The 288358-nt window shown below is 43.0% G+C and overlaps 2 protein-coding genes across 3 annotated transcripts; one reads left to right on the top strand and one right to left on the bottom strand.

Annotated features, from left to right (window-relative positions):
• Nucleotides 1-2845: 2845 nt before the first annotated feature.
• Nucleotides 2846-135318, top strand: ctnna1 (catenin (cadherin-associated protein), alpha 1). 2 transcript variants are annotated; one of them, XM_013133582.4, is made up of 21 exons: nt 2846-3149; nt 4896-5013; nt 5850-6045; nt 14970-15136; nt 22503-22622; nt 23986-24111; nt 24774-24917; nt 37984-38187; nt 75975-76055; nt 77113-77265; nt 84030-84122; nt 87273-87429; nt 92066-92266; nt 93464-93615; nt 98976-99086; nt 106182-106363; nt 116133-116238; nt 130391-130525; nt 132964-132993; nt 133646-133858; nt 134294-135318. In XM_013133582.4, the coding sequence occupies exons 2-21, from the start codon at nt 4909-4911 to the stop codon at nt 134369-134371; spliced, it is 2754 nt and encodes a 917-aa protein (XP_012989036.3). In that variant the 5' UTR covers nt 2846-3149; nt 4896-4908; the 3' UTR covers nt 134372-135318. The 2 variants fall into 2 exon arrangements, with proteins under 2 accessions (XP_012989036.3, XP_028975387.1); XM_029119554.2 differs by lacking the exon at nt 132964-132993.
• lrrtm2 (leucine rich repeat transmembrane neuronal 2) lies at nt 63274-70763 on the bottom strand. Its single transcript, XM_013133583.3, has 2 exons — nt 69923-70763; nt 63274-69048 (listed from the first exon to the last, which is right to left on the bottom strand). Exons 1-2 carry the CDS (start codon nt 69924-69926, stop codon nt 67379-67381), a joined length of 1674 nt encoding a protein of 557 aa, XP_012989037.1. The 5' UTR covers nt 69927-70763; the 3' UTR covers nt 63274-67378.
• Nucleotides 135319-288358: the final 153040 nt, after the last annotated feature.

Raw genomic sequence — 288358 nt, forward strand, 5'->3', positions numbered from 1 at the left:
GGCATTCGCCAAGCTAACTGAGGTTGTCAGGTTAGGGAATTTCTATTGACCCATGTGACTTTATTGTGGAAAGAGCAGCGTGGCAAAAATCACAATGGCTTGCCACGGGATCTTTAACTCTGTCAAATCAGTGGTTAGTGTTAAGATGAGACAGGGCTGAAGACAATCGGATGTGACGAAAATAAGTACCACACTGCTCTACTAACTTGATAATCACGTGGGTCAACGCATGTGTTAGGTTGTAAATGGCTTTTTCAGGATAACTGATCGGCCATAATGGCCTCATGATTTATTGCTATTATATTTTATCTCTGCGTGGGTCTTCAGTGTCTGCTTGAATGACAAAAGAAGTGATAATTATAACAACCTTGCTTTGGTTTGCCGCAAATTCGCATTTGATTAGATGGCTCACCTGCCAGCCTACAGATTTAATCACACATCAAACAAGATTAAAATAAACTCTGAATTTCAAACATAGTGTGTGGGTTGGTGCCAGACCAGGTGGGCACTCAGTTATCAAGAAGCTGTATTTATGCAATAACAGAGATAGTTCACCCAAACAGATAAGGTATAACACTGACAGCAATCCATGTTTAATGAATATTGATCAAATAATATATTGCAGAAGGGCTGCGACTCCAACTTTCTCAAGGTCTTTAGTTTGGTGGACCAACTGATTCAGAGTATTACAAAGATTCTCTATATATAAGAAACATGTTTAGGGTATGTGTTTATTTTCAATAGAAATGTCTGTTCTACTTACAGAAAACAAGCAATTATGACAAATGGTGATTTTTTTTACTAAGTTCAAATAAAGCTCTATCATTGTCTGCAAAATGATATGATGATAACAGTATTATAACTAACAGACAATCAGATTAGTAAATAAATAGTGCTACTGTAAGACAAAACATCATATATTATCCCAAGGTATCATGCAGGGCATTGAAATTGGCCAGCGCTGTCTGTGTTTGGCGGGATTGGTAATCAAATGTCTTTTGAGGATATTCGGTTTAGACTTCATCGTTGATCGAGCAGTATGATTAGAATCATGATTAGAATCATACTGCTCGATCATACTGCTCGATGAATCAAAATGGCATCAAAATGGCATCAAAATGGCATCAGATGTGCTTCGGAAGACACATAACTCAACATTGACTGTCTTGAGTCAGCTGAGAGTTGTTGTGAGGAAGTAGAGCCATAATCACTAATTGGATATCATGGAAGAAAAACTTTGTAAAAGTAAATTTAGAAAAATTCAACTGTAGCATAGCCTGCCGATGTATTTTAACTAGTGACTTGTTTGAGTTTTAGCGACGAGAGGAATATGGGACAGTATTTGTGTTTTACAGTATGCCTAGAGCAGTGGCTCCCAACCTTTTTCAGTTACTGTACCACCAAAAAGATTGTGCACTACTTGGAGTACCCCTGAAGTACCCCCTCATGTTAATTTCACTAGTGTAGCATATGGTGTCAATTCAAGTGTTTTCAAGTACCCCCTGTGGAGAAGTCATGTACCCCCGGGGGTCCTAGTACCCCTGGTTGGGAACCACTGGCCTAGAGTATGGTTATACTACAGTATGTTATACTATGATATCATGACATTCAGTTATTTTACGTATAAAAGTGTGATCATTATGTGAGCTTGTGGAATTAAAAAAAATTAATGAAACAAACGATAAGCCAAATAATAAAATTTTAATAATCAAAACAACAAAAGACAAGGAAAATCCCAGTCAGTATTGACGACTAAAGAAAATGCCCCAAACCACTCAGGCCTTTCCTCCAAACCCCCACCTTCAGTCCCTTGACCCCCATCCGTCCAGCCGTTCTGCTTCCTTGCCTGCCACCCTCCCCAACCCCTACCAACCTACCAACCGCCCAATAGTAACTCAATTTCTTGTCTTTCTAAAATCCACCCAACTCACGGGAATAAATAATACTGGCTTTATTATTATAATTTTTTTAAGTGTAGAAAATATGTTCGAAGTTCTCCAAGTTTATTGATGTGAGGGTAAACTTAATGTAGATTAGTAATGAGCCAAATTGTTGGCCAGGACATTTCCTTATGGTACAATAACGCATTAATTTTATAATTAATTCAATCAATAATGTATTCTTCCCTCAGACTAAGACCACAAGGAATTCCCGCAGTTGTTTTCCCAGATACTCCAGTAATCAGTAAGTCAGGACCACCTGTTGGATACAACAAATACCTGAAAGAACTCTGACTGTATGCTCACTCCCCAGAGCTACTTTCCAAAAATGTCTCAATGTGGTGGAAATAATTTGTGACTCATGTTCATGATTTAATTCAATGTGTTGTTATTCATGTTTTAATAGGCTACTTCATTGAATTTGTTACATTCATTGCTATAGCCTACTGGTACTTCATTGAACGTGCATTAGATGTTTTATTTCAGTGGTTCCTTAAACTATTTACACCGCATACCACCTCAGAAATATTTTATTGAATATATATCCACTAAAGGGAGCACCACGTACCACTAATGGTACACGTACCATAGTTTAAGAACCAGTGTTTAATTTATAAGCACGTGTCATAGGCCACTGGTTAAGCTAAATACGCTATAAAATATAAATACAACTGGTTCAATTTTAATCGTTGTTGAAAACCTTCCCCCGGGAAATTAGATACAAAGTTATTCGACCTAAAATGATTAGCAAGAAAATAATGAAAATGCTGATTCAATAAAAAATTATGGTTTTATTAGAAAGTCCTTATTAGGTAATTTCAGCACCACGCCCTGAACACCTGATAACGCAATTCCTCGTCATGAACCAGAGCCTGTCCCAACGGCCTTTGCATGACTTCAGGAAATAGCTAACTTATTATTACCCCTCCCCATTTGTTGAGGAACCCAACTGGGATAGCGCTCCAAACATTCTTGACAGAAACTTTCATAAAAGTAGCGGATTTTCATTGTATTCCAACGTGCATCGATACGCGTATGCTTTGGGTTTTAATAGTGGTCAAACATCTCGTCAGGTTCGTTTCTTACCACTCTCAAGGGAGTGGCTTTAGTTAGGGAAGAGAAAAACTTCCAAGCGCAGAAAGAATTCCCGACTCCATTCCACCATTTTGAGACGTTTTTTTGAGCTGTTTTAAAGAGGATTGTATTTCGGTAAGTTTCTTCCTGAATGAAGTTTGACCGTATTAGCGTTTGTTAGTTTTAAATGAAAGAAGAGTTGTCTTGTTTTGCTGTGCTATATAGACAATTTGTCATTATTTTTTTTTATATTGTTTTCCTAAGCTGAAAGTCAATTGTACGGGGTCAGTGTCTGTAGTTAGCTAGGTATTGTGCTAACTCGCTACCTAATGCTTATGCTAGCTAAATACTTTAACTACACTGTTAAGTTTTGGCTTGCAAATAGTCTTTAATTACGTTGGTAACATACATTATAATGAATGTACCTATGTTTGTTTGTAGTTTAAGTGTCGTAATTAACTGTATTGTACTTTTTGAAGTTTTCTGGGATGTCCGATGTGACGTACTGTAGCTAGTATCAAACTGGTCAGGTAACTAGCTAGCTAACATTAGCCGTAACTGGCTTAATCGCCGCCAAAACAAACGTATGTCATGTCGCCAGAGGAGCTCTCAGCGTTAAAACCTGTGATTATTTTGTTCTTTCCTACCTACCTAGCTAAGGGAAGACCGCTTAGTTAACTTGTTACGCGTGCTAACGATCGTACCAGTTCAAACTTAAAACGCATCCAACGTGAAGGATTTGGCCACCGCCCTCTCCGCCTCCACTTCCAGATTTAAACAAAGTTGACAATAATCGTTTTTTGAATTATGGTCGTCTTTTGAAAATCGTAAAATAACGTTTAATTTTAAACCCATTATTGCTACACTCCCCACTGAACCACTAATGTACATTCGGCATTATTAGGGCAATCTTCAGCTTATAATGAAATTAGTTTATAAATACTCTATAACCATGAAATATATCAACCTCTAATGTCTCCCTAATTGATACTCAGTAGTGTGGGACCACGTGTTTAGGGTGCAAGTTATTTGCTAGTTTTGGTCTACATTTTCTCTTTGTTATGCTAATGCACCCACTCCATCTAATTTAATTGACCCCCCCCCCACACACACACACTTTAGCTCCTCAAGTAGTTTCAGTTTGCATCCCAAATGGCACCATGTTTTCTATACAGTGCACTGCTTAAAATAGTTTGTAGTGCGCTTGGTAAAATATATAGGAAACAGTGTTATTTCGCACATGGGCTATCATAAATATGGAGATGCTTCCTCTTGAGAGACTGTTCTTCCCCCATCCTGGTTAGACGGAGGGCCATTAAGTGGAGCGAAGTAACATTGTGGCCCGTTTTCGATTTTCCTTTTCATGCAGTAACAGCAGTTGTATTGATTAGCCATCATCACGCACTGCGGGCAGGGATAATCAGGATGCCCCCAGAGCTGACTGGACCCTATATAGAGCTGCCTAGACTGAGTGACTGTGTCACAAAATGGCACCCTCTTTCTTATATAGTGCACTACTTTTTTAACAGGTGCCTCAATAGGGAATAGGGTTGCATTTTGGGATGTATACATTGTGTTGTGATTTGTGTTCAGACATGGTAACAGCAGGAGTTCCCAAATCAGTTTGGCATAGTTTAACAAACTTCACTGGGTTTCACTGTTTTTTTTTTTGCAAGAATCTGTGTTTTCAGTGTTAGGTGTTTTCTTAATGTGTCTGCATGTAGACAACCTTTGTGTTGGCTCAACTCTATATAGGCTAGAATGCACACAGTCCAAATAGGTCAATTGAAATGTCCTCCAGGGTGATACTGTACCCTATTGTTGTCATTGTGGGTGGCTTCCAGCAGCATCCATTTTGTCTTCATCTCCTTTCCTCCACAGTAAACAAGTGAACATGACCGCCATAAATACGGCCAACATCAACTTCAAATGGGACCCAAAGAGCCTGGAGATCCGCACTCTGGCTGTGGAGAGGCTGCTGGAGCCCTTGGTCACACAGGTAAAATTACCTAGGTTTTGTTTTTTGAAATCTCCTTGGATGGGCTATAGACAACATTTGATAAAATGATTCATTCTGTTTTATTCAAGCGGCATTGCTGCATAAAGAACTGAAATAATTTGTTAAACTAGTCTTATGGATTTCTTTGTTGAAATATGAATTGAATATTGATTTTGATTATTGTATACATTAAAATCCAGACCCTGTTGCCTTGTACTGCTTTTCTAGTTTGCTGTATGAATAATATCTTTATCTAGGCTGGTTTGCAATTGCCTTATGTCTAAAAGTGACATTTTACAGTGCTCTTTCATTGGCTACATACAGTACTTGATTCTGAGGCTGCTTTTGTCAGAGTGTTTGTGGAGGAATCAAAATGAGGGGTGTTTGCATAATTTCTAACCAATCAAAATTCAAAACCTAATTATGCATTTACAAAACGTGGCTTTAACCAGATTTGGTCAGACTCTGGCCTAATTCATTGGTTTCTGGGACCAAACAGATGTTTAAACCGGACGTTTCACTCAGCCAATTGAGACATTATTAAAAATGGAAGAGAGATGCTAGCTAGCTAATGGTAAAGTTAGTTAATTAAGAATACATATGTTTCAGCTGTCCTTTTCATTTTAAGTTTGTTATTCTTTTTATTCCATCTTGCATTTGTTAGATATAAAGTCTCTTATTATCCTGCCACACAGAGGCCAGTACACCAATAATTTGTCAGTTTGATAACGCTATTACAGCAACCTCCACAAGTCGCCTGACATGAAGAAAGAAACATCCTTATCGTTTTAATGGGAATCTGATAACCACTAAAGTTTCTTGTTCTCCCCCAAAAGGTAACCACCCTTGTGAACTCCAGCAACAAGGGGCCCTCTGGGAAGAAGAAGGGTCGCTCCAAGAAGGCCCATGTATTGGCTGCATCTGTGGAGACCGCTACCCTGAACTTCCTGGATAAAGGAGAGAAGATTGCCAAGGAGAGTCAGTTCCTCAAGGATGAGCTTACTGCAGCCGTAGAGGACGTCCGCAAACAAGGTACTGTTGGTCTACGATCGGTTGCAACTAAACTCTGCTGTATAGTCTTACACGCTGGTAGTTATGTATGTAGGTTTGTATAGCCTAAATGCTACTACAGGGGCAAACTTTGTCTAGTTAGGAGAGCGGATGTGTCTAGTTTGTTCCCTACAAATGCCTGTACTAATTTATTCTGTTGCTTCAAGGGTTTGGGTCAGCCACTGCTTCCCTCTTGGTCTGCTGTATCTTCCATTGTACTGTGCCCTGCGGTCAGTTAGGCTTTTGCGCTGGTGCGTGTAGTGGCCAGCCTCAACCTGCATCGCTACCACCCCGCTGTTTTTACTGTTATTCAATGTCGTTGCTCCAAGAAGCTACAGAGTGCCTTTCTTGTAACCCCCACGTCCCCCGCCAGCGGGCAGGAGGGAGAGAGGCGAGTAAGGGGTTAATTGAGAGGTGTAACCCTGTCGAGACGCTCTGCTCTTTTTCTCAATGGCTTGTTTTGCCATGAATGTTTAAATGGCTGTTGGTTTTGATACATAGTGAGTGAGGCGTTGTGCTTTTTCGCGACTAATGTTTTTCCTGTGGGTGCCTTTATTTTTCTGGTGATGGCCGCTGCTTGTGGTTAGGTTGCACCCATCTTTTTTTTTGCAGTGTTATGCTATTTTCAGCAAAGGCATTATCGTACAGTTATTTGAAAAATACACCCCCTGAAAAGTTGACTTGTTTAAAAAATATATTTTGTATCCTTTCATAATGTTTTAAATTCAAACCCCATTCATTTATTGAAAACATATATATTTTAACAGATCTCAAAAACAACGAAGCATATGTGCAATTACAATTTCAAATTTCTATATGTGACAAAAAAAATTCTTGGTCTGGTTTGGTTTCAACTATGAAGGTGGGTAGTAACACATGATGATGAATAGACCTATCTGAGGTCCTTAGAAGGATTATTGATGCCCATGAGTCTTGGAGGGGTTACAAAACATTTACAAGAAAATGCAAGTAGCCATTCCACTGTCCAAAGGATCATCTACAAATAAAGAAAATCAACATCGAGCAGGTTACCCCACCAAGTTCAGGCCAAGAGTTGACCGAAAAATCTGTCTCTAAGAACCTCAGGGCAACATCAACGAACTTACAGGCCTCTCTTGCTGCACAAATGTTGCCTTCCTGGGAGGTCCGTAAGGAAGAAGGCTCTGCGCTCCAAAAAAGAATATGGAGACAATACTGTGAAGAAAGACATCAAACATGACATTTGAAGTACTGTAAAGAAGGGTGGGCTGCAATTCCTCCCAGTTGATGTGAGACTGACAGTTACAAGAAACTCTAGGTTTCAATATTCCCACCTGTTGGTTACTGACCAGGTGCTCAGCACTACACCGTCTGCTTTGTGCTACAGTCTGTGTGTCAATGCCCTGGGCTTATGTGAAATGTTGGCTGCTGAGCACACTGTTTTAATGCAGGTATGTCAAACAATGAGGGACTTGTAAATAAAGAGTTGCAGTCTGGAGCCTTGAGAAAGAATCTTACTCTTATCAATCGCTGCTCCTCCTGTTTCCTCCCTGTCTTGTCCCCTTCATGTACCTGTCCCAGTAGGGAGGAGCCCGGAGCTAGCTAGCACTGCTGTTTCTCCAGACATCTTGGTGGGCATAATGGATTTGCATGGCACAGAATTCAGGATGAATAGTTAGTGTTCGAGACAGTTGGGTTGCTAATCCTAGGTATGTAGTGAGCTCACTCCAGGGCTAAACAGGGATTGTCACGACTGTTAGTGAAGTGCTTAGTGCCTCTTCCCTGCTCTGCTGTCGGGGGTGTCTATTTTCTAGATTGCCCTGAATGACTGTTGCCAAGGAAATGACACGGGCGAGCATAGTAGGACAACATGAAGCGACGGAGGGAGGGCGCGGTGAGGAATGAGCATTGCAGAACTCCTCCGTGAAGTGATGGATCGATGGAGGAAGGTGTGTGGGGGGGGGTGGGAGGTGCAAGGATAGGACTCCTTCATGAAGAGATGAAAGGAGGTGCGGGACGGGCAGAATAGCGAAAGTTGTGTGTGGCGAGGGAGAATGGAAGGTAGCAAGGCTATATGTCGTTGATCTCATATGTATTTAAATGCCTGTATTTTCACCTGCCCCTTGGGACCAAACTGACACAGATTCTGTTTCAAATGGAATTTCATGCCTCCCATGGCAATCCTGTCAGAAAGCCGCCATCAAATCATCCTCAAATAAAATCACCATTTTGTCTTCTGACAGCAGCTCTTCAAACATGCTCTCTCCTATAATCCAGACTCCCCCTGTTCTTCCGCCCCCACTGCTCAGGACGATAGGAGCATTTCCAGTAGTTTTTTTGCCATGGAAACTCAGACGAACAGCCTAAATGTTTTATTGGCCCGCCTAATGAGAAAAACGCAGGTTAACGAACAGCACTCCATCAGACATTAGGCCATACTTTTTTATAGAATTACATTAGTCTTAGCAGCAGAAAGCTAGCCAATGGCCTCTCAAACGTCCTCTCCAGGGATGGTAGCACAATGCAGTGGCGTTATCTAGTAGTGATGTGTGTTCCTTTTTACAAGGTGTGTCGTGTGACCCCTTTGTGCTAAATCTCAGACTTTGTCCCGGCTCCCAGCTACATTTACATGCAATCTGTAAATGTTACTTCAGTGCCGCAGTTTCACCTGTTACGGTGTGGATGCATGGCCAGTCCCAATGTTGTTTGGATCTGGATGTATACACTACTAGCATAAGGACACATTTATCAAAGAGGAGTCTGTTCTGCTACTTTTGATGGTGTGTGTCCAGGCTCGCTGCAGCAGCCACAGGCATCTGGCACGCTGATAACATTAACTTGAGTTATCTGGCAACATTTAATTAGTATTGGGTGGAAATGATGGTCACTAAGGTGGCGCCACGGCATGGATGTCCCATGGAATCCTTTTTATTCCTATTGGCCCCACCCTCTATTCTCTGTACTTGTGTAGCCCCCCCCCAATACCTGGCTAACACCACTCTCGTGGTGTTTGCCAAATGGAATGAACAAGCGAGCCCGTCATTCTTTCTGCCTATTGTGGAATGGAGTCGTGTCTCCGGGCTATCTGGCAGTGGTGGTAGTTCTCACTAGTGGACGCCATGGCAGGCAGTGGTCTCTCCTCTTGCGCACCCTGTCCGTCTTGGTTAACTCTGCCGTGGTCAGTTACTCTCTCTCTCTCTCTGTATCGTCTTTCCCTGTCCTTTGGGCTGTCTGATGCGATGACTGCCTCGCTGTTGCGGTTGCTGGTACTTATCAGTTGCTGAAGTGAGGAGTATCTCTGTCGAGTTGTTGAACCGGATGGCTCCCCTCTCCCTCACCCCTCTCCCTGTCTCTGTTGGCGGTGTGGATCAGTGGGTGGATGGTGGGCGAGACTACCCAGTGTGTGATGTGTCAGTGCTCAGTACTCAGGCCGGCGGTGTTGTCAGTGCCTGGGAATTTGAGCCTGCCTCTGCTTTTCAGGCGGCGTCCCAAATGTCTCCCAGTTCCCTTTATAGTGCGCCTCTACTCGCCGTGCGCCGCGGTAAGGAAACAGTATGCCGTTTGGGCCAGCGCGGCCTGTCATTGGACAGGAATTCGGCAGCTCTGCTGGGCTGGTGCCGGTGGCCGAGCTGGCCTGTCAGTTATGGCTTTGCCACTCTGCTCCACTGAGCGTGGTCAGACTCATAATGCTGACGTTGACCGGGCCTAAGCTCTCGCTCTCTCTCTGTTTCTCTCTTATCAAAGGGTGCGATTGGCGTGGGACACGTTTGTTTGCTTGCTGAAGCAAATTGAAAATGCATATATTTCGCTGTTAAGTTTTAAAAAGCATTTTGTATGTTTTGAAGGCTACATAGGGTTGCAGCAGTGACTGCGCGACAAGGGAGAATTAGTAGATAGATGTGGGTTACGTTTGTGCTCTACTGCTTTCTTTTTCATGGCAACGGGTTGCAAATCGTCCTGCTGTGGTTGCACGTTGTGGTATTTTGCCTAACAGATGGGAGTTTATCAATGTCTGATTTGTTTTCAAATTCTTTATTGGCCTGTGTGGTCTGTGGGAAATGTGCTTCTCTAATGAGGCAAACAGATCAGAGTTGCCACTCCTTTTCCAACTCCGTCTGTTTCCTCTCCAAGCCAGGCCTGCCTATAGTTGCCTCCATCTATGGCAAACCATGCCCACTGAGCCTGTACCTAGTCAAGGTTTGGGTTAGTCGTGGTGGTCAGGTATTATGCATTTCAATTTGCTTTGTGCTTTTTGCGTCGATCCTTTCCAGTGTGCCATGTTCGCTGTAGTTTTGTCATGGTTTAGCTGGCCTGAAGCTTGGCGGGGTGTTTGTGGACAGAGCCCCCGGCCTCTTTCTCCCTTGCAAATACATTTTCAGTTTTTCCTCAGCTGAGGCTTACCAGCTGTTGGAATCAGGATAAAAATAAATACTAATATAATGGTTTTGGGGGAGGAAGGGGCTGGGCTTTGCCAAGCATGTTAAAGGCTTGCATATCAGTTAGGCTTTTACACGCGTGTTAAGTACTTCATTCCGGTTGTGATTTTCTTGATTTAAAACATTTGTTGGGGGGTTGTTAATAACATCTCATCTCCCCAATCACACCCTCTCCCTGCCTGTCAGTCCCTTCACCCAGCCTTATGATTGACTGATTCTTCACAACATCACAGCTGGAGGGATTATGGCAAGCTCCCTCCTGTTCCCCACTCCTTTCTGTGGCCCTTATTTTATTGCCTTTTCTCTCTTGTGCTTTCACTGTCCAGTCTGCCTCCCCCCTCTTGTTGCTTGTGTGACGGAAGATGAGAATGATGAGAGTTTATTAAAAGGAACTTTGATGGCTATCTCCTCTCCTCAAAATAGCCTTATTGATCAGATCCACTACAGGGTGACCACAGGATCAAAGGTGGACTCTGGCAATGGACCTGCATCCCGAATGATAGTGTTCTGTCTTTAGTGCCCTATGTTTGACCATGGTTGATGTAGGGACTAGGGAGTCATTTTGGAAACACACAGACTCCTGAAGTGGGACCCAGGGTTGCAGAAAATCACATTTGCCGTAGAAATCTTTTAATGGCAGAATATACTCTAGGCTGTGGTTTGTGCAATAGTTTGGCCTCTGCTTGAGAGGGGAAACAAAAATGTCTGAAATTGTTGTAACCATTCACTGACCTTTTTCCTTTTTTTCTCTCACTTTTTTTTTTTTTAACTGCTGTTATTCCATTATTTCCACTTCACCAAAATTATGTTGTGTTTGCTATAGGGAAAATTATGCTTTATAGAAGCCAAGTGCAGCCCAGGTGACTGACATGGGCTAGTTTCATTCCCTAGAATATATGTCCACTGGCAGGACTAGAGCAGAGACCAGAGTCTAGGCCAGTCGTAATTTACCCTGGTCCTGGAGGTCAGGTACTTCAGGCTTTTGTGTTCCTGGAGGGTGGGTTCTGGGAAAGGTCAGATAGTTAGTCCGCTAAAACACAGTGCGGAAGAGGAGCAGGAACTATCCCAGGAACTGCCATGGTACGGCCGAGTTTAGTCTCAAACAGGCACCACACTGAGCTACTTTGTTAATTGGTTGGACCAGGTCGGTTACCTCTGATCTAGGCGAAGTCCTTTTACTTGAAAGGACCTTTGAAATAAGATAAAATTTATTTAATGAGGATTGTCTGTTCCGCTTTAGCCTCCTCAGTCTTTTTAGTTTACATGTCATTTGACAGACTGGTCTTCCATCTTTTAAAGGAGCTTAAGGACATTTGAGGACTTATTCTGGATTGGTTAATCCTGACCTCTGTGATCACAACAATTATGCAGATGTTTAAACTTAAACTTTTGTGATCTTCAGAGAACTCATTGCTTTAACACACAGTCATAAGTCCAGTGTGTTATTTAATCACCAACTTTCAACAGGCGCTAGACAGTTTAATCCTTCAAGCAGTCCTCACAAAGCCAGAGAGCCTGGCTATCCTGCAATGTTGTGGTCGATGGGAACATACCAATACAAATCCACTGGCTCTTTTGAAGGAGGACCATATCTACCCGCCACTGGTGTGATCGAGGAATCTGCGATACAAGACCCACTGTAATTCCTACAAAACGTGACTCCATTATGTTTTTACATCAGCAACTCAATCAACCATTAATGTCAATGATGGACTTCCTAGCTTGAGATTTTAGAAATAGGCCTGTGTCTCATAGTTGTCGAAACCACTTAATTCTAAAGTCATTATCTAGGCAGTGTTTCTCAAACCTGTCCTCAGGGACCAGCAGGTGTCATATTTCTGTTGTAGCCTGGGACTAGCTCATCTGATTCACCTAGTCAAGGGAGTGATAATTAGTTCACAAATTGTCAGATGTGCTAGCTCTGTAAGACTTCAAAAACATAGAATGCCTGTCTGTGCCAGAGGAGAGGTTTGTGAACTGCTGATTTTCCCTTGTCAGCCATCCTAGGCGGCATTGTAGAGTACTGTCCCGTTTTCAGCTTTAGTTTGGTAAAACAATCCCTAAGACTTTGTGGCTGGTGTAAATCTGAGGTGAGCTCACTCCGTACCGATGGCCACTGGCATCTGGGAAGTGATTCTGTTTCATAGTGACTGTCTAGAAAATACTATCTAGGTGCTGGTAGATGTGAGCTCGCATGATATGATACTATGCTAGCCTAAGCCTGCATTATAAGTGTATGACTGCACTGCTGTCAGTTGACAGTTATTCCCTGTGAACGGAGTTATGATCCAGCAACGCGCACAGGCACGCGCCCGCACAACTTTTTATTATACCACATGACTTAACACTGCGACTATTGCATTGCAATGATTTCACAAACCATTCTTCGACCCATTTGGTTTAGCTTGACCATTAAGTTTTAGATTTCATTTTATCTCTTCTCTAACAAGCTGTGTGTGTGATGGTGTGGAAAGCAGTGTTTTCTGCCACGTAGGGCCTAGGCTAGGCTAATCCATTTTGTAAAACAAAGTAGATGTGGCTTAAAGACCTCCTGTTGCCTATGTAGTGCCCTACTTTTGACCCGGGCCTATAGATCTCTGGTCAGACTAAGTGCGCTTAGGAGGGATTGTGGTGGCATTTAGGATGCATTTAAAGTGCATATGCCCGGCATGCTGTTAAGCAAACTGTTGGGGTGTCTGCCTGTCTAGACCGCGTAATGGTCTGAAGCTAGGAACCTAATTTGTGTGCCCAGTCGACTGTTCTCTAGTACGCTGAGTAAATGTGGGACATCACGGCTGTGGCGGACCCTTCAGTTAGCTTGCCTTTGTTATGGATTTAGACGCCTTTTAAGTGTTTCTTTTTTGTCGTCGTCGGTGTTTGTGTTGGATCACTGCTGGCAGTCTGGTCCCTTTGGAGTGTGAGTCCACTGGGTGGGAGTGCGCGCCTGGGTCTGTGCGCGCGTGCTGGGCCCCTAGTTAGGCAGGCTAACGTGTCACGCTGCCCTTTCATCCGTTGTCTTTCTCCCTCAGTTCATCTCTCGTCCCCTCTCCTCCTCCTCTTTCATGTCAAATTAAGACTTTGTAATGCAATTAACTCTTAGCCTGCAACCCTGCCGGTCTGTGCCGGGCCTGCTCTGCGGCCTTGGCTGCCGGCGACCTCGTTGGTGCCCTTCATGGTGCCGTCACGAGGGGATGGCGGAGGAGTGTGTTCTGGGGTTGACAGATTGACTGTAGCACAGCTCCCCTCGTGTGTCGCTGCCTGCAGCGCCCGGGAGCAGAGGGTCATGGGAAACGTTGAGTGGATGAGACTGACGGATGTCTGAATGGAGAGACGAGATGTCACTTAGCCAGCAGGGGTAGGCCAAATCCCAACAGAAGCTAACAATGTACTTTCAAAGTTAGCCTAAACTGCCGGCTAGGCTTGCTCTCCCAGACAACGTGGCGTGCACCTATTACATGAGACATGCAGCATCTGAGCAGGGGAACACATTAGATGGCACATGCTGGCGCGCACGCACACGGTCTGATGTGCGGCGGTCACACGTGCCAAACCCCTGCCTTCACTTCAGCTCCCTCATCAGTTCAGGCTCGGCTGTGAGTACCGCACCTGCTACCTGATCATCTCTCCAACTGCACACTCCTTCAACTCGTTGGATGCCGTTCACCAAATAACGAAACACTATCGGTCAGAAACACTCCAGTCTTTAATTGGACTTCCCAGTGTTTCACAATTTCTATGGGATACAACCTGTCATTTTAGTATTTATATTTACAGTTAAAAGCAGCTTTTCAGTGTTGTATGCTGTGTTTATACCCCAGTAGAAATGAGTGTTCACCCTTCTCCAGAACTGTTTTCATCCTCCATCTTATGGTTTGGTCACAGCCACGTTATTGAGTTGACAGAATTTGGAATTTTCCATGTGTCGTTGGTGTATTTGTATAAGATCATGAGATTACCGAGCAGATGCTTTTAGAGTTACCTAAAGCGGATTACAGTTAAAGCTTAGATTTTTTTTGATGCAAAATGGCCAGTCTGTGAAACTGTTGCTCAATCGGAGTCTGTGATTGGTAGCGTCTCCCTTAGCCTCATCCCTCAGCCTCATCCCTCATTGTAACAAGTAGGCAAAACTGGTTTGTTTTCTTGTCATACTGCAGATTGCCTCTTTACCACATATTTATTCAGTATCTGTGCCTCGTTTGGGAATTATTGCTAAACTTTGTGTTACTCCAACAAACTTCGAGTCGATGGAATATGTCGCTCACAAACTCTCTGCCCTGGGATGTTTTCAGAATTAGGTATGCTAATGAATGCACCACATTTGTATTGGGGTTTTCTCATTCTGTGTAAGTTTGCCTTCAATCCTCTCCTCTGCTGGGAGGTTTGCAGTGTCCCCACAACCCAGACATCTCTCCATCCCAAATGCCTCCCTATTGGTCTCGTGGAGACCTACTTTGGCCTGGGAAAATAACTGTTAAACTGTGACCTCCCCAGGGGAATCCATGAAGCAGGCGTCAGGGGAATTTGCGGAGGACCCCTGTTCATCTGTGAAGAGGGGCAACATGGTCCGTGCTGCCAGGGCCCTCCTGTCAGCCGTCACTCACCTGCTGGTCCTGGCCGACATGTCCGACGTCTACAAGCTGCTGCTGCAACTGAAGCTGGTGAGACACGCGTCATGTAGAACTGATTATTAACCCATGCCCCGGTCTTCCTCTCCTGTTTTGGAGTCACATTTCGGTAGTTGGTTGTGTAACTAACAGCATGTCGAGGCGACTCACCTCTCTGCCCACGCACTGCGCGCTCACACGCACAGCCGAGTGACACCCCTCCCTCTCTCTCTGTACGTGCTGTAGTGAGAACTGTTTAGCTGGTGTCTTTCATGTTGGGCAATTCTTTATTCTTTTGGTGATTAGGTCATATCCACTTCGGATGGGTGCTTTGTTTAGCTCTTTCCTTTCATACAGTCTTTACTAAATGTCTTTGTTCATCTATAACCGCCTCCCTACTGCATATTACGTGTTTTATTATTAAAAAATGTTGACCTTAGACACGACTCCTTTGGACAGCAGTGGCCTTGCGGTACAGTGTTTATCAAAGTGGCTGTGTTCTAAAGTGAACACCTCATTCCCTGTTTGGTACACTACTTTTAACCAATGTCCATGTGAGCAAGGTGCCGTTTGGGACATAGGCTTGTTTCCGCTTAAGATCGTTATCTCTCTCTGTCAGTGATGTAATCACCCTGGCACAGACAGACAGTGAGGTCATTGTGTGAAACCGTGTTACCGGTGAAGTAAAGTCACTTTTACGGTAAGGTTTAAAATGGCCGACATCTGTCATTCTTCATGTTCGGACAGGCGTTGTTAGAATGAATGCATCTAGGGCCTGAATACAAATAACGCCCTTTGGTTGCAGATCTAGTGTCCGTTTGCCTTTCATTGATTACGATCTATATCTCTCTCTCTCTATATATCTTAACTCTTGGGGATGTACAAACTCCTACAGTGTATGGGCCCAGCCCCGCCCATTGTTTTAGCTGATTTATTTGAGATGTTTCCGTACGAGCTCTTGACATTGACGACTTCTGCATTCCTCCATCTTATCATAGGTCTGTTTATAGCCCTCCTCTTCACTAGTGACCTCCAGGTGCCCTTATTCTCTCCTAACCCTTGATTTCGTGTCTGTCTGAGTGGGAACGATGTGAAAACATCCGGAGAGTCAAAGCTAATGTTGCCCTTGGTGGCTGGTTCTTGATCAAAAGAAGTGCACTATAAAAGGGTGCTGTTTGTGGTAATATCTGAGTGAGCCAGAGGTTCAGATAAATCACGATAGATTGGCGTCTTTAACTTTCAAAAGGGGTGGGGGACTTCAGGCCCATGTAATGATCTCCACACTCTCTTTTCAAATACATCTCTGGTCCAACAATCTCCTTTCAACGTGTATGGTCCCGGAGCATAATCCGGCATCTGACCAATTACGCAATAGTTTAGTTCTGGGTTAGCCGAGATTAGTCTAGCTGTAACTAAAGCTCTGAGCACTCAACTCACGGGCTGTAGACTCAGGCCCTGATGTTCTCTGGACGTTAGCCAGTTACCGTTGCCTTGGGCGTCGTATTGGTGTTCAGCACCGCCGCTCGTTTCATCACGCTTTCCAGATACACTGAGAGGGTTTGTCCTAAATGGCGCCCTACTCTGATACGTAGTTCACTGATTTTGAACTGGACCCCCCAGGTAGAGTGGTGACATTTGGGAGCTGTCTACAGTGCCTATTTAGGAATGCTTTGGGCTGATTGGATGATCTTTGGAGCATATTGTCAGGGTTCATGAATCGTAAGATGCCAAATTCGTACTCCAGGCATTGTACACTATGTAGGATTTTATTAGGATCCTTATTGTCTACTGACAGAAAGCAGCAGCTAGTTTTTCTTGGGACCACAGAAAGAAAATTGACTGGTACAGTATAAAGACAGAACAACATACAACTGCTTTGGCACCCTGAGGAGGGCCTGTGAGCTGCAATGTGTCAATGTGTTTTTTTTATATAATTTTTTTATCACATCCATGCCACTTTTTCTGTAGATTTTCTGTAGTGTCACTAGAGAGCGTCTCGCATATTTTGAAGTTTTTATGCCTTCATGCAGCTGCAACTTCATTTTTGCCGTTACACACAACTACATGTAAACTTGGGACTGGGTCTGTTGTGCATAAACTGTTTTTAAACCTGCCTTTTTTATCTGGTAGTGTAATATTTTGTTCATATGCATAATCTATTCAGTAGAATTGCTCTCATACCTCAGTTAGCTATGACATTTCATGTTTGAAAGTAGAGTGGTTTTGATGGCAGGGCACATCAATACATGCCTTTGTTTCCTGCTGGATTTTGTTGGCAGCGGGGGCACTGATTCTCCATTTTTCTTCGTTGTATTTAAATAAAAATTGTTGCTAGATTGGAGGGGTGGGGGGATTAACAGGACTTTAAACTGTCCTTTGGATTCAGCAGATTGAAAATATATTACCAACCACTATGATTTAACAGCTACCATGTTTTCCTGCAATTTCACCATAAAATGAATAAATGAGGATGCTGTCAAATATTTCTAAATAATGAATGCATTCTGAGTAACAAGTTGTGGTATTTGTTTCTAAAACACACCAAAATAATTTCTGAGTCTAAGCTAGATATTCCAGATGGCTGCTTTACCATGGTAAACATTTGTCCCAACAGCACGTTCTTTTTGCACCTTCTGCATCTCCTGCTAGCCTCTGTCTGACGCAATACTAAGCTGACGTCTAGTGGTTGCAGATAACATTTTTACCAAAACCACCAAGCATGTGAGTTAAATGTAAATACCCAAAATAGCCGCTCCAGTGTAGTGGTATGGGACACACTGGTACACTCTTCAGGGCAATGCCTTGGCTGAACAGTACCACTTTTACCACCATCTTATAATAATATACTGCAACATTGCAGTCCATTGCTCTGCCGAGTCAGTTGTCTGAACCGACCTTGATGTCCTTGAACTCTGCCTATTGAACAGTTTGTTCAGAGCACAGCACTAAGTTTTGTCTGTGCACATTTCCTCGCCCAATGGCGCTGGCATTGATACCATGAGCTTTGACTACATTAACCATGATATGGTTGCAATATCATAGCGCTCCACGTTCTCCTGCTATTATGAACACGGAACCTCACGTTCTCCAGCCAGTATTCACTTTGCATTTTGTTCAGTTGCAGTCCTCCCTTAGATGATAATTTAATCGCATCAATGTATTCTGGCCCATTTCGACATTAGATGTTTTCTGCCTCCCAAGCGTTGTTGCGTGGTCAGTACAGTTATGGCTAAATAATGGTAAAAAGAGATTTCTTTGTCTTTTAAGTTAATTCCTTTTAAAATGTCGATTTGTAAGAGGAGGTAATGCATCGAAGTTATTCATTTTATTTCCCCAGCGGAGATGGTACTCCAAGCATTATAAAGTCTCTGTGGATTCCTGGGCCTAAAGGCAGCTCCTGTATGCATCCTTAGGTTTAGCCTGAGAACCACACAGTCCTTTAGGAGATGGTTACTGTTGGCTGGTCAGTGTAGGCAACAATACAACAGTTTAGGACTGTTTCGAAACCTCTTCTTGTTACTGTACCAGCTGTAGGGTTTTGCTCTTACCTCTGAACTACCCTGTTCATTTAACCTGTGTTTAGTCTTCAATCAATCAATCAAAATGTATTTATAAAGCACTTTTTACAACAGCAGTTGTCACAAAGTGCTTTACAGAGACACCCGGCCTTAAACCCCAAGGAGCAAACAACAGCAGTGTTGAATTTCAGTGGCTAGGAAAAACTCCCTAAGAAGGTCGAATTTTAGGAAGAAACCTAGAGAGGACCCAGGCTCAGTCTTCACGAGTAACCCCTGTTGGCTAGGCCAAGTACACCCTAGTGTCATAGTATCACTGGTTAGTGACGAATGCTCCAGGAGATGAACTGGTTTTACATGTCATCTCCATTTTTATCTATCCTCTCTCATCTGAGCCCTGTGACAAGGGTCTATTCGGTTTCCTCTGGGACCGACTAGTGCTGAATTCCAAATGGTGCCCGGGTTTTGTCATAGCGTACTACTTTAGACCAGTGCTCATATGAATTATGAAATGACAAGGTTGTCTTTTGAGGGCAAAGAGAGGCTCTTTAGTATTTGGACAGGACACATCTCTTCCTTACCCCCTTTTTCTGTAGTAGGCCACACGTTACACACTGAATAGTAAGCTAGCTATCAAATCGTGTTAAATGTGACCCAGACCCGCTGCAGTAAGGCAAGCACTTCATGAGCTGTGATCTGTAGCCTGAAGACAGCGCGGACTGCTACCCAGGGAGTACGCGCAGAAACAAGTGCTGTGTTTTGGTTACACAGCCTGGCCTGTTCAGAGAGATGTTGTGTGTTGTTCCTGTCGTACAGGACTAAAACAAACAGTCTTTAAAACGGTAGCGCACTATATAGGGAAAAGAGTCTCATACCGGTACTGAGTTTGATAGAACTCATGAAAACATTGGTGGATGTTTCTGTCTTTTGGGGGCGAAAGCAGTTAAATGTATTGAAAAAGTTGCACATGAATGACAGTCCAGAGGCTGTCTTTAATTGGGCCTATACTTTTTTATTTATTTTCTCTTATTTTACCAGCAAAGAACAGTTTATTTACGGCAGTGGCCCGGAAGCAATTAGACAAGGTTCGCACAAGGTCATAGAAGTGCTTGAATTTGGGTCTCAAATGTCAGTATTGGAATACTGGATAATACCCCCCCTTTGACGAAGTGCTTGAAAAGTCATTGAAATGTAAATGTCTAATTTGAGTTTAATTTTCCCTTAGTTCTTGGTCTCAAAATTATTCAAATCAAAAGAATTGCTGAAGCTTCTTTTTGGAAATAAATCTAAGCGGGCTTTTCCTGTCACTTGTCTTTGAATGAAGTGCTCTCCCTTACTGCAGCGATATCTGTCCAAAATGCAGATACAGGTAGGCAATGTTTATCCAGCTTGACAGGAAAATAATCTTTACAGGTACTGACTTTTGCTAGATGTGAGTCATGTTCATCTTAACAGCTGTGAATGAGCTGTGTTAAAGGTTAACTCAGAACATTTGTTGTGACTGTTCCTAGTTTAGACTGAAGCCGAAACACATGGGAGTTGAGGGTTAAGTTGAGTGTCATTATTCTTCACTTCATTCTGAACTTGAATGTCAGGTGTGTACTATTATACTGCACTCATTGGTTTTTCACTTACCAATAAACTTGCCTACAATTCTTTCAAACATAGCATATATTAGCCCGTTATCTTGACAGATTTATGTTTGACGTTTACTTATGGTGTAAAAGACAACAATAAGCTATATATCTGAGCGATATATCTGCATGCAATATTTGAATATGATGCATGGTGCATGACTAGTAGTTAGTTACCTGTTAGCCAGTGCATTGACCCCATTTAAACAATCAAGATTCAAGTACCTTAATCCTTTTAAAACTAAGCATTTATTCATCATGAGACAATGGTTCACACACTCCTGTTTTGTTTTAATTGCACTCTTCCTACCTTGTAAAAAAGCCTCATATATTATGACAGTGGAGAACTAAGCATGCCACTGCTTTGACAGTTATTGATCTATGCGTCCTATCCTTCCGCGTAGAACAAAGCATGTAACTGCTTAGACAGTTATTGATCCGAAAGTGATTTTGCATGCTGTACAACCCTTGGCAAAATCAGTCAAACTGTGGGCGGTGTCCGACTTAGTTTGCTGGCCAAAGACACGGGCACTGTACAAGATCAGGTATTTGCGTCTGTGTGGTGCAAGCTCTTTGGCGCAAGCTCTTTGCCTACCACTGCTTGTGTCTCAGTTGTTACACCCCTGCGGGAGTGCAGCTCGTGCAGAGCCCAGTCAAAGTTGTTCTGTCTTGGTCCCCCACCGGTGAAAACCGGCTTCCTCTTGGATGCAAGAACAGCGCTCCCTGTCCAGTTGCTGCGGACTACTAGATCCCTCACCTGTTTTGGGGAAAATGCCAGGCTGGGATGGGGGGGGGTGATAATTGAATATGATAAATTATTAATGAAACTGCTTCATCTGTAGTTATCAAAAGGAAGATGCTTCCTCACTCATAACTGAAATGAAGTACATGCCAATGTAGAAAGGATTTGCATAAGCCTATATGGTCACGTCCACTATGCTGCATCTGGCTGGCTTCAAGTTACAACTAATTGTGGTACGGTTGCGTACAGCTGTGACTGACAGGTGACTTTGCACAATTCTTGCCCGAATGTTTCCAATGATTGTCAGTTCTGCAAGCGTATTACATTTTCTTGTAAATTATTGATGGATATCAAAATTCAAACCCTGTCAGTCTTCTATACCAGATTCGTGACGGGATGGAAACTGGACCATTTTCCGACACTAAATTCCTCTTGCAAATCCCTTCTGGTGTGTCTGGCATATACATTTATGCAATCATTCTGCAGGCATATACATAGGAGAGAAAGGATGTTAACTTGGCTTTGCAGTCGTATGATGTGCAAATGACTCAGGTTTTAGTCTTTGGACATGTTTTGGTGTTCTGTTAATCCACATGCAATGCGTTGGTGAGTGAAGGGAGGCGTGTAGCGACATGCGCTAATTTGACTGCTGGCAGCAGACAAGTCCCTAATGGCATCCTTTTCCATGTGTATTTCACTACATTTGACCTGAGCCTTACTGCTAAACCTTTTGGAAAATAGTGCAGAGGTCTACCGGAATATATATTTCTGACTGAACTGTTCTGGAATGTTCTCTGTTCATTCTCCACTGTGAACTCTAAAACAAAACGCGCTCGGCCTATTAAACTATGCCTAAGCTGTCCTAGATCCCTCTTGAATGAATCAGGTGTTTGTTTGGCATTTCATTTTCATGCTAAATGGAACGGTGACCCCAAAACTGCAGTTTCTACCGAATCATGGGTTAAGTGAACGGTTACACCCTTAGAGAAAAGGGTGCCATGTGAAATGCAGCCTGCGAGTGATGTGAATGCATGTGGGCAGATAAGATTTTCTCTAACAGTTATGTGGCCCTGTGTTGAAGCTGGTTGGGATTGATGTGTGTGTGTGTGCCTTGCACTCAAATTTTGATTTTGGTATTTTCCAGACTACATTTCCATTGTTACCTTAAACCTACTCTTACATGCTCAAATTAGAGATTTCCCGGCCTCCTCCAGATTTTTCTTGTATGTACAGATGTAAGCTGCTCATTTGTCTACTGTGTCTACACTTATGTAATCTTCATTTGTTGGGATGGTGGGGATTGTATCTAATGTTTTATTAGAAGTGATGATAAGATGTAGCTTTGATGGGTGCCTTTTGGTAATCTAATTATTTTTGTAATCTAATTATTTTCATAATCACCCCCACCAGACCCCTCCCAACACATGGGTATGGCTAATATACTCATACGTTACAGCAAGGTAAACAGGAAGGATGTTTTAATGACCGTTTTAGTTTTATTGATAAGTGTTTCCATGTGACCCGTCCAGGTGGAGGAGAACCTGGGGAAGTTGCGAGGCGCTTTAACAGAGCAGGACCTGGGCATCCAGTACAAGGCCCTCAAACCAGAGGTGGACAAACTCAACATGATGGCTGCCAAGAGACAACAGGTATGATGGAGGGAGTGTATTTGGGCTGTGGAGAGGAAATGAGGTCTTGGTATGAACGGGAAGGAGACAGAGGCGTGTTGACGCAGACAGAGAGAAATGTGTATTGAGAGGGCAAGTGTCTACTTGAGTAGATGTTATCAGGTGGCTTACTTGGCTTCTTTGCTGCCTTAAATCTGACTGAATTTCCCTCAGCCTATGCAGAGCATTGAGTAAGCTATAGCCTCTTGCCTATGCCATGAGATTAGATGCATCTAAGCATGAATATTCTTTTTATTAGTCTGAGCAGGGAAGAGAGGCAGGGAGCATAGTGAGGGAGGAAGAGATCTGTGTTTTCAGGCTGGATGGAGGCAGCAAGGGGTGACAAAATCCATTCCCTGAAGATGGGACTGGAATCTCATGTGAAGCTATACCGCTGTAGTCAACAGTGAAGTGCGTTTCATGATTAATTTTCCATGTGACATAACTGAGTAATGGGATGAGAAGCATCACTAGGCTGTTCAGATAGGGTGCGTACACAGAATATAGAATAACATTTGCTGTATGACGCTAATCATTATTAGACTTCACGTCACAATGCTTAGCTCCGCCTTGGTGCGATGTGTTTAGACTTCCATTTTTCTCATCTTGTTGTTAGGTCTTACATTTGGTCTAGTGCCAAACCAAAACAGATTGTGAATAAATATGTCCCTTTCAGTTTTAGTTGGGCTAATATAAACGGAAATATTTCACTCACGATTCCCTGCCTCGTCCTGCGGAGTGACAAGGTGTGACTTTACCACGCGTGTGGGGCGGAGGTCGAGTTGAATTCCGTTCCCGAGCCGCCCTCTCCTTCAGACCAGTCGACGGCTCCATTAAATGACACCTTATTACCTGCAGTAGGACCCACGGTGCCCAACTTTCCCCCTGCGTCCGTAGGAGCTGTAGTCCCGTATATAGATTATAGGGTGGCATTTCCGAGGCAGCAGATGGCTGCTGTGCCGTCTCTACCCGGCGCTAGCGTTGAAAGTCATAACGCCGTGAGCCAGTCGAGCCGAGCTATGCATTTATGTGCAGCAGGGCCTATTGTAATGTCCTGATTATGACCGCGCCGTACCGCCACTGGGGAATGAATGACTGGCTGAGACAGACAGGAGAATCTGGGTCGCTCAGACAAGCAGCACTCTGTCACACTTAAGTGTTTTCACAAGGGCATAACGCCACAATCCTGAATGTGAAGTATCTTAACCCCCCCCCCCCCCCCCCCCCCCCCCGTGGGTTTCTTCTGTTTTAGTCAATTGTGTCAAATTACTCTGCATGGCTGAATTGAATCGGTAATGTTTCTGAATGGTGTAATAATAATAATTAAAACACACTGTCCTGGTAGGAGCTGAAGGACGTGCATCATAAGGACCAGATGGCGGCAGCTCGTGGTGTCCTGCAGAGGAACATCCCTATGCTCTATACGGCATCACGCGCCTGCCTGCAGCACCCCGACGTCGCTGCCTACAAGGTCTGTCACAATGCTGCCCTTTCCCTAAATGCTGCCCTTTCCCTAAATGCTGCCCTTTCCCTAAATGCTGCCCTTTCCCTAAATGCTGCCCTTTCCCTAAATGCTGCCCTTTCCCTAAATGCTGCCCTTTCCCTAAATGCTGCCCTTTCCCTAAATGCTGCCCTTTCCCTAAATGCTGCCCTTTCCCTAAATGCTGCCCTTTCCCTAAATGCTGCCCTTTCCCTAAATGCTGCCCTTTCCCTAAATGCTGCCCTTTCCCTAAATGCTGCCCTTTCCCTAAATGCTGCCCTTTCCCTAAATGCTGCCCTTTCCCCTGTAGTTGGTCTACTTCCACAGAAGCCATAAGGGTGTTAATATTTTTTCACTTATTTATTAGATGTTGTGTTTTTACCATTGAGGCCTGGTTTGTTTTGGCTGTCATCTTTAGTTGCACCCAAATAACATTTTATTTACTTACCTAGTTTGGCTGGCATTAGTACTGCCTCTGGCACACTAGTCTAATTCTGGCGTGCAACCCAATCGCCCTAATGCCCTTTGACCCAAATCCTTTCTTTCACCGCTGTCAGTCCCTCTTGTTAATAGTTCGGCGACATACGGAACTGTGTATGTTATGTATATGTTTCTAAACCTGCAATATCTGACGATTGTCTTCTCCTTCCCAGGCGAATCGTGACCTGATCTACAAGCAGCTGCAGCAAGCAGTCTCCGGCATCTCCAACGCCGCCCAGGCCACAGCTTCGGACGACGCTGCCCTGAACCACCCACCCGGAGGAGGGGAGCTGGCCTACGCGCTCAACAACTTTGACGTGAGTTGACGTTGAATGGCAGGATTCAGGTTGAATGGAGCGGTTGGTGGGCCTCTATTTGGGAGCATTGTAATGTAATTTTTTGCTCGTTCACAATTTAACTTGGCCGAACGGTGGTGCTGCTGCTTGAGAGCAATGTTTAGGAATGGAATTCCTTCTACGCCACAAATTGTCGTACTGTGTACAAGTGGGTGGTGAGCATTTTTGGTTGATGCACACATTGACAAATCATCATAAGAAGATCACGTGTGAGTCTAATATTTTGTAATAGTTATAATGGTCTTCCGGACATTTATGGACTGGGGTTAAAGGTGTGACGGTGGAGGGAAGGTATGGCGCTGAAGCTATTGTTTCTGGACAAGCTCAAAACCTCTGTGAAATGGCAGGGATGTTTTTAACAAGGGTTTATCAGTCCCTCAACAATTCTGACTCAAAGCAGCATCAATCCACCTCTGGGTAGATCAAACGTTTGTTTACCTGGCTCCGAAATGACTTAGGTTGTGCCCTTTTTACTCCTATAGAGCAATTAAAAATCATGTAATGGGATGTCGTGTTAGACGTTTTTTAACCAGTTGGTTCTGACAATTAATTCTGATTCATCTGAAAGCCATTTTCTGCTGATAAGCAGTTTATAATAGCAATAAGCCATTCTGCAATGTGTGATACCTAGTAACAGCCCTTTTTGCTTAATTAACCTCCGATATAGCAAACTAAATGCTGTGCAAGAATCATGTGGAAATAAACATTGCTTTCCAGTGGAGATAAAGGATATGAATTACTTGGCTGGGCTGTGGCACATTGGATTGATCAATTAAAAGAACTGCTACCGGTCATTACCCGTGGAATGCAGGGATAATTGTAAACAACTCAATGCTATCAACCAATTACCATCCAGGTTTTATACAGCCCGTTGTAGCAACTCACTTTAATTGATTTGGAAGTGGGGGCGGGGGGGGGGGGGGGGTTAAAACTCCAGTTCTTATTTGATCTCCCCATCTGTTAGTTACTTTTTCAGTTCTTCTTGGTTTTGCACTGATCTGATGAACCTGGACTATGTCAAAAAACAAATGCAATTTTAGTGCAAAGCAGGAACGTTCAGCTACCCCCACAAATCAATACCATTACATTATGATGATCTATGTTGTTTACCAACTCTGTCTGCTTCCCAAATGGACCCTTCATCCATAAACTGCACTGCTTCAGGCCACAGGCCATATGGGGCCATATCAGAGTTTTGACTGCTATCACTTCAAACTGGCCCTTTCCCCACAGCAAAATTATTGAGGCCATGACAAGGAAAACGTTGTGAGCAAATATCCTGAAACAATTTATGCACTTTAATCACCTTCTGTACTGTAAATAGATTAGGTACAACACTACTGCAGGTTATATATATATCCGTTTTTAAAGTGTATATGCTGTCTGCGTGAGTGCAGCCACGGTTTTCCCGGGCTTACACCGCTACATATAGGTGACTGTGGCAATTTGGGACAACCCGAACAGTCTCTGCGATTACGTTACTGTATCCTTTTTGGCTTTCCAAGCACATTGTTTCAAAATGGAGATAAGGTACACTTATCATACACCCCCCCCACACACACACACACGCGTGCGCGCGCACACTCTCTCTATCTCATTCAATATTGACATTTTATAAAGCCTGTGCTGTGATTTTTTTTTCTGTCATGATGCTATCAGCCATGCCTTATTACTGCCCCTGCTATTGCTGCAGCTGCCGCTGTGTTCTGAAGAACTTAAACCATCAACCATGACCAAAACCCCCACCCACCTAGCCGGGTCCAATCAGGATTCTGAATCCCAAATGATGCCCTGTTCTGTCAGTGAACAGGGCATCACTACATCACTCAAGCACCTGACGACCACCGTTTCCAGAGTCTTGGGTGTTTTTTTTACATTGAGTCTGTCTGTATGGTTGAATGTAGATATTGCCGGGCTCTGTTGTTATTGTCAATATAATAATAAACAGTGCATTGTCAAAAAGTTGCTTTTAATAATACTGCAGTACTGTGGACTATTAGATTGGTTGTTTTGTATTTTCCAATTTAAAGAAAAACATTGCAGACCAACCACAGTAATCCCCATGGGCCTCCCGGCAGTGGGCAGATCACACTTAATTAATGCCACTGCTCAGTAAGTTGGTGTACTACTTTTTGTCAATTGCCCTCTTAGGGTGCTGGCTACTATTTATCGGTTGGCTGTAGGGTGTGGTTGGGCAGGCAGCTGGGGGGAATCAGGGAAGCGGGTCCGGCCTGCTGAGGTGGTGTTACTACCTGTCTGAGCATCAGGCAGAACTTTAATGGGATTTGAGCGTGAACCAGCTAGCCAAGCAGAGGACAGCACAGAGCACACTGTTCTGGGATAGGGGTGTAACAGACAAACATTCTGACCGTTTTTGTTTCTGGGTCTTGTGCCTCACCTCCTGGACTTTCGCTCCCTTCCAATCTGTGCCTGCCCCCCCACATCCTTTCTAACTCCCCTTTTGTAAATATTCCTCTAAATCTCTAAAGCTGTTGACATGTTATCCTGCGTGTGTTTGATTGAACCCAGTAGACAAAGCCCTGTAATCCAGGATAGAATCGGATTAGTGCTGCCGCTGCTTTTTCTGCTGACCCCAAAACAAACCTGTAAGATTTGATCTCCCAGAGGGTTTTCGATGGCCGATAAATCTCAGATTGTTCATTTGATTATGTCTGAAGAGGACAGACTTTTTCTTCAAACCCGACAGCAGCTTTAATGTTCTCCTAAAATACATTCAGGAAGTTTGATTTTCATTGTACATGTTAACATTCATAGTCTGAGCTTTAGTGCTCTCAAAAAGAAAGAAGCTTAGATGGCGTCCCCACTGTCACCTTATTTCATACATAGTTCACTGATTCTGAACAGGGCCATTTGAAACCTTCATGACCCCATACAGCAAGCCATGCCTGCCCCTTTCGGTCTGGCACTAGGCATTGTAGGGCCAAGCTGGTGATTTCCAGTAATACTGTTATTGACTTCAGGAGGAGCGCAGCCTACCAATCAGCCTGTCAGTATTGACTCTTGTTGTTTGGCCGGACTGCTTCGCGCCAAACCGTTTTAAGGATGGCCTCTTCTGAGCGCTATGTAGTCCAGTAGTTAGGCCTACTTCTCTTAAATGAAATGTCTAGAAGTTTCTTTTTATTTTGTGCACTATCCTCAAACATCCATTTACCAACCCCCACCCCCAACTGTCACATGGTAAATATCTGGCGTTTCCCTTTATATACCGCACTACTTTTGAGTATGGCCCTTTGGGAATGGGGTACCATTTGGACTAGGATGTTAAATGTTAATCGGATAGCAGCCAGAAAAAACATTTGACCGGTCAAGCTTACCGGTCCATAGGTTAATTTGAGTGGAATAAATTGTTGCGCGTTTTCGTTAGTGCTAATGTATCTCATTTATCACTTGCTTGCAGCATACAGAGCCTGGTTTCAGAGGAATATCAATCAATTACCGTAGGATGGAGCATAAGCTCAGCTCCTTAGACAGCTGGAATGCTTTTATAAACCCAGTCACTGGGCAACAATAGTATAAAGTGGCATAGAAAATAGTTTCTTGTTTTCACACGGTCAGATCTTGAACAAAAACATATTAAGGGGAACCAGAGTGCTTGAATAACTGGTTTTTATGCTGATTTTAAGTTATGAAATGCCTGTCTTGTGTACGGGTGATTGCATGCTTATTTTCAATAGCTGGTTATAGTCCCTTATGCTTGAATTAAGGACACAATGTGACCAATGTTGTTTTCCTTAGTAAAGCACTTTGTCCTGAGAAGGTTCAACCCAGTTATCGTTTTCATACTTATTACAATATAAGGTTAATCTTCATTTCAACACTTCAAAGCTGGTCTTGATGATAAAGCAAATTTAATGGTGCTGAAATATACCTCACATTTTTAAAGTGAAGTACCACCCTAGCTTGTTCAAAGATCATTGTTCCCGTAGTTTAGAATCTTTTTGCAGGAGTTGTCTGGCAAACATCAGTGATGTCTTTATTTTATTTTTGAAAGCAGAGGCTTCTTCCTTCCTGACTGCCCATGTATGCCTAGTTTGTGCAGTCTCTGACCGTTGACTCATACACTACGTTTACTGTGGCTGGAGAGGCCTGTCGATCCATTTTTGTTGCCCTGAGGCTTATGAGTGTCCTTCTTGAATTCGGTGGGACGACCTGTCCGGTGTAGAGTGCCTGTGGTTTGGGATTTTCTCCCTTCTATATATGATCAGTGGAGTTATGTACTTCGCATAGTTTGGGAATGGCTTGATCTGGGGATGATTGTACCTGACACCCACATGGTTAAGACCAAACCTTTTTTTTTGTTGGTCTTTTCATATAATAAAGTTCAGTATGTACTTCCTGCATAATTACATTTATCTAAATTAATTTGGTTGGAATTTGGATCACATTCATGTGTCCAAATATGTAAAAATAAAAATAAAAAAAATAAACAGCTTTCCAGTGGATGTACTCAAACATCCACTGTTGATGGATTTTCCTGTCAGGTCTTTAGAATCAGTACTTTTGCACTGCATGGGTCCTGTTATATCTGCTGAAAACCTAGCTGCAATGTGCAGTGTGATGTTTTCAGGATGCATATGCTGCCTCAGAAACTGGGAAAATTGCAGTTGCCTCCATTGTGAGACCAATGACTTCTGCCCTGTATCAGAGAGTTGTCAATGAGAATGTCAGGTCATCTGTCTGTGCGATTACGTTGATGCACACCTGCGTCCAATGATCCGAAACTCCCCCGCAAGTCTTCATCAGATTGGCTGTGGAACAAAAAATCCCAGCCAGTTGTTCCTGCTTAATCCTGGATGATATACTGTGTCTGGACCTATACTCAATAACCCGAATGTTTCTGACTTAATGCTGGAACTGTCTGCTAAAGTGTGAGTGACTGATCAGTTAAGGGAAGCTTTTGTTCCAGTGATTGCACCTGAAGGTGGCACAACCTGTTATTGAGTGTAAGGATGACGTTGGATAACGTCATTTATTTTGTGAACTACATTGTTTTCATTCACTCAGGTTCCCATTATTGAGAACATTGAGCAAGATTATCAGCTTAACAATGCAGCACTCAAAGATTTTGAGTAGTTACTGGATTGTTGGGGGAACTTAACACAGAGATGATGTGGGGGGGGGGGGGGGGGGGAAGGTGCTCAATTTGAGTGCATTAAGGTTTGTGTCTGTGTGAAACATGTCTTGTATTTCAGCTCCTGAAACACTGGAACATTGACCATTACATTGGCTAAACGGTTCCCTACACGGTTCTCTACCGTGTGTTGACAAATGTTATAAGATGTTGTCGGCCAATCGCTTAATTGCAGGAGTTTGCATGTAACTGGGCCTATTGTGTTTCTCTTGTGTACTGTTGTTTTACCTGGAGTTGCTATTTATTATATTTGGTTGAACATCAGTTACCGACATTAGCTGGTTAACTGGCAGACACATTTAATCTTGACAGTCTTCCTAATTAGCCCTGTTGCCTTTAGACCGGCATTCATAACGTCCATTACTGATTGTGGGCTTAATTGGCAAAAAGAATGTAAATAGTCTGCCTGTCTCCAGAACAGGCTTTATGTGGCCAGCCACATTGCTAGTTTAATCTGAAGTCAACGTATAATGGCTTCAAGGTCAACCGTAACCCTTACTCTAATCAATGATTAATTTAATGGTCTTCATTCTAACCCCCTTCAAAAAGGGCCCTTGGTTTCGGGATATCCTGTTGTACTTATCTTTTCTCATGGCGTCAACTCCCAGTCCGCTCTGGAACGTTGAATGCTTCTTCCCGAGACATGATGTGACAGACCAGAGCGTTCGCTTTTATTTATTTTTTTAAACCAGGATGTTGCTAGAATAATGTTTTATCGACTAAGTCCCAGCTAAGTTGACAAGTGTTTGATCTGCCTTAGGGAGTCTTTAAAACCTGACTATTCCAGGAAATCCCTGCTGACCATGTCTTCCCACTCCATTGTGATGCTGGCTAATATACTGAGAGGATGTGTCTTAAACCTGGACCCCTGATCGTTGTAATGGTCATAGACAGCAGATGGATTCGTGTTCTCTGCATTTTAAGGCCACCGCTAACATATGTTATACATGGATTTTATGGCAATCTAATTTTTGTTTAGTTTTAGCTTAGCTAAACCTAGTTTTTAGGATGAGTTTAACGGTTAGTCTGACAGTGTTTTCGATATACAATCATTGCCTACCATTTTGAAAAATAAAACATTGGCTTAGTTTAATATTTTCTTTTTTTAAATAATTTTTTTCTCTCATCATGCTCTTGGATTTAAATTATTTTAAACCTTGTAGATTATTGCGGTTCTCCTAAAGGCCTCAGGCTTTCCTGGTTTCCCTTGTCCGTCACTTTGATTGGGGCTCACCTAACCATGCTTGTGTCCATAATGACGTTCTCATCCCTAGGTTATGTAGTGAATAGGGTGCCATTTGGGGAACCAAATAATAACCCCTTTACCTCCTTTAGGCTAAAGAGAAAGTCAATCTTCAGAAGACTTTGAAAATGTCAGTGCTTTAGAAAGTAAAGCCCAGAAAGGGTTTTCTGCCTGCTGATGCCATGCTTGAAAACTGACTGTCGTAGGCTTTCAAGCTGGACCGCTTATTTCCACAATACTCCGTACCGCTGTCTGTGAACATTCGCGCAGGGACTAGAAGTCTCTAACGGGAGTCTTTCTTGAAAAGTTTGCATGTCAGTATCTTGTCATTACCATAGTGACAACAACCCCTGAAAAAAACTGGGGTGAGGAGTCCTTACTCCTGCTGATTAAGGGACTAACTAAAACCTGAGACCCCAGGTTAGTGCATCTTAAACCTAAACCTAGCCCTAACCCGTGCCCTAGCCCTTATTCTTACCCCGTCTGTAACTGTAGAGGACACTCACTAATCTAGCGTGTTTAGATAAAACATCAAACTGTGGTGTTACCCGGTTAGTTTTGCATAGGTTATTTTGTATGTATTCTACCAGACTAAATAATGGAAAGTTGTTTGTGATGACAATGAAAGGGTCTTGAGTGTTGTTGTGTGTAAAAGCAGACCCTGTAAAAGAAAAATCCTTAAAATGTGGGGAAACTGAAGTTTTAAGTTAATTACAGCTTTACCTATTTTGTGTCCAATGGTGTGGCCAGATTGTCCGTTCTCCCACTGTGCTTTTACCATTGTAAGTCAATCTTTAGGTGTCCTATGGCAAATTCTCCCTGTTCCAGAGACTTGCATGTAGAACGTTTTTATAAGTGGGGTGATTTTCCACTCTTTAGTTGAGCTTTTGGTTGATAGCATGGCTTGTGGGAGGTCTTACAGCAAAGATAAACGCGTCCATGTGTTCCAGAGACTCCTGATTTGAATGAAGTTGTAGCTCTTTATGTGACACGTCAACTGCCACTGACCCCTCTGAATGGATTCGGCTCTATCTTTGTGTGGGAGCGGTTAATGTATATTATGCATTTTTCACTCAGTTCAATATTTACAGACGTCTTTGTGACATCTGTGTCGTTACGGTACCCCACCTCCGCAAAATACTGCAAATTACGCATTGTGGTAATGCATTTATGGCTTGTATCGTCTGGTTCGCAAGATTCTGCTGAACATAGTAAAAGAAAAATGGTGCCTCTAGCAACAACATAATGGTATCAGGCGACGCATAATGACATGACCAATTTCATAGACTCGTATGGATTAAACAAGATCTTTGTCCCTTCTCTATCAGGGTTATGGTTGGTGTATCAAGCCCATTCTCCTGCCCTGTCTTGGGGGTAGTCTAGTGAAGGACCTTGTCGGGTTTTGAGCTACATGTGGGCTTTCTTTTCCATAGCTACTCTCCTGCCCTTTGGAAAAGCAATTTGTCTGCGCCTGCGTGTTTTCTGGGGGCGGCCTGCTAGCAGACTATGCAGTTTATTTCTGACGGGCAACTCTATAGTATTCCTCCCTAATACCAAGACCACTTAACCCATATGGTTGTCAGTCTGAAAACCCTCTCCATATACTACCCTCTCCACATAGGCTGTCCTCACTTTACCTTGTGCCCTCTCCAGATATGTAAACAGTTCACAACTTCCTTCTAGATCATCAGGGGAGACAAGTTTAGGCAGCATTTATTCAGCTGCTGTTAATAGCCTGCTGTGGTCATATCGATATGTTCATAATACCAATGACCAGAAAAATGAATTAATTCACTGACTATTGCAGTTTCTCAGAAAATACATTTTTCTTACCGCCTCATGATTCAGTAGGTCGTAGCAAAGCGTGAACAATTAAGATGTATTGGAGCGTTGCGGCAGTTCCTCTGACACTTTCTGTTGGCAACTCTAGGGGTAGCTCTTGGAGCATCCTTCCGTGATATCACAGTAACTGAGTAATATTGTTACCTTAAATTTAAGACTTCACATGCTGTATCATGGATTATAGTATTTTATTCACTCCACAATGTTATAAAACAATATGCTTCTGAATGCTTTAATATCACTGTGAAAATGACTCAGGAACTGGCTTTTGTTCAAGGAAAGGGGAGCTATTTATTCAACAGGTGCTCTGGTCCTTTACCTGAGTATTTCCTGCTTGCGAGTGTGGGAGGAGGCGGGCGGAGTGTGGGAGGAGGCGGGCGGTGAGTAAAGACACCGGCGTAAAACGGTGGAGGGTCTGGTAGTCAGTCAGAACGGAACCTGGTGGCTCAGGGGAGGAGGCACTGCAGCCCGGTGTATTGATGAATGTGGAGGCGTTACTCTCTACAGCACAAACAGATGGTGTGAGTATAAAGAGACATGAAAGATTAGGAGAGCACATGTGAAATGGAGGAGAGGAGGAGGAGGAGGGAGGAAAAGACTGGAAGGAAGAGTGGTAGAGAAGCAGCTGGTTCATAGCATCATCACAGCAGAAGGATCACCTCAGATGTTGTCTATTGGTAGACTCTCCTGCCCCTGCACAAAGTTAGCTTTTTTTCCCTTTAGCTCACAGCCTGGCATGCTAGATTCATTCTTTCCTGACCAGTTCTAATCTCAAGCACGGAGGCAACTTTCAGCGGAGTGAGTCATAGATGGAACACACAGGGAGACTTTGAGCCTGTTGCCATGACGACGTTACACGCAACCGGACGAGGTCAGACAAGATTGAGGGGGTGAGGAGTGAGTCTGCGAGAGGTTGGGGGGGTATGCTAACTAATAAACCTGGGATTCTGACTGTGTGAACGGTTGAATGATATCTGGTGGTGTGGCGGCAGAAAGGCTTTTGTCAGTTGAAGATTGCTTTCAGTCTTTGCTCTCTCCATTTCTCTTCTCCCTCGGTGCCCGGAGCACTTCGCTCCGTTGCACCTAACCTCTTACTGCTCCCCTGTTTTCTATGCATATGAATTAAACACCACCGCCTTATAGTCATTCTGCCCCCATAACATCACACCCAATCAAGCTGCCCTCAGTGACCCTGGCCCCATAACATCACACCCAATCAAGCTGCCCTCAGTGACCCTGGCCCCATAACGTCACGCGTAAACGTTTTGACGATTGCGTTTAAAATGAAGGGTTTTTAGAGCGCCGTCTCTCTGTGTTTGTCTTAGTGAGTTGAAGGGTCTATTGGGCTGCAAAGTAAAAGCTAATGCCTCCACAACAATACAGCGTTATATATTCATAGGCTTGACTGGCAATGAATTGACTCCGCCGTCCACTGGCTCCTTCTCACTCGTCTTTATGAAACCACTTTTATGTTCCCTCTGAAAGCCTCTGTATCAATCTCTCTCAGCACTGGAGAATTACATTATACACCAGAGAAGTAAAAAAGAAAACCATGACATGAACATGGGATTTGGCCTAAGTATCAGTGTTTCCCCTGGAAGAATGTGTAACACTGAGCGGAATAAGTTCTAGATGTTGGGGTTCAGGTAACGGCTAGCTCCCTGTTCGAAACGACAAAATCGGCAGAAGTCGCTCATCTATTGCCATTTATACACTTGGTAAAACAAGATGTTATTCAAATTGGGCTGTCAAATGATTAAAATTATTGCCATTAATTGCATAATCTTCTATAGTTATTCATGATGATTCACAATTTTGGAATGTTTTGAGTTTGGCTGTATTGTTGAAAATTGTTGGTTAATGACATACTATGTTTAATATTAAACTGTAGATGATGCTTGACTTGAAATTTGTGTTTTCCAAGTTGCTCGATTAGACCAGGTTGTCATGGGCCACAGCCCTTAAATGTCTCCCTCAAATTACCACAACTGGCAGCATCTATTTGTAGCCCATTTAATCTAAATGGGAGGTTGCTGGTGGGGCTTCAACGGTAGGTTTTCTGATGGATGGTTGGCCCTTGTCTTTATTAAATGTTTTCCAAATTCAACCAAATGCATGAGTTAGGGTATTTGAATAATAGGCAAAGGCATAACAGGTAGGCAAGGTGGCTAGAGGTTTTATCAGCCAACATTAATCAGAAGAGATTGGTAATGTATGCCCAGCATGGAAGTTATTTGTTAGCTCTGCTATTAGGGTGTGTTTTGGTGGAAAAGTGATTCGGCGATGACATTACTGCTTAGCTTAGGCTAGCAAAAACAAATGCACTCTGGGCCTGTCTCTGCAATAAATGCAGCAGGGACAGCACTAGCAATGAATGAGTGGAGCAGCACTTTTGGACAGAACCACCCAACACAACAGATCTAGTACCAAATAGTTTACCCTTTCCTGAAATACAACATAACTTGTCAGTAGGGCTGAAACATCCAACACTAACTTTACAATTGTTCTACATTGTCTTGTTACCCGCATCGGCTAGCTTGCTAACAACCTGGTGACCTTGCCATTAAAACCAACTGTTTGGGGTCACGGAAGGAGTACCTATGTGACAGGTTCACCAGCAGAAAAGATTATCTATCAGGGGATCAATTAACATAGCAAATAAATGAGTGAATGACAGCTCTCTTGCATTTCAACACAAACATGTCTAATGTGGTTTGCGTCCTAGGGAATATGGAAATGTACAGGTATTCGTGGTCTGGGTCTGAGGCTATGAACATAGACGTTTTACACAAACTCTTCCCCTGCAGGTTTATCAGGAGGCCTGCCAGAGTCTGTCAAATCACTCCCTCTTTTCTGTCTGGTTCTCTCTACCCCTCTCCCTCCCTGCCCCTGTCTCTTTGCCTGCTGAAAATGGTAGATGTAGAGGTAGATGTTTGTTTTGGGTGCTGTATGCCTTTTAGCCTTTTCTGTCATTCTGTCTCGCTCTGTCACTCTCTTCTCGTCCACCCCACGTTGAAACAAATTGTGTATGGGGCCTCTGGTCTTTGAATATGTGTTTTGCTTATTTTAATGTTTTTCCACTCCTACCTGGCACTGATTTTGTCTAACAGTAATTTAGAAAATGGGCTGGTCAGAGGTCCGGACTGACTGACTGATGACATTTTGTGACCCGTTGACTTGGCTGTGTGGATAAAACATTTAATTGGTCACACTGGTGCCTTCTGCACCACCCACCTGGTCTGAATCAGAACCATTATGGACTCTGGAACGATTACTGTTATCCTCACGTTCCTGCAATAAGTTTCAGCTCTTCTGTGTTTCACCTACTGTAATGATCAAGCCTCCTCCCAGCACACACAAAATGCCAGCTGCCTGAATCCTGCGGCTACTTGTGTCCTGCACCGCCCTGCCCTTGTCTTGGTAACTGAGAACACAAAGTTCCATGCATGCATTACGTCCTATCTGCAAGCTTTAAACAAATGCAGTAAACAAAAACAAAAAAATCCAAAACTGAATATACACTGGGATCCATGCTGCTTCTTAATGTGAGTGCTCTTTTCTATGTTCCTAAGTCTTTTGTAATTTTACCAATGTTATCATTCCTGGATGGCCTGTAGGCTTTCTTTCCAGTCGCTCTTCATCCAGCTACTTATTGGAATCATGAGCACTAGGGTACGGTAGCTTTTCAGGAACCGCGTTGGGCGGCCCTGACCTAGCACCTACATAAATACTGACTAGCGGCCCTGACCTAGCACCTACATAAATACTGACTAGCGGCCCTGACCTAGCACCTACATAAATACTGACGGGCGGCCCTGACCTAGCACCTACATAAATACTGACGGGCGGCCCTGACCTAGCACCTACATAAATACTGACGGGCGGCCCTGACCTAGCACCTACATAAATACTGACGGGCGGCCCTGACCTAGCACCTACATAAATACTGACGGGCGGCCCTGACCTAGCACCTACATAAATACTGACGGGCGGCCCTGACCTAGCACCTACATAAATACTGACGGGCGGCCCTGACCTAGCACCTACATAAATACTGACGGGCGGCCCTGACCTAGCACCTACATAAATACTGACTAGCGGCCCTGACCTAGCACCTACATAAATACTGACTAGCGGCCCTGACCTAGCACCTACATAAATACTGACTAGCGGCCCTGACCTAGCACCTACATAAATACTGACTAGCGGCCCTGACCTAGCACCTACATAAATACTGACTAGCGGCACTGACCTAGCACCTACATAAATACTGACTAGCGGCACTGAGCTAGCAGGCACCAAATGTTAATTACCGGTTTCAGGTTTCTGCTTTGTCACTGTTGCCATGGATTAGCATGTTTTGAGGAATGAAAAAACATTCTGAAATCAGAGCACTCTTAATGAGAGCTTCTTAATGTCATGGTTTAAATGGAAAAAGGCTCCCCCTGGAAACACTGACCAACACTTTTGTTCCTACCTGGTCATCTGTCTAGCCTGGTTCTTCAACCCAAACAAACCATGCAATATAGTAAAGCGTCATGAAGAGGTTTTTAATTATTAAATCTTTTTTGTTTTATTATGATGCAGATTGGTCTTTTAAAGTCCGTTTCTATTAGTTTTTTCCAAGTGCTTTCATACTTGGTCTCGTTCTACCAACTAAGAATGCCACCATAGGGACATATTTCTCTCCAGCCCTTATTTGGATTTACTCATTTAAAATTTGTTTGGTTCTCCTGTTAAGGACCAATGGTAATATGTTTGAATGTCCTCCCCCTGTTTTCTCTCTACAGAAGCAGATCATTGTGGACCCCCTGGCTTTCAGCGAGGAGCGTTTCCGCCCGTCTCTGGAGGAGCGCCTGGAGAGCATCATCAGCGGTGCCGCCCTCATGGCCGACTCGTCCTGTACCCGTGACGACCGGCGTGAGCGCATCGTGGCCGAGTGCAACTCCGTCCGCCAGGCCTTGCAGGACCTTCTGTCTGAGTACATGGGCAATGTAAGTGCTGTCTTCTCTCTAATCAATCCACTGGGCAATGTAAGCGCAGTCATCTCTCTATCAATCCACTCATGTCCCTCTACTTCAGAGGTGGCACCCTAACTCCATTACGAACTTATTTAGGAAGGAACTACCCCCATCTGGCTGTCTCCGTCTTCATTCAAAGGGAAATACCCCAAATATCACACACTAGGCCCTCTGTGGATTGAGTCTGACACTCCTCGGTCTCCTGCTCTCTCTGCCCTGCTGGTGATAAGTGGTCTCGTCTATCACGTCCTCGTGCGTTTGTTCTGTCCCCCCTCCGCCACATTTCTCTCTGGTGACCACTCCATGCCTCGGTCTTCGTGGACACGGCGAGCCACTGTGCTTTAGCCCATGTCTGATCGCCCACCTTCATGGATAGTGCAATTTGTTACGCTCTTCTTGTTGCTCTGGCTTGGTCTCTGAATTAAATTGTCCCTTCCTCCATGACACATGCGTGTGTGTGGGGTCAGATGTGTGCGCGCACATGCGCATGCACCGAATCCAGGACACAAACTCAACCTGGCGTGTGCGCATGCACAGATTAATGTGCGCATGCACGCAACCACCCCTGGCCAAGCCCTTCGCTCTACGATTTCCCATGCATCTCTTTCATCTCTTTCCTTTACCAAACGTGTAGAAGCATTTATCAGCCCATTAAGGAACAAGAAATGTTTAGTCTCTCAATAATTACCCTCCTGAAAGCAATTAATCATTAAAAAGGTCCCATTATTCTCCCAAAACAATAAATCCACAATGTTAGTGGTAGCTGTGTGATCAATCTTGATTATTTACTTAGTGACTTAGTGAAAAACGTTGTCTTGTAAGAAAGCAACGTGGTTTAGTGGATGCATGCTAGCTGGCGTGGGTCCATGCTCCCACTTGGCTAGTTATGGCCTGCCAGTGGAGATAAGGCTGACTGACCTTCTCTAAGGGTTCTGGAGGGATGGGTTCTAGGATACTGCTGGATGTTCTGTCTACACAATTACAAGGTTTCCACGTTTCTCCATCTCCAGAGTCTCTGATACAGGTATAATTTTTTTCTAGTTTCGTTGTCATGGTGCTCCTCACACACCAAATGATCAGTATGTCCTGTTGCTGTCTGGGGGGGGGTTCTCTCAACGGTATGTTTTCATAATGAGGAGTTTGAATGTTGGCTAGCAGTTGTGACCGATGGTTCCTCACTGGCCTGTCTCTCCCTTCTCTGCTCAATTTCCCATGTCTCTTCATCTCCTCCCTGTAGTTTAACAGGGGAACATTTAAAAAAAAATATATATTAAAAATGTTTTTACCCAGAGTGCTCCTGATTGCCTGAGAGGTTTTATTGCTGCGGTAATGCCTTATTTCTTAGAATCTACCGTCTTCAACACATTCTGTTTCCCTGCCCTTCTCTGGGTGATGGACGGAACGGGTGGTGATGATTATGGCAGCAGAATGGAATTACTACTGGAGCCAGTGGGCTGCTCCTGGGCCTTCTGTTCCCCAGAGCTGGCTCCTGTCACTGGGTCACATTCAACTGTCACACATGGACACATATGATGGATAATTAAGACGAACAGGAGGAAGGTGAAGAGGATGGTAGAAGGAAGAAATAATAAAGAAGATCTCCATGGTCTGGGTGTAATGTACGTTCCATGGCCTGAATGACGGAATCCGTGTGAACCCCAGTATTATATTTGAAATGGCGCCCCTGGAGGATCTTTTGTGGATTTACTTGGACCCGTCCTGGTGCCGCTCCCCTATTGCCCATCTTTCTCCAGGACAGTCCGGTAGGAAGGGGGCTTGGATAGGGGTACGCGACCTGATGAGGGATGCCACCAAAAAGGGTTCTTCATATCACCCCCTCCCTCCCTCCGGCTCCTCTTCACCCTCTCTAATATTGGAATCGCTGCATCCTACCCGACGCCCCCCCCCCCCCCCAAGTCTGCTCCAGTGCACTTTGAGCAGCACTGCTGGGCTGAACTGAATGTGGCCATGCATTCCTGTAATTGTGTGAAAAATGTAAATAGTATTGGACAGCGCCAGTATGCCGTCCTGTGTTACTTTGCCGCATTTATTCATTTTCTTGCACCCCAGTGACCGAATGAAAGGACGATGCCAGAAACCTGAAGTGTGTTGGCCCCAGTCCTCGTCTCCGTGCTCCTCGTCAGATCCGACTGTAATGCCGCCGCGTTACCTCAGGGCCGTCTCACTCAGCCAATCCAATGCCACCACTCTGGTTCCTTTCAAAAGTACTTTTCTCCTTCACTGACCGACCCACACCCCAACCCCCCCCGCCCCCTTCACATCTCTGTGGAACACCCGACGTCTTTAGGACGCTGAGCCCGTCTCCGTAGCGATACAGAGTGGATCTGACGGGATTGGCTGCTCAGCCGATCTGATAGAGGGAGGAAGCAGACGGACGACGATGAGGAGGGACGTGATATGTGTGTGTCCGCTGCTCGTGCTGGGCGCCATGGCAACATGCCCTACCTCGTCTCCGATGTGGTTGAAGAGCCACTGTGACATGCGCCCTGGTGGGACCTGTTCTCTCAGACCTCATCGCTTTAACACAGACCTCATCCCCAAATGAACCCTTTTCCCTATGCAGTATTTCATGTATTTTTTTAGTTTTTTTAGCGTAGTCATATTGTCCTCGGTTGAACGTAGGAGACCACCTAGGGCGCCTTTTGAGATGAAACTGACTCCATCCCTCTGCCTTGTATTTTCATTGCTACCCCCTAATCAGGGTCTTTTTTTTTTTTTAGACATGGGATGCCGTTAATAATGAGGCATAAGTGAAAACCGGAAGGCTCTGGGCCTTGTAGAGTAAGTGTTAAATACCCCTGGTATAGGCTGTTCCCACTTGATGTATACGCTGACACGAGGCTGTGTGGATTAAATCAAAATACTATTAAGCAATTCTGTTAGGCAATACAGTCAATCGTCTATTGAATTTAGTTATTGCGACAGCGTGTAATGGCGACTGGTGTAGTAGTCTACTCAGAGTTTTAAGCTGGGTATCTCTAAGCACTTTGTGACAACTGCTGATTTAAAGAGTGCTTCATAGAATGTTTGTTATTTGTATGTAAATTTTACCTGACATGAGGTCATAGTCTGACCAAATCTATTCAACAAAGTGATTTAAAAAAAAAAAAAAAAAAACAGAATAGCTTGTACTGGAAAATGTTTCACCACATGGCGGAATTGTCACTTACCCTTTACATTTAAGTTATAGAAATGAAATTGCTGAGCCATTAATCAGATATGGTATTGACCGATTTTTTTTAAAAGTTTTCAGTTGGTAGCATTGTTACAATCTCTGCCGCCAATACACAAATCTAAAAGTCTGTTTTGTGCCCATTTCCCATTAATAAAGTCCATGTTAAGGGTCTGTTACTAGTGGTAAATTTGGCTTTTTGCTAATTTTTAATTGTGCTGATTGAAGGTGATTAACTACTCATGTTGAAGTATTTCCTGGACCAAATTAGAACCGGTCAGTGTCGCCACTTGATAGGACTTAATTCATCCCCATGTGAGACTGGCTGTATAGCCTTTAATACACCTTCCCTCCTCCTGGCCCATTCCTGTGTCCTATTCCTCATCTAGTGCACTATTTCCCCCCACAGCACCATATAGTAGTATTGCACTATAAAGTGACTAGGCTGCAATTTGGGACACATCACTGTTTACTGTTGTAGGGCTGGTTGGTTAGACCTTGTCAAACCACCATGGGCCCCATCTCATCTTCCGATGGGGAAGTTTATTGTGTTGGTGTTCTGAAGGGTTGCTGTCCATGTTCAATGAAACCCCCCTGGGAGTGGAGTTGGGGAACCAGGCGGAATGAGAGGGAAAAACCACAGCTTCCCTCTCCATCCCTCTGTCCCTGTGTTCAATAATTCATTGCTGAATCATAGCCAGAGGATCGTATCGACCCCCGTAAGTGCTTTTTTGTTTAAAAAGACATCTGAGCACTGACAAAACACGTCACTTCCGCGTTGCCTGTTAAAAGCATGTCTGTGTGTGTACGTTTTCCTGACAAATCGGTTTATAGTCAGACCGACCTCACATCCTCCACTGCCACGACCTTGGAGAGGTTTAATCCTGCACACATGGGAAATGTCCGCCTGGCTTTTGTTAAATGCTCATCTCCATAGTATCATTGTCATAATATCCTTCTGTCTTGGATAGTTAAGAAATACTTGGCATACTGTCATAATAGGCTTTATGTCCTTACACTGATGTATGCTGCATATCTTCCCCAGGCTCTATGTCATGGTTCCTGTCAAGGTTCTTTTCAGCCATCCCATGCTTTAGGTGAATGACTGCACATTGGCTGATTTTGGTTCCTTTCAGTGTTAAATATGTTGTTCATTCCTGACTAATATCTGCGGTGCCAAATCGTGTGTAGTGATTCTGAAAAGGGCACTATTGTTTCTTCTAGAGAAAATAATATATCTCGGAGGAGATTATCTATTTACAGTTGGACATTTTTTGTTTGTTGAAAAAGCACTTACTATGAGTCCTGAACTGAGCAACAGAAGCTTGTTCTTGGTCTTCCAGGAATATTATCATAATCATTTATCTGTAAACCTTGTAAAATCAGAGCTACTGAGGACATGTGAGGTACGTCACTTTAAAGTTGAACTTCTTACAACCCTGTCAGTGATTTCAAACAGTCCTATTAAGCATTAATGACCATTGAGAAAGTGTTTATTTGAACGTGCTTTGGACGCACACCCAGAGAACCAGGACATATAGTATAGTCCAGAGCAGATTGTTCGGAGTCCACCGACCGGGTGTGCACCCCATGTGCTTTCTCCTGCACAGCCCAGGTTCCCACCCCTACAGACCTCCCACCAGATTCAGTCTGTCAACAAATGATCAGGTTCTCATTGAGCGCAGTTATATGCACACAGTGACGCAATTAATAATCTAATGGTTTGATTAAAACCTTTACACGCTTTGCAAGAAGACTGATTGCTCTAATCTTGTTTAACACAACTTAAATATGTGGACTTTGCTGTTTCTGACTTGCTGTCTGCAGAGGGGGACTGCCTATGTTGGTGCTGGACACTTGTGCTGATCAAATACACAGACTACTTAAGGTGTTTGCATGGCCTTATATTCACAAAAGTGCTCAAATCCAGCCGTTCTACGCTGCATGACTTTACACAGATTAAGATAAGCAGAGTGAGGTGTTTACATGACTAATGCAGCCATAATCAGTTTAATATTGATGCATTAGAGGGCATGTCAACCCACCCCGTGACTTTAATCTGCCGTGTGCTGCTGGATCTCCTGGAGGAACCCCCCTTGTCCCCCGTTTGCCCGGAGTCATATTTGACCTGGGCCCTGTCACCCAGTCAGCCCACCTTGTCAAAGTAGTGTCCTCTGTAGGGTGCATGGTTCCGTTTGGGATGCGGTCCATTCATCCCAGCCAGCGGTGGTGCACCCTGTCATCTGCTACACCAACAGACGAAACCGCCGCCGCGTTTGTTCCTGGTCGTCGCCGCGGTTGCATATGGCAGCGAGACGGTTTCACGCCACATGAAATGAACGTTGCATCTGGAAACCCTGTCACACTCGCGCGCCGACCTGCTGTGCCCTCGGTGAGGGATCTGCCCGGGCAGGGCTGACGCTGAGACATTACGCGACAGGCGTTTGAGATGCCTTTTAACTCAGTCGTACGTTATCGCGTAGCATTTGGGGGTACAGATTGAAACCGGTCTGCCTGCACCCGGTGACCCCCGGTTGTGTGGTTAGGAGCCTGTGTAGTCCCTCATCGGTTTTCCTGCCGCTTCGCTGTCTGTTACACCTTTAGTCTCTTGTGCTCCCTGCTTCTTTCTCACCGCCGGTTTCTCCCTCCCTCAGTCCTAGGGCACAGACACGCGTTTGTTTTATCTGCTCCGCTGTTGTCACCGTCCCTCAGTAGGAGCACGTTACCAAGTTAGGGAGGCAAACTAACACCCACTACTGCCCGTTCTTTCTCTGTTATAACAAACCTCCCCTGGGTCCTATTGTCCCCAGCCCTGATTCCGTCTCCTCTGTCAGCTCGGCATGTGGTGCTCATGAAGGCACCCAAGGAATGAAGTGCTAGATTGTCATCATAATCGGGGCTTGTTAGTGTCCACGTTGCCCAGGCGCTAAACTCAGCAGAGTCTGTGTGAGCTTGGACCTGCTGTATGTCAGCTTTTCAGTGCTTCTGGGACTGTTAAAGGTTTTACGTTTGTCTTTTGACATCTGTAGACCTTGATAATATGACGACTGTGGCTGGTCAAAACATTTACTGCCTATTTCACAACTGTTTTCTTGTCACTGGAACCGCTTCTGTTGTGATTGACTCGCTGATGGTGTGTGGCAGATGTTTGCCAACATTGATCCAGGTGTTAATGAGTGCTACTCAGGTTTTGAAAGTGTCGTGTTGAATATATGACCTCAGCAAACACAAAACCAACCTGATACAGCAACTGTTATATTGTGATTAAAATAAAAACTATGTAATAGTTTAGAGTACATTTGTCTACTATTACTGCTATAAGCAATTCATTAAAATAATCCTTTTCAAATGTATCTGGTGCTTGTCCAAAAAGAATATAAAAGTGAAAGATTGAATTGAGAACTAAGTGCCCAATTTACTGTTTGTATGGCTTCTAACTAGTTCAAATGTGTTTTATTATTTGTGGTTATAATGAAGGACCTGAAGTAAAACAAATCCCTTCCTCTGACCAATCAGCATTCTGGAGCGGTGAGTAGTCCGGAGTATTATGTCTGCGTAATTAGAATGCGGACTTATGAAAACCAATGCAGCCCATTTTCAATTCATACTTTGTAATGACTATATAATAATCTGTAGGCACGCTGAATAATCTGCCTGTATGAGGTGCATGTAGTTGTCGGTTGGGAGGTCCTTTGGCCATAGCGCTAACACTACAAATGGATACGTCGCAATAGCTGACAATCAATTTACGTTACGGCGTTTGTATTTGTCTCACGGCTACGTTAGCTTGCCTTTCAGAGGGGTTAACCAGGGGTAATGCGAAACAAAAGTGAACGGTAGTTCAATTGATCTAGTTGTAATCTCATCTAGATGCATAATTAAAACAAATCACAGCACACAATGTATCAGGGGAAAGATTTAGCGTCCCTGAGGCATTGCTTATATTTACGACCTCCGCTGTAAACCAAAGAGCTGTCAGACTGCCTGCCTTTCAGACCTCCTCTTTGATCTCTCCCCTTGGAAGTCTTGCCTTTTTGACTTGCCGGGCTGGCAGGTAGATGAAGTACTGTTTTCTTGCCTTAGTAATTATGCAGGCAAAGAAATGTTCTGCTGGACATATCGGTGAGCATGAAATCCTCATCCTGTCAGTCTTCTCCCGCCCATTCTTCTTCATACCTCCCTCCCCACACACGCCACGGCGAATGTGTGCTAACCAGAGGTGCTTCAGTGCCTTCGTTAGCCATATTGCTTCGGCTTGTTTTACACTGATCCGGGTGCACCCTTTGCTTCAGTAGTGTCCACACAAGTGTGTTTTACACTGAACCGGGTTCACCTTTCGTCTCGCTCGTGACATCAGTATTTCAAGGTCAGGGGTGACATGGCAGAGTGTTTTGCTCTGCTTTACCGCGGTGTTCTGGGTGCTGGCGTGGATGTACTCTGATGTGATTTTCACATCTCTGACACGTGACCTGAATTGCACCATGTTCTGGTGGTTCTCCCAGTGGTTCTCTAACTTCTCCTGATGGAGTCCAGAGGTTTCTCAATGTTGTAGCTCTGAACTCGCTCGCCTATTCCAGGGCTTAGGTAGTGGTGTTAATACTTGTTAGTTTTTATTCTCTCCTTCCAAGAAGGGCCTCAGACCAGTGTGTGCCATGAATTAGGGGGTCGGAAGGTAAACCAGAAGATTTTGGGCTGTCCGTGATTGTAGTTGTATTCCTCTGCCCTGCATTGCTCTGCTTTTGAGTCTGTATGGGTAGATTGGTAAAGCTGTGGTGTATGATTGGGAATAGGCTTTCATTTGGGATAGTGCTATGTCAGGTGTGGTTCTGGGACTCTGCTCGGCCGAGGGTGTGGTTCTGGGACTCGGCACCTGGTACATAACTAGCTATTCTGTCTGGAATTGTTGCCTAGTTACCGTTTCACATTAGTCCGCTGCAGCAACATTGTGGTGCCCGTCTCTCTTTATTGAGAGCCTGAGATATATGTGGTGGGGAATGCAAGCCATTCTGTGTTATGCATAGCAGAGGTTTATGTGCCATCTCCCTCCTGCCTGGTCTCCCTGAACGGGACAGTAATGTTGTAGAGGAGGTAGCGAGGGGCGTTTGAAGAGGTTCTCTTGGTTCTGTGGCCCAAATGACATCCTTTTTCCTACTTAGGGCACTCATTTTGGCCTGAGACTGATGGGCCTTAATATTTCACCGGGAGTATTTTTTCTTTTGTTAATTGGTGACTGGCACTTTCTATTAAAGTCCATTGAAACCTGTGACGTATGACAGAATGTTTAAAAATACACTGCTGATACTTTCTGCTTTCTTTTGCCTCTTCACTTGAAGGTTATTTTCAGTTTCATTTTTTATTCACTAAGCGTAATGAACTCTCCTGGCAGGCAGGCGGCACCTGAACATATCTCAAGAGCTAATCTGTTCCTGGAAAATATTAGGGCTATCTGCTTGACTCGCATTCCTCATCTTATCTTGTATTACAAAAGGTTCATTTGCTGTCTGCAGTAGCTGTGCTTACCTTCTGTAAACAGGTGACGAGAGCGTCCCTCGTTCTGACCCGTGCCTCGGGTTATGCGCTACAGGGCTGTGGTCGCGGTGATCTGTAACCGGCCGGGTGGATTCCATTCGGGACTCATTGGTCGTTAGCGCACCGTTCGCATGTACACACTTCAGCCTCCCTCTCCACCCGGGGCCTTTTGGCAGATTGGCCCCCACTGTAATGTACCCTTCAGCGCTTTTACATAGCTTGAATGGAGACACACACACACACACACACACACACACACACACTGTCTATTTCTAGCTTGCTGGCCAAGTAGCCTTGTGATGAGGCTGGAGGTTCCCGGCTCATGGCTGCCCTGTATGACAGCCCTACAATAATACTGCTCTGCCTTGTAAGAGCTCCCAGCCCCTCCTTCCCCAAATGTGCCTGTGTTCAGATGAGGGAGCGATGCCATCTCGCTGTACGGTCCGAAGCCTGTCAAATTACTGTGTGACACGTGCCCACTCCAGATGATGCGCCTAGCCTACTTTGTGCTGGAAGTTCCGGCAGCGTATTCATGTAGCGATTGGTTGGGTTGCTGATGTGTGGTTGGCCACTGTGTGAACCCGCCCGACCCCCTGTTCCCCCGCTGTCATAACTGACAACAGCTGAGTGGAGCAGAAGGGTCCGTTCAGACTGACTAGTGGAATTGGAGCGGTGCCATGTTTCATGACCACAGGCCACTGCTGTCGGTGGGTGTCTGCTCTCAACATGTTGATGTTACCGTAGCGCGCACGCACACACCATGCTATTATTAGAGCGCATTACCACTACTATGGTGGATCAATGAGTCTGCTACCTTTCTAATTATCTCTGAAGCCTCTCCTGCTGGTTGAGGCGTGAGTTGAAGGCTGTTTCTGAAGAACGAGGACTCCTTTAAGGCTGCCCCTCGGAAGCTGTTGTTGCTCCCAGTCAGCGAGGAGACTGGTATTTAAACCCCACGTGTTTGATCACCTGATACCCCCTTGGTTTTAACCCCAGGTCCTGGTCGTTTGTCTCTTCCTTCAGATGTTGTTCCTCTACGGACTATCTGCACGTTTAACTCTTAAGCTGAATTTCCACTGAGTATTTACCCTGGGGTTTTCACAAAAAAATTCACTTTCTCATTTACTCTGCCCAGCACCTACAACTCCGAGACATGCGCTCCGTTGGCGCTAAGCCCAGGCCTTGGGCCTTTCAATTGTCATTTCCATACCAAAGGCTGATGGAACTTTAATACCTTCTCACCAAGCCACTGCGGAGTTGTTGGTTCTGGGATGGACACACAGTCACGGGGAGCTCAGATGTCCGTAAAACACTCCTGACGGAAACACAATGATGCTTGAGCTCACATTAACATAAATCTCTGCTTGTGAGGGTAGGGCGGGTGTTGGGTCTAGAGCTCCCATACACTCGTGGGCTTGCATACTTGTCTGTTGTCCCCGTGGGTGTGTGTCAAAAGCAGTACCCTAAAAGAGGGGTCAGCAGTACCCTAAAAGAGGGGTCAGCAGCCATTTGGGACACATCGGTTTATTTAACGATGGCAGAGTTTCATATCGATCGTGTACAATTAATGTGGTTTTATATTCTTTTGTAGCTTTTGTCACTTATCAGAGTGTGACGGATCCCTGTCGCTCAGGCCAAGTGTCAAAGCGTTGGGTCTCGGAGTGCGAGTTGAGTAGATTTCGGCGTTGTTTTTGGTTTGGCTCATTGAGTCTCCAATTGATACCTGATGCTGCCTATCTGGTCGGGTGGTTTGTTCTGCTTAACAAGCAGCATCTGCCGAAGCCACTGGAGAGCTTTTTTGTGTTGTGCTTATTTCATAAGAAAAATAACCGCGTGTTCCTTGTGGCTGTGTCAAAATATGCTACCACAGTGGGAATATATGAAGATTCAATTACTTGGGGTTGGGGCTGGAGGGGTGGGGTTGAAAGCCAGTCATGTACCTCAGGCCAATGGTTGGGAATCATCCAAAAAGCTTTCAGCTTGTATGTGCGAAGTTACCCCACCACCCCCAGAAGATAAGACTCATCGGCCTGAGATCTAGCAACTCGCCTATTTTAAATGAGCGGTAGGGTTTTGGTGCGACACTATCAGTCATTGTTGTCATTGAGATGTGCAACATTGTTATTGCAACGCCAATTTATTTTGACAGATTTCCTCGTCTCTGAGCAATGTCACCACACACCTAGCCTATTGATCGATTCAATATATAGTTTTTATTGATTTCAGAATTTCCATAATTTTGATCAGTTGTGCGATATAAAATGTTCCAAGTCTCCAGTCATGTAATACAAAAATGAATTACTGCAACGTAAATTAATTGCTGAACTATACGCTCTTAATATTTGTCATATTAACTTTAGTTATGCTACTCAATGCAGTGTGTTGAAGCGTGTTCCCTTCACCCCCCTTTGGTTTCCGATACCTCAGAGCCCCCAAGGTCACTTGGTCACAAGTCGGGGCACTGTTAGTCATAGGCTGCCATTATTAGAGAGTACACAATGTCCACTGTGTTTTTGTCATTGCTTAGTCAATAACCCACATCTCTGTGAGCTCAAACAAAGTGCCTGTTGCCTGCTGTGAGTGCCTTCACCACCCCCTCACATTTCTCCATTCCCTTCGTTTCTCGCTGTTCTTTTTGATTTTTGTTTTTTTTACCTGACTCTCTTTCAACCGGTTCATTGATAAAACTCAGTACCCCGCCGAGCCATTTTATCCCTGTCAATTAGCAGAAACCATTGGGTTTAAATGCCAGTCAATGAGGCATATTTAAAACTAAGCAAAAGTGTGTTTTTCAATTCGCAGAAATGAGTTGTAAATAGCCTTCCGTCAGACAATGCTATTGTAATGTGTTTAGGCGTGGCCGCAGTGATGAGTGTGTTCAAGTTGAGAGGTGTGATGACGGGCGCAAACGTGTTAAATGGGGAACCATTTAGGATGCGTGCTGTGCTGTCAATTGATCTGTGTTAAATGAATGAGTACTGAGACACCAAAGCATTTATTCCTGAGTCCGAGTGCACGCACGTGTCTGTTTGGTGTCCATGCATCTGACCTTGCCTACAAGATACTGCTCCGTCCTCCCAAGTAGGAGTTAAATCACACAACATTTGTCTCAAATGTCACCCTATTCCCTGTATTGCCCTGTTTGACCTTGGCCCTGTGTGAGGGGAGAAGGACCATTTGGGCCCCCACATAGGCAAAAAACACATCAGCTCTTCCTTTATGGACTCTGTTGAGCAAATAAAGCTAAATGAAAGCACTTCCGTACGCAAATGTGTTCTAGCTTCTACGCCGGTCATGTATGGGTTCTCCCAGTCCTCTCAAGGACGTGGCTCCTGATTGGAATGGGAATGGCTTGTGGAACCGGAGCGTGCTTGAATGTTTCCCACATACTGAACATGGAGCAGGTAGTACTCCAAATCAAGATTGTGTGACCCCCGAGACGAGCCCGGATGGTAATTGAACTCTTCAGTGTTCTGAAATGGACTGTGTTCCCTATGCCGTGCACTGCTTTTGAACCAGCGCTCTGGTCAGAGGTTGTGCACTAAATTGGGAACGTTGCAATTTAGGCTGATCTAGGGGACTGGGTGTGTTGTAATTTAATTTTCTTTGGTAGACACTGCTAACGAGAGCCCCCCTCCCCCCAAACCACTCACAAAGGCCCTCTCTGAAACAACAGAAATCTGTTATTAGATCAGAAACAATTGTTTTCCTTTCAGCTTCTTCCTGCAGATGTTCAGTGTCTGTTACAGCTTTGATCCTTGAGGTATCATCCTCGGGAATCTTTCTAGTTAAAGATGGCTCGTAGAGGATAATACAGTTTTGCTGTAAAGACACTGTCTGGTGTTCAGGGCTGCTATCCCCGGAACGATCTGCGGAGACACCATGAGCAGTGTTAAACAGACTATTTTCTTTTATTGCTCTGTGGAGGGAAGCTCTTTAAGAACGCCCAGTCTAGGAAAGGATGCCCCAGGGAATTTGCGTACTCCTCTCCTCTCTAATTGCATTGTAATAGTCTCCAAAACAGATAAACGAGATCTGGCCAAGATGAATTGCCTTTCTTAAAGCCACCTTTTATAGTGCACTTTTTCAACCAGGTTCCTATGTTCTCTGCTGAAATCTGGTTCCCTCTGGGGTGAATGGTGTACTAAATGGGACTACACACCTGCCCTCTAAACCGAGTAATGCACCACCAGATTTTAGAACCTTGTTTAGTCACTTTACCACATTTAATCTGTGGTAAAGTGCCCCATTTGGTTCTTGTACCGAGATACCCGGGCAGTAGGATGTTAGGCTAATGTATGGAGAACGCTTGCAGCATTGCTGCACTGTGAATGTTTTTAGTTGGTTTGAATAAATCGTTTCACTGGTGGAACTAATAGTGTATACAAAAATATAAAATGAGGAATTACTTATATTGTATTAATGGATATATTACTAGACTGGCGGTCACCAGGAAGAGTGGCTGTGGCCATGGCGCCAGCTAATGGGATTGCAAATGGGCGAAGTGGTTTTGCTAGACATTTTTGACGGGACATTTTAATTAACATTTCAGCCTTAAGCTTTAACAAACTCATGGCTGTTTTCTGCAGGTGCAGTTAAGATGAGTGGCATTGTGGCTTCAGTCATGGGTCTCCTTTCTATGGGTTGTCTTAGCTCTGTTTCATGTATTGGGCTTAACGTATTGGAAAAGACAACCGCTATGTGTCTGTTACACTATTGTCTTTTCAGTGCACTCATTTTGACCGGTACCCATAGTTGTCCGTGGCCTTGTTCCTCAATCACCCTATTCCCTTTAAAGTGCACGCTTTGACTCGCTCCCCTAGTAGACCTTGGGCTGGAGAAAAGTGACGTTACATTGTTTCACACCAATCACCACCAATTACAATCCTGTGAAATGGTGTAATAAGACTGATAAAATCTCAACGTTAGTGGAATGAAAGCTGGCTGAAATGTTCTGGGGCTGGTTTTGAAGACCCCTTAAGCCTGGTTCATTACTTACAAAAAAACCAATGTCAATAGTATTTTTTAAATACAAAATAAAGAATAAACCTAGGCTAGGCTTAATCTGTCTGCGAAACCGGTTAAAATTTGTTTTGTAAATGAAGGCATATGATGTGAAACTGGCCTCATACGTTGTCTCTATAAAATCCCTTTGAGATGAATTATGTCCCGCGGAGTTCCAGGTTAACCATTTTGACCAAGTGTCTTCATAACGATTGCACCTAACTTTACATCAATCGGATCGGGGATGACGTTTGGGCTGCCTCTGTTGTCCCTCTCTCTGCAGATGGGCATAGAGGCCAGATTGTGAAACAAAAGCTTGGTTCAAATCGCCACATTAGCAGGCTTTTTTTGTGAAAAGCCTTTGAACAGTTAGTAAACGGGGATCAATAGCCTGCTGGAGCTACAAATGCGACTGTGGCCACATTGATCCGCCTTTGATCGTGGCTTGAGTAATTACAATTAAAAGCTGATAGCAGTGATTGGCAATGGGACAGCCTCGGGTGCACCTACTACAATGGGACAATGTTTGGTCCACAACCCTCGCTCAGGACATACTGCATTTGCAGGCATTGAAATGGTGTACAAGGTCAGGAACAGTTCTGACTAAACGATGTTAATTCTTGCTGTCATGGTAAATGGTATTGCCTCACATTTACCGACCAGTGCAGCTTTTTTTGTGTGCCTAAAATTGGTTCCTTCAGTGAAGTTAATCCTTGACTTTGGGGGTGGTTGTTTAAGGACGCTAAGCTCATCAGAGACCTTCCCACTTCATAAATATGTTCTCTACGTTTACAGTTCCATTAAGACGGACCGCGGGTCAGACAGGGTCGTGGCGGATGTAGTGGGAACCGATTATTCTGTATTCTCTCAGCAAAGCTGAGCGCCCTCATCAGCTGCAGCCCAAGTGACACCCTATTACATGCAGAGAGAAGTCTGTGTGTCTGTGTGTCTGTGTGTCTGTGTGTCTGTGTGTCTGTGTGTCTGTGTGTCTGTGTGCGCTTTTATGAGCTGAAACTAAAATGGTCTTTTGTTGCCATCTACTCCAGATGTTTAAGCAGATGAGCTTGCGTTTTGTCTGCGTAACTGGCGATTGATTGATAATCGGCTGAAATTGGCTCTGTATGCTCTGCTAATACCCTAAATAAAATACTTGAGAACCAACCACAATACACGCCCAACAATTTCTACCACCAAAGTATGTAAATTATAAACCACTAGGCCTTATTAGTAACAGGTTAACTGAACATCCTTGGTTCCAGCCACTAACCTAGGCTAGCCGTGTGTGTTATTTCAGATGTGCCACTGCTTACAATGTGGATGGACACGGGGGTGGTCGTAAACCTGTGTGTAATGTCTCGTGCTTTCCCTTTTCCTCTTGTTCTGCTGTGTTCTTGGAAATAAGTTATTTCCCTCCTGTGTTTTATTAGACATTTAATAGTGTTGACTTCATAGGATTGCAAATTGCGTATTAAAATGTAATGGTCTGTTCATTGTTTGTTCCTTTTGCCTGTGTCATCCAATGCCCTGAATTGTTGCTGTGGCGGATTAAGTGTTCATTCTTTGTTTGCTGTTTGTCCAAGAGGGTGCCAGCTGTCAGCTTTTGGGCACGACCACACACTTTTACTATACACCACTTAACAATGTCTTTCCATTTGACTCTTGATCCATGTAAACCCACACAAGGTGGTTCCATGCCTCCACTGTGAACATCCGCTAGCTCCAGCTTCCACCATCCCCTTTCCTGCCACCTGCCTCCACCTGTGTTCATCCCGTAGATCTGCTGTCACGCCAGGTTCAACGTTTCAAACTGTTCTCCTTGGTTGGTCCAGAGGTGTAAGCCGTCGCCTCCAGGGCTCACTACTGCTGCCTCTTGAGTCCGAATCTGACCTGCTGGTCTTCGTGCAAAAAACTCAATCCTTTGTCTTTCCCTTATGTCTCTAGCTATAAAAAAATGCCCGGAAAAAGAGAATGCACACCGAAAGATTAGTGCAACAGTTTCAATTTACTGTGATAGAGTTTATATAAAGAAAATCAGGCAATTGAAATAGGCCCCAAGCTATGGATTTCCCATGAGTGAAATAAGCTTTTTGTGTTCGAGGAGCATTTCTGGGTTTTTATTTCGTCTCATGAAACATGGGACCCGCGCTTAAAATGTTGCATTTATTTTTGCTAATGATAGGTGGAGGTTATGCAAACGCTAGATGAAGTAGAATTTCTCATTGTAATAGGAATGTTCTTAGATGGACGGATGGATAGAGTGGAATTAGTGTTTCAGCATTTACTGTACGTTGTGGGGATTTTCTCTGGTCAACAGAAGGTGTATCAGCTTCTGTTGTCAGCTGTTAGTGCCACAGGCCCTCTCCTATTGGCATCACTAAGACATGTGATGGTTTCTCCTCAAATGAACAGTGGCAGACGGTGGGCAAGCTACATCGATCATTTACTGCTTACTAAAATTCTGCACTGTTCATGTGATAAACAGGCAATGGGGATCATTATTCCATCTGCATCCATCTTTCAGTTATTTTTTTTATGTCCAAAAGTATTGATTCTACGGGCCTTGTAAGCTGGTTGACTAGAGGAGAGGATAGGAGAGGTAGCGGACTTCCATAAGGTCCTATCAAGTTTGGGATAACCCCTTTAAATGCAGGCAGACTTGAATTGGTTTTAACCCCTAAATTAATCTGATGCCGTGCAACAACACTGGACTTTTCTTTTAAATTGCCTGATATTGTCATTTTAGAATGCAACCGACTGTTGAATAAACATGACTGCCGTGGAGGTTGAGGAGATTTTGATCTGCTTCAATGAAGGAGTTTTCCTTTTCATAATGGCATAATGGAGTATTGCAGAAACACCCTGCTATCAGTTGGTTCTCGTGTATAATTTCTTAGACATGTTGTTGATCTTTGCCATCTGAGGCCCAGCTTGATCAAATAATTTCATAACGTTTTTTTTCCTTCCTCTGACAATGAAGTTATCATTTGCCATTCAAGACACACTCTTATTCGAATTAGCATAGTGGTCGTGCCTAGAATCATTATAGACACGTTTTGTTGTTATTTTGAGTGATTTCCTGAAGTTAGCCAGAGCTTACCAGCCATTGGGGCAGTCTGATGACCATCGGTGAAGTATTTTACAGATGAAGTGTTAGAGTGGACAGTTTGGAGAAATGTCACTATATAAGGTAATTTTCTGCCTGGCCTTGCAGTGTTATGGTTGTCATGGCACTATTCTGTTGTATCCGGCTAAATGCAATTGAATGTCTCTACCCCGAAGTTACATTGGTCACTTTATTGAGTGAGTGTCTTGAAGAATTCTGATTGTTCCTCAGTCCCATTTTAGCCAAAGGTTATGTGGAGGTGACCTCAGTCCCATTTTAGCCAAAGGTTATGTGGAGGTGACCTATCTGCGGGTACAGAATGTGATCCGAAGTCCGAAGGAGGCTTGGAATTTCGTTATTTTAGAGGCCAGGCCATTTGGCCTTCGTTGTCACAAAAATGTTTATACCACTAAGGCCACATGCCAGGGCACAAAGGCCATTGAGTGAAATGGGAGGATTTGGATCTTACAAAAACAAATTTAATTGCTGATAAGAAAAAAAACTAACGTATCATACTTTGAATAACTTATTATTACTGCTAGGGTCTTTCCTCATAAAGTTCAATTATCATGTTTTATTCCTTGAAGTTACATCTACTCTGTCCTCAAATATTTTATAGATTCTGGAATTTTTCATTCCATGCATTCACATTAGGACGACAGTGGCAACGTTATTGATAATTCAGTAATGTTAAGTCTAGCTAGCCTGAAGGCTAACATTACCTCAGTTACACAAGTTAACTGTGGTGTATTATAATTTTTTTTACATCACAATAGCCTGCGCTAATGAGTATGACCTAAATAAACAAATGTAGTGACTTATTTGTGCATGGAGTAAGTCATTTTCTTTGTTTCATCTTACCACAAAGGCTGCCAATGTCTACTGATGACAAACCTAAACTAACTTCTGAGCTCTCAAAGTGTTCAGGTGTATTTTCCCACTCAGAGTTAGGAAATTTCCACTTCCCATCTGCTCATGAATGCACCTTCCGAAATGGAGAGAGATTAGATGTCTGTCGATAAGTAGCTAGCGTGCTTACCTGCATGTCCCACGTCAACACGTCCGTTCTTGCGTTTATTCTCTGTTGCGTGCTACAAAAAAAACCTGCTTACCCTGAGATTTTGACACTAGCCGGGGCATAATGTTCATGGTGGCTGTAGGGCATACAAAGATTTTCGCCGCTTCACTGCCAGAACGAAGGGCTACGACGGCCATGGCCATTGTGAAATTCCTACGCTAGTCACTTCTAGGATCTGTATTTTGTAGTGAGATTATCTGCTGGGTTTACACCTTGTTTGACAGTCATAAAGCATGATGATGAATATCGCTATTATGAATTATTATCAGAATAATGAATCATAATCATAATTTCAATTTCTAGCGAAAGTTGTGATCCCATATTTAATCCAAACCGGTCAGCCCTGCTGTGTACCACCGCCAGTCTGTAGCTGTTCTTTAGTCCCGTCTCCAGCCTACTTCCTTACTGGCCTCCTACCAGGCCGACAAGCCTACTGCCGGATCTGTATACCCCCACAGTCTTGGCCAGAAACAGACACATATTGCCCCTTGTTTATTAACTGGACAGCAGCCACTGATGGTGTGGAGTTGACACCCTGCACCGTATTGCTGTATAAAAGATGGATGCTCCCCCTGCCAGACTTGGCACTGTCTGCTCTCTCTCTCCCCCATCCCTCCACTCCTTCCTTTCACACTTCGAGGGAGACCGGTAAACGGATGATGGACAAAGACTGGTTTCTCTGCCAGCCCTCCTCCCCCCACTCCGTTGTTGGGAGACACTCAGCCTTCAGGGGAATTCACAGGTGTCCTTAAGTCCTTAATAGGAGCTGTGCTGTTTTTCAAAGACGGCCAGCGTGAGTTCTCTCTTCCGTATCCCTTTTCCTGTTTTCCTCTGTCTTACAAACACCTGACTGACAGTCTGCGCTGACGCAGGTAGGGTTTCTGCATCAAATTAAAACCATAAAGGTCACTTTCCTGCGTTCCCATGAATATGGCGTGGTTTCCTGCTGTTCGGTGACATATTGGAAAAGACTCCTTTTGATAATCTGCTAGCGTTATATTCACAGCCTCATAGATCTACATTGCATTGAGGTATATAAGTTTAGCAGAAATGCCCTGCTGTCAGGTGAATTGGCCCCTGCAGAAACACACTAGGCTTCAGAGTCCCTACTTGCCGTCCATTTCTGTGTTAATGGCCTTGTTTTTATGTCACTGACGACAGGCTTTAATGTCTCTACGCTCGCCGTGCAAGGTTGTACACTTAAATCCGATGCTTGCTTATTGAGTTTCTCTTTACTGCAAAGCATGTTCGGACAGGTTCAACAGGAGTCAAAATAATTAAACCTCTACTAGTATTGGAAACCAAGTGGCTTTCCTGTGCTCCCTGGTCTGCATGGTCATTTGGGTGAAACCCCAATTGCGCCCTTTTCCCTGCATTGTGCTGTATTTTTGACCACCAGTGCTAAAGTCCATTTACACAAAGAATAGGAAGCTGTTTTGGGGTGCAAACCCATTTCTTCCCTCGCCTCTCTGGTGTCTAATTGATTGCCCCGGTCCCATTCACAAGGTGCTATTGTGCTGCCTTGCTTTCAGGTTTTCTCACCCGCAATGACTGGGTGAGGAATGCCAGGAGTTTGTTAGTCTGGAAATGCATAAGGGAGATATTGACTGACCATAGCCCGGGTCAATGTCTTTCCTAGTGAGCATATTCTATATTTATTAAACCCCGCAGAATTTGGTCTTTGGAGTCCTTGAACCCATCTAGGTTGTACTGGGACACCTGGACCAAGTCCCGCCATACACATCCTCTGGGTCAACAATTAGTACATTCTGGTAGAATAGGGTTCCATTTGAGCCACTGACCTGTCAGCCTGTGCCTTCTGTGTCTCCATGCCTGGCTGCAGTATTCCATTTTTTAATATATATAGATACAGATATAGATAGTTAGATATATTTAGCCCAGGCTGGCTACCCATTGGTTTGTTGGAAGAGGGGAAAAACTGCTATTCAAATGGACATGTTCTTTACAGGTGGGTAGCCGTCTATGCCACAGGATTTATGGCATGCCGCTGCTCGCCTAGGCCTTATTACTCTAGACGGCTTCAAATAAATTTCCTTCAGATAAATCACTCTGCTCCCTTGGAAACATGCCTATCTGGAGGTTAGAGGTTTTAATTGCGTTTTCCTCAAACTGGAGCGGTGTGTGTGGTGCCTATCTCAAGTGTGTGGGGGTATTCCTCAGCTTCTTTCCTGAGTAAACGATTGGTCCGGTATGGTAACTCCACCCTGGTTGCTATGGTTGGTTCACGTCCAGTGTCTGATGTAATTGGAGACGTCTCCTGAGCCGTGTACAGTCCCCCAAAGCCAATGCAGCTCTCGACAGTGCTCTCCCTTCTCACCGTAGCTGAGAATATTTGTCAAGATGTTGAAAATCATTCCGCAACCCAGCATTGATTGATATTAGATGTGTGAGTGGATTTAATAGCTTTTACAGATTCACACAGCAGAAAGGTAATTATTAGACCGGGGAGAATAATCATATAAATATTTATAATCGACGGGTGGTATTGAAAGTCTTTCTGTTCCTGCTGCTAATGGATTGAATTAGCAGAGAGCCTATTCTTGAGGGATCTTTATCTTATATTGATCTTTCCCTGGTCAGATGAAATGTGTCAAGGGGAGGATATCAGACGTGCATAAATAAAGCAGGAACGTTTTAAAGGTAGTTCTGGCCTGAAGCTGTGAGTGAATTATTAAATGAAGATAATGAACAGTGTGGTCAGAAACACCTTAACACAGGCCGGGATTTTTAACAAGACAGTATTCAGGAACTGCAACCTTGTTAACGGAGGGATCACTTTAGCCGGAAATCAGGCTGAGAGGGCCAGCGGAACGATTCGAAGCCTAGACTAGAAGGGTTCTGTGTTCTGTTGTGCCTGCTATGGATACGCCTCTGCGACGCACCCTTTGCAATGTGTTCTAAGTTACTGTTGTTTTTAGTGAGGCTCATTGAGTTTAACACTAACTATTCACACTTGTCTTCCTGTTTCTTGGCTCGTATTTCCAAAATGTTTATAAGTACAGTTTTAGGGACTGTATGCTGTTGTCCTCTGGAATATTCCTTCAGCAAAAAATAATTAGTAAAACACTCACTTTCGATAACAGCCTATCCTGGGTGCGGGTACCTTCAGTTCAATAATACATTATCATAGAAAGCAGATTTATCTATAGTTCCCTTAACCTCTTTTTTTCTCTCTTCCATTACGGCGCTAGCTGCCCCAGACATCACATTCTTCCCCTCCTCTTTCCTCTCGTCCATTATGAGCTAGCTACGCAAAGCTTTGATCAGCACGAATGAGGAATGACTACGCTGGGCCGGGCTGAAAGATTCAGCGCCCAATACTGCAACCTCTAATACCAGACACCAGGCAGCATTGAGGCAGCTGAATCCCCCACACCCCCTGCCAACTCCCTCAGCTTCTGCCCGTCTTCCCGCCGTAGGCCTCCGCTATCAAAGATTGAAAACAGAATAACAATGGAAGAAAATGAACGTTGGCCAGTCGGTAGGAGTGTCCTGGCTGTTGGCACTGGGGACCAGATTGCTGAGCCCTCTCTCCACTAATCTGGAGTTCTTTTTCTTCTCCATTTTTTCTTCTCCTTTTCTTCTTGTTCTTCTCCTTGTTCTTCTGCAGTTGCTTTGCCTCTCCAGTGGCTAACCTCCGACCCATCCTGTTAATTGGAAAGATGCTTGCTGACAACCCACAAATGGGATTTTTTATTTATTTTTTAAAGATAAAGGGGGAGAATCTTATCGTCACTTCTCACACTCACTGTACAGTAACCTACTCGAAAGCCGTTGTGAAATAACCCGTCTTCATCCAGAGTCTATCTCCGGAGTTTTCATCTTGTCCAAATGGGACAAACCCTGACACACGGGGCCACCACCAAATTAAAAGCTGACCTTCTGAGTTAATAGCTTGGGTTGTTGAGTCTGAAGGGAGCGAGAGACGCTGAATAGCTTCAGGAAGTCCAGCAGTGTGGAGTGATGTGACTTCCCTCCCTGTGCTGTTAGCTCCCTCAGTCACCAGTTATCGCAGAGATGGGTTTGCGTCGCGTTTAGGCTGAATGGCACTGCTTCAGCCTTAAACTATTGTGCTGTTACCTGTGTGCTTGTCTCTTTTCGACGTTGCATTCCCCAGTCTCTTTCTCCCCAGTGGTGGGGCCTTTAGGCACTGCATTTGTTATCGCATAGTTTACCACCAACCGGGAGAACCCAGAACACACCAGTATTTTCCCTCGCTCTGGTCTCTGCTCTGGTTTACAGAAGCATCTTGTGCCAGCTACTGAAACACCCATGCTCCAGTTTAGCTGTCGCATTCATGTTTTTGTGCAGAGACAAATCCCTGATGCCTATTCGGGGCACGAGTCAGTGATGACTCAGTGTTCCACAGACTGCGTCTTTAAGGCGTCCCGATATTTTTCTTTTAACATGTTTGATTTCGGTTGCCACAAGCTGTACTGGGCTGGTGTGAAATGTGCGGCATCGTGTTTTTGGGGGGCCACAATCGGGGTGGAGGCCAGGGAGATGATGGCTGTATTGCACCACCCAGAATTTTTGCAGGTTTGGCTGCCAACAGGAACCATGACATGTTTTTCTATTAGCCTAGTTCCCCAGCAATGTCATTACCATGAAAATGTTCAGCCGAGCCTTGTACGTTTTTATGTATAGCACGTGTGCATTTCCTGGTAAGAAGTTTGACGGCGCCTTTGAACGACAGGTCATTATAGCAACGTTAACAGTATTATGCGTTCTCTGCTTCCACAAGACTGTTGTTTGGTATAAATCTTTCTGAATAACCGAGGAAATAATATTTTGGGGTGATCTTTGGCGATGCAAGCTTCATCTTTGGCCAGCAACTGAGGTGTCAGTAGACAGGCATGCTTTTAGCTGTACTCATGACTCACCGGTGAGTAGTGGCATGTTCCCTCCGGCATCCTTACTTCTATCCCAGACATCCTCCATCTTGACAAAACTATTCCAATTGGACTCTTAATATCTCACTCGGCACAGCCAGAAGAGGACTGGTCACCCCTCTGAGCCTGGGTCCTCTCTAGGTTTCTTCCTAAAATTCGACCTTCTTAGGGAGTTTTTCCTAGCCACTGAAATTCAACACTACTGTTGTTCGCTCCTTGGGGTTTAAGGCCGGGTGTCTCTGTAAAGCACTTGGTGACAACTGCTGTTGTAAAAAGGGCTTTATAAATAAATTTGATTTGATTGATTGCCAAACAGCCCTCAATAAAAAAAAAACACATTACAACACATTTGCTAATAGTGCTTCTGTCCTTGTCTTGTGAGGGTCGGCGTAGCTCCTTAACCGTTCAGAGGGTTCAGCCGTGCCTATAACCTATAGGCTGGCTTGGCACGCCTGACTTCAACTGGGTTTCTGGTTTGATCTTGGTCGCAAATGGCTTCACAACATTGTCTTGTAATTGTCGTGTTTTTATATAGGTGGTGAAAAGTGCTGTATAGGGTGTATGGTGCTATAAGGAGGCCATGTCAGTCTTGGTTCCTCGATAACGGTGTTTTGCTGTGTAATGCTCCCTCACTTCCCCCTCCCCTTCAACAGAGACCGCTACATAATAGTCAGTGCACTTAGTAGTTCCAGACCTCTGCGTCCACACGGAACCAGATAGCTGTGCACACACTCAAAGACCCATTTTTAAAGTAACAAAGCACAGAGCGAGAGAGTTTCAACCAAAAAAAAGAAGCAGTATGAAGTAAAAGCCTCTAGCAAAATACTGAGGTAATTCCATCTTTCCTCCCTTTTTTGTCCCCGGTTTTGTTAAACTTGTGACTCAGTGGTTTAGATAATCACTTTCAACCAATGTCAATCATTGTGTTTTTCTCATCATGGTTGGAGCCTGCTCTGCTGGAGAAGCCCTTGGGGCTGGAAACGGCTCTCTCAAATGTCTTGGCCATTTGATGGCGCTTATTCGGGCAGCATGTAATCTTTGGCTTGTCTCCTAAATTGCACCCTCTATCCTTTAGAGTTCTCTACTTTTGAGTACAGACCTATAGACTGTAGGTCACTAGCAATATAGGCAACATAATGCCATGTCATTGACATTGTTTAAATTTTTTTTTTAAGAGACAGTGATGCGCCCAGTTTGTTGAACTGATATTTAACTCTTATTTAATGAAAATGCATGTATCCCATTTGTGCTTCTTCTGGGTCAGCCTTCTGCTGTGGAATGTACAGCAATATTAACCAATTTGTTGATTATGGTTGAAGTTGTCCATAGAACAGCGATTATGCCCGGATTATGAACAATTTAGGACAGTTTTTGGCTGCCAGGCTTGGGCGGAACATAATATCATTAGATTGTTCTGCTGTAGTAGATTGACACGTCAACTCTTTGCTCCTGTTGTAGTTTAGCTGCTCTCTCTGATGAATTAAGAGAGAACAGAGAGAACATGGCACAGTAAGCATCACTGATTTAAAACCACTTCTCAACTCAAGGCTCCAGTTCTACTGTTAGTTACTGAGCAATTAGCTGGTCCCAAAATACAAATCAAATAGCACTGTATTTAGGGCAAATCTCTCACTCAACACTAAACCTAATCCCGATTTGAGTGTTGAATAATTCGGTGACTGAGCAAATATAATTTTTGCGAAGCAACGACAAACATCTCACACTGGAAGCAGCTCTTGGTAGTTAGCAGGTAAACAACATTGTTGCCATGGTTATACACCTTCCAGGACAGGTCTGTCAGTGCTCTCGTGACAACAGTCAATGCAAAACAATTCCTAAGGGTCCTTTTTGTCATCACACCCAATCCTGGAAAATATTTCAGGGATGTGCATGTCAGTTTGTCCTGACTCCAAGTGGACCAGTGATGGACTATCAAGGTGAAGTTGTGTTAATTGGTCCAGGCTGTGTTTTAAGGCCAATGTTTCACCCCAACACCGCACAAAGTATGCGGCCCGATGTCTCACCACAGTACCCTAATCCAGAACAGAACCTGGTGGTGCACAGGACCAAATGGAGCAATGAATTACGTTATTGGGCCACTAAACAAAAGGTTGCTTAGTTCCCCGAGAACAGAAGGTGAAATAAAGTCTGGCCTTGAGCAAGGTAGTTGCGGCTAATTGAACTTATATTTTGTTTGAAACAGGACGAATATAACGATCCCCTAGTTATTGTTTTCTTCTTATTATTATTTGTTGTTCATGCTTTTAATTACGTACTTGATGGTGTTTATCCACACAGGAAAATTGTGGTGTGAAGTGTTATATTGGGCTGTGTGTTTGTGGGGACCACTGGAGAGGTGCTTGCTGCCTGAGCAGGAGCTAATGGATCCCCATAACCATTAAGACGGTGGGAAAATCAGACCCAACAAATTAATTGTAACCATTTTTATTTAAAAATATATGTTTTAAGGGAAAAAAAGATTTTTTTTTTTCAGTTTTGCCACATCTTACCCACTATACAGATATGAAATTGTACATATTACAATACAAAAGGAAAAAAGAAGATAAAAGCATTCATTTTGCACAAAGAGGTTACCGGGGAGGGGTAGGTGGCGGTGGCGTGAGATGGATCTGTAGGTGGAGTGAGAGCAGGGCTTTAGAGTGACAAGAAGATAAAAACCCAAATAACACTGACTTGACAGAAAGCCGGAGTGCATATTTCTACAAATTGTGGTGTCAATTAAATCACTTAAGCTGTATGTAATATTTTTACGGTGCGGATGTCAAAGGTTTTTCCAACATTTTTCTCCCCCCTATAAATGTGCTAGCATTTACGCTCTTGACTTCCTCCCGTCCATCCATAAGGGCCTTCTGTTTAGAAATAGGGCTTCTGTCCTCCACTGAACATGGTATCTGTGTGACAGCTTGGACTTCTGTTGAACATGCAAGACATTTTGGAAAAGACAACTAAGCGGTTCTTAGCCTTGGTAGGATTCTTATTTTGTAATTAATTTTTTTACATCAAAATGGGAAGTCATGGTATGGTGTAGTAAAAAAACCAAAACTTTCCGCTTCTGACTTAAGTTCTTATTCCAAAACCTTTTCTAAAAAAAAAATTAAAAAGGACCTGCAAAAACCCATAGGGCTCGGGTCCAAAGTAGCACACTAGAATAGGGTACCGTTTGGGATGCATACGTTTTAGATGCTCTAAGTCAAAGCCTGTGTTCTGTTGGCTTGACTCAGAAGAAAGGCCTATTCAACACAGATGGCACTTTACAGCGCCCTCTAGGGGCTTTCTTCCTCCCCTCACGCCGCCCTCCTCACATCCCATCCCCAATAACTTGAGTCGAGCAGAGCCCTGGCTGGCCAGTCTTCCTGTGCACACATCCTATATCCTGTCCAAGACTCTCCCCCTGTTTACTTAAACTCCAAGCTTTATCGATGGGCGACTAAATAACAACTCCCCCTATTTTCTAATAGACGTTGGCCACGAGCAGCACAACAAATGGCAAGTCTGAGCCCATGCCAATTCCTAAGCTGTCATACTTAACTAAATTTTTATCTATCTCTTGCGCGCTCTCTCTCCCCCGGTTTCATTATTTCAGTTTGTTGATTTTTAGATTTCTCTTGGAGGGACGGAACGCAAGTCATTGGGTTTTCCTGCCAGGGTGACGTCTGGCCTTAGCTGTCATTTCTTTGTTCCTGGTCACAGCTTCCTTGGGGATGTTTGTCATATTGGTTCCCGTGTCCTAAACGGTGTCCTATCACCCATATGGAGCGCTCCATGTGAGGAGGTGATGTGTGCTCTAGGTGGGAGATGTGCGCCGCCCTTCTCGCGTTCCCCTTCATCTTGGCCATGTAGAATAACACTACCTGTCCAGAAGGATGCTCGTTGCCTTAGGTGCAAGACATTAACCTGGTAACCTTCCTAACCTCTCTGCCTCCCTCCTCATTCTTCCATTTCTATCTCCCCCACCCTTCTACCCGTTCTCTCCCCCTCCCCTGCCTCCCGCTCGCTCGCGCTCTTGCTCCCTGCCCCCCACTGTCCAAACAGAGCACAAAGAGCTGAGGGATCGAGGCGAGCTGCAGCTTTAGTCTGATGCTAATGCACATCCTCTCTGTGCTGCATACCAATATGTGCTGACCCTGCCTCGGCACTAAGCCCCAGCCTCACTCCTCTCTGCCTCGACACTGAGCCCCCAGCCTCACTCCTCTCTGCCTCGGCACTGAGCCCCAGCCTCACTTTGACTCTGCCCTCTCTGGAGATTCTCAGCAGTTTAACAAAAATGTTATTGTGCTCAGGAATGTTCACACGTCATCCTCTTTCTCTCCATTTGTATTTTGACCTGTTTCAGTTTTTTTGCTTTCTTGTCTTTCTATCTCAACCCCCTTTGACAATAAGGGAAATTTCAGCCTGGTTTGACAGTCACTCTCAGAGAGGTATACCAAGATGACTGCTCTAGTTTGATGTGGTGAGTGAAGGACGATATTTCTAAAGGCTGTTTTTGAGTTGCCGACCAGCAGCAGTAGCAAGAGAATTCTTACTGGATCACTGGTTTGGGCGACAGAATATGAGATTCTTTTTGCCTGTCCTTAATTGGTTCAATCTTGCTGCTGTCAGAGCTGATTAGGGTCGCTGGTGCTGCGTAGAGCTCTTAACAAGACTGGCACTCCTCTTGGGACAAATGTATTTTCAGGATGACAGGGAGACTGTGCAGAGCAGAATGGATTTCTGGTTGTTCATTACTTTCACTCTTTACTAGTTTGAAATAAGCCTTTGCTACCTCGCCAGAAACTTCTAGTGTGAGTGTTGGCCCCTGGTGTGTTTAGTGCTTCGCATCGGTAAACACATCTGTGGTACCTGGTTCTCAGCCGTGTGGTGGTCAACCAGGTTCAGAACTAGGCCTGCCGAAGTAGCGAAACAGCATTCGCGACTTTGCTAATCAGACAGTTGGCTACACACTGCTACTGTACCCTCTTAAGACCTTTGGCTTTTTTTGTGTATTTTATAGTTTGTTTTTCTAGTAGTTATCAGAATTGTCAAATAATGGATGAACTGCAGTAGAACACAGTTAAACTACGTTGTACTGCCAATGGTGTATTTTAATGGTCTTTTTAGAATCTCTTAATGCCATATGTGCTGCCCCTCCTTTTCTCCATCCACTGGGCAATGATAGTGAATGAGTTTCCATTTAGGAGCTGAAATGTTTCCACTTCAAGTCCTATCTGAGAGACATCTAGATGGTTTGGCTATGCGGGTGCTGCGGCATATTGGACATTAACCTTTCCACGTGCAGTGCTAAGCTTTTACATTTAATGGGAGGCAATGGACTTTATTGAATCAAATTAAATCCTGAAACAAGGTGGTGATCATGAGGTGTTCATTGACCAGAATTTAAAGGTCCTATTTAAATCGAGACAGAGGGAGGGAGGAGTTGAACATTTTTAGAAAATGGCAACCAAGTAATGTTTAGCAGTTTAAATTTTCTGTTGGTGATTTAATTCAGATTGTGACATTTATATAAATAAACATTTATTCAATATTCATAGTAATTCCAATAAAAACAAAAAAACAAATGTGAATAAAAATGTTTTTTTCTTTTTTTTTTTCATTTAACAACCAAACCCCATTTAATCACTTCTTTAACCAAATGTGATTGTGATAGTGACCTAATGTGGCTACCGTGCACCTCAGTTTTCTTCATGATCAAACTTACCCCACCCCCCTCCCCGTTTACGCTTTATAACAACCACTTCCATTTGGAAATGATGCTGGTCACGGTGTCTGTCGTTAAAACCGTCTCATGTAGGTGCCTCTAGCGAGGGGATCAGTCTCCAGACATTTTGGCTAAAGATATCTTTTCTGTGTTGCAGAATACTGTGACTAATATTAAAGTGTTGACAATTCTCAGCCTGGCAATGCGCCCCATGGCTCCCTATTTGCCACAAAGTGCACTACTTTGGACCAGAGCACTGTGTAGAGAATAGGGCACTATATAAGAAACAGCCTCCTAAACAGTTTCCTGTGCAGAATGACTGCCCACAGCTTGATATGAACAACCTTGTATTCATATAAAAATAAATGTGTGAATCTCTACTACATCATTATCATTTACGTCATAGTCATCTCTTCATTGTCCATTCCGCCCACCAGTCATTAATTCTCCCACTCACCGCACACCACTCATCTCATCCATTTTTCAAAGCTAGCGAGTAGAAATTATGCTATTAATTTTTTTTTTATAAACTGGGAAAAGCAACAAAAAAAAAAAACCCTGTATCGTTTGAAATGGTCAGAATGACTAACAACCCATATGTTTCTACTGCTGGGGGAATAAATAAAGTTTATACTTCACACTCTTTGTAAGGCAGCTGCTGACACTTGCACTGCCCATAGCCGTTGATGATGACGAGTGCCCCCTCCTCGTGGCTGGGCTCATACTCATTATAGGGTACCTGCGTGGCCAGGTCCGCCATTTGCTGCCGTGGCTGGGTCCTCATCTGCCGGCGGTTCTGCATGGCCGAGCAGTGGCGTATCCTGCGCAGGGTCGGAGGGCAGCACTTCCGTGAGATGTACACAACGAAAATGATGAGAAAGAAGGAGAACAGAAGGGCCATGGTTCCAATGATCACCCTCTGTGTTAAGACTGTGTTGTCTATCTCCGAGAAGTCCTCTGTGACCCCCCTGGCTCCGCCCCCTCCGCCCTCTACCGTGGTGGCGGTTGTTGCCAGGGCGGTGCGAGCCGTGGTGGCGGTGGTTCTCGTCACAGTTGTAAAGCTCCCAAAATCCTCTGCGTAGAAGTCCTGCGTGGGTGTCTGCTGCATTACTCCAAACTGTGAGCTGGTGACCTCTGCAGTCGTGCCTAAACAGGCGTCCGTGGCCATGGAAGACGCGCTGGTGGGCAAGACTACTGGCGGCGGCGCAGTGAAATTCTGACAAAGCTGAAATCCGTAAACGGCATCCAGTATCTCCTCGCCCTGGGCATACTCGGGGGTGTGGCACAGGATGGAATGTTCCCATCTCCCCTTAAAGGTGCTCAGCCAAGTGGCCAGGGAGCAGATCCGTTTGGTACATTCCCAGAGGTTGCTCGACAGGCCCACGGTACTCAGAGACCCCCACATATCCAGGACCGAGGGGTCCAAGCTGCCGAGTTTATTGTTATCCAGCAGCAGGATCTTCAGGTTGGGCAGCGTCTCGAAAACGTCTGGGGTCAGGACCCGGATCTCATTCCCCGTGAGGTCCAGCTTCTCCAGGGTGTTCCAGGTCCATTCCATCCCGCAGGTCAGGTTGGAGATCTTGTTCCACTGCAGGTAGAGGAATTGCAGAGACACCAGGCGGGGGAAGTGGGCCAGGTTGATTTTAGTCAACTGGTTGTGTTCCAAGTGAAGCTCTCTGAGCTTAATGAGGCCCGCAAAGCCGTTCCGGGCCATGCTCCGCAGCCGGTTGTTGGACAAACCCAGGTACTCAAGGCTGCGACAGTCCCAGAAGGCCCGGACGGGGGTAGTACGCAGAGAGTTGGAGCGCAGATGGAGGATCTGCAGCTTGCGGAGTCCATGGAACAGCTCCGGTTCCAGCGCGGTCATCTGGTTGAATGACAGGTCAAGGATCTGAAGGTTGATGAGGTGGATGAAGGTTGTGTTTGGCAGCTTGGTGATCCGGTTGGAGCTCAGGTTGAGGTCTTTGAGCTTGTAGAGCCCCTGGAAGGCGTCCTCCTGCACCGTAGTGATCTGGTTGTGGTCCAGGTGAAGCCAGGTGAGCTGCGAGAAGCCGTAGAACTGGTCCGGGCTGAGCTCCGCGATGCTGTTGTGTCGCAGCGATAACCCCAGGGCCCCCCTGTCAACACCCTCCGGGGGGGCCTCTAGCCCCTGTGTGTCACAGTAGAACTGCTGGTCTTCACAGCGGCATTTCTGGGGACAGGTGGTGCAGGACGCAGGGGGCAGGAGGCACAGCAGCATGCTGATCACACACAGGCACAGTGGTGCAGGTCCCACCAGTGCCCACCTTGAATGGAAACCTGGGTGGGTTTAGAGAGAACAAAATCAACCGAGGGGAGGGAAGGCTGATCTCTGCAGAGCACTTACTGCCGATGGGTGGTGGTAACGCCATAAAAAAAAAATCCTCATCTCTCTTGCGCTCTGTCGTTCTCTCGCGCTCTCATATTTCACTTGCATGCCCCCCCCCCCCCCCCTGCTCTCGCCCCCCGTCTTTCACTCCCTGCCTCCCTTTCAGTATTCCAGAATTTCACATGCTATCGACCGCATATCATCACTGCTCTGCACATGAACATGAGTGTTCGGTTTACTTTGAATGGGGGGGGGGGGGGGCTGTCTCTCTGAGGTTTTTTCCTTTTTTTTTACATTTGACGATAATCTGTGTGTACATGACACAGGGATGTGGAGGAGTGTTGTCACCCTACCTTGCTGTTTGCATTCAGCTCATTTTTCTGCATTGTAATTGGTTGTGATCAGACACAGATCTTTTGTCTTCTCCCTTTTTAATGATTTATTTCCTCATCTCTCTGCTTCCATACTTAATGTGCCTTTGACCCTATTTGTTTGAATTATTTTGTTCTGACTTTTCAACATTCTTTGAACGTTTTTCTTTGAAAGATGTCATGCTAATGTTAAGATTTGAAAACCTAGCAGTTTTCTTCTTCTGCGCACTGTTCTACAACTCGTGTGTTTTTCATTTAATAACAGAATCACGACTTGAGTGAAGACCTACCCTGTCCCCTCGAAGAGAAAAGGATGAGTAGAGGACGATGACATTGAAAGTAAATAGACAAGGCTTGAATACCCCTATTAGCCCTGTACCCCCCCCCCCCCCCCCCCCTTTCAATCTAGTTCCTATTCAGGTCCAGACTCGCTGGATAAAAGGGTCTAACTTACCCATTCTTTTGTGCACATCGGAGGCTGCATTCAACTGTCCTTTTCCGCAGCAGTCTCCCAAAGCAGCCAGATGGAACACAAATCCAGAGGGGGGAATGAAAAACCCTTTTGAGTTGGAATCATAAAAGGAATCAGGCTGTTCTCTTTCTGAAATGAAGAAGCAGCAACGATGCTCTTGAGCCCACCCAATTGAAACAAAATCAGAAATTCCATGTCCCGGGTTGATGTCGTCGGATTCTAATAGTCCTCTTTCCCTCTGTAGTTTTAATCCCAGATTACCAAAAGTGGTGCATTTCTTTCTCCCCGGAATCCTTCAGTTTTTTTTTTCCTTTTTAATTTGTTGATTTGCCACCCTGGCTCTGAACGCAGACGCTTCTGGTTTCCCTCCTCCTCTTTTTTTTTTTTTTTTTTCTCCTTCGTTCTCCTTTCCTTTTTCTTCCGCCACTGCGATTGTCTGACCGATTGGTTAATTGAGGATCAAACCGTCCCCCTCCATTCTCTGTCCCAGCCTCTAACTTGTTGATGGCCAGGAGAGCTGGTGTGTCGCTGTGATCCGCTCAGCCTACTGCAGAGATCCCGGCGCGTTGTAGCAAGCCGCTCCGTCCTCTCCTCTGGGCTCTGAGTGTTCAGAACAGCCAGCTAGCAAACGACGCAGGCAGCCAGTGGGAGAGGAAAAAAGGAGAGCAGAGAGCCGGGATGTTATTCTGTGCTTTTGTTGCAGCCACTCACCTCGGCAGAGTGGTGGCAGCCTGGCGTCGATCATCAGTGCCGTTTCTCTCTCTCTCGCGCTCGCTCTCTCTCGCGCTCGCTCTCTCCGCCTTGCACACTTGCTCACAGTGCTCACAAGCCTCATTCCTCCTCTCCACCCCCACCTTTTCCCACTGAGTCGTCACCGTCGGAATATTGATATCTCCAACGTGTTGCGGCAGCTTCCTGTTGAAACCAAGCAACTGAATGCGCACGCGAGCGCACGCACGCCGTATACATGCAAAATGCAATTATTAAATAAATGTCCCTTTTATGAATGCCTGGACTCTGGTAGTAGAGAACGGTGGGGCGGGGAGTGGGAAATATGCGGAAAATCCCACTGAGCAGGAGTTATGTAGGCTATGGTACATGTTGGAGGTGGGGGGGGGTGGGGGGGGCGAGTACTGTGCTACATAATTCACATCCATTCAGATTGCGGTACTTTAATTGTTGCTGATGTACGTGCATCCGTTCTGGGCTCAAGTCTGAATGGCTGGTATTGCCATGTTGTGAGGTGTACGGTGATGTTCTAGTGGTCAAAAAGCAATCTGTCATTTTATCAATTAGTGACCTATCCTTGTAGACGTGCTGAGAAAAGTGCATTTAGACCGGTTCTGTTTAGAGAGGCGGTGTGGGGTGGCTGTCTCGCTCCGTTCATGTTTTGACTGTGTTCAGCATATTGGTAGGAGGGAGCTGCATCACTGGGGGACATACCAGTTGTTTCAGTGCTTGTCCCCGGTCTCTCTCTCTCTGTCAGCCTACGTCTTAAAAGAGTCCCTCCTTTCCTAACCTCTTTTCAAGCTCCCTGTCCTGTGCCTGCTCAACATTTTTACCGTCTCCCTACCATGTGCGCCTCTTTCTGAACTGTTGCTTGGAGATATGCCCGCGTGGTTGCGCACAAGTTTGAACTGGGTGTTGACCCTGTTAGTTCACTCTGTGGGAATCAAGTGTTTTTACTTAGTGATTAAATCAACATCAGCCCCTTGTTAAAGCGATGGTTTGGCATTGATGTGTCCGTCATTTAGCAAGCACCTTTGTCCAAACCCAAGCTCTGCATGATCGACTCTGACGTTGTGATGCGCAGTTCAAAGGAGGGCATTGGAGTGCAGCTCTGTTTGCTGGAGCCCACAAGTGAGGGGCCGTTCCTACAATGAGTGGATGCTCTATTTTTATTTTATTTTTTTCAACCGTGAGGGGGTAGGCTTTTCAGGTCAGGGCTCAGGTGAGAACCCTGCTGCATGTGCATGTTGATATTAGTTAGCAGGTTTTTTTGCCTAGTTATATCAGCCTAGTTTGTGGATTATCTGAAAAGACTGCATCTGACTTGTCAACGTATTATTACTTAGCATTGCCCCCGATAAATGTTGCCTTCTTATTGTGATGTTGCTGGTGAGAGTAGAATTTTCTTTAAGGCCAAACGGTTTTGTAGCTTCCGAACAATAGAATGTGTTTCTACATGGAGCCCGAGTGACTTCAGACAGACTTCCCATGTCACCACTCATTTCACTTCAGTGCATATTGAGCACGACGTCTTTAGACCTTAGTCGCCACAGGGAGTATGCTGTGTCCCACGATGCGTTGGACAATTGACATTGTCCTCCTTCTGCATTTTAAAAACGTTTTCTCTGGTTCAAATCTGACAGCAAGTCTTTTTTATCTAAAATAAATGCTCTTAGGTCTCATGGAATCTAAGCTGTATTTAACATTGCAGTTTAATGTCACCCACATCAGAGGTGAACATTTTTTTGTCTTTCAGGATGCCATTGAATTTGCTCCATTGGTTTTTAAACATTTTAATGTTTAGTTTTCTGGCAGACTCCTGTAACCAGAGCAACTTACTGGAATTTTAGACAAGTGCCCTGCTCAAGGGCACTTGCTCTGGGATTCCAACTAGCAACCTCTCACTTACTGGCCATACGCCTAAACCCCTAGGGTAGTTGACGTGCCCTCACTGGTGCTCTCTCTAGTGTCTGCGATGGCAGCCTATTAGCTCTGCGGTATTTATGGCCTTGCCTGTGATACTACAACTTGATTTGTTGTGATTGTAACCCCTCCTACCGCCTCGCGCATACGCACACTCAGTCACTCCCACCAGCCCTTCCAACCACATCATTTGTTTTATTACAAGCTTGCACTGATGACTCCTCTACATTACGCCCCTAGGCTCACCCGTGTGTATTTCAGCACGTTTTCTTCTGTGCCGTCACCAAGCATCAGTCTTGGCTGTTTGAGTCCCCAATGTCTCCCTGTTCCCTATATGGTGCCCACAGGGCCATGGTGGGATGTAGCGTGCTGCCTATGGAATAGGGTGCCATTTAGGACGCAAACTGTATCGTACATCAGCAGCACCTGATTATCTCATTAGCTGCTCTCGCTGAACTGAAGCTGTCAGAGGAATTAGTGTGGGTTTGTGGGTGTCGTGGTTGTGCGGTTTCCCACGTTGAAAGACCAGAGTGTGGCCGTTTTCATTGTGCCCTCGCTGAACATATTCCAAGGGTCACATTTCATTAGGATCCTGCCTGCCTTACCTGATAATTATGGCGACGCGTAGCATCGTGTTTGCTGGCTTGTTAATGACATCATGGCGCCCTGATACTGGTTAGCTTGTTAAGCATAGCATTGTGTTTGCTTTGTCTTTTTGAGTGTGGGTGTTGGCTTCTTTCCATTGTCTTTCTAAGAGTGTAACACTAAAATCACCAATCGTTCTTATAAGGACAATTTCTGAAGTTGGCTTTCAGTACGAAGCAATTTGTTGCTTGGGCCACTGCTTAGTTTTAAAAGATGACCACCACCCATCAATCCAGGGCTGTCTCGACTAAGATTTTTTCTGAACTGAGACTTGACGGACTAGTCTGCTAGTCGAAATTTAAAACATCAATTTATTTCTTACATTGAACACTGTTTTAGCAAAACCTACTTGTTGGATGCTTTAAACCACTTTCTGAGAAATTAATAACCAAATATTAAAAGCAATCACATGGCTCCCAATGTGTTTCCCAATTTTGTTGAATCCACTTGCAACTGAGAACTGAAATTCAAGTACAAATAATGTGCAAACTAGTATAAACCGTGCATGCTGGAGAGTAGCCTATATTTCAGAACTGCAGACAGCAACCAATATCCACTGCAGGAAACTGCGCTATAAGGAATATTCCAATGTTCAGCTTATTGGAGAATGTGCACATGCCACTCCTAGCAGATGACTGGGTAACTATATCTAGGGACACAGAGGAACTTTTGAATTAAACAGTCGTGTTGAGTGAGACCATATGCTGCATCGTCGTTGTCTGTTGGAAGAATAAAATGTATGTAAATGTTTAGCCTGTGATTTAGAAAGAAATGGTGGAAGTTGGATTCTTGCCGTTTCCTCCTCTCTTACCCTCACCTGTGAGGTAACGCAACCCAAATGAAATACTGCAGTCAGATTTAACATGGTTAATATATTACCACCCAATACAAATTAGTTTTTGAATGTTGAACGTTGCTTTTGCGAAGTGACAAACTTGTATGTGTGCGCCGTTTCTCAAAACTAGTGATAATTGGAATCGGTTGATAGAAGCAGGCGTGCTTCTCTCCCTCATTCCGACATGATGAAAGAGGACCCTGAGTGCGTATGACAGAGTGTGCATCCTGACATACTTTAGAATGGAATAATAATTCGAACACCAATGCGTAGTGCCATTGGGAAGGCCTATAAAAGTGCATTAGTCTTAAAGTGGTAATACCTTTTAGACACTTTTTCCATACTTTGTCCCCGCTCCTCCTGCTCCCGTGGGCTGTGTTAGCTTTCCCCATCCGGATCTGTATCTCCAAACTGAACGCCGTTAGAGAAAACACAACAGGGAAATAACTGCATCTTTCCGAGAAAGCTAATTGGTCAGCCAATTAAGCTCATAAGGCAGCCAGGCTTGGCTGAGAGCAGGAAGAGGAAGAATCAATATGAAGAATCTGCTGTGATCATTTGGCTCCACAAAGGACCACTCTGTGTCCATTCAGTTGACATTTCTCTACAGTCCTACTTTACTGGTTGAAAAAGTGGCATACCCAAATCCATCCTCAGGGACGCTCAGCAGGAGTGGAGTAGAAATGAAAACCAGTGGGAGGATGAGTGAGAGGCTTTCTGTGCTGTGAGGGCAGAGATGGCATGAATTCCAACGGTATCACAGCTATTATCTACCGTAATGACATGAAGGGCTAGGGACCTAGACTTAATTCTTTTGGTTTTTCTTTCATGTAGAAAATAGAAAAGTTGAATAATTTTTTTAGAAGCCCTAAATATACACATGACCGGAATGCTTGGATTGAGATTGGAGTAGAGGGGGACCCAGTGAGCTGGCTTCTGTAACCAGAGATTAGTCCACTGGCATCCCCTGGTCTTCTTTAACTCACCCCCATGAGATGAGAGGATTAGACCCCTGGCATCCCCTGGTCTTCTGCGATGCTGGGGCGGGTGGGAGTTGATCACTTCTGTGGCCGTATTTCATTGGCTGTGTCGGCTGAGCTGCCAGGGCAGACCCCCCCCCCCCCCCCCCCCCCCCCCCGCGTGCGCGCACAGACAGACCTCTCTGTGCCCACAAGTGATTAGTCTGGGCGCGTATGGCTGGTTTATTCTTGGGTGTGCATTAATGAGTGAATGGTTGTATGTGTGGATGAGTGTGTGCTCATGTGATTTGGGGGGGGGGGGGGGTGGTTTATGGTGGTGATTTGTGGATGCCGGGTCAGTGAATTTGTGTTGTTCTGGCCTGTTTCCAGGAGTTGCACATGTCAGATTAACATTTGGACCAGTATCAGTATAGGCATATGAGTCGGAGACATGGAGTGATGTGTGTGTATTGATTATGTGAAAAATTGTGTGTGTAAACTCAGTGGATGGGCATAAGAATCTGATTCAACTTCATCCCACCATTTTTCCTATGTAGGGATGTATTTCTGGCCAGAGCCCATCCAGGTCATTATATTACTGCCCTGTTCGTCTTCCCTATCTCTTCTACTGTTACTGCCCTTAATAACACTATTTATAATCTCTAATGTCTATCGGTTTATGGCGCTACTCCGTCAGGAATATCTGCTGGAATTTAACTTTCTATATAGTATTCTTTGTTCTGGTGATCATATCATTGACAGTGAAAGACAGCCGTGTCCGTCGTGAAATAAGATGCATATCTTATCATAAAATCTGTTGTTTAAAATGTCTATGCCTGGGTCGTACATCTGTTAGTTATCGTATAGATCTGTGGCTACTTCCTGAGTGTGTCCCTGAGGGGGTCAGTCAGCTTGCCTTTAATCTCTCCCTGTCTCTCCCCAGGCTGGCCGGAAGGACCGGAGTGATGCTCTGAACACTGCCATCGACAGGATGACCAAGAAGACCCGAGACCTCCGCAGACAGGTGGGTTTGTCTACTACCCCCGTTGATCCTCCCCCATCGTCTCCTCTTCGATATCTGGGAAAGCTTAATATAGACGGTCACGTTACCCCCCCCAACGATTTAAATCGGCCATTCATGTGAAGTTATTGTGTTTCTGTGTGCCGGTGCCAGAATATATTAATGTTCTCCTCTTGTTAACCGATATAACCGGCCAGATGTCTCTGTCACCTGCTATGCGATACCTGACTACATGACACCGTGACTGCCTCTATGTTGCTTCCTGGGTTATGGAGTCCCCAATGGCACCCTGTTTAATTTATAGTGCACTTTTTTTTATGCCTTGAGCCCAATGCGTGTTACACTATACACATTGAATAGGGTGATGTATTGAGGTGGTTTGTGCCTGTAGATGGATGTCCCTGTGCTGCGCTCTAAACAGTCCTCATGAGGAAAGGTACTTCATGTATATGTGTACTGAAGCATTTTATTTTAATAGGGCCTCTTTATTCCCCCCTCTTCTACAGCTGTTATGGACCATATATTTGATCTCTGGGTGTTTGCCTCCTGGGGGGAGGGGTGGGGGTGTTTGCCTCCTGGTGGGAGGGGTGGGGGGGTGCCTCCTGGTGGGAGGGGTGGGGGGGTGCCTCCTGGTGGGAGGGGTGGGGGGGTGCCTCCTGGGGGCCGGGCGGGTCTCCCTCAATTCAATAGGTGCTTTATTGGCTGGAATGGATGGTTATCACAGTTGTTAAAGCAAACATTCCGACAGCAGTAGTGATACAATTTAAAGAAAACAAATAATGTCTCTCGAATCCTAAACTCTCTGTCAAAATGTGCAATCTCTTTAGATACACTTTTCATAAAAATTTGACCAGTTGTGATAGGTATTTTAATTTGGATTAGTTTTGTATAGTGCCTTGCTCTTTTTGTTCATTGACTGCCTCCTTTAGGTCTTTGGCTGACGTTTTTAAACCTAACTGCTTGTTTACAGTGCTCCAGTGTTATGTACCATGTCTCACTCCCTGTCTCTTATCTGCGTTAGCTGATATAAACCATATCTCCCTCTCTTCCTCCTATGTAGCTTCGTAAGGCGGTTATGGACCATGTCTCTGACTCGTTCCTGGAGACCAACGTCCCTCTGCTGGTTTTGATTGAAGCGGCCAAGAACGGGAATGAGAAGGAGGTGAAGGAGTATGCCCAGGTGTTCCGTGAGCATGCCAACAAGCTCATTGAGGTATGTCAACCCATTCTGCATTTTCCATTGTCAGGCATTGCCACCAGTGTTTGGCCCACAGCTCTTAGCTTGTGTTTGCACCTCCAGGGCCTGGGCCATTGAAGCCTCAGACACAGTTCCCTATGTTTGGCACTAAACCTCTACTGCCCTGGTCGAAAGTAGTGCCCTATATAGGCTACAGAATACAGCCGCTGTTTTCCGCGTGTTAATCTTTCAATCGAAACCTAGATGGCCGGAGGTCTAGACCTGGAGGGCTCATACAATGTGACGTACTGTGGGTTTGAATCTGGTCCATCTCCAAAAGCCCTGAAAGGGATTAGATGGACCGGAATAGGGAATGGTGTTAAATGTTGAAAAATGGCCTGCCTGCTGTGTACGAATGATCAGATTGTCAATGCAAGGAACAGGTTGGCGTGGCTTGTTTTTAGGTTAATATTTAATGACCGTGTTGAATAGAGTTGCTTATGATATGTATTTGAAATGTCTTCCAAATGGGAAACACTGGACCTGAATGTTGTGCAGGTGCCTAGTTTGAGTGCATTGAAATGGAAATGGCTTTATTCTAGAGTACTATTGTGAAACCGATTCAAATGTTGATTGACAGACATGTGGATTAACTGCCATCTAACAGACTATTTAACTAGCAGACTATATATAATGACAAATTAGCTTGTCCCTTGTCATTACATTGATTGACTATTGATTACGTAAGCTGGGATATATTTACTGAGGAATCTTCAGCCAATCAGGATTTCATAATTTCATGTATTTCTAAGCTGGTATTTAAACAGTGGGCAGCCTGCATACACTCCCAGCCATTATGAACTTAAAAGTATTTTCTAGGTGTGGGACTTGCCTGGGCCCTTGCTATACAATATTATGCTGATACTTGGTTCACAATTCTATACTTTTCTCTAATATTAATTTTATTGTGACATTCTCTGACATTGACATTCTCTGACATTGAAAACACCACACGTTAACAAAACTACGTAAAGACCCAGAAACACTTCAGGAGATCTTCAGGTATGAAATATCTCAAGCTAAGAGTGAATGTTTGTGTTTCCAGGCAGGTAGGCTACAGTTCAGGATGCTCATTGTTGGAGCCATTGTAGTGCGTCTTTGAACGAGTACTGCCATTAAAATAAGCGTAAAAACGTGAAATGCAGTTCTTTGGAAAACATCAGTGGTAGGTTAATCGTGTGCTATACATCCCAACTTGCATATCATACGTGAGTGTTTTGTATTTCCCAGAAGACTGAGTGGTACCATTACATTGAGTGTGACTGGTGAAACCTATTATACCTGTGTCTAAAACAATTCTCATTGTCAGTGTATAGATACAATGTTGTGGGGTAAAATAATCAACGCTATACTGTATACATTTAATTTTTACTCCTGGAGTGACTAGAACGGTCTTTGAATCCCTGTCTCTGTTGGTTGTAATATCAGCGGAGTTGATTCAACAAATGACAGTACAGTTTGATGGTGACACTTCCTGCTTTTACTTCCTGCTTTCTCCTTTCCGATATACTCAATGACTGCCAGTCTCCCCATTATGCCTTCATTGAGCTGAATGGCGGCTCTCGTTCTATTCATTATTTCTATGGTACAGCCTGTATTGACCCACAGCTATTTATACAGTACATGCAAGGTTTCAATCTATTGATTTTCCTGACATCTTCCAACATTAATGCAAGAAAAATGAACAGACTAGGTTATACCGATGTGCTTTGCATAGGAATCCCCTACTTGCCTGCTGCTGTATCACGTCGGGCCTTTCAGTCTGAGCCCTCAATAGTACCATGTATGTCCCCTATGTAGGGCACCCTTTTCACCAGCGTCTTAATAGGGCTTTGTTCTGAAGTACAGGGCTATCTGAGGAATGGAGGGCAATTTAGGGCCCCTCCACATTTTCTGGGAGAGATAATGTAACCTGGGCCAAACTGGGCTACACTGTTACTATGTTTAACCTGGGCCAATCTAAGCAAGACTTAGTGATATTAACTTCTACCAAACCCAGCTACACTTTTTAACCTGGACCAAACTCATCTATGCCATCTAAGACTTTGCCCTTTATGGAGGATGTCTGGACATGTCCTCACTTTAAAACAGATTATTTTTTCCTCTGTGTCCAATATGGTTAATGTGGGATGACTTTGTCCCGTTGCCTGCCCAAGCTATCTTCACCATGGTGTCATGGCACCAGTCTGAGCGGATGCCCAGACACCACGTCCCATAGTAGTCATGGCTGGACTGAGGAAGACCGCTTCAGTTGGATCCTCACGCCATCTTTTATCTCCTGAGTTTACGCAATGGGATTGAGTGGGTTGTGTGTGTGTGTGGCTATTGTAATGGTGAAATGTATTGTAGTAGCAGAGGAGGTTGTTATACTTTCAACAATGCAATGGACCACCTTGAAGGAAGCACTCACACCATCTGGATCTTCTGATAAGTGCTGTCTTTTGTTGTGTGGTACCAGACACTGTACAGAGTATTTTTTTTAAACTTGCATTTGGACTCTGTGCCAGTGTTTATGTGAAATAGCCTTCCGTTATATTAGATTAATTCTGTAGTTGGTCCTGTCTCTGGAACCAATACACACATGCTATATCCCAAATCTTACAGTGCACTCTTTTTCAACACGACCCCTTGTGGTTCTGGTCAGTAGTAGCAACATGTACCGCGTCTTAAACCACTGAGTACAACGCACTCTTCAATAGTTAATTTACACTCTCATCCTAATTTTTCCAGAGCTGCTCTTCAGCTTACCTGACTATGCCAGCCGCGTCTTACAGACCCACCACTTCCTGCCAACATCAGGTCGCAACAAACAATCTGAGCGGATTGTTTTTATTTGTTTTTAAAGCGGCAGTAGTAAAGTCCAAATGGAGCAGTAGGTTGTCAGAGGGAGTCTGGGTGCAGCTGACTGCAGGCCTCGTTCTTTATCTTCACACAGGTTTCAACCTGCTCAGGGACACGGAGGTTTCGGCTGGCTGGGTGGGGGAGAGGAGACCGTTTTCCCAGGGAAGGCAGGAATGAGGGAGGGTGGGTGTTTCCTACATCCTGGACCGTCGTAATGTCCTTATTATGTTCCGCATCCAGTTGTAACACTTCCTCTCTTCTGACAAATCGACTCCATTTGAACATGGTTAGAGATTAAAGAGAGACAATGCCTGAGAATGTGGCGGAGGATAGACTGGCCGTGCACTTGTCTGTCTGGGTTTGCGCGTGCGCATGAACTGTGACCGCACGGTAGTAATAATGCACACTTAAGTCTGTCATGTCTGTCGTGTGTCTCTGTCTCCTGCCACTGTTTCCAGCCTGCTTGGTTGACACTGGTCTGGGAGGATGACAGCAGACTGGTATACAGAAGTCATTGTTCCTGAGACTGTAGTTGGCGTCGCAGCACAGCAGCAACTTTCCCCTTATGTCGTCTCTCAAACCCCATTGGGTTGGAAGATCTGAGGGGGAGAGGCCTTGGACCGTTTTCGGTACAAACGAAGAGACACAAATGGAGATGCAGCCTGTACCACAGAAGGACAGGCCAAACAAGAACAACTCCAAATGGAGAGTTAGCGGTCTCTGTTGTGGCCTTCCATCCTACTGTATCCCAGGGAAACCAACTGTATCGTCCATGTACATAAGCTAGTCCATTTATATTTCACCACACTTCACAGCCCGTTGTATGGGCTCTGGCCTAGATTTAGAGCCCTGTACTGGGCACTATCCTAGGGGCCTTACTGTCATGTAGACTATAATATACCTTAGGGCCCAGGCTAATAGGAGTGCACTAGATGGGGATTTGGGTGTCATTTGACACGGTAACGTAGACTGGCCCTGGTCATGGTCAGTGGTCTATTTAGAGGCACTGGTGTAATTTGACACGGTAATGTAGACTGGCCCTGGTCATGGTCAGTGGTCTATTTAGAGGCACTAGTGTCATTTGACACGGTAACGTAGACTGGCCCTGGTCATGGTCTATTTAGAGGCACTGGTGTCATTTGACACTGTAACGTAGACTGGCCCTGGTCATGGTCATGGTCAGTGGTCTATTTAGAGGCACTGGTGTCATTTGACGTGGGTGTGGACAGTGCTGATCTCTCCAGGACAGCAGCGGTGAGGCTGGGTCATTGTCAGACCGCTCTCCCTGTGGCTTCCTTCTGGCCTCCTGTCAGGGTGGAAGCTGCGCATGTTGACATTTAGCTGCAAATGAGGTAGGCACTCAGGGAATCGAGCTGTGATTTCTCTCCTCCCGTCTCCCAAATGGCATCCTATTCCATTCACAGGGTCACAGTTGTTGGGGCCTGGGTCAAAAGAAGTACACTGTATAGGGGGGAGGTTGTCATTTGGGACACGGAGTGGTTTGGTCCCACAGTACTCTTAGTGTGTGTGTTTCTGGACCTCTGTGTACGCACCTGGGTGTTGCAAACAGCGTGGAGAAATGTCATTACATTATGTGCTGCTAGCTCATCATTAGACTGGCTTTCACCCTGGTCACTTCTGCCGGTCAGACTGATGCTGAGTGGAGCCTTAAAGCCGGGCAGGCAAGTGAACAGCCAGGCAAAAGATGGTTGCTCGCATGCTGTGCAACCGGTAACCATAGCGATAGTTTTGTATTTAATTCTACGCATGCATCTGCGCGACATCATATTGAGCCGTCACCACTCTCGCTGTGGTGACTCATTTCACATTAGTCATTTTAATAATCAGATTTGGTTTTAAATTAGGTGCATTTGGAATGCCTTGAGAATATGCCAAGTGATGAATAGAGTTCTCATCTGTGTAGGAGTCATCAGTCAGTCGATCAGGATCTGTCTGTTTGGCCTGCGTGATGTCATGAGGAAACGTTGGCTTTAGTCTATTGTAGCGTCTTATGATTCACTGTTGACTCTTGGTTATTTTGGGCTTTTGTGGTTGATATTTTGTTAAGTCAATGTCCGATGAAACTCTCCGGTTAACTCTAAATGCCGTTGACTCATCCTATATTAACATGGCCAGAGCGTAAACGTTTGGTCTGCTAGATAAGCCCGTGTGGATGTGTACGTTTGGTCTGCTAGATAAGCCTGTGTGGATGTGTACGTCTGGCCTGCTATAAGCCCGTGTGGATGTGTACGTCTGGCCTGCTATAAGCCCGTGTGGATGTGTACGTCTGGCCTGCTATAAGCCCGTGTGGATGTGTACGTCTGGCCTGCTATATAAGCCTGTGTGGATGTGTACGTTTGGCTTGCTTTTAAATGTGTGTTATGGATGTTGTTCAGGCGTCTCCTAGGGGTCAGTGGTTTGGTGTAGTTCCTGTAATCTAACAACTTCCTGAGCCTGGTCGAGCACCTGCCGGTTCAAGTCATTAGTTGGGTAAGGGTGACATTCTCTCATTTAACTGCTCACCAGCAGATTGACATGGATACCTCGTGGGATGATGCCCCTCAATCTTCACCTCTGGTTTGTGAATAGATGGCCGATTCCATTAACTCTCTTCCTCCCCACCACCTCAGCCCTCCGGCCTGTGAATGCAACAAATGTTGAGAAATTGCCGCGGTGAGGTAGTAGCTTGATTTGTTGGTCAATACAACCAAATGTTCTCTGAAACAAGATACGCTGGCAGTGGCCCGGCATGGCATGTCTGGGAGAGTGCTGAGCTCAGCGTTTTGCCGTTTCAGCGGCTCGCAAGCAAGCCTTTTAGAGTCTAGAATATTATACTTTAAGTCTGGCCTGAGAGGCAAGGATTTACCCTACAATGTGGGTTTGGGGGTTAGTGGGTTTTTTTTCTTGACAATCACAATAGCTTTTTTTTTTTACATGTATTTTTGTTCGGTCCATACCCTATCTAACTAGGATCCGAGGTCGGCTTTGTCCGGTCCGGAATATGCCAGAGGAGTAATCACATCTAAATTGTCTGATAGGCCTCTGATACTCATCAGACTCATGTATCTGGAAGATCCCAAATGCCTGTGGGTTCCCCATCTACAGATTAGTATTGTTATCTCTAATGTAAAATGTTGGGATGAGAGAGGGATTGTCCAGAGCATTGCTGCAGAAAATATGCTTAAAAACCATGTTGTGAGTACTCACTAGGCTCACTAGGTTGCACTCAAAACCGACAGTGAATCGGGTCTATGACAGCAGATATGACAAGGAGAGATGCCTGCTGAAATATCCTGAATTAACTGCAAAGTGGGGCAGATCTGAGTATGCCGTCTTATGTGTCATCCTGTTTGTATAATGGCATTTCAAATCCCGTTGGTATTTCACATTATCACTACGGTCCAAGGTCCACGGACACAATCTGTGATCCGACTTGAGTTCCCACGGTCAACCACAATGTTGTGTCTGGGCCTGTTGGATACAGGATCGCAAGTAATCAGATTGGGATGCATTCCGTGACGACCTATTCAGATGTGAGGTGAGAGTGAGTCTGAATGAAACAGCATTTCCGTTCAGCCGACAGACTAGCTTACGTGGTGTACTTCTGCCAGGCGTGTTGGCCAGTGTCTTTCTTTCTGTTGCTGAGGCTGTGTGTACTGGACACCGGGCGTGCTCCATCTTCCTGTCTGTTCCACACGGAGACGCTCTGTGGAACATGGAGACTGCCCCGCTGTTTTTGTGTGTGTCTGTGTGTGTGTCTCATGCTGTGTGCTGTATGGGTTTTTGTCCTGCTCTCTGCATGATGTGGAGACAGTGAAACATTGCATTTACATACATGCTGTGTAATGTGTGTGTAGGTGTGAGTCTGACGTCTTCTCTCTCTCTTTGTGTGTGTGTAGGTGGCCAACCTGGCGTGCTCCATCTCTAATAATGAGGAAGGAGTGAAGCTGGTCCGTATGGCAGCATCACAGCTGGAGACACTCTGCCCCCAGGTACCAGCCCTCTACCTACAGTCCTCCCTCTACTCCCCTACCCCCCCCGTCCTCCCTCTACTCCCCTACCCCACAGTCCTCCCTCTACTCCCCCCCCCGTCCTCCCTCTACTCCCCTACCCCCCCCCCCGTCCTCCCTCTACTCCCCTACCCCCCCCGTCCTCCCTCTACTCCCCTACTCCCCCCGTCCTCCCTCTACTCCCCCACCCCCCCACCGTCCTCCCTCTACTCCCCCACTCCCCCCGTCCTCCCTCTACTCCCCCTACCCCCCCACCGTCCTCCCTGTCTCTTTCCCCTCTGCTAATCCAGAAACCCTCAGATCATCTCCCCTTGAGCCTACTCAATCATGCCGACTTGCCATCGCTTCACACCATGCCCAACCCCCTCCCTGACACCTTACCTGCCTGCCCCCTCCAACCTGTCATTTCAGTCCATCTCCATCTACCTTCCACCTCTGTCATTTAGGTCTTTATCTACAACCCTGTTTCCAAAAAAGTTGGGATGCTGTGTAAAATGCTAATCAAAACAGAATTCAATGATGTGCAAATCATGTATCACTATATTTAATTGAAAATGGTATAAAAATACTGAGGAATTGTATACAAAAAAGTTGGGAGAGGGTCGTGTTTACCTGTGCATCACCTCTTTAAACAATACTCTGTTTGGGAACTGAGGAGACCAATTTATGTAGTTTTGAAATTGAAATGTTTTTCCATTCTTGCTTGATATGAGTTCTGCTGCTCCACTGGAGTCATTTGTTGTATGTGTTATTTCTTTATGCGCCATGCTGTTGTAATACATGCAGAATGTGGTTTAGCATTGTCTTGCTGAAATAACCAAGGCCTTCCCTGAAAACTACATCGTCTGTATGTAAGCTGGATGGTCCCTCACTTAAGTCCAGAGGACACGGCGTCTATGATTCTGAAAAAATTATTTCACATTTTGATTTGTCAGAACAAGGAACAGTTTTCAACATCACCTCATGGTATCTTAAATGAGCTTGGGACCAGAGAAAGTAGCAGGGTTTATGGATCTTGTTTATATGGTTTCTTTGCATGGTAGAGTTTTAACTTGAATTTGTGGATTCGGTGAAGTACTGTTTTCACAGACAATGGTTTTTGGAAGTGTACCTGTGCCCATGCAATGATGTCCAATACTGAATCATGTCTGATTTTAATCCAGTGCATGAGTGTCTGAAGATCCTGGCCATCCGATATTGGTTTTCAGCCTTGTCCCTTGCGTGCAGAGATTTCTCCGGATTCTCTGAATCATTTAATGATATTACGTATCATTGATTATGAAATCCCAAGACTCTCCAATTACACTACTATTCCAGTCTTGTTGTGCCGATCCCAAAGTTTTTGAAATATGTTGCTGGCATCAAATTCAAATCAAATCAAAGTGGCCATGTATTTTTCAAGGAACAGTAAGAATATTTCAGTTTCAACATTTGATATGTTGTCTTTGTACTATTTTCTAGTACCAAGACAACATATAAATTTGGCTCATTCCACTTTTTTTTTAATTTCTTTTGTACAAATTGTTCCTTGTTTGTTTTGATACTTGGCAATAAAGCTCTTTCTGATTATATTAATTATAGGGCTTAAATGATTTGCACTTAATTGCATTGTTTTTATTTTTTGCACTGTCCCAACATTTTTGGAATTGAGATTGCACCTCCCACCCCCTGTTATTTGGGTCTCTATCTACCTCCCACCCCCTGTCATTTGGGTCTCTATCTTCCTCCAACCTCTGTCATTTGGGTCTCTATCTACCTCCAACCTCTGTCATTTGGGTCTCTATCTACCTCCAACCTCTGTCATTTGGGTCTCTATCTACCTCCAACCTCTGTCATTTCCGATTCTCTCCAGCCTCATGTCCTGCCTGCTCTATAAAGCCCCGCCCCAGCCTACCTTTCCATTGGCTGTATAGCTGAAATCTCCGGGGTGCTTAAGGCTAAGGGTTGCTGTGGGACTTGTGCTAGCTCTGCAAATCTTGCATACCGTTAAGCTCTTCCAGTTCACAGCTCCATGCTTTCACCTTGACTACAGCTCACCCACCCCCCGTCCGCTCCCTCTTTCTCCTTACACACATTGTTGCTGACAATGCACTCTTGCCAGGTTTCACTTGGAAGAGATCGGTAACCTAGAGTGCTTCTGGTTAAATAAAGGTTAAATAGATAAATGAACAGCCCTGTCAAGCCCTAGTATCACGTCTAAATAGATGTAGCCATGCCTGCCCTGCTGTTGCCAACACCAGCCTACTTCCTCCTGACTCTGCTTGGCTGGCTGGCTCTCTTCCATAGAGATCCTGGTTGAGTAAAGGTTAGATGATTTAAGCAGGATCTCTGTCAACTCCCGGTATTTTCGATCTCAATTACTTTAGCCTTACTGGCCTGTCTTATCCCGTTCCCATCTTGGCATGAGAAATGTTTGGTTGTTTTGCCAAAGCAGGTGGAATGTATTAAACATTTATTTAAATGAATCTGAAGTTAACAATCACCATACAGAAAATGGCAATCAGTTTGCAAATACCAAATTTCATTCACTTATTAATTTCGTCTAATGACTCTCATTCATCCCTTTAGCTTTTTTCTCAACATGCGTTTCCCCCCAGAAAACAAGCAGTGGCTGATTTTCCCTTTTATCCATGTCTCCTAGTGAATCAATCCTACTAATCAATTAGCCCCCATATAAAAACACTGGCCAAACAGTGTGGTGCACAGCCTTGTCAGCCCTAAGGGGGTGTTTGTGTCTGTGGCTCTCATATGTACTCAGGCCTAGCTTCATTCTAACGAGGGCCTAATATTTGGCTAATTCATGTGATTGGTTTGTGCTTGTTTTTTCTATACTCGTGAGAATCTTAAGGCTTTCATGATAAACCTTGGAAATGTCAGCAAAGTGAGGACGTGCATGCTGGTCCTTAAAACAAGCCGTTAGCCCTAGGTGTTCTGGTCACGCTAAGGTTTAGATTTAGGGTTAGGGACTTAGCCTTTGTTCTAAGGTTAGCGGTTAATTATTGGTTCTTCCAAATTCTTATTTTAATGAGTGAGTTAGTCTGCGCTGAGTTTAACCAATAGTCTGACAAGGTGTGTAATGCCTAGAAACCTAATGCTTTAGCAATTGATTTGTACGCGTTTTCTCTGCCACAGGTGATCAATGCTGCACTGGCGCTAGCTGCTAAGCCCAATAGTAAAGTTGCCCAGGACAACATGGACCTGTTCAAAGACTCCTGGGAGAAACAGGTCCGTGTCCTCACAGATGCTGTCGATGACATCACTAGCATCGATGACTTCCTCTGTGTGTCAGGTAAGTAGGGGCTGAAGCTCTTCAGACCATAGTTTTCATTTCCGTACTTTAATGTCATTTGATTTCGGTCATTTAATTAAAAAATATTGTGCATCTTTATAGTTGCCCAATGAATAACCAGTCATCAGTACTGGTGCACGGGCAGCACCCCACAGGAGTTTACATCCAGCTTAATGACCCGAATGCACTTGGGCGGGTCTAAGGGGTCCAGGGGGAAATATGTATAATTGGACAACAAATTGCTGTACTCTGGGGAATTTTATGTGTATTTAGGAATCTACATTATGAATTCCTCCCCGGAATAACTGAAGCACTTAGTAAAGCAAGCAGCGTTACAAAGTCTCGATGTCCTCCAAAGTTGCATTTGTTATACAGTGGCTCTTGTGACTCCCTTGGACTTTTTCACATTTTGTTACAGCATGAAGTCAAAAATGATTTAGTAAATACATGTCCATAATGTTGAAGTGTATACTTAAAATGTCTTTCTTAAAAAGAATGATGAGAATTCTTTGATATGGCCTTATTTAGCATAGGTGTCAGCTGAATCTTGGTAGCTTCTGCTTAAGTCACACAGAGTGTATCCTTGGTCCAGCAATCAGTTGGCATGGTAAATATCCTCATTCCTCTGGAGACTGTTTGCTCAATATAAATCTTGTCCATATTCCTTTAAATTAAAAAGTTATTTTTCAGATATCTCCCACTCTAACACATTTATTGTAACACAGTAATACCATGGTCCATCAAGCAATTACATGTTCTATTTTAGGATAAATGTATAATATAAATTCTAATTGAGTGTATTTGGCCTTTAGGCTACTCCTATAGTAATAAATAAATCAAATGTACAGTGGGGAGAACAAGTATTTGATACACTGCCGATTTTGCAGGTTTTCCCACTTACAAAGCATGTAGAAGTCTGTGATTTTTATCATAGTTACTCTTCAACTATGAGTGACGGAATTGAAAACAAATATCCAGAAAATCACATTGTATGATTTGTAAGTAATTTCTTTGCGTTTTATTGTATGACATAAGTATTTGATACATCAGAAAAGCAGAACTTAATATTTGGTACAGAAACTTTGTTTGCAATTACAGAGATCATATGTTTCCTGTAGTTCTTGACCAGGTTTGCACACACTGCAGCAGGGATTTTGGCCCACTCCTCCCTACAGACCTTCTCCAGATCCTTCAGGTTTCGGTGCTGTCGCAGGGCAATACGGACTTTCAGCTCCCTCCAAATATTTTCTATTGGGTTCAGGTCTGGAGACTGGCTAGGCCACTCCAGGACCTTGAGATGCTTCTTACGGAACCACTCCTTAGTTGCCCTGGCTGTGTGTTTTGGGTCGTTGTCATGCTGGAAGACCCAGCCACGACCCATCTTCAATGCTCTTACTGAGGGAAGGCGTTTGTTGGCCAATATCTCGCGATACATGGCCTCATCCATCCTCCCCTCAATACGGTGCAGTCGTCCTGTCCCCTTTGCAGAAAAGCATCCCCAAAGAATGATGTTTCCACCTCCATGCTTCACGGTTGGGATGGTGTTCTTGGGGTTGTACTCATCCTTCTTCCTCCAAACATGGCAAGTGGAGTTGTCTCATCAGGCCACATGACCTTCTCCCATTCCTCCTCTGGATCATCCAGATGGTCATTGGCAAACTTCAGACGGGCCTGGACATGCACTGGCTTGAGCAGGGGGACCTTGCGTGCACTGCAGGATTTTAATCCATGACAGCGTAGTGTGTTACTAATAGATTTCTTTGAGGCTGTGGTCCCAGCTCTCTTCAGGTCATTGACCAAGTCTTGGTGTGTAGTTCTGGGCTGATCCCTCACCTTCCTCATGATCATTGATGCCCCACAAGGTGAGATCTTACATGGAGCCCCAGACCGAGGGAGATTGACCGTCATTCTTCCATTTTCTAATAATTGCGCCAACAGTTGTTGCCTTCTCACCAAGCTGCTTGCCTATTGCCCTGTAGCCTATCCCAGCCTTGTGCAGGTTTACAATTTTATCCCTGATGTCCTTACACAGCTCTCTGGTCTTGGCCATTGTGGAGAGGTTTGAGTCTGTTTGATTATGTGGACAGGTGTCTTTTATACAGGTAACAAGTTCAAAAAGGTGCAGTTAATACAGGTAATGATTGGAGAACAGGAGGGCTTCTTAATGAAAAATTATCAGGTCTGTGAGAGCTGGAATTCTTACTGGTTGGTAGGTGATCAAATATGTGTCTTATGTCATGCAGTAAAACGCAAATTAATTATGTAAAAATCATGGATTTTGGATCTCTCACAGTTGAAGTGAACCTTTGATAAAAATTACAGACCTCAACATGCTTTGTAAGTAGGAAAACCTGCAAAATCGTCTGGTTATCAAATACTTGTTCTCCCCACTGTATTTTTCTAAGGCCATTTTTACATAAGCAGTTGTCACAAAGTGGTTTTACATGTTCTCTGCCTAAATGCCCAAACGGTAAGTAACTAGATGTGCATGCACAGTGGCTAAGAGAACTCCAATGTAGGGTTGGAATCTAGGATTTATGATAAACACACCTAAATAATACACAGGTGGTGTTAGTGTTTTCTTAAGTAGGTAAATCAAATTTAAATCTGTGATGTTATTGCATGTTTTATTGTGACTAACATTATTCATGCTGGTCAGGTGCTACTACTCAAGTGCTAAAATGTTGATGAACATTTTAGTAGGATGTAGTTATCACTGGACATGCATTGCTTTCAATTCGGATTTTGTTTTGATGTGTCCTAAAAAGCTTGTGAGCATCAGATGTAAACACATGATATTACTATTTTCCAGAAAGCTCTAGTAAGTTTCGAGGTGAAATGAAAAGCACAAAAAAGTGGACTTTGCGGTATAAGTGCTCCTAACTCCTGTTCTATGATGTCTGTGCAATCAATGGGACTTCTCATGAAGGATATGTTGTGGACTGGCAAGCATTCCACCATGGACTGGCAGTGGTCCATAGACCAGGGTTTGAGAAACACTGACATGTTTCTCCCAGAAAAGTATTGGCCATAATTGGCTTTTCTAACATTGATTACCGATTTTGTTTTTAGAAACCTCCAATCTACCCAGAATAATTATCTGTGCTGATATATTGATCGACCCCTAGTGTGGTTGAGTATGTGTCGATATGTGTATGTGTGTTTTTATAAACTGGGTGTCTAGAATCCTGAATGGTTAGGACTTCATTGGCCCTATACCTTTGCCTTATTTCTTACATATAGTGTATGTATTTGAAACAAACATGAATGAAAGCCCTTTTCTCTATACAAGTGTATCATACCTACCCCATTCCCCAACTGTCTGAGTGATGGATTGGCACACAGAACCACAGGCAAATCGCTGGAATTGAAGAGCATATATTAGATAGAATTTCAATATGAATGTTGAAGATTGACACCTATTCAATACTGCACCCATATACTGACAAAGGTTTTTCAATATGCTTTGTCTGCCCAGCCATTCCTTATATGTGGAGGTTGGGGTGCTGTGTGTCAGACACTCTTAATTGGACTCCATCCTGTACCTGTCCAATCTATTTGAAATGTGTTCCTCAGTGTTTAACACTGTTTACTGGAGTAGATGAAGCTGGTGCTCCTTAGAGGAGTGAGTCTTCTCTGTTGAGACCTGGATCCATAGGTAACGCAACAGGCTGATTGGTTCCCTGCCAGCCCCTCTGCCTCTAGGGCTGGGCCTGACGGACAGGAGCCGCGAGGCTGAATCCTTTCGGGCCACCGTCAGAGCCATCAGTAGGAAGGAGGCAGACGTCGGGCGCCTCAAAGCGCTCTGTCAGAATTGACATCCTGTCATGTATGTAAAGACGACGAGGCCGCCTGCTTGTCCTGCTGTCATTTGGGAAACATCCAGTGACTCCGCTCTCCCACCTCGGGACCTATAACCGGCACAGGCCGTCCCAAATTGCACGCTATTCTCGACCCTTCTCTGTACAGGCCCGCACTTCCCTGGTCTGAATGAGTCTCACTATCTTCGGTCTCTCTCCTCACTTCTCTCCCTCGTGCCCTTTGTCCCTGTCCCCCCCCCCCACCCCCCCTTTAATTTAGCTTTCTCTCCCCCCTCTTTCTCCCCTCCGTCATTCACTCCCTCCCTCCTCCCAAGCCCTTGATTCTTTTCATTAGCAGTGCTAATCCAGGGACAATGCAAACACATCAATCATGTTGGGCGAGGATTTCTTGCTTTTACACAGTCGCCAGTGTTAAATGGTTATCCTTGCTCTGCTGTCTCATCCAGGGGTTTCAACTCTTACCCTACAATGGGCAGGCCTGCTGGTTTTCTGTTTTACCTCACTAATTACACCCACCTGGTTTCCCAGGTTTCTAAATTAAGACCCTGATGATTAGGGGGTGGAAATGGAAAAAGCGTAATTGGGGCTGTCTTGAGGTCCAGAGTTGAGTTTGTGCCCTAAACCAACACTTCAGTTTTCTACCCTGTCCCGTAAACAAGCACTTTAGTTTTAAGTTCTCCATTTTGGATGTTTATTTATGGGTGGGAGGGATGGGTCTTTATAGCCACAAATTGCAATTTACTTTTCTGTTTTTCTTAGATTAACACATTGTTCAGAATGTGAATGATTCTAATAGATGTTTCTTCCCCTTCCAGAGAACCACATTCTGGAGGATGTGAATAAGTGTGTGATCGCGCTGCAGGAGAAGGATGTCGACGGTTTGGACCGCACTGCTGGGGCCATCCGTGGGCGTGCTGCCAGAGTGGTCCATGTGGTCACCTCAGAGATGGACAACTATGAACCTGGAGTTTATACCGAGAAGGTTCTTGAGGCCACCAAACTTCTCACTAACACTGGTGAGATTCGTGTCTCTCTTGCGTAGCCTGATTGTTCTGATGTCCAGACTCAAACCATTGTCATTCTGAACCAGATGCTTTCACTCCACAACCTCTAGAATGGCTTTTAACTGCAGCTCCTCAAAGCTGAAACACAACTGTCCACATGACCCCCCCCCCGGTCCACATGACCCCCCCCCCCTCCCTGTCCACACGACCCCCCCCCCCCCTCTGTCCACACGACCCCCCCCCCCCTCTGTCCACACACACCCCCTCCATTCATCCTCTCCGTCCCCTTCCTGTCTTCCTATTTACCTCCCTCTTTAACACCAGTTCTATGTAAAACGGAGGCGTTAAGTGGATCGACAGGCACCAAACATATTGTCATCCATAAAAGCTCTCTGTAATTACCACAGCTAGCTAGGCATTCATTAACTATTCAGAGGCCAATCTGTTTTTGTCCTGTTTTTTTCTTAAATCTCATCTTAGCTGAGGCAGGGTTTGAGTTAAGCACTAAAGCTGGTTGTGTTCTTCAGGAAGGAGCTTGGTGATGTTAATTTAGGATGTTGGAGCCCCTTGAGATGGGGCGTGGTGGTATGTTGATGTGTGGCCTGTAACAGCAGCCTGTGATTGGCTGTTTCATTGGTATTGACTAAAGGGTCAGCGAAGGGGACCAGGAACACGGGCATCTCCCTGAACACAAAAAGGCCAGCTCCAGAATGGCACGTTTTCCCTACCCCCTGCTAGGGACTACTAGTCCAGTGCCATACAGGAGTAGGGTACCACTTTAAAACAAGCAGACTATTTCTGTGTACTGGATCAGCGTCGGTTTAATTATAGTGCCGGAACACCAGGAAATGGGTCTTCATTCTTTCACATGGCTCAGAAACAGTGACTGGTCTCCATCTGCACTTTTCCTTTTTATTGTGGTGTAGCAGCTCGCCCACTCCGAGACACACACCACTAGTGTGATTATGATATTGGTATTCATCTCGTCTCTGCTTTCTGCGCCTGCTGCTATATGAGCTCATGAGTTGTTGCCTGTTGGTTTAGATCCAGCGTGGCATTTAGCTCCCCTTTAACACTGGTATTGGTTCAAGCTCTGTTTAACTCCACGGTGGGGTTAACTCCCACAGTTTCCCCCCCCCCCCTAATTTGCTGCGGTGTGCTGTAGAAGCCAGCCTGACCAGTGTCTTACCCCTCCTCTTCTCCACCCAGTCATGCCTCGCTTCACGGAGCAGGTGGAGGCTGCGGTGGAGGCCCTGAGTGCAGACCCCTCCCTGCCCGTCGACGAGAACGAGTTCATCGACGCCTCCCGTCTGGTGTATGATGGAGTTCGTGACATCCGCAAGGCTGTCCTCATGATCAGGGTGAGTAGTTACTGTGCCGTATACCTAATGTCTGTCCGCTATTTATAGACACTTAAGTGGCCCGTGGCAACCTTTTAGTCTGTCATGATCAGGGTGGCCACGCAAGCAGTCTCCTATGCACTATTAATGAACAGTCTTCCTCCCTCTGTAAATCACCTGGGCCAGTGTTAGGGCGCTTGTCATTTGGTTACGGGAGTGTAAAAGTTTAATTTGAATATCTTTACTGCGAAGGCACACTGCTTCCACCTGGTTTGATTCCAGCTGACTGCTTCCACCTGGTTTGATTCTAGCTTAACTGTTTCCGCCAACAAATTGGTGCGGCTGACTTCCTGCTTAAGTGAGCAGTGTAATAAGGAGCCACATTGGCCTCACCGGGGTGTTCAGAGAGAGGCAATTCTCCATCTTGAGCTCTCCAAGGCTAGTTGGGGATTGTCTCAGTGAAACCAGATTGTGCGGACAATCTGGTTTCACTGAAAATGGATCCGTAGCTATTCTTGTCAGGTATGAGAGGACAGCGGTGTGTTCATCTTCCCTTCTCTTCCCCTTCTCCCACTCTCTCCAGTTGACAGTGTTTAGGACAGTGTCCAAGCTGTCTGTGGTGAATGATCCTGCTGTGTAAAGTGGTGTCTACCTTTTCCATCGCTCTCCTTTCATTCAATTAACCGACCACTTTCTCTTTGGGATCATGACCATGTTTAGTGGGCTGGGATTTATTGTCCAGCCACGGTACTGCATTCATTTAGGTTAACAAAACAATGAACTGGCTGGATCCATTGGTGCGCATGTGTAGTGTTTGTGTTCGACCCCAGAAGCTAATGATTACGTGTCTCAAACAAGTATCTGTGTTGTTTAGCATTCTTCATATAAGGGACCTATAGCATCAGTTTGGGCCTTTCAATCCGATTGGTGCTTTTTTTTACTAGAATATGTTGTTGTCCAAAGCAAACTTTTAGGCACCGTTGATAATTCAGTTCATAAAAATGTACAACTACTAGCATGATTATTGTACACAGCAGAGAAAACAAGTGATTTACAGGGGTCTTGTCTCTTATAATGACAGGCCAAAATGTATTCAACTGTTCCCCATGACAGTTTCACAACAGGATTCTTTACTTTTCAGGAAGTAGTTGTTTTTGTGTTCAGTTTCCATGGCCAGGCTATAGTCACTGAGTCTGTACATTGTTAATATATTGTTTTTCTCAAAACATTTTATCCTTAAAATGTGTTACTCTAGGTGTTTTACACAGTTTCATTAATCTAAATAAAACTAAAAACTGGGTGTCTGAGGTCAAGTGTTCTCTACTCTGGGCCGTATCCCGCCAACACCCAGGCAGCTTCTTATTGACAATGAGCAGACGAGCCATTTTGAAGCCGTTCAGACATCGTTTACACCATCCAGCGAAATGGGTGGCTCTTAAACGCTGCCACGACACGTACCAGAACAACCGTCAGATCAACACACTAAGCAGCTAATCGAGTTTGGTCAATGTGGGTAAATGTGTTGATCTGTTGAAGTCACTGCTTCTCGTTATGGCATGCTGATTCTGTAGTGTGCTGTGGTGCTGTCATCTTTGGCCCATTCATTTGTTAATGCCCATTCAGTGCTGTGGAGTTGTACTGCATTTGACAGCCGTTTGTGGATTCTGAGTGGTGCACCACGTTTGACCCGAGTTCCATTTGACACGTGTGTCCATGGCGATGCTGATGGGCTGTAGCCTAGCTTGGTGACCCGCTCATAACACGGGGGTTGATGGTGGGGCGAAGAAACAGTGAGGCGGGGAGTGTTGATAGGATTGGGTAAGGGGTATGGAGGGGGCAAGAAACAGTGAAGTGTGGAGAGTTGATAGGATTGGATAAGGGGTGGGGAGGGGGCAAGAAACAGTGAGGCGGGGAGAGGTGACAGGAGTAGTGGGGGACCCTGTGGCTGGCTGGGACTGTGGGTGCATGGCATATCTGCTGGGTGGGGGGGGGGGGGGTTTGAGCCAGCTTGTGGTGCAAGCTGTTGTGTTTTTGTGTTGTGTTCATCCTGTGCATTTCCTAGTGTGTCTGTGTTGATCTGTTACATCTAGTTCTAGGATAAGAAGCTGAGTCCACCTCTGTTTCAATCTCACCACTGGCTGACCGGATTGCTTTCAACCAGCTGTAGATGAATGCTGATGTTTTTGTTTTAACATAGTCAGAGCCTCGCACGCAGTTCCCCTGGTGTTGGAGAGACAGGGGCTGATCACACCTGATCTTTAATCACCACAGCATGCATCTTCTGGCAGCAGAAGCGCACACACACACACACACACACACACACACACACACACATGAACACACACACTGACTGAATGGAACCAGGCAGAGCAGAAACCCTAACTGAGTTTATCTGCTAGCAGCTGTTCTGTCCTGAGATGGATGGAGGGATATATAGAGACTTGATTTGGCAATGTAGGTAAACAAATGTTTCCCTTGTCAATAAAGCCCAGTTGAATTGAGCAGAATAGAAACGGTAACTCAAGTTTGCCAACACGCCTGGAAGCATCTGTCAAGAAAGGTGAGAACGTTCTGTGAAATGATGAGTGAGAAGAGAGGCTTTTTAGATGACACGGGTCCTGTCGTGTCGGGTGAGAACCAAGCAGTGCATTCCACACATCAATGTGGCGGCGGTAGGGTGATGTTTTGGGGTTGCTCCGCTGCGTGCAGACCAGAAAGACCAGACATGATTGAAGTAACCGTAAATGCTCTGCTCTACATCAGAGAATTCTGAAAGAGAAAGTCAGGCGATCCGCCCGTGAGCTGAATCTGAAGTGTTCCAGGGTCGTGTAGCCACGACAGTGATCCCTAACACCAACCAGGCCTTATCAGAATGCCTGAGAAATAAATCAATGTTCCCGTTTTCCAATGACCTAGTTAATGGGCCACACCTAAAACACCATGAGACAGTTTAATAATGTCTGTCATTGTCTTTTGTATCCTGTTCCTTATTTAATGGTTTCTAAACTGTATTGAAGAACTATAAATGTTCTTTATTTCATATTAGGTTTCAGGCAACCTATTTTCTTGCCTCTCCACGTCACAGTTTGTTTAAACTAGACCTCAGAGGTGGAGGCCGGACTGTTTGTTTCTTGCACTGTGACGCCTATAGACTTGAATGGTCATTAATTCTTACTATATTACCCTCATAATCTTTACTATTCATTGAATATCATTGTTGAAAGGAGGAAGATCATTTGTTTATGAAAGTAATAGGTCTGACCTTCTCCAGTGGGTTTAGAGGGACAGACGAGGAGTCGAAAAAATGTCATTTAGAACAATGGAGAGAAGCCTGCCTCCTCCAACTGTCTCGCCGTTAAGGAGAGCCTGTGGATATAGACATTCAGAGAGAAGGGCATCTGGGTTATACCACCCAGTTTCCACAACAGTTGTGGACATCAGCAGTGATGTGCAACTCATTTACACGCTATATTCAGTAGGAAAGATGAAAAATCTAAGTGTTGAAACCAATTTTTTTGTTTGTTTCTTGAAAAATATATGCCCACTTTAAATATGATGCCGGCAACATGTTTCAAAAAAGTTGTGAAATGCAAAAAAAAAAGGAACCTGGTGGAACGTCACACAACTATTTAGATTAGTTGGAAACAGCGGAATAACATGATTGAGTATTAAAAGATCATTCCAAAGATTTTGGGTCTGTCAGAAGTGTGAATGGTTCCCCGCTCTGTGAAAGGCAGAACAGTCTTCTCTTTTTGAGAATCAGACGCCGCATCCTCCGGACTAAAGAGGAGAGGGACCATTCTGCTTCCTCGCAGTGCACAGTTCAAAAGCCAGCATCTGTGACGGTATGGGGTTGCATTAGTGCACATGGCATGGGTGACGTGCACATCAGTGAAGGCACCATTAATGCTGAAAAATATATAAAGCTTGTGAAAATCTACATATGTTGCCATCCATCCAAACATCTTTTTCAGGGAAGGTCTTGCTTAATTCAGCCCGGCAATGCCAAGCCACATTTTACCCATGTTACAACAGCATGGCTCCATAGTAAGTGTCAGGGGGGCTGATCTGGCACATGATGAAATGAAAAATGTGACCAAGGAGAGAATGAACCGTAGAGCAGCAGAAATCCTATATCAAGCAAAATGGGGAATACATTTCACTTTCAACACAACAGCAATTGGTCTCCTCAGTTCCCCCAACGCTCACCGAGGATTGTTAAAAGAGGTGATGCAACACAGTGGTAAACATGCCCCTGTCCCAACTTTTTTGAAATGTGTTGCTGGCATCAAATTCAAAATGGGCATGTATTTTCCCCAAAACATTGTTTCTCAGTTTCAACATTTGATGTAAAATTTTCTGTTGAATTTGCGGGGAAATTATTTGCATCAAAATCATTGCATTCTGTTTCTAGTTGGATTTTTCAGTGTTCCAACTTTTTGGGAAACAGGGTTGTAGATGTTATTCAGTAAATTCAGGTCTCCCAGATGTTGTGTGGTACATCCAGTTTGACTTGATCTGAGCCCTAGGACGGGTGGATGGGAACGCTCTTTCTAGGGAACGAGGAGATCTCTTAATGCTATGTGTGAGTGGGCCGGTGTGTGATTTGGCCCGCGTGCCGTGAATTTGCCTCATGGGAGAAATCACGACAGTGGCCTCCTGAGATCTTGGCCTCCTTGATTATGTTTGCCAAAGAAGTTATGGGTATGTTTTTATTGGAATCATGGCACCTGTCAACAAAATGAAATTGGTATTGTTGCCATGCAGCAAATCTCTTTACCCATGCGTCTTTGCATGACTTTTTGATGTTTGTGTGATGCTTTTGGGAATTGAACCCATGACCTTGGATATTCTAGTGATGCAGTTTTAATCGCAGAGACACACAGAACAGGCATCAACATGCAGAATGTGATCTGTTCTGGTCCAGAAGTGTGTAGTTGGTCACCTCTTCCTCACAATGAAGCGGTTATGTTCTTAACCTAAGCCATTCTGTCTTTCCCGTTTTTCCATTCTGTCTCTTCGTGTCTCTGTCCCCCTTTGATGGCGATACCGTTTTCCTCCCAATATGTTTCATACTTGCTTCCTGCTCCGTTTTGCCTCTCAAAATGCACAGGCAGCACATTAGATATGATTTACAAATTCATTTAGTGTGCGGTTTCCTACTGCGGGCTGCTGGGAAGGAGAGGAGGAAGACATTTATCTGTGGTAACTGGCAGCGCCGGGACATTTGCCATACATCATAAGCAAAGCAAGCATGCCTGTTATTTGGCCTAGCTGTGCTCCTACTGGTCTCATACATTCTCCCCCCTTTTCCTCTGTTCCACTTGCAGACACTTCTCCACCTCTCCGTTACTCAATCCCTGTCTCCTCTTCCCCTGTAGACTCCGGAGGAGCTGGATGACTCTGACTTTGAGACCGAGGACTTCGATGTGCGAAGCCGGACCAGCGTTCAGACCGAGGATGACCAGCTGATCGCTGGCCAGAGCGCCAGGGTGAGTTCACACACCTCAACCCCTTACTCGTCCCCTCTATATGCCCTATATATACCACTTTATACATGCCTCATCCACTCTCTATATGCCCTATATATACCACTTTATACATGCCTCATCCCCTATCTATATGCCCTATATATACCACTTTATACATGCCTCATCCCCTATCTATATGCCCTATATATACCACTTTATACATGCCTCATCCCCTATCTATATGCCCTATATATACCACTTTATACATGCCTCATCCCCTATCTATATGTCCTATATATACCACTTTATACATGCCTCATCCACTCTCTATATGCTCTATATATACCACTTTATACATGCCTCATCCCCTATCTATATGCCCTATATATACCACTTTATACATGCCTCATCCCCTATCTATATGCCCTATATATACCACTTTATACATGCCTCATCCCCTATCTATATGCCCTATATATACCACTTTATACATGCCTCATCCACTCTCTATATGCTCTATATATACCACTTTATACATGGCTCATCCCCTATCTATATGCCCTATATATACCACTTTATACATGCCTCATCCCCTATCTATATGCCCTATATATACCACTTTATACATGCCTCATCCCCTATCTATATGCCCTATATATACCACTTTATACATGCCTCATCCCCTATCTGTATGCCCTATATATACCACTTTATACATGCCTCATCCCCTCTCTATATGCCCTATATATACCACTTTATACATGCCTCATCCCCTATCTATATGCCCTATATATACCACTTTATACATGCCTCATCCACTCTCTATATGCCCTATATACACCACTTTATACATGCCTCATGCCCCCTCGATGTGCCATATGTATATATCAATTTCTGTAGATTTGGGATACAATAATTTAATACTTTTGCTTTCACAAAGAAATCACTTATTCTTTGATCTTCCACAAAGTTGGATCTAGAATTTCAGTGAGCGATGTGACCTTGAGGGTGTATGCCTCGCTGTAGCTTTACCTGACACTCTACAGCTGCACACTTTGACACGGCCCTACAGTGAGTTAAATGGATTTATGAAGGCACCTTTGAGATATTTGCAAGGCCAATAGGAAGAGGTAGGGAGTGAATGAGGAGCCACTGAGATAATCTGGACTCCCAACACAGATACTCACTGACGTTATCTATTGTATGTGGGCTCCTTAATTCACTGCCCTGGCGCCGCTACAAATCCTTTCACCCTCCACACCTGTTCAGGAACACTTCCCTGATTCCACAACCCTCTCTGCCTTTCCTGGGAGGAAACATTCTTCAGTTCAAACGGAGTAGTTTAAATCTGGGATGAATATTTCTGTGGCTCATGGATTAGCTACTTGAAGGCCCAATGTCCAGATTAGTGGGTTAGGTCTAAGCTGTTTAACACAGAACTGTAAGAGGCTTAGAAAACAGAGTTATTAAATCAGAATATTAGCTAGTGACTAGGCTGCCTAGCTAATTCAACTCGATAAGGTAATGAATTTTGCATTTAGTTTTTTGGCCCAGCATGGTTGTTTAACCGAAAGACTGGTGACAGTGGGAGTGTCTCAAGTGGCACCCTTTTCTTTATATAGTGCAACATTTGAAATGAACACTGGGACAAAATAGTGCCCTAAATGGATAACGGGGTGCAGTTTGTGATGTCGGTAATAGAAATAGAAAATAAATAGACTGGAATTACCTTACCATTCTAGTTTTTCTCCAATTAAAATACTGTCCAGTACACTTCCAAAATACAAAAAAGATCTTCCAAAATACAAAAAAGAATCATTGAGTTAAGAATTGAAGTATATTGGAAAGCCTGTGCTTTCTCACAGGGGTGGACTTGATAAGACAGAAGGGTGGCAGGCTATAAGACAGAAGAGGTAATGACCTCTGGCGTTACGTTATCAGTGGCCTTGTGAACTTAGCATCATTATTATTATTATTAATGAGCTAATTCTTAATAATAATTATTGGAATAAAAGTTCTCTGCTCAAAGCCCGTAAGTCCTCTCCGCATGTGGCCCCTTCCTGACGAGCAGAGCAACCCACGGTTCCACTCTCATTCTGTGGGTCTTTTGCCAGGTTGGGATGTGCATTCTGCAAGCCACTTTTGTTTTCCGACCCATGGACTGTTTTATTTTTTTTGGTCTTGACTCATTTCTTTTGCTCTTTTGACATGCTGGCTATGATTAATTTCTACAGCAGGCTTAATTAACAACTGTCATGTCCGCACAAAAAAAGCACACTGTGTAATGTCATAGCATAGAGCAGAATAAAAGGTTTGGAACTGATAATCATGTGGAGTTAATGCATTAACTTATTTTGGGATGTCATTGATGGACACTGCCCTATAATAGAGGATGCACTTAAAGTGATCTTTCACTTTCATTTATTAAATTGGTTTACTTCTGTCTATATACTGTTGAAGTGAAGGTTACATATCCATAATGTCAAAGTATCTGAATAAGTAAATGTCAGCTTTCCAGGGTTGGGTGTACTCTTTTTTTTTTTTTTTTTACGTGACTTGTAGCAGTAGGAATTTGACAATTTATTTAATAATAATTGAACACGCCCAAAATTTCTTTTATTTTTTATTTTGCCGTTTTAAACCAACTACCGCGAATTGAACTCTGCTTCAGACTTGAATGTGCTTCTTGCTGCGTATGTCTGCCTGTGGGTTTGGAATTAAAACCTTTCATGCTTAGGGTCGTGTGTTAAAACCCCGGAAAGGTGCTTGAATACTCATTCAACCTGTCAAATGTTTCTAAATAGATTTGAAATCGTTTCGCTGCAGAAGCAGCAAAATTGCACTTAACTGCCTGGCATGCTGCTGGATCCCAGACACCACATTACAACTCAAATGGTCTGTCTACGAACAGGCTCTCAAGATGCCTGACCACAAGACCAATCAGCACCATCACTGGAATGACCTCAAAACACGAGCTCCAGAGCTTCTGTAACTATGATTGCATACGCACGTCCGTACTCCCCCTGACCACTTAGTCATTTTATCAAGCAAAAAACCCATAGCAGCAGATTCACAAGGTCTGCCATGACTGGTGACTGACTGTATTGTTCCCTTAAGGAAAAGCACTTTGTCAGGCGGGCTTTCTCTGTGAGAGCTTTCAGTATCTGGAACACGCTGCTTTCAGACGGCCGTAACTGCACCACTTACCACGCTTTCACACATAATCGGAAGACATTGCTGAAGGACAATCAGGTCTGCACCACCTAGTGATTAGCTCCACATAGCCACTTTCCATGTTGGCTGTCTGATGTTTCTACATTGTGTCTGTAGTTTGGTTGCTTTGTTGTCTTATTCTGCCTGCATGATAGTGTTGCCCTATATGTGCTCGTAGTCTTGTTTATAATTGTGAGTCTCATCTATGAATAAAAGACACTACCTTTAATTTATATATATTACTTTTCAAAAGTTTGGGGTTGCTTAGAAATGTTCTTGTTTTCCACAAAAATGTACATGACATGAGTTTGATTAGGAAATGTTGCTTAATGAATAGGACATGTAGTAATTGGCAAGGTTAGAAAGAATGATTTTTAATAGAATGAACTGTCCTCCTTTGAAGCATTTACAGCCCTGCATGCTCATGGCTTTCTAGTTTTCCACTTGTTGAGGTATTCCTCAGGGTGCCGTTGGCTAGCATGTGGCGGTCTGCGCGACCCTCCAAGGATGTGCCTACCCAGACCATCACTGAACCACTGCCGGTCAAGCTGGATTATGTTGCGGGCAGTATAGCGTTCACCACAGCGTTCCCAGACGCTTTCACGTCTGTCACACATGCTCAGTGTGAACCTGCTCTCATCTGTGAAGAGAATGGGGCGCCAATGGCAGGCTAGAGGACGTCCAGCACTCATGCCACCCTCATCGAGTCTGTTTCTGACCGTTTGGTGTTAGCTGAGGAAATGTTTCAGGAGTAAAAAGTGGGATGACCATAGCCCTTGTTAACTAAGGATGTGGACACGTAACCTAGCAACAACAATTTCTTACGCTCCCTGCACTTCAAAGAAAAGTGTTTGGACAGATATTATTTATCACACTATTTAACAGTGAAACTGTGGTACAAGAAATTAGAATTTCATGGTCAATATACCGGTCTTCAGAACAGTGTTATTTTTTGGAGGGGTGGCAGTCCTGCATTAACACGACCTGTGAACAATATGCCTGGTCAAATGTAGTGCCCTATAAAAGGAACGTGATGTTTGAATCACAATGGTCACTTAATGGGTGGTCTTTTTTTCCACGTGGAATTAGTGTGGAGGCATGTCTAATAGAACTTCAACCGCCTGCTAATTATGCATCACAGTGCAACCTATTGTATGTTCCGTATTTCCCACACAACTATCGTTCTATTTCTGTCATGTTCTTTAGTTTAATTGAATTATTTCGTTGGCATGGCCAGGAGATTTCAGCTTAATGTAGCATGACATGAAATTACATTACATTACAAACCAGCTTGTTTTAAAGCCAGAGTTTGACCGTATGAAAGTGTCATATACCTTTATACTGCTCTAATTGCGTTGCTAACTGGTTTATAATAGCAATAAGGCAAGCCAGAGTTGTGGTATATGGCCAATGTACCACGCCTAAGAGCTGTTTCCAGGCACTTTGCAATTGCATCATGGTTAACAGCCCTTAACCGTGATATATTGTCCATATACCACACCCCATCGTTCCTTACGGCTTAATTATAGACTTCCTTAGGAAAGAAGGCTAGGTGATTAATTTATCTAATAGCGCTGGGAATTTACCAAGAGGCCATCCTACTAAGGACATAAAGGAATGTCCGTTTATGATGTACTGGTCAGACCTGATGTTTAAGACCCTAAATGACATCCTGCCTGTGCACAACTTCGGGACCAGAGCCCTCTGGCCTTGGTTCAAAGTACTGCAGTCTGTACTGAAAGGTAGCCAACCTCACCGAACAAAATCCTGGGCATTTGCTCTGTGAGCTAAGTAAAGTCTTTAAAACTGAGGTCAGCCTTGTCCTGTGAACCACCTCCACTACACATGTGGTCACACTGGGGAGTGTCCCAAATGGTGCACCGTTTTAGTGCGTAACTACTGACCTGGGTCCAGAGTCAAAAGGGTGCCATTTGGAAAGCAGAACCCTTAAACCCTTCATATAGTCGTGGTGATGATGTGGTATGGGAGGTACAAAGCAGGTGAAAGGAGAAATGTCCTCTATTGATCCTGTAATGGCCTCAGGCTCCTCGGATGACTGTCAGGAGGATATCCTCCCTCAATACGCCTCACCTCTAGCACTGACTCCCGAATTGCACCCTGTTCACTGGAGTGTGCTACTTTTCACCGGGGTCCCATAGGTCCATGTTCTAGAAGAACCCCTCCCACAGTGCAACACCCGGTGTAGATCAGCGCTCAACTTCAGCCACAGGCAGTACTGGATTTCAAGGGGTTGTGAAGCCGGCCTTCGCTGTAGGAACTGAAATCCACTGATGAATGTACCACGCCCCCGTTTCACAACATGACCATCAGGCATGCAAATTGACCCAGTGGCAAAGGCTATTTCACCTTGACTGGCTGAAAAGTTCAATTTCACTGGAAGTGTCCATACTCTCTCAAAAAATGTTTGCGATGTTTTAAATATCCTGTGTCCTTAACTTGGAGTGATATGTTTTCATTGTTTTAAACCAAGGTAGCAAGGCATCAATCACACAGAATAATTGCACTTGTAAGGCACTTCTAACGCAGAAATCTCTGTATATAAATTCCTGTCCTGCAAATAGGACAAGCAACCAGCAGAAAGCTGAGAAAAAACTGCAGAGGAGCCCTGGATAATGCCCTAGCGCCGTTGTCTTTATGCTTATCTGTCAAACGCTCCCACGCATCGTCGTAAGCCCCTGTTCTTCATACAGATTTAACGAGCTAGACCAAACTCCTGTTGCGCCTTTCTTAATGTAGTACGTTGTACGGCTCTTCACGTTTTCTTCTGCTCGCCTATTTGTCATGTCACCTGTCCTAATAAAACATTTGTAAACGCTATGGCCGTCAGACATGTATAAAAGCTTTTGTTTGTCAAATGCAGTTCATTTAGAAAGGCTGTCGCACATACTGTATGTTTATGGGGCTATTGTCTGTCACAAATACGGTACATTTTGTAAAGGCTCTTGGTTATTGTATGTCACAAATACAGTACATTTTATAAACACGATTGCCTGTCACAAATTCATTCATAACGTTTTAAATGTTTTTCTACAGTCAAGCTAGTATTCAATTGTGTATGTTTAAGCTTGCTAGCTAGTTAGCCAATTTGGTTTTGTCATTTTGACTTAAGATGGATTTTAGCTGGCATGGTTGTTGCCTGTGCTCCAGCAATTAGCTTATGAAATATTGTGGTTAACCAACATACGATAGGTTAAGTTTAACGTTATTGTTAGTTGATTTTTTTCGCTTGTGATCTGGCACAGTTGCTGTTTTTACGAAAATATTCTTTAATGGTCCAACTTAGTATACCTCAATATTACCCACTAGGTGCTGCAAAAAAACTAAACATTTTCTATAAGGGAATTCGTTGCACTAACTGTTGCTGTCCATCATCAGCTTAACTCTCGCTCTCCACATGAAGTAAATCTCTGTCTCTTCCATGTTCATACAAAGGATTAAAGGATTACATTATTTTAGTTGTCAATTGCACAAAGTCCAACCAAAATGGGGTTTTTAACCCAAGTCCCCAAACTAGAGAGGTGCAGGTTCTGGCACAATGGGTGACTGGGCATCAATTAGGTTTAATTGCTTTGCTCAAGGGCATAACTACCAATCATTTTACTATTTTGACTTCTTTAAGTCGGCCACCTGACATACCGACGCTTATTATCTAATGTGTTATTCCGTACTACTCTGTTTGGTCTCATTAAATTAACACACTGGCCTTGCTTGGCTGAAATGGCTGCATACATTTTATTTATCTTGATATATAATTGGTATATTGCACACATTTTGTCATGACTCTACTCAGTCTCTTCCCCATATTCCATACTCAGTTTATAATTACTGAAATGTAGTGTCGTACTAACAATCCCTGTATGTCACACCCTGTTTCTCCACCAGGCTATAATGGCCCAGCTGCCTCAGGAGCAGAAGGCAAAGATCGCTGAGCAGGTGGCCAGCTTCCAGGAAGAGAAGAGCAAGCTGGATGCTGAGGTGTCCAAATGGGATGACTCTGGCAATGACATCATTGTCCTGGCTAAACAGATGTGTATGATCATGATGGAGATGACAGACTTCACCAGGTGCGTGTCTGTGTGCGTGTGCGTGTGTAGCTACTATATCAGTATTAGGCTTTATTACATTTAGTCTCGTTATCCCCGAATCATTCTTTGCACATCCATATTTTTCCATTTGAACTACTAAATTTGCTTGTCCGAATTTGGATGCAAAGAATGCATCTGCAGTTAAATGTTGGGGTGGCTCTCTAAATATTGGTAATTCAATACCGTCATGATTTTTTTTATGGAGTGGGAAATATATTTTTATAGTGATTAGTTTGAACAGGTTCTAAATTTAACTGCACCCCCCCCCCCCCCCCGGAAGTCATACCCCTTTCTCAATATAGTCCTTCAAAAGTCCATTATTTGCTCAGGTATTCCAATATAAGTTGCCAACAGTTTTATTGCCAGTTTTTGTACTGTATAAGCTTTCGCTAGTTTCCAGCTGTGTCATTTGATGGGTGTTGCACAAGTCTGCCTCACTTATTGTGGAAAAACCGCATGGGGCTTCTTTTGAAGGACAACACTGAATCTTCACTTGGCTTCCCATACAAAGCATTCCGTTTAAAAAGGCATGTGTTTTCATTTGAAGAAAGTGATCGTATGTTTGGTATTTATGCTTCCATAATTAACTGTAAACGGACTGTCTCCGTGATTGTAAGACATGTTTAGTGTTTTGCCAGATGCTTCTCGGAGTGAGTGGATGGCTAACTAGAAGTGGTTATATTACCTGTGATCAGCCTGCCCACCGTGCATCATCTGATCTCATTACCAGGCTGGGCTCCATTAGCTTGAAGGAGTTTCAACAGCAAAGAGACACCTGCTTGATGAGAGTACATTTTCATTTCACCTGCACCCTGAACACAGGCCAGAGGTATAGGTTTTGCTGTCAAGTAGCTTCTAACCAAGTCATCCACCTCCCCAGAAGCTGTTTTATTGGGACTTGCACTCGTTTCATGTAATGAGATTCAGTCGTGCTACTTAACTAGCTAACAATACTATTTAGTCAATAGTAAACTATGGTTATTCACACATTTGGATTGCTCAGGGAGAAAGTTCACGGGATGGATAGGCCAGAAGATTCACAATAATGGCAGGAAATCCAGTGTTGAATCAATGTAACTGAAATCTAGCGTTCCCTGGTGTTTCTGAAATTCTGTTTGGCGCTGTCAACTTGTGAGGAATTGAAAGCGGTGTGTGTGAGGGGAGCGCATGTGGTGTGTGTCACCCTGGACTTGATTGAAATCGTGTGCGAGCACGAGAGATGTAGGGTGTGTAAGGCAGGGAAAATGTGTCAAGTTAATTGAAAACTAAACAATGGTTTTATAGTGTTTTCCATTTACTGCCACAGTGGCAAGTCGGCCTTTGGATTTGAGAATCTGAATTTGTTTTAAGTAGCCTATTCAGTTATAAAGTGAACAGTGTGAGTTTTTTGTGATCAGGTGTCCTAGGGGGCTGACAACTGCATTTGCACCAATTATAATGATACTGGTTGTGGCATAATTGTTAGTAAACTGTTGGTATCGTGACCTTAATTATTGTATGCTAAAAAATAAGCAACATATTTAGCATTTTTAAAAGATTTTTCACATGTTTCAGTGCGCCAATTTTAGGGTTAACTGATAATGAAAGGGTCAGGCTTGATTATGGGCTTGAGGGAACATGCACCTGACAAGTGATGGGTCATTTGCCAGTGAGGAACTCTTTTTGAACTGCTCTTTTCAGTAACTCTGTCAAATCAGTAAAAGGACCGCTTACTCAGGTCTCTGATCTACACCTTGGTTTAGCCTAACATATATATATTGTTTATCCTCACTGTGGAAAAAGTAAATGATGTGGAGGTTGCATCATTCTCATCCACCCATTTTGTGATGGCATTGTTTTAAGCAGGCCAGGGCCCTACAGTGAAAACATGTTCTTGCCTTTTGCTTTGCTCCAGCTTATACGATAATGTATCTGCTCATGCATGAGTGACCATACCTACAGCGAAGATGCGGTTTCATACCACCCTCCACATTTGAAACATATTTGGCAGAAAAACCTGCCCTACCAGGTAAAGTTCCAGGGGAAAAAAGAATGTGCCTAATTGGAAGCAAAGAAATTAGCTTGCAACATAAACTTTACCCTCATATCTGTAAAGGTTGTGGACCCCTTTCACATATTTTCATCTATAGGATTGTTTTCAGATCTGTTTTTCATAAATGCTTTTGTTAACATTCAGCACTACAGACAAACCTGAATTTAGTTCACAAGTAACGAAATGCTAAAACAATTTTATGTCTGTGTGCACCTCTAATAAGAGTAAAAATCCAGATGCTTTTTCCTCCATTCAACCTGAAAAAGAGCCTCACCGGTCAATGGCATGCCTCAAGTCCATACTGTAGCTAAAGTTAAAAACATCGGTTAGCTAGCTGCTGTGCTAGTGCTTTACAGATAGATTGCCGACTATGTGCTGGCTATTGCTGTCTAAAATTATGGAATAAGATTTCCTGTTTCCTATGTATGGATGAATAATTATTCATGATAAATTACCTGATTCAATAAGGTAAGGGTAGGTGTCTTGCCACTTTGTGGTAATGTTCCTCTACAAATTATATTAGGGTGAAGGGCAGGGACAGCAGCTGAGAAGCCCCACTATCAAATTTGTTTTAAATATGTAAATCTCTTAGCGGGGCAAAGACAGTTTCTGGCGATTTTCCTTAAATGTAATTTTAGTCCTTGAATTTGATTTGTCAATGTCTGTACTTACCCCTGCCCCCTTGTGAAATAACCCATATATTTCTACATTACTGGTTGCACTTGTCAGCTGCCATAGTGAGGCAAGTGTCATTAGCTCAATATTGCCTTAGAAGCCAATACCCTAAACGAGTGTTTGTTGTGTAGGCCTATGTTTGTGTTTTACATTGCTCTTTGTGTCCCTCGCGTAAATACAAATCTTTTAACTGGATTATTGCACCAGGTAATCAGTTATCAATTCTTAAGATAACAGCCTCCGTTTGCTGCCTTGCGCTTTGTTGAACCCTATACCTGAACTGATTATTATTGTACCATCACTCTGAGGCCTCATCAGTGTCATTCTGATGTTCACTCACTCACATTGTTTATTAATTACAAAACGGTCATTTCTGTTTGGATGCAAATGAATTATTTCAAAGTAGATGTGCCAAGGTAGACTCCTTTTAAGTGTTTGGCAATCGGAAACACTCATGCCTGGTTCTGTTCTTGCCACATGAAAAAGTAATTTGTATTTAACATTTACCATTACATCTTTGCTATTATACCCATCCCAATGAATGTGAGACTCACTCACCATTAAACACCTAATCCTACTGACTTAACAGTGATTTATTACAATTTGAAATGGATTGGTCATGCATTTCACAAGCAACACGCCCACACAACATCCGTGGTGAGACGTGGTGTGCGTCTGGCCCTACAGCACCAGGTAGATCAATGGTCTATTAAGCAGCTGCAGTGGAATTTATTTTATTATCTTCAATGCATTTGAATGTATTTCTGTTACAAAGATATTAATTTTCTACAGCACACACCTTAATGGGTCGTTGAAAAAACTGTTAACCGCATTAGAAAGCAAAAAATTATTTATTTTGATTTGAGAGCTTAAATATGAAAGAGTATGACGGTGAGCTGACTAGGCCCTACTGCAGCAAAGCTGACTAGGCCCTCCTGCCGCAAAGCAGCCCCAAACCATGACATTTCCACCCCCATGGTTCACAGTTGCAGTGAGTTTGTGCTCATGGTGTCTTTGGTGTGTGCCTAACATGCCTTCTGTTATTTTAAATAATTCAACTTTGGAGTCATCTGTCCACATTGTTTTAGACATCCTGTTTTTTTCTGTCAAACGTCTAGGTATTTTCTGTCAAACTTAGTCTTGCCCAGATGTTTTATTTATTTATTTGTTTTTACTGCAAGGGCTTCCTCCTTGCCCACCTCCCGTGAAAATCAATCTTGTGCCGTCTCTTTCTGGTAGATGAATGTACTTTGACATCAACTCTGACAAGAGCTTACCTGTAGATCCCGTGAGGACTAGCTTTGCTTTAAGCTTCTTGCATTCTGCTCTTGGGCTGAACTTGTTGGGATGGCCTGCCCTGGCCATGTTGGCTGTTTTAAATGTTCTCCACTTGTAAATAATTTTTCAGAACAGTGGAATGGGTGATTTTTTTGTTGTTTGGAGATCTTTTTATATCCCTTCCCTGACTCATATGCATTTACAACTTTTCTGAAAGTCTTAGAGCTCTTTTGATCTTACTATAATATCATTCACTTTAACGATCAAGAGCAAACCAAACTCAGTATCTGAGGTTTAAATAAGACTGGCTCCTCCAAAACCTCTCTAATTATGTTCTAATAATTTGCACCTGATGTGGTGCAACAGATTCTAATGTTAGGTATTTTCAGTAGTAAAATGTTTGGGTGTCCTTTGACCTCCCAAGAAAATTGAATTTTTTTATTAGTTGCATTTGACAAATTGTTTTTACAAGATATTACTTCAAATGTTCATATGTTTTAATATTTTGAAGACAACGGTTTTCATGAGGTGTCCTATATTTTTCTCCTGACTGTTTTCCCGTCTGGCAACCCTCTTATAGGTGGGAATCTAACATTCCAAATGCCAGTCTAGATTTTGCAGTTTGCAAACCAAGCAACGGTGCATTTATTATTCCAAAACTGCAGCTCACTGTTGGAAACTATTTTTCCCAACTTCATTCAAACAGTCCATTTTAAATGACTTGGCTAATAGAGTAGCTTGTCTACCGTTTTGTTTGTGTTTCACAATCAGTTAGATTCTAGATTATTATAGGCAGCCATTTCCTTAGGCCCATTCATGATCTTGTGCGCCACATTCTTTGGGCAGAACCCAAAGCTACAGTGACTATTATTGCTGCATTTAATCTGTGCTTAGCATTTTTTTACATCCAGAGTCATACTGAATTGCACAGTTTGCCTGTAAATGCTTAATGTTTTCACCCAACAGTGCAGAGCACTGTCCAGAATATCTGAGCATAGCTAAGCAGTCAGAAATCCTATTCCCTCACAGCCATTCTTGCTTACCCCTCCAGTGCAAAATGTCCCTTTTCACGCTCTGCAATAAATCGCTCTATTCTCACAAGAACTGTCTCTTTATGGCACAAGTAATAGTTTTTTATTAAAATGGTATACAATTTAAATACCCCATCTACTTTAGTAGTTATGTAGGCTACCATTTTGTTTTCTATTAGGATATCCAAGAAACTCAAAACATAAAATGTTTCAATTGCATAGTTAAGGTTATGCCTGAACCTATAATATATACACACGCGCACGTGTTATCCCCGTGCATGCACGACTCTGCTGGAATAATGACAGCCTCATAGTGTTGGCTATTTGTAACCATGCGTTTGCAATAGAAGTTCTTCTCGGCTTCAATAAATAATGTGTTATTATAGCGTTTGGTGTAAGCTGTGCTTTGTGCGTTTTTGAGTTCTGCTGCTGAACAGCTCGTAAATACAACTGACTGAATTTTAGAGTTTGAGACTGTCTCTGTCATGGTATGTTGTCAAGGTAGGAACAAGTTTATGGGTCCGCCCAAGTGATGGTCCTGCCCCAGGACCTCTGTCACAGCACCTGGTGTGGGTTAATGTCTAACACTGCTCTGTTCATTTTAAGCTGGAGACAATAGAATTTGGAAGCCGTCTGTAGGTTCTTTGCCCAGAAATGTATTTGCTTTGTTAGTGCATTTCTGTTTTAGAATCTTTTGTACATTAATACTGCATATAATTCACAGCTTGGTCAGATTTGTGGTGTTGTGGCTGTGTGTGGAAGATATATGGATGTGTTGTGGTTGACCTTTGACCTGCAGCCTTTCATTTTACTGGGCATTTGAGAAGTCAATCACTCATCCGTATGTATTGGGTGTGTAAGCTGTTGGCGTGAAAGATGGAAACTTAGATTATCCTCTTAATGTTTTTAACCTGGGGTAACTTGCTTCTTTAGACAGACATTTTATATATTTGGCATCATGGCTCAGACAAAGATTTTTAAATATCAGAATTAATGTGGAGAACAAACAATATTTTCTGTGTGCCAGTTTTGGCCTACGGTGTTCAAATTGAACAAAATAATGTTCTGATGGTAGTTCTTACAGAATATAAATTACCTTGTGAAGTTTAAAGGAAGTGAGGTGAAATCATTTTCTTTCACCAACTGTGTTGTGCCTCAGTTATAAAGCCTAAAAGGTTCACCCCACTCGTGTTTGGAAATACTTTTTGACCGCAGGTGGTTTTCCTTGCTCTGCCTGTCCATTATTGTCTCTCTTATGCGTTGTTTTGATCAGACTTGATGCCTGCTCGTTGTGTGCATTCATATCCTTTTTGAAATTGTGGTATTTCTCTTTCTGGTGGGTTTCTTGCAAAAGGTGATTAGTGTGGCTTTAGGTGGTCCCTCGGTGCTCATGTACCACTGCAACCTGAGTTTTAACCCAGTGCGCTATTCTTCATTTGGCTCTCTGTATCGAGTCAAGTGAATAAATATCAACATTTTAACTAAATAAAAAGTGCCTACTGATGTGCTTGAGTGGTTTTGACCTGCTGATCAATTCTACTGCCGGACTGTGCTCTTAGATCATGATTTAAAACTCCATCTCAAGTAGCCTCAGATCTATTCCTAAATCATTAGCTACCCATGTAACTGTATTTCCAAATATGGCATTACATCATCTAGCAGGAATGTTCATTATACCCTCATCTCAACATCCCGTCTGAATAGAAATTCAACAGTCCTGGTTTAGCCTCAAAGCCTGGAACCCTTTCATTAATTGGCTAGGCATTTCATCACATTAGTTCTATAGGCCAACATGCAGAAAAACATTCCGTGCGCCTAAAGGTTCAGTTGGGAGTTGGGAGTAAAACTACTCCCAAAAAAATCTTACAAGAGCACACCACAGCTCTTCATTAATATACTGCAGTAATTGGCAAGCAGGTAATCGATGACATTTCAGTTGAGTGACTTTTGTTTGAAATATAAAACCCTAAAGCTTTCACTTAATTCGAAGTGTCCAGGCTTAAACAACAAAAAAATGCAAATATAAATGAAATTAAAAGGCTGCCTGACACCCATCCAAAATAAACATAATGAATCTTTCCATAAATTAGCTCTAACATATTGAACAATATTACCAGATGTGTACTACTGAACCATAAGCATGCTGGTCTAATCTTACAAGAGAACATCACAGCTCACTCACTTAATTAACACTGCTGTAATTGGCAGGCAGGTAGTTCACATTCCAGCTGAATGACCTTTCTCTTTAATCATGAAGGCCTTAAGCTTACACTTAATGTGAACTACTAAACACCCTGCAAAATGAAAGTAAATGTATCCTGTTACCTAAAAACTATTTCTCTTCCAGAAATTAGACCAATCGAAAGTATTAATATTGTAGGTCTGGTGTGCCATTTACAGTGAACATTACCTGTGGCCCAAAAGCATGATGACATGCAAATCAAAAAGCTGAAGCATGGTAGGGTTTGTCGTCATATATTTCACAAATGTTACTAGTTAGCCAAACATAGCATCAGCGCACTGACTGTAAATGCATGTTTCACTCCTTGTGACTCGAAGTTTGAAAGCTTCTTGATTAATTTATTGTTTTGCCATGGCTCTACAAGCCAACTGGAGTGTCTAAGCTGCTGTTTCGGGCTTGTCCGATGCTGCTTGTTTCATTAGTCATCTTGTTGGTTGGCTCAGGTAAATTGGCTGTGGTCAACAGTTCTTTCTATAATAGAAAACGTGCATAGTCCTCACACCCACCCGCCTAGTTTTCTATAACCTTCTATGCTTGTGTGTTTGCGTTGGGAACCTCTAGCCTTACACCCAGTCAGGCTCCTCTTCCTCAGTTTCAGCCCCCCCTCCCTATCCAACCCTCTGCCCCCTCCTTCGGTCAGGTTGCTGAGCCGGCAGATGATCCAATCCTTACAAGTTCCTCTTGTGATCTGTGTTCCCCCTGAAGGATCAAGAGGAAGTGAAGTGCCATGCAGTGTGTGTCTCCTGCTCAGCCCATTGTGCTGCATGCTAATGTCATGCTAATCCATGCAAATCAAGCTCTGCTCTCCCATCACGTCTCCTACCCTGTCACGCTAGGCGTGCCCTCAGAACCCCACATGCATGTGTAGTGATTAAAATACAGCCTATCTGTTTATCTGGAGATGTGTATATATTAGGAAGCGGTGTTAAGGGGCTTCTTGAAGATGGAGATGACATTTTAACCATCAAGCTTCGACTCTGTCTTTCTAGCAGGAAGGGGGCCCGAGGGATTTTATTAGAACACCACCCACCGATAATTTCTTGAAGATATTTCAACAGGAGAATGTTGAGAGTGTCAGAATTATTCTCTACTCATGAATATTTAAATATTTCTCACAGTAGGAAAGTGTTTCTCTTGTGTGTTTGTGACTGATGTGTGTATCGTGTGTGTGTGTATGTGTGCGACTGATGTCTCTTTAATGTGTGTATGCGCGCAGAACCTAGATGTTTTTGTGACTGGTGTGTGTTCTACTGTGTGTGTGTGTGAGAGATGGCTACTTACAGTTGTCACCAGCGTGAAAGGGAGAGGAACAAGGAATGTCGACGGAGCTAATTCAGTCCACGCCCAAATTATTGGCCCCCAACCTTGAGTCTCTAGGCAGCGGCAGCAAGGTTAATGCAATGAGGGAGAAATTGATGTGTACCTTTCTGCCTGTCTCTCTCTCTCTCTCTCTGTGTGTGTGTGTGTGTGTGCGTGTGCGTGTGTGTGTGTGTCGCCAGGCCCCTCTCCCATATGGCTGTCACCACGGACACGCACACATATGCTAATTTCCTAAACGATCAGGGGTGCCCCCACCTCGCACACAGGCACCATCCCCCCTGCTCAACAGTCACCTTGTAATGACTCAGGCAATGCTTTGTGTGTGTGTGTGTGTCCAGGGTGTCAGGATGTTGCTGGCTCAGAATTCCTCTTGTACAATAATGTTTTATATTAGTGGTTGAAAAACACAAACAGCTGAATGGGGTTAGGATTTGGTTGTCATATAACCTAGCTTCACACACATCCCGATCACCAGTGTATCATGACTGTGACGGCTGGATGCTAGCCTGGCCGCTAGCCTGGCCCACAGTCGGTTATTCCCAGGGGTGTCCACGAGTCCTGATGTGTAATTACCGGGAGTCTCCCAGCTACACTGGCACAGTGGTCGCACTCACAGGGAGGCCACTGCCGATACACTGCGGCTTGACAGCCTCCAGTCTTCTCTCAGGCCCCCCCTGTCCCCTGTTTGTCCCCTGTCAGAGGGAGCGGGCGGAAAGGGAAGAGCCAGGAGAGGAAGACGAGGGAACAGAGTATTCCATCTGTCATTGCCTGGTTGGACTGGGGGAGGTTTTGGAGTGTTGGGATGGATGGATGGGTGGGTGTGGGGGCAGGAGGGGGGTACGGCAGAGGGTGCAGCTAGTTGCTGGCCTGCTGATCTAAGGCCCCTCATATTAACATGTATCGTAAATGCATGACCTCTACTGATGAAAGTGTGATCCCCGGAGGGGCCCTGCGTGTTCCCGTCCTCTGACCTATCCTCCACCACTCGTCCCCCGCAGCGGTACAGTCTGTCTGGCAGCACATCCATCCTCCAGGAGGACAGCGCATGCACGAGGCTCTGACAGATGTGTTGAGGGCCGTCTGAATGTTTCCACGCCCCGAGAAAGTTTCGCTATGTCATAGCTGTGTGTGTGTGTCTGCTGTTTGTTGAAGGTTTGTTCGTGTTCACAGGGGTAAAGGTCCACTGAAGAACACCTCTGATGTCATCAGTGCCGCCAAGAAGATTGCCGAGGCTGGATCTAGGATGGATAAACTGGGTCGTACCATCGCGGACCAGGTAGAGCCCCGCCCCGCCCGGGTCCTTCATCTCTCTATCGCTGTTTCTCTTCCTCCTCTCCCATGTATCTACCCACAGTCTGAATGCACATTTCAGAATTCCCTCGAATATTTCACCTCAACCGTCTTCTGTGGGGAGAAACTGCTGTACGTGATTTACCCTGCAACGCATCCCTTCCCCAAGTTGCCCTGACCCCCCGTTTCTCTATGTACCTCTGGGTGTTTGTTGTAGACGTGTCAGCATCATGTGTTTTATATTGAGCTTGACAGGATTGGTTCCTACACAGTCAGACAGCTTGTGTCTCTGGTGGGTTTGGGCGCCGCCTGCGTGTCGGTCTGGGCGTACAACAAGAGGAGAAAACACTTTGTCTAACCGTTGCTTTGTCATGGGAACCTATATTGGGTTTTTGATGCCGTGGCGGTTTGGGTACTAACAAGAGCATTGTCTTTGATGCAGGCTGTACATACTGTTACAAGGTATGGGTGGAGTCGGGCCTCACATAGTGTCACAACACTGCCTTATGTTTATCTTTGTTATCCAAAAATGAGTATGTCCTTTTTCTGTTGGTAGAGGCTGATCTTTCTCACCTTTATTTTCACCTGGAACATCATCTCCAAATTCTTTATTGCTTCTCCTCTTTCTACCACTTTTTTGGTTTTTATTTCTCTCACTGTCTCTCTCACTTTGTCTTTGTCTCAATTTAAGGGCTTTATTAGCATGGGAAACATTTGTTTACTTTGCCAAAGCAAGCGGAAAATAAAGAAGCTGTTAAAAAAAAAATGGCAAAGGTAGAAACAAAATAAGCATGTAGAGTTTTAGTTAGACACACGCGGCTCTGTGGCTCTGTCTCCTGTATAGGGACTGGAGTCATCCGAGGGATGTTGCCAGGGAGACATCTGTTATAATGAGCTGTCTGCCTCCTCCGTTAGCTCCAACTGCTGTTTGATATTTTATTCAAGTTGCCGTTCGACGTTTCATGTACCAGGAGCTGCCTGTCACATCGACCACTAAGTAATACAGTTAACTTTGATGCCATCTGGATACTGATCAGATTGAGGGGTTTACATTGTGTGTTGTTGCTAGAACTCCTTTGCCCAACCAGATCTAACTACACTAAAACCTGGCTTCACCCAAACTGGGACTAACCACACTAAAACCCAGGTTCCCCCAACCCCTAAGTTGGTTTGTCCTGGGAGGTAGAGTGGGGGGGGCTTCGGGGAAGTGGGTTGGGGGAGACTGAGAGCAGGAGGAGCGTTATAGAAAGACAAGCAACTTTCTCTTTTGAGAGATGAATCCATTAAAAGTGAATCTCTTTAATTTGCTTGGTAATTACCAGGTGGAGTGGTTGGTTTTTAATTTATTTACGTGTGTTGCTACTATATTTAGGATGCCATCTTGACCTGCCAACAGGCAGAGAGATGAAGAGATTTGAAGAGGGAAATGGGGAGGAAGAGATGGGTGGAGGAGAATGTGAGTGAGGGAGAGGTGGGGAGGAGGAGCAAGAAGTTGGAAAGGCCTGCGGCTTGAGGTAAGTCAGAAGGACAGAGCTAGCTGTGCACAGTAGGACTAGCAGTAGTATAGACACATGGCTCTGTGGGTGTAGTTACATTAATGGGATTTAGGGACGGTGTCATGGAGGCTACTCTTTAGCAGTTGAATTGTCAGTACAGTTACTCTACGCTCGTTGGAAGCCTGGCCTTTAACAGCAGGCAGGATGTCACATGTTTTCAGTGGTACTAATTAACAGTCTGAGTCCCCATTAGCACTGTATTAGCCATGTGAGTTTCGGTGCTACTCTGACACAGGACCACACTAGGCTGAACTGGGGTTTCTCATTAGAACTGTGTGTGGCCGGCAGGCATGCTCCCCAGTCCAAGGTGGTGTGTGGGCTGCATCTGCATTTCTAAACGCCCAGGCAGATGGTCCCCAACCCTTGGTACCGTCACACACTGTCCCCCCGTCCTGTCCTCCCGCTCTCTACCACGATAGCACGCTATAAAGTGGTTGGATGATATCAGTTATTGTGTAGCGCGGTGCCAGCAGAGGTGGGGGAGTGTTTGGTACGGGGTTCGAGATCCCCTAAATGCATTGTTACAGAACTGTATTAAAGTTTTAAAGAACGGGGGACTGTTGTAGTGGAAGGATGGATGGAGGATGTGGGTCAGACTCAGTACAAAGGTCTGCACTGCAGTGGATTAACAATTTATAGCTCCCTCATCATCTCTCTCTTACACTATCTCACATCTTTCTCTCCCCCTTCCCCTCCATCTCCCCCCCCCCATTTCTCTCTTTCTATATCTTTCCCTCTCTAACTGTCTTGCTATCTTTCTCTCTCTCTCTCTCTCTCTGTAACGTCGCTCCTCACCTCTCTGTTCCACAAGGCGTCACATAAGGATTCCAGCTGAGCTGTGCTGGTGAACAAATAATGCTGTGTAATTGAGATTTATCATGTAAATGTGTGAGCCAACACACGGGCCATAAATACCCCCAGCGCTTGCCTGCCCTCACACACACAGATTCCCCACTTGGAGACAGAGGCACTCGCGCCCGAGAAGCCGCGTATTTATTGTAAAGAATGGGCAGGCGGCGTGTGTCGCGGTGCTTTCGGCGCAGGCCGCTTTATCCCGGTGATGTATGCCCACATACATAGTGTACTTTTCCAATTTGCATTCAATCAGCGGTGATTTATGGTGATCCATGGGCTCCGGCTGCTTTTAATCCGCACCCCCCGGCCCAACGCGCTTCATGGCAGACGGCACCGTAAATTGACCCCACTGTCAGATGAAGACAAGTGGAGGGAGCGATGGAGGGGGGGTACGGGTAGAGAAGGGGCTTGGGGTGTAGGGCAGTGGAGCAGCAGAAGAGGGGCGATTGAGGGAGACAGAATCCTCATGTCCTCGGCTCAGCGGGTCAGAGGTTTCTGTCCCAGCCAGCCCAGTCACTATGTACCGTCGCCCTTTTGACCTCCAGATGGTAGTGGAGGACAGACTGCTCCTCCCTTCTAATCAGGACTGGGCCTTTGGTGGGAGTCCTCCAATGTCCTTTCACTTCTCGGCTTTTTCAAGTGCGGAGTGGTTTGACCTTATTTATCCGCTGTCATTTATTTATTGTTTTTAAAGCATGCCGTTTTAAGCTAATTTCAGAGCAAAATTGTTCCATCTTTCAGTTTTGGAGCAGGTCAGCAGCGGTGCGGTGGCGTTGGCAGAAGGCCCTCAGAAAGCTGGCCCTGCGCCTGAGAGGGGGGGTGGAAGGGTATGGGGGGGTGAACGAGAGAGGGGGGGAGTGGGTGAGGTTCTGAAGTGGGGGCGGAGTGAAGTGGTTTTATTTCAGGAGGGGAAGATGTTGTTCAGCGGAAGGAAGTAATATGCTCTCCCAGCTGAGCCCAGTCGTCCACAACGCTCTGTGGTTTGTTTCTTCCCTGTTCCAGCAACAGTATTAATGTAACATGGCACAAAGTTAGGATGTTGACTCTGGCACTGTATGGATATAATGGAAAGATTGGCAGATAACTTATTTTGCACGCTGGGCCGGTAACCAGAAAGGTTGCTGGTTCAAGTCCCTGTGGAAAAAGGATCCCCTTAATGGCCCCTGTAGATGTTCAGGTAAGAGTGTCTGATAAATGACTAACCGGTGCTGTGTTGAAGCCCTTTGTTAGACACTGTCCATGTGTGTCCCTTCAGCACCCTATCCCCTATTTAGTGCACAAAGTCTGACCAGGGCCCTATGGGAATTAGAGCTCCAGGCTCTATTAACCATCCAATATCCCCTTAATCTGTGCTCATAGTCCCAGACCTGAAACTGTCCAAACCACTCCAGACTAGTGAATGTTTTACTTCCCTCCCTCCCCGAAGTTGTCCGGTAGTAAGAGGTTACGATAAAGGCGTCTACTTTCACGCCCTCCGCCTGTAGAGCTCTGGTCCGAGGTAGTGCACTATAAAAGGGGCCGGACTTCCGTGTCAGGCTCATTCTGAGTGACAGCAACGATGGCCAAACCCCTCTGCCAGAAGGTTGATACGGTTACGGGCGGCTCTCTCGTTAGATTACAGTCTGGTTAGATGGTCCCATTAGGCCCTGAAGCAGGTTTTTCTGGCCCCGGACCAGCCAGGCCGCCGGCTGACGTCTCCGTCAACACACTCCTCGAGGCTTCAATGTAACCCTAGCCCCGTTTAGAGAGCGGGGCCTTATGGGTGTAGTCAGTGTGTAGGGCATAGGCTGCCATTTAGACACTATTCCTCTGTCTGATAACTGTCACATTAACGTCCCCAACGTGTCACCAGGATCGAATTAGTCACCACGCACATCTGGAGAATGATTTCAGTTATCTAATACGTGTGGGGGGGGGTGGAGAGGGGGACTTAGGAGAGATGGAGGCACGCCGAGTGAGGGAGACTCCGAGGAGAAGCGAGGGTCAATCATCAATCTGCTTCCAGTTATGACTTGATTGATCATCGTGGTTGATGAAGGCTTTATATTTAGCTGTGCTTCGGAAACATCAGAGATACTGAGGGAGTCAATCTCATTCTCAACACTGACCTTCTTTCCAAACCTCTCATGAAGCTGTGCTGTATAACTGTACGCCTGCAGATTGAAACCATGCCCAGTTGTAGCCCTCCTCAGGCAGGGAGATGTTAGCTTTGAGCCTGAACAGCGTCAGGTATAGTCCACAGCCTGGACGATGAATGGCCTTGGACATAGTCCTCCACCTTGTGGCACACCTCTTCATATTTATCACTGACTGGGAGGTTTCAGGTTGACCTAGTGGGTCAGGGATTAGCTGTGGTGGAATGTAAAATAATTTCCCCAGACAGTCCTGTAAACCCACGGAGCTTGGTGCCTAAACTGTCTTGCACTTCTTCCCTCCGCCTCTGAATAAATGCCACCACAGCTGCCTATGGGTTGGCCTGTGTCCTGGGTCATCTCAGTCACTCACACGGTATGTAGATATGGCTCTGACCTCCTCTGTGGAAGTGTGTAGGCACTAGTTTCTCTTTTGTTCTTCATCCTCTTCCATGTCTTCCTCCCTCACGCCTCCCTCTCATCCACCGCTTCCCCACCCCCCCCCCCCCCCCCCCCCCCCCACGCAGTCTAAGAGGCTGTTTTCCAGTCATTCAGAATTGAGCTGGTTGGTTGGGGTCGCTGGAGCGTGTCTTTTTAATGACACTTGTTGTTAGTCAATTTAAATGCCGGGTGATGATTATTGCAGCCTGTGCACTTTAAAGTGGGACGAAGAGCCCTTTCTTTCGTAGATGTTCTGTCCAGGACAGTTCTTGACTGAGAGCAGACAGCAGCATTAATGACGATGGTTTGTCTAGGGACTGGACATGAGGGGGTGGAGTGTGCGGCCCAAACGCTGATCGCTTCTCCTTATAGGCCACTATTTGGACCGGGGGCTACTGGGCAGAAGTACACTTTAAAGGTAGCATGTCATTTGGAACCAAGGCAGTGTTCATAGCGTGTTTGACCCTTCCCATAGCCACAGGCTGGAGTTGGGAAGACTCACTTCTGTATGCGCACACTCCCTAATGAGTGCATTTTGTAAATATGTTGTGTTGGTAATTGAGCAATAATCATTGGTTCTCTCCAATAATTCCAGACTGCGCCGCCTGCTTTACATCACAACCCAGAAGCAACTGCATAGCATACTTCAAGAACTTAATCAAGAACAAAGCACAAACACAGTGCGAAACCTACACCCACACAGGCCTACTCAGACACGCTCTCTGTGTTCTGAGGATAGGGAGCACTTCCTCTGTTGACGGGCTGTGTCTGAAACACAACAAACCTAATCGCAACCAGAGAAGTCCTATTCTATTCCTCTAACAGCCCCTGGCTATGTTAGGCACGCCTGTCCTGACGACTCCACCAGGCCGGCTTATCGCTGCATCACGGCGCACTGCAGCACTGTAAAACACCGGCGTGTCCATTAATATTATATAGAAAATATATCATATATTATGGGGTATTGGCATTTTGGGTGTTTGTCCTCAAAGGTCACCGGGGGCTGTCTGGACTGCTGGAGAGATTAAGCTTTCCTCTCACACATTCCCTACCTGCCTGCATCTACTCCTTGAGGGGTGTGTGTTAGGCGGGGGGGGTGTGTGTTAGGCAGGGGGGGGGGTGTGTGTTAGGCAGGGGGGGGGGGTGTGTGTTAGGCGGGGGGGGGGGGGGGGTGTGTTAGGCAGGGGGGGGGGGGGTGTGTTAGGCGGGGGGGGGGGGTGTGTGTTAGGCGGGGGGGGGGGGGTGTGTGTTAGGCAGGGGGGGGGGGGGTGTGTTAGGCGGGGGGGGGGGGTGTGTGTTAGGCGGGGGGGGGGGGGGTGTGTGTTTGGGGGGGGGGGGGGGGTGTGTTAGGCGGGGGGGGGGGGGTGTGTGTTAGGCGGGGGGGGGGGGGGTGTGTTAGGCGGGGGGGGGGGGTGTGTGTTAGGCGGGGGGGGGGGGTGTGTGTTAGGCGGGGGGGGGGGGGGGTGTGTTAGGCGGGGGGGGGGGGGGGGTGTTAGGCGGGGGGGGGGGGGTGTGTTAGGCGGGGGGGGGGTGTGTGTGTTAGGCGGGGGGGGGTGTGTGTGTGTGTTAGGCGGGGGGGGGGGTGTGTGTGTGTTAGGCGGGGGGGGGGGTGTGTGTGTGTGTTAGGGGTGGGGTGTGTGTGTGTGTTAGGCGGGGGGGGGGGGGTGTGTTAGGCAGGGTGGGGGGTGTGTGTGTTAGGCGGGGTGGGGGGGTGTGTGTGTTAGGCGGGGTGGGGGGGTGTGTGTGTTAGGCGGGGTGGGGGGGTGTGTGTGTTAGGGGTGGGGGGGTGTGTGTGTTAGGCGGGGGGGGGGGTGTGTGTTAGGCGGGGGGGGGGGGTGTGTTAGGCGGGGGGGGGGGGTGTGTGTTAGGCGGGGGGGGGGGTGTGTGTGTTAGGCGGGGGGGGGGTGTGTGTGTGTTAGGCGGGGGGGGGTGTGTGTGTTAGGGAGGGGGGGGGGTATGTGTGTTAGGCGGGGGGGGGGGGTATGTGTGTTAGGCGGGGGGGTGGTATGTGTGTTAGGCAGGGGGGGTGGTGTGTGTGTGTTAGGGAGGGGGGGGGGGTAGGGGTTTGTGTGTGTAGGTAAGGGTGTGCGGGAGGAGCAGCAGCAGCGGCAGAAGACAACTTGTCTAGGTGGCATTTTCCGTGGCGCGGCTTGACCTTCTAGTCTAACTTTATTGTAGCGTCAAACACATCAGGTCATTTTAAAGCCTGGCCCTGGGAAATCCTCTTTGTTTCTCCTCGCCCACTCCCTCTCTCCCCCTCCTTGTCATTTAACTATTATTCAGTTTTTTACTACATTATTTACGGGTCTCTTCTCCTGTTCCTCCCTTTTCTGTCCTGTGTTAGAGGTTAATAACAATCCGGTGATTATTTGTCTTCATTAGGTCTGCTCTGTTTGTAGTGTGGCCTACTATATTCCAAATGGCTTCCTATTCCCTATACTGTGCCCTTTTGACTCTCTGGTGCCTGGTCACCGTGTAGAGGCCAGGGTGTGATTTGGAACAAAGCTGTGATGTCACTACCCTTCTACTGTAGTAGGAGCCAGTGAGGGCAACAGCACCGCCCACTCTGTTCCACAGTTATGAATATATAACTGTGACGTCGTCACCAGAGACTACATTTAATGATGGTGTAGTCTGGGAATGCTTTCTGTCAGTAATGCTTCCCAAATGGAATTGTATTGCCTATCTAGAGCACTACTTTTGACCTGGGTCAGTAGCAAAAAAGGTTATCATTTTGGATGTAGCACACTTTGTGAATTCCCTGTAGCGGGGCAGTATCACTTTATTTTTTCCTCTTTAATCGTTTTTTTTTTTTAACAGTATAGCGTGTTGAAGTAGGGAACATGTTGTGCTAAAATGGCAGCGGGCCAATGCTAACAACAGTGTTTGTTCTCTAGACAGTGGGTTAGTCACTGTAGCCCACTTTGTGCTAAGAAACTGTCTATATAAACTGTAGTGATGGTTCACTGTTTAAATCTGTTCAGCTTGGATTCACACGGGAAACATCCTGATGGAGCCTCACTTCAACCCCAACGCATCTCTTCTCTCTCGTCTTCTCCCTCTTGATTTTTTTCAGGTTTTATGCCGTGCTTGAATTTGCAGCTCTGAAAATCAAGTACTGGAATACCTTGACAATCTGTGATTTCCTCAGTTTGGTGCTTGAAAGATGACAGATGGCTGCCCTTGTCCGTTGTGCTTGTTGAGAACAGCATCTAATGTTGGTTTCAACTTGGCTTTCTGTACAAAACATTCCATTAGAAGGGGATTCATTCTTGTTTTAAAATATTGTACACCTTCAAAAAATGTTTGGGAAAACTGTGTTGCCTTGTGGTCAGAGCTTTTGACCACTAACGGAAGGATGGTTTTGTTGAATCCCAAGCTGATGTAAAAGCACTGCATTGCTCAGGAATTGAACAGATTGATCTGTTTGTTGCTGATTATCTCTCTGTTTAGTCAACTTACCTTGTAAATTAAGGTGTTACCTGTATACAAATATGCAGATGAATGCCCATTGAATAATGTTAAATACATTAGTCTTAATGTGATCGCCTAATACCAACTTTTGTGACACTTCATCAATGATATTTTGGAAACAGCAAATTATTTTCTGATCTTTTATTTTTTTCAGGACTTCCCATACATTTCTAAAGCTATTCAAACCATAGACACTGTAAAGAGAAGGACACAAGTTATTGTGTTCTCTGCCTCGCTCTGCAACTTCATTGCTTTCTGACCAAGGTGAACTTAACCAGTGAGACTGACCATCAGGAGGAGAGAGATGAAAAGAACCATTGGGCTATGATCTGCTCGATGGGACCCTTTGATTCCTCCACGCTTGCCCAGCAGAAATGCCACCTCGCTGGGACAGAGACCGAGCCTTAATCACCCCTAATGATGGAAGTCTAGGGAAGATCCCTCGGGGTCAGCTTGCAATAAGAATAACTTCCGTGTTTGTGGGGACCAGATTCTCCACTAGGGGAAACATTAAAAAGGGTTAAGTTTAGTGAAAAACTTAAAATTGGGCAGTGTTACTATATTGGTTAGTTTTAGGTTTAGGAATTACTACTTAGGTGTCATGGCTTGGTTTAGTTTAGAATAAATACCTAGGCTATTGAGGGTAATGTTTGGTAAGGGTTAGGTTTTATTGTGGGAAATAGGGAACAGGAAATTATGTGCCAGAGTTAGGGGGACAGGGCGCCGTGTGGGAGCGGGGGACAGGGGCGCTGCGGGGGACATGCCCGTTGTTTCGGTGTTTGGAGGAGATTTGCCAGCAGCTGAGCTGAACACAATGATTTCACTGCTGTCTGATCAGCCAGGCTGGCAAAGAACTCATTATCGTGCTGCTCCATCACTCAGCCCAGTCCTGATGTCCACTACTCTGCTGTTGTATCTCAGCCCGGTCCTGATGTCCACTACTCTGCTGTTGTATCTCAGCCCGGTCCTGATGTCCACTACTCTGCTGTTGTATCTCAGCCCGGTCCTGATGTCCACTACTCCGCTGTTGTATCTCAGCCCGGTCCTGATGTCCACTACTCCGCTGTTGTATCTCAGCCCGGTCCTGATGTCCACTACTCCGCTGTTGTATCTCAGCCCGGTCCTGATGTCCACTACTCTGCTGTTGTATCTCAGCCCGGTCCTGATGTCCACTACTCTGCTGTTGTATCTCAGCCCGGTCCTGATGTCCACTACTCTGCTGTTGTATCTCAGCCCGGTCCTGATGTCCACTACTCTGCTGTTGTATCTCAGCCCGGTCCTGATGTCCACTACTCTGCTGTTGTATCTCAGCCCGGTCCTGATGTCCACTACTCTGCTGTTGTATCTCAGCCCGGTCCTGATGTCCACTACTCCGCTGTTGTATCTCAGCCCGGTCCTGATGTCCACTACTCCGCTGTTGTATCTCAGCCCGGTCCTGATGTCCACTACTCTGCTGTTGTATCTCAGCCCGGTCCTGATGTCCACTACTCTGCTGTTGTATCTCAGCCCGGTCCTGATGTCCACTACTCTGCTGTTGTATCTCAGCCCGGTCCTGATGTCCACTACTCTGCTGTTGTATCTCAGCCCGGTCCTGATGTCCACTACTCCGCTGTTGTATCTCAGCCCGGTCCTGATGTCCACTACTCCGCTGTTGTATCTCAGCCCGGTCCTGATGTCCACTACTCTGCTGTTGTATCTCAGCCCGGTCCTGATGTCCACTACTCTGCTGTTGTATCTCAGCCCGGTCCTGATGTCCACTACTCTGCTTTTGTATCTCAGCCCAGTCCTGATGTCCACTACTCTGTTGTTGTGAATCCATTCTCACTCTCCTCTAGCCTTCTCAATCCCCCTCCTATCCTCCTCCTTCATTCCTCTGGTCTCCCCGTTTGGTCTGCCTCTTTTCCACCTTCTCTCCTCCTGACTTTTCAAGCTACGTTCCTCCCTCCACTCCTCCCTCGCTGTGTTCCTCCCTCCACTCCATTTCTCCTCTTTCCTTCCTCACTCACTGCTCATTATTTCAATCTCCTTCCAGCTCCAACCTCCCTTCTGTCTTTTTCTGGCTCTGTGCTTTTAAGTATCAGGAGAGGTAGAGCAGGGAGAGGGATCATTTCGGTGGTTTTATTAGTTACCGCAGGCGTACTGGTGAGCATCATAATAGTGTGTGTGTGTGTGTGTTTTCTGGAGCTGCCCAGATACCGCACTAGGGAACATTGATGTTCTCAGCAGCATTAGGAACCACTATAACTCTTTTCTGATTCCCCAGACACACACACACACACAGGGCTGCCCTCTGCCCCGGTCCTTCTGTCCAATCCCACCCAGCCCCTTAGCGAGTTAGGTCATGTTTTACTGCAGCTAATTGCAGGCTATTGTTCTGGTGCCAAGAGGTTTATAAGTATTTGTTAATGTGACACCGGTGCTCTAGTCCTCCCAAACCCACTAGTCTGGACTCAATGCTGCTGTAAAAAGTGAGTTTACTTGGCTAGTCTCGAACCTGCGGTCAATGTGGGTTTACTTGGCTAGTCTCGAACCTGCGGTCAATGTGGGTTTACTTGGCTAGTCTCGAACCTGCGGTCAATGTGGGTTTACTTGGCTAGTCTCGAACTTGCGGTCAATGTGGGTTTACTTGGCTAGTCTCAAACCCGTGGTCAATGTGGGTTTACTTGGCTAGTCTCTAACATGCGGTCAATGTGGGTTTACTTGGCTAGTCTCTAACATGCGGTCAATGTGGGTTTACTTGGCTAGTCTCAAACCCGGGGTCAATGTGGGTTTACTCGGCTGCCTTCCCTTGTAAGCTTGAGATGCAATATTGACCTTGTCATCCGCCACAAAGATCTCAGGCAAGGTTTAAATGACCACCATAATCCCTTAAATTCACGATATTGACCAGGCTGAAATCTCTCAGACATGAATTTTGGAGGTTTGACCAGAACCAAATCTTAGCCATTTTGGTAGAAATAGTGCCCCGATACTGTAATACAGATTTATTCCTAGATGTATGTGTAACGTTAGATAAACGCCTTCAGATGCCAGCCGGTCAGATCCCGTCCCGCTTGGTCTTTTCCCTGATGATATACTCACTTTGCAGATACACACACACACACACACACACACACACACACACACTCGGATGTCTTCATTCCTGTAATTAAATGACTGTCTGCCATTACCCATCTGTGACCTTTTGGATGACACTTCTAATGAACAGCTACCAGCAAAGTCTGGCTACAGCCAACACTCACTAGCTACATCAAGATCCTCCGGAGAACACACACACCTCCCTAAAACCCCCTTACTGATCATCTCTGGGCCTGTAATTATTAATGTTCCATGTAATTAACGGTCTGGTTTGTGCTGAGGCACGGTCCAGTGGTGCCAGTCCAGTGGTGCCGGTCCTGGTTCCTCCACCTGTCTCTTCCCCTCCGCCTGTCCCCATCCTCACAGTCTGTTCCAAATATTGGAAAGAAAATTCCACAACAATACTGTCCACACTCCTTTAATATATAATGGCCTTGTCTTCACCGTAACCTTCCATCGCTTTGGTTGGTAGTTTCGTATTCTGCCTTGCTAGGTAGAATCCTGACATGTTTGTTTAATATTGCTTTGCTGGGCAGACTTCTGACGTGTTGTTGGTTTAATACTGGCCTGTGCTGGGCAGACGTCTGACGTGTTGGTTTAAAACTGGCCTGTGCTGGGCAGACGTCTGACGTGTTGTTGGTTTAATACTGGCCTGTGCTGGGCAGACTTCTGACGTGTTGTTGGTTTAATACTGGCCTGTGCTGGGCAGACTTCTGACGTGTTGTTGGTTTAATACTGGCCTGTGCTGGGCAGACGTCTGACGTGTTGTTGGTTTAATACTGGCCTGTGCTGGGCAGACTTCTGACGTGTTGTTGGTTTAATACTGGCCTGTGCTAGGCAGACTTCTGACGTGTTGTTGGTTTAATACTGGCCTGTGCTGGGCAGACGTCTGACGTGTTGTTGGTTTAATACTGGCCTGTGCTGGGCAGACGTCTGACGTGTTGTTGGTTTAATACTGGCCTGTGCTGGGCAGACTTCTGACGTGTTGTTGGTTTAATACTGGCCTGTGCTGGGCAGACGTGTGACGTGTTGGTTTAATACTGGCCTGTGCTGGGCAGACGTCTGACGTGTTGTTGGTTTAATACTGGCCTGTGCTGGGCAGACGTCTGACGTGTTGTTGGTTTAATACTGGCCTGTGCTGGGCAGACGTCTGACGTGTTGTTGGTTTAATACTGGCCTGTGCTGGGCAGACGTGTGACGTGTTGTTGGTTTAATACTGGCCTGTGCTGGGCAGACTTCTGACGTGTTGTTGGTTTAATACTGGCCTGTGCTGGGCAGACTTCTGACGTGTTCGATGTTCCCATTGCATCAAGTCACACCACTGGGGGTCTTTACACACACTAAAGAGCTTTCTCTAGGTTTATGCCCCCCCGTCATATGTCAGTGTTTCTCCTTCATTTTCCTCCTTTCCTGTATCTTCTCCTTGACCTTAATTTATTTTTTCTCCCACCCATAATGACTGGAGCTGTTGAGCAGCAGGGGGCTTGTTTTGCTGACATGACTACTATCTATCCTGATAGTGCGTGTGCGCCAGCTCTCATAGACACCCTGCTGATCGCGAGCCAGATTAAGCCTTGCTCAAATGGCACCCTATTCTATGCCTAGTTCAATACTGATCATCTAGGGCCTAAATACTAACTGGATTGTAACTAGTCGTGGGTAGGGCGCTGTTTTAGGAATAGTGTGGCGTTTGGGGCCAGAGCGGTTCTTCTCTAAAAGCCTCTGACTGCTATGTTACTGTGCGTCAGTAGACACATTAACATACTGTGCTTCCCTTTCATCTCCTGCTCCAGCCATAATTAAGCTTACGGGATGCAGAGGAAAGTTTATAGATTTCTGATAGAGGGTTCTAGATATCAGGATACATCTGGTCTTGTGTTCCGTGGCCGACTTCTCTCTCCCTTCTCCTTGTCTCGTCCACATACTCCTGGGTCAGGGTGTTTTGGAGAGGTTTGCTGTGGTGTCTGTGTACACACGCTTCATTAAAAATGAACTTATGAAGTACGGCTCTGCTTATACATGGTCTCAAATACGGATGAATCCGGCATCCGCCTCCCAAACGCCACCGCGTTCCCTAATGCACTTGTTTCATTTATTTTTCTAGGGCGAAGCCTCTGCTCAAAGGTAGTGTTGTGTATATAGGGAATAGTGTTCAATTTGGTGCATAGCCGTGGCCACCATAACAGTCAGTGCATGTAACCTCCTTGTCTGCTGTGCTTTTAGAACAGAGGTGGTTTATTGTGGATATGAATCCTTCTGTTTACTGCCTTGCTGCCCTGAGCCGTGTCTGTGCCCGCCCCCTGTCATTCACGTGTCTGTCTCTCACCTGTCAGTCTGTCGGGGTCACCCGTCATCGTGGTCTGGAACACGGTTGGGAGGATATTGGTCTGATTACTGTGAAATTACTGTTTTACTGTGGGAGAAATGCACATGATGGTCTGTTTCACTAGCCTGGGATCATGTGATCCGGATGTGCTGCTCGTTTCTACAGTAGTGGTCTCTTTCACTACTCTTGGGTCATTTCCATCCGCCTGCTCAGTGTTTTACCCGGTGGTTTTGCATTAACCTTCTCTCTCCCCTCTTCCTCTCCTCCCCCATGCAGTGTCCAGACTCGGCCTGTAAGCAGGACCTGTTGGCGTACCTGCAGCGTATTGCCCTTTACTGCCACCAGCTCAACATCTGTAGTAAGGTCAAAGCTGAGGTCCAGAATCTGGGAGGAGAACTGGTGGTCTCTGGGGTAAGATACTCTGTTACTAACACGCTGTTTCATGTCTCGCGGTTACCTGCCGCGCCAGTCCGGTCTCAACCCTGTTATTATACGGTCCACTTTCATCCCCCGCTTAATTCCACTGAATGACTAATGACACTGTGACAAATAGTGTGCCGAAGACACATGAATGAATCACAACGCCTGTATGACAATTACACTGGTAGTCAATATGGCTTTTTTTTCTGGTTATCGTTAAATACCAGGTACAGTAAATTAGGTGTGTGTCAGAGAAATGTATGTAAAACAGGGAAATGTCTAAATGTGTACATTTCAACAAAACTTTGTAACCTAGGGTTAGCTTCCCAATAAACTCTTTCTTAAATAGTGCCACTACATAATCATCTTCCTCTTATCGTTATTACTACCACTACTACATTAATCCAATGGTCCCATCTTTCTATTCCAAAGCTAAGCTGTAATTTAATTCCATTAGATGGCAGTTTTTTAAACTTAATAACCCAATAAATGTATAATAGCATCCTGTTAACTAATGGTGTATTCCCTTACGTTGTTTCATTTACGTCTGGCTTTTGATACAGAATAAACAAGAGAAGATGAATAATAAAAGCTTCATTAAAATCTGAGTGTCCTGAATGCCACACTATTCCCTATATAGGGCGTTCATTTTGACCCATAGGGAATTGGACTGCGTCCTGTATAATGTAATGTGTTTTTCCTGTTCTCTCGCTTCTTTTCTAAAGATAATGGTTACCCAAAATGCCTTTCCCTTCTCCCATTAGCTTAGTCACTGGCTTAAGATAACATCCTGCCAGAAGATATTCACATCAGGCCCTTTCAGGGAGACACTTAAACCTCTGCATTCCCTTTTACGATCCCGGCATCTTGTTGTTTCAACTTCTTCGAGTGGAGGAAAATAATGGTGTCCGTTACTGTAGGCATGAGGAAAAATATTTAGGTGTTAGCCCAAAATGGCGCCATGCTCCATGTGTTTTACTTTTGACTAGAGACCACATACTATGTATGGAATACAGCGTTGCACAAAACCAATCAAGTTGGGTCTGAGCTGTAGGATGCAAACTAATCAACAGTTGGATCTGAGCTGTAGGATTCAAACTAATCAACAGTTGGATCTGAGCTGTAGGATTCAAACTAATCAACAGTTGGATCTGAGCTGTAGGATGCAAACGTTTTTTAAATGTTGCTTTACCTATGTATGTTCTTGCTCTTGCACACAATCAGTTTCTGTGGCCAATCAGATGTTTTGCTCCGTTATCCAACTTATGGTCCTTGCATGAGAAGGCACTTCAGTGGGCGTGGCCTTTGGCTGGAGCCTGGGGTTTGAGTGTCTGGGCCACTGAAGTAGAGCATTAGAAAGGAAGTTTAGTGCCATTTGGAAAGGCACCACAGTCTCAGATGTCGTTATGGTTGACCTTTCCCCAGAATCTTCAAATATCAACCCTGTCTTGTCCATCCTACCTTCTGCTGCTCCAGTTGGGGGAATCCCAAATGCCCCCCTTTGTACTGCGTTCATTTTGACCAGGGCCTATTGGGCCCCGATTTGAACAGTAGTGCCCATATAGGCAATAGGGCGCCATTTTGGAATGCCCCTCGGTCCTGCCCCAGACAATGTCTGTCATTCAGTAGAACACCTGGGACCTGTTCTGTCAGACAGCAGAACCAAGCAACACAGAGAATTTTAATTGTCTTTCCTTGATTCTCCGTAACCTTGTTTCCTTGCCTGCTTCTTAAAATTCATCAGAGAAGGTCAAAGAGGAGGAACTTAATATTTTCCCTGCCAAGTGATTTAGAAGAGGAGGCAAGGGAAAGGAGACTCGAGTAAAATAAATACAATTAAGATTTACTTCTGAACTAAAGGAAATATTGGCTAGAATAAAGTACCTACCTGTCAAGCTCTGTTCTGTTTGTTCTGCCTCCACGGCATTTTTTAGGTTTTAGGGAAAGAATAACAAAGCTGTGACTGAGGTAGACTGTTTCTATGCCTTTTGTTCTCCCAACCTTCCTCTGGCTTACATTACTGTATTATTTATTTCACTTTGCTTGATTCTGTTATAAAATAAAACACTGTAAATCTTTCCCTATTGAGCCAAGCCCACCAGCGTTCTGTCCAAATGGCACCCTATTCATTTTTTAGTGCACTACCTGGCCCACAGGTCATTTTGGCCTTACGGGATCGGATCAGCCGTAGTGCACTTTAAAGGGAATAGAGTTGCCGTTTGCGCACCACCCATGTTTGTCACCCTTTGATGCGTTGTTGTGTCCACCATGCACTTCTGCTGGGGCTGTATCCTGTCACGCCCTGCCACCCTGCCCCGGAGCGCACGAGGCTGGGCCATGGAAATACCTTCACTTGCACTTTTATTAACTGGCCTTCTTAAAGTACAAGTATTAAAGTTCAAGTTCCCTCTCTCCCTTTGCCCTAACAGGAGGTTTCCCAAGCATTCCTAGAGAGCCAGGTACACCCAACCCCACCACAGATGACATTTGGGACGTGACCCAAATGGCACCCTATTTCCTCGGCTGTGTGCTACTCTTGCAGTAAAAGTAGTGCACTAAGGAATAGTCTGCCTTTTGGAATTCACCCTGAGACACTGGCCAAGGCTGGACACAGATCACAGACATTTACTGATTGATTTATTGAATGTATTTGATCGTTAAAATTGCAATGTATACATGAAATATTATAGGATTAAAAACTCCAGGCCAGAAGGCTAATTTCCTCTTCCTCCGATCACACTGGTGGTGGTGATGGTGAAAACATTACAGCCCAAAATACATGTTTCCTCTAACTGCTGATCTAGGGTCGGATATAGGGTGCTCACAAATGACACCGTACTAATTATGCACTGCATTTAACCAGGGGCCCTATTGCGCCCTATGGAGCTGTGTTTTTCCATTTGTCACTGGTCAAACATGGTGTACTATATAGCTAATTGGACATAATAAGACAGTTATGATCTGTGTTTTATCCCCAACCTCAAATTCTAAATGGGATGTGCAGTCATCTGATCCTAGATTTGTGGTCAAGAGGACGACTTACACATTGATCCCTGGCTAATCAGAGAGCTTCTCTCTCTGCATCATCTCTTCCTCTTCCACTCCCTCCAGGTGGACAGTGCCATGTCTCTGATCCAAGCAGCGAAGAACTTGATGAACACTGTGGTGTCCACGGTCAAGGCTAGCTACGTGGCGTCCACCAAGTACCAGAAGTCCATGGGCATGCAGTCCCTGAACATGCCAGCTATTTCCTGGAAGATGAAAGCTCCAGAGAAGAAGCCCCTGGTCAAGAGAGAGAAGCAGGAAGACCGATCCAACAACAAGGTATTGGTTGGACTCGTGTGTTGCATGTCAGTACCGAGGAGTCACGCTGGTGTCTCATGTTGGCCTTGCCCCAGCTAATAGCTTTGTTTTTAATGGCTTCTATATTCTTGTTGGCGTTACGTATATTGAGTGTTTGGATGCAAACATTGAATATAGCATCTATTTTGAATGTTTGCATCCAGGACTTAGTCTGTGTCTGAGATACTGGCCCCTGTATGTAATTGTTTTATGTTGTCTGTTCAACAACGGACTCTGTTATATCAATGTTATCTCATCTTGTCTTAGATAAACAGACAATATTTTCCATCTAAATTGTATCCATGCCATCTTATCTAATCTTGTCTTGGACAAACGATCCCTTTAAAATGGACAGTATTTTTGGATCTTTCCAATAACAGTGGTATCTTATTATTTTTTCTTTTTTTTTTGCCTTAGATGAAGAGGTCATCCCAGAAGAAGGTTGTCAACCCTGTCCAGGCCCTCAGCGAGTTCAAAGCCATGGACAGCATCTAGTGATGGATTGTTGGTTATTTAGGGATAGTGTCTGCCTTACAAATGACACTCTATTCCCTATTAATGTGCACTGCTTTTCACCAGAGCCTCTTGGTGGCTCCCCATTATGTTGGGAATGGAGTGCCATTTAGAACACGGTCTGTTGAGGGGAAGGAGATGTAATACCAGTGGAGACTAGTTTAACTTCAGGACGTGTAGATGTTGCAGATTCTTTTTTAGTCATGTCAGAACGGCTGAGGGAGGGAAACAGAATATTTTTTTGATAGCATTCCTTGTTTCATTTCTGTGCCTAGTCAAGCTTTCTGGTTTGATTTGATGTTGCTGTGCTCACTGTGGTATAACACTAAGGCAGAACTACATACACAAAGGTCCATGTGACTCTTTAAATTCATACCCCTGTGATTTGAATGATGTCAAATTATTGTGTAAATTAATGGCTTCTACTGGAAAATAACCCAATTGGAGAGGGAGAAAAGCAACTGGACAAAAAGGGCATTTCAGTGTTGTGTATTTTCTTGCATGTATGTTGGGGAGGGAGGGGTTGCTTTTATTGATGCTGTAATAACATCCGATTCTCTGAACCAATTATTGTGATTAGATTTCCTAATTCCCTGTTTATTTCATATGCTTCCTAACATATTTTATAATTGTGTGGGCGGTGAGGGGGTTTTGAATGACTTTTCACTGTGTCCTTTGATATATGATATGTTATTAAATGTTTAGCACGGATCACATAGACCTATCCACTCTATGCAACCTATCTCTATACTGCCTTAATGCCCTGACTAAAAGCAATGATACTAGAATATGTGGATGTGGCGCTAGATTTCTTTTTGGAGGTTTTTGATTAAAAATGTTGGTTTTAGCTCTATATGAAAAAGGCAGTTATATATATTTTTCATCCTCAATGTATTATGTGCTTTCTAATAAAGGTTTGATATTATATAGCTTTTTGTACTGTACCACTTTACTTATAACCGTGAATTGTCCTACCGTTGTATGTACAGTCAATGTAGTGATTTAGGTTTTCCCCCCATACTTCCATCCTGCTTTGTCTACCTTTTTGTGCTACTGGATGCAGCAAACCAAATATAACAGAGGAGACAGATTTTCTTCCAAACTTATGGTCGAATACACGAGACTAGCCAGAGGGGCACGCACTGTAGAGCACACACAGTTAGACTCATTAAATAAGCAGGCATATGTGACACAGCCTCTCCTGTGTGTGTGTGGGTGTGTGTGTGTGTGTGGGTGTGTGTGTGTGTTCGTTCACAGGGAGGCGGAAGGGGGGGGGGTAGTAAATAGAACAGGCTTTGGAGGCTTGAATACTTTGTTCACCAGGGCCTCCAGGCTACATTGACTGTCATTGAGACCCTGGCTGCATGCTAAACAACAGCCTACTGCTCACGTAGTGCACTACTTCTGACCAGAAATATATGTGAGGGGGTTCAGTTTAGGGTACAACCAGCCCCGCCTCCTGATGAATTTATTTCTTCCTGTCCAGCCTTGAATATTTCCAACTGTAGGTGGAACTTTATTTTTCCTCTGCATAATTATTGCGTGTTTTAAATATCAGGTTTGCAGGATTTTCCCTTTTCAGTCATTAAGAAATGTCCACAAAAACATTTCCAAGGTGTGTGAACTTTGAAATAACCTACAGAGAAGTTTTTTTTGTTTGTTTTGCTTCAGTTAAAGCAGTGAAGGTGAAGTAGCTTTGATGTGTGCTTGTTCCATCCATGCATAAGACGCCCCATTTTACTTTATATTGCACCCCTGGGCCCTGTTGGTAAGTGGTGCGCTCCATAGGAAAGGGGGTCCAATTTGGGACGTGTCCTGGATCACGTAACAGCTCAGTACAGTGTGTTATGCATGGTAGGGTGGGTAGTGGAGTGGGCTCTTTAAGACAGTCACACTGGATCCTCAGGCTCAAAGGCTGCAGCTTGTTTCTGTAAACAATAGAGAGAGGCAGGTCACATAGGGTTAGAATGACAGATGGGCAAAAGAGTTTTAACTTTATTTGTGTTTAAGTTTTTTGAGGTGTGTGTGTGTGTGTGTGTGTGTGTGTGTGTGTGTGTGTGTTTGTGTGTGTGTGTGTGTGTGTGTGTGTGTGTTTGTGTGTGTGTGTGTGTGTGTGTGTGTGTGTGTTTGTGTGTGTTGGGTAGAAAAAGATGGAAAGGATTCCTGTGATTTAAAATCCTCTTTTTGCGGTGATATGATAAATAGGTGTTCCAAATTGCACCATGTTCCCTATTAAGTGCCCTACATTCCACCAGCACCTTTAGGGATTAGATTGCCATTTGGGACTGATTTAGGAGTTGAGGTCCTGATTCTGAAGGGGTGACATTATTACTTTGGACATTCTTTAAAATATTTGTATTTTATTGGAAGCTAGGTGACTTTGTACTGAAAACCGTTTTCCATATTACATATATACATTTTTCTGCTTTTACTTCATGATTAATAAATGTGATGGATTCACCTGCTCTGTCATTTTTGTTCCTACCATTTACACTTCCTGGTGCTGAAGTAGAATTTGTCCTAAACGGCACCTTATTCCCTCCATTTTTCAACACTTCTACAACACACTGGTAATAGGGTGTGATTTGGGATGTGCTTGTTCCTTACGTTTTATTAATATCTTTCCAGTTTATGATAATGTCACACGTCGCCGGCGCTACACCAAATGACTTTAGGACTGTTTCCTGCATCATCTGCAACATTGTCATTTGACTTCAGGGTTGCTAAGAGTCACGTCCTCATTTCTGGCCAGTTTTTATAATCAAGTTATGTTGGCTGGAGGTCATGCCTGATGAGATGACTAGTATCTCCTACGTATACTGGAGGCTGCTGGGAAATGGCATGCATGTTCAGTGTCCTGGATGAAACCCTGTAACTGGTGTTTTCCACAATGGCCCATAGGGCTCTGATCCATAGGGTCCTTGAAGTAGTGAACGGCATCGAGAATGGCTTGTGGTTTGGGGTGTACGGATATTTGTCACAAGCTGTAGATCTGCCTTAATTCTTGATTTGATTAAATTAACAGGATGCATGGTGTAACTGGATGCTGGATAGTTTTATTGAAACTAGAGAGTAGTTTAACATCGGAGAGTAGGGAGCCATGCGGCAACCCCCTTGGTTACAGAGTTAGTGTTCTTTATGGGGTCAGTGGAGCTGCACAACTAGTTGGCTTCTAAATGAACTAGTCCCCTCAGATGGCTCATTATATGCACTTTCATGGAGCACCGCTCCTCACATGGCAGCGCCAACTGGGCTGATTTCCTTAGTGTTCTTGTCTGGCGCATGCCTGCCGCATGTAATGCCACGATGGTGTGTTCGAATCCCACGGCCAACCGCATCGATGTAGGCATGCGTGGCTACAAGTGGACTGGGATGAAAGCGTTTACCCAAAATGTTTTATATGTTAAACCAGGTGGTCCAAATCCGGGTTGAGGATTGGCTGAGAGCTCTGGTAGGTCGGGCCGAGCACAGACGTGACAAAGTACTTCAGTTCATGTGTTGTTGCGTTGGTAACCGTTTTGTAATCTCAACAACACGATTCAGGGGTTTGTTGCTTACGGCCCAGCATATAGCACCAGCGCATGGTCATTGTCATGACTACCATGGAGACAAGTCTTTGGACATTGTGTTTGTGTCCCTGATCGCTTTAGGTAAGTGTAAAAAGTTACGCTTTAAATTAAGTGAAGTAAAATATTTGTCATGCTTTAGATGCTCTTAGCCGTGGTGAAATATATTGGCCGCACACCCCCTCATGCCTCACTGCTCAGCAGTCTTTATTTTCTCTTCTCACGCCCCTTTTCTGTCTCTCATCTCTATCCCCTCCCCTTCCTGTCTGCCTCTCCCATTCTCTCTTCCCCTCTTTCTCTGACAAATGAGTCATCTCGTCTCTTGCTGACCTTTCTCCTAACATCCTCCTGTCCTAAAGAAGGAAACCCTGTCTCAGAGGGAGAATACGAGGGGTGGCAGGGAGGAGAGGTGGAATTCAGCAACTATGATTTCTAAGGGCAAAGAGCATAAGGCTAATCAGAGCATCCTTGTCCCAAATGGCGCTCTTTCATAATGCACTACTGTTATGGATCTTTGGAGTCAAGAAGTGCTCTAAATAGGCAATAGGCTGAAACTGAAATGTTCTGAAATACTTTCCTTAATCACATCAGATATTATCGCTTCCTTTTTCTGAGCTGTTCTGTGCAAAGACCAATTAATGAGAACGGATCAGTCGGGGCTGCTGGTTTAAATTCAGTTGCAGTGAGAGTAGAAAACGGAGCCGCACCTTTGCTTCCACCTGTCCCTCTGCCGTTTGCTCCCTAACATGTGTTCATGGATGTTTTCATGGCTGTGTCACACAGCCCACCCTGTATTGTTGGCCTAGAATGATTGAATGAAGTGCGATCCATCATAATGCTGGCTGCTGACAGTTTAATCAATACAGGGAAGTTTTTCTAGTAGATTCACATTATTGTGTGTGCACGTGTGTATGTATGTGCTTTTGAATGGTGGGGGGCGGGGGGGGGGGGTCGGCTGTCTTTCCACGCCACACACACACACACACAGGGTTGGAGCCTTGGGGATGCTGAAGTATTATTCTTCAAGCAGGTGTGAAAGGATTGGCAATAAACCAGGGTTTGTTGAGTGACACGCTGCCTGATGTGGTGGTAGACAGGCATGAGCGATGGGCTTGGCCTGTGCTGGTTGATGGACATTGCCCCGCAGTGGTCCTTGTATACACAATAGACTTGGCCTGATGCTCGCTCCTGTATAAATATGGTAAATGTGACACCAGATTGAAAGGCCTTACTGAATCACAACACACAAGGTGTATCCCAAATTGTACCCTATTCCCTCTGTATTCTGCCTTCCGAATGTGTTCAGACCCCTTCACTTTCTCCAGATTATCTGTCATTCACCTAATTTATAATTTATTGTATTTTTTTGCAATCAATCTACAAAGTAGTTCATAATGGCAAAGCGCATCAGTGCCAATTTATTGAAAATGGAAATCTAATTTACATGTTTTGTTTTTTTAGACCCTTTATTTGGAACTTTGTAGAAGCACCTTTGGCAGTGACCACAGCTTTGCGTCTTTTTGAGTATGCCTATAACATCTTAGCAAACCTCTCATTCTTTCTTTAGGTCCTCTCAAACTTTAGGTCCTCTCAAACTGCTCCCACCACCATGCTTCCAGGGACGGTATTAACCAGATGATGAGTGGTTCCTTGTGATGAACGGTATACCAGACAAATTAATAACACCAAATCTAGATAAACTTAAGGGGTCCATACTTACCAAAGGTCCTGTACTATATCGGTGACAAATTGGGCATTATATAGAGGACAGGGTGCAGTTTGGTACAGCAGACAAATGAAGTTGCGCCATACAGAGAAAAATCTAGCGATTGCATGTGGCCAGGAATCCGACTAGAATGTAACCCATCCTCCATGTTCATTTGTTGGAATTTCCCAGTGGATTGCATAGGTGTTAGTGCCTCAAGAACTTTCACAAATGTAGTTCTGATACAAAGTATTTTGGAAATGTATTGAATTCTTGTCAGGAATCTCCACAATATACCATTGTCAAACTGAAGAAAATGTGTAACATTTAAATGTCAAGGAAAAATTCAACACACGCACCTTTTTGGAGATAAGTAGTCACCCCCTGACTCAAAACATTTTAGAAACACCTTCGGCAGCGATTACATCTGTAACTCTTCCTGGGTAAGTCTAAAAGCTTTGAACACCTCGATTGTGCAATATTTAGACATTCTTTCAAACATTGTTTCAGTTTCTGTCAAGGTGCTGGGGATAATAGCTACAGTAGACAGCAATTTTGAATTAATGCTACAGATTCTAAGAAACAATTTACCACAGGTTGGTCATGTACTGTTGGTTTTAGTTCTGCTGAAAGCGTAATTCCTCTCCTGGTGTCTGGTATGAAGCAGAGTAAAGGTTTTCCCTTATGGTCTTGCTCATGCATTAGCTGTATCCTGTTTCTTTCTTTTCATCTTGAGCAGAAGGGCAAAAGCACGCTTTATCTTGATTTTCAATATGAATACAGACCATGAAACCGGGGCCTCACAATCCTTCTGACTTTTTAGGTTTAAGCAGGTGTCAGAAAAGTTAGTACAGGGATAACTGGCTTGTGGCGGCCAAGCGATCATAGCGACGTTTGTGATGGTAATTCCATCGATCGACACTCTTAAATAAGGAAGTACAGAGACGAAATTCTCTAGGCACAAGTTAACCATTTATATATTATTTGCAAATAAGAGAGATGAGTGTCTGACTCCATACATGCACAATCCGTATTTATTACAGTGAAAAGGGGTGTGGTAAGTTGTTGCCCATCTGTCTTGTCACAAAGGCTTTACCCAAAGGGCGGGCTGTCCCCCCACCTTATCCTTCCTGCCATAATGTTTACTGTTGTGTTTACCTAAAGGGGCCAACTGATCTTACTTCCCCCCAAAGACCACATTCCTAAGGAACAGAGAATTGACACCCTTCTTTATCTAGGCAGGAGGACATGGCCCAAATACCTAATAATCCTCTGATATTATACAGACGTGTGTCACAATCAAAGTAAAGATTTACGTACCAGCCAATGGAAAGACAGACATTTTTTCAAATGCACCTTAATTCAAAATGTCCATAACACGTTGCTTTTTGACCCTTCAATGGCATCAAGCAGCACCATTCTATGTTGCCTTGTTGGGTTTGAAGAGGCAGTTGTTCAGTGATCTGATTTGTCTCAAACCCTATTCTTGGCATAGTATATTCTTTTAACATGTTGTTTTTGAGGTTTACGTTTTCGCCTTATTTAGGGCACAGACGTATATGCTTCTGTTTGACTACAGAATTTAATCAAAAGGTGTAATTTCCTGAGGAATGTCTTCCTCTTACCACATATTTGTGTAGAGTTTGTGCTCATAAATACCTTGATAGCGCTAAGACCGTCATGGCCAAAAGTGGTCAGAGTTGCCATTGGCCTGTGCAATTGGTCCTCCAGGTTGTAGGGATTTTTGTTTGTAAAGTCAGTATATGCAAAATTGGGGAGTAAGTAAATCTGTTGTCAGGTTACATGTAACAGATTCCAAAACCAGTAACTGTAATCCCTTACCATAGTAGGTAAAATACTGTAATCGAATTACCGACACTAATGAAAAATGTATGATTACTTCAATTGATAAAGAATAGGTGCGCAAAATAATTGACATGTTGCATGATTGATTTTTTAAAATTTCATAACATAATTTTTTGAACACAAATAACAGTTGCACGCCTCAGTTGTTGTGTGTGTTCATCCTGCATGCAAATGGTGGGCGCGAGTAACCAGATTAGTGACGGAGGAAGCGCTTTTTTGAATTTTCTACGGTTTGGCTGGTAAAACAGTGTGTCTACGTTATTAGCCGACACATAAAAGGTGATTTAGTAATTTACTATCGACGCAATCTTCTCAGAACAATGAAAGATGATACGTCATCTCTTCAGCATGGTCTATGATTAAGCGCAGTCTGGCCCAGGGGTGTGAAGGTGACCGGAAAGACTTGATACTGTCCACCCTTGCTATCTTGCCAGGTGGGCTCTAATCACCACTGGGATGCCCTCTCACTGGCATGTTGTTGTCTCTCTGTTGCGCCAATCGTGCAACTGGGTTGAACTCTGCTGGCAATACTTTTCAGGGTGGTTGCAGTTGGTGGGAGTCCCTTTGGTTGATGCTTGGCAATGTGGGTGGATTGATTTCCTGCCTGTTGGGCCCTGTCCGGGGCCTCCACCGGATAGGGCCACAGTGTCACTGGACCCCCCGTCTCAGCCCCAAGGTCTTACGCTGCTATATTATTGTGCTGGGGGAGTAGGGTCAGTTCTCCTTCTCCACTATAAATCCTTGTAGATCTAAAGAATGCACTTTCTAAATGTTCCCTGTCTCCTGCCCTCTCTTAACATGAAAGTAATCTAAAAGATCTAAAATTAAAAAGTAAATCAGATTAGCAATTTGAGTAATCCAAAAGTTACGTTACCGGTTACAAATGTGGACAGGTAACTTGTGACTGATTACATATAAAAAGTAACCTACCCAACCCTGTGTATTTGTTATGGTTTTGAAAAGTCCTTGGGTGCTCATGGTTGAATGTTTGCTTTGCAAGAACCTAGAGAAACTGATACATTTATTGTGAAACATTTTTAATTACTACAATTTAACACAGGTGGAGATCTATAAACTTGGTGTGTGATTTTAAAGGTTAATGGTTTAGCCGTTACCAGCTTTGTATTTTTATTGCTGACTGATTTCTTCTGTACAGCAGTAGTGCCCGTGTGTGGTCGCCCTTTGGAAAATATAGAATTAGGTGCGCTTGCCAAAATTAAGGAATAACTTTTGAAAAACGTAATTCATATTTGACGCTGCCTCTTTTAGGAACAACATGGTAAAGGCAAACAGCAACAAAAAAAGTTAAACCTGCATACCGAACAAGTACTGCTAATGCTTGTGACACTACAAACATAACAAACACATATATTTTATATTTTATTGATTATACTTGAATGTGAAATCCTGGTTGTAACAAGTCTTCCACCATGCTAAAAATGGCATTCAAACTTAGACGTGCAGTTGCAACAGTGACTGATTTTAAATGTGCCTGATTGCTCCAGAGACTTAATTTGGAAGTATTTGGTTTCTCCACTGCTGTTTATCCTTTAAACTAGCAATATTTAAACAACTTCTAAATTTTCAGACTGGCACTAGTACAGTTACTGGAAAGGCTTATTGTTATTGGGGATATTCCAAACGGCAGATCTGGGAAATCACTGAAAATTGCTGGAACGTAGTTTGCGCTACCAGTAGGTGATTAAACAGCAGCAGCAGTCCACACGGTCTGTTCCAGCTCTGTCTTTTTCCCCTAACTAGCCACAAATCACAGGATACATGAAAATCAGCACTGGCATTTTGCTATGAAGAATAGGAAAAAGCCATGAAAAGTTGTTCAATTCAAGCCTTACTGCCCCCATATGTGGAGTGGAGTGCCGGAAGACTTTCTGATCGCTTTGAAGAGAGTGAGGAACCTCCCTATGGGCTTTAATTCCCTAAATACTTTTTTTTCCCAAACATATATTCTCCTGTTCCACCATGTTCTTTCATGTTCTCACCAATTGCCGCTGGATCTGTCTCACCACACTTCTTTCCTGACCAGGAAGTGATGTGGGTCAACACGCGTGTGGGTTTCACGCCCCCAACCCCTCTTCCTTGGTTTTTGCAGGACAGCCAGTCCGCTTTTAGGGAGTTGCTTTGGCAACGACGGGTGCATGCTAACTTGTGTTACCTACAAGGCTTCACATCCACGCCCTCAGCTAATGGCTCATTGTCTGTGGTGGTCCGCTTGGTGCTATGAAAGAGCACCTTAGACTGCTGTGCCACCTGGAAGACCCTGTAGTGCAGGGTTTCCTATAGTAGTACTGCATAAAGTAGGGGATTGGATGCATTTTGAGGGTAAATAAAATGCCTCCACCCACATGCCCAGAGAAACATTCTTGCCTTCCTTCTGGGGCCTAAAAGGTTGCATTGTAAAAATAAATACTATTGGGCATATATCTGAAAAACTCATAGGAATCATAAGATGCTTGAGTTGCTTTAACCCAATGGCCTCTTGATCAAGTAGTACTCTGCATCGTTAATAAGGTGTTTTTTAAGACCTAAGCATACCGTATACAGAAGTACGACCTTAAGTCGAGGCTGTTGAACTACGGGGAAAAAACGGTGGCAGAGTTTAAAGGTTTGTCATTGATGGTTGAATTTGTATTATTTCTCCTGGTCTCCTAAACTGTCAGCGTGGCTGTTCTTACCCACATCACTAAACTAGCTTATAGAGGCTGAGAATGTTGATGGGGGGTTGAACTGTTTTCTGTCAAATCAAACCAAAAAGACAGAATAATCAGCTTTCCTCTATTTGTTTTTCTCTCTTTGTCGATCTGTTTATTTCTTTCTCTTTAACTGCCTGACAGACAGTGTTCCACCGTCATCTTCATCTTTGTACTTTGGAAGTAAACAGTGAGGGTTGTCAAACAAAAGCCAGATTCTAACAGAGCAGTGCCCGAGAGCTGTAAGTTATATGAGCTCATAAGTTGGATCACACTTCTGAATCTCATTAATAATTACATTTCATTTATCTGCATGGCTGAGGTATCAGGGATATATTAATATATTTCATTCATAATATGCTCCACAGCCAGGCATACACTGTAGCAAGAATCCTCTAGTTATAGCATGTGCTTGCGTGTGTGTGTGCTCGTGCAAAGAGTAGTATGTGTGTCTATCTGTAGAGAGGTGTGTCTGTCTGTCTGCAGAGAAGTGTGTGTGTGTATACCTGTAGAGAGCAATGTGTGTATATGGGTGTGTGTGTGTCTCTATCTGTTGAGTAATATGTGTGTGTATCCATGGTCTCTATGCTGGTCTGCTATGGTTCTGAAACTGTCCCAGTTATGGCCTCTTTATGGAGGTCTGCTATGGTTCTGTATACTGTGTGTTTCGAAACATTTTCCTATTGCAGGTGTTTGTAATAACATCAGTATTCGACAGTTGGCCTCACAACCTCTTCAAAAATTCTCTGGTACAATATGGAATTCAGGTTGTCTCAGTGACGGCCCTGACAAAGCAAAACAGCCACAAACCATAATGCCACTGCCTCCATGCCTTCCAGTTGGTATGAGGTTCTTCTCTTCCTTTTCACCAAATGTTTCATTACCGCCAAACAAATCCACCCTTGGCTTATGTGTTCATTGTAATCTGCACTTATCAGCACATTGTTCTAATAGTTTTGGTCTTGACACACGTTTTTTTCTGGAAAATGTCTATCATGTCACGATCAAAAGACCATTCAGAGGCTTCAGAAGAAAGCTCATTGATGCCCATGAGTCTGGTATAGGGGTGCAAAGCAATTTTAAGTTAATAATTCCACTGTCCAATGGATCATCAACTAATTCCAGAAATCTACATAGAACTCACCAATCGAGTCCATGATGCAATTTATCATAAGTTTCCCAGGGCATTTGGAAGCAAAAAAAAACAGCTGACTTATGCAAGTCTCCATTTGTGATCCTAGGGGACTCTTTCTAACTCCCAGACCGTCCTCTCCATCTGTGATCCTAGGGGACTCTTTCTAACTCTCAGACCGTCCTCTCCATCTGTGATCGTAGGGGACTCTTTCTAACTCTCAGACCGTCCTCTCCATCTGTGATCCTAGGGGACTCTTTCTAACTCCCAGACCGTCCTCTCCATCTGTGATCCTAGGGGACTTTTTCTAACTCTCAGACCGTCCTCTCCATCTGTGATCCTAGGGGACTCTTTCTAACTCCCAGACCGTCCTCTCCATCTGTGATCCTAGGGGACTCTTTCTAACTCCCAGACCGTCCTCTCCATCTGTGATCCTAGGGGACTCTTTCTAACTCCCAGACCGTCCTCTCCATCTGTGATCCTAGGGGACTCTTTCTAACTCCCAGACCGTCCTCTCCATCTGTGATCCTAGGGGACTCTTTCTAACTCCCAGACCGTCCTCTCCATCTGTGATCGTAGGGGACTCTTTCTAACTCTCAGACCGTCCTCTACATCTGTGATCCTAGGGGACTCTTTCTAACTCTCAGACCGTCCTCTCCTTCTGTGATCCTAGAGGACTCTTTCTAACTCCCAGACCGTCCACTCCATCTGTGATCCTAGGGGACTTTTTCTAACTCTCAGACCGTCCTCTCCATCTGTGATCCTAGAGGACTCTTTCTAACTCCCAGACCGTCCACTCCATCTGTGATCCTAGGGGACTTTTTCTAACTCTCAGACCGTCCTCTCCATCTGTGATCCTAGAGGACTCTTTCTAACTCCCAGACCGTCCACTCCATCTGTGATCCTAGGGGACTCTTTCTAACTCCCAGACCGTCCTCCTCACTGTGATTGAGGTAATATACACACGGGTCCTCTTCTGGGGAGGTTCATCACAGCAGAAATTGGCTTCAGATTCTTAATTATTTGCACTAATAGTGGAAGTATTTTCAGGCATGTAGTTCATTTGTTTTTATATGAAGGTCAATTACCCTTTCCCCCATTTGATTTGTGTTCTCTGACCTTCCCTGTGTTGATAGACGACTAAAAGAGTTTGACATTTGTTGTCATTTCATCTTTATACCCTAGTGAAACAGAATTAATTTGTTTTGACTTTAAAATTTATGGTTGGATTTTTTTCCATTGCCTTTTTTGCTCTAATTAAACAAGGGGCACAATTACATGCAAACAGACAAGTTTTGGAATTCCTTGCAGTGAGGTACCTTTCACACAAAGTACCAGAACTTTGGCATTTTCTGAACGCAACTTCTGACAATGAACAGTAGTATTCCTTTCATATTGGTTTGAATGCTATGCCTTGTCATCATCTTATAAAGGGATCCAATTGAAAATTGAACTGCAATACATTAGTCAAGCACCATTTATTGGTGAGTATATCCTAAAGAATACTGGAATATTGCTAATTTATCGAAGACAAGTTGCTAAGCTCAATCTCTCCAATGCTTGCATCTAATGCCCTGGGCATCATGTCAATCTGCCCCTGATCAAGTCATTTTAAAGTACAGCAACACTCTTTATAATACTTCAATGCATGCTAACTGCAGCTCTGTGACCAAACCATGGCATTTCTGACAGATAAGCTTTCCTGATGCTTTTATTGTGTTTGTGATGCACATGCCCCTTGAAAGGTCTGTTCAAAGAGCTCTGATTCCTAGAGACCCAGAGCCACAGCTGGGAAGAATGATCACACCCACAAATGCTTTTCATCTACCTGTTTCATTTCAGCCCACTAAAAATATCTTGATGTTTTGGAAAGGGTCCCTCTACTATATTATGGCTCAGCAAATTATATTGTCTTGTTGGACATTTCACCAGTTGATTGTATTGTAAGTGCCTGGTTAATATCCACATGATTGTCAATTTCAGTAGTATTTGTTTTGTTATGGATGCACAGGTGCTTGCTGGAGTTGAATGCCTTCTTCGTCCACCAACCACGATGGACTTGCAGGTGCCTATCTTACCACAAGATGAAGCTAGATGGGACATGTCATGCCAGTACAACTTCTATTTGTCCAAACCTGGCAGACCAGAAACAATTTTGCCCCATCATTCTGCTGGATAATCTGCACTGCTAGCATGTTATGTCCAGGATTAAATTCTGTTTGCAAGTGAACACATGCTGGAAAATAAAACACCTGGAAGAGACAGTCCTCCAGTCCGGAAGAGAACCAGGCAGCACATCTCCCCTCTGCTTTTTCCTTCCCATCTCAGCTTTTTAATCTGGCTTGTTGCCGGTGGAGTCCTGTGTCGTCATGACGATAGAATTTTGTGAAAGAAACCGTCTGGTAATGTATCTTTAATGTTTTGAAGCTCAGTCCAGGTGAACCTGTCTGCATTCTTGTTGCATTCCAAAATGAAACTGACACACAGGCGCTAATGTGACACGCAGTTCCAAGTACTGTAGCTGTCTTACAGGGGACCTATGGTACTGTTTAAACTCTCCATATAACAGTACGCGTAAATTCTAAAGTTTTCAACAAAATGGTTTGTTGGCTTGAACGGGAATTTCTCTAAATTGTGAGCAATTTTGTACTGAAGAATTGTTGTAGTAATGTGACTTTTGAAAATGGAAATATGCTGGGAAATCCTAGAGGAACTGTATAAAACCAGCCTTTTCAAACTTCTGAGTATAAAACATTCCAAAAATAAAACATTTTAAAGACTTTCTGGTCTGAGTGACCAGTTTCTCCCATCCCGCCTGTGTTGACATTTTTATTAAATCTACATATTTCACAAAAACATTTTGAAATTCATATTTCCAAAGCAAAATTAGTCACAGTTTCAGACATCCCCCACAATCTTTTCATGTGTGGGAGAAATATAGGAAGTAGAGAGAGAACGCAGGAAAGGGAGGAATGTGGAAGAAAGACTGAGAGAGCGAATGTGTTTAACTGCAGATTCTCCAGCAAGCGATAAGAAGCTTTTACAACTCCACACGTCAGAAAGTCTAACGGAAGACTATTTCCTCTCAGTACTTCTGACGCTGAGGCCTCCGAGACCTGTTACATAAAGTCTTCATCCTAAAACCTCTCTAATGTGTGTATCCAGCCAGTGAACTCAGCCCAGCGGCTGTACTAGAAAACACTTCAGCAGATAGCACAGCCTTGGTCGTTTGGATCTGCGTTCTAAATGACACCCAGTTCCCTTAGATAGTGCACTTAAATGACCAGCCTGCCTATGAGTAGAGGGTGCCAGTTGAGATGCCGACAAAGTGTAATCTGGTGAGATGAAAACAGCTGCGGAGAGAATAGAGAATTAAAGGAGGTCTTCAATTTTTCGCTGTCTTTTTCAAATCCATTCCCGAGGAACCAGGAAATGAACAATGCCCGTAAAAATCTCATGGAATGAGGAGTAGCTCAGACAGCTAAATGCCAAATGATACCCTATTCCTTATATAGTACACAACTTTTGTTGTGTACTATAACAGGAAGTCAACAATAGGCTCCAGTCAAAACAGAATGAGTGCATTTATATATGGAAAAGGCGTCATGATTTGGGACTCTACTGGAGTCTAATAGGTCTGTGGAAATGATCCTTTAATGATGGGAATATTAGTCAATGCTGCAGCAAGGTAGGCCTGATCTGGCTCTGAGGAGATCTGTCTGATGCCTTCATTTCTCCTGCTCAGATGAATAGCCCAGGAAAACGTGTGTAGCTGGCCCGGACGGATTTGTGTGATGTAATTAGTTCTAAAATGCTTTTTAGCGTGGTCTTTAATTGACTGCGGCTCTCCCTCCTGTCTGCCAGAGTGATTTGGCGCTATCAACTTCCTCATCGTGACAAGGCAGTGTCTTCCGTTCAAGGACCGGGGATTATTTGTGAGTGTCTAAATCCAGTTCCAGGAGCCAGATGGTGGGATGCGTTCGATCAGCAGCGACTCGGCTGTCAGTCAGCTGTCTACGGAGTAGTGGAGAGGATCAGCTTTAGCCACTGCCCCTTACACACCTTGAATGTGGCCTGAATTAAATCCCTTTAATAATGCACTCATTTTCAACCAGGTTCCATAGGATGTGGTGCACTATATGTTGAGGGGCTAGGGAGCCAGTTGGGACAGATAGGATCAGTGGTAGCCAGCATCAACCACAAGCCTCACCCTCCCCTCGACCTGGTCGCTGACAACATCTCGCTAAGAAAGGGATGAACTGGCGCTGGAAGTATTTTGAATGCTTATTAACTATTCTTTATTCACTTTGGAGGGAGACCTTCGGAGCCACTCAACTGTGTTTAACATGAAATAAATCTTGAAAGCTCTTTAAACAGGCACCCGTATTAAACCTGCAGCCAGACACCTCTTCTAACGCTAGCGGCCTAATCCTGTTGTGTCATAGCGCCATGGCGACTGACTACCAATCAGCTTATATGTATTCCAGGTATCCACTTCAGCTGCTACTGTATTTTAATGTCTGACATCTCAGGGCTACAATTCAACTGTGATTTATTTTGCATTCATTCTTAGGTTTGCATCACACCCAAGGATCTATATTGGCCTCCTTTGATTCCGACTCATATTCAGCATAGGACTTCGAACAGAATGAGCATAGTTGATCTCAACTCTGGACAGAAAAAACTTTTAACTGGTAAATAAGTTGAAGGTGGGTGATAAAGGAGTGAGAGGTGAAGAAGAATAATGACAAAGAGGGAGGGAGGCATGGTCTTAGGGCTCAGTTCCTCCCAACATAGAACTGGACACAACAGAATTGAGGGAACACACCTAAGTTCCAACAAGACACCAGACCGGACAGACTGATCCTATTCTCCTAGTGCCTCAATTATCAAGCATGCGTCCCTCACAAATGTTTGCGTACAATCATTTCTACAGAGAGTATGGGATTTATCAATGCAAATGTTTGCTTCATAATGTTCGCCCATTTATGCAGAGGAAAAACCATGGCAACGCACAATGCCGAGTGGTGGAATGGAGGAACTGCTTCTTAAACGTACACTAATTAGTAAGAGGAAAGTGTATTTCTTGGAATGTGTGATCGTAAAAATTTGAAAAACGTCATGATAGTACATTTTCCGAGTTTATTGTTCTTCCATTATGAATTCACACAGTGTTCCTCATAAGGCTACAGTATTTTAAATAATAAATGCATATGTACAGACACTTTCCATAAAATATCACTCAACAGGCTGGAGTCCAGAGTAGTATGTTTATTTTACCCTGAAACAAATAACACAAAATGAAGGGAGGAATATCGGCAGTAGCCAGACCAACATGAAAGCATCATAAGAATGCTATATGAATGGAACAGCCTTCCACTCAATTTGCAGGTGCTATACGCAAAAGACGCACTTGAATGTGAAGGCAGCGGGTGGAATGCATGACTCATACGTTCCGCCAAACTGCAATGATGGCATTTGTATCTAGATTACATGAGGGAACTGTTATGGATGGGAGGCTACATGAGGGAACTGTTATGGATGGGAGGCTACATGAGGGAACTTATGGATGGGAGGATACATGAGAGAGCTGTTGTGGATGGGAGGCCAATTAGTGATTGTTGAATATAGACATTTGAACAACAATGTATTTCCCAATGCTAAAGACACTCTGTCTTTAGCGAACAGAAACAAGCCAAATCATTTTCTGAGCATGTTACACTATGGCGAGTATTCTTCCTTTATTTTTAGAAATGTATAGTTTTCGCAAATGTTTGTGTTGCGCCTATGTATTTCATGTATGACACACTGTGTCCCATAGGTTTAAAGGGATGATTCTGCCCATATATTGTCTGGGTTGAAATACAAATAGCCATGGTCATGTTCAAACACTACGGCTAAGAACAGGTAATATTTGTCAATCGAGATGTCCTAGTGTGTATAACGGTCTCATGTCATAAATCACTTTTCTATGCATTCTCAATTCCGTTTTTAACTACATATGTTTCTGCACACACTTGATTAATGAGGCTCTTGGCACTTTTGTAGTGTATGCACTTCAGGGACACTGTGGCCTCATCCAAAGATAACCCTGAACAGGGTCAGCCTGGCAAGAAATACAGGTGCTGGTCATATAATTAGAATATCATCAAAAAGTTGATTTATTTCAGTAATTCCATTCAAAAAGTGAAACTTGTATAATGTATACATTCATTCCACACAGACTGATATATGTCAAGTGTTTATTTCTTTTAATTTTGATGATTATACCTGACAACTAATGAAAACCCCAAATTCAGTATCTCAGAAAATTTGAATATTGTGAAAAGGTTCAATATTGAAGACACCTGGTGCCACACTTTAATCAACTAATTACCTCAAAACACCTGCAAAGGCCTTTATATGGTCTCTCAGTCTAGTTCTGTAGTCTACACACTCATGGGGAAGACTGCTGACTTGACAGCAGTCCAAAAGACGACCATTGACACCTTGCACAAGGAGGGCAAGACACAAAAGGTCATTGCTAAAGAGCCTGGCTGTTCACATAGCTCTGTGTCCAAGCACATTAATAGAGAGGCAAAGGGAAGGAAAAGATGTGGTAGAAAAAAGTGTACAAGCAATAGGGATAACCGCACCCTGGAGAGGATTGTGAAACAAAACCCATTCATAAATGTGGGGGAGATTCACAAAGAGTGGACTGCAGCTGGAGTCGGTGCTTCAAGAACCACCACGCACAGACGTATGCAAGACATGGGTTTCAGCTGTCGCATTCCTTGTGTCAAGCCACTGAACAAGACAGTGTCAGAAGGGTCTCGCCTAGGCTAAAGACAAAAAGGACTGGACTGCTGCTGAGTGGTCCAAAGTTATGTTCTCTGATGAAAGTAAATTTAGCATTTTCTTTGGAAATCAAGGTCCCAGAGTCTGGAGGAAGAGAGGAGAGGCACAGAATCCATGTTGCTTGAAGTCCAGTGTAAAGTTCCTACAGTCAGTGATGGTTTGGGGTGCCATGTCATCTGCTGGTGTTGGTCCACTGTGTTTTCTGAGGTCCAAGGTTAACGCAGCCGTCTACCAGGACGTTTTAGAGCACTTCATGCTTCCTGCTGCTGACCAACTTTATGGAGATGCAGATTTCATTTTCCAACAGGACTTGGCACCTGCACACAGTGCCAAAGCTACAAGTACCTGGTTCAAGGACCATGGTATCCCTGTTCTTAATTAGCCAGCAAACTCGCCTGACCTTAACCCTGTAGAAAATCTATTGGGTATTGTGAAGAGGAAGATGCGATATGCCAGACTGATGGCCACTATCAGAGCAACCTGGGCACTCATAACACCTGAGCAGTGCCACAGACTGATTGACTCCATGCCACGCCGCAGTGCTGCAGTAATTCAGGCAAAAGGAGCCCCAACTAAGTATTGAGTTCTGTACACGCTCATACTTTTCATGTTCATACTTTTCAGTTGTCCAACATTTCAAAAAAAAATTATTGGTCTTAAGTAATATTCACATTTTCCGAGATACTGAATTTGGGATTTTCATTCGTTTTCAGTTATAATAATCACAATTCAAAGAAATAAACATTTGAAATGTATCAGTCTGTGTGCAATGAATTAATATAATATACAAGTTTCACTTTTTGAATGGAATTACTGACATAAATCAACTTTTTGATGATATTCTAATTATATGACCAGCACCTGCAGTTACACCCAGCGTAGGAATTTCTCTACGGCCACGACTGCCTTGGCGGTCGTTGCCCTTCTCTCTGGCGGTGATGCCACGAAAATCATTGTACGCCCTACGGCCACCATGGCTTTTTGCTCCTGCTACTGTAAAAATCTCGCGGTCAGCAGTCGGTGTGTTTGTTTGTAAGTTTGTTTTGTAGTTCACAACTGAGAACAACCACAATAACGGACTAAATGCAGGTAAGCAAGCTAGCAAGTTATCGATCGATAGGTCTGTTTAGATTACACCTGGACGCTTTTTGAGACCTCCGAGAAGTTACGTTAGGTTTGACATCACTAGACATGGCAGCGTTTGTGGTGAAAAATTAAAAAATGACTTGCGCCTCGCACAAATTTGTCACTACATTTGTTAGTTTAGGTCGTACACATTTGCGAGGGTGATTGTGATGTTAAAGGATACTTCGCGTATTATTTTTGTAATGCTGAGGTAATGTTAGCCTTCATGCTAGTTAACCTTAACGTTACTTAACTGTCAATACAGTTAGCTGTTTGGTGTCGACATTTGAATATGTGAACATGTGAATGTTCTCAACTAAACCCGAATTGAAGGTTTAAAACATAACTGAACTTGTTATATGGAAAAACCATATCAGTTATTATTCAAATAATTATCTTAAAAAAGTGAATAATGTATGTTTTTATGTAATGCTTTTTTCTCCTTTATTTTTCCATATCAGTAATTCAATTTGTTTATTTGTGAGATCCAAATCCTCCTATTTCAGTCAATGGCTTTTGTGCCCTGGCATGTGACCTTGTGCCCTAAATATTTTTGTGACACCCAAGGCCAAATGGCCTTGCCCCTAAAATGACTAAATTCTAAGCCCGGTTCCACCCAGCCAAATAACCCCCGGGCACCAATAGACCACAAAGCACCCTGAGACAAGGCCAATATAGCTCAAAGAGTTCCCATTTTTTTTTATCAATCCATCAATCAAATTAATTTTATAAAGCTATTTCAACGTCAGCCGCTGTCATGCTTTTACAGGTAACCAGCCTGAAACCCTAAAAAGCCAGCAACCACACAGTTGATGCGCTGTGGCTAGGAAAAACTCCTAGAGAGGAACAAAACCTAGAGAGGAACCAGAGTTGGAGGGGTGGCCAGTCCTCTTGTGCCTGTGCCGGGTGAAGATCATAAGGATAAATTAGTTTTTGGGTCACTTCAATGTGTTTGCACGTTCAGATGACAAGCCAGCCAATCCCTAACCAGGTGCACATTCAGGTGGGATTGGGGCAGTGGCAGCAGCACCTTGACTTGTAACACAACCTGAAGGACTTTGGGCAGGGGCAGCCACAAGTCATTCAGGCCAGGCATTCCTGAGGCGCGGTCCACGGGCCCATGTTCTCCTAAGGTTAAACAGGACATCAGGACGTCACCATAACATAGCACTGTCAAACTAAGGAGTTGAGACAGGGGGGTCCAGAGACACTGTGGCCCTATCCAAAGGTAACCCTGGACAGGGCCAGCCAGCCAGGATGTCTACCCACTTTGCCACGCCCCCAAACCCAAAGGGACACCAACAAGCCGCAACCACCCCGAAAGAGTATAGCCCACAGAGTTTTGTCTGAGTTTTAAAGGAAAACAAGTTCCATCCACTGCCTTATATCTGAAACACAGGGTAGGCAGTCTGCCATGTTTCATTGTAATTTACAGTTTAGATAACAGTATGATTAACCATTCAGAGAGCAGAGGGCAGACAGAGGGCCCCACCCATTCTGGCAGCCTGTCAATAAGAATCCCACCCATTTCCTAGCCTGCCGATTAGGTCACTCCCCATTTCAGTAACCAGGAAAAAACGTGTGGGTGTGCGAGAAGCATGTCTTGCATGCCAAGTGTCCCAAATGGCACCCATTGCCATAGTGCACTACTTTTTACCTGGGCTTACATGAAAGGGACCTGGTTGAATGCAGTACACTATGTAGTGAATAGGGTGCCATTTTGGAATCAAGCCTGATAACAGCAATGTGGAGAGCAGGAAATGGAGCTAAGCAAATTATCAATCACTCATTGATTTGTAAATGTCCCTCACGGTGTAGGAAGCTGGATGCAAATTCTGCCTGGCACCACATCGTCATGTCTGCACTAATCACGAGAATCTCCCATTAGATGGAGACAGAATCCAGGAACCCAGCAGAGACAGACAGGAAGGAGAAAGGGCGGGAGGGAGCCGAACGACATGGGAGACATCCTAAACGTGCATCAGCAGTGCATTGGATAGGAATCAACATGTCTTAATATTCCTATTTTCTTGACTTCACTTTTCCTAAACTGCAGAGTAACTCTATCCAGTACTCTAAACCGGGCCAACATGCTCAGAAGGCCCTCCACTGTGACATGCTGCTAACTCTGAAGTGACTTCAAGAGTGGCGAGGCGATCAATAAACGAGGCGATCGGTGTTCCACTTGAAAACAAAACGGGCATAAAAATCTAATTACAATATTTCTTTCTTTTGTGATTTTATGATCCTTGATAAGAGTGGAACATTTATTTAGGAAGTGTTTAACTTTTTTGTAAACATTTTCGTCTCAAATGAAATCATATTATATTCAGGTTTAGGGTGGTTCAGCTTTCTGAAGCTGCTGCTTCTGGGGTCAGCCTGTGTTCACATCTGTCCCACGACCTTTAAATACACGGGTCATATGATAAGGCACGTCCAGGTTTTGTCTGGGGCAATTGCACACACTCCAAAATACTGTGTTGCTTTATGAGATTTTGGTTTTCTTATTAGCGTGCCATTGTTTCAGACTCTCTGTTAGGACCCTCTATAGGAACTAATTAATAGCTACAGGTGTACTCAACTTCGGTCCGGAAACACTTTTAGGTTATTTTTTGCTTGCTAGTTAATATCACTAGGGGGATCCCAGATCTTAATTAATCCCTGATAAGAAGGAGTGGATGAAAATCAGAAGTGTTTCAGCGACTGAAGGTGCCTACCTCTGACTCAAACCCTTGAGTTGTATGAATGACCATAAATAGTCCCCAAGAGAAAAGCACCAAAGACCTGCTTGACAATACCATATAATTAAGCAATAAGGACAGAAATGTGTTGAACCCGTGAACTTTCAAGAAGGCTTGTCCTCAAGGACATTGATTATTTATGATTGATATCGTCTAGGCAGAGTTAATTCTATACATTTTGTTTGTTTGTATTTAAAAAACAATGATTGACAATGTAACTTGTTGACAAATAGATTATCCACTTCTAAATTACCAACAAAAGATTTGCAACGGGAGTTGCATTTTCCGTTGGGTGTGGCTTGAACCTTACTAGCGTCTGTCGGTCTGTAGTGACCTTCTAACAAAGACATGTTCCTTTCTGCTAGATGTGGCATATAAATGACTGTATAGCTATCTTGCGCTGTGTGGTTAAATTAACAGCTTTGCTATTGTTACTCAGAGACTGCATCCCAAAAGCAACCTATGCGATCCAGTTAGACACTGTGCTTTACATACGGGAGTATGTAGGGTACCATTTGGAATACAGTTAAGACCTTTTTATTAAAAGGTGTCTGCCCAACGCTCAGATAGGGCTACTTTACAAGTTGTGTATTAATAATTTTAATGAGCAGTATGCTGGGGAAGAAATAGTGAATTAACACTGTAACTTGAAGGACAGGGTTGCCCAGTAGTGTGAGTGTGTGTGTGTCCGGGTGAATGTGTTTTTTATTTGGGATACCTTATTATTGAGGCTCCAGAGAACATTAATTCAATGACATACTACTCTGTTGTCAGTGACCATGTTTTTGCTGACCTCACTCACGGAGCATGGCGAACGGAGAGATTGTGATGATGCAAGGAACCACAGTGGGCATGGAAACACATTACCCAAATGGAAAGACTGGATGTGAGAGAGCGAAAGAGTATATAACGAGGGGGTGAGAGAAGAATTAAGGAAACAGAGAGAGATGAGGAGGGAGTGATAGAAAGATGAACTACATGATGAGAGAGAGATAGGGGTGGACTTTATGAGGACAGGAAGAGAGAGGGTTGGACTATATGAGGAGAGTGGGAGAGAGAGGGTTGGACTGTATGAGGAGAGTGGGAGAGAGAGGGTTGGACTATATGAGGAGAGTGGGAGAGAGGGTTGGACTATATGAGGAGAGTGGGAGAGAGAGGGTTGGACTATATGAGGAGAGTGGGAGAGAGAGGGTTGGACTATATGAGGAGAGTGGGAGAGAGAGGGTTGGACTATATGAGGAGAGTGGGAGAGAGAGGGTTGGACTATATGAGGAGAGTGGGAGAGAGAGGGTTGGACTATATGAGGAGAGTGGGAGAGAGAGGGTTGGACTATATGAGGAGAGTGGGAGAGAGAGGGTTGGACTATATGAGGAGAGTGGGAGAGAGAGGGTTGGACTATATGAGGAGAGTGGGAGAGAGAGGGTTGGACTATATGAGGAGAGTGGGAGAGAGAGGGGAAAGAATTATATGAAGATAAAGGGGGAGCGGGGGATGATTTATACGAGGAGTGAGGAGGAGAGAGCGATGAACTATATAGAGCAGTGAATGTGCTGAGTTAATCAGGCTCTCATTGTAACGAGGCAGAAGAGCTTAATTAATAACGATGTCGAGTCATTCCTCTCTGCCGAGCATGGGGCGTGAACTCTAAACATGCTTTAGACATAGACCCGGTGGTATTTAATACCCCCACATACACACACACACACACGTTCACTTTTAGCTATCTAAATGGGGCCACGAATGTTGATAGCTATTTAAAAAAATCCTACTTTTACTAATCCCTAAACATAAACTTCACCCCTAAGGCTAAAATGACCTATTTCCTTATAGGGTTAGGCAAAATGTCCCCCGCAAAGTCAGTCTTTCTGGCAGGGATCTTTGGTCCCCTGGTATACCTGTGTGTACACACACACACACACACTCTCAGACATCTCAATCGTCCTGGCACCTATGTCAATCATCAATGCATAACTTCAACAGCGTAATCGTTATCTGAACTAATGTAATGTATTCATTCCCCTCCAACCAAACCCTCCCCAATTAAACTAGCATGACATTCCTAATATTGATTTAGACTCCTGTCTGTAACGATACCCTTGCTCAAGGCAACGGATGATCGGATGATTGTCACTGTGGATTGGATGAAGGGCACTCTTAGACATAATCAGAAATGAAGCCTGGGCTTGGAACTTGGCTGCCTCGAGGTTTGTCTGAATGCGTAGCTCCCAGCACACACACACACACACACACACACACACACAGCGAGGCACACATTAGGAATCTCTGTCCTTGTAGGAACAGAGAAAGTTATTCACACTCACAAATTCTGTATTCCCTCCTAACCATAACCCCAAATATCTAACCTTTACCGTAAGCCCATTGTATAGATTTAGTCTAAACCTAACCCTTAAGCAGTAAATAGCATTGGTCCTGGGGCGGACTGGCATAAGGTTCCTACCAGGTTTTATTATCCATGTGGAGATTTTAGGTCCCAACCATGTTAGGAAGACAGAACACACACCGGTAAGTTATTGCACATTTGAAGGATAGCCGCTAACACAGATGGCAAATCTAACAGAACTAATTTATTCATTACTTCAGTTGAACATTAACCTAACCCCTGGGTCAACCAGTCAATTAATCAGCCAACTAAATTATTCAATAAAAGCTGTTTAACATCAGTGGCAGTGAAAAAGTGCTTGCAGACCATATACAACGACATGTAAAATCTACAACCCCCTCTGAGATTTTGCCCTACACATCTAACATGGTACTCATGGAGCAGACGGCGTTCGCCACCGTCACGTACAGGAGCCATCATGGTTGAATGCTATACTCCTGCGGAAACCAACAGATGATTGGCGTCATGGGATCAGGGATTCGAACTAGCAGTTGTGGTCTCTGGTCCAACGTCCTACAGACTAGTCTACCTTCCCAGCGGTGTCCGTGGTGTATCTGTAAAGGACTGACACACAGCACTCCGGTGTCCCTGAGGGCCCTAATACTGGAAGCAGAGCAGACAGAGGAGTGACAGCTGGATATGGAACTAGAGGCTGGGAGTAGTAACTTTAATTCCCGTGCTTTTCAGACGGCTGCTTATCATGTCATGTCCATATCTCTGTCAGCACACACAGACACACACACACAGTGTCTAACCTAGCTATCTAAATGACAACTTCCTGAACTATTATCCCTAACCTTAACCTCAACCTAGCACTTACCATAACCCTCAAAACATAACTCTAAACTCATAATGCCTAACCCTAAATCATACCCAAACATGATCTGTTACTTTTTGCCTATATCTAAAACTAAAGCCAAAATATATCATTGCCTTTTTTATAATGGGGAAAAGAAAAATGACACCGTTTGTCACCGTTTTCTTATTAAACCACTGTTGGGGGACCCTTGGTCACAATGTATTTGGTCTAACTTTTTCTCTCACTGTCTTTCTGTCTCTCTATCTTTCACAAACAGTATTCTCTCCCATTTGTTCCTACAGTCTCTCACACCAACAAGAGTATTCATGCTCTCTCCTTTCTGGAACAGCTTTACTCTGCCTGTTTTTAGCTATAGCTACTCTGCTAGCATACTACTGTTAGATGAGTTAGAGATTTAAAATCAACCAATTGAATATTTTTGTAAACAGAATTATTTTGTGACACGGAGGGGTGTCTTTGTGTGAGTACTGACGTGTGTGTGTGTGTGTGTGTGTGTGTGTGTGTGTGAGTCAGTGAGTGTGGTTCTATGGATGTATATATAATTCACTGTGTGTGTGTGTGTGTGTGTGTGTATATACTTAAGTCAGTGGGTGTGCAGAAGTCACTGTGTGTATATAAGTGTGTGTGTGTGTGTGTGTGTAAGACAGTGTGATTGAGTAAATAGTTAATCTAGCTCAGTGGGAGAAATTATGCTGCGATTTAAACAATCAAAAAACAAATGAAATAATTGTAGTTTGAATTATTTCAATACTCTAAATAACCCCACTTATCATCCTAATATGTCACATTAAAAAGAGAGACATATTTAAGAGGATATTGCAAGAGAGTTAATTGCATTATGCCCCTAAAATGTAATGTTTTAATTTCAGTTGTAATTATTGAAGAAAGTGTGTAATTCAATGTTCCTTATCTTGTCATAGGCTCCCCTCTCCTCTCCTGGGTCTCTGTCTGCCTCCCTTAGGGAACCATTTAGTGCACTACATCTGACCATCATATTCTCTATGTAGTGCACTACCCCTGACACTCATATTCTCTATGTAGTGCACTACCCCTGACACTCATATTCTCTATGTAGTGCACTACCCCTGACACTCATATTCTCTATGTAGTGCACTACCCCTGACACTCATTCTCTATGTAGTGCACTACCCCTGACACTCATATTCTCTATGTAGTGCACTACCCCTGACACTCATATTCTCTATGTAGTGCACTACCCCTGACACTCATATTCTCTATGTAGTGCACTACCCCTGACACTCATATTCTCTATGTAGTGCACTACCCCTGACACTCATTCTCTATGTAGTGCACTACGTCTGACCATCATATTCTCTATGTAGTGCACTACCCCTGACACTCATATTCTCTATGTAGTGCACTACTTCTGACAATCACGTTCTCTATGTAGTGTGCTACTTCTATCATATTCCCTATGTAGTGCTCTAGTTCTAACTATCATGTTGTCTATGCAGTACACTACTTCAGACCATCATATTAACTATGTAGCGCATTACTTCAGACTATAATTTTCTCTATGCAGTGCACTACTCCTGACTATCATTTTCTCTATGCAGTGCACTATTTCTGACCACCATGTTCTCTACGCTGTGCACTACTTCTGATCACTAACTACCACATTCATGATGTAAAACATCACTTCAGATCAAAGCCCATGGGATTTGGTCTGCTTTGGGACTGATTGAAGTAGCACACTAAAAAGGTTGTGGGGGGCTAAGGGGAACACAGTTTCTGCCAGTGTTTCCCAGGCTGCCACATTTCTCTTCTCATTGCTGTTCCATTCTTGTCCTTACTAGCCCCCTCTCTTTCTCCCTTTCCTCATCCTTTCTCATCCAACATCCTCCCTCCCTCTCTCCCACTCTCGTTCTCTCTCATATTCCCTCCCACACAACCTCACTCTACCTCTTCCGTTCTCTCCCACTCTCTCCCACCTTTTTCAACCTCTCTCTCAGCCTAACTCTCTCTCAACATCCATCTCTCGTTCTCTCTCTTCCTCCCTCTCTCTCCTCTCTTCCCAGAGTGCTGACAGTGCACTCTGTCATCCTGCTTTTACAAAGCATATATCACCCCTTAAACGCTTTGCAGAAACACTAAAACTTCCCTTTTTTTTGTCTGATTTTATTGAGTTTTTATATATACAAATTAATTAGACAAAAAACATAAATTTAACATTTCACAGTCAACAATCCACAAAACTAGACATGACTTGACAAGGACTTATTGCCCAAGTCAACATAAAGGAAAAAGGGATAAGACAAGAAACCTCTACCAACCACACATTTTACATTTGAACAGGCATTAAACCTACTCCAAAGCACTTCCAACTATGACTGGTTGTGTTGTTTACATCCTGTCAAAGTTGTTGCAATAATGTTCACTTTCTAAATCTAAGTTTTAACTGAACTGATACTTCATATATATATACTTCAGTTTTGTTCACAATGGTATCAATATCAGTACTTGGTCACCTAAACTTCATCTACATCCTTGCCCTTAATTTCCACTGCTATGCTGATGATACACAAATATATGTAGCCACCAAGTCTCTCACCAACCCACCTCTGACCCATATTGAATCCTGCCTGACTGCAATAAAAGCATGGATGAAGGATAACTTCCTCAAACTAAACAGCGACAAAACAGAACTCATACTCATTGGAACCAAATTCACCCTCAACAAAACTGGCACTTTCAATCTCAGCATCGATGACACCGTTGTTTCTCAACCCCTCCATCAGCCCCCCCCTCCCCCACCCACCCATGCATGTAACCGTGGCGTCATTCTGGTCTCTACACTCTCCTTTAATCAGCACGTCAAACAGACTGTAAAATCTGGATTCTTCCATCTTCGCAACATCGCCAAACTCAGGTCTTCCCTCTCCCGTCCTGCTGCTGAAACCCTAATACATGCGTTCATAACCTCCCATCTTGACTACTGCAACTCCCTACTCATTGGCATCAAATCTACATCTCCATAAGTTCCAAATGGTTCAGAACTCTGCAGCCAGACTACTCACTCACACAGAGTCCCGGCAGCATATCACCCCTATCCTCTGTGAGTTACACTGGCTTCCAATGTCCCAACGCAACAACTACAAGATCCTACTATTGACATATAAAGCCCTAAACAATATCGCCCCTGCCTACCTCTCTGACCTTCTTCTTCCATATCAACCAACACACACTCCGTTCCAGTACTGCAGGCCACCTCATAATCTCCAAGTCAAAGCATGCAGGCTTTGGTAACAGGGCATTCTCAAGGGTTGCTCCTAGGCTCTGGAACTCTCTCCCCAAAACCATCTGTGACTCTGAGACTATCCCCATCTTCCAGCAACGCATCAAGACTCACCTGTTCAAAATGTTATATTTATTATTAATATGCTTTTTTTCAAGTTTTTGATTAACAACCGTTAACCTGGAACAACTACTTAGCATGTGCTAGCTACCAATGACATCATTGCCAAATAACAGAGACTGTTTGTAGTGGCTACAATAAATTGTTTGCATAGTACCAGTTTCAAGTCACCAAATTCTGCCAGCGGTTTTGTCAGTATGCAGTCCAAAAACAATCTATGCTAGCACGACTGATTACGGAATTTAGTTTGAAGTGTTTTTTTTAGTTTGTTTTCAGCTTTTGGTGATCGGGACGCACAGTTTGGATTAATGAATTTGGACAATGCTAATAATGCTAATTCCAGGCTGGGACAGAGGTGAATAATGGCTTGTTGTGAGAAATTACTCAGTGGGTCTTCAAGAACAACTCAAGGTGTCATTTCACCAAAATATGAATCTAGTATGAACTGTCCCTTCAATGATTCAGCTGCTCAGAATCATAGTGGTTGTAATTGGTTTCACACTCACATCTCATCAGCATTGGTTGTTTCTAATGGTGGTAATACATTCTTCCTTTCTATATTTAAATTGTTTAAAAAAATAAATAATCCACTCTCTAGGAAATAGAGGATCATTTGATTTTGATTATTCATCCAAAAGCTTTTATATGATTTTTATATGATTGAGAAAAATTGATTTGCAGAACCCATTGGGCACTTCACTACATCCCAACAAGTCATTTTCTGAAATAGGCTGAAATATGCAGATTTTGTAATCTTGAAATTTTGATAGTAATATTCCTAGTTCTAACCATTGCATTTGGACTTTTCAGGTGGAAGTCCTCATTAATAAAATGTACGGTCAGACTCTGTTGTCCGGCTGGACCACAAGTCTGTTGTTGCTGTATAATATTCCACTTGTGACAGCTTTGTTTCAACTTGTGCCTTGCATTTCTGGTACAGCTCTGGGATGGCAACTTGAGAAAAATAGACTCCTACTCAAAAAGACTGAGTGTTGTAATTAACCCTTTGGCGCGTACGATCACACCAGTGTGATCAATCTAGAGTGGTCCCTGGAGCGTACGATCACACCGGTGTGATTAGAACGTCATGTTTAGAACGCACCATTAGCATACCTAGCTACAAGTAACGTAACAATGGCTGGTAAAACTGCGCTATTATTTACTCACATTTAGCTCAAACAGTGTTTATTACTTTATTTCCTGATTGTAATTGTTTCAAGACCATACTATGATATTAACCAGGTAGAAAGCATTCAAATCGGGACAAGAAGTGTTAGTTACGTACCAACAGACAGCCAACACTAATGCACAAAAACGAATTATATTAGCGACTACTACCGATCAAAACCATTGCAAAAACTTTCTAGAAGTTACGTTCCCCGTTGTATGCATTTTATATAGTTTATTCATTTTCACTGCATTGAATAACTGGTCACGATTTGTTAGCTAGCGGGCAGCTGACGTTTGCTAGCGGTTAGCTGACGTTTTCTAGCTAGCTACAGTAATAAATCAACCAACTTTTGTAGCTCTTAGAATTCGAGTCAACGAGAGAAGCTTGCAATGCAATGCATGTAGTGTTCCTTACCTAGCAAGGTGACTGTTCAAAGGCTGGCGTAAGTTCAAATGCTGCAGAGTACCGAAGTCACGTGCAAAAAAACTCACGCTGGGGGGTCGGTAAGGAATATTTGAAACTCACGCGTGAAAAGGTTAAAGTATTAAGGGTGTGCACACTTGTGCAACCAGGTTATTGTGTGTTTTTTATTTTCCCCCATCAAAGATTTCAGTTTGTTTTTCAAATGAATTGTTCACCTTATAGGTCACATTAAATGTGGACACAGTTCTGACGTGAGTTATCTTTGTCTCATTATTTTACATCACAACAACCTGGCATTTTAACTGGGGTGTGTAGACTTTTTATATCCACTGTATATATTTATTCAGACCTTTTTTTCAGTATTATGTAGAAACGCCTAATGCAGTGTACACAGATTTGAATCTTTTTGGGTATCTTGCTATCAGCTTTGCACACCTGGATTTGGGCAGTGTCTCCCATTCTTCTTAGCAGAATTCTCTAAATCTGTGTTAAATTGGAAAGTGTTGATGAACTGTGATCTTCAGGTCTCCCCACAGATATTTAGTGGGATTCAAGTCCAAGCTTTGGCTGGGCAACTCAAGGACATTGAAGGCACTGTAGACTATACATTTGTAAGAATTCTTTACCTCATCCTTTTAAATCAAACAATTAATAGTAAACATCTGGATCATGAGCACCTTTACTAAATACACATTTTTCTCCTTGTGACTAAAATGAAAAACCTTTGGGGGCTAGATGACACAACTCCTAAAGTTCGCACACTCCTCCATATCTCCATATGGATTCTTTCCAAGAGTATTGCTTAGAAGTATCTGCTTCCTGTTTGCTTTCTGTTGAGGTGCTTTGTGCTGCTTACTGTTAGCTACTTGGCCATCTGTTAAACATTTTTGCCTTTACATTTTATAAAAGTTCTTACAATTTTAACAACTTATTAGTTCTATCATGATTAAACTTTTTAACACCTGGACCATATCTTTACATAAATGGATGTTAACTTGGTCAACAAAATATAAGTAACATTTTGCCTACTCTTTGCGGTTGTTATAATTTTAACATGAAGGAGAACTATCACCTGAAGATAGCTAAGTTAGAACCTCTGCTTTAGATGAGTAGCATGAATAGGATGGCTTCTGGGCATTCCCATCAAGTGATTTGACAGGTGTGCAGAACTTCCGGTTTGGTAGGGTGGGACTTCTGGTGTTGTAGGGCGGGACTTCTGGTGTTGTAGGGTGGGACTTCCGGTGTGACGTATGCTAGGGGTGGAACTTTCTGGATGATGTATTTAACTAGCATTAAAGTCCTTTTTACAATGCACATAGTCAAACCCCACCCTCGTATTATATCTTTCGCTGGACAAACATTAGTCATAATAAAAGTTCCCGCCCTAATATATGTCATACAGGAAGTTCCACCCCTAGCATACATCACACAAGAAGTCCCACCCTACGACACTGGAAGTCTCGCCCATGTGTCAAATAACTTGACAGGAATCATAAATCATGAAAAGTGACAGAAGCCATCCAATATATTCTACTCTGATGTATTTATCTGGCAAGGCTTATCTTGATATAGAAAAGGGCCAAACAGTGTCTGTGCCACCAAGGAGGAATGGTATTAGCGTTAACTTCCTTGCAACAGCCCTCGCAACCGGACAGTTTTCTCATTGTTACTGCAAAGAAATGCTGGGGACCTGCTAAACTTGGGTTGCTCTTTGAGCCGACAGAGACTTCCAACAGATTTTTCCCATTGGAGTTGGTATCAAGGCCCGACCCGAATTTTGTGGGGTTTAAGCAGCAGACAGCATCTCCCGGCCACCATGAAAAACTGAAAGCCTTAGTCATCAGCGACTCCATTATCTGCAATATTACAGTGATCATACATTGCTTGCCAGTGGGCAGGGCTGCCGACATAGAGGCTTATCTGGGATTGATGTTGGCAAAATCTAAAACTGGTTAGAGAGTATGAAGATATTGTTATCCACATTGGCACCAACAGTTGTAAGATGAAATAGTCATTGTTTACAAAACATAACATAGCTTAAGCATGCAAACTAGCTACAAAGACGTATAAATGTCTTTGGCCCCCTCCTAATTAGGTGTACAGATGAGATCTACAGCACATTAACAAAATTCAATCACTGGCTGAAAACTGAGCTCAGCCCATTGCGGGAGATAAAGTTGGTAGATAACTGTCTCTCTCTCTGGCAATCACCCATAAAAAGAGCCAAGCCTGACCTACTGGAGAGTGATGGACTCCATCCTAGCTGGAGTGGTGCTCTTCTTTTATCCAAGAAAGTAGACAGGAGCCTAAAGCCTATAGCCTCATCATGAGACAGGATGCAGGTTAGGACCGAGGCTGTTAACTAGCAAGCTCAATGGAGTCTGTCACTATCTGTGTTTTTTTCCATCTTTAGGATATTGCTGAAAATTTAAAACATTTTGTGGAAAAATGATGCTGAAAAGTTAGTCTAATTTTAACTGCTCTCTAATTTTTCTGGTGGACCTGAGCCATGCCTCAGGACTACATGGCCTGACGACTTCTAGCTGACCACGACCAAAGTCCTCCTGCTTGTCCTGCAGATCTGCAGTACCTGCTGCCTGATGATTCCGGCTGTCATTGCTCACAACCCATCCAGTCTTGCCTGTCCATGTCCACCTGGTTGTGCAGCTGATCTGGATTATCTTCACCCAGCACAGTCAGAAGAGGACTGACCGCCCCTCGTATTTGTCTCCTCCCTAGGCCTCTTTGTATTTCCCGTAGTCACTGTGCATCAATTTCTTCTTGTTGATTTCTTTCTTTGGGTTTTCAGGCTGGGTATCTGTCTAAGCGCTTTCTGAAGACTGCTGATGTAAAAAGGGGTTTTATAAAATCGATTGATTTGCTAGGTGAGGCTAACTACTTAGTTACCCACGGCCGTGGGAAGATGTTTTGATCGGGGGTGGTGAGAACGGTTGACTGCATGGTGGAACTGAACAGACATTGAATGCAAGGGAGACACATGCCCCACGGCCATAATGACCTGCGTCAACCTCGAGCGCGGACGTAAGACGCAGGCACGTCGGTCATGTCTCGCCGAATGACAAACAGGCTAGCGGAATCTCTTCCGGGGGGTGCTGAAGCATTGTCGGGGGGGGGTAGCAGCATCCACAATACCCCGTATTCCCTGCAGTTTCCTCAGGAACCTGACCTCTGTGGAAATGCTGCAAATTGCTCGAGTGTTTCCTTCATTTGGGCGATTACCTTGTGGTGTAGTGTGACAGTAGTCTTGATTTGTGGACGATGTCTCTGTGGTGTGTGTAGTCAAAGTTACGCTGTGGTGATTTGTGTGTCTGTGTACAACTCCTTGGCTCCTCCTGCTCTAGCCCTGGACATCCATCTGAATGTGGCGCGATATGTAGGTCAGCTTTAGCATGGATAGAAGTTCAGCACAACATGTAGCCTTGTGAATAAAGAATGAAGGCATAGACATGCAGACGTAGATGCATGCACCCACGCACATCGCATACTGTGTATTGTAGGATGTGACAAACCACTTTATGCCTTAAAGGAAATGTTTTGGGGGGGCAGAGTAATTACATCTAACTTGCATTACCGTATTTATTTACTCAGCTGCTCTTTTTACCGATGGCCAAATATAATATTTCTAAAGGGTTCTGTAAAAAGCTATGGCTGGGGGCTGATTTGTTGTTTATAAACAGAAGCTAGCCCTGCTAAAACACATTTTATAAATCACTTCCATTCCATATTTCCTCTCTTTCTCTCTTTCAATGTCTTGTCACTCCTCTCATTTAAGCAGTCTCTTCTCTCTTTCACATCTCTCAATTAAATAACTTTGCTTTATTGGCATGACTATTGAATGTTGCCAAAGCATTCCCTGGTGTATCATTTTTACAATACAACATTGTTAAAATTATTTTAATCAAGAATGTCAATGGAATAATTAGTAAGAAACTCAATCACCACCTTCCAATAGACAGTAACAATGGCATAGATGGAGAACATGTTTTACCGCCTTGCTCTGGGACCTTCTTTTCTCCATTATGGGTCAGGGATTTGATCTAGCAAACAAAAACTAAGAAAGCTGAACACATTACACTAATTCTTAGGTCTCTGCACTGGCTTCCAGTACCTCATAGAATACATTTTAAGATATTGCCTCTCATCTATAAATCACTCCATGGTTCAGGGCCAACCTTCTCTCTCAGTAGGACCCCTCCAGACCCCTGGGGTCATCAGGGTCTGGTCAGCTAATCACTCCCAGTGTAAGGACAAAGGTTGGTCAGGCAGCATTTAATCATTATGCTGTGCAGAGTTGGAGCAAACTGCCAGAAAATCTTAGACTTTCTCCAACTTTGACCACTTTGAAATCTAGGTTAAAAGACTTAATGTTTTCTACTGCCTTTAGTTAATCTTTTAATAATCCTTCAGCCCTCTTAAATGTGATGTTTTATTTGTATGCTTTGTTTTTAAATGTGCATTTTTCTTTTATGTTAAATTTACTTGAAGTATGCCCAATGTTTTTAATTTTTTTATTTTAAGGCCTAATAATATAAAGCACTGTGAATTGTCCCGTGTATAAAACGAGGTATACAAACATACTTGCCTTGCCTATTGGTTACTGGCCAGATGTTCTTTCCACTAGGCTACCTGCAATTGGTTGGTTTGTAAGACAGCATCCCTCAGCATGGTAGGCTGCAAAGTAACGCAGGAAACCTGGGGAAGTGACACTTTAATTTATGATATACTGTATTTTACATTTTGCTTCTCTCTGACATTTTCCCTCTCGCCCTGTCCATATATCTCTTCCTCTTATTGATTTAGGTAGCTGTCATCTATAGTTAATAAATATAATTCCTTGAGGTCCTTCACGGTCAGCCATGGTCAGCCGTCATCATCTGATGTCACAAAGTTTCATCGGTTGGATTGAATTTGTACTCTGTGACTTCCCTGCAGGGTAACCCCGCCCTTCAGTTTCAAATAGGTTGCAGTCCAAACCCTGCCCAAGGCCACTCGACTGATTGGCTAATTGACCTGCAAGAAATTGTGGGCCAACGGCGACCTCTCCTCTCTCCACTCCGCCGCACATCAAGGGGTACGTCCCAAATGGCACACACATTCCCTGAATGACGCACTTCTTTTCTCCAGGGATTGTAGGTATCTCCATGGGGCTCTGGTCAGAAGTAGCGCACTTTTAAGGATAAAACCTACCATTGGGAGGCACTGGACGGTCTAGAAAATCCCGAACTTCCACTGTCTGTAGCTTCACATCAGCTTCATACAGAGATATGCAAGGTCCGTTGTTCCAGATACAATAATTTTTCCTCTTCTCCTTTACTCCAGAGAAGGACAATGATGAGGGAGATAGATGCAGGAGAGAGAGAGAGACTATTTATTTGTAGAAACCCTTTACTGGCCCCATTTAGCTACTGTACACACGAAACACAATGCCATAAAAACGTTAAATGTCATTTAGCACTATTGCCTATAGAGGGAGGAGAGAGAGAGGGGAAAGAGATGGACACAGAGAGGGAGAGATGTGTATAAAGGAAGACAGCCGGGAAGACAGTGACAGATTGAGATTGTGATATAGTTATTAAGAACTGCACATGCACTCTGAGTGGAATGGAGGGCCATCGCAGTTTGTTTGTTGACATGACAACTGTGCCCTGAAAAATAAGAACACTTCTGTGTTCTGTTCAGCTATGTAATTGGTCCTCCACAGCTTCTTGTTAAATGGCTCGCCGCTTTCTCTTTCATCACAAACAAACCTGGAGCAGTATACCCCGGCTAGCTCACATTCTGGGCACCATTCACAACTCACTGCCGACGAGGATTTGGTCAAATGTAGGGTCTAAAAAGGGGACATGGTGCAGTTTGGGACGCTGGCAGAACATTGGAAGGGTGATTATTCTCCAATTGGTATTGGAACCCATTCTCAAACTATGAGATGTTTTTGTGATCCACAATGTTCTCTTCTCAGTATTATAACAGTGTCAGAATCTCAGGGAAAAACACAAATGGCTAACAGATTGTACTGTTACTGCTACCAGAGAGACATGTCCCTGTATATTTCTACAAGGGGTTTGAGATCATTTTCTGTGTGACAGTCATCATGTTGATCTAAATCAGACAGACAAGGCTGCTAGCTGTTGTTATAGTCCACATGTCTACCCAGATATAGAATTTGAAGGAAATGTAGTCTTCACTGACATCTTTTTCTACAAAGTGTTTTTTACAAATAAGTCCCTTTGTGGATTAACCAATAATTTCCATATTCGTTTTCGTTTAGCTTCACCCACTGTCTGAGGAGAATACTGGTAACATCCCTGCTAATGAGGAACTGTTTCACTCGATCCACTACGGTGTAAAAAACACAACGGGCCAATTAGCTGCCCTGTGCCCAGTGTACTCTGTGGCTTTATGCAGTGTCTCCCGGCCCCAACCTCTGGTGCTGCCTGTTGGCTGCTACAGTACCGGGCATGCTTGCTTAAGTCACACACTATCGCCTTTATAGTGCACTTCTTTTGCCCATAGCCCAGTGGACGGGTGGTCCACTACTTAGTGTTTAGAGGGCTATATGGGGTGCAGCCAGGGGAGGATAGTGGACTCTGGTGGCTATAACACAAATAGCCGGCCAGTCACTCTTTAGGTTCTGGTTATTTGAGTCCCACTTGCTAGCTGACAGTGATGCATAGGTCGCCTAGGGCTGGGTCATGATGGACAAAACACACAGTTGCCTTTAACATCCCCAGAGGTAGGTTGCTCTCTCTTGTTGGTGGAGACTGGTTTCGTTTGAAAGAACACACGTACAACACACTAGCAAGGACAATTTCTCTGCCACTAGCTCTCTCTCTCTCTCTCTCTCTCTCTCTCTCTCTCTCTCAAAGTATTGTAGGGCCTCTGGGTTACCATCTCTCTCTTCTTGAATAAATATTACAATGTTATATTGTTTTATAAATTAACACATGGCTATCACTGTCCTCTTCCATTTTCAATGCAGCAAACAGTAATTTTTGTTAATCTGTAAATTCTACTGTGGAATTATTTAGTTATTGATCCTGAAAATTAACCCGCAAAGCATTCAATTCATCCTTTTGGATCATTTTCAGAATCAATAACTTAAGAATTCCACAGTAAAATTGTCTAATCTGGTTCCAACCTATAGGAATTAGTGTAAAGGTGCTAGATTGAATAATCCCAAACTGTTATCTATTGTTATTTTGGGATGGTTGCATGTTTAGTGCAGTCACAAAAGGTCAACATTGTATGGAGATTTTCATAAGAATTCTTTAGATTTCTGGCCTTATCTTGGGTTTGGAAAAAGATACAGGCAAGCTATTTCAGCAACTCCTTTTCAAAGCAATAGTCTCAACTCCAAAGCTTTCATATTTTACACAGGGGTCAGGGCTTGTTCCATAAGGATGAATTGAATGTTTAATTTTCAGGATCAATAACTAAAGAATTCCTCAGTAATATTGTCTGAGCTGGTTCCGACCTATAGATATTAGTGTAATGTTGCTGGATTTCATTTGTAGATTTGTGACAGGTTACAAATCTGTCACAGGTTACAGGTAAGCTACTTTTGCCATTACTTCAAAATGTTGGCAATTGTTTTTGCAGCATTGCCTGTTTTTTCTAGTCAGGGTTATTTATGGTAATGGCCCTATTGGAATGATAAGACATGGTTCTAACAGCAATGAAGGTATGTTTTTGTCCTCTCCACTTCAAATACCATCTCATAGAATGTTCTAAAATATCTATTAACTGCAATTTAGTTTTGTGAGTTAGGGTTAGGTTAATAGAGTCAATGAGTTTTTGTTTAACTGTATTACAGATTTCTAGTTTTAATGGTTTGTAGTTTACAGGGCATCATTACAAATAGACAGGAGAGATATGTAATCTTACAAGGAATAATGTTTGGTCATGTGTATTTTTTAATATAAAGCTGTAAATGGCCCATGGCCCAAGTCCAGAGTGCAAAGAGGCCCTACCGAGTAGCCGAGATGCCCTACCGAGTAGCCGAGATGCCCTACCGAGTAGCCGAGATGCCCTACCGAGTAGCCGAGATGCCCTACCGAGTAGCCGAGATGCCCTACCGAGTAGCCGAGATGCCCTCTTTCTGGTAGCCAAGATGCCGTTACAGATATCTCTCTCTCTCTCTAGGTTTGTTTTAACTTTGTACATATGCAGAAATATATACACAGGATAAAGTCTGAAAATTACAAAAAAAAAAAAAACATCAGCCTTAAATTACAACAACATCGGTACAGTAAAAGGAACATATCGGCATACTGTATAATCAATAAATAGTATGCATCCATGAAAAATGTGTACACACTATAATCTCATACATACAGTTAAACATTCTATGCAGAGGAAAATGTACATAGACATACAGTAAACTATCTTGACAGTTTGTGGAAGCTGCAAGCTATCCCCTGTACAGCATGCCATCAAATGCTGCATTAAAATGCTCCCACCACGTACACTGCACATAAGGTTCCCCCCTAGCACAGACAACTGAAAGGCAACTGGCTGTGACGCTAATACTTAAGACTAGTTAAATAATGAACCAGCGAGATAACAACCTAATTATTAGAATTGGCTATCAAGTTAGTTTTGTCGTCTGTCATTATGGCATCATTCTCTCTCGCTTTCTTTAGTCAACAGCAACACGAGAGACACACGAAAACACATTTGCAGAAAGTCGCAGACAGACACAGGGGGGATATTGTCTCTTGTGCAAGGGACCGGTTGAAGGTGTTGGCCAGAGCGTGTGGGGGGGGGGGGGGCACTGGTCACGTCGGTGGGTTTCAGGGGGGGAGTGGTGTTGAAAGGAGTTGTCCTGGAAGTTTGGAACGGAGCAAATGGATGTCTGCTGGTACATTGTAGCTCGCTGAACTCTCAGACGAGCGACAGATGAACTTGGAATTTGAATCACATCGTGAATTCCAACTCTCCGTTTGCTATTCATTGCAGCTCCTGCTTTTATTCTGCTGTGATCAACCTTTTTTTGCCTGTGTGCGCGTGTCTGGGCAGGTGATTGGTTATATGCTCCTTGTTTCATAGCAGAGTTGTTAGTCTACACTCTTCCCGGGGAAAGGTGCCGGTACAGTGCTCTGGACAGCTCCTGCCCAGGTCAGCACTGTGAAAGTAAAATATGTGGAATGATGTTTTCCATGTCCTTGAAAAGACGCTGTGTACTTGATGTTAGGTCCATCAGCGTGTCTCAAATTGCACCCTAAGTCCTATTAGACCCATAGGGCTGTGGTCAGAAGTAGTGCCCTATAAGGGGAATGAGAACACAAAAAGTATTTGTACTGAGAGGTTTTTTTCTTTCTGTGGTTTCCATTTCCTAATCGAGGCGCACTGTTTGCAATATAAGTGTTAACACACACACACAGTTGTGGCCAGAAGTATTGTCACAGTTGCACTTCATTCAAATCACCCATTATCTCTGAAATTAAGTTCAAATTGAAATAAATCCACGTTTTAATTTCACAGTTAATATTACATAAGGTATTTTTTTCTTTGAAGACACAACGCATCCATTTACATCCTAAAAATCCCTTAAATAACAACTGCTGCAGCTGTCCCAGGCTTGCTGCCACCTGACTGCTGTTGTCAGGTCTCTCCAGTTTTCAATAGCATTTAGATCTGGCCTCTTCAGAACAATACAGCGTTTCGTCTTGAACCACTCCGAGCTGCTTTTTAATCCGTGTTTGTTATTCCCAATGAATGTTCCTGCATTCATACGACCCCGGTAACAATGTCCCGGATGTTTTAAGATTTTGTCAATTATTCAGATGTTTTGGTTTTGTTCCCCAGCAAACAAAAGATATATAATATACACTCACCTAAAGGATTATTAGGAAAACCTGTTCAATTTCTCATTAATGCAATTATCTAAACAACCAATCACATGGCAGTTGCTTCAATGCATTTAGGGGTGTGGTCCTGGTCAAGACAATCTCCTGAACTCCAAACTGAATGTCAAAATGGGAAAGAATGGTGATTTAAGCAATTTTGAGCGTGTCATGGTTGTTGGTGCCAGACGGGCCGGTCTGAGTATTTCACAATCTGCTCAGTTACTGGGATTTTCACACACAACCATTTCTAGGGTTTACAAAGAATGGTGTGAAAAGATGGTAGAATCAGAATTTGGCATAAACAGAATGAGAACATGGATCCATCATGCCTTGTTACCACTGTGCAGGCTGGTGGTGGTGGTCAACGAGCTTCGTGACATGGTGCATTATCCTGCTGGAACTAGCCATCAGAGGATGGGTACATGGTGGTCATAAAGGGATGGACATGGTCAGAAACAATGCTCAGGTAGGCCGTGGCATTTAAACGATGCCCAATTGGCACTAAGGGGCCTAAAGTGTGCCAAGAAAACATCCCCCTCACCATTACACCACCACCACCAGCTTGCACAGTGGTAACAAGGCATGATGAATCCATGTTCTCATTCTGTTTATGCCAAATTCTGACTCTACCATCTGAATGTCTCAACAGAAATCGAGACTCATCAGACCAGGCAACATTCTTCCAGTCTTCAACTGTCCAATTTTGGTGAGCTCGTGCAAATTGTAGCCTCTTTTTCCTATTTGTAGTGGAGATGAGTGGTACCCGGTGGGGTCTTCTGCTGTTGTAGCCCATCCGCCTCAAGGTTGTGCATGTTGTGGCTTCACAAATGCTTTGCTGCATACCTTGGTTGTAACGAGTGGTTATTTCAGTCAAAGTTGCTCTTCTATCAGCTTGAATCTGTCGGCCTATTCTCCTCTGACCTCTAGCATCAACAAGGCATTTTCGCCCACAGGACTGCCGCATACTGGATGTTTTTCCCTTTTCACACCATTCTTTGTAAACCCTAGAAATGGTTATGTGTGAAAATTCCAGTAACTGAGCAGATTGTGAAATACTCAGACCGGCCCGTCTGGCACCAACAACCATGCCACGCTCAAAATTGCTTAAATCACCTTTCTTTCCCATTCTGACATTCAGTTTGGAGTTCAGGAGATTGTCTTGACCAGGACCACACCCCTAAATGCATTGAAGCAACTGCCATGTGATTGGTTGATTAGATAATTGCATTAATGAGAAATTGAACAGGTGTTCCTAATAATCCTTTAGGTGAGTGTATGTATGGATAACAAATATATTTAAAGAAGGAAGAGTGCATTATTTAATTAAAGTGCAAGGTGTTCCAGTATAATTGGCCTTGACTATACATCCTCAGTAAAGAGTGTTGTTGGCTAAATACCTTATTATAATCAGTCTAGAGAAATGTACATAGAAAAGAAACAATAGTTATCTCAAGTTGAAATGGAAAGTCAAAGATGGTGTACTGTAAGAAATACAGCCTTACAACTACCAAATGCAATAAGTCATATTTTCCTTTGCAGAGGTCCAGACTGAACAAGACGGCTAGAAAGAGGAATATTGCACCACTAGACCTTTAAAGGTCTATTAACAGTGTTTATAGCATCACATGGTAGTGTAATCTCTTCTTTATCATAGTCATTGAAGCACAGCTTAAAACCACATGCTGACGTCTGTCTGCATCTTATCTTGGGGATGTCTCCTACTGCTACTAATTTAAACTCCTCTCTCTCAATTTAAAAGTGCTTTAAGGCCTCTGTCCCGCTCATCTACATTTATATAAGCAAGCATGAACGCTGGATTGTCTTCAGTTCCGCATGCAGGATAGAATACATTACTGCCTCAAGGTGTTTCTGTTTAAACCTTTAAACCAAACCTCAATCCAAAGAGTTTCTAAATTAAACCAATATAGACCACAAGCTGCTGTTTCCAACTAGAGACCAGTGAAGCTGAGTGGGCAGAACCTTGGGAAGGAGGTGGGCAGATAATCACATGGGGTTTGAATAATTGCCCGACTATCTACTGCGTAACTGTCACTATCGGTTGCATCCCTAGGTTTGCCACCAGAGTTGGTCTGGGCCGAGGGAGTTGATTTGTCTCCTTGGCCTGTGCCCTGGGCAGGGTTTACCAGTTTACGGAGTGATGAATGAATACTGCAAATCCGAGATGAGCCAGGGAACGTAACAGACAGTAACAGGATTCAGCGGGTTCACGTAGAGGTGGGCGCCACTATAAATGTTCTAACTATGGAACAATAAGTGTGTGAATGTTGCAAAAAAAAGAGGTGAGTAGACGCTATATCCCAAATGAAAAGGTATGTAAATGTTGCTAACCCCCCACTCCTCCCGTGTTTGAGAGCTGGTGGATCAGTGTAATGATGGCGTGGGCTGGGCTAGAGATCAGCAGGTGAGCAAACATTGCTTTGGTCCATCCTCTCCTTTATTTGTCATACCCCTGGCTTCCGACTCGCCTGCCGCTCCTGCATTGACTGCATCAACACCCCGACGTCCACCCTATTCCCTAAGCAGTGCACTATTGACCAGTCTCTCATAGGGCTCTTTTCAAAAGTAGGACACTTCACAGGGTGCTGGGTTCCATTCGGGCCGACACGGTACTGAGTCACACAACACTCATGAGACTTGCTAATTAGCCACCGTCACCCTGCCATGGCCATGGCAACAGTTGCTTAGCAATACCCTCTTCACTCGCTCTCAGAGAGGTGCTGCAACCAAAACATTGTGGATATTATGTTGTAAAGACTTCTGGTCCCCAGTAGCTCACTTAGGACTAGGATGGGACTTAGCGCCAGGGTTGTTGGTTCAATTCCCATGATTGGCTGGAAAAATGGACACACTTGGACCTCCGGATCAGAGTGTTTGAAGAAGGGACTTATCCCTCCAGAGGAAGACAGACAGAAGAGTCATAACAGACAGGACAGTGTTAAGTGGGACATTACAGATGGTACACTCACACACACAGTAAAAGTCTCTACAACAACTTCATGAGAACACATCAGTAAATGGCTGCGTTGGGTTTTAACCAAGTAGGTGTTATGGTGTCAGCAGGTTCTTATCCATTATTCATAGAGTTACTTTTCAGTGTGTAATACAGTACTGTAGTTGGACCATCCTGCATCACTACTGATGTCGACTCTGATCTGATACCTCTGCTGAGGTAAGACTCATCTGGACTGGTCTGGGCAGGTCTGTCTAATGGTGTTTGGTCTGGTGTAGCCTGATTTGGTGTAATGTGGTCTGGGCTATCCAATCTGGACTGGTCCGGTTTGATCACCACTCATTCCGGCAGAGCAATGCAATCCTTGTTTAACACACACACACGTACACACACAAACTCTTTCACACACAATCACTCCCCTCCCTTGGCCTAGCCCGAGGCATGGTTTGGGTCATGCCAGTATTATCAGAGTTGGGTTTCAGAAATAATAGGGTGGCTCCTATCACAATGTAGCACCTCTTAATTGGCCACTCTTCTTTTTGACTCTGTTCCCTAGTGATTACACATTATTAACGGAACCAAAAATGTGAACTTGTGTGTGTTTGTGTTTCTGAAATCTTCTGTCACATTAGGTCTCATCTCTTTCATGAAAAACAAACACCACAATGCCTTATCAAGCTTTGACCCACCACAGTAGCTGTGTTGATCCATTAAAAAAATATATACATGAGAGGGACACAATTTTATATTCTGAGTGCTGTTATGTGCTTAATATAAACAATTTTGACTTCACAATATTTGAATGAACGTTTGGAAACCACAGGCTGAGCATTAGTACATCTATTCTATTTTTAATTCCAAAACCAAATATCAAGCTAGCTACCTTTTTTGCCTGTTTCTTAGACATGTTTGGCAAACTGTCAGCTAGGAGTTAGAGACAAACATCTTTACAGGACATTGCTGATAAGACTGCTGTCTGATCAGGAATGGTTAAATATTTGAGCTAGGTTTAGACAAATATTTGTCTGATGAACCTGTTGCCAACAACCAGGTCAAAAATCTGGTAAGTGGTTCTTGGCAATGGCCATGACAAATCATGATGGGCTGTATGGAACTATATGCATTGCATTGTATACCTCAGATGAAGTGGATGATCACATTTTCATTTATATTGGTGTCATATCAGTTTAGATGTGATAGGAGGGAGATATTCATTCGACCAATACATTATGCAGTGCACTACTTTTGGCCAGAGATAGTGTATAGAGAATAGGATGCCAGTTAGAGCGCATCCACAGAGTCTGGCTTGTTTAGTTACTTGTGAGAAAATTGCCTTTCTTCTACCCAGAGGTGGACTGGGGTGAACCTATTACACTGCTGTTTTCTCTCACCAAATTCCAGATGAATGAATGTAACCTGTCTCTGTTTGTCCCTGGTGGTGTGTCTTAGTTAACAATAACACTTTATATGCCCTTTAGCAGACACATTTCACAAGTAATGCTGGCAAGTGTTTTTGTAGCATGTTTACAGTAGTGACCCTATTGTTGTTGTGGTGGTTGTGTTTGATGTGTTTGTTGTGTTTATTTTTGTTGTTTTTGTTGTTGTTTTATGTTTGTTTGTTGTGTGCATTGTTGTTGTGGTGGTTGTGGGTGTTGTATTTGTTTTGTTTTTTTTATTTTTATTTGTTATGGCTGTGTTTGTTTCAGTGGTTATTGTGGTTGTGGTGTTTGTTGTGGTTGTTGTGTTTGTTGTGGTGGACATCATAGTTCATGTGGTGGTTATTGTGTCATGTTTGTTTTGTTTGATCTGGTGAATATTGTGGTTGTTGTATTTGTTGTGGTTGTTGCGGTTGTGTTGGATTCAGTGGTTATTGTGGTTGTGGTGTTTGTTGTGATGCACATTATAGTTGTTGCACAACATTATTGTGTTGTGTTTGATCCGGTGGAAATTTTGGTTGTTATCTGCCTTGGTTACAGTAGTGACCCAGCTGTTTTGGTTCTAGTAAATTTTGACTTTATTTAACCACATAAATTAATATCAACACTCTCTCATACAATTACAATCTGACCAGTGGGGAACAGCCAGGTCCTTCAGAGAATATGAATATATATAGAAGGATTAATACTGAAGAGAAAAGGGTATGTTATTAATATGTTTCTTACTGACTAAGAGTGAATATTGAGGAGATGCCTGGTTTAACCAGACTTTTTGAGCACGCTTTTGTTATGAAGTTTGAGTGACAGTGGCAGAGGCTGTAACAGGTGTTATTTTGTAGCTTGCTTGCTATCTGCTATAAATACTACATCACTGTTAACTTTATATATTGAACTTGGTAAAATACGTTTGCAGTGGGAAGTAAGGGTAGCATGTTTTGATTTTGGAAATGTGTTTTTGAGTTGTCACGAGAATTATTTTGTGTATATATATTTTTTTTCTGTTTGTGACTGATGCCTTTCAATCAGCCATACAGGAGCTTCTCCAAGTCTGACAGTTATGGATTTCTTTGATTGTGAGAAAGATCTTTGGGCCCTACGCTTAAAAGAGCACGACTCCACATTACATTTTGGAATTTCGCTACACCAAATAAGGTATTCAGTTAATTGTTGACTTCCACAAATAATTACACTTATGCCAACATATTTTACACCATATCTGTATTTTGTTGATCTCTTAAGCACTATTTCACAGGTTTAAAGAAAAAGTATAAATGGGCTGTGGGATGTCCAGAGTACAACTGAGGTAATGTTACAGTTATTGGCAGTAACTGGATGCTGTGTGACAGAACAGGTCTTTCTCTTCACTTATTATCAGATGTGAGTTGACACATGCCCTTTACTGCTGTGGTTCTGTTTCTGCAGGCTGTGTGATAATGTGTGTGTGTGTGTGTGTGTGTGTGTATGTGTCTTTGTGTTTCCTCCGGCTAGCTGTTGTGTGATCAAACGGGTGATTTAATCCAACACAGGATTAATATGATGCTGCAGGACAAACAGCGCCATTACAAACTTTCATCCAAACTTGTGGTACACGTTGCCACTCTGGTCTTGGTTGGAGCCTTGACCGGGCTGCTGGCTACGTGCACTTCAGATCGCCATCTTTAACAGGGATTTCCTCGACTCATCTATTGACGTCTTCCCGAGGCTCAGGAGACTGTGGTCATTGGTTGAGTGAGTGTGACCTACTCGTTGGATATGCGGTTTGGAAAACGGCTAAATAAATGGACCTGGATGTCTACGAGGAAGACATGCTGTAATCTTCAATTTTCCAAAGCCTATTAGGAGTTGCTGCGGCTAGACAAAGTCATAAGTACAATCTGGGGGGGCAAAAAAAGGAGGAATTAAAAGCTAATTTTAAATAACAATTCAAGCTTTCCAGTCTTTGCATTTATACATGCGAGTTTGAGCATTTTCTTTTATTACATTTTACTCCTCTACGCTAATATAATTCTAAATCATTCAATCTCAGCAACGTGAATAAAGTTCAAGGTAATCACAACACACAAGCAGTAAATGCTGTGCTGAACCATGAGGAACATAATGGACTTCTCATACAAGCTCTGTGATTTAGTTCGTCAGGTTTTCCCTGTCAGCGAGTAAAAATGAATGGTCATGTTTTTGTCCAGTCAGGTGTGAAATTGCTGCTGTATTTGGCAGAATGGGGTGGGTTAATGATGACTCTCATAGCAGACCCGACACACACGCATAGACACACACATGTACATATACAACCACACATGTACACACACGGACAGCCGTGTGCAATAACACCCTCACAAACACACATTCTGTATGTGTGTTGCTACTCCCTAATATGCATACAATATGTGTGTTACTATGCCTGTGAGGATCAGTTTGTGGACCAACTTATATCCTAGTTTCTATCCATAAACTTAACCCCCAAAATGTAAACCTAACACTCACTCCTAAACCTCATCATAACACCAAAAACCTTACCCTAGTTCTAACCTTATCCCCATTCTTATTTAATTACCACAAACATAACCCCTAAGCCAAAAATAGCATGTTACAGTTCCTTCAGGAATATTCCGACCCCTTCACTTTCTCTTTGTACACCTGGATTTGGGCAGTTTCTCTGTTCTTCATTGTAGATCCTTGCAAGCTCTGTCTGACTGGATGGGTGCTGGTGAACTATGGTCTTCAGCTCTCCCCACAGTTCAACAGGGATCAGGTCCAGGCTTTGGCTGAGCCACTCCAGCATTATACACTGATTAGCCAAAATAATATGATCACTAACAGGTGAAGCAAATAACATTGATCATCTCCTAACAAGGGCACATGTCAAGGACTGTGTAGATTTGATCGTAAACGAACAATCAGTTCTCGTTGTCAACATGTTGGATGCAGGGGAAATGGGTAGGAGTAAAGACCTGAGCTACAAAGGGCAAATTGTTATGTCCAGACGACTGGGTCAGAGCATCTCTGAAACGGCAAGGCGTGTAGGGTGCTCCAGGTCAGCTGTGGTGAATACCTACCGACAGTGGTCCGAGGGACAAACCATAAACCGGCCGCAGAACATTGGGCACCCAAGGTTCATCAATGCACGAGGGCAACATAGACTATCCCGTCTGGTCCAAACTGAAAGAAGGTCTTCCGTCAAATTTTAATGATGGTAATGGGAGGAATGTGTCACAACACACAATGCATCACAACCGGCTGAATATAGGGCTGCGTAGCCACAGAACGGTCGGAGTGCCCATGATGACCCCTGTCCAACATCAAAATTGCCTACAATCGCGAGTATTGGAACTGGACATTGGAGCAGGGGAAGCAGTTTGCCTGGTCTGATGAGTACGATTTTCTTTTACATCATGTGGACGGCTGTGTACGTGTGTGCCGTTTACCTGGGAAAGTGATGGCACCAGGATGCGCTGTGGGAAGACAACAAGCCAGTGGAGGGAGTGTGATGCTCTGGGCAATGTTATGCTGGGAAACCCTGGGCATTCATATGGACATCAATTTGAGCCACCTACCTAAACATCATGGGTAATGGCATTCCCTGATGGCAGTGGCATCACTCAGCACACTATGCCCTGCCACAGGGCACATTGTTTGGAAAAGGTTTGAGGAACATAATAATGAGTTCAAGGTATTGCCCTGGCCTCCAAATTCCAGGTGGTCATAATGTTTTGGCTCAGTGTATATATTGTAGACATACCTATAGCAAAACCACAATTGTGAAATGCTTAAATAAATGCTTTGGTGTTATTTCCCTTTTAGTTTTGTGACATCCAATTATTTGTGTTCTCAGAACCAAATCTCTCCAAGCTGTCTACTTCTTATGTCGCCACAACCTAAATTGCTTACGTCAACACCTGTCCTTGAGGTGAACACATTTCCAGGCCAACAACCATGATTAAGCTTGGTACACATGATTCAATTTTCACACTATATGTCATCACTTGCATTTCACTACAAATATGAAAAATGTGTCTAAGCATGTTATAAAAACAGTCTGTGTCAGAGTATCCTTCTGCATAATTTCTGCACTGAATTTTAGAGACAATGTATCCACTGTCTCATGAATCCACATTCACATACTTTATTATAAACTGTATCATTTAAACATGGATTTATGACACAGTGGAGAATACTTGTTTTCCTTCTTCTTCAGCCATAATACAGATTAAGATTCTGATGTAATAGGGCTCGGTTTGGAGTGTTCTGGTGCATTTTATAATATGCTTAACACATTTTCTCAGTTCATTGTGGTCGTCCATATGCAGTGGCCATGCTAATCTCCTCCTTATTGTTCTCCAATTTTCTCTGTTACAGAAATTACCCTAAAGAAATAAAGAGTTAGTCAGACATTCTATTTTATGTAGTTGGACTCAAAATAAAAATGTATTTTTGTGTATGTTTTGCATTATTTGAAATTCTATTACAGAATGTATTTGTAATGTTAATGATATAATATTTTTAGGTAACACTATTTGTATCATTGTCATGATACTATCATAGCCATGACGTGATACATGTAAGAATCATTATGAACGTTTATGAATGTTGTCATTGGGTGTAATTTGGTTGATTATGTCATTTTTTATACAAGATTGACATTGTTTGGGATGTCTTTGTTATGACAACTTGACATTAACTGAGTCAACACAACCTGTCAATGTCTTTGTTATGAAAACTTGACATTAACTAAGACAAAATATCCTGTCAATGTCTTTGCTATGAAAACTTGACATCAACCACGACAACATTAGATTAGATTCAACTTTATTGTAATTGAACAAGTACAGTACAATGAAATTGAAGGAGTAGAGTAGCATTGTCAACTGAAATGTAGGGATAGCAGCAATGACGTTCACAAGGTAGACATGTAACAACTGAAAACTTCAGACTTTGCAAGGCAGTGTCTGAGTCCAGTAGTACAAAGGGTGGATATGGTTAGTGATGGGTCACAGAGTTCAGCGGGGTTACAGCAGATGGAAAGAAAATGTTCCTAAGCCTCCTGGTGTGGGAACGAAGAGACCTGTACCACCTGCCTGATGGAAGGAGGGCAGTTTGTGGCATGAATGTGTAGGGTCCCTGAAGATGTTGCACACCCTGTGCAGACACCGCTTGTGCTGGAGGTCTACGATGGCCGGGAGCTGGGCACCAGTGATGTGCTGAGCGGTTTCCACCACCCGTTGCAGGGCCTTCCAGTCGGCTATGGAGCAAACATAACCTGTCATAAACATGTCATAGCAGGCCTGATTATCATACTTGAAGAAACTATTTAGCTTTATGTGTTAGCATTAAATACAACTGTCATATGTGGTTGGTTTTGACATTGGTTGTCATGAGACCATTATAACAGTGTCATGAATATTTTTCTTGACCTCAAGTACAGTGGTACAATTTTGACTTGTCATAAAGATTTAATGACGTGTTATAACACTGTCAAATGCTTTCATAACAGTGTCATGAATATTTTTCTTGAACTCAAGTAAAGTGGTAGAATTTGGACTTGTCATAAAGATGTCATGACACGTTATAACACTGTCAAATACATTCATTACAGTGTCATTAATATTTTTCTTGACCTCAAGTAAAGTGGTAGAATTCGGACTTGTCATAAAGTTGTCATGACATGTAACACTGTCAAATGCATTCACAACAGTCTCATGAATATTTTTCTTGACCTCAAGTACAGTGGTACAATTTGTCAAATACTGCCAGAAAGATGTCATTGTCTGTCAAATGTTTTTAAATACCTTAACAAAAGCAATACATTTCCTTTATTGTTTTTGCACACCAAAAAAATGTCCTAAAAAAAAGAAGCTACTTTCAACAATCCTACTTTGGTAACAATTTCTGATAAGGGTGCATGAACAACCATTAACAAATGCAGTAGTTACCTTGAACGAACACTGATTAACAATGATGAACAAGACATGAACAAACGGTTAACAATGATAACCCTTACTTTATTAATTGTTTACAAATGCATTAACGAACAGCATGTAGTGTCATTTGTTCATGTTGACGCAGGACATAAACTCTTGTTCATCCTGTAATCTTTTAAGTTTGATACAGGACATCCATTAATGTACAGTACCTAGTTCTTTGCATGAACAATAGCCTAAGTAATATAAACTATTCATAATATAATCACATTGAAAATATTATTTAGAAAGTAGGCTAAATAGTGATAGTTTAACAAATTACCTTCATATTACACACAAAAAGAACATGGCTGAGCAAGTTAGCAAAGTGCTACCCGGAACTGACAAACACTTGACTGGAGCTAGCATACAGCTATCTGGAGCCAGCTAATAACCAACTGAAGCCAGGAACAAGGAACTAGCTAATCGCTAACCCTTACAGTGCAACGATTGCAAAGTTCCTAAACAATACAGTTATAAAAATCAATTATATTAATCCTAGGGATATTGTCAGGAGTGTTGTTTTTTTCCACAGGAATGCACCACCGTCATGACATTTTGCATAGACATGGGTCTCTGTCATAGTCATACAATTGCCACACTTTTCCAGCCCTCTACATACACTTTAACAGGCAAGTTGTCAAACTGTATCGAAAGGTCCAGTGTATTTCTGTACTTTACCGACCAGGAAAACAGGATACATTTCAGTACAAACTATGCTCCTGCAAAAAACTTTGACATTAACTTGACTTGTTTTTTCACAAAATGGAAAAATCGCAAGACACCATTATAATGGCGTATGGCTAACCAGGGATGCCACTATCATTTTGAGGTGAATCTTCAGTGACCCAGGCATGCGATTACCTTTATGACTCCATATTTCTAATTTGTATTTCTGCCACGCACGCTCAATAAGCTGAGTAAGAGCACCAGTCTCAGGGTCAGCAAAGTTCCTTTTATGGCAGGCAGAATACTGGCTAAATAGTTTCTTCAAGTTAGATAATTAGGCCCATGTTTATGGTTATGTTGTCTTGGTTACTGTCATGGTGTCATAAAAAAGACACGGACAGGTTATGTTGTCTCAGTTAATGTCTACAATACTACAATATTGGAGCCTAACCGCTTTTGATAAGGATCTGTCTGCCTGTCAACTTTATATTAGTGTACATAAGCAGAGGTGTTGTTATCAGTCTTTGAACAGCCTAAACAAACTCATCCCTTTACTGTTTTTCTCCCTGATCAATAAACTGTGGCATTTTTCATAGAACCAACAACCAGATTTAGTGGACAGTTGAGAAAGCATGACTTGGCTTGTCAAAATATTTTTGGGTTGGAAAAAAAATTGGTTCATGTTTATTTTTCCCATCAGGAGCGGGAAAAACGTGACGGTATTTCCTCAGCGTGTAAAAAACTTCAGTGCTCACAGTACAGTTTTCTATATGTAATCTGGTAGGCAAATGGTGAAACCGAAAAAAAGACATTTCTGCTGGTAAATGTGTGTTGGTGTTAATATTAGTGTGGTATAACTAGGATGAACAGGTCTAAAATATCCAGAACATGCTGCGTCATTGCGAGTTGTAGTTACATTCGGGCGCATCGGGGAAAGTCATTTATCAGTACATTAGTACATGTAGGTAAGCCATGGTGAAATTCCCTTTTAACGTGCTATTGAGAAAACAATTAGATCACACACACACACACACACACACACACACACACACACACACACACACACATGGATGGACAGACATACACAGACACACATGGATGGACAGACATACATAGACACACACACACACACATGGATGGACAGACATACACAAACACACACACACACACATGGATGGACAGACATACACAAACACACACACACACACATGGATGGACAGACATACACAAACGCACACACACACACACACACACACACATGGTTGGACAGACATACACAGACACACACATTCACACAGGCACACACACACAGACACAGCCTCTCTCCTCTCTCATGTGAGCAGAAGTGGTGCATATGGACGTAGTTTCACGACAGCCTCTTCAATGCTAACAGAAGATTTGTGAGGGTGCTTCTGTTTCTAACAGGGAGCTGTCAGATGGTTCTGGGAAAATGGTTGCATCAGCTCGCCAAACTACCAACCACCCCAGATCTGCTCATTTACTGACTCCCAAAACGCTACCTTACTCCCTACATAGTCACTACCCATGGTGCTTCAGTAGGAGCCTGGTGATACGCCATGCACTATGGAGGCAATAAGGTGCCATTAGAGACACAAAATGGCTCTCCAAAAGGAAAAAAAGACAGAGTGATTGGGAGAATGATGAACGGATGTGAGATGGACAGAGAGACACTTGGAGAGGAAGATAGATAGATGGAGAGGTGGAGCTGGAGAGAGAGAGATGGGAAGACAAGAGAGGGGGAGAGAGATGGGAAGACAAGAGAGGGTGAGAGAGATGGGAAGACAAGAGAGGGGGAGAGAGATGGGAAGACAAGCGAGGGGGAGAGAGATGGGAAGACAAGCGAGGGGGAGAGAGATGGGAAGACAAGAGAGGGGGAGAGAGATGGGAAGACAAGAGAGGGGGAGAGAGATGGGAAGACAAGCGAGGGAGAGAGAGATGGGAAGACAAGCGAGGGAGAGAGAGATGTGGGAAGACGAGAGGGAGAGAGAGAGAGATGGAGCGAAGAGAGACTCAAATGAGAGGAAGAGAGAGATGAGATAAAGACCAGGCATTGGACAGTAAAACTAATTCCTGGCTATGCATGCTCTGAATATTGGCAAGCAGCTTCATTTACAGGCCTCAATATCCAGCTATTTTAGGGAGGGTTGGTGTGTGTGCCTGTGGTTGTGTGTGGTTGAGTGCATGTGTTTGTGTATGTGGGCATATGTTTGTGGCTGACTGTGTGAGAGCCAGAGAAAAACTGTAGCTTGAGTATAAGTGAAAGAGACATAGAGACAGACACAGATGGACAAAAAGAGCCACAGAGACTGACACAGAGACTGACACAGAGACTGACACAGACAGCAACAGAGACTGATACAGAGACTGATACAGAGACTGACACAGAGACTGACACAGAGACTGATACAGAGACTGACACAGAGACTGATACAGAAACAGCCACAGAGACGGACACAGAGAATGACACAGAGACTGACACAGAGAATGACACAGAGACAGACACAAAGCTGCATCTGCCCTGGCTAGGCTGACTTCAGTTATACAGAAGGTCAGACCTCTAGCTTCATCAGTGTAATGCTGGTAGGAGTTGGGTGGGGCATGGCTGGGGAGTTGGGTGGGGCATGGCTGGGGAGTTGGGTGGGGCATGGCTGGGGAGTTGGGTGGGGCATGGCTGGGGAGTTGGGTGGGGCATGGCTGGTCTCATCTGTGCTGCTATTGGCTCTCTTTTGGATCCTCATTAATGTATAAGTCATGTAGTCAGCTGCAAAGCCTTTCTCTCTCAAACTGTAACAGCTGCTGTTTTGTAGCTAAGTAGAGGAGGTGGGGGTGAGGAGAGAGCAGGAGAGCAGGGGAGTGGGGGAGTGGGGGACAGGAGGGATGAGAAGACCGATTTAGTGAGGGGGAGGAGAGATGAGGAGAGAAGAAAATACTGTGGGAGTAGAGGAGAGTGAGGAAGGGAGTGTAGGAGCAGAGGAGAAAAGTGGAGAAACTGGGAAGAGGAAAGCTAGGGGAAGCAGTTAGGCCTGGGCGGGGGTCCGTACGCGGGGGTCAGTGGGCTGTGGGGAAGCACTATATTCTCGCTGGCCCCTTCACTGCTGGAGGGGAGGGCAAGCTGATCAACACAAATTCATCCTCCTGCTTTCTCTATCTCTCTTAGTCTGTCATGTTCTCTCTATCTATCAGTCACTTTCTCCCCTAATCAATTTAATGATATTCATACTGCTTTGTTGGTGTAAAATTCTATGTACATTTTCTTCAATTAACTGTTTGGAAATAATAATAACTCACTCTGGCCAGAGTGGTTGAAAACCTAGTTTGGCAATATTATGAAATAAATTGTACCATTAGTTATTCATTTTGCATATCTGAATAGTTTGTTTGGGTCTTTCTCTAACGTAATAGCAAAATAATACCCTGATAGATCCCATAATGACCAGTGAGGAGTGCTGCAGGTTTTTTGCAGTAACATATAAGTATTTAGCTTTTTCTACTTGTAGCTAGTCTTCAAAAAAATGTATCAGCATGACATGAGCTGAATTAAATGTCAGAATGTTAAAATAATAAAAAATATTATTTTAGGCTTTTGGCTCCTTGAAAGTAGCAGGCGTTCAGGATTAATTTGAATGATTTTTGAACACTTTTTTCCCCCTGGCCTCCATTGATTAAGTCACCCCATTCTGAAGTTCAAGAAACTCCAGTAATACACTCACAAATGATAAGCCACATTAGAGACATGGCAAAAGAGGTTGGGATCAAAACGACAATCTCTAGAATAACAATCAAGGGCAAAACAATAAAGGAAATCCCAATACACAAATAACTGTTGTATTTTAAACACGTGTGGGTTTGTTTGGTCAGCCAAACGCTGTCCATCATTCAATGTCTGTCACCAGTGTAGCCAGCGTAATGTGCTGTCAGTCACCATCCTCTGTGTCCTCCCGTCAAACAATGGAAAGCATATTTTCATCAGAGGTCTTTAAAACGTGAATAAAATTCATTTTGGGGAAATTTGGGAAAATGACAGTCCAATTGCATAAAAAAAATTTTTTTTTTTTACTTTAGTCAGGTAATTCTGCTCAGTCTCTGCTGTAATAAGGCCAGGTTTGGCTGTGTTCACTCTGTGGAAGGGTTGTGTTCAGTCTCTGGTTCTGCTGTAATAAGGCCTGGTTTGGCTGTGTTCACTCTGTGGAAGGGTTGTGTTCAGTCTCTGGTTCTGCTGTAATAAGGCCTGGTTTGGCTGTGTGTACTCTGTGGAAGGGTTGTGCTCAGTCTCTGGTTCTGCTGTAATAAGGCCTGGTTTGGCTGTGTTTACTCTGTGGAAGGGTTGTGTTCAGTCTCTGGTTCTGCTGTAATAAGGCCTGGTTTGGCTGTGTTTACTCTGTGGGAGGGTTGTGTTCAGTCTCTGGTTCTGCTGTAATAAGGCCTGGTTTGGCTGTGTTCACTCTGTGGAAGGGTTGTGCTCAGTCTCTGGTTCTGCTGTAATAAGGCCTGGTTTGGCTGTGTTTACTCTGTGGAAGGGTTGTGTTCAGTCTCTGGTTCTGCTGTAATAAGGCCTGGTTTGGCTGTGTTCACTCTGTGGAAGGGTTGTGTTCAGTTTCTGGTTCTGCTGTAATAAGGCCTGGTTTGGCTGTGTTTACTCTGTGGGAGGGTTGTGTTCAGTCTCTGGTTCTGCTGTAATAAGGCCTGGTTTGGCTGTGTTTACTCTGTGGAAGGGTTGTGTTCAGTCTCTGGTTCTGCTGTAATAAGGCCTGGTTTGGCTGTGTTTACTCTGTGGAAGGGTTTACTCTGTGAGCCCCTTCTCTGTTCCCTCGCTCTCTCATTTTAAAAGTGCCGTCCACCAAAATACCCCCCATCTCCCCCTTCTTAATTTTCCAAGCCCCCACAGCTATTTCCAACGGCCACCCCATCCCTCTCCCACACATCTCCCCTATTGGTGCTGATTCACTGGATATTTCACAACCAAAAGCCTCTGTGGTCACCAAGCCCCCTAATAACAGACACAAAACTGTTGGGTAATAACCAGACCCCCAGGCTCATTAAAGGACTGAAAACTCTGTTCTCTGACCAATTGCATAACATTTGTTTTCTTTAGGGTTGCTAATTTCTTCTTATTATTTATTTTATTCATTTTATTTTATTCCGCCAGTAAATGTTGTCTGTTTTGCTCTCTCTCATTATCAACGCTTGGCTACACATTCCACTACTCAGTCTACAGTGAATGGCTTCAATACCAAGAGGAAAGGATGGTTTCCATTCTGTTGCATTTCATTACCCCCCACCTCTGTCTCCCTCTCTTTCACTCTCTCCCTCTTTTTCTGTCTCCCTCTATCTTTCTCTCTTTCTCTCTCTCACCATCTCTCTCTTATCTCCCTGTGTGTCTTTCCCTGTCTGTCTCTCTCTCATTCTCTCTCTCATTCTCTCTCTCTGTCTCTCTTCTAGCTGATCTCAGGGGAGAAACAGTCTATTGCCAGGTCTCCCCGGAGGATGGACACAAGGTCTGGAACATACAGAACACATTAACTCCAAGATGGACATCTGTTTACTTTTGTGAAAAGTCCATACTGTTGTCTCTGTGCCTTGGGATGCTGATGGCTGTTTGTTTGTCGTCACACTGTGTTGAAACATTTTAACTCTTTAGCATTGTGTTATTTATTAAAAGAGGAGTTCAGTTAATAACCTGATTTGTTGTAATATACTGACAGACTTTGATGTAAAAAATATATGGTAATTGTATGTAATGGTAATTGTACAATGGTATTGTGTAAGTGCTGTTTATGTAAAACCATGCCTGAAATGTTAGGCTGTCCTGGGATGGAATTTCTGGCCCAGATTATGACATCACAATCTAATCAGATTGTAGCAGACCATCATTCAATCACCTGGGTAAGAGATCTGGACCATCCAACCATTCAATACATTTAAACTGATTTCAGACAATACGACTGAGCTTTTTGATTGCCAAAGTAGTATCAGGCAGGTACACTTTTCTTTTACACATGTAGTTCGTATTCATTTGTAATGCATTAGGTAGATTAGCATGCTAAAGTTGAGATAGGTGGGGTTGGGTGGAACTATATGTTGTTTGGTGTAGTTAAAGTCAGTAAAGTTCTGTAGGTCTCACAGAATGCTATGGTATGAACATATTTTTATAAAACTGCCAATGTGCAGAGGAATGTTCTGTCTGATGTCTAATGACTGGGCTAATGGTTTAGTGGTATGGAAGGGTTAAGTCGTGTTTGAGAACAACAGAGGGGAGGTGAGGTTATTGCAGTGTTCTGAATTCTTGTTATCAGCTAAAAGCATCTTGCTATGACAGTTTGATTCTTATATATGATGCATGTAAATTGATTTTAATCAGCACTGCACGTTTTATACCTATTCAACTTTTATTGCTGATCTATTTTTCATTCAAACAGACGAGTCAGTACTTTTGACACCTGTCAGTTGATTGAAATGAAGATCAAATCAAAGTTTTCCATCACAGAAAATGTTTGACACCTGCAAATGTATTAGAAGCAGTTGTCAAAAGTGCCACCATAAAGAATCCGCTCCCCTCTGCCACCATCAAAGGGTGGCAGGAGGATGGTTTAGGTAGACAAGGGGGGTGGGGGTTGGTGGCGGCTGGTGATGTTGGTGGAGGTCGGTGGAGTTAGGTGGATGTAGGTTGAGATAGGTGGGGTTAGGTAGAGGTATATGTTGGTTGGTGTAGTTAGTTGGGGTTAGATGGAAGTTAGTGGTGGTAGGTGGTTGACGGTGGTTGGTGGAAGTGCTGTAGCTCTGAGTTCCTACCAGGTGTTGGGGAGGGCAGACACTGCCACTCAGTCCAAAATGGCATCCTGCTCCTTATGTAGCGCAATGCTTTAGACCAGGACAAATAGGGATCTGGGTAAAAGTAGAGCACTAAAATAGAAAATATGTTTCTAGTTTCTCTCAACAGCACTGTTAGCACTGTCTCTTCCAAACGTGGCTTTTATAAAAATTATCACAACTGATTTAACACTGAGTACAATTTTGCAAGAGAACCAAAAATATGAAGGCGTATAAAATAGAGAGATAAAGAACCAAGAAAGAGAAGCTAAGGGAATAGAGCATGAGTTGTGCCTAATAGTTTAAAGACCTTTAAAATTAATTGAGCAGCAAAATGTTACTGCTGTATTTTGCACCAATGTTTCTACTGTAGCAATGATATAGACAGAGGTACTACTGAGAATGCAGATTGCTATTTTTTCTCTCCTTCACTCTTTCCCACTCCTCCTTTCCACCTCTTTTTCTCTCCTTCACTCTTTCCCACTCCTCCTCTTTCCACCTCTTTTTTTTCTCTGTGTTTTATGTCACACAATATAAATTTTTCCCCTCAATATTTCCTCCTCCCTTCGCTGTCTTGCCCATCCCCACTTCCATATATTCTCATCTCTTTCTCTCCTTCCCCTTGGTTCTCTCTCTCTTTCTCTCTCTCTCTCTCTCTCTGTGCCACAGATAGGCAGGCGAGTGGACAAAGGCTTCATTAAATAATAATTTTTCTATCAATGCACAAGAAATACTAATGTCCCAATTTGCACCCTATTCACATTTTAACAACATGGGTGTCCAGGTTAAAAGTAGTGCCCTAAATAGGTAACACAAGGCGATTTAGGATGGACCCCCGGATAGCCTCCATCCATTCATTACGGTTTAACAGTCAAAGGTTAAGGTCGCAATTTAAATTCACTGGGTTTTTTTTTTTTACACCTTGATGCAGTCTTTAGGTGGGAGCATGTTAAATACATATTCCAAGTGATAACACGATGATCAGTGTCAATTAAAGGTGCGGGCATCGCTGCAGAGATGGGGTGATTTACGGGCCGGAGGTCGATTATAACTCATATGAACAACGTTGGCCTTTTGTCTCGAGCTGGCACAACTCGCAAACCTTTTAAAGTTGACCAGCTTCCAGAGATGGTAATGGTATTGGAGAGAAATACAGACCTCCGTTTTCATTTCAGGCTTTCTGATTCAATGGGGAATTTGATTTGAGCCGAGCAGGAAACTAAGAGAGATGACAGGCGGAGAGGACCACTCAGGAGAGTATTTTGTAGGTTTGGATGACTTGATGTGAGAGTCCATCCAGTGTTTTCCATTATCTCGGGTTTGAAATTGGCAGTGGCTGTCGACCGATGTGACGCTAACACGCTGTGTCAGTTTGGACTGAGATTGTTAGCCAATCCTCTGTGTGTGTGTGTCTGTGTGTGTGTGTGTGTGTGTGTGTGTGTGTCTGTGTGTGATTGTTAGCTGACCCAGCATTCAGTTTGAGGCTCCAAGGAATCTTAATGCAATCTCGTCCTGTGGCTCTCTAGAAATTAGGTAGTGTAAGTGTGTGTATGTGTGTGTTTGTGTGTGCCTTCATTTGCTCATTTTATTTTTATTTTTTTATCTGTATTCCAGGAGAAGCCCATCAGACCTGGGTTCAAACATTTTGTAAACATCTGCTCAGAGTGCCCAGTGGGAGGGGATTACAATTTTGGAATGATCCTATTGTTTCCATTGTGTCAAAGACAAACATGGTGGTCACTCCCTTTGGGACACATATATAACACTGTCTCTGTCAAATAGAGCATTAAACTACACAAATATATGTTTAGAAAGAAGACAAATACAACCGAACCTATGAAGTACTATAATAATGAATAATGGAGTAGCATTGTTCAATAGTGGTGGAGTATTTGGGACAGTGGAGTGGTTTTGTCCAATAGTGGTGGAGTATTTAGAACAGTGGAGTGGTTTTGTCCAATAGTGGTGCGGTATTTAGGACAGTGGAGTGGTTTTGTCCAATGGTGGGGGAGTATTTAGGACAGTGGAGTGGTGTTGTCCAATAGTGGTGCAGTATTTACAACAGTGGTGGTATTAACCAGTGGTGGTGGAATGTTTAGAACAGTGGAGTGGTATTCAGGGTATCTAGGGTGGGCTCCAAGAAACACTTGCTTAGGGCTGCAAGGAGTTTGCCTAAACAGCAGAAATAGTGCCAAGCCCGGCAAGTACACTTCATATCCCATGAGTAGCACCAGTTAAATGACTTCAGCTTGTGAGGTGAGTTGTGGTTATGTAGAGCTGAGTGTTTCAACAGTGTACACCAATACCCTTCATTTACTCCCAACTCTGTGTATCCGTGTGTGTGTGTGTGTGTGTGTCCATGTACATGTTTTTTAGTGTGTGTTTGCTTTAAGTGCTGAAATGACTCCCTCCCTCTGCAACGATGGGTGTACAGAGATAGCAGCACAGCTATGCACATTGCTTGTTGGCAATGAGTTTAATAGCCTCTTCTAGCACCTGCTGAACACCAATATTTACAGACTGGGGGCTGGTTCTAAATGACACCCTACCCACTACATAGTACACTCCCTTGTGTCCAGAGCCATATGGGCTTACAAGACAAAACCATTTGAGACATGGTTTTCAGCGACTGAGAGAGATTCTGATGATTTCAGAGGGACTGTGATGAAAAGGTTTCAGAGCTCCGTCTCTCAACACCGGGACAGACAGATGCAGAAGTATCAGCTCTGTAATCCATCATGGAAAAAATGACTGCAATGGTTTTATTATACGCTATATAGATAGGCAGGCGGGACGATAAACAAGTGTTGGAAATCACATTATAGAAATGGAGCAACATCGCAGTGGTCTCCCCTGGGGCTGAATACTGTAGATGCTGGCCCCCTCTCTGCCTCTCTCTTCTGTACCTCTATCAATCTCTATCTCTCTTCCTCTTTCCGTCTCTCTCTCTGTACCTCTATCAATCTCTACCTCTCTTCCACTCTCTTTGTACCTCTATCAGTCTCTTTCTCTCTATTTCTTTTTTGTCTTTCTCTTCCTCTGTCACTCGCTCTCTGGCTGGCTGTATATCTACACTGCTCCCATCTTACTCATTCACTCTCTCTTCTCCTCCCTTGCTACCTCTTTCTTTCTCCCACACTTCATATCTCTAACTTCCTCTTCTTCCTACTTCTACTTCTCCCTTTCTTCATCTTTCCCTACCTATCCTTTCTCTTCTTTCGCACCATCCCTCGCTTGTCCTCTCTATTTCTCTCTCTCTCTCTCTCTCTCTTTCTAACTCTTTCTCTCCTCTCCTCAACTCAATCTTGGCCACAACAAGTGAATCAGTGGGATTTGCCCTTCAGATAAATCACATCAGTTCAAATTGAGCACTGATCTGATTGTGATGCGCTGAGTGGAGGAAAAGAAAGGCAAAACAACGGATCATACGAAATGGGATTTTATGACCACTTCTGTCACATTCTGTCGCTTTGTCAATTCACCATCATTGCCCTGCATATCTGTAGGCCTGACAACAAGGGCATTATCCAGTGCTCTGTCCCCGGCCTCTGACCGCTATGACCACACACAGGCATTAAGGTTTCTTCTCACACTCCTATTATAATATATAAAACACCAGAGGGGCGATGTTGAACATCGCACGTTGAGTTATGTTCTCTACCAGACAAGATGGGGGGTTACATTCAGGGGTTGAATTGGGTGGGAGCCAACAGGGGCTGAGCTCCTGCACATATGGTCCAAATGAGCCCTGGGAGGAGCTGAGCGGCCGTACTTCCCCCACTTTTTAGATTCAACTGGAGAGTAGAACATAGGGGTTCCCCCACTTCATAATCTAACCACTGGTTGCATTTGCATTCTGTTATCCTTTCTGCATGTTAACAATTTTGCTTTTTCCAAAAAAAATAAATCCAAGAAAAATAAATAAATTTTTTTTGCAAGCCCCTTAACCAAACCTTATGGGGGCCTTTGTTCCTTACTAGGTTCATAAAACGTGAGCACACAGCAAGGGACCACACCCAGTTAGGACTTAATTAAGTTGTGTCATATCCACTGTAACATCTCGACCTTGGTGATACACTTTCTAGATAAAAATGACTTCAACATAGAGAGAGGGGGTTAGAACAAAGGGAATGTGGGAGAAAAAGACCAGGGACAGGGAGGGTAAGGGAGAGGGTGAGGGAGGGAGGGAGGGAAAAAGAGATGGAGGAGAAGGAGTGATGGAGAGATTCAGACGTAGGCCAGAGAGAATGATAGGAAGTGACATGAGAGAGAGTCAAGGAATAGAGAAGAGGAGAGAGAAAAGAGAGGGAGGAGGAGAGAGAAGAGAGGGGGAAGAGGAGAGAGGGGATGGAGAAGGGCCGTTAGAGAGTAGAAAACACGATGCAGGGCAGACAATAACTGGGGGAACAGAACAAGTAATCTGAGGTAAACTGAGCTTATCTGAGGTAATCTGCTTCAATAAAAGGCTGAAAATCTCAGCTACACATTAACATTTCATATATTATGGACATGTCACATTTTTTAGTTTCTTTGAACTGTAGACATTCAGGCAAGTCAAGCACTAATTTGTTAACAGTGATGCTGTAGCACAGTGGAGTAACCTGCTATCACTCACTACAAATATGGTTTTGTTTTTCTAGGACCAGCAAAAATATGACCTATTTACCATAACCTCAATAACATAACATGTACAGTGGAGAGAACAAGTATTTGATACACTGCCAATTTTGCAGGTTTTCCCACTTACAAACATGTAGAAGTCTGTAATTTGTTATCATATGTACTCTTCAACTGTGAGTGACGGAATCTAAAACAAAAATCCAGAAAATCACATTGTATGATTTTTAAGTAATTAATGTGCTAATACTGATACTGTGTTTGACTCCCTTTCGCCTTCAGAACTGCCTTAATTCTACGTGGCATTGATTCAACAAGGTGCTGAAAGCATTCTTTAGAAATGTTGGCCCATATTGATAGGATAGCATCTTGCAGTTGATGGAGATTTGTGGGATGCACATACAGGGCACGAAGCTCCTGTTCCACCACATCCCAAAGATGCTCTATTGGGGTGAGATCTGGTGACTGTGGGGGGCATTTCAGTACAGTGAACTGATTGTCATGTTCAAGAAACCAGAAGAAACTACCATCTGAATGTCTCAACAGAAATCGAGACTCATCAGACCAGGCAACATTCTTCCAGTCTTCAACTGTCCAATTTTGGTGAGCTCATGCAAATTGTAGCCTCTTTTTTCTATTTGTAGTGGAGATGAGTGGTACCCGGTGGGGTCTTCTGCTGTTGTAGCCCATCCGCCTCAAGGTTGTGCGTGATGTGGCTTCACAAATGCTTTGCTGCATACCTCGGTTGTAACGAGTGGTTATTTCAGTCAAAGTTGCTCTTCTATCAGCTTGAATCAGTCGGCCCATTCTCCTCTGACCTCTAGCATTAACAAAGCATTTTCGCCCACAGGACTGCCGCATACTGGATGTTTTTCCCTTTTCACACCATTCTTTGTAAGCCCTAGAAATGGTTGTGCGTGAAAATCCCAGTAACTGAGCAGATTGTGAAATACTCAGACCGGCCCGTCTGGCACCAACAACCATGTCACGCTCAAAATTGCTTAAATCACCTTTCTTTCCCATTCTGACATTCAGTTTGGAGTTCAGGAGATTGTCTTGACCAGGACCACACCCCTAAATGCATTGAAGCAACTGCCATGTGATTGGTTGAGAAATTGAACAGGTGTTCCTAATAATCCTTTAGGTGAGTGTAAGTATTTGAAAAGCAGAACTCAATATTTGGTACAGAAACCTTTGTTTGCAATTACAGAGATCATACGTTTCCTGTAGTTCTTGACCAGGTTTGCACACACTGCATCTCGCGATACATGGCCCCATCCATCCTCCCTTCAATACGGTGCAGTCATCCTGTCCCCTTTGCAGAAAAGCATCCCCAAAGAATGATCTTTCCACCTCCATGCTTCACGGTTGGGATGGTGTTCTTGGAGTTGTACTCATCCTTCTTCTTCCTCCAAACATGGCGAGTGGAGTTTAGAACAAAAAGCTCTATTTTTGTCTCATCAGACCACATGACCTTCTCCCATTCATCCTCTGCATCATCCAGATGGTCATTGGTAAACTTCAGACAGGCCTGGACATGCGCTGGCTTGAACAGGGGGACCTTGCGTGCGCTACAGGATTTTAATCCATGGCGGCGTAGTGTGTTACTAATGGTTTTCTTTGAGACTGTGGTCCCAGCTCTCTTCAGGTCATTAACCAGGTCCTGCCATGTAGTTCTGGGCTGATCCTTCACCTTCCTCATGATCATTGATGCCCCACGAGATGAGATCTTGCATGGAGCCCCAGACTGAGGGAGATTGACCGTCATTTTGAACTTCTTCCATTTTCTAATAATTGCGCCAACAGTTGTTGCCTTCTCACCAAGCTGCTTGCCTATTGTCCTGTAGCCCAGCCCAGCCTTGTGCAAGTCTACAATTTTATCCCTGATGTCCTTACACAGCTCTCTGGTCTTGGCCATTGTGGAGAGGTTGGAGTCTGTTTGATTGAGTGTGTGGACAGTTGTCTTTGTTGTGTTCAAATACTTATGTCATACAATAAAATGCAAATTAATTATGTAAAAATCATACAATGTTATTTTCTGGATTTTTGTATTAGATTCCATCACTCACAGTTGATGCTTTGTAAGTAAGAAAACCTGCAAAATCGGCAGTGTATCAAATACTTGTTCACCCCACTGAATGCCTAAAGCAAACCTAACCCTAAACCTTAAGTATAAACCCTAACCTACAACTAACCCAATTTCTAATGTTAACCCAGATTCATCATTAGATTAGATTCAACTTTATTGTCATTGAACAGTATGAGTACAGTACAATGAAATGCAGTTAGCATCGAACCAGATGTGCAAATAGAAGAGGGCAGGAAATATAGTATTTGTTTAGTGCATGTTAAAAGTGGAGTGTATAGATGTGTAATGAGGGCAAATACAATGCAAATGGCATTACTAAATATGAGCTTTACCCTAAATAAACAGAAAATACACACATACATTATCATTGGGGGGGTTACACTGTAATTCACCAACACTTCAAATTCAGTCAAAGAATAAAAGAGGGAAAAAGTAAGTATTTTTAGACAGGTGTAGAGTTATAGCCTCAGAATCCTATACCTCACTTGGGCCAGAGATTTTCAACTACTTCTCAGGCTATATTTTCTGACGGTCTGTATAGTGTTATTTTACTGAAGCCCACTGGCTCTGACAAGAAACAGTAATTTGTAGAAATTATGGTCGCAAGATGTACATCACATATACAATATATAAATGCTGTGATCATATGGTGCACATCTACTGGTTTGATGCTTTTCTAAACGTGTCTGAAGGAGAACACAGAATGCACACATTGCCCTCTATAGTTAGTGAACCCATTTGTTGTTTATCAGCTTGATCTTAAATTCAGATCGTGAGTGAATATAACCTTTAATTGAAGGTTAGGGTTGGCTTCATTCTGTGGTCAGTCAGGCAATTTTGAGTGGATCTGGGGGAATGCTTTGAATCACTGACCAGCTGGAAGATCCAACAATGACACAGTTTTAGCCTTCAGGCAGAGGCAGGCAGACAGATTTTGCTACGTGATGCCCTGTATCCTAACAAAGTTCCCAAGGCCTTTGGAAGAACAACAGCCCCAAGACATCACATATCCACCATTTTACTTCACAGTGGGGAAAACCTCTGTTTTTTGGAGCCAAAAAGCTATATTTTCGGACCATAGAATCTTGTTCCAGTCATAGTTCTAAAGACATTTAGCGAAACTCAGATGCTGATGGTTATGTCTTGATAAGGGAATAGGCTTTCGGACATTCAAATACCTTTTTGGCTTGGAGGTGGTGACCCCCAAATTCAACTAATTTCTTCAATTTTCAAACTGTGATCCATGGAGAATATTTTACCTCTTGAAACACTCTCCTCACTTTGCCTAGAATAGGTTAAAGGTGAAGAAAATACACCTTTAACCTATTCTAGGCAGTTTTATCACAGATCCAGTTGATTTAAAATTGTAGTGTTACTTTTCTTTGTATTCATGTTTCTTTGAATTTAATTACATTTTACATAGTTTTGCTTATGTAAAAGGCACACTCTGGTCACTTGATATTCAATATGAAATATTTTTCCAGCTGAAATGTCCCATGTTGCATCAAATTATTGGATTGCAACATACAATGAGAATATATAATTCTTCTAGTTTATTACAACAGAACAAACCTGCAGCACACCTGAACCACATTTAATCGGATTTGTGATTTGTGGTGATGTCTCTGACTAGATGAGGTCACATTAAGGAACAAAGTGTTTTTAGAGGAGGTTGGCAATTTCAAAGTGGTGATCATGTGACAGGAGCACTCCTTTAAAGTGATAGTTTTACCTAAAATCATTTTGGGGTGAAATTCCACTTACCTGGGTTTGTGTCTGAAGGCCCATTCTGTCATATTTCATGATAAGACATTCTTTACTTCTGTCTTAGCCTGGAGTTAAGCCTCCAATATACCTTATTCATCTGGCTTATAGGTCCATTTGTCTCTTGCACTGTGCTCGCATACTTAATCTTTCACTCAGTCAAAAAAGGGGGGGCAGTGGGGAGATTAGAGGGCAGTTGGTATCCTTCATGAATCTGAAAGTGATGGCACATAAAACAGGGAAGGAAAGGTACATGTGAATTGATCAGTGTAGCCTGTTGTTACAAAGACATTGGACTGGTCAGAGTATGGATCTTCAAAGGGAACTGTGATGTCCATGTTAAATATGTCTGTCCCTTTAAGATCACAGGGGAGTTGCGGGCTAGGAAGGAGACAACTGGGAGTGGATGCAGGGTTAAAGAAGAATAGAGATGAATAAAGGAGCCCACGGCTCAAATGTTCTTAATGCAGGATTCCCATCTGGTTATTAAGTAAAAGCTACAACACAGGAACATCAGCAAGTTTACAACAGTACTTCACTTTTGAAATGGCGTTGTAAAGCGTCATGAAAGAAATGACATGAAGAGAGAAGATGGTCAGTGTGACCACTCAACAAAAAACGCTAGAGTAAGCACTGTACACAGAGTTGCCAGGAAAAATCCAAATCTATGGATTAAAATGCACCATATCCATGCCTGCAGACGCTGCAGTGCATTGGGGAATTTCACCTAAACATGATTTTAGGTCAAACCAGCCCTTTAACACTTACCACATTCTCAGATAAATGTCAATTTTCTCAGGGGGGGGGCTAACATTTACCCAGTACTATATGGCCAACAATATTCACATCCTTGCTCAAGACTGTAGTTAAAGTGAAGAAAAACTATTCATATATGCTTTGAATCGTCACACAGGACCAAAAGAATAAACTGAAAGTGTGCAATATTGCATTAACAACAAAAATCTGGACAAAACGATTGTCTCCCGTCTGGAGAATTCTAAATAATCAGGTTAGAGGCAGGTCATCCTTGTTTGTTGGGTTAATCATCTTACCTCCATTAAGTTGTCGATGCCAGTAGGGTATAAACGTCCTCTCAACAGGGCTTGAGAAAGACACAACAGAACATTCTGCCCTCTTTGCCACTGTCAAGATGGTAAAGATGGAAAGACACACTGTCAAGATGGTAAAGATGGAAAGACACACTGTCAAGATGGTAAAGATGGAAAGACACACTGTCAAGATGGTAAAGTACGAAGAGGACGTCAGAAACAAATACATTTTAAATGTAAATATCCCCGAAGTCACAATTCCTGTTAGCACAGCCGCACAGGATGTGGTGGCTAGAAGACACTCAACCTGTTGTCACTGAATCTTGTTTTAAATGGTTGCCAAAATACCTCACACAACGGCTAAAGATCTACAGATTCAGGCCGCAGCAAACCTGACACTATACCAACAAGGGGTTAAATGGTACGAAGCCCAGGAAGACTCCACTATTGAAAGAGAAACAAGAAACCCTGATTGAACATCACAAAAATCTCAAAATCCTTCTGGGAAAATGTCCTGTGAACCAATTGAACCAGATCGGAGTGCTTTGGCAAAGCATTGGATATGTAACGAAATATTAGGTCTCTGGTGCCAACAATTCTGTCCATGCCTATTATGTTTATCTTCTAAATTACAGTAATAAACTTAAGTTTCATTCACAGGAATTCATTGTGCCATTTGTAAAACATTGACGATAATGTGTGGAAACCAAAAGGTTATTCATTTTCTACTAAATGTTGATTAAATAAAGGGTCTGAATGATTTGGCCTGTGCATGTATGTGTGTGTATATATAATGTATGCACTCTCTCAACCATCCCCATTGTGCTATAGCCATCTCCACTCTTCCCTTTAACAGTGATTAAATAATGACATCATTACATAAAACCTTTTAAAGAATAGGAGCACAGCAGCAGTACCTGTATTTCAGCCCAGATGGTTAATTTGTCCATTGCTCCGACTGCTGCAAAATGAGGTCCTGTTAACAGAGAAAAGGAGAAAAGGAGAGAGGGGGAATTAGAGAGAAGTGAGAGAGAGAGGAAATGAGTGAGTGTGAGGGAAAGCGAAAGAGTGATCGAGGACATTACATGTATTGTACATCTGGCTACAGTGTGATTACAGTTCCATGCCCGTTCAGACGTAATTCCAGATTCTCCAGTAGATTACTGTATGTTCAGTGGACCGGGTCCCCCTGAAGCAGGAGGCGTCTCCACATCCCTGGAGACCAAACCTTGCCAAGTAAAGATGATAGGGGGTTGGGGTTGGTGGGGGGGGGGGCGGGGGGGGTCGCAGGGGTGTATAGGACAAAACCCATTGGTGATGACAGGGGTAGGTGGGAGAGGACGAGAGGAAAGCGGGGGGGGGGGGGGGCATAGAGGGAAGAGGAGGGAGAGAACGGGGACGGGGGGAGACGACAGAGAGGAGGGTGAGGAGGAGGGAGAGTGAAGGGGAGAGTGAAGGGAGAGACAGGAGAGAAAAGCTGTGGAGACTATGGGAGAAGTATAGCACAGTCCCCTATGGACCACCACCACGTCCCACTTTTCATCCATGTTGTCAAAACAAGTCATGCAGTAGAGAATCAACAAGCACCACCCCCTCTTTCAGCCATTGTGAGTCCAAAGGGGGTTATTGAAACAACATTACTGCTGTTGTTCCAAACATTAACTTCACAAATCTGTCTCCTTTAATTTGAAGGATTATTATCAAATAATGTTAAAATTGAGTGATGTGTACATGGAGAAAGATTTTGCATTATTGTGTACATATCAGAGCAAACCTACCACTCATTGCATACATTATCGTGGTCTGATTCGTCCAATTACAGACAAAATAAATGGCAGGTGATATGTTAGTAATTCTAACATACAGTAAACCTGTTTTTCTTGTACATTAAGATTTTTCAGTTAAACATTCAAACACAGATAGGTAAGGCTATACAACACTAAGCAAGTTGACTGCACAACAGTCAAGAGAAGAGCTGCTAGAGAAATGTAAATTAATAACTTGATTTCATCTTGTCCAATTGCAGAGCAGATACAAGTCAGGTGATATGTTAGAGAACATTTCGAGTATGACAACTTGAGGACCAAAGAAGTAGTAGATAAATCAGAATAAGAGCAGAGAAAGCATTTGGCGTGCCAAAATCAACAGTTGAAGAAAAAATGTATTACTGCTGACCTCAAGCTTGGAAAATAACCTGGTAGACCAAGGAAGACCTTCACAGTGTATAACCAAAGAATGTCGACCATAATAATAATTATAGAAAAAAAATTCACAGGAACACTCTTTACTGTCGCAGCCACCAAATGGTTTTTCAGGGCCAAAAAGTGGAATGTTCTTCACAAGTAAATCACCTCATCTAAATCCAACTGGCAAGACTGACAAAGGCCGAAAACAAACAGGAACTGAAGCTGCAGTGCAGCCAGGCTGATCATCACCATGGATAATTCCCAGTGTCTGGTGATGTCTGTGGTTTGCTGTGGTTGCTTTGATGTCCAGTTCTATTTGATGGTGTAGAAAGTCGTTATTCCACAGTTAGCCAGATCATTCACAGTCTTTTTGACGTTACCTGTGGTGTTCTATCATTTAGTGGTTATCCAAGCAGAAGTTATATTCGTTGTCCTGGCATGTGATCCTTTTTCGTAATCCCATTTGTTCTGTCTTACTGAGATTCAGAGTTAGGGCCCAGGTGGGACATATTTAGGGCCCTTGGTTGGGGACAGAAGCACCAGATTGCCTTCAGTAGACATTTTGTCATTGATATAAATGCGGACGAGAGTGGGGTTCAAACCGCATCCATGTCTCATCCCACAGCCTTGAGAGAACACATATGTGTCTTTATATACAATTTCTCCCTCTCTCTGCATCTTTTCTCTGTAGGTTGAGGGGAAGAAGAAAGTGTGTCTCTGAAGTGATGAGCAGTATGTTAATACCTGTCTTGAACAGCATAGTCAAATAGTGTGTGAATAACAAATCAGGGGAGATTATTTTTTTTCTTTTATACCAATCAAATCAATAATTTGCCATTTTAGAAGATTTATAATGTTCAGCTAAAAATACGGAAGACATTTTTACTGTGTATTGAAATTAGCTTTGACGTAACCAATTATAGCTTAGCTCTGGATTTCACCTCTGTCACGATAGTGAATGGTTTTCATCTTTGCAAGGATACAGAGAAGACAGTACTATTTCCACCAGCTCTGTAACAAACATTCCATTTCTTTTGCAACATGGTAGAGACTTCTATATGTGGAATCAAAATGGTAATCACTATTTTTTTATTTTTTTGGGGAAAAACATTCAATCCACTCTTACTGCATAATATAGACATTTTCAGAAATTAAAAGGCACAAATATTCTCAGAGATTTTAATTGTTTGGAAAAGCTTAAAGCACAATGACTAACTATTTAACAGTAGTAATCATCATTGCCATTGGTTTTTAGTTAGAAGTTTTTTCTTTCAACTATTTCAATTTTGTGAAGGTCTGGCCACATGGCAGCATCTCCTGGCAGGCTCGGTAGAGTTGAAGATTCAAGACACGCGTCCTACATAGTACAGCACGCAAAGCTGTTCTGCTTCTTATCACGCTCACTCAACCAGGAACTACTATATGGCCACTACCCGCATGGAAAATAACCCATTCACCAACCAACAATCACGATTGACCTTGAACGTGCCCGAAAAGAAGTTGTGCAAGCATAACGTTGCGAGTCAATCTTGTCCGACACAAACCCCACCAACTCCTGATAGTGCAGAACTGATTTGCTCCATCCCATGCGAGGCCCATGGGTATTGCCAGTATGCCTCAAGCAGGAATGTAACTCCTAGCCACAACCATGCAGCTTTACAGCGAGTCAGTGACTTCAACGCTGAACCTTTTGGGACCCGATGTGGACGACTGTCAAGTCATATATAGATGTATTCCCCACCTGGACAAACATCTCATTTTTAAGTCAATCTGGTGTGATGCCTCTGAGCTAACAGAGGTATCTTTGATGCTACTCTTTTCACAGCAGATTTACACAAAGGCATGCACATACACACACACACACACACACACACACATGAGAACATGCATTTACACACATGAATGAGTACACACACACACACAAACATACACAAATGCACAAAGAAACACCACCCCTAACCTGACCCCTCGTTACTGTAGGAAGAGTAAAAGTAATTGCCCACAATGCAGTTGCTCTGCAGTGTAGCCAATCAAGCGAGGGTAACCAGATTTAAGCCTGTCAAATGATGCTGCTCATTTTTAAGTAAAATTCTATTTTTGACAGTACACAGAGAGCTCTTTCCATGCAGTTATTGTAATTTTTTAAAATAGTTTTGAAGTATACTGAAAAATGTCACAGATTAAAATCACTTCAGGCACCTCATCTTAAATGTAGGGTAAAAACAGTAAAATGTTAGAGCTAAATATATTAGGAATGCATTCAGTCAGTTGGAGAGAGCATTTGTTATGCTGAATATGGCTCTTAGCCATCGACTGTTGTGACAATGTATGCTTCCTAAATTTCACCCTAATCCCTACATAATGCACTACTGGACCAATAGGGTTCTGGTCAAAACTAGCAAACTATATAGACAAACAATGCAATTTGGTACTTACTCTCTCTTTGTATATGTAGAACATGAATGGAACATGTTATTTTAGACATTTCACATTAAAACATCTTCAGTGGGTTAAACAACATGACAACTGAAGATGTATATTAACCATTCAGGGGAAAAGGAACACAATGTTTTTTGCTCTAATGCCTTCTGCTCATTCTTATTTATTATCAGTGCTCTTTAGAAGGCAATGTTATTTTGAATCATGTAAATAAAAGCAAAAAAAAAGCAAATGAAATGTTGAAAAATGTATAGTTAAAAGACGACTCCACTCCATTCCTCCATCCATAAGGCCTAGTCCACACATCGTTTTTAAAATGGTTTTCTTCCTAATTCGTTCTAAATCCCATCCATAAAAGCACTGTTTAAAAAAGAAATCTCTGTCCACATTAAAAACGCAAAAACACGCTGTCAAGCACCGTCAAAGAGCATGCCAAACCAACAGACGACGATATGACCCTAACCTCAAATATTCAAACTTGGCGTGATGTTAATGCATAACAAAATAATCGAATGTTGAGATGCAATTTTATGACAGGTTAGTGTGTCCCAATTGGTTCCAATACAGTGTCTGAAATGAACTTTTTGACTCACCTGCCAAGGGGACTGGTAGATGAAAATATCCACCAGCCAAGCATAATTTTTTACGCCCCAAAATAATAATTTCCTTTTCGTGTCATGTATACATCAATTTAAGTACATTTCATTGAGATAATAAGGTATTTTGTTGAATACAAACGTTTTATTTCCGATGACAAATCAGTTGTTTCTGCTTTTACCGTTAGCATCCTGGCCACATACAGAACATCTAATCACCACAGCCTCAGCATCATATTTGTTACCAACCTCTTCAAACTTGATCTCCAAACCTCCAATTCTCACAAAATTTTATTTTTCTATGTGATGCTACGAACATGTTTTTTATGTATTGCAATAACGTCATCCCTTTGCATCAGTCTCTCTTCCTTGTCTTATTTATTTATTTAACATAATTCCCTACTAACCTAATTACTCCCCCTCAATTATCATAATTCTTTAAAACTGTTCATGAATGGCCTCCCAGATTTATAACACAATCCCTCTCCAAACCTAATGAGCAAATGAACAACAACATAAAAAATAAGATTTTCTTTATATTAGAAAGGTTCTTTATGTTAACTTACTTAAGCTCTAACTATTTCTGAATGTACTCCACCTTATAAGATTATTTACCTTATATAATGTAAATTTAAATAGCAATCTGTTCCATTTATATTTTACCCCTAATAGTTTGTTGGTGGAGGAGTATGGGTTAAGTGAGAGGGAACTGGGGCCTACTTCCCTCTCCCAGCAGTCAGCCACTGCCTTGGCTGCTGGATGCCCCTGGCTGCTGGATGGATTTCAGTTTGTTAGAGGGAAGGAAGGAGTGGTATGAGGGGTGCATGGGTCGATGTGTGGAAAGGTGTGTTGGTGAGGGGTACGACACGTTTCTCCAGATGTATACAGATGGGTGAAAGGATCCGGAGAGAGGAAGGTGTGGGGGTGTATGTGCCAGAATTTAGTGTAGAGATGGACAGAGACTGACAGACCAGGTGTCTGTATATACGGCAGAGATGGTGGCGATGATTCTTGGGTTGAGGTGGAGGTTGTTGTTGGGATTGGAGAGGATGGGTGTGGTGGTTCGGTTCTGCTGGGTGCTGGCTCATGTTGGTGTGGAGGGTAACGAAGGGGCTGATAGATTGGCTAGGAGTGTGTGCAGGAAGGAGGGGGTGGGTGTACAGGTACTGTTAGGACGGGGGGAAATTAAAACGTTGATATAGGGGGTATGTGTTGACTGTTGGCAGAGGAAGTGGGATGGTAGCGGGAAGGGGAGAGGGTATTATGGGGTGCAGCGGACAGTGAGGGTCGAGTTGAGGAATATGGGGTGTAGGAGAGAAAAGGTGATGTGGTGTCAACTACGGTTAGTGCATACAGGACTGAACGTCTCATTGAAGGTCATAGGTAAGCATGAAACAGGGCTGTGTGATGGGTGTCGCATGGAGGAAACGGTTGAACGTGTTGATGTAATGTGAGCAGTATGATGTTGAGAGGGAGAGGTTGTATGAGAAGGTTAGAGGGGAGGGGAGGAAGTGGGATGTAGAGGGGTTGCTGGGGGGGCGGGAAGGGGAGTGGGATGGTAGCTAAGGCTGTATGTCGATTTCTCAGGGCTACAGGTCTGAGCGGGAGGATATGGGAAAGTCAGGCCGTGAGCGGCCTCAGACTCCGGTACGATAGGTGGCGGTATATGCACCTTCAATGGATGCAATCAGCCATTAATTTAAGAGAAGAAAGAAGTAGAAGAAGACAGTTGTTGAAACATGGCGGCTAACACTGGGAATGATATGGGGCTACTGCACAATCCAGTCAAATTTTCGACTAACTTTTTTACTAACCATTCCTGTTTAAATGACCCACCATTGACAGCCTGTGCTACTGTGGGAGAAGGTTGGATTGGTGCGATTTTCTCCTGTATTCACTTTATTAACTTAGGTAACACTTATGCTTTAACAAGAGAGGTTTAGCTAGCTTCACTAACGTTAGCTAGGACGTGGGAGATGGTTGAAGCGGTGCCGATGAAAACCGATCATGTCATTCATTACAATGATTACATATTGATATGATTGCAAATACAATATATATGCAGTTAGCACATCCAGTGGAACTGCAACTATCTGGCATTTTGAAGTATAACTAGTGAAAGTTGTGGATGGGAGGGCAATGGAAGGAGAGTTTGTTTTGACCGCAAAGTGGGCGTTCCCATGTATATACTGTTTCACCGCAGACTTTTAATTTGAAGGCAAAATACGAAAACCGGTCATTTATAGCTGCTGCCGAATCTCTAATGTTGCCTGCATGACGTTAATCCATTGTAGTTGTCGACTTGTGAAACGTAACTAGCTATCTAAAAAAAGAAATTTGCTAGCTAGCTTCTTACCTTGAGTTATCGCTCAAACGATGGCTACCTTTATATAAATGTGACAGCCACTCACTGACAGTTCAGCACAAGCATGAGCATACACAGACACATGCAGTTACTTTTCTCTTATCTCATTAGTTACTTTGATACTCTGAATGTGCAGAACGTTGCTTCTTTGCTCTGATGCTCGTGCAATAGTAAACAGCGCGATTTATTGAATCCTTTCATGCTCTGTTCTTGCTTTTTTTTCTGCCCGCGGGCTGTCTCTGGACATTTTGCTTCTCCATTGTTCGAGTTTGTTGTTGTGGTTGTGCAAAGTTAGCTGTTGTTTTGGTTCTGCGCTGCTAGCATTAGCATACTAATTGAACTCTGCGCTGTGTTGTGTCTAAAGATGTTTGATCAATTTGCTTATGTTAAATTTGTGTTTTTCCTTTCCTCCTCTTGACAATTTATCAGAACAGAGTTTGCACTGTACTTGTGTCATTGCTGACATCTCCATTGTCCCGCTCTAACAATCGGAGTTCAATATTCTATACTTATACGTCCAGAGGCGACACAACTATCGAGTTTCACTTAATGTTTTTATGACGTGTTATCGGCCCGTGATATCAGAATATTTCTATGAGTACAAGTACGTAAGCCCAGTATCGGCCCAATACTGCTATCGGTATCGGTGCATCCCTAATTGAGGAGTCACTATTATCAGACCTTTTTTCAAGAGAGGTAAAACTTGCACACTGCCCACAAAAAGAGGTAGAAAACGAGCTGAATTGTCTAACATGCCAAATGTAAAACCGTATGTGAGAAATGTGCCGCCTGTAGCCTCAAGAAAAGCACAACCAGTAAAGGTCTAAAGCCAGTGTCAATATAATCAAGAATTATCAATCTACCCTGGGTCCCTGCCCTGCCCCAGTCATTTTAAAATTATAGTATTTGTACATTATATTTCCTGAACTGCTAATATGTTATATTTTAAACATAGTTATTCTCTTTCAATTTTTTAAGATATTTTATAGGTATTTTATATTTTTTGTATGTATGGTTACAGGTGACTGTTTTTGTCCTTAATAATTTTTCTTGTTTTTTCTTGTTGTTCCTTTTCTTTTAGCTTGCTTTGTCAATGTAAACACATTTCCAATGTGAATTAAATTGAATTGAGGGAGGGATAGATTGAGAACCCGAGTGACTAAGAGAGAAAGAGTGCAAGAGAGAGAGAGAGAACATTTCCGAAGCCAATAAAGCACCTTTGAATTTAATTGAAAAAGAGGGAGCGAGAGACAGAGCAAGACAAATAAAACAGAGACAGAAACAGAGAGAGAGAGTGATTGGTTTTCAGTGCCAATAAAGCCTGTTTAATTTAATTGAGCGGTCTTAATACTAAAATACATGAGTGAACAATGATATGACTTTATCAAACAAGCATCAAACATTCATGGAGTAGTAGGTTTATTCTCTTGTAGGAGACTGACACCACGGCTTTCAACCAATCAGCAGTCATGACCCAAATGACCTATGTCTGCAGCAGCTGGGTTGTTTAAACCCTGAATGGTAATTGGTTGAAAGCTGTGGTATATCAGACTCTATGGTAACCCGAGTCTGAGACTAGGGTTAACACTGGGACTGATACTCTGGTTAGACTGGGACACGCATGGAATTCTGGGAGTGATATTCTGTGTATACTTTGGTACTTTTGGCCAGGGCCCATCGGTCTGGCAAGAAATAGGTCAATATATTGGGATAAATATACCCCTCCAGGAAATATCTCTGGCTATTCAATCAATTTTATTTTTTTCTAAACTACAACATTTCCACAACACTGCTGTAACCCATGTTAAAATATGACATAAGTATGAATAAATAGTTTAAAAGCATAAATACGTTGGAAGGTAAAAGTGATTCATTTAATGTAAGTTAATTAAAATGTTTACAACAAAAATGTTATGTTTAAGATTAAAATAAAATTAATGTCGCTGCCCCTTTAAGGGACTAGTGACGCTAGACGCAGCACCTGAGTGACGCTGCAGTAGAGACCTGAGAGAGAGAGCGGGAGGAAAATCGGAGAGAACGAGTGGTGTCTAATAAGCAGGGAAAAGAGTAGAAACGTTGATTTTGCAGTGGAAAAACACAACTTACCTGGTCGGGAACTGACGGATTTTATGAGAACTAAGCCACACCGGTTGTAGTCAGTTTTCTTTGGTGTTGAAGCTCGGTCGAAGCGAGGATTGGTCTGCAGCATGCAGGCATGCACGTGCGTAGACGGGTTTCAAGATGGCGAGCCAGGCCCACACCTTCAATTCATCTTCACCTTCGCACCAGTGAGGAAATCTCCTGCGTATGGTGACTCGCTGCCAGAGTGGTAGGAGTGTCAGGAATTGTTTTTGAACTGAACTGGGAACTGATTGAATTATTATTTTTGGACTGAAGCGAACTGAAACTTTTAATTGAACTCTTATTTGGACTTGAACTTAAGGTGTTATACTTTTAATTTCATATTGAGTTCATATTTTGGAATGTGATCCGAAATGATTGTGGTCCACTTTGATTTGATTGTGTAATTGAAGGTATTCTCTTACCCTCAAAAGAAAGGAAAACAGGAGTTAACTCAGGAAGAAAAATAGGAGTTCTAAAATAGGTGCAACCTAGGAAAAAGAGACTGGTCTAATTTAACTTAGATTAGTTTGACTAAAATAACTTAGGTGAACTTAGAACAAAAAGAGAGTGAAATACCCTTTCATTTATTATACTTACCTCAGTATTAAGAACCTGCAGGGTATTTTTGTTTTGTGTACTATATTGTATAAGTGTGTTTTGTGTTCAGTAAATTGCCGGCCTTTTGAATTTAAAGCAACGGTCTCTGGTGTAATTATTTTCTGCTCTCCTTAGAACCTAGAACTGGTCCAGTGGCGCAGTAAGTGATGCGATACCGGTGCTACACTGGACGACATATGTATTGCTATCAATCAATCAAATGTATTTATAAAGCCCTTTTTACATCTGCAGTTGTCACAAACTGCTTTTACAAAACACCCGGCCTTAAACCCCAAGGAGCAAACAACAGTAGTGTTAAAATTCAGTGGCTAGGAAAAACTCCCTAAGAAGGCAGAAATTTAGGATGAAACCTGGAGAGGACCCAGGCTCAGAGGGGTGACCAGTCCTCTTCTGGCTGTGCCGGGTGAACATATTAAGAGTACAAATTGTAATAATTAATAAATGAGTCCAGAGTCTATTTAAACTAATCCATGCTCTCTATCTCTGCCCCTCTATCTCTCTATCTCTGCCCCTCTATCTCTCTATCTCTGCCCATCTATCTCTCTATCTCTGCCCATCTATCTCTGCCCATCTATCTCTCTATCTCTGCCCCTCTATCTCTCTATCTCTGCCCCTCTATCTCTCTATCTCTCTATCTCTGCCCATCTATATCTGCCCATCTATCCCTCTATCTCTGCCCCTCTATCTTTCTATCTCTGCCCCTCTATCTCTGCCCTTTCTAACATTCTATCTTACTCTACCTCCCTTCCACCCTTTCAATTCTTCTTTCTTCATCCTTCGCTCCCACCGCATTCTTTCTCTAAACCCTGCCATTTCTCACATTCCCCTGCTGCTCTCCCTCTTCCTACTCCACCTCCCTCATTCTCCCCTATATTCCTCGTTCCCTCCCTCCATCCAGCAAGTATCTCAAGAAGTCATCGTAAATTCTAAGCAGGCACCCATTTCCTAAAATTTGGAATTTGATTGCTGTGGTGTGGAGATAGCTGGAGAAAAAAAAAATCGATTATGCTTTGGCCAAGAGCCTAGACGTGCTCAAATTTCCAATTGTGTAATTACAGGTGTGTTAACCCTGGAGAATAAATATGCAGAAAAAGGCTTGGCTCATTCTGCTAACGTGTGGACCAGGCACATACTGCTAACATTGTGGTACTAAGCTACCAGCTTAGTTTAGAATGTGCCTGAATAAATATTGCTACGACTGTCATGGCCTGTTCCTGACATGAAGACCTAGAATAAACACCTTTTGATATGATAATGTTCAGTGCTGAAAGCATCATATAGCGGAACAAGGTTATTCTTGGCACTTCCCAACATAACACCCATAGGTTGTAAACTCAAGCACCAATAGCTTACAACACATCCTGACCCGAGCTGGTCCAGGTAAACATATCCTATTGAAAGGCCATAACCTCTAGCAAGACTGGAAGATAAGGACAGTATTTTATGGTCAGCTAGAATGAGAATGGTCATATGTTTCCTTCTTAGCAACAGCGTGGTTCAGTCTCCCGTATGCACACTGTTTGCCTTTGCCTTTTCATCCTTATAAAATGTCGTTTTTTTGCTTGTTTGCCTTTTGCTATTGGACCTGGCATTTCCATACCACAGACACAGGCCTATTGATGACACAGGCTGCTTCTCCAATGGCACCCTTTTTTTTTTTATCTTGCAGCAATTTACTTTAGACCTGAGCCTTAAAGGTTTCTGTTAACACTTTGTTCATTATTTTAAGAATAAGATGGCATTAGGGACGAAGTAATAGCTTGCTGATGAGACCAGCTAAGTACCTTTTGACCCTAGAAAAAGGGTAAAAAATATATACTTTTATAGTTTAAACTCCCCTACTGAAAATGTGTTATGCAGTTCAATGCTCTGTGCCATTCGAAAAGATATATGGTTTTTCAATTGACTTATAAGGTCCTCAGATTACACTCCAAAATAACATTCTACTTTAGTTAACAGCCTTGATTTTATGCCAACTAATTGAACATTTGCCAAAAAATTTCCTTCATTCCAACTTACCAACGAAACCTTTCATTTCAACTTACCAAATGAGCTAATGAGGAGAAGTTGCATTACTCGTCCGTAGCCTACAAAACACATTTAAAGTTAAAGTGCACTGCTCAAATCAGCAGGATGGTGGAATTTTTGACATTTATTATACTGTGGATTCTGGAAATAATAATTATGATGACACTTCCTCAATTAAATTATTTGTGATCAAATCTCTGGTTTTCATGACAGGCATAAATGTATTCACTACAAAAAAATAACTATTAATTTCAGGGGTAATATAATGGGCCAACTGGAAAACAAATATATCATCCCTTCAAAATCTTCCACTGGAACAAAATTCTGGTGAAATACTTCCATTGCTAATGTTCTTTAGTAGTGCTTTAGTAGTTCTGCCGTGATTTGATACGCGTTGCCCGTTGAGATAGCCTTGTGTAGTGGACACAGTTTGTGCTGTAAATGATGACATGGGTTGCTCACGCCAATAGATGCTGCTCGTTTTGTTAACATGATGATTTGTTTTATTTTGTAACACATAAAAAACCCAGATTAGGCATTAGGGATGCATTACTGGCAGTTTTTTGTCCCAAAGTTCAAGGATCATCCCACGATATGTACGGCGTAGGACTCCAACCCGCAGCAGGTTTCAAGACGAGTTTATGGGTCTGGGAAGTGGCGTCAGATCGGGGCGAAATGGGGCACTAAGTATATAGGGCCCTAACGTGTAAACATTTTTGAATCCTGAATGAAAAGGGGAGGGGCCCCCAAAGACAGGAAGTGTACAGGGCCCAAAATTCTGTGCTACACCCCTGGGTCTGGGAGGAGGAGGCAGAGCGGAGTGTGAATCGGAGCTCTGGTTCGCCTTAGAATGCATGGTCTTAATTCTGCCTAGCTGTTTCTATGGCTAAAACATTGGTATTTCTATGGACAATCAGCTTGTGCAATCTTAGGTGGGAGGGCAACATCGCAGCAATGACAAAGAAAGCACATTGGATTAACCACTTGCTGAAAGCTGAAAAAATTCTAATCCCTAACCCGGCTGTACACATTTTCAGTGCAAAGCACTGTGTGACCACAGGAAGGGTTATCTGCCTCCAATGGATAGAATAAACTGTATTGGCAAGATCTTTGCTGACCTTCCCACCCATTCTACTCCAATCATGACCAAGATATCCTGATGCCTTAACAGTTACTTTCCCCATGCTGTGGCCTTCAGCAACTGACATCCTAGAGAGACTAACTAAACTATGTTTACCACATAAAGACGCCACCAAACTGTTAACCTACAGTTCTGCTAATTTTCCTGCTTCTGCATAGATGCAGGTATGCACATCTACTCCCCAAACTCATTGAACAATTGAGCAGGACTTTGAAAAACATCACCCAGATGGCAGAGACGTCACCCAGATGGCAGAATGAGTCGGTCCCCAGACTAACTACACTCAGGCATGATGTTGATGTAACATGCTCTGAATATCCGAGTTAACAGAATAATAAAGTTGGTTGGTTATTATGAAAACTGTGTAGAGACAAGCAGATTCAGTAGCTGGTGAACAGCAGCTCCTGGTTGGGGCATGATGATGAAGATATATTAGCGAACGTAAAAGGATACAGTCCCATAAAGGACAAACACAGATGATTGACTTAAAGACAGTTTGTCTTTTATTTCCAGCGGTTTTTAGACTCTTACTAATGGGATGTCTTTTCGGTCTTACAGACTCAATAACGATGTTAAATAAAGCAACAAATAAACGTAATGACCAATCAGCATGTGACATAACTAACGTGTACAGTTGTTTTCTACATGTAATGCACATGTCACAGAAATTCATAGGTACATGCTATGATAAAGGTACTGTTGTTGTGTACATGTCTTTGTAGGAGGAAATACTTTGCTTGTGGCTAGAAGGGAGGGAAAAATGACATTGTCTGCTTAGCTTGGACAGCTGGCCAGAAACAAAAGCTAGCTGATGGAGGCAGTCGTGTTGCCTCCATTTTAAAAACAAACTTTTTCAGCTAGATAACTAGCAATGTGTCATCATTTCAAATCCTCTAAGTTGTAAGGCCATTTGTATTGTTGGTCATGTTTTGACCTGATCCATTATAATAACACACAGGTATGCAGCTATATGAATCTTCAATAAATCTTCAAAAAGGTGTTAGTTTGCTTTTGGGGCAACAAGGCTAGTACGCTGGCCTGTTAAGTTCATTATAGTTAGTTTGTTACATTTATTTTCATGTTCAATTGTTTGAATACAGTAAGTGAATATAGTCAAATTTTCAAAAACACAACAACCTTTCCAGTCTCACCCTCCAGTCTGTGTAAATAAATAGTAGGTTGTAGGTGTGTGTAATAAGTTGTAGCTTTGTACTCTATTAAAAATACAACTGATGCAAAGGCATCCCACCTCACAAATACTGTTTGCTTTTACATTTCAAATGTTGAAGTGTCAGCAAAGAATGAATGTTATAAATAAAGATGCTGTGTAAATATTGCTAATCCCCTGAAGCTTAATAATTTGCATGGTGCTTGCAACAGCAAGGCTGTGGGTTTGATTCTCATGGGTGGCCAGCATGGAAAAGTATGCACTCACTGCTGTAGTCACACTGGTTAATAGTGTCTTGCTAAAATGACAAAGCCGACACTAGCTTAATAATAATCAGTTAATAATTAGTTATTTGCAAAAGTCAGTGCAGGACCATACAACATAAGCAATATTTCCAAATGACAGCAGAGAAATATTTTAGGCACTCTGATATTCCATTAGAGAACAAGGTTCACATCCTGCTTGGGGATTAGATCAGGAGGGAGGGCTGCTGAATTGGCCACTCAGGTTTGTAGTTTGTCATTGGATTTGGTTGTGTTGCCTCATGAACAAAAACAGAATGATATTGGATGTGCTTAATAAACACCCATATCTCCAGCATGACTGTCCAGAGTCCATTTGGTGTTGCAGCATTGAAGCTTGGGCAAAACGTTGTAGTATTCAACATACAGTAAAGCGGCAGCTCATCAGAACAGCATGCTGTTGCGAGGCGAACACAGTGTTGAAACCGCTAGCTTCCATCCTATGACAATATTCCATAAGCAAATGAATGGTGCCAGACAATCAATTCAAGATAATGGTGCTAGCTAATTAACACAACACACAGATGGTAGACAAACTACTGTCATATTGTTCTTACATCTCTGGCTGTTCTTGTCCTGTTATTCATCACTATATCAACTTCGCGCCACGCGTATGTTAATTAAACACAACATATATTAATGTGTGAGTCATCGGTTCAGAGTGGGCATCTTTCATCCCAGCTTATCGGCTAATCATACACTTAAGCTGCTCTGTCCTGTTCTGTTGTAAGCACAGTGTTCAATCAATTGGAGCCTTTTGAATTTCACTGATCATCAAACCCATTAAAACATGTTTATAAAGGGATCAATTTCTTTCATATGCCAGTAAAACGACCTGGCTGCTGTGGCTAAGTTATGTCTCAGCCAATAAAATAACTGTTTGATGTCGGTACCAGCAGCTAAGTCTCCATCTAAAATGGCACCTTATTCCCTAGCTAGTACACCAATAATACAATTACTACTACCACAACTGCTTCTACTACTAGTGCTATAATACTATCCTATAACTATAACAATAGAACTACTACTACTACTGCAATACTGCAAATACCTCTACTCCTGCCATTACTGTAATACTTGCACTGTTACTATTACTAGTAGTACTACTACTATTTACTATAATGCTTTGGTCAAAAGCAGTGCACTCTAAAGGAAAAGGGTTGCCATTTGGGATGTGGCTTGGATGACAGCGCTGTACTCACTATCCAAGCCTGACACGGTGTACATAATACACTCCAATAACTAATTCAGTACTTAAAAGTGCTTTTATATAGAGCATGTCAGTGCGCCATTGCACTTTTATTGTCCCACCCTCTGTAACTCGTCTTCTGTGAGGAAGCACTTTGCGGAGATGCTGTATAAAATAAAACAAGGGCTTGATCGATTTATTACCCCAAGCAGAAATGATAAATCTCTATGCTGCAATGTAATTCAATAAATCCTGGGGTTACATTAAGAGAAATGCAATGGCTCTCTTCAACATCCCAGATTCAATTAAATACTTATTATCCTTGGATGTTATTGATAGAGAAAGGAAAACTGAAATTGCAGCAAAAAAAAAACAAACAAAAAAAACTTTTATTGCAATTATTTGATTAAACATTTAAAAAAAAAAAAAAAATTGGTTTGCCTGTCATGATATATTTTATTTTTTTGTGTTTTGCTCTAGAAGCTTTTTTATGATTCTACAAAAAAGCTATGGAAGTTCAATAAATGATTAATTGTTCTTATTATTATATAGCTATATCCCTTAGTATTTTTCATCCTTCCAGGACTTCCAGTAGTTTACAGATAGTGCACGTTAAATATCTGAACTCTGACCAACCAAGCAGTGCACAACCATATATTTCCCAGGATATGTCTCACATTGGACCCTATTAATTTTACAGGACACTATGGTACTTATCAACAAGGCTCCGGTCAAAAGTAGTCTATTAAATAGGGAATAGGGTACCACTTGGGATTAAGACAATACACAGTATTTCCTGAAAAGATTCAATAAATAATTAACTTACAGTTCATGAAGACCACATGTAGAAAACGTCTACACATTATTGATAGTTGTTGGAGATGGGTTATGCAGGGTCATAGACTATTATTTGTTGAATTCCTGTCCTTCAAAACCAGATGCTTTTATAGTTCATCTTGACATTACTGGATAAATCACACAAGTTACCTCACATAAAGAAACAACAACTCTGAAGACTGAATCTCTACGTGTGGAGCTGTGAGAGATGTTTAGGTTAGCAATGCAACAAAATCCACAAAATAGATGTATGCTTCTGTAATATACTGTACGTTCATATCCTTTATGGCTATAGACTTGTTGAGTTATAATTATTGCCCTCATTAATAATAACAACACAGCAAAACAGGATCACATCACCACTGAGATAACATATTAAGATACCTTATTGAAAGTTTTCTAAATTCCTAGCGAGCTAACATCAGTTTAGCCTCTAAGCGTTATCATTTACATGTATTTATACAGAGAAATCAACTGAGAATAAGGTGTCTTCTACAGCTGAGCCCTGTACTACCACAATAAAAACACCTATTAAGACAACAATCACAATTGAAAATAAAAATATAATTTATAAGACCTTTAAAATGTCTTATTGGCTCTGAAACAATTCCTACGCTGGGTGTAACTGCAGGTGCTGGTCATATAATTAGAATATCATCAAAAAGTTGATTTATGTCAGCAATTCCATTCAATAAGTGAAACTTGTATAATGTATACATTCATTACACACAGACTGATACATTTCAAATGTTTATTTCTTTTAATTGTGATGATTATAACTGACAACTAATGAAAATCCCAAATTCAGTATCTCAGAAAATGAGAATATTACTTAAGACCAATACAAAAAAAATATTTTTAGAAATGTTGGCCAACTGAAAAGTATGAACATGAAAAGTATGAGCGTGTACAGCACTCAATACTTAGTTGGGGCTCCTTTTGCCTGAATTACTGCAGCAATGCGGCGTGGCATGGAGTCGATCAGTCTGTGGCACTGTTCAGGTGTTATGAGAGCCCAGGTTGCTCTGATAGTGGCCTTCAGCTCTTCTGCATTGTTGGGTCTGGCGTATCTTCCTCTTCACAATACCCCATAGATTTTCTATAGGGTTAAGTTCAGGCGAGTTTGCTGGCCAGTTAAGAACAGGGATACCATGGTCCTTAAACCAGGTACTGGTAGCTTTGCCACTGTGTGCAGGTGCCAAGTCCTGTTGGAAAATGAAATCTGCATCTCCATAAAGTTGGTCAGCTGCAGGAAGCATGAAGTGCTCTAAAACTTCCTGGTTGACGGCTGTGTTGACCTTGGACCACAGAAAACACAGTGGACCAACACCAGCAGATGACATGGCACCCCAAACCATCACTGACTGTGGAAACTTTACACTGGACTTCAATTAGTTGATTAGAGTGTGGCACCAGGTGTCTTCAATATTGAACCTTTTCACAATATTCTAATTTTCTGAGATACTGAATTTAGGGTTTTCATTAGTTAATCATCAAAATTTTAAGAAATAAATACTTGAAATATATCAGTCTGTGTGGAATGAATGTATACATTATACAAGTTTAACTTTTTAAATGGAAATTTCTGAATTCCTTTTTGATGATATTCTAATTATATATATGTATATATATATATATATATATATTATCAGGTGCAGTATGCAACTTTACGCCACCTATCGGCAGTGAGTTGAATATCGGTTCTACACCTCCAATGGGACCTCCATGAGTGTGCGCCAAACTACTCATAAGCAGTGTTACCCCATTCTGAATAGGCCCGCTGTATCTCCAGCACTACCTAGTCTTGAGAGCTTATGTGGTAACTGTTGTTCTTCCAAATAATTTTCTGTTAGATAGTAAGGAAGGATTTGCATGACTGCCTTATATAAAAACATCAACCAATGTCTCACCCTTCTCTGAGTCAGTGACTCCCAGCCAACTGAAGCATATCACAGACAGTGATGAATGCGAAAATTTGCATCCAGAGATTTTTGTACAGAAGCTGAGGCATGCAGTATATAGTATATCACCATAATATACTGTAATAGTGACATAAAAGCTGCATGCAAAACATATTTTCTGTGTTGACGTTTAAGTCCTGATATTCCAAAAAGAGACCAATTTTAATATTTAGCTCACTAATATGTGTTTTAAAATACAGATTTTCATCAAACCAAATGATGTTGCTTCTTTCCAAATTACTAGCCACGGTATTTGTAAGAAGCAACATGTTCCTTAAAAGATCCATTTAGGGCAGTGTCTCCCAACCTTTTTCAGTTACTGTACCCCCAAAATGTTTTTGCACTGCTTTCAGTACCCCTGAAGTACCCCCTCATGTTAATTTCTATGGTGTCATGAGTGTTTTCAAGTACCCCCTGTGGAGAGGCCAAGTACCCCCAGGGGTCCTAGTACCCCTGGTTGGGAACCACTGATTTAGGGTATGTATTTAAGGTTATCCAAAGCTAGGTTCCATGACTGAGAAAATGGACCTGTGGCCTATAAGGGATTGATGTAACAGTTGGAAGACAGACTACAGGTGTACAACATCTTGTTCAAGAGAGGGAGTGGAAGCTTTGACAGATAATTATATGTATCTCCCCAATCAGAAGCAGGCTAATAACTGGCCATTGTTTGCTTTACTCAAGAAAGTGTACAAGCCCAAAACATCAAGTAAAGGCAAGTCTACCTGGTTGTGTGGAGCTCAGAAAGGAGCAGATGGTCCAGAACAGGGGTTGTCAGTCTTCCTGTGGATCTTTTTAATTCAACTTTTATTTAAAAAGGCTCATTGAGATTAAAAATCTCTTCTCCAAGAGTGTCCTGGCCAAGATAGGCTGCAGCAAGTCATAATCACATAAGACAATATAAACAAATACAGGTACTAAGAAAAACAATCATAATTCACAATCATTTAAACACCATATTAAAAACATTGACAGGTATAGGAATCAGCCTCAAATAACTTTATTAATGATTTAAAAATACCAAGAGGGGCAGGTTATAAAATTATTTTGTAAGGTGTTCCAAGCTGAGGGGAAGATTACATGAAATTCCTTTTTCCTGTGGTGAACATTCAGTTATAATTACACTTAAGACAAACGTCAAAATCATCAGCAGTTTGTGTCCCCCACGACCAGTATTGAGAAACACTGTTCAACAATAGGGTTTCTAAAAACCCTGACTCAAAAAAGTGATCCCAGCAATATTTGTACTTTTCTAAAGACCTTTGTAACCAGTTTATATTAGCTGTAATGCACCTTGGAGATCTGTGGTGTGTGGCCAATTTTCCATGGCCAAAGGCACTATTATGCTTTATAATTTTAATGTTGAATTATCCCCTTTAAAAGCAATATGGATCCTTTAGAACTTCAACATGTTGGTGGTCCCTGGGTTCCCCTACTTCAAGGGTCCTCCAGGAAACATTTCCTGTTATAATTTATAATGCTTACAACAGCACTGCGGTATGGATATTGCTAGTTCTTGTACATTAATATGTATGTTGTGGTGTTTGATAATGTTTTACATACATATATTTTACAAACATACTAATGACTATGACTGCATTTCCACAAATAGCCCAATTATAAATGTTTTTCCTCTAATTGGCCTTCTGATCAATGATATCAGATCTTTCTCAGAGTGGATCTTATGTCCAATTAGTGAAAAGATAGTTGGGTTAGCTGTGTACATTTACATGGGCATTTCTTCATTTAGAGGATGCTTTCATCCAGAGAAACTTATAGGAATGAATACATACAATTTCTCATTGGCTTTCCACAGGAATCAAACCCACAACCCTGACGTTGCAAGCGCCATGTGGTAACAACTGAGCTAAATGGAGTCAGCCTAAATAATTCCAGCTGCATCAGAAACCAAGAACGTATTGACTCAGCTTCTGTAACAATTCATGGTAACACTTTTTTATAAAGAATATTGTATAAATCTTTATAACAGCCTTTAAAAAGACTATTAGTGTTTATAATAGCTCATAGCCAGTTATAAAGCTCTATATTTTGTTTTATAGATAACTGTTATAATGACATAACATGTGGGGCATAATTGTATACCACAGTGTATTAAACTCATACTGATTTAAAAACATAATAGATAGTACCCACAGTGGCCCCAACAAAACACTAAAGCAATAGTGGATAATGTATTGTAATGCTTTGAAAAGGAATTTCCATCTGTTTTATTCTGCTCTAAGTAACGTGATTCACAATGATGCAACTCAATAACATCCCTCTCTCTATTCAGAACCAATGGGTTGTTCAAAGCATAAATATATATTACCTTAAAACATGGAGACTAGGCTTCATATCTAGGCTAAGACAGGGCTGCGTAAACCTTTTAAAGTATAAATACTGTATTATGGGTAAGGACCTTATGTTTTTGGGAGTCTGAAGTTAAGTTTGTGAGTGCCGCATGCAGCTTGCAAGAAACACAACTACTTATAGCAATCCTGCTATGCTACATTTTTGCCATAACTTACCTTTGTTCATATGTTTTAATTGGGTTAGGGCCCCCCAGTTGTTTGGGGCCCAATAACTCTTGCTCTGTGTACCTGTTAGTAATAAGGGCCTCACTACCAATGGTATTCAGACCATAGAAAGCCACACAAGGGCCAAGGCTATTTATATGTTGATGGGAAAAATCTGATTACTGTTGGGACTGGAAAGAAAAGATCGGAAGACTGATCATGAATTTACTGAACATTATGAAAGTCTAATATGCCTAAATATCCGATATGAATAGACACTGAGAAAGAAGAGGATTAGGGTTAATTCTACCCCTTCATGTCTGTAATCGTGTGACACACTGAAGGCAGTATGAGTGTTATTTTTATATACAGCTCCGGAAAAAGACCACTGCACCTTTTTCTCTCCTTTCCAAAAAAGTTGAAAAGGAAAGTTTTGTTTTGAGTGAGGAACAGAAGCGTTCAATTTGCAGTGGTCTCTTAATTTTGTATATACAAAATATTATATAAAATATTTAACTAAGCAACATATTTCAGTTTTTTTATTTGTCAATGTCACCATACAATAACCACTTTGTGTATCGGTGTTTTGATAAGATATCAAAAAGAATTGATTTTCGATGGACTAAGTGTAATTCAATAAAATGAGAGAATTGGTCATGGGTTCAAACAGCACACTATGCATGTACATATTATCTATATCTTCAAACACTTTGTGGACCCTTTGTCAGTTGGGAAACCCTTGGGCTACCTTTGTATCCATGTCTATCGTCTGTGCAATTGGGTTGAGTCCGGTCATAGACTTACATATGTAGGATCATTTTCATACAGTGTTCTGGGAAAGAGTACGGGGGCATTCTGAACAGTGGCCATTTCAGGTTCTAGAGGTTCCTGTCAACAGTAGGGGGAATTGTGTTGCCATTTGGGACACTCACACTACGGTATACAACAAATAGATTTCCTCAATGGAGGATTCAACAATACCCCGCTATGATACAGTGCAGTCGTCAGACAACAGAGATTTTCATTTATTCAAATGGCTGCCAAATAGAGCCTAATTAAATGCTACTGTGTTTGGGAGGTGTCCCAGATGATGACTGGTCACAATTAGGGAAGTATTCAAGGATCCCAAGTGGGATATTAACATTCAAACAATACATCTGTAAATAATGTTGACAGTCTTTGATAAGAAAGTCATGGTTGGGGGATCCCATATGAAGCAGGGGTCACTGCCCTGCAGCCTCAAGATAAGGAGTTTAAATCTTGATTATAGCAGACTAACAGTGCCCGGGTCTCCCCTAGAGGGAGGTTGGAATTAGCCCGGCACAATCCTTGGTGGATAATGAGGATGTCAGACAGGGTTGCCTAACCTTGTAACAATCGTGCCACTCCTTATGTCAGTGTTCAATATACAACTGTATTTATGGTTGAGTTATTATTTGGCTGTTGGGAATAACATCGAGTTATCCATGACATGTGGAGCCTTGAATATAGAACCTGAGTCTGTGGGGTTGCGGGGCTTAGGGGTTGTTTTGGGATTGAGCCATTGAGAAGCTGTGGTTGCTCACTAGCCAAACACAATGCCTTCCTGGTGTGTGTTCAGTTTGCGTGAATGTTTGATATATTGCAGAATTGGTTTCAATTCAAGCGTGGCCCCGAAATGTTCCCGAACAGGTGTGGCTTGAAGCAATCAATGACATATTTAAAGGGCATCCGTGCATTTTAACAGCCTTCCATTGAGAATCCAACCCACAACTTGAAAAGCACAATGGTCCACCAGCTATGAGCTAACTCAAATTCGATTGTGGGGGAATTGGTTTTAATTCTATGTGCCAGATAATGTACTATTCATCATTCTTTACATTACATTATAAACACACATTGGGTCTTGTGCTACTTGACTACACGACATGTCATGATTAGATGCAGTATACAGTATTAGGTCTGTGTCCCTGCAGATGTTTTCAGTTATTTGAAGTGGGTTCACATCTGTGTTCACCATGCCATTCCAGGTCCCATGTGATGTTGTGAAAGCAACTCTATTAGTTCCCTGTGGTCCCTATTCACGCATAGTGGCTTGCTATGACTGTGGGAGATTGGCAGTCCATTCAGTACTTGACTCTTAAGGCATGTTAAGGAGGCAGTTTTGGAGTTGGAGGTCTCGCTTCCTCTGACGTCTTTGATCCACACTCTCCTCTACTGACAGTATCCATGCACTTCAAAAGGAACCACTTACTAGGGAAATATCCTAGAGTGGAATTATTTCCATGGTCCAGTCAGTGACCCCCTTACAACACGGTCTGTGTCTCCACAAGTATAGGAAAACCTACACACAAACACACAGAGTCCATGGCGAGCCATGATACACCACCACTCAGCCCTGACATTGTAACAACTGTACCTGGACCCAGAGTAGCTCATTTGGTAGAGCATGGTGCTTGCAAGGCCAGGTTTGTGGGTTTGATTCCTCACTAGGGGCCAGTTGAAGTCTGTGCACAGACACCACTTTAAGTCACTCTGCATAAGAGTGTCTACTAAATGGTGCAAACGGAAACCCAAGCCAAACCTTTCTCCTCATTGTGACTGGTGAAATGTCCGCTCATGGTCGATTTTGCCTTGTTTTACTATCCTGGAGGGGATTTAGGGTCCCCCGCCAGGATATTAAAACCTTTAGACACAGAGACACACACAGCTGCACTTGCACACACACAAACTAATCAAACCTTCCATGCCGACTTGGCTGGCAATCATCTTCTTATGAATGTATGATAGAATAAAAACATCTACTCAAATTGCCCTTGAATCAGTAACCACACGATCCCAAACTGCCTGATGGCATACCGTAAGAAAATATGCTGGGCTGTCTTAGCAAAGGTATTCATAGGAAGGATTGCTTACTTATACTTGTGTGTGAGAGAAAAAAGACAGCAAGATAATGACAAAAATAATGATTGAAATCTGAGAAAGACAGAAATGAAGAGCTGTAGGTACTGCCAAACATTCACACTTTCATTTTCATTTGGGCTGGGTAAAGTGGGCAACAACTCAATACACTCACATGGCAATCTACTCTGTCCCCTGTCTGCTTCCCTGAATCCTCATTCCGGTACAGTGTCCCTGGCCGGCTATAGATCCCCATATATGCCCTGGCCAACCATATATCCCTATATTATCTACCCACCAAAAGCCCCCCTCGTTCTCTTCAGTTCTGTGTATTGTATTATTGCAGTCCGGTTTCATCACAACCTGACTGCGTTGGCACATTTTTCAATTATCGTTTTGAATTCAAACAAATTTAAGTGGATTTGAATACTGTGCCGGAGTGGATCCAATCTGAATGAGGAATGTACATGTGGTGCACGATTTCTGCTTTTTAATGTCAAAGAATGAGTTTGCATCTCAAATGACTCTAGTTCCTAGTGCAATACTTTGACCAGAGAACCTATTGGATATAATGCCATTAGGGATTCAAACAATGTCACTTGAAATAGCTCCCCCTCAAATGTCAGATGTGCTTTCAAAATGGCCACGCTAGGTACAAAATAGTACCTTATTTTCTTGGATCCATCATGAACTTTATCTCAGCGATTTCACCTGCCGCACAGCAATATACACAGAGCGTGGGTTGGGTAGTAGTAGCACGTAATTGAATAATTAAGTTCTCCATACGAACATTTTCATGAGGTAGATGAATGCACTGAAACATGCCTGGTTCTCCTTGAACAAATGTTAAAATTACAACACCTCATGTTTTAACTTTGGACATACTGTACACATATTTGTGGTTGCTAGTATGAAGCTGACTAAGTGTTTAAAGAGTCTGAAAAGTACTATCATTACAGGCACTTTGTATACACAACATATAGACAGATGGGGCAGAACAATGGAAATTAACTGCCAGATACAGTGGGGAGAGCAAGTATTTGATATACTGCCGATTTTGCAGGTTTTCCTACTTACAAAGCATGTAGAGGACTGTAATTTTTATCATAGGTACACTTCAACTGTGAGAGACAGAATCTAAAACAAAAATCCAGAAAATCACATTGTATGATTTTTAAATAATACATTTGCATTTTATTGCATGACATTAGTATTTGATCACCTACCAACCAGTAAGAATTCCTGCTCTCACAAACCTGTTAGTTTTTCTTTAAGAAGCCCTCCTGTTCTCCATTCATTAACTGTATTAACTGAACCTGTTTGAACTCGTTACCTGTATAAAAGACACCTTTCCACACACTCAATCAAACAGACTCCAACCTCTCCACAATGGCCAAGACCAGAGAGCTGTGTAAGGACATCAGGGATAAAATTGTATACCTGCACAAGGCTGGGCTGGGCTACAGGACAATAGGCAAGCAGCTTGGTGAGAAGGCAACAACTGTTAGCGCAATTATTAGAAAATGGAAGAAGTTCAAGATGACGGTCAATCTCCCTCGGTCTGGGGCTCCATGCAAGATCTCACCTCGTGGGGCATCAATGATCATGAGGAAGGTGAGGGATCACCCCAGAACTACTTGGCAGGACCTGGTCAATGACCTGAAGAGAGCTGGGACCACAATCTCAAAGAAAACCATTAGTAACACACTACGGTGTCATGGATTAAAATCCTGCAGCGCACGCAAGGTCCCCCTGATCAAGCCAGCGCATGTCCAGGCCCGTCTGAAGTTTGCCAATGACCATCAGGATGATCCAGAGGAGGAATGGGAGAAGGTCATGTGGTCTAATAGAGCATTTTGGTCGTGTTTTTGAGGAAGAAGAGGGATGAGTACAACCCCAACACCATCCCAACCGTGAAGCATGGAGGTGGAAAGATCATTCTTTGGGGATGCTTTTCTGCAAAGGGGACATGACGACTGCACCGTATTGAGGGGAGGATGGATGGGGCCATGTATCGCGAGATCTTGGCCAACAACCTCCTTCCCTCAATACGATGCAGTCGTCCTGTCCCCTTTGCAGAAAAGCATCCCCAAAGCATTGAAGATGGGTAGTGGCTGGGTCTTCCAGCATGACAACAACCCAAAACAAACAGCTCCGTACTAGGGCTCCGTAAGAAGCATCTCAAGGTCCCGGAGTGGCCTAGCCAGTCTCCAGACCTGAAACCAATTGAAAATCTTTGGAGGTAGCTGAAAGTCCATATTGCCCAACGACAGCCCCGAAACCTGAAGGATCTGGAGGAGGTCTGTATGGAGGAGTGGGCCAAAATCCTTGCTGCAGTGTGTGCAAATCTGGTCAAGAACTACAGGAAACGTATGATCTCTGTAATTGCAAACAAAGGTTTCTGTACCAAATATTAATTTCTGCTTTTCTGATGTATCAAATACTTATGTCATGCAATAAAATGCAAATTAATTACTTAAAAAGTATACAATGTTATTTTCTGGATTTTTGTTTTAGATTCTGTCACTCACATTAGAGTGCTATGCGTGCGCAGTCATATCCAGAATTCCACAGCCCGCAAGGTGTTCAACCTTCCCAAGTTTTCCCATGTCACACTGCACCTCACTTCACTGGCTTCCAGTTATAGGTTGCATCCATTACAAAACCACTTGCTTACAGAACTGTGAAGGTAACTTACCCTGCCTATATTCTGGCAATGCTCAAATGTGATGTTCTTACCCAGGCTCTTTGTTCTGCCAACTCTGGTCAATTGGCTTTCCCACCTGTACGGGAGGGCAATTTGGGGAAGGCATATCATGAGCCTTGACCATTGGTCGGAAAACCAACCAATTCTATTTATACACCAACACAATCAACCTGATTGGGGAAAAATGACAACATATAACAATTCTTCAACGGTTGGCAAGCAATCACACTAATATTTATGAATTTTATACAATGTTTATTTTTTCTTTTTTATATCCATTCATAGCATCATTATTAACCTTGTATATCCACAACATAATAAAAAAAATGTCACCTTATACTGCCCATATTTTACAAATGTACCTTAGGACTAACTAAGGTTGTCACAAGGAGCCTAATTCTCAACTTTTTCCACCAAATATGACCAATCACATCAACTATTTCTTAACTGAATGGACAAAAGACCAATTAATACAAAATAAAACATTATAACAAATGTGTCTGTGAGGTAGATCTGTGTAAATCCAGCCTTTTTCAGCTGCAACAGAAACCTAACAGGTGTGAACTTATTTAATATTACTTAATTTATTATGATTCATGAAACGTATTTGCAAGTAACTGCATAACATATTTCTAGTAAGCAATATGAGACAGGGAGTTTCTGCATCATTTCAACTTTCATTTGTTTGCAAGTAAAAATGTTTCAGTAAAACTTGTTTTGTCTGGCAATAATAGCAAATAAGTAGACATGTAGGCTTGTATTCCATGTAGTTTATTTTCTCTGGAGAAAATAGTGAGTTTGTACCGAACCATGCAGGAGCAGTTATGTCAATGCATGACAAATATAGAGTGGAATACACTGTGCAACTAACCACAGCTCTGCAAAGGGAATACTTACATATGCTATTTCTAGGGTGCAGTGAGGTGTTTGGAGTCACTTTGATAAAAGGGGAAATTGTTATGGGACCTTTCACATCTCTTCTTTGTATCCAACATACTGTTCATTATGTGCTTGAATGGACCCAACAAAATTCAAGCAAGGGGGATGTGGTGCCTATTATCTGGGAGAGAAAGACAAACGTTATTAGAATTTAATGGACTCGACAATAGTTTAAAAAAGATATATATTTCTAGTGTAGCAGCACAATGCAGACATCTCAAAGACATGTAAGCTAGTAAGCTACACTGGTATGGTTACTATAGGACTATATTTCATCAATTTTCATCAAAACATTTAGCCATGTTTACGCCTAATGATGCACTATGGCTAGCTAGGCTCATTAACTAGTTGGCTTTGAAAGCTACTGTGACGTCCTCCGCCGGCGTGGACCCGCTTCCGCGCTCCACCTCTCACGAACGCACCCCTAACTCCACCTCTCACGAACGCACCCCTAACTCCACCTCTCACGAACGCACCCCTAACTCCACGGCACACGACTGCACCCCAGTCATCAGATCCCAATCACCCTCATTCTGAGCACCTGTGCCTCCACCTGTGTCTAGTTTATGCCCCTATTTAGTTTGGTTCAGTTCTCCCTGCCCTTTGTGAGGTATTGTTTGTCACTCCGTCATTCATTACTGAGCCTTCTCTTTTCGCCGGTGCCTAGTGTTATCCCGAAAATCGATTCTTGTGTTTTGACCTTTGCCTGATCTGCTCTTCGACTTTGTCCCTAGCCCTGTGATTTTGGATTGTTTCGTATCTCGTGATTCTGACCCTAGCCTGTACGACCGTCCTTTGCCTTGCCCTACTGGGAGTTCGTCTCCCTTATAAACCGCCTGCTCCGCGATTGGAGCCAGCCTCTCTCCCTTTCCCCATTCATTACAGCTACATTATACAGATGTTTTTGAAAAATAAGTTTTGTTAGCTCCAGAATTGTTGGCACCATAGGTAAATATGAAAAAGCTTCACAAAAATGCTATTGTTATTGAAGAAGTTGAAACTAGGTCATTTCTTTCGAAATAATGATTTGTATAGTTTTGTCTTAATCTCCCCAAAAACAACAGTAATCCTTTTGGAGTTTGGACATTTTAGTGATTATAAACTTTTTGATGATGAAACTTAGATTATTATTGCTAGGTATATTTGAAATACATGTGCCATAAACATTCTGAAAACTTTGCATGGAGAATGTTGCTCTATCCACTCAATTAACATTATAAACATATAAAGAAGTCAATGGTGAACATGGCGACTTTGATAATAAGGATGTATTTACATATTACATGATTTATTATATTTTAATGATGGGACATTATTGGAACAATGTTAGGTCAAATCTGTATTCTAACTGTCAATATATGAACAACATTAAAATATCAATGGACGCTATAAATAGCAAAACATCAAAACAGCTAATGTATTTCTCATGTGTTACTGATGTGTTTTTGAAGTGCATATAAATGGACCGTAACTGTAAGCACACTAAAAACACAATACGCCTGCCGGTGATCAAATGAACCCTGCCGGAGACCTGTGTCCTAAATGACACCACGTGCCCTGCAAACGCACACTTCCACCCATACGGCTCTGGTCAAATGTAGCACACTAACACATGGAGTAGGGTGAGATTTGCACTGAGTCCCATCTGGTAGCCGGGAGCTTGCAGTGTTCAGAGAAGTTCCGCGCCGTGATGGAGTCACACCTCGCTACATGCCCGGCCCCGACTTCGGCACTTTCGGCACCATCGATCATAATGGAGCATGTATGTCTCCTGTCACAGCAAATGGATGGATTTTAGGGTCACAAGCAGAGTAGCTGGAGGCCATGTAATGTTGTTGGCCTTGTTTCACTGTATTTCACAGCTGCGGACCTGTGTGTGTGTGTGTGTGTGTGTGTGTGTGTTTGAGAGAAACCTTTGTGGATAGGGAACAGTACTGACTCATCTGTTGTTATGGGGGTGGGATGGGGGGGGCATGTCTGCCATGTTATTGCAGAGGCTGGGTGACAGGGAAAGTGTGTGGGAGTGTGCGTGCACGCACGTTATATGTGTGTATTGCTTGTGTGACTGTGTTCAAGCATGTCAATTTCTGTATTTCTGTGTGTGTGTGTGTGCGCGTGAGTGCATGCATTTGTACATGTCTTTTTCTGATTGTGTGTGTGTGTGCGTGTGCGTGTGCGTGTGCGTGTGCGTGTGCGCGTGTGCGTGTGCGTGTATGTGTGTGAGTGTGTGTGTGTGTGTGTGTACAGTCAGTTTGGGCGTTGATAATGAGGGGTGTCAGGCTGTTCATGTTCCTGTGAAGGGTAGACTCTCTGGTCATGTGGAAATAAAAGGCCTTAACAGAAACAAACTGTACAGGGATTTAACTGTCATGGCTGTCACTTCTCTGTATGCATCAGAGACACGAAGTGAGAGACACCAGCATCACACAGCCCTGTTGGTTTTGACTGTTCTTTTGGCTGACAAATAATGCTATTAATTTAGCATTTACAGGCTTGCCCAAAATCATGGTGTGCCGCAGAAAATGAGCAATTACAGACTTATCCTGTCAGTGAATCCTCCTTGAAAAACATCCGCTAGGTTTGTTGTGTCTCAGGGTTAATTGGAAAACAGTGGAAAGAGAGGGGTGACCATATATGGCAACATGAGCTCTCTGGTTCGAGTGCTGCTTATAGGGTAACCGATAAGTGAGCCATCTCTACCGTTACTAACTAACATGTTAATCAACAAAAAAACGTAGATTGTTTTCATTTACTGTTATTTTTCTTTTATTTATATTGTTTGTGTTGGAAGACGTTACCTCCCACTGACTGTAGGACGTTCACAAGTGTGTTTGAAATTTAAAGGCGCACATTAAAAATGAAATATTCGCATCCAAAAGAACTTGGATATGGATGACCAGATGTTGCCAGGCAGAACATAGATCACAGATCCTCATACGATCTGACTGGAGATATTAGAGGAAGCAAGAAACCAGATAAGACAGGATATATTCTGATCAAAATGTAAACCATAACATGCAGTCATCTTTTTTTTTTTTTACTGAGTTACAGTTCATATAAGTAAATCAGTCAATTGAAATGAATTAATGAGGCCCTAATCTATGGAATTTACTATGGTGCTGTGTTGGCGTGGTTATACCTGCTCTGCATTAGTGAGGCCAGTTGGACATACTGCCAAATTCTCTAAAGCAATGTTGGAGTCAGCGTATGGTGGAGAAATTAACATAACATTCTCTGGCTAAAGCTGGCAGACATTTTCTTCAGTCAGCATGCAAATTGCACGCTCCCTTAAAAATAAACAAACAAACAAATAGAAGTAAAACCAAAGTAAATGCTCTGGTAATAGGGATAGCCTCTATTAAAGCGTTTGGGGTGTTTGCATGCCAAAGAGCCCCAGGTGGTTGATTTAAGGACCAGTAGAATGCACTAAAACGAACAAATCACACTTTCCTGGAGCAGCACCTGGCATACAAATTATACTATACATTTTCGCCAGGTACAAAATGCTCGGGAATATATAATAAGTGAAACTTCACAATTTCTGATTAGTGAAAACCCGGAGATGTGTTTTCAATTTCTGTTTTCTCAATGGCAGTGTGACCACGTGTAACGAACAGTAAAAGGTTGGTTTTCATGGCCCAGGTTTGTCCAGAGATCCAAGTGCTTTCCTCCAGTGCACATGTACTTCAGCAGCCTGGGTGTCTGTCAGGTCTAATGCCCTCTCAGTGCAACTGTTTTCCTCAAATAAAGAATAAAAAAAGGGCAGGGCCCAGCCCCAACCTTTCATGTAGCAGGTGCTCAAAATGAACACTTGCAATATGCGCGTGCAATATGTCCTAGGTAGACTGAGAAATACATCTGTATGCTGGCCCAATTATGGGATTATTGTGTATTTGCCCTAACAATGGGAGTCAGCGTCCCAAATGTAAAAAGGCAGACCTTCAGTGATGCTTCGCCTCTTGCCTATTGCTCTCTGGAAACAGGCAGAGTGTCAGCTTTGTACACGGCTGACCAAATGGTGCTACCAACAGATGAGTGTGGGCGTGCTAAAGCCAGGCTGGGTTCAGAAAACAAAAAGCTGAGACTGTGGCTTATCAAAATTGTAATAATTAAACCATCACCCAAAAGGGCTCCTGCCAACCGGGGAGGATGGCAGATCCTCATCATGAGAATGCTTGAATGTCTTTCAGGTCAAAACATGGATTTCTACTGCTGTGTGGAATTAATTAGTGACTACGTACATGTTTTTTTGTAAAACAAAGTGATTAATTTATATTTTATCCGATCATTATAACCTCAACCTTGTGCAATTGCACAACTGCAAAACTTGAAAATATGGTCCAGGCGTTGTTTGAAAATCCATGCTTACAAATCAATAGAAAGCTATGGAGTAGTATATTTATGGTTTGTATACCCTCCCTTCCTGTAGTACAGTAAGAAATCTCTTTTATTTCAGTTCAGCCTTGCCAGTGTTGCCCCGTATTACCATCGACTGGCCTGTCTTTCATATACACACACACAGACACGCGCGCGCACACGCACACGCACACGCACAGACAGTCCATGTTTTCATGACTTTACAAAGACCTATTTTCCTAAACCACTAACCCTAACCTTATGTCCTAACCCTGAATCTCACTGGTGCCTTCACCTTGTCACCACACTCTAAACATAAGCTTGAAAAAGCCTTTTGAAAAGGCAGAACTATTTGGTGAATAAAAAAAACCAAAATATTATATATATATATATATATATATATATATATATATATATACACACACACACACAGTGGATATAAAAAGTCTAAGATGATAAAGAATGTGACAAAGATAAATCATGTCAGACCTTTTTCCACTTTTAATGTGACCAATAAAGTGAACAATTCAATTGAAAAACAAACTGAAACCTCACAGTAACCTGGTTGCAGATTATTTTATATACACGCCCACACTGAAACACCATATGTCCATATCATATTAGGACTACCATTATCTTTTGTTACACTGACCTTCATGTAAAAGCACCAGGCAAAGTTCCATTTCTATTTGCACAAAATTCTATTCTGGATTCCATTCCACACCCTGTCAAAGTCATACACAATGCCATCCAGAATTTATTGGTACTTTTGCTATAGATAGCTTTGAAAAGATGGGACGCTGTGAAAGATGTAAATAAAAACAGAATGCAATGATATGCAAAGCATACCCTATATTTAATTGAAAATAGTACAAATACAACATATACAATTTTGAAACTGAGACATTTTATTGTTTTTGGAAAAATACATGCCCATTTTGAATAATCACTGTGTTGCATCACATCTTCTTTTAACAATACTTTGTAAGCGTTTGGGAACTGAGGAGACCAATTGCTGTTGTTTTGAGTGAGATGTTGTCCCATTCTTGCTTGATATAGGATTTCAGCTGCTCAACAGTTCAGGGTCTCCTTTCTCATAATGCGCAATATGTTTTCAATTGGTGACAGGTCTGGACTGCAGGCAGGCCAATTTAGCACCCAGACTCTTTGCTGTTGTAATACTTGCAGAATACTTGTAAGGCCTTCCCTGAAAAAGACATTGTCTAGATGGCAGCAAATGTTGCTCCAAAATCTCTATATATTGTTTAACATTAATTGTGCCTTCACAGATGTGCAAGTCACCCATGACATGTACAGTTAACACACCCCCATACCATCATGGATGCTGGTTTTTGACCTTTACGCTGATAAGAAGCCGGATGGTCCCTCTCCTCTTTAGTCTTGAGGACACGGCGTCCATGATTTCCAAAAATAATTTCAAATTTTGATTCGTCAACCCAAAGGACAGTTTTGTACTTCAGTCCTCAGTCCATCTATAATGTGCTCGGGCCCTGAGAAGGTTGCATTTCTGGACCTTGTTTATATATAGTTTTATATTTGTTTCTTGGTAGAGTTAAACTGTGTTCACAGACAATTGTTTTCAGAAGTGTTTCATGCAGTGATGTCCACTACAGAATTGTGTCTGTTTTTAATGCAGTGGGCCCGAAGGTCACGGCCATCCAATACTGGTTTTCGGCCTTGTCCCTTGCATACAGAGATTTCTCCAGATTTTCTGAATCTTTTAATGATATTATGTACTGTAGCATAGATGATGAGATCCCTAAAGTCGTTGCAATTTTATGTTGAGAAACGTTATTCTTAAATCGCTGCATTATTTGCCCATGCAGTCTTTCACAGAGTGGTGAACCCCTCCCCATCCTCACTTCTGACAGACCCATCCTCTCTGGAATGATCTTTTAATACCCAGTCCTGTTACTGACCTGTTGCCAATTGATCTAATTAGTTGTGTGATATTCCACCAGGTTAAGTTTTTTAGCATTACTCAACTTACCCAGACATTTGTTGCCTCAGTCCCAGCTTTTTTGAAACATGTTCCTGGCATCAAATTCAAATTGGGTGTACATTTTTCAAGAAATAATAACATTTCTCAGTTTCAACATTTGACATGTTGTCCTTGTATTATTTTCTATCGAATATAGGGTTTAAATGATTTGCACATCATTGCGTTCTGTTTTTATTTCCATTTTAGTGTCGATTACATGGTTGTAATTGTAGTCAATCAGCTTAATCACAAATTATGAGAAAAATGATTTTAAATAAAGCAATTCTGCCAATTCCTTATGAAATTCACCTGGTGCGTTCTACCTTGTGTCGTGCCTTTGCTGCCTTTGTCCGCCCCAGCTTGTGCAATTTCTGTTGACAACTTTGCCCACTCAAGTGTTACTGTAAAGAATTAAATTTGACATGAAAGGTGCTGCTTTTCCATAACAGCGGGATCAGTCAATTGTTGCATGCCAAGCAAGAAGAGGTAGGAACCTTAATACTTGAATGCTATACCACCCAGGGCGCCCACTCAGTCTTCTGAGTCATTATCAGGGAATCCCAACGAATATGTTACCATGGACCAATGCTGCAGAGCTGCAAAAGGTCTCCGGTTGGACCTGCCATCTCTCCCACTTTCCACTGGTCCCAGCTTCTGTCAATCTGTGTATGTTTGTATTGACTGATTTCATGGACAAACTGATGTCTACTTTAGTGCACATTCCTTAGAGCTACATGGAGAACGCAGGACGGGTCGGTAGGCTTCACGCAGGCGACAGGCTAGCTCGCTACCTGAAACCAAGGGGTGAATCAATGTTGTTTCTCAGCAGACCGGGATGCAAGGGGCAAATCAGGTTCCTGCACGCTCTCTCAAACTATCACGATGCCATGTGTCAACCAAATAGAGATGTCCTGGTGGAAGTCTGTGCTGTGGCCAACTCATATGTACTCTGTGTGCAGAGACTGGGGATTTGTGGTTTGTTGTCCCTGTAGCAGGGATGGGAGCGAGACACATAGACCCAATTAGATGAGCTGAATTCCCCAAGCGCAGTTTGTTTTTAGACCCTCAGCTTGAGGAGCGTAAGACAAGGGAGAAAGCTCCCAGTCCTTTTCTTCCTCGGGAGGCACGAGCAGGGCTGACTCAGGCGGCTCCTAAACCTCTGGGAGCTAAAGAGGAGTGTTTCAGACATCAGCCGGACGTTGGCCCACTGACCAAGGCCTTTTCTTGTCCTCCCTCATTGGGCTGCCCGATCTTTTTAGATCTGCGTCCCATATGCACGCAAATGCATACCACATATGCGTCAGTACGTGAACGCATATGTCAACCCATTTTGTTTATGTAGGGTGGACCTGGAGGGGGCGCTGCTGGCGCGGACCTGAGCGAGACCCTTGACCCCCTGCACATTCCCTTGACAAAAACAAAATCACCCTCTTCTCTGCGTGAAATGTTGTGTTCGAAAAACAGAACTTCCCTATTAAAGTTACCATAGCAGCATGCGTCTACTGTGTTCTAAACCATTCGTCCTCACTAGGACATGTTTCGAGAATGACAAAGAAAATATTGTGCTTTTTTTAATAAATGTGAATAAATACTAATGAATAAATACTAAAATAAATGTGTTAAATAATGTAGGCATTAAATGGATTGAATTTTGTGTCAGATAGCAACAAGTCCACAGAGCATTGGGAGATCAGAGTACTCCGTTGGGAAACCCCCCAGAGCAGTAGCCCCCATATGTGTTGTATGTTATTCCCTTCTTCAAGCCCCTGGGGTTATAGATTAAACCTGAGCTTTCAAGAGAGTCGAGGTGAGATATGTTCCACGTGGGCCTAATCAACCTAAAAGACCTGCCTGCCGCTTTGTGAGACGTGCCATCTCACAGTGCTGGTTGGTCTCCGTTAAACTTCCTCTCTCCCTCTGTCGCTCTATTCCATTGTGCCGGTGCTGTACTGTGTGTTATTCTGACCCATAATCAGCACTAGTATATGGCAGGCACTGGTGTGTGTAATCGCACAGTCACGTTGCTTTTGCAAACGGCACACTTCTCACATCTCGGCGTGCTAGTTGTACCTCGCAGCTCAGAACAACGCTGGCACAGCACTGTAGTAGACTGAGTTGCATTTATTAACGTTTCCAGTGTCTAGGATATGTAGACTAGATGACAGCGTACAAATGTTCAATACCTTTTTACTTTTCACCTTTTCTGTTTGTCTTACCGTGCGTAAAACTGGCACCCATCAAAACAACGCACTTGTATTAAAGTGTGCATGACATAAGGAGCTATTAAGTTACTGTTGTGTACAGTAATATCAGGTGCTATTTGCTGTGTTACATAGATTTTGGTGGGAGGACTTGGAGGTGGCTAATGCTTGGAAAGGAGCAGTGAGTAGTACACATTGCACTTCACACAGTCATTGATATGATAGCCCTCATCAAGTATGACTGCCATTTTTTTTTATTCCAGTCAGGAATTCAGCTAATCTTGACTCTGCCTGAAGAAATTGTCGTCGACTCCACAGAGTGATGAGACTAAAATTACTGGTCCATTGGGGCCATTCAAAGCAGTCCGTTCGTGGTGCCATGTGATTTGTATGTGGAGTTTGTGGAGTACTTCTGACTTAAGAGGTAAAAGCGTGTGAGGAGTTTGATACTTGAGCTTAGTGCCATCACTGATGACCTGAGTGTCAGGAAAGTCCTTGAACTCATCAATGAGGTTGGCTTTTTAGTGGTAATTGGTCCAAGTAGATATAATCCTGCTCTTGGTCATTGGGTATAATGTTGAACCGAAGTCCCAAGTCTCTTTCCTTTAGGCCAAAAGACAGGCACATCAATAGAAGGAAAAGCTTGTCCATTATCTGCAATGATTAACCCTCAGCCTCTAAGGGAGGACTATATTATTTCCTCTGCTCATGTATGTTGGCTTATGTGTGTTCTTTGTACTGGATTTTAAATAACAGGATTTTTTAGGGCGATATATTTAGCAGAGGTACGGTATAGGCATGTATACATTTACTCTGGAATGCTGAAAGAATTGTAATACAAAAAGTTTGTGCATTAATTTAAGTTTGTAGGTTTGATTCTTAAGTCCACACTTATTATATGCTGCCTCAGTAAGTAAAGATACATACTTTGGGACTTCTATACCACCCGGCTATACCACCTGAGCAACACAGAACTACCATAATCCTATTTGTTGGTTGGTGAGAAAAAGCTAACAGGGATATATTTTATTGGAAATAAAATAAAGATGCTTCTAATAGACATCAGTGTAACTTGTTCCCTTTTTGCAGCAGTTTGGATATCTTGTGATAGGGAAGATACTGTGGGTGAATGGCTTTAATAGCTTCCAAATGCCACCAGGTGGTAACATCTTGATTACAACATTACAGTACTGTACCGGTGCGTGTTTTCTAATGATGTTTGTGAACAATCCTCTATATGTCATGTATCAAGGCAAATACATTTTTGCAACTATGTTATTGTGCAAATGGCTTTCTACGTGTTATTGTATTATATAAGCATTAGGCCTAGCAAGTCTAGTTATCATGCCTGCTTCAGAACCATGGTGTCCTTATCAGTGATAATTTTCTTAAAATGACATGTCCATTGAGAATGGTCCTGATCAGGGCCAGTCTTGATCCAGACTAACATCATACTCCGTTATTTTGTATAATTCTGACACTGAAGTATCACCTGTCTTGAAAACATTAAGTCTTAGTAATCGGGTCATTGGGTGAGGCTTGCATCCGTTCACAAGCTCAGACAAGGCAGAAGTGGAAGAGGGAAGGAGAGACTGTTACTCAGTCATGGTTGTACTTCCTGAAGAGATTCTGATTATTTTCACATCATATTGATGCTGTCACGGCAGCCAGAATAATAATCTCTGTTCTTCTGCATCCGCTTGACTCATGGCACCCTATTTCCTATAGTGCCCTACTTTTGATCCAAACCCTTTGGGAAGGAGTGCACTGCATGTTATAAACAGGGTTTCTATGTTATGAATAGGGTTTCTATGTTATGAACAGGGTTTCTATGTTATGAATAGGGTTTCTATGTTATGAACAGGGTTTCTATGTTATGAACAGGGTTTCTATGTTATGAACAGGGTTTCCATGTTATGAACAGGGTTTCCATGTTATGAACAGGGTTTCCATGTTATGAACAGGGTTTCCATGTTATGAACAGGGTTTCCATGTTATGAATAGGGTTTCTATGTTATGAATAGGGTTTATATGTTATGAACAGGGTTTCTATGTTGTGAAAGGATTTCTATATTATGAACAGGGTTTCTGTGTTATGAACAGGGTTTCTGTGTTATGAATAGGGTTTCTGTGTTATGAATAGGGTTTCTGTGTTATGAACAGGGTTTCTATGTTATGAATAGGGTTTCTGTGTTATGAACAGGGTTTCTGTGTTATGAACAGGGTTTCTGGGATATGAACAGAGTTTCTGTGTTATGAATAGGGTTATTGTGTTATGAACAGGGTTTCTGTGATATGAACAGAGTTTCTGTGTTATGAATAGGGTTTCTGTGTTATGAACAGGGTTTCTATGTTATGAATAGGGTTTCTGTGTTATGAACAGGGTTTCTGTGATATGAACAGAGTTTCTGTGTTATGAACAGGGTTTCTGTGTTATGAACAGAGTTTCTGTGTTATGAACAGGGTTTCTGTGTTATGAACAGGGTTTCTGTGTTATGAACAGAGTTTCTGTGTTATGAACAGAGTTTCTGTGTTATGAATAGTATTCACAATAGGGTTCACAATAGGGTTGGTGTTGTGTGTCTAACGTATCTCAGTTGACCCTGTCAAGACCTGTGCAGAGTGTCAAACAGAGCTAGACACAAAGTTTAAATATTTAGGCATTTAACTGTACCAGACAGGGCAGGTATAATGTGCAAAAAAGTATTTCGTTTTGTTATCCCACAGGTACCCAGTCTGACATCATGTGATAGGAAAGGTGTTAGTTGAAGATCAATTGCATGTTTTTACAAGTTTTACGAAATCAAAATATTTTAAAATAACAAGCCTAATAAAAACTGCGCAGACATGATGTCTTGAGTGTGTCCAGATCTCAAAAAATCACCAAACAAGGAAGCTAGACAGCCAGCAATCGAACATACCACCAATGAAAACAACTTATTTGTAGTTTTTCCCAAATGTTGATGGACAGCACATTTTTAATATGTTCAGTGTGGCACATTTTTCCAGACGGTGTCCTGAGTGGAACCTTCCTCTGAGCTTCAGCTACACATTGGTAATCAACCACTGGCCCTGACACATGGTCTTCGTCCCAAACAGGGAACCACAGTGGTTCTGTGGTTAAACGCTGAAACGTTGTTGTGCAACCTCAACCTTAACCTCTCAATGTCACACAACATAGAGACCCTTTAGAATCTCTCTCTTTTCTCTCCAGTGTTAATTCAAATTCAATTCAGTGGGCTTTATTGGCATGGGAAACATGTTTACAATGCCCAAGCAAAGAGGAATTAAATACAGCAACACCATTGAAAAACAAAAACAAAATATTATACATAATTTTTTATTTTTTTTTTCATTACATTTACAGGTTTAAAGGAATAAAGACACTTGAGTGCTGTACAGTATATACATAATGTTAAGATGTGCATAAAGGCACTGGTGCGAATAGCAGGGTCGAAGTCAGTAAAGACATTTCAAAGTGCCGTAGTTCTCTCTCTCCTTCTCATTTCTTTGCCCCTCTCTACCTTAAGTGAACAAATAGATTTCACGTGCACATCATTTGTTGTTTTCCCTCTTGTAATTCTCCTATTAGTAGAAGACAGGCGTTTAAACACGTTATCCAGAGTGCTTTGGCCATGGATGTGGCTATATATAGTTTTTTTTTTAAACATAATTCAATTACCCGACCGTAAGACTTGCTTTTCTTCAGATTAAGGGCTTGCTAATAACGTGGAGATCATTCCCCAAACACAATCAAAACAGGCACACAACCAAGTAGCCATCAGTTGGCAGAAGAAGGGATAAGCGTTTTGACGTGCATTGTGTTTGGAGGATTTATTATCGAGCCTCTGTCGGAATCACAGTGACACAAACTGGATCACACAGAGGACATGTACCAAATGACACACTATTCACTATCTGGCGCACTATCCTGATCAGGACCCATAGGATTAGTGTGCCATTTGTGACTCTTTCAGCACACAGGAAGAGAAAACGTACTGATTAATGGATAGTGTCGTATAATACATCAAGAGGACAAAGATGTATTGAAGATGGTATTTTATCAATAACTAGTTCATAACATGGTTCATACTCCTGGAAATATTCTTCTTTCAGAGCACAATGGTGTCTTAAAAATAGTACTTTATACTACTAATAAATTTCAACATATTTTACTGTCTTCTTCATTCTTTAGTATAAGAGCAGCCATTCCTTGAAGATTGTCTGCCATCAATAAACAGCCACAATGGACTGATTTTACGAGGGGGCCCTGATGTCATGAATTGCAATGTGGTTTATACTGGATGTTCCTTTGATATCAAATCCTTCTGACCAATGACCTGGCTATGCTGCCATCATCCTACAGGCTGCTGATCCGCCCTGGGTGTGTATGCATAAACATGTCTTCAGGCAGCAGGAGGAGGGATGACGGATGCTGTCGTTCAAGGGCATGTCCCTGATCATCTGGCCATAATGACCTCGGCCCGATGGAATAATCAGTCCCGATAACGGGCTAATATGGTGGTCAACGTGTACAGTCACGGACGTTTAACTCTGACAGTTTGCGGCTGCAAGATAATTATTTTCTTTTTCTTTCCGTGTTGAATAGTTCACCATAGCCTGGCATTGGTGTTGAGCTGAGTGTAGGATATTCTGAACGGAGGGAAGTGCCCTGCTCAATAAGAACCTGCCGACAACGCCATCAGACTAGTTAGACAAATGAAGTTGACCACCCAGAGGTTCTTTATCTGCCTGTCTGGGCATGCTTGTGTATATGTACTGTATGTGTTCATGTGTGTGCCCTGATGTGTATCAAAGAGAGAAAGAGCTCTGTCGATCCTTTACCTTCAGGATATAAATGACATGGTTGAGGACCCTCCCTTGCTCTGTCTGCCGTTTCCTCTTTCTCCATTGTTTTCTTTTGCAGAGTGTTGGTAGGCGGAGCTGGGAGTGTTGATAGGCGGAGCTGGGAGGTTTGTCAGCGCTGATTGAGCACACCTTACGCAGGGGGGATAAAGGCCTTGGCTCCCCATTCTTCTGGAAGATCTCTCATCATGCGTATATTTTGTTATAAATTATCACATTTTTTTTATGCATATCCTTTTTTATTACTTTATTCAACATGGGGTTCACATTTCTTTCACAACCTAATAGCTGGGTTGTGACATATGTATATTTAATATATGGATTGGATAGGGAATATAATTGATCCCTGACAAAGTTTTCTAAATGCAGGTCTGACAAAAGGAGAGGGGTCGTCATTAGGATTGATTGCACCAATTTATTATTAATGATTCGTAAAATGAGATCCAGTAGGCCCCACTTTAAATAAATGTACTATTACCAAAGTCTGGGGTTGGGTCTGGCAACTAACTCCAGCAGATCTACCCTCAATGTGTTTCACTCTGATTCGACTCACTCTCAAATTGTCTCAAATGATACTCCACTATCCGAATGGAGGACTTCTTCTAACTGTGACCTGCTACAAAACAAAAAAGGAGTCCTTAGGAAGACCCTGGAATGTGAGGAGGTTGTGTGGTGGTGTGGTGGTTTACTGGGCCCTAGTCACGTGTCCTGGATGAGTCCCGTTTGCCAGACCCAGGGGGTTCTGTTTAAATGCAGGAAAATGGGTTGCCATTTTGGGTACATCGCGAGAGATTAGCTAACTTCCTACTCGTCGTGTTGCTGGTTTCGACTGCTCTCTCAGGTTTGGGATGCTTTGATTGCTCGAAATTGAAAGCATTTATTTCAGAACTGAGTGGTGGATTTCATGCCTTATCATTGAGCTCTCCAGTGTTCAGATGCCATACTTTGCTGATACTCTTTATATTTATTTTCCTCTCCCTCTCTTCCTCTCTCATTTCTTCCTCCACTCTCTCTCTGCTCTGGCAGGGAGTCACTGCACCTCTTAATGTCTCTCTATTTCTCAACTGCTAATAGTGTGTCTATTGATGTCAAAGGGGACATTAAGGGGGTTCCGTATTCTATAATATTGCACTTGAAATTCTGGAAATTGACCCAATAAACAGAAATATGTTAATTAATACAAATGTTTGGGATAAACTAAAGTATCAAGCATGACTTTTTTTAAAGTGTGCTTTTTATTGATGAAATGCAGCTAACTGAATTTTTTTTTTTTTTTTAAAGTGTTTAAAAGCCTTGGCTGTGGAAAACATTACATTATTCAATGTCAAACTATGGAGTCCCAGAGGTGACATTGAGGGAAAATAAATAGTAAAGTGTGTGTGCGTTTTATAACTTGCACGCATGCTTTACTAATGTGCATGCCCCCCCATACCCAACTAACTGCAGTTCAGTGCACCTAATGACATTTCAGTGTTCAGTTAGAACCTAGAATATCCTACTTGTGTATTACATATTACAAGTTAAGAATCTGTAGGCATCTAGCTATTATATTACACTTGTGAACTGTTTCACTCATTGACAGTACCGAAAGCATTGCAATGGATGTCTAACTAAAGCGCACACGTCACATACTTAAAACATACTAGCTTTGCATTTGAATAGCTAACTATAGGTAGCTTCCAGTGCTGCTAAGCTAATGCTAGCTTGGCTAGTTACCCAATGAAAGATGAGAAGTTGGACATGGAGTTAGCACTTTCTTTCTGTACAGACAAATAGATTTGTGCATTTGTGCAGGGTATAGTGAAGAATTGGTGGGGCTGATTCCCACATTGTAATTATTTTCAGACTGTTACCTAGTGCAGGTTTAAAACAACAATGTATATTTTTCCTATGAGTTCATGTGTAAGAAAATAAATGCATAGCTAGGCAATATGAAAAATATACATTATTGATTATGATTATAAATTGCCTAACTCATATTTATACAGATAAACAACACATTGAAACGGTTGTGGAACTGAAAATGTTCTGTCCCATATTAGTCAATGCACATCAGATAATTAGTAACATTGACTGTGAAATAAGAAACCAAAGTATATCAGTATGTGATTCCTTAACTTTCATACTGACATCATTTTCATCCAGCCCATATACTACAACAGCATAATACAATTCCTGAAATTCAGTTCTGGCTTTTGGTTTTGATATGCCACCCCAAGATTTTCAGTGGCCCCATCTGGCCACCTCCATGCAACATTGCTTGGGGGCGCCGCTGGCTCCATGGCTAATGTTGGCAGACAAAGAATATTTACTAGGATTCACTGAATTTCAGTACAGACACTCAGGGTTGCAATCTAGTATTTTCATGTTTCCTGTCTTTTTGTTATTGCTGACTTGATTAGACGTTAACGCGAACACCTAGCATCGCAGCCTTTCCTGTAGACTTCCCAGTGACAGCATAAGTGTGCATAATGTGTATGAGGAATGTATTTCAAATATACAACGTAGGAATCATTTTCATGTCGTGTACCGGCAGATACCCTTCACCGTCTATAAAACGCTATCACACTTTATACGACCACATAGAGGGAAAATAGGTTCCTACCTTGATGAAAGGATACTGTCAGAGGCACGGGCCATGTTCAGCAGTGTGCCCCTTTAAAAAGTGTTAAAATTTGATTTACAAATATTAGGTTTCTCCGCTGCGGCGGCACAGTCTTATCAGCATAATGTCAAGGATTGCCAGGGATGTGCGGCGGTGTTTGAGCGTGGGCACGCATGTTTTTGAGCGTGTGTGTGTGTGTGCCCTGTCAAGGATTTCATGTGGTCTGGTGTGTGTGTGTGTGTGTGTGCGCTAACGCCTGTGTCCTGTCAGGGGCTGCAGAGGTCCCGAGTGGGTGCTCTGACGTTATCTCAAAGAAAGAGCCTGAGAAGGAACCTGTCCAGCCTGATGACAGTGTTGTAACGGTGTGTCCAATCCCTGGCTAACAAATGAACGAAAAAAAAAATAATACAACGATAAACAGATGCACAGATGACTACACAATAATTGGATGTCCAAGTGATGTTGACTGACAGACCACTAAAACCATGAGGGTGATCTGATTCCAAACTGCACCCTTCACTCTATATATATAGTACTCTCCATTCCCATTGGTTATGCAAAGCTCTGATTGTAAGGAGTGTACTACAAAGGGATCAGGGAGCTGTTCAGGTCCTACACAGCCAACGTTGACACTATGTTTCAGTGAGAGAGGCACCTGAGATGATACATCCAACACGTCTCCCCCTCTCATCTCACTCTAATGTGCTTCAAATGGAGGTGTGTAGAGAGACCATTTCTTATTGGAATATGAGTCTGGCAATGACAGTGGCATCCATTTAGGATAACGCGAGTCTTCGTAGAGACTTATTCTGTCTCTCTTGCCTTTCTTAAATCCACACAGCGAGCCGTTTTGTTCTTCAACTTAGTGACCTATTTAAGTGTTTGTCCAGAACGCAAATCTCCTACTAAGGATTCTCAATGTAATATGCTGAAGACACATGCTAGGCTGCGTTCTAATTCCTTGTGTAGTACACAATGCCATGGGACCTGGTCTCAAACTGAGTGTTTATACTGTCTATAGTTAAAATATTTGTCCTCTGCCCACATACTTGTAATGCTGAAAAGTGAAAGCTTACCTCTGAGGGTGTTTTTCGTAATTGAATGTTTTGGTGTTGCACCCCAGACCAGTCAGTGAATTTATTTGACCATGGGATTGTCCTTTGAGTAAATACTACAGCGCAGGTATGATTGAATTGAGCTGTAAAGTCCGGATTAAAATTGAATCAAATGTTATTTGTTCTTTGTCACAAGAAAATATTTTCACCTGAATATTCTATTTATTTGAATATTTGATTTTATTTGTGCACTAGCAGAGTGGAAATCTTGGCAGAAAATATATTTAAAAAATGACTTCTGTCAGTTCTGTATTGCTATTTACGTAATTTATTTACATTTTATGTACTCTGTTTAGACACTCATGTTATGTTAAATTATAATTGTTGGTATTGGTTTGCACTGTTAGGTTGGTATTATTAATAATTATTCATTTAAATTATTAATAATCATAATTTAACAGAACCTTTAGATGTTATGTCTATTTTGGTGGTAACTTGTGATTTAAGTAAAAATATACAAATTTTTACAAAATTATATGGTCTTCCATCCCTATTAGGATAAACAGTGTGTATCAAAAGTGCTGGTTCTAAAAATAACACAGATGTTACTGAATCATTTTTGGAAAATACCCATTTGAAGAATATTTTTTTTTAGAGAATAAGGGACAACTTGGGATGTGTTGTAAGGGATGTTAGGGAATGTCTTTGAAAATGTAGATTAATACAAACATTCATGATTTCAAATAGTCATGTGTATGTCCCTAACAGGGTTTGAAATATGTCGCTGTCTTGTGTGAAGATAATCCCTACATTATTAGGCTTTAAGTGCCTGAGATTGATCAATATGTACTCTTGACAGTTAAACATGGCAAGGAACATTTAAAATATTACAAAAAAACTACAAAAGTCTCAGGGGCAAACAGCACTGCATAGTAGGAATGACACAGGTATTAATTACACTGAACAAAATTATAAACGCAACAAAAATTATTTTGTCCCCATTAATCATGAGCTGAACTCAAAGATCTAAAACTTTCTCTATATACACATAAGGCCTATTTCTCTCAAATATTGTTCACAAATCTGTCTAAATCTTTGTTAGTGAGAACTTCTCCTTTGCCTAGATTATCCATCCACCTCACAGGTGTGGCATATCAAGATGCTGATTAGACAGCATAATTATTGCACAGGTGTGCCTTAGTCTGGCCACAATAAAAGGCCATTCTAAAATGTGCAGTTCCATCACACAGCACAATGCCTCAGATGTCGCAAGTTTTGAGGGAGTGTGCAATTGGCATGATGACTGCAGGAATGTCCACCAGAGCTGTTGCCCGTGAATTGAATGTTAATTTCTCTACCATAAGCTGACTCCAAAGGCGTTTCATAGAATTTGGCTGTACATCCAACAGGCCGTCTCAGGGAAGCTCATCTGCATGCTTGTCATCCTCATCGGGGCCTCGACCTGACTGCAGTATGGCGTCGTGTGGGTGAGCGGTTTGCTGATGTCAACGTTGTGGATGGAGTGGCCCATGGTGGCGGTGGGGTTATGGTATGGGCAGGCGTGTGTTATGGACAACCAACACAGGTGCATTTTATTGATGGCATTTTGAATGCACAGAGATACCGTGACGAGATCCTGAAGCCCATTGTTGTGCCATTCATCCACGACCATCACCTCATGTTACAGCATGATAATGCATTGCCTCGTGTTGCAAGGATCTGTACACAATTCCTGGAAGCTGAAAACATCACAGTTCTTGCATGGCCAGCATACTCACCGGACATGTCACCCATTGAGCATGTTTGGGATGCTCTGGATCGGCGTGTACGACAGCGTGTTCCAGGTCTTGCCAATATCCAGCAACAGCCATTGAAGAGGAGTGGATCAACATTCCACAGGCCACAATCAACAACCTGATCAACTATATGCAAAGGAGATGTGTTGCACTGCGTGAGGGAAATGGTGGTCACACCAGATGGTTTTCAGACCCCCCCGAACTCCCCTAATACAGTGAAACTGCACATTTTAGAGTGGCCTTTTATTGTGGCCAGCCTAAGGCACACCTGTGCAATAATCATGCTGTCTAATCAGCGTCTTGATATTCCACACCTCTGAGGTGGATGGATTATCTCGGCAAAGGAGAAGTGCTCACTAACACAGATTTAGACATATTTGTGTACAATATTTAAGAGAAATAGGCCTTTTGTGTACATAGAATTCAGCTCATGATAAATGGGGGGCAAAAACAAGTGTTGCGTTTATAATTTTGTTCAGTGTACATATACACAGTATCTATCTGTGCACCGTTAGTATACATGTGTTTGTGTTATGTAAAAAGGACTGTGTGCCTGTATATATTACATTGTGAAGGGACGGTGCATAAAGGGGCTTTTGACCATAATTTACATTGACAATCTTTCATTTGGCAGCCATGTTTAACGATCTTATGGCCTGCGGGTAGATGCTGTGCAAGGTTCTGATTGGTCCAGACATGATGAACTGATACTGCACACCATGCCTGCCTTGCAGTGGAATAGACAAGTGTCCATAAATTGGGTGGGCCAGGGTCATGCACTAATTTTAGGACCTTTCTTTGACACCGCCTGGTGTGGAGGTCTTGGATGACAAGGAGCCCGGTGATGAAATCGGCCATTTGCGCCACCCTCTAAAGCACTTTGTGCTTCATTCCGGGAGCTGTTATAGGCGTTGCAGCTTTCAATGGCAACGTTCATGGAGATTACCATTCAATGTTGTGGGTGTTGGCTCAGTCGCGACATTGCCTTTAAGTGCTGCTCAGATAGGAAAAGCCAGGTCTTAGTTTAACTATTTACTGGAGATACAATGCACAACAACACACACACAATGTCTTGCTGTTAGGTTCTTTACCTTTGTGGTACCTCACTGCCATCACATGATTGTGTTTATAATACCACCGATAACAACACTGTAATATTGTAATAGCAATACCCACGGCAATGAGCAAGGTATGCAGTAAAGATCCTGCAAAACCCTGCCAGAGACTCGCATGTGCATTCAATTATTCCTATTGATAATGTGAAGATGCAACTTTGGCCTTGTTTACATTACGAGAGAGAGAATAAAAGGCCACATAGGCTCATCTCGGGTTTGCATAATAATTTCCATAGCTTTCAAATTTACTGCGTTTACTGCATCAGATTGTACTGCACGAAAACTTGACACAGTTCCAACAGCACTATTGAAAATGTGTCCCCGCTATCGATGTCTGCAAGCTTACACAACCAAATAATCTAGCATCTCAAGTTTTCTTCAATGTAGTGTAATGTATACAAACCATAAGTTAGAGATCCAGCCAGACTTAAGGCCAGCCATCCAGCCTGCCCTGCCTTACCAGCATGCTAAGACCAAGCATCTATTCCCATATTCTCCACCCAGTGCCTCTCTGAGGCAATACGAACCAGCAATCTTGATAAATGGGAATAAACTGAACTTAGTTGTGACGTCCCAGCGACCAGCTCTTGGCCTGGATTTGGTGGGACCCCCAGTCCATTGAAGATTGCCAGTGGTCTGGAATTGCCTCATTAATGTTCAGAGTGCCAGGAGAATGATGTTCTATGAGTTACTTGGAAATTGTAACCCCTCCTAGACTCATGGGCATCAATAATTCTTCTTCTGAGGGCCTCAGGTAGAGCTTCAGAATGTTGGCATGCTGTGTTACCCATATGGTTAAGATTAAACCACATATGGACCACATTCTAATCTATATGGAAGGGGGTGTCCTTACATTTCACATGACTGTACATCATACTTGAAGAATGTTGATTGAATCTGGAGACTTCTGTGTTTTCATTTTCATTTTTGCATTTAACTTGCACACAAAAAGGTGGGAATGAAATGGAAAACCCAAAAAACTTCTAAAGGAACAAATATCTATGTGTTGTTCAACCAGAAACCAGAGGAAAACAAACTGCAACATACACATTGTTAGAACATACAACATTCATAACGTATTTCCAGATAATTGATATGCAATCAACTGTAATACCCACCTAGATAAAGCTGACCCACCCAACATAATTTGGATAAGATCCCACAGATCTGCATTGTAAAAGCTGAGGCAGCTGCCGCTACCTTTACTGTCTACTAGCAACACACGTGACTGCCAGGCCAGAATATGAGGAACAGCCCCCGGCTTAACAGAAGAAAAAACAACATTATATGATGAAATGCCTTTTCCCAAACCTCCCTCCTTTGTGGAAGAGAGAGGCTGGGCACAGGGTGAAAGCAGGCTGGCAGCTTTGACTTATTAAAAGAGTGAATATTCAATTTGCCAAGATATGATCTCCTTCTGTAAAAGAGCAATATTAATAGGGACACATGGTGTTATCCAAACACAAATAAATGAATCAGGACTCCCCGGAGGACTGGAGAGGAGGCAGGCGGGCAAGACCTTCTTGGCTCCAGCAAACATCTGCTGCATAAATTACTTCGGAGCCATAGCGTCACGACCGCCTGTAGGTAAGAAGTATGGGAATACATCCCAAATGACACCCTATTCCCTTTGAAGCGTACTACTTCTGATCAATGGCTATAGCTAGCTCAGTGTTTTCTGCCATTTGGGATGATTTGACTCAAATGGCACCCTATTATGTTGTCATGGTGCACTAACTCTGATCAAATCCGTTCTGTATATGGAGCACAATGAAGTAGCAGTGTTGGATGCAGCAGGCTAATAGGACTCTGAATCATCAGATACAAACAGATGTACTGACCCGCTAAAACCCGGTTAACCCTGCTAAAACCCGGTTTACACCGCTAAACCCAGGTTAACCCCGCAAAACCCAGGTTAACCTCGCTAAAACCTGGTTAATAGGACTCTGAATCATCAGATAAAAACAAATGTACTGACCCGTTAAATCCCGGTTTACTTGAAACTGCAACTCAGTTTAAAACACATTCTGTCATCTGAATCATGTTTATTTAATCAGAGTTACTTAATGATGTGTTATTCCGTTTATTTCCTTCTGAAAATGTTGTGGTGTTTACTTGGGGGAGCTGTTAGTGTTAAATAATGTCGCTCTTTATTCAACATGTTTCCCAAAATCAAAGTACAAAGCAGTGCTAATAATTAATAATCAATTCACAGCAGTGTAGATGGGTACTGCAGCAGGCGGGGTTAAATAGCTTACCAGAGGGGAGACTGGTGCTCTCCGATATCAATTCATATTAGTATTTTATGAGTCTGAAAGTAGATAGCACTTTAATGTCTTCCTAATTCCTTTTTCAAAGCAAATATGTCTAATTAGCATGTTATCTTTTAAGGTTATTTTACTGTTTTCTTTATGTGTATTAATCCGGTCGCTGAATAAATAATTCAACACTTATTAGGATTTAGCAGGGTAGCTGTGATGAAAAACATCAGACAGGTTAGAAGTTGAGTGAATAATAATTGTTATGACATTTAGCAGAACTATTTAGCAAACTGTCTTTGTCGTAAAAAAATAAAAAAGTGTGACTCCCCAATGGCACTGTATTCCCTATATAGTTCACTACTTTTGACGTGTGCCTGTAGTGCTTAATGTGTAATTTGGAACACAGACACATAAGTACTCTGACATTTAACAGAAGTAGAAAGGAATGCTGATGTCACGTAGAAAGTAAAGCAGAGGAACTGGGCCGCCTTCCCGTCTCTGTACCAGGAATCTTTAACTTAATGTGACAGAAAGTATCTTGATGTCACTTTGACATTCATGGTTAAGTATTTCAAAGTGCTGTTTCTCAACAGACTATAACAACATTAACTCTTCCTGACTCTCGCTGGAACTTTCATCTTGTCAAACAGGTAGCATCGAGGCTAAGTACCTGGCTGTGATCGGTCGGGAGGTTCTCCTCCACTGGCACAACTGTGCAGCATCCCAAATTGTACGCCAGGTGCTATTGAGTGCCATACTTTCACCAGCACCTATAGGAAATCGGGTGCCATTTGGAATGTCTCACCGTCAAGATAATAACTGACCTTCGATGCCTTTGAATTATATTTATTATTATTCTCAGAAGGAGTTCACGTTGGAAGCATCGGAGATAGTGGCTCAGAAGGTTTTTAGGAATCCAATCGCTACTCTCTCTTTTATCTTACGTTGCATCCAACTGGTGCCCTATGCCCTATTTAGTGCATATGGGGTTGTGGTCAAAAGTGATGCACTAAATAAGGGGTATAGGTGGCCATTTGGGACACAGAGTAGTGAGAATCTGGACTGATCCATATTCTATCGAGTCTCAATCTTTCTTTCATGGAGAGTTGTATAAGACTGCTACCGAAAGCAGCAGGCAGATCTTATATGTAACCCATGTCCATTAGTCTCCCCAACAAAGTTGCAAGGCACAATTGTATTCCAGTATTTACACATGAAATCAAAGGCTCCAGCAAAAAAAAAGACGCTGCTGCTGCATCTTTTTGTTTAATCGTCAGAAACGTCTGTAGATTTCAGGTGCTGTCAATACTCAACTCACAGAGTTGAAAAAATTGGATTATTGTCTTTGAAAAAGTACAAGTACAGTACAACGAAATGCGGTTAGTATCCAGCAGAAGTGCAAATAGAAGAGGGCAGAAAAGGTACAAGTATATAATGTCTCCTTAACGACCAAAACGTTAAACACACCCCTTTACTTCCATGTGTGTCTAATGGCTGAGTTCGGCTGGGTCCGTGTCCATTACACTTCAGCCATAACGTCTGCATTCCAAATGACACCCTGTTCTGCAGAACACAACTTTTGACCACAGCCCTGGCCTACGGCGCCCTACATAGGTTCTAGGGGCACTCTCAGTTCCTCCATAATAATTATACTTATCAAGGGCTCCGGGTACACGATGTATGATCCATGAAGGACCGTTATCTTTCAGAAGTATTATGCACATAAAACGAACAATGTCGTTATTGTAACATCTAGGGAGCAAATGACACCGGGCACCTTGACTGCGTCCCAAATTTAACCAGCCTATTACATATGTGGTGCACTACTTAGACCAGAATCCCATCGGCTGCAGGGGGAAGTGAAAGAGTGCCCTGTGAAGGAAATATGGTGCTGTTTTGGACGTGGACCTTCACTGGTGGCTGAGCATATACGGCACAAATGTCACCTTCAACTAGTGTGATGAATGTGTTCTCATTCCTTCAAGGGTCGCAGTTGGACATGGGCAATTGAGTCGGGGAGAGCTGTCTCTGTCTCTCTGATCTGATCCGAAACACCACTCAAGTGCTTCCTGGTCTTGTTGTTGCACGCTTCCCTTTTATGTTAGTGCTGTTTATGCAACAGATAGCCGAAAGTAAACAACGTTGGTGCTCATCCGAAATGACACGGGTTCCTCGTAGCTCAGTTGATGGAGCGTATCGCAGCATCAGAGGTGTGGGTTTGATTCCCACACGGGGTGGAGGGGGGAGTTAAGAAGTACAAAAACGTGCACACTCACAACTACGATTGGCTCCCGATAAGATTGTCCACAAAATTGCTTCAGTGTAAAAAATGTATGCACAGTGTTCCATAGATATAACCCTTTTTGTGGCCAGGAAAGTGCTCTACTGCGAATATCATGCCATTTCAGAAGTAGCTCATAGTGTTAATGATAATCATACAGCCACAGCTGGTTTTAATGAAAAATAATAACCAACTCAAGGACACAAACTTCAAACGCTTCACAAGGACTTTACAAATTCTGAAGACCGCGACTCGGACACAACCCTGTGCACCAATTTGAACCTCATTGAGAAAGCCTAGACACCCTCTAAGGACCGGGACTCCACTTCTGCAGCTCTATACACAGACACTAGAAGAATCGAGGTCTGAATCCCAAATGACACCTTGTTCTCTGCCCAGTGCACTGCAGTCTTAGGAACGCGATAAGGTTTTAGGGTGTTATTCGGGAGCCTGGAAGTGTCTGGGTTCACACTTCAGATGCTCACGAATCATTATCCACCATAACAACAGACTGCGCAGGAGAATAGGAAATAGCTGACGGAACGTGTCCCAGGTGGCACTCTTGTGCACTATTAAAGAGGCCTATGGACAAGACGTAGTGCACAGTTTAGAAGATAGTGTGTAATTTAGGATGCAGTAGTTTTCTGACAGAAAGTGGATTAAATATAGACCTGTTGTTTTACTCTGTTGTGTACTGAAAATAATACCACTCCCCATCTCTGCTTTGCTTTGGGCATTGACTCGACCAATGCTCCTGAGGACACAGAGATGATGGTGTTGGTTGTGGCATAGTGTGGGGACTGTTTTTTTCTTGGCCAAAAAGTGGAATATTCTTCACTGGCCATGTCAATCTCCAAATGTAAACCCAAATATACATGTCACAGGCTAAACATGTCTGAAGATGTCTGCCATACAACACGGGAGACCATTGGCAGAGAGGATAGTTTCTGGTGAGGCCAGTGGTTCTTCACCATCTAGCAGATATTCTATCAACCAATTTATTTTAGAAAGCCATTTTTACATCAGCATTTTTCACAAAGCAGTTTTAAATATACCCAGTAAAAAACAAACGCAGTTTTAAATAAACCCTATAAACAAACAACAACATTGTTGAAGCACAGTTGCTAGAAAAAACTTTCAAAGCCAGAAAGGAGCTGAACTGTGAGGGGTGGTCAGTCCTCTAACGGCTGGACAAATAACCTTCAAAAGCCACCTCAATATCTTTAGATTACCAGTGGGGCAATGAACACAGATGGGAATAGATGAGATTGTTTGATTGATTTGAATTATTGCATGAAAGGTATGTGCAACTAAATCCTAAACATAAGTGCTTAATTTGGACATTATATTAATCCGTCACAAAACTTTTGCTTCCTTGAAATAGTGTTGGTTCTAAGCGGTGAAGCGAATATGTACACAAATACCACAGGATGAAATAGCTAGAATATTTTTTTTATTGCTGCTGCTTTTGCTCTTGTTGTGACATCCATTAGCCTCCAAGCCTGAACACTGTTTCCCATAGTGCAAGTGCATAAGGTTGTGGTTAAAATGAGTGCTCTACATTGGGATTAGGGTGTCATTTGGAAAGCAGACTCTAAAACGACAGTGTAATAAACACCTTTTTCAGGGCAGGCACATTTTCTTTTCCTGGTTTCACATAAAATTAAGCCGCAAGTTCTACTATTGATTCCAAGGTTCAGCCGAGGCCAAGGACAAGACTGTAGAAGGATGAAATTGCATCTACATCAAAGGGCAATAGCAAGGACATAAGTATCCATTAGACCTTTGAGATCTCACACTACATGTGCTGTAGCGGAATTGCATTTGCAATGTATCATCTTAAATCAATACAGAGAGAGGAAAAGAGAGAGTGTGGGAGAGAAGGTGGAGAGGAAGTGAGGGTGAGGTTGTGACGGCAAAATACCACAATGCCCAACCACACCAGCATGATGCGTGACCCGTTGCCATGAGAAAGGGCAACAGCGGAACATAAACAACATTCGAATAAATGTATTCATCTCCTTATCCTCCCATATTATTCATACTACAACTATTTGCACTATGTTAGAACATTTTACACCGGTTGTATAACATTTTAAAATGTCTTTATGGCTTTAAAGAACTCTGGGTGCTATGCTTAAAGTAACTGTTTTAATTGTTGATTATATTCATATAATGTTATTTTCTTTCTTCTCACGTTTGTATATTATTAACTTGCTTTGGCACTGTAAACAGCTTTTTCTATGCCAGTGAAGCCTTTGGATTGATTTGAGATGGAGAGGAGAGAGAAACCCCCCCCCCCCCCCCCCCCAAAAAAAAGGACAAAATAGAGAAAAGAGGGAGAACATACATCCAGACAGACTGAGGTTGACGTTCAAACAAGTATCTGGATGACGGACCAATTCTCTGTGGACCTGCGCGGACATCCAACAAACCGAGAGCGGTGTAGACATGATCCTGTGAGCTGGCTTTGGGTTGGTTGCTTGGGGCTCGATGGTCTTTTTTCCCCTCCCCTCTGTATTGACACAGCTGTTTCTGGTCTGGACCAAGCTGTGACAGAGACACAGGGCTCTCTCTCCATCTCCTCTACAGTGGTGACACAGCCCTTCCTTTACAGGTGACAAGGTTTCCCGTGTCTATCCTTCTCAAGGGCTTTTCGTAAGGAGCCTGTACTTTGTCAATGTTTCTATGTTGTTTCTATGGCTTTGATCAGTAACCATGGGCGCAAATCAAAGTTTGAACTCGGTTGAACTTCTCTCCATCTCTGAATTTCAGGGCATCATCTCTCCATTTCCATCTTCGTTTTTGAAAATAATTAAGAGACCACTGCACATTTTTCTTTCCGTTCCGAAAAACGTTGAAAAAGGAAGGTTTTGAGTGAGGAACAGAAGGGTTAAGAGACCACTGCAAATTGAACGTTTCTGTTCCTCACTCAAAACCTTCTTTTTCAACTTTTTTGGAAAGGAAAGAAAAAGGTGCCGTGGTCTAAATTTTTTTTCTCCAGATCTTTATATTTGTGTAGGTTACTCTTTCATGTCCTAGCATTGATATAGGAGGCCAGTAGACATTGCTGAAGGTTTCATTTGGTTTGTGAATAGCCTGACATGATAAGATGATAATGAGAGAGAAAGAAAGAACAAACAGCCTTGCGTTTTGACTATTGCAAGTGGTGCTGGCTGTAAAAAGAGGTATCTTGCAGTGCACAGCAGGGCATCAGTAAACCTATTTCTATATGCTATTGTGTAGAGTATTGTGATATGTTATATTCAGAACGAGAGAGAGGAATGTAGCCTAGGTCAGAGAGAGCGGAAAGGCACAGAAAGTGGTATACAGCCCTAAAACATTGTTCCCACCATCCCTGTTGGATGTCGGAGACTGATTCAACCGATTCAATTTTTATTTCATATAAAGGGCACTATGTTGTGTCTCGTTGCATCAAAGAAAAACATAGCCTATATTCCTGTCCCTCTCTATTCGACAGGCAATGAATAACTTTGGGCAAGGGTTGTTATTTTTTCGTGTAATAATATTTGATACAGGTATACATGTTCCCACCAAATAACTCTTATGTGACCTGTGTAGGACCATGCCAATTAAGGAAGTCTATTCATTAATCAGACCCCAAGAAGGTGATATGCAGGCAAGTATTATTAATCAATAAGTGGACGAGTTTAAGAATGGTCTGGGAAATAAATCATATTCAAATGGATTGTCTTGACAATGTAAAATGATTGATTGTGGCATTCAAGGCACAAGCTTAAGTTACAAGGCATTATTCAAGTAAGCACTGACAATCTGGAAATAAAGTTACGGTTACAAGACCAAGCGTGAACAAATAATGACCCACTTGGCCCCAAGCCCAGAGGGCTAACCTGAGAAGGGGTACATTATACAACCTTATCAGTGGGGAGCAGAGCAGAACAAGAGAATGTACACAGGTATTCGGATTGTGTTTTCAACATCCAATCAGATACCCAGTTTTCTTTCAGCCAATGGAGGGTTAGCCTGGGAATGTTGGGCTGTGGCCCATATTGTGTCAAGGAGGCTGATTCTATAGTTTTATCTTTTCATGCTTGGCTTTCTTCTAATCAAACAATGACTGTAACAGAGTTCAGTCGCAAAGCATCGTTTGAATGGCCCAAACACCAAGGGATTTAAAATGTGAGGGAACAAAACATAGACACATTAGACAGCAAGTCGTCGCCCCTCCCTGAATTAAAGGCTAGAGAGTTAGAACTTCCAATGTCATTTATTTATTTTATTAACAGAGGTAAATAGAGCGGTTACCACAATACATTTCTGGAGACAAGATTACTTCTATCAAACCTGATGTGGGCTATCGACCCCGTAGGCTACAGGAAGCCTGTTTGGCATCAGACTGTCACTGCTATATAATGCTCACCACAGGCACTCACACGCACACACAGCGGTTGCAACACATCACAGAGAGAGAAGGAGCACTGAGATATACACAGCACAACAACATCCAGGGGCGGTGCCTCCATGTGTGTGCGCGTTTATGTACGTACCTCAATCTCTCTGTGAGTGTACTCTGTCTTCCTACTGTGGGTTTATGTTTGCACCTCTCTCTCTCACTCTCTCTCTCTCTCTCTCTCTCTGTGAGTGTATTCTGTCTTCCTACTGTGGGTTTATGTTTGCGCCTCTCTCTCTCTCTCTCTCTCTCAATCTCTCTCTCTCTCTGTGAGTGTACTGTATTTTCCTACGTGGAGAGAAACCTGTTAGATGGGGCTTAAAGCTCAGCCAGAACAAAGCTACTTCCTGTTGACTGACCACAATGTCTCTGATTCCTCCATAGCCTTGAAGTCGATACTCAGTATCATTCCCTCAGTCTGTTGACAGGGGACTGTGCTTTCCCAGGGCCTGGCTACATCACCAATGGCGCTCTATTTGCTTCACAGTGCACTACATGTGACCAGGTTCCATTGGAGGTAGGGCACTGCTTAGGCAGAAGGGACAACTCTAGGGGCTATAGTTATTTTTTTGACCTGGTGACCTAAACAGGAAGTATTATGGACCATTAGGGTATGGTATGTTTCATGTCTTGAACATTTCATATGGGCTATAGTTCTAGTTTTAAAGACAAAAACAGAGACAGCAACATGAATGGAACTCACAGGGCTGAGCTACCAGATGGTTTTGTGGATACAGGCTAAGTCTAGGCCTGTACTAAAACAAAGTTCAATGGAGATTCTCCACTGAGATTCATTTATTTAGTCCAGGACTAGGCTGAATGTGTAATAACTTCTTATGCTGTCATTTTGACTAATATATATTTATAATGAAATGAGTTGGTTGAACAACTAAAATGAATTTGAATTTCCAGCCTTGATGGGTCCCTAAACACATCACTAATTTACACCTTTGGAGCTAGCTGACATGCTCTGCTCTAAAACAGTCTCTCCTTCCCTAAATGATAAAAAAAATATATAGGGAGAGCAGACAAATAAAGAGAGAAAAATGAGTAAGAGAGAGCGGAGGAATGGAGGTCAGAGCGATAGAGTGAAACTCCTAACTCCCACAGTTACTGAAACATGTTTTATTGAACACCAGGAGATATCTAACTTTGTATGGACAGACAGAGTTGCATGTTTGCATATTAGAAAGAGGAAGGGAGAGGGAGATTAATATTTAAACAGGTTGCGGTAATTATATGATTCCCTGATGGACCCAGGGGTCTGTGGGAACGAACACATCCACAGTGTCAAGAAATTAACCACAAACAACATAGCTCTAAACTGACACATATTCACACACGCACGCACACACACACACACTCTACAAACCAAACATGGAAACACACACACGCGACACACAGTCAACATCCGATGACAGGCACGTCCACGCTGCACCGACAACCAGAGCTGCCGCTCTCAAGGACACAAATCCGGACTCTTACACGAAATCCCACTACGGTTCCAGATGAGCCATCAAACGGGCAAAGTGTCAATAAAGGACTAAGATGGAATCCTACTAAGCCGGCTCTGACACTCAGCAGATTTGGCAGGGTTTGCAAACTATCACGGACTACAAAAGGAAACCCAGCCGTGAGACACTCAGTGACCCTAGCCTACCAGACGAGCTAAATGCCTTCTTGCCTAACGTTCACTTCGAGGTTAGTAACACTGAACTATACATGAGAGCACCTGCTGTTGCGGACGACTATGCGATCTCGCTCTCCTTAGCTAATGTGAGTCACACTGTTGAACAGGCTGCAAGACCACAGGCCTAGATGGGATACCAGACTGCATACTCTAAGCCTGCCCAGACCACCTGAAAGGTGTCTTCATGCACATCTCCACCCTCCCTGACCCAGTCTGTGATTCCAACTGGTTTCAAGTCGACCGCATTGGACACTTTGACCAGGAAGAAAACTGGCATGAATGACTATGGTCCAGTAGCATTCCAGAGCAGATGTGAACGCGGCGCATTTGTGAATGCAGTGCAGATGTAAATGCAGTGCAGATGTGAATGCAACCATCACTGCTGACCCTCTGGACCCAGTCCAATACACATATTGTCCCAACAGGCCCACCTGCTCATTGCTAATCTTGGATGCTGGTACTCAACCCCTCTCTCTCGGAACGGGATGCCACATATGTGGTGAGGATGGCCAACAACGCACTGGAAGGATGGCCCCGACCCACAGCAGAGGCTCCTCACAGAGGGCGCTTAGTGGCCTCCTGCCCCCTGTGAACGACTCCAACACCATCATCGTCTAATCACAAATTATGATAATGCGCCCTGCAGGGCAGTCCTGCCTTGGCAGTGTATTGAGATCTCCGACCACAATAGTCTGGGGTAATCCATTTTTGTTAAATTGCTTGGCTTCAGAAGGAGATGCTCAGCGACGCGGTAAACGTGTGTACTATCGGCGATCAGGCAGTCGTGTCCGTTTTCCCTTTTATAATTTGGGTGCATGCAGGAACTGGAGGGAAAATGCCTCCATGCACATAAACTGGGCTTAACTGAAGAGGATGGAGATCGTCCAGGTCTTCTGTGTCTACGTCAATGAAGAATGAACATGGTCCACACGCTCTGAGATCTGGCAGGGCACCTAACGGCAGACCACCAGGCCCAAGCTCCTTCTCACCTCCACTCCAGGCTGTCGGATTACTTTGTTTTTCATGTGAATGATATCAGCCGTTCAGTAGTCTATGTTACTGCATGGTAGACATGGCTGGCGGGATTATTGCCTTGAGTCCCCAACTGACAGGACCCTGTTCAGCTTCTCCTCTGACTGTTAAACCTAATGATCAATCCCATGGCTACCCCGTCGAAACTGACTGCATGTAAACTGGAACCACCCGTACATATTTACACTGCAGCGCACCCACACACACACACACACACACCAACACAGCCTTTTACACCCTACTCACACACACATGCACACTTGACGCCACACACAGACAGACACATACACATGCACACACCTACGCAAATTGCTGTAAGTGTTTATTATCTATCTTTGCTTAACTGAAAATGCGGCTGAAAGTTCACTGTCTACAACTGTTGTTTAAGCATTTGATTTCACACACATACACACACACACAGACACACACTCTCACACACACACACAGACACACACTCACAGACACTCACAGACACACACATACACAAACACACAGACACACACACTCACACACACACACACACTCACACACACACACAGACACACACTCACAGATACACACACACACACACACAGACACACATACACTCACACACAGAGTTCTCTGTATTGCTCTAGACTCAGAGTCAATGTTTTTCAGTTACCGTACCTGAAAGTGAATGTTGTTCTGTCTGAAGTTCCTCTGAAGTATCCTCATGTGCATTTTTATCAGTAAGCATCTCATGTGTCATCTCAATTACCCCGTCTGGAAAGGCTTAGTACCCCAAGGGGTCCTAGTACCCCTGATTGAGAACCATGGCTCTAGCCCAACAGCCCGTCTCCATGGAGCCCATAAAGGTTCTGGTGTTCTAGCTAATGCCTGTTTTTAGAATAGAAAGAACATTTAATGGCTACTTGACAGTAAAATTTGTCAAATTCATCATCTCTCCTTCAGATTCAAATGGTTTTGTTGTACAAAAAGGTTCCTGCTGCAATGACACAAAGAAAAACACAAAATAAACGCAAAACACAAAATAAGAACTGTAGCTATACAGTCGGAACAGCTATAACAATAGTACATACATATATAATTACAATACATTCAAATTGGCGTATAAAAATGAGTCAGCACCTGTAAAATCCATTCATCTATCGCTATTGTGAAGGGCAAAAAACACACATAAATGACATGGTTGTTGATCTATTACCTTTTATTAAATCAGGCAAATAAAGCTACCCCTATTCTGGCAATAATTAAGTTCAAATGCAGTGTGCCAGTTTTAAACCTGCCTGATACAGGCTGTGCATCTTGCCTTGATGCACAGTGACAAAGACGCTTTGAGAGGCAAAGAATAATCCAAGGGCCACAGTTGGAAAGTTAGGGAGCTGGGTTACATCTTGGGCTCCAGTCTCCAAATCTACAGTTAAGACACTGGCGCCATACCAATAGACTATTTGGAAAGGTAAAACATCATCTGGGTGGAGGAATGGCTTAATATGTCTTCCATGAAACTCATCACCGCAACACCATTAAACACTTAACTACAGGAAGCCTCACAGGGTCCGAAATTAACACCCGACTGACTGACTGACCGACTGACCAACAGCCCATTGTTAAATAGGTACTGGTTATAGACACAAACTGCCACATAGTCAACCGGAGTTTGATCCTCGACATGGACCAAACAACGTAGGTATTAGAATTTGTTCAGTATAGGAAAAAAAATTGCTGGCTACAAGCTTCTTTATCTATTGTTATAGAAAGCCTAAAGTAAAACTGTTTACCGTCATATTGCTACTATTTCTGGTGGATTTTCGAAGTACATATCCGTGCATGCTTTTTGGGGTAATATAGACCACAACCCCTTGCGCAGTAAAAGCCGGGGGGTTTCCACGATTCTCTCATCTTTTCACTTGACAAAAACACCAGTTATTGAAAGAAAAATGAACGTTGTTGAGCCATGAAATAGTTTTGGCAGTGTTAAGTTCATATTCAGTCTCGCTAGCAATTGCTCAATTCTTATGACTATTCCAAGTAGTAAGTAGATACTAGTTGGCTTATTACTGGCTAATAAGCTGTTAAAACCAACCAGCCATGTAGTGACTCTAAAGAAACAAACCCAACATAGAGTGATTGGAGTCATTGTTTTCATCATCGGAACTGTACAGCCAGACTAAAACTTTGCTCACTACAAGCTTTTAATAGCTACATTTATGTAAGTCAACATTTTTACTTTATGGTTATATTGTGATGGACGAAATGCACAGTCAACGAACACATTCCTCTCAATAGCGATTTACTAATTGTATTTCAAATAGTTTAGTGGAACCAGCCATGGAGTGAAGGGAGTCATTTTTTTCATTACTGTATAGCTAGCCATCTACAGTAATCTCTTTCTAATTTAACGTGTTGAATGTAGTGTAGCAACCATTTTATACCTGTTGTTGTTTTGGATGTTAGCTAATGCAGCAAACTTAGAGAACCGACTCATTGGTTTAACAATGCAGAATTATACCGACACCCAACACAAGTGTTGCTAAGTGGTGTAGTGGTTACAGGCATAGCCTGTCACATAGGAGGCCCTGGTTCAAATCCCGCCTGGGTAACAACATTTATCCCTTCTAATCCTGGGCTGGTTGAACTAAGCTTGTCTGGTTCCTCTTCTTGTTTTTACCATTCTAACATTCCTATCAGAAACAAGAACACTTTAGATTTTCATAACATTCCTTCAAAAATAGAAGTCTGTGAAAAACTATGTTGGGCAAAATAAACAAATTACTATTTAAATAATACATTATTTAAGATAAAGAATATTATAATACATGTTTGTAGCATCACATAGAAATGGAGGTTTGGAGATAAAGGTGTTTCAAGAGCCTGAGACAAAGATAAATCATGTCAGAACTTTTTCCACTTTTAATGTAACCTATAATGTGAACAATTCAATGAAAAACAAACTGAAATCTTTGAGGTACAATAACGTACAATAACCTGGTTGCATAAGTGTGCACACCCTTAAACTAATACTTTGTTGAAGCACCTTTTGATTTGTGCGCAGCCCTCTTCAGATCACCACACAGATGTTTAATTGGATTCAGGTCTGGGTTCTGGCTGGGACATTCCAAACATTAATCTTCTTCTAGTGAAGCCATGCTTCTGTGAATTTGGATGTGTGTTTCGGGTCATTGTCGTGCTGAAAGGTGAACTTCATCTTCAGCTTTCTAATGTAAAAAAGTTAATTTCGAACACTGATTCCTCAGCTTTTCACAACCCATTGCACCTATTTCAGTCTCCCTCTCTTGAAATGATTGTGCCACATGCAGTTTTTCAAGTGAACTTTTTGCCATATTTCTTTAAACTATAATTTCATTCCTAACCCTATTAACAGATTATTAAAACATTATAAACAGAGTTTTATTATGTTTTTATTTACTGTGTCTTTCAAAATTGCCAATAAAGCTGCTTAGATGGTTGTATGCCCCACATCCATAAACTGTATACTGTCACTTCCAAAATAAATGTGAACAAAAAAGTCTGGATTCAAATAAACAACGCAAGTTATAAGTGTCCATGGCAAGGTTTGGCCCCTTCCTGGGGCTGCGCTCCTTCAGCTTCAAGCACACACTCTCCACCATTTTCAGGCTTGCTCACAACATGAGACACACCTCTCATCCAACCTGACTCCCTTTCAAAATCAACTCTGTTCCTCTTTTTTCCCCCTGTTGATTAGGCTTGGGGCTATCCACACAGAGATGTTACTTCCCTGAGACCTCCCTTTCTTGTCACACTCAAATGTTAGCTAGATAGTGAGCCTATTTGACAAGGCTAGTCGTGCGCTTCTGTGTAGCACATTTCTGGCCCATTATATTTGGTCAAGGACTACAGGATAGCAGAGTAAAAGTTTGAGTGAAACCACTCATCTTGATTTTTCTCTGTGCTAGCCACATTCTTCCCTGCGACCACCTTGGTCACAGTAATCTGCCGTTTCTCTGATAGCTGTACTGACATTCTCACACGCCTTGCTGATTCCAAGCGACTGATTGTGGACTTTTCCTCCAGTGTTCCAGCACAACGATGCGCAGAGAGCAAAACAATTTTCCACCACTTTCATGTAAAACATTTGGAAATTGCTTTGCACGGTCTTTAGCTGTGTTTATTGTTACGCAAATGAGACAGAGTTGTATTCATTGTTTTGCCTGTCAGCCATAAACCATCTTTGTACGTGAATAAGTTTGATATGTGGGTAGATTGGGCCACTTCCACCATAACAGTGCAGTATTGGATTAGTCAAAATTGCTTACTGGCTTTTGATTGGACACTTTAATCAGGGAGTTCTTGCTGATTTGTTGCTTGTTTATCACATACTCCTGGATACATACTGTACATTGTTATTTAGTTTTCATTTATTCCTGACCCCCAGTACTTACACAATCTATCTTTTACAGTGTCTTTGGCCAACCATGTTTATTGATGGTATTTGGTTTCTATTGCAAAACTACGATCCCTATTTATGTATTTGGTGAAAATAAATCTGTTTTAGAGGATTTCTTTAGGTTTTTATGGTTGAGACCAAGTGAAGTCTATTTCTAAAGTTCAGAATAGAATTAACCTTGTCTTCACTTCACCAAAAGTGAGTGTACAGACAGCATGCACTCTTATTGTTAACTTCCATCTGTCTAAATCTGGCCCTTGGAAGCAAAACACTTTGAATCTTATTTTTTTGTCAGTTTTGTTAAGGATTCATCCTCTGGGCAGAAACTGTTGTCCACATTTGTCTTCTTTATATCTGTTAATTTCCTCTGTCCTTCTCTTTCTTCCTCCCTTTATCTCTCCTCTATCTGTCTCTCTTCTTTATCCCTCTGCCTTATGTCTCCCCTTTTCTCTCTCCCTCATTGTTTCTTCCACTGTCCTCTGTTCCTCTTCTCTATCTTGCTCTCTCCCTCCCTGTTCTCTCTTTTTTCTATCCCTTTCAATCTCTCAAGTCTCTCTGTCCTTTCTCTCGCACAAGCTGGCCGCTGCTGTCCTATCGCTCTACTTGGAATTGTAATGAAACGATTTGTCTTGTATATTTGACTGTAGCAGTTCATTGTTGGGTGGATATTTGAGCCAAAACTCATTGGTTATATGCCAGGCCCTCCTCAGCCACTTCAGCTAGCATACCAAAGTGCAGCATAGCAGCAAACAATCACCTATGGATGGTTTTTCTAATCTGTAAAAGACCTTCAGTGAACTTCAGATACAATGAGAATAAAGATAACCATCCTCATATATTTACTGCAAACTCCAAAGGTATTTCGACAATGTTGTGTTTTTGTCTTTGGATTTGAAATGATGCAATGACTATCAGGTCAGAACTATTTAGAAATTACAGGAATTTTTTTACGCCATTAACGGTAAAACATGTAAGGAATTATTTATTTAATCTTTAAATAAATCATATTCTTTCATTTTTTGCATCCGTATTCAATCCCATAATGCAGCTGAATGTGCACACCTTAGAAAATGGCTGGGTCGAAGGCTTGATGAAGTCTGGTTAAGGCTGGGTCGAAGGCTGATGAAGTCCGGTGAAGGCTGGGTCGAAGACTGATGAAGTCAGGTGAAGGCTGGTTTGAAGAGTGATGAAGTCCGGTGAAGGCTGGGTCGAAGACTAATGAAGACTGGTAAAGGCTGTCTTGAAGACTGATGAAGTCCTGTTAAGGCTGGGTCGAAGACTGATGAAGTCTGGTAAAGGCTGGCTTGAAGGCTGATGAAGACTGGTAAAGGCTGGCTTGAAGGCTGTGACTGGTGAGACTGGTGAGATGTACCGAAGTGGGTAGATAGCTGATGAACAGAGTCAACGCTGAGGGGGTTGGTGTCAATGTTACACTTTGTTAAAGTCTTTATTTACAATGTAAATATTGTGGGTGTATGCTTGCTGTGTGTGGGGTGAGCAACACAATTGGATTATTAATGAATTCCCAAATTGGTTCGAGCCCCCTCATTGGCTACTTTCCATTCCTCACCTCTCCACCTTTTAGCTAATGTGCTTACCGTTCTGGCAAAAATTGTTTTTCCAGAATGTTTTTTTTTTAATTTCATCTCATAATTGGGTCTTTAGACATTGTTAGTCCTGCATATGAGTTGGGTGCTGGAGTAACCCCCCAACACCTCACCAACCACCACACACACCGCACATAAAAAAACAAAATATTGAATTTTAAATAATCAATTAGTATTGCCTTTCAGAACATCACATACTGTTACATACAGCCCAAGGATCAGTTGGGCTTTGAAGTACTAGTCGTTGTTTCATCAAAGATATATTAGGTTTCTGAATACAAAAGTACACTCGGATTCAATTTCAGAAGTAGAGTATTTCACCTAGGTAACGTAAAATAAATGACTTGGGACATCAGTGAGCAGCCAACAAATGATTGCATGCATAACAAATCCTTTTAACTAATTGTCGTACATGAAAACAGAGCTATGAAGTAACATCACATCTACATAAACCTTTTGATACATTTTGTTTCATCTCATTGCTATGAGAACAATATATTTTGGGTAGCTGATTAATACAAGTTCATCCTGAGTCAATTTCAGAAGTAAACCTTTTTACCCAGATAATGTGAATACAATCAAAGGAACTACTCCTGCTGTAAACTCACTCACACACACACAAACACACACACACACACACACACACAATCATCACAGATATGACGCTGCTGCTATAGGGTATTACTTGTCCGTTGCTACATGTGTACACACATCTAAGTGACCTTGTTTCCACAGTTATGTATGTATACAGTTAGGTCGGGAAATATTTGAAAAATGACACAATTGTAATTTTTTTGGCTCCGTACGCCACCACAATGGATTTGAAATTAAACAACCATTGCAATTGAAGTGCAGACTTTCAGCTTAAATTCAAGGGGTTGAACAAAAATATTGTATGAAACATTTAGGAATTTTAACCATTTTCATACACAGTCCCTTTATTTCAGATGCTGAAAAGTAATTGGACAAATGAACACAATCATGAATAAATGTTCATTTTTAATACTTTGCCGAGAATACTTTGCAGGCAATTACTGCTTGAAGTCTGGAACACAAGGACATTACCAAACCTTGGGTTTCCTCCTTGGTGATGCTTTTCCGGGCCTTTATTGTAGCTGTCTTCAGTTTTTATTTGCTCGTGGGTCTTGATGCTTTAAGTTTTGTCTTCAGCAAGTGAAATGCATGCTTGATCAGGTTGGGATCAGTTGATTGCCTTGGCCATTGTAGAATATTCCACTTATTTGCCTTAAAAAACGTCTGGGTTACTTTCGCAGTATATTTTGGGTCATTGTCCATCTGTAAAGTGAAGTGCCGTCTGAATTTGGCTGAATCTGAGCCGACAATATATCCCTATACACTTCAGAATTCATCCGGCTGCTTCTGTCTTCTGTCACATCATCAATACACACTAGTGTATTAGACTTTTGGCAAAGAAGACTAATGAAGATCTGTGAAGGCTGGTAAAAGGCTGGCATGAAGGCTTTACAAAACATGTGGTCAAAGACCAGAGTTCCATATCTGTCAATGTCCCAATTGCTGAATCCCTATGTCTGCCTTTCTATTCTTGAGGCTTATGAATGGTTTACACCTTGTGGTGAACCCTCTACATTTGCTCTCGTGAAGTCTTCTCTTTATGGTAGACTTGGATAATGATAAAGGATCTTACAATAATCCACCACTGTAGTTTTTCGTGATCGTCCAGGCCTTCATGTGTTGCAGAGCTCACCAATGCATTCTTCTTTCTCAGATTGTATCAAACGGTTTATTTGGCCACTCCTAATATTCCTGCTATCTCTAATGGATTTTTTTTCAGCCTATGGATGGCCTGTTTGACTTGCATGGAGAGCTTCTTTGACCACATGTTGTGGGTTCACAGCAACAGCTTCCAAATGTGAATGCCACACCTGGAATCAACTCCAGATGTTTTACCTGTTTAATTGATGAGGAAATAACAAAGGAATAGCCCACACCTGTGTAGAGGGGGCTACATATTAAAAAGCTGTAATTACTAAACCCTTCCTCCAATTTGGAAGCCCATATTCATTACTTAACTGTAACTTGAATATATTTTGGTAAAGAGCCAAAATAACAAAACTCGTTTCATATACAATAATTTCTGTGTGTGTGTTTGTACATTTACAAGGTACCAGTCAAAAGTTTGGACACACTTACCCTTTGTATGCCCTCTTTTGACTGACATTTACTTAATCTGACTCCATTGTACAGGATCCTAGAGATACCATCTTTCAATACGTAATGTACATAATTTTTGGAATGTACAGTAATACTACTGGGGCCCTTGGGGGCTTTACTCCTGTTACAGTAACCCCCACCCAACTCATCAATAACTAAGTGATAAATCAACAAGCAGTTGTGAAGATCATCAATACGTTTTGGCTACAGAAACTGACCATGCCCCACAGCCTAGGTAGATTGATACAGTATGCCTGTCCTAGGGAAAATATGCTTTTGGAAGTGAAGGCAATTCTTACAGGTCCTGGTGATACAACTAGAGTTTTGGGAGCAGTACTAACAGTATTTGTGTTTTTGGGGCAGTACTAACAGTATTTGTGTTTTTGGGGCAGTACTAACAGTATTTGTGTTTTTGGGGCAGTACTAACAGTATTCATGTTTTTGGGGCTGTACTAACATTGTTTGTGTTTTTGGGGCAGTACTAACAGTGTTTGTGGTTTTGTGTCATGGTGCGGTGAGCAAGTTCCCATATCACACGAACACATCCCGGACTGTCACATGTCTCCATTCTTTCACACCAGGTCCCAATTAGTATAGTTTTCCGTTCGTGTTCGGTTTGTTTGTTTGTTTTCATTAAAACCCACGAACGAGATAAATGCCTGCGCCTGGTTCCCTTGCCAACACTACACCACAACTACAGCGTTACAGAATGATCCACCAAAACCTGAACCAGCAGGCAGTCCCTCCAGGACTGAGGTCTCCCCAAGAAATGTTTAGGGGGGGGGGGCTATGGGGGTGCCCGAGGAAGGTTGTGACGGCACCCCCTCTGCGTCCGGAGGCCTTCCCGGTGGTTGGGCGGAGTGTGGACTGGTGGGGCTTCAAGGACCCGCCATACCGGTTCTCGCCGCCAGAGGAAAAGTTCCCGGCCGGTTTGGTGAGGCCAACGCCTGGTCTACGACCGGCGCTCTCTCCTGTCCCGGCCGCCCCGGCGCCCTCTCCTGACCCTCCGCCGGCTACCGACCCTCCGTCGGCTCTCCCGGCCTCTGGCCCTCCGCCGGCTCCTGATCTTCCACCGGTTCTGCCTCCCCGGCCTGTCCCGACGGCTCCACCGCCCTGGTTAGTCTCGGCTGTTCCGCCCCCTCGGCAGTTGTGTGCCGATGGGGGTTCTGCGCTGCCCCGCCCCCCCCTCCCTTGGGCTGGGGTTCGTCTTGGCCCGTCCGGTGGCCGAGCCTTTTGGGGGGGTAATGTCATGGTGCGGTGAGCAGCAGCGCCACCGTGCCATATATTCTCAAGTTCCCATATCACACGAACACATCCCGGACTGTCACTACTGCGTTACATTTTGGGGCAGTACTAACATTGTTTGTGTTTTTGGGGCAGTACTAACAGTGTTTGTGTTTTTGGGGCAGTACTAACAGTATTCATGTTTTTGGGGCAGTACTACCAGTATTTGTGTTTTTGGGGCAGTACTAATAATATTTCTGTTTTTGGGGCAGTACTAACAGTATTTGTGTTTTTGGGGCAGTACTAATAGTATTTGTGTTTTTGGGGCAGTACTAACAGTATTCATGTTTTTGGGACAGTACTACCAGTATTTGCTTATCCAAACCGTTTACAAGGGGAGTGTATATGTTCCTTAATATTACAATACCTGGAGAAAGAAGGACCCCTCTAGAATCAAAATAGATCACCTATTGGATGATATAAAAAATATTTTCACATGACCCTTGAAGAACACTTCAAAAGGTGTTATTTGTTTAAAAGTGACTCTCCACTATATGCCCTGAACATTATTACAAATGAAAGTGAATGGCAGAGATTATGAGATTTTATGCAGCTTTAGATACAGATCTAATTTCGTTAGGCTATAGGTCAAAGTAGCCAAAAAAAAATGTATTGCTTCATCCAACATGCAGACACAACACAGTGTGAGGCTTAGAGCTTGGATCAGGAGCCTATTAAAAAATCACTCCAACTGGCAGTAGAAGACAATTTGTCTGATGCATACAGTATATGGATAATTTATAATGCCAGGCACATTTGAGGCACATCATATCAAGCCATATACATACTGGACTATTGTAGCATTATGCCTCTAAAGAATCCTAATTATTTTGACTAATAATTACCCCTAACTGTCTGTTTTTCCAGAGAATAATTTGCATTTCTTTTACAGCCTTCTGTAATTATTACATTTTGTTTAATAAGTCAACCAATCCTGGAGGATTTTCTAGGTAAATAGATGTTTCACAAAAAACTACAGGATATACATATATCTCTAGCTTGACTACCAAATATAGGCTACAGTGTCTTCATAATAATAATATATTTTTTAAACTTATCATTAGTTTAGTGATACCCCATAGCGAAATTTTCCCAGATATTTCTTTTTATTTATTTAAAAAAAAAAAATTCTCCCAATTTCATGATGTGGCCAGTCCTCCTTGTGGCAACATCACCATAGCAGACATCCTTTGAAGCTCACTCGACCAGGATGATTTCAACACCTCACGGGCAACAGGAGAATACATGAGCCTGCCAAAAACCTCAGTTGAGCTTGCAATCACCAGACACGCAAGAAGGACTTGCTAGAGCATGATGGGACGTGGCAGCCCGGTCCGACATTCCCCAGTCGATCTCGGGAGGAGCTGAGCCAATTAAAGACTCTTCTTTGTGTCATGAGGAGAGGTTGGTGACCACCAGGAAACACCAGCTACGTCTCTAACTCAAACCCTCATTTTGTTATGTTGCATCCACTTTATGCAGGAATATTCCTTATCAATGTTACTGTATGTGTCCAATGTATTCTCACATTGCTTATCGTTGCATCAAACAAGTACAGCAAACAGTGTAATGTTTAGATTTTCTTGTGTCAAGTGAACTGTCACAGTAATACATTTTATCTACTAAATATCCCCATAAACTACAAACTGTTCCATTTGCTACCACAATCCATTTTCTTTTTCTAATGGAACATTTTATGTTGAACCCAATCCATATACTGTTTACCAGCAAGTGTTAGCTATCTCAAGCGTAAAGTGTAATTGATTCAGTGTAATACTCTGTCCAGAATGTCCACTCAAATATGCACACGTCCTCCACACCCTGCAGTATGCCTTCTATACAGCATTCAATGTGGGGCTATTCCCCAGTGAAGTTGTAGGAACAGTTAAAATGCTCTCTGAGAATGACCCCCTAATAAGGATGAAGAACCTTCTGGCATGGAATGCTTTTCAGCCAATCAGTGTCACTCTTTTCGCTGGTCATCTGGCATTTTAGTGCCTCATCAGAAGCTGTACGTTACGCTCTATCACATGTTATGGACCACTGTCAGCCTTAGGTCATTCGGTTATGTACATGTATGTCAGTTTTTTTCTATAAACTAGGGCACCAGTGAGCATTTCTTGTACTCACTAGTTTGGACTTGTACTGTACACAAGTTCATGAATAATTACTTGTCATCAGGGGAGGTTGGAATCCTGAGTAAGAGTACTGTAACTGATGTACAAAATGTACTTGAGTAAAAGAAAAAGTTGCCACCTGAAAACATTTCTAATCTAAGAGTAAAAGGGCACTCCTTCAAAATACGTTACTTGAGTACTAGTTACACATTTAGTTGATACATTGGAACACATCAGGGAGAAACAGGGACCAAAAACGCCCCAGGACTTTCATGCAAACCAGCCCAGATGGAGGACCACTGCCAATGACCTGGTCCAATTCTTAATCTGTTGATTGTAATAAAGGAGGAACCAGGCATGCGTAGTTCAGCCGGCCCGCAATAGAAAGGGTTGCCATCTCAAGATTCGAAACCGGGTCGCCCACATGGAAGGCTGTGTCATTAACCACTACACCACGGAGCTGTACATCTGCCAGGTGTCGCTCTTCTTGGCCATCTCCGCTTAAGTGGTCCGGCAAAAACCTGATAATGGTGGTCCTTCAAATCTCAGAAAGAGTCCAATCTCAAACAAATTGTAGAGATTTACTTGTTCAAGAAACCACAAACTGTACACATTCAATCAATGTTTAGGAATCAGACCTTGAAATGACTAGGACTGGCGACTGCACGTACAGCTTTAGCTCGATACTGATGTTCCATCCGGTCTTACTCGCTGCTCTGGCTCCACATAATTGTTGACCGCTTGGCTCGCGCCACGATAAGGCTCACAACAACGGATCCAATGGGCCCTGCTCACCCGAAGCATGTGCTGAGGCCCTGTTGTCTCCATCGTGGGTTCGGAGACGTAGCAGCATCACCAGTAGTAGCAGGCGTGGCAGTGATGTCTAGCCAGCTGTGTATGAAATGAATGGATGTTTGCTCTTGTAATAGGCGGCACGTGCACATTGGACTGGACCAGAGAGCCCCTGCCCCTTCTCCCTCTGCGTGAGTGTTGCGGAGATGGAATTATCAACAAATCACACTGCCCAGTCAAGATGGAAGCAAGACAAAAAAAATGTATTTAAAAAGAAATGGTTTAGACATTAATGGCTGTGTGTTGAGTTATTTTGTGGGGACAGCAAATGTACACTGTTATACAAGCTGTTCACTCACTACTTTACATTGTAGCAAAGTGTCATTTCTTCAGTATTGATATAATCAAATATTTGCAAAAATGTGAGGGGTGTACTCACTTTTTGAGATACTGTGTGTATATATACACACAGTATCTATACACACAGTATCTCAAAAAGTGAGTACACCCCTCACATTTATAAAAAAGTGAGTACACCCCTCATATATATATATATATACATATATATACACACATATGATTTTTAAATGTGAGGTTGACCCTTTTTTTTATAGAAAGACCAAAATGTTTGCTGCAGCTGGACTGGGTGTTTTTCCATGTTTGGCCTAAGGCAACTACAGTCTTCACTGTGGGCTTTAGATGCCCTTGCTAACTGCTCTATGCAGAGTGTTTAGAGAGGCACTTAGACAGACAGACATCCGTTCAGTTCATCAACTTATCTTTTAAAGGAGAATATAACTTTCTCCACAAACATCTACCAAACGTTGCATCCAAATGATATGCAACCTAAAAATCTTTACTTGCCTGTACATATATTTTGACTGTTCAAATGCTTTTGGGACCATTAAATGGAAAGACTATATTCAACACATGCCGTCATTTGTAATTGGTCTATCCAAAATAGAAGCAATTATCCTCCATTTAAACATTCTACACTTTATATAAATCAAACCCACCTGAAAGCCAGTCCATATTTGTTTTGATGTTACTTATGAAAGTAACATCAATTAAATTAAATAAACACCATTAAATTAAATAAACATGTTCACACACTAATTACTTCCATAGATTGTTTGTATTTTATATTTGAATACCAACACAACCAAGAACTAAAATGAATAACTCCAAATTCAGATAAGACAATAACCTAGCTTTCTATTTCAGGATATATAAATAGAAACAGGAATAGAATGATCCTCACTCTAAAACCACCACCATTGACCATGTAATAGGCTCTGTGCACCAGCGTAGTAACAAACTTCCGCTTTTGTCTAGAAGTCGGTATTGCAGTTTCCGGTTTACTTACTAATACTCATCCGCATTAGTAAACACCTAAACTCACAACAAGATGAGTGATGCTGTTGTATGGAAAAAAATAGAAATATAATGTACGTGACTCATTTAAGTTTCAAGGTACAAGTGGGGCATCATTTTAATCAGGAGAATGTCCTCTTTTTAATAAAATATGGCTTGCGCCATTCAATGACTTAAAACTAGAAATAGTCAGATAAAGCAATTTTTTTATATACTTCCACGTAACGCAGGTTTAAGTGCAATTTATATCATATAGGACCAGATGTTTACTTCCTATGCCAGTTGTTAATTTTCAGTTTTGTTGTGAAATGAGGTTACAGTAGTAAAATAAAAGAGGTGCTTTTTTGAGGCTATGGAATTTTAAGCTTAATTCAGGTTAGAAGAGGCTGAACCAAGTTTCGTTTCAATTCACTTGCTATGGGGACGCGCCAGCGTTCTTTTGCCGTTTTTTAAGGCTAGGGTGAATTTTTATGCGTTATATTGTCCTGCCTAATACTACACTAAAAAGGAACACAACGCTAACTAGCTTAGCCGATAGCCGGCCGGCACACCACAGTAAACTACCTACCCTCGTAGTTGTGCAGATAACTCGATACGTAGAGTTTGAATCCTTTGTTCTGCTTGCTTGTTGGAGCAGGGAACCAGGCATCAACAATTCGATGGAAATCACTAATGCTTATTTTAGGCAGGTCTTGGAGACATCTACTAAAAACTGAAATTTTGGGCGACACGGGGGGGATCGCCTTAAGTAAACCGGAAACTGATATGCCGACATCTGGCTAAAGCGGAACTTCGTCCATACGCTTGTGCACAGAACCTATTACACCTTTCCTGCAACGGCATCTTCCACGCAATCACCTTACACAACACCATAAAATTCACCATCACATTACACTACACCATAAAATTCACCATCACATTACACTACACCATAAAATTCACCATCACATTACACAACACCATAAAATTCACCATCACATTACACAACACCATAACATTCACCATCACATTACACAACACCATAAAATTCACCATCACATTACACTACACCATAAAATTCACCATCACATTACACTACACCATAAAATTCACCATTACATTAAACAACACCATAAAATTCACCATCACATTACACTACACCATAAAATTCACCATCACATTACACAACACCATAAAATTCACCATCACATTACACTACACCATAAAATTCACCATCACATTACACTACACCATAAAATTCACCATCACATTACACTACACCATAAAATTCACCATCACATTACACAACACCATAAAATTCACCATCACATTACACAACACCATAACATTCACCATCACATTACACAACACCATACAATACCCGGTCACCTTACACAACACCATACAATACCCGGTCACATTACACAACACCATACAATACCCGATCACATTACACAACACCATACAATACCCGGTCACATTACACAACACCATACAATACCCAGTCACATTACACAACACCATACAATACCCAGTCACATTACACAACACCATTCAGTACCCAGTCACATTACACAACACCATACAATACCCAGTCACATTACCCAGGAGAGAAGTGGGGGTCTCTGAGTGGTAACAGTCAGTTTGACCTCGAGACTCCCTGGTCTCCAGCAGTTTAAGCACCCTCTGCCCAGGCATCTCAAACCTCTCCCATGATCCTCTCCAGCAGCCCAGCCAAGGGGACGTTTGTCCCGGATGTTCTGCCAGTTCTTAAGTCACCCCCCCCCACCTCCACTCAGCTGGCACAGGCTCAGCAGTCACTTAATATCCGCCGCCATTAAACATCCCTGCAGAACTGACCTTAAAAGGATCAGTGAGTTGTGGGAGATTGGCCCCCTCCCTGCCCATGGCCCTGGCACCCGCCTACTGGTTTGGGCCCGTCAACTGCCAGCCTCTCCGTACGGCAGCATAATAACCCAGAGACCCCTTGTGTAATTAGCCTCTCTGGCCTCAAGCGGAACAACTGCAAGACCAGCCCCAGACCTCCAGCCCCACACTCAGCAGAATGCATGCCGGTTCTCTCCAGCTGACATCTGTGTGTTATAGTGTAAGCCCTTCCCCCATGTTCTGCAGGTCCACCGGGCCTAGTCCCTTCTGGGCAGGACGGTACAGCCCTGAGCCGGGTGTAGCCCTGGGCCGAGTGTAGCCCTGAGCCGGGTGTAGCCCTGGGCCGAGTGTAGCCCTGGGCCGGGTGTGTTAGGAAAGACCAGTTCATGCCATGGGGCGGAAGACTGCCACATTGTCGGTGATCGGCACCGCCCCTCCGTGTGACTTTTTGCAGGTGGGACACCTCTACCTCGTTAGTCTTGGCAACACCGCTTGTGACACGACCCCCCCCCCCCGTTCTCACCAACCCAACCCTCCAAACTAATGGGGTTGGAAAAGGTTTCCTAAGAAGTGAGTGACTTACAATGTAACTGAGCCACCTACATTATAAATCACACAGCACAGAACCAATTGCTCATTATAAGTGCACACAAACAAGCGATTGCACGCGGTGTTCTTGATCTAGCGGCTTGTTAGTTGCCCCAGGCCAAGAGTGATAGGAAAACATCTCCCTCATTATCCTCGGGTCAAAGGGGCAAAGTGGTCGGAAGAACTGTTAGAAATGCACACGACGTCGCTATCATTCATAATGTAGTCATACCCTACACAGTTGTAAACTCATACCACTTCAAATAGCATTGCACACATGGGCTCATATGTTTGGATGTGTTACGACTTCCTTTGCAGCGTAATTCTACTGAAGCATGGGGAATCTGTGTAATGTCTACCTGGACAATAGGATCTCTGTATCCAAAGTACAAATGTCCGGCTTTAATGAGAAAACTGAGAAACTAGAGTGATATAGAGGCCCAGTAGACAAAAGATCAGGGAGTAAAGATATTATTTTAGCAATAATACAATTTATTTTCATCTCCAGTCGGCGGTTTAGATTGCTAGACCACCTTAGGCCATTAGGTTTAAAACTATGTACAACCTTAATTTCTTTGGAGAACACTATTGATTGCTGTAACCAAGTCGCTTCCCGTGGTATCCATGTTCCTCAGTAAGTGTCATCTTGCTCTGGAAATCCATTGTCCCACCGTCATTGTCTCCACTGACGAAGACAAGGTGCTTTTCTGGACCCAGACACTCCCCACGGTCTGGAGCCCAGTCGACTTCAACCCCACAGGAAGCTGCCGCATATCAGAGCCTCAATCTGACCCCAGTTGACCTTCGCCCAAGACGCCACAGCCTTCACCTTCACTCCAGACTCCAGGCCCTGTATGTCCTGCTCATCCCTGCCTGTGACTGGGAAATCATCTGTTTATGCTAACACAGCTATACCTGTCCTAAATTCTCAGCATGTCATACACAAACACACACACACACAAACACACACACACGCACAAGCACACGCACACATGCACACGCACACACATTCCAAGCAGACTCCTTTGTAGCAGACCCAGAAGGCACTCCGTATCAACAGTGTGTCGATGCCCCAGTAGAGGACATCCCCACCAAATACTCAGCCTCACCCACACCGGCCGACTGAGCCCTATTAAGTGTGTCCGTTTAGGGTTTAAACTCCAATTTAAAAAAGGCCTGGGAGCGCCCTACGAGAGTGTTTGGCACGCTGACATTAAACTATGTAAACAGAAATTCACAAATTACATTACGCTACACAGACTTCTGATAATTCACAGTTCACGATTCATATTCATTTTGACAGACGGAATTTCATGATTTTTCCAGTGCCAATAGTTGGTGGTGCCTCTTTGTAGCAAAAGCTGTGGGGAAAAGAAGAGGAGGGCTGCTAGTCTCATTACTCCAGGACCCCGTCGGTCCACCATTTCCAGCCATTGTGAACAAGATCAAGGAACTTAACCTCCAACAAAGTACACAGGTCACTGACCACTGTTGCAACATCACAACCAAATGTGTAGCATGTGCCGATATGAATTGATTTGAGAAATGAGTGATCAAATGTATAATGCAGTTAATGGATAATGTACTTCAAAGCCAGGTAGCATAAGGTCGAGGCAGATCTAGTATATGCGCTGCATAGCCGTTCTTATAAATGTTTCACGCTGTCACAATTACATGGCCAGTTGGCTAGAGTTTCCATGTAAGTAACGTTTTCCGTCAGTGTCAGATTGATTTCTCAACATGAATGCTTAGGCAGGCTAAATAATTAACTAGCGAGATAACCACTAGCTGTGCTACCGGCTTCCTTTTTGAATTGGCTGTCATTAGTGTGTCGTCCATCATTATTTTACTACCTGCTGTTGTAATCACGTCTCTCTCGTTCCCCTCCTGCAGAGGCCCCTACAAGTGGCTGATGGAGAGGATGCGCGCACTTGCTCGCGGGGAAGCCCTCAACTTCATACTTGTTCTCCACTCTGGTCTCCTTGTCCTCCTGTCCCCTCATCAAAACTCAGTGGAGGAAAGGGTCAGAGGGTAGACACTCCTCAAAGGGTTTTCAGAAGGAGACGAGGGGAGAGCACACAAAGAGGTGGCTATGAAATGTAGATATTCCCAAAACTTTGAACAGCTTTTTGAAGTGCACTGGCACACGCACCAGACTGGTAGAAAATATGTTCAAACATAGTAAATGAATGCCTCGTCTTCAGTGCATATTCTGCCTTTATTTATTATTTGATCAAACTTTCTTGTTGCTGTGTGTGAATCTAGACTGGTGATAGGCCATTTGGTTTATTCAGTAACTTGTTGACCTACTGCCTGTTTGAAATGATCATGTGACCACTACAGTGGGAAGAGATGTTTCTCACTGGTCTGGAAAGGAGGCTGTTGACAGTAAAGTATCCAGACATCATTTGTGCACAGTTTTTGATTTGCATGTTCTATTTCGCTACGCCAGTGTTAATTTTGGCAGCCTTTTTTTTATTTAGTGTAGATTTAGTCATTTTGACTAAAATATCTTAAAGTTTTAGTCACATTTTTATCAACGAATATTGATTTAGTCAATCTATTGTCAAAATGATGAGACATTTTGATCAACAGTGAGCCATTTTAGTCAACAAAATGCCCTTATGTTTTAGTCACATTTTAGTCAAAATCAAGTTTATTGCCTCATTAACCTATAGTAAACACATCCCTGATATCCATGTACTCCAACATACACAGTCTTTTTCTAATGTCTATTGATGGAATTACCATCACACTACCAACAAATGTTTCTGCATAGACATTATTGGATGATTCTATTCTCAAATTGGTAGAGGAACACAATCTGCCGCAGATAAAGGGCAGGCATTAATGCAAAACATTCAGTGACTGTTTGAGGTGAAATTTATTTTACCAACTTTAAAGGTGCCTTAGGCAGCATTTAACATTTAAAATATCTGATAATAACCGTTACATACCATCAGTTAATGTTAAAAAACAATCTCTGGCAGAGTGTCAGGACTGACACTATCCCCAGTGCCATGGTTGCAAGTAAAATGTAGAAGGCCAGGATGTTTGTAGGCGTGTACTTCCTTATAGGTGTGTGAGGTGAAGGCCAATGACAAGCTTTGTTTGGGTTCATGTAGTCTACACTCCAGAAACCAAAATTGTGTTACAACCTGGCATTCTATGCAAAATGTTTAAAAAAAACCGAACATGCATTGTGGGTTGTTTCACCAAACCTTATACATAAGCAAATATTGCTCAGAAGAAGCAATTATATTGCCTTTTAGCTAGATTTAGGCTTGTGCAAACTGGTCGACGTGCGCATATTATTGTTCCAGCTAGCACAATTATGGTTTCTTGTTCACTAGACAGCCATCAACGAGTCTCTGAATTATGACAATGCATCTAACGCAATAGATAGCCCAGATTATGTTTTGATTGGTTTAGCTGTTTACTTTGTTTATTCTGTGTTCCGTAGTTATGGAAAGGGCCCATCAGTTATGGAAAGGCCCTATTTGAAACTAATGTCAGTGTTCATTGTTCCAGCATTGACGGTTGGAAGTGACATTGCTTCAAACTGGTCAGTATGCTCGGTTAGTAATGACAATGTCAGATCCTAATGGAGTTATAGAACCGATCTACAACTCACTGCTGATAGGTGGCATTAAGTTGCATAAGGCACCTTTAAAACACAAACAACTCAAATGCTATGTATTTGGCCAATGAAATCAGTAACAACAGCGTTGACTGATAATCAGGAGACAAAAAATCTAAATTGCATTAATAGAACAAATCTCACAGAATGTTGCAGCTAGCTAGCATCAGTATTTTATCTTGTAGAGGGGCTATACACTTTTTAAGTTGGCATTGCGTATATACTGGCACTTTCCATGAATATAATTCATGAATGGAATTTATGTCCCATTACCCTTTTAAAAGTGATATAAAGCAAAATAGTAAAAGTTGGTAAAATTCATTATAAATTACAAATTTGTTTTTTAAATAAACATGCACACATTCCTTGCAACACTGTTCAGTGAATGGAGTCGACAGAGGTGTTATTTACAACGGAAATAACCTTCCACTTTGCATATTTCATCCGTGCATGCTTTCTGGGCTTATATAGACCACAACCCCTAACGCAGTAAAAGTGGAGGGGTTTCCATGATTCTCTTGTCTTTTCACTTGACTAAGTCATCTCAGCAAGCAATTTAAGTCTGATATTTTTCTAATATTTCTTTGTTTTTGTCTGCAGTCACCTGCAACAAGTACAGTACATGCAAACAGAAAGCTGTTGAGTGACATGGGAAAGTGTGGTTTCAAGGGGCGGACCAATAAAAAACACAGATCATGAGTTGCCATGATAGAAATGGGGATAAGGAACCAGTTTAAGTTGTTGCCTTAATGTGTTCCAGTTCACGTCATCCACTGAAAAAAAGAAAGGGAATGTTATTACTCACATTGTGGCTTTGGACTGCTCTGGCCAAAATCAAACGTTGGAAATGAGTCAGAGCGGGACTTCCGTCTGTTTGCAAGAACAGGTGAGCCAAGGACTCCCATTGACAGCTCAGCTCCTGTATCCCAGCGTGTTAACACTAGAGCAGTCTTTCCCCACTGACAGCTCAGCTCCCGTATCCCAACGTGTTAACACTAGAGCAGTCTTTCCCCCACTGACAGCTCAGCTCCCGTATCCCAACGTGTTAACACTAGAGCAGTCTTTCCCCCACTGACAGCTCAGCTCCCGTATACCATCGTGTTAACACTTGAGCAGTCTTTCCCCCACTGACAGCTCAGCTCTGCTATCCCAACATACTCACACTACGGCAGGTTTTAGAAAACCTCACGTTCAGACCGTCCATCCCCAGGCCATGACTTCTTGAAATGTCAGGGGAAATTCCCATTTAATTTTCAGTGACAGAGAGAGTTTGGAAATACTTCCGTGAGCAAAACATGAGGATCACAGAGTTTCACCCTGCACAGATCAGAGTAAAACGTCCACATCTCCCCATCACAGATTTTATGAACATCAGACATATGTAAACAAGACATTTTTCTGGTATCCCCATGCTCTTAAACCTAAAGAAAAAAGAGCTGGGTGCATAAATCCCTCGCAACCTTGCAAATCTATATTTTGGAAGTGCTCCCACTGCTTTTACATAAAAGAAAGTGCCCAGGTACTTTTGTAATTCAGTTCGAATAACTTACCCCACGAAATCTGCCTCAACCTCACTAAGGCTACGATCAAGCTTGCCTATTAACCTAAAAGAAAAATATGTAAACTGCTGAAAAACAGAATATGGCCCTTACCTACAATGCCACTAATGACTGAGAGATAGAAACTCCACTTTCTGCTGTCCCCATCCCTCCCTCCAACACTTTGGGGTCCAGTGGAAAGTAATCCAAGTGCATAGGCAACAGTGTGCCATTTGGAACACCTTTCTATTGCCTGAACTAAACTCAATGCCATTTCCACTTGGTTTATGTGCCAGCTTTGTGCCAGCCTTGTGCCAGCAAAGTCCCGTGTTTAATAACCCAGGGAGGTCCTCACCAGCATATGGTTCTGTTACTTGAACATATCCAATCATATCAAATGTGTATTTGTCAAACGCTTTCTTAACAGGTGTACAGCAACAATGAGATGATTAGTTATATGGGTGCTTTTCCAAATATGATAATTGAAGTAAAAGATTTAAAGATTAATTGTGTACATTTATACTGGAATATTTACACAGAATATATACAGGCAACCTGTAAATACAATATATTCAGACGATATATACTCAGATTATTTACAGTTAGGCTGGGGAGTAATTGATTGCCAGTAATCCGTTACATATAACCGATTACAAAAAACTGTGACTGTAATCGGTTACATTACATGCAAACATATTGTAATCGGATTACAGATAATAAATGAATGACTACTTGTTGGATTACTTTTAAATTAATGAAGAATAAGTGTGCTAAATAATTAAGACTCATTGCATGTTGGATATTTTTATTTTCTTATCTTAAAAACATTGTTATTCAAATCCCAAAATGTTATGCCGCATTTGTGTGTGATCATCATGCGCGCAATGGTGGCCTTGCATAACCAGATTGTTTAATTATCCAATGTATTATCTTGGGTTTTGGCTGGTAAAAAATCAGTATGCCTATGTTAATATTAGCCTACCCATATGAACATATGGTGTAGTAATCTGCTACCAATGCATATTTCTCATAAAAATAATTTTGAAAATAAATCGCTGTTTTTGTGCCTGTGCTCACATTTGCGCACGTGCATGTGAATACCGGGGATTTCTGCAAGCTTTTTACAATGTTGGTGGTTGTGGATCAAAACATCAGATAACTGCAAATATACACTAGAAAAGCTATGATTGTCTTGGTCTTTACATACAATGATGTGAATAACTTTTTATTTTGCCTTTCGAAATCATGTCCAATCGATAGAATTTGCCATAGATAGACTCAGATCAGATTGTAGAGAAATCTCAAGGCAAATAAAAGAATAGAGGATTTGGAGTGTCACTGCAAAGGGTCTGAATGCTTAGAAAGCAATTTTCGGGATGTGGTATTTCTATTAAATAAATGTTCCATGTCCAAAATACAACAAAATGAGATAAAGTCAAGAGGTTTTCTTTTCAACACAGTAGATACATAACCAATAAGGTAAAATGAAAAATCCATATATGCCCTGGTATGTAAACTCTAAAGTTGATTGATCTGGCGATAGTTGTTTGGGTTATATTCCTGTTTGTCTTCTAATATCTCTTAATATGAAAGTAATACAAAAGTAACTGAAAGTAAGTTTATGTTACTGAGTTTGAGCAATCCAAAAGTTACGTTACTGATTACAATTTTAAACAGGTGACTTGTAACTGTAAGGGATTACATTTGAGAAGGTAACTTACACAACCCTGTTTATTGTCAACATATACCAATTTTCTTTAAAGACAACAAATACAGTATATACACAGAATACATACAGTCAATATATACACAGAATATATTCAGTTAATATACACTCTGTCAACTTTGCCACAAGTCAAGTTTGTGAAATTTCTGCCCAACTAGATCCTGCCCTGGGCAATTGTAAGTGCTTTGATTGTGAAGTGTAAGCGTCTAGAAGCAACAACAGCCCAGACACAAAGTGGCAGATCATGCAACAAACCAAGGGCAGAAAGTGCGTAAAAATTATCAAATCTCTGTGTTGCTTCACTCTGTGTTGCTTCACTCAACACAGAGCTCCAAACAACCTCTGGATTCAACACCAGCACATGAACTGTGTGTTGGGAGCTTCTCGAAAGGAGTTGCCTCATCAGGAAGCTCTGGATCCAGAAGGTGTTCATTCCCAGGGTCCTTGAACGTAGTGAGTATGAGTACACTATGGTGTTGGACGCTGAGCTGTAGTCGAGGAACAACATAGGACATGTGTTTCTCCTGTCCAGGTGGGTGGGTGCAGTGTGGAGTGCAATCGAGATTGCATTGCCTGAGGATCTGTTGGGGTGGTGTGAGTGTTGGATTGGGTCCAGTGAGTTACACTGGTGATGGTGTTGATGTGATTCATGTGATCCAGTCTTTCGAAGCATGTCATGTGCTACTGTTCAACCTTAAGCTGAAGTAGAAATAAAATCATTAATGCGTTGTCAGGTGATAGAATGCTACATTGTAGCTGGTCTCAGCAATCTGGCACATGTTAGGGCTTTGCTGCTAATGTCCTCAGATGGCACTGATGTTTCCTGTATCAAATTCTCCAACAGTGTATTGTAAAGGGGTAGGACACAAGGAACGGACACATCGTAGACGTTAAGGGACCTAGGGGGTGTTTTAGTAAAGAAATTAAAGACAGATGGGGAGGAGGTGAGGGGAGTAATCAACAGAAGTCCAACCATTGTGACAGGTAGGCGGCTTCATGTCTGTAGTGGCCTCCTGGTGGCGCTTTGAAAGGAACAGGCTCAGCCATTCACTGTCTTGGCAGCTACTCAACCCTTCTTCTCCTGTATGTCTTTCTTTCTCCCTCCTGGTGTCCCATCTTGCTGGGGCCAAACGGCGGTGAGGGCAGCATGGCTTGGGGACAGACACGTGTTTCTGCTGCTTCCTCTTATCCAGTCCCCTATACTTCTCCCAATGCATTTTCTTTGGGTTATTTTCCAGCAGTTCCCCTGCCTGCTCTCTGGTATCCTCTTTGAGTCTTCCCTGCAGAGCTCCCAATGGTTAACAGCTGGGCAAGGGGTGGGACTGGCCCTTCTGAGTGCTCCTAGAAGGTTCTAGATCCAGCCAGCCCTCCTCCTTGGAGGCTTTGGTGCAATCCAGATGTAGCAGGTGTGCGCCATATTATCAAAGGATTAAATTCTGCACTAACCAATGTATTTTTTTTATACGTCAATTCTACCAGCAAACAAGCACGTTTAAACCTTGAAAGGTCGAAATTGCCCTTTTGCTGAACAAGTATTTTCTTATTTGATATGTTTTGTACAGAGAGGAAGAATTAGCAGTTGATCTGTCAGGAGCTAATTTTAAAAAATCCACAAAATATATACACCAGCAGAAAAACCCATGAAGCCAGTGTGCCAAACAGGACCGATCCATGTAAGCAAAGTGTAAGCACTGTGAACCATTTCCTCAACCCAAACTGCCTTCTGGGAGATGGGATTCTGAGCCCCTCATTCTTCATTCTGTACTGACCCAATACATTTTCCAGAATCAAGAAAGTATTACTCAAACAAAACATTCTTTTTTTTTCCTTTAGTCTCCCTCCGGTTCCTTTAATTTATATATTGGGCCCTCTGCCCAACTGGCCTCTGAACACACTGAGCGATCCAAAAACGAGGCCTCCTCATCCATTGCACCATTCACCCCATCATCCTCCTCCACCATTGGCACCGAAACATTCTCTACCTCCCCCACTATGCCCTTCCAGCCTCCTAACGCCTCCTCCCTGATGACAGGCAAGCCTTCCTGGAACGCTTTCATGACTTCTCCCATCCCAGCCACTCTGTTGGTTCTTCTGTATGGCAATCTATTCGGACCAACGCAGTTATCATTTTCCTGTGATACGCAAACTCGCATTGACGGAGTTGCCGTCGAAACCGCACGCATCAGTTCATTTTGCCAGGCCGAAGACTTTAATGTGTATTTAGCAGCTGCTCTGCGTTGTTAAGAAACATGAACAAAATAAACCACATGTTTAACGGATTCTTCTTGGAAGCTGGCCAAGAGCAAACAACACCCAATATAGCAAACTTACAAATGAACTGAGGCAAATGTGCAATTACTACGTTTGTAAATCAGTAACAACACATCACTCTGGGAAAGATTCCTACTTGCAATTAGCTGGTCCACAAAACATATTTTCTTCATGAACAAAACTGCATGGTTCATTATACTACCTGTTAGCCGACAGCAAGCAGCCCACTCTCCTCGTGAACACCCTTCTCTGGGTAACACCTAAACCCATTCAGCAACATCAGCATCTCTTTCATGTTGGGCTGAGATGCCATTTTAAGCCCCCACCCCCACATGCACCCCACCCACGCACAAACTCATCTAACAGCCAGTGGAGACCATTGAAAAGAAACTGATTAATCTCATCCATGACAAATAAACTTAATAGATAGATAAATAAGGTAAACGAAATGCAAGCCCTCCATACTAGCTCAGGGAGAAAGTGAGTTCAGAGAGAAAGTAGAGCGAGAGCCCAGAGAGAAGTAGATAGAGAGCCCAGAGAAGAAGAGAAAGAGAATCCAGGGAGAAGGAGAAAGAGAGCCCAGAGAGGAGAGACAGAGCCCAGAGAAGAAGAGAGAGCCCAGAGAGAGAGAGCCCAGAGAGGAAAAGAGAGAGAGCCCAGAGAAGAGGAGAGAGAGCCCAGAGAGGAGGAGAGAGAGCCCAGAGAGGAGGAGAGAGAGAGCCCAGAGAGGAGGAGAGAGAGAGCCCAGAGAGGAGGAGAGAGAGAGCCCAGAGAGGAAAAGAGAGAGAGCCCAGAGAGTAGGAGAGAGAGCCCAGAGAGGAGGAGAGAGAGATCATGTCCCTGATCCCCTGAAGGTATAAAACCAGTTACAACAGTACACACAGTAGACAGTATGAATATAGAAAAGGAGGAGTAGTGGTGTGTGTCACAGACATCGACAGATCACTCAAACAGTTTATAAATGAAAAGGAGGAGGTGGAGGAGGAGGAGGAACTATGATTCAGACATTGTAGTGTAGATGAACAGAATGAGGAAGAAAAGGAGGTACAAAGAAAGAGGAGGGAGGTAAGAGGAGAGACAGAGGAGTACTGTATCTCAGGCAGTATTGATGAAGAGGAGGAGTCGAGGGCGGAAGGACAGAAAAAGACGAGGAAGAGGATAAGATGGCGTAGACGAGGAGGAAGAGCAGGATAACGGATGAAGTTGTTTGTCTTTTACTTCCCTGCCCGGATCAATATCACTAAGCCTTTGGTTTTGTCAATGGTTTGTAATTTGTCCCTATTTGGCAGTTAGTTCCTAAGCTCCTCAGATCCTGATCCACTAGGCTCATAAAGAAAGAAAGCAAATCCTGCCTTGATGGGATTAACCGCTGCCTCATAAAACACACACCCAACACCCTCCCTGAAGATTCCCCCATTTAGCCCATTTACTCTTCCCAGATTCTCCAACTGGAAGGTTCATTAGTTCATGGGGAATCTGAGGAGAAAGGGAGAATATTCCCATTAATCAGTAATATAAAACATAGACTAACATCCTGATCTGAACATTCTCCAATTCAATGTTTCCAAGAGTCCTAAACGAACAGATGTATAAGTTCCCTGGAAAGCTGATATCTATTCCTAATTGAAATGAAAGTAATATATAACATATTTATATAAGATATCCCGCAATGTAGGTTTGTCCTGGAGTGGGAATAACATTCCAGAGGGTTGCTCCTTCCTAGTCATAACTGAAATGTTGCCTGATTGAATCCCAAA

The sequence above is a fragment of the Esox lucius genome, chromosome 4 (assembly GCF_011004845.1).
Source record: "Esox lucius isolate fEsoLuc1 chromosome 4, fEsoLuc1.pri, whole genome shotgun sequence".
In the NCBI taxonomy this organism is placed as follows: domain Eukaryota; kingdom Metazoa; phylum Chordata; class Actinopteri; order Esociformes; family Esocidae; genus Esox; species Esox lucius.

Excerpts from the sequence above, each read along its gene's own strand:
- ctnna1 (XM_013133582.4), top strand. The coding sequence starts at position 4,909 with ATGACCGCCATAAATACGGCCAACATCAACTTCAAATGGGACCCAAAG. Across the intron at positions 77,266-84,029 it reads ATGCCAACAAGCTCATTGAG|GTGGCCAACCTGGCGTGCTC; the intron begins GTATGTCAACCC and ends GTGTGTGTGTAG. Across the intron at positions 132,994-133,645 it reads AAGCATTCCTAGAGAGCCAG|GTGGACAGTGCCATGTCTCT; the intron begins GTACACCCAACC and ends CACTCCCTCCAG.